Genomic DNA, 239,296 nt, shown 5'->3' with positions numbered 1-239,296 from the left:
GTAGATTCAGGACTGGTGACCTTGATGCTGAATCTGGTAGGACCCCCTTCCTCAGACACCTCAGGTCGAAATTCTGTGCCTCAGTTTCCCCCTGCGCGAGCTCTGTCCTTGTTCCCGGAAGCTCTAAACTGGGGCACCAGGTGGGGTGACCCAATGAAAGGGAATTAGTATGCCCCAGTTCCCGCCCCCCACCCCTCCCCGTTTATTACCCTGACTTCGCCAACCTTGAATCCAGAGCTTGGGGAAAGTAGAAAAAGATGGGAGAGGAGAAGAGTGAGTGATGGAAGAAGTGACACCGTAAAAGCAAATGGAAGGGGAGGATGGAGGAAGAGGAAGGGGAGGAAGAAGGGAAGGAGGAGGGCGTGGGTCGGTGGGTGGGTACGAAGAGGGGCTTAGCCCTCTTAGCGGAAGCTCTCCCGAGTCGGGCTAACTGCGCCTGCTCTCAGCTGTGATGAGGCCTGAGCTCTCCGCTGCATCCCGGAACCATCGCTCTGCCGGTTGCCCGCCTCCAGCCTCCATGATTTATAGCTGGGCCAGGCCAGGCGACCTTGGATGGATAACTAATGAGGGGTCAATAACGCTACAGAAAAAGTGAACTGGTAAGGGAGGAGGAAGGAGGCCCATTAGCTGCCCCATCTCTTTCCTCCCAGCATCTTCTCTGTAAATCCCTGGGCCTCTCATTCAGGCCCCTCACTGGGAGGGTTTCCCTAGGGACTCTTGATGGGGTCTGAGAGGCGATGGTTAACATAGCTGAAATAGGCCAGGTGGACCAGGACACACTGGAGAGACCCAAAGTGCCTCACATGAGGGAGAGGAAGTCTGGAAATGCCCCCTGCCCCCATTCGGTGGCCCAGAGACAGTCACATATTAAGGAGCCAAAGTTAGTAGGTAGAGTTCCTGTGGGGCAGAAGACAGGGCACCCTGGGAAAGATACAGAGAGTAACCCTGGCACCCTCCACTCCCCCTCAGCCATCTGCATCTGGCTCTCTCAGTTCATCTGTATCTCAGGAGACACACTCTGCTGCTCTGCACCCAAGGTACCCAGTGTCAGAGTGTTTACCTTAGCCGTGGAGGGCACCTCCTGTTTGGCCTCATTTGGCATTGGGCCCTGAAAATTATATAGCCAGTCTTGGAGCTAGAGATCTCTCAGGTTGATAGAGTAAGACAGAGGAGCAGGTGGGGGAAGAAGGCAATGAGTTTGGGGGATCAGGGAGTATATGGGAGTCTGGATGTGGAGTCAGGGGTTGAGAAGATGGGTAGTGTCTCCCTCCCTGGGGTGGGAGTTCGTGCCTTGCATATAGGAAGGTGAGCTGTGGGAGGTAGAGCGTGAGTCTCAGCATCTCCATCATCTGGCTCCTACCGAGAGACCAAAACATCCTTCTTCCAGTCTGCCAATTCCCCTCCCCCTATTCAAGGTCACCTGGGTCATCCTCTGGATCCCCAGTCCATTTTTAGCACCACAGGGAACGGAGTTGGGGGGAAGGAAGCAGCTCTCTCAGTACCTGGCCTAATTGAATGTATCTCCCTTTATCTGTCAGCATCGAGGTGCTGGCCTAAGCGCTTTTAATAGTCCCATTTTGTGGATGAAGAGTTAAAGCTCAGAGAGAGGAGCAGTCAGCCAAGGGAGGAGCTGAAACTTGAATTCAGATCCTCTGGCTCCAAATCAGAGCCCTTCCCTGCCCATCATCCCAGGGTCCTAGGCTCACCATTAACTCCTGCCCAGCTCAGTCTGCAAAGAAGACATCCAGTGAGGGAGCCCTGGAACAAGGGCACTCTTTCCGTGAAGTAGACATAGGGTGACAGAAAAACCCTGGAGGAAATACAGGGCAGTGGTAATGGGGTAGGGCACCATGTTAGGGCTTGATTGTAACCTCCCCCCATGGTGGGGGACCAGATGCCCAATGCACATATGTGGACTTGCGTGTGCCCATTCACACATGTATTCACTTATTCTTGCAACAGGTATTGAGTGGCAATCATTTTCCATGCCCTGGGGATATGGGAGCAACACTGGGGATCTTATATTCCAGCAAGCGGGTATAAAAGCGTGTTTCAGGAGGCACGCCTATGGCATGCGGCAGTGTGTAGACTCACTGCCGAGTAGAAACAAGCATGGGCAGAGGCATATGCAAGGCACTAACTCCCACCCCAGGGAGGGAGACACTACCCATCTTCTCAACCCCTGACTCCACATCCAGACTCTCATATACTCCCTGATTCCCCAAACTCACTGCTGTCTTCCCCCAACCTGCTCTTTCTGCCTTACTCGATCAACCTGAGAGATCCCTAGCTCCAAAACTGGCTATATAATGTTCAGGGCCCAAAGCCAAATGAAACTTCAGGCTCCTTATTATAAAATTATAAAGAATTTCAAGACAGAGCATTAAACCAAGCACACAGGGCTCTTCTAAATGCACAGCCCCATGGGCTGGCCCATGTCACACACCTAGGAAGACAGCCTTGCCTGGTACCTCTCATTCTCTTACTTCCCCACTCCTTGACGTCCTGGTCCTCTCCTTTTTCATGTCAGCAATTAGCTCAAGCCTCCTGGGTCTTTCAGGTGGTACTGTCACAGCCTCTTCCCCGCTCCAGCCTCTTTATAACCCCAGCCGTTCTGGGAAGTTTCATTCCTACCACACTCACTCACTCACTGGGCCCCAAACACTCCCTACACTTTCCGGTTTCCATGCTTTTTTCCCCCCAAATTCAATTCCTTTGGAAAATTTATTCTTCCTTTATTCACCTCTTCTGGGAAGACGTTCTGATTTTCCTGGAGGAAATCTCACACTTGGAAATTTCACATCACAAACGATGTTCTTGGGTCAAAACACAAATCATCTTCTGCCTTGGCTCACAGCCGTTTGTCTGCCACGCCTAGTAGACTTAAAATTCTAGAAGCCAAGGATGGTGTCATATTTGTCATTGTAACTCCACAGCACCTTGCTGACGCTAGCGTGGTAGGGGCTCAGTTAACATTTGTTGATGCAGCTGTGGGCATCTTTGGCACGTGGGTATGCTTGGAGTTATTGAATTGTGTGCACAGTGTAAGGGTTTATGTCAATGCATGAGCGTTTCTGCTTCTGTGTATGCATATTTTCATATCTATCCATGTGGAGGCATGTTAGCTGCATACGTGTGCACAGACATAGTGGTTTCTGTCATTGCGTACATGAACTGCTGGTGCACGGGTCTGCATGGCTGTGTGTACGTGGATTTATGTTAGTGGGTGCACTTGGCTCTGGGTGGCAGACGTCTGCCCATGCACAGCATGAAGGCTTGTGTCTGTGCTCCCATGACGTGGGGGCTGTGCCTAGACAGGAGCTGCAGGTGCACAGCGCAAGGACGCAGGCGGCTGGCGCGTGTGCAGCCCATGTGTGTGCACAGCTGCGTGTCCTGGCCCCGGGCAGGCCGGACACCCCGTGCACCGCTTGCTTCCGCCGAGCGAGCCGCTTTGTTCCTCCGCCGCAGGCAGCCTCGCGGGCTCCCGGCTCCGGCAGCCTGGGCCTGGGCTTCTCGGCCCGTCGTGATTGGCGGCCCAGCGGGCCGCTCGACTCCCTCCCAGGCGGGCGGAGCCGGATCGGCTCCCGTTACCGGCGAAGGCGGGTAGGGGTGGGGGGGCGGGGGGGGGCGCTAGGCCATCCATCTTCTGTTATTACAGCGTAATGGGGCTGCTCGGGCGCCCGCCCATTTGTCATCGGCCTCGTTCGCTGATAACGGGCATTTGTCATCACTTTCCTCTGAGCCAATGTCATCAACGCCGCTGACAGGCAGGGATGGGCGGGGGGAGGAGGTGGGTCGCGAACAGGAGCACAGGCGCGCACACGTGCATGTGGGCCTGCTGGACACACTCCTGCACATACACACAGGCACACCGAACCTGGGGAGACACATGTCCCTGTGTGTGGATCGAGGCTCCCTGGAGACGGACACACAGGCAGACACACGCTCAGAACAGCCTCATCTGTCAAGCAGATACTCCCAGCTGGAGATCCTCTTCCCCACTTGAGAAGGCGAGTGCTGGGGGGAGGGGCTGGTGTTCGTGGTTAATGGCAGCTCGAGTGCAGGTGGCCCTCTGCCAGCTCCCTGCGTGCACACGTGTGAAAGGAGCCACCAACATTTATCGAGCCCCCACAGGCTCTACAGGCTTACATGTGACTGTGCGTCCCAGTGGCCGAGTGTAGAGCACAGGGAAAGCCAAATTGTCACACTCGGGTCTCCCAGGCCTCTCAGACACGGGACCTTGAACAAGTCAGCAGGGCTGAGTGGTGGGGTCATGGGGTGGTAAGGGTGGTGAGTAGTTGGGTGATGAGTAGTGATCCCCACCATGCCTGCCTCCCAACCTTCCAGAGACAGTGTAGCCTGGGAATCTCCCTTCCACTCCTGACCCCACTCAGGCTCTGAGCCCAGGATGATCTGAAGCAAGAGGGACTCAGGAAAGACTTCAGAAAGAACTTCCTGCCTGGAAAGAGTATGAAGCAATTTGGGGTAGGGATGGCACTAGTAGCCAAGAGGGGAACTTGGAAGAAAGAGAAGATCCCTTGTTGGTGGAGTGTCCTGAGTCCCTTGGGCTGAGCGAGGTACCAGCCCCCCGGGGCATGCATGACATGTCTTCCTGATGTTGCTTTCCAGCACATTCACTTCAGATGGCAAAGGGGACTCCGGTAGCCCTTATTATGGAGGAAGATCCCCCCAGCCCCACCCCACTCAATCGCTCTGTTTATGGCTATCTGGCACTTATTAGGTGCTCAATAAATAACTGTTGAATGAATAAATGATTGATGACAGGGTGTGTGGAGGAGGGACGGGGTGGGTCTTTCTAGTCCCTCCCTGAACGGCCATCAGCCACTGATGGCCCAGATCTCATCTCTTGTCCTCCCCCAACTCCCTTCCTTCCTCCTTTGTAGCCCCCCAAATTCCTCTTCTCCCCCAGCCTCTCCCTCCTGGGCTGAGGGGGGATGGGTGGGGGAAGGTCCCCTGGCAGAGCAGGGCTCGCTTGTTCCTTGTAAATGAAGACCATAATTAACATTAAATTAAGGTAATACAAATGAAGGCAACATAGAGGCTGACAAGATGAGCGTTTGGGGAGGCAGTGGGGAGAAGTGATTCATATTTTTAATTTACTGTACGGATGGGCCGTGTGGCTGGGGAGCGGGCGGCTTGCGTGGAGGGGGTGTCGCCCCGCGATGTTTGCTGGGCTCTAAGCGAGCACACAATGACTATTAAACTCAACTGTCCATATAATGGGACAGATTTGACATGACGCCCACCAGAGCACCAGGAGCTTGGCCGGCCAGGCTGTAAATCCTGTCCACACAGCACCCGCCTGCCCACCTGCCCAGCTAGTCCATTTGGTCTAGGACTAGGGTAGGGTAGGCACAATCCCCAAGGGGTCCATGAAGCGCCCAGGACTTCGGAAATGGGGGGCAACAAGAGGGTCCAGGCTCCTTGCCGCAGCTGAGCTCAGGATTGGGGGGCCTTTAGGTCAGGTCTCACACGTGTAAGGGTGAGACGGGTCCTGGTCAATGCAGGACCTCGGTGCCAAGATAAGGAACTCTGTGACCCCATGTGTGGTGTGTTCTAGGAGTTGAAGACACTGGTGTCCCATTCCAAAGAGGGGACTGTCATCTTCATCATCATCACAGCTCACACTTACCAAGGACTTGCTCTACACCAGACCCCACTTGTGACCCATTAACTGAGTCCTCACAACGAGCCTAGGAGGAAGCTATTATCATCCCCATTTGCAGATGGGGAAACTGAAGCTAAAAGATAGGGAGTAGCTTGGTCACAGAGCTTGTAAGGGTATAGTGATCCACCCTACTTCCATGCCCCAGGGCCTGGGGTGACCCCTTGATCCTATAAACTCTGTACATGAAATGAAGGGCCATCACCCCAGGTGGCCTTCACACACTGGACCCTGAGGCCTTAGACACAAAGCTCTCTAGGGAACTTGGTGTGTGTGTGTGTGTGCATGTACAGGCACACGTGTGTACATCCTCGCTCCCTCCCTCCAATTGAAGAAAGGTGCCAACAAATCCCAGGCAGGCAGGGAGGGATCCCTGCTTACTCACTCTGCAATTGGAGCCGAAAGATGCTCATCCCTGGGATGAGAGACGCAAGTGTAATTTAGGTTTTGATATTATGAAAGTCTCGCTGCTCTAAAACAGCAGGGCACTCGGTGCCTCATTAATAAAGGATAAACTTGGAGTCTATTTACAAGGCGCTTTTTGGGGTTATTTACTCTCCAATATACATATGTAATGTTGCGCATACTTACCGCTAGGTACGGCTTATCCTTTCAGCCTGGGCCTTGGAGTCACCCTGGGGAAGGTGGGCCCGGCAGGGTGGAGAGGGTCACTGGGGAAGAGGGAATGCAGAGGAGGTGAGCCCTGGAAGTGGGGAAGCTCTGTGGGAGATGACAGGGCCCCAAGGGGGGATCGTAGAATTTTAGAGCTAAAAGGTAGAAGGGATAGAGGTCCCACCCTAGCTGTCTCCCATTTCCACCTTCCTGAAGCGCAGTTCCCTTATAGATTAGGTACAGGCTAAGCTCCCCTGCTGGGCCTGCAGTCTCAGCCTCTCTGGCTATCAGGCTCTGAAAGGAGGTCAGCCAGTTCCTATCAGTAAGCATGTCCTGTGAAACTACCGGGCACCTAATCTTACACCAGCCTCCTCACAGCCCTGCCCACCCCTGCCATTGTGCCCAACAGTGCCTGGAATGGGCAAGGCCTTCCTCAAACCAAGATGGAGGCGACCTCCCAGCTCCCAGTGCCGTTAGCCTGCCACAGTCAAGAGGGGTTCCCCTCAGCTGCTCAGCCCCCAACTTTCCCTGCAGCTGCCACCGTCTTATCCTGGGCTCTTCACTTTACATGCAGTGTCTCTGGGAATCCGCAGCCATCACACGAGGAAGGTACCACTCTCATATCTGTTCTATAAATGAGGAAACTGAGACTTAAGTGAGGAGACTCACCCCATGTCATACAGTCAGTCAGGAGGTGCCAAGCTGGGATTTGAACCCACATGAGGGTCTTACCCATAAGGCTTCCTAGAGGGTCCTGGGCCTTCACTGTCCATGCTGGCCCCTCTGCTCACCAAGGACTCCCACCAGCCCATGGCCTCCAGTGAGGAGCTCTGAGCCCCACCCTCTCAGAGCACATCTCCCTTCACTGATCGACCTGTTCATTCACTGAACACTGTCATGGAACAGCCACCACATGCGGATTTGGACCTGGGCCTGCAGCCTGAGCGGGTGCAAGTGTATGGGAGTGGAAATCTTGCCAGAGACCCTGGTTAATGCACCGGGAGCTTGGAGTTAGGGCCGCCCACTCAGACGTCCTACACTTAAAAGTTGTGAGATTTTCTGTGCTTGTGAGCTCCTTGGATGAGGAGTGTGTGGCTCAGGGCCCAGCTTGGGGTGGTGATGGTGGCATGTGTGTGTATGGGGGCAACACTGGCCTGCCTGCCCTCCCCGGGCCACTTTGGGCCAAGGAGACATCTGGTGGTCCCTAGGAGAGGGCAGGTTCTTGTGCATCCTTCTCGGCCCCAGCACTGGGGGAGAGCTGACCTGGAGGGTGCTGGACAGAGGGAGGAAGGCAAGCAGGAGGATCTGATCCATCATTGTTGGTGAACAATGAGCCATCATCACCCTAATTAAAAATGTAATTACAGCAAATACATTCTGGGCCGAGAATGAATGACGGATGGCAGGAAGGCACCTTGTAGGCGTCAGTGAGGAGATGATGCTAAGTTCCCACTCTGAGCTGGGGAACCCAGCACCCGGTCACAGGGTGCCTTGGTGCCTCCCAATAGGATGGTGACAGACAGGGGCTGGGGCTGTGGGGGAAGCAAAGGGCCAGGGCCTGAGGCTTTGCTGGAGGAAAGGGTGGGAAGGAGGCAGGGAGGCCAGAGTAAGAAGGACGGGCTGTTGTGTCTGTGTCAGGCGGGGGAGCAGGGCCAGTACAGAGTAGGTATTTCTGTGACTGTATCACCAGAGCACAAGGCAAGGTTTCATGATACAACTGCTTTGTGAGTAACCAGGCTCCTGTGAAGGCCAGAAGGACTGACTGACCTTTGGCCATAGAGGGTGTGTACAAGGGCCAGGCTGGGGGGCTCAGTCTGCAGAGGATAACCATAGCAGGCGTCTGGTGGAGATATGGGCTTTTAGGCCTGGATCAGGCTCCAGGGATTGGGATTGTCCTGAGCACTGGTTTGTCTTTACCTGGGGATTAGGGTACATGGCAGGGGACCGACCACATGAAGGGAAGAGAGATGGATCCTTCCCACCACCCTGGCTTCTGCTGCTCCCACCTTCAGCAGGAAAGGCTCTCAGCCACCCCCACCCCTGTCCTGGACCCCCTCAAAGGTTGTGGGCTCTGGTTGTTCAGGGAGGCCTGAGCTTGGGACATCTTCCTCTACTTGAGATCTGAGCATCTGGATTCCAAGGACTGTTTGCCAGGGGCCCCCACCTCCACTTACCTTCAGAGACTAGGAAACCCTGAGCACAGGGTCAGGTCACTCTGAGGCCAGCCTGAGCTGTGATAATTCCAGGGCCAAGGCAAGAAGGCCAGCCTGGATGGGGAGCTTGGTGGCCTTAGCCTCTTGGCTTCATCTGCCATGGTGGCCTCTGGTGGTCCCTCAGGGTGTATGGGATGACCCCAGGGGAGAGAGGGCTGGGTGAGGGGTGGTGGGGAGCCCAGGCAGGCAGGCAAAGGGGAGGGAGGGAAGGCTACTGACAGCAGAACAAATGCTTGTAATTTTATAACCAATCTCAGTGTGTCCATGGGGGGCCGTTTGTGCCTCCACTCAGGACCAATCAGCCTGACAGAGCTATGAGTCTGCCTGAGTGAATGTGAGCAGCTCCCCTCCACCCCCAGCACCACTTACTGCAATCTCATTACCCACCCAGCCCAAGACCAGCCAGAGCTGAGGTGCTGCAAGGAAAGAGGACTCAGCCCACGCTGAAGACGACCCAGGCCAGACCCAGGGCTGGGCTTGTGGCCAGGAAGGAAGCATGGGCACACCTTAGAGACTCAGGGACTCAGATGGAGGAGGCAAGGAGATGGGCCCAAAAAATGATAAACATTAAGCACCCTGGTTGCTAGGCATGCTGGATACAGGTAGGATACAAACCCCTGCCCTCAAGGGGCTTGTGGTCTGCTAGGGGCCAACAGAAAGGTTGCAGAGGGATGGGCCCTTGGGAAGGCAGAGGAAATAAATGTGATTGGAGGTGAGGAGGGGCAGAGCCCCAGAGCTGAGCTGGAGGGGTGGGAAGGACAGGATAAGAAATGCAGGGAGAGTGAACCAGAGAAACCTCTGGAGTGCATTTAGAGCCTGGGCAGGGAGATGCAGGGCATGGGAGAGAAACACCCAACAGGGGAGAGAGGAGGGTGGCCAGGGAAGGTCTGGCTGGCCAGTGGTGGATATTAAAGGATGGCCTTGCTGGATATCTGGCTCTGGGGATGGCTATGTGCCCATTAGTCTCTCTAATTGTCAAAAATCTAATTTAGTGTCTGAAGCCCGGGCCGGCCTGGGGTTAAATGGAAGGAGGCAGGCCCAGCCATAAATCTGCCCTCCCAGCTGAGGCTCGTGCTAATTCTGCAGTTAAGTGAGGGGGTGAGGAGGGCAGCAAGATGGGACAGGGAAGGTCCTGGCTAGGGGGTAACTCTGACCCTGCACACCAGCCCCTAGGTGCTAAGTCATAGCCAGGCCCTCCTCCTTTACTAGAGGAAGGAGACTTTCCTGGCGCTGAGCTGGGCCAGGCAGGGTTAAGTGTCTCAGACCAGGAGTCTCAGGGTCTGCATGGCTGGGCTGGAAAAATCCTCAGCCCCTCTTCCTGGACCCACTCTAGGTCTAAGTGGGCTCAGCACTTGCAAAGTGATAGGAAGGTCACATTTCCTAGCCACCTGCTGAGACTTTGGTGAGGAAGAGGGCATAGAGAGTCACACCATGTGATCAAGATAGCAGTAGTCTTGAGTGATGGGGACCCAGGGGCCACTCCTCAGTGGGGAGAACAAACACAATCTGTGGGCTTCTCCTTTCTTGGGCCCTGACTCCAAAGCACCAAAGGAGGTACACAGGCACATGGGGACTGGCACAGCCTCCCCTACCCAAGGCCTCATTTGGCCTGAGGCAGGGGAGGGCTCTCCACCTGGGCTTGGTAATGACCTCACTCCCCTCAGAGCCACTAATTGAAAGCAAAGGGTGTGGCAGGCGCAGCGGGAGAGGCTAGGGGACCGAGAGGGTTCCCTGAGAGGCTCTGCTTCCGTTGGGGTGGGGAGGAAAAAACGATTTCTCCTGGCTTCTGCTTCGTCTCACCAGGCACCCACCCGGCCTCTCCTGCTGCTAACCAAGTACCTTTAATTAGCAGCCTAATAAAATGCTCTTAATTGGCAAGAGCCAATCAGGATGAAGAGAGGTCTCCTCTCTAGTCATTGCTGATGGTGGCAGAGCTTTACGTTTTGAAGGGGAGAGGGAGTCCAGACCCAGCACTGCTTTAGGAAACTGTGATTTCAGGGTGTTTTCCAAGGTGTGCCCTAGACCCATCTTCCTGTGGGGAATGATCTGACACTGGCTTTCAAGGTAAGACCCATAACCCTCGAGGCTCAGCCTCTGCCTAATTCTGGGCTCAGAAGTCCAGCCTACAAGTGACCACTGAGCCAATGCCAGTGGCCCCAGTGGTCTCTGCTGACTCCTCCCCTTCTCTCTTCACCCTCAGGGAGGAGACTCCAGTGTGGTCTTGGCAGTGTGGAGAGCCCCTTTTCTTGTTCCTCACATTCCTCATCTGCACAATGTCAAGGTGCACCTGATGCTCTGTTCTAGCTCCTGACATGCTCCTGTTCTAGCAAGGATAGTTCGGCACCAGGGTCCTGTCATCTAACAGCCCGAGAAGGCTGTAAGGACCGCAGTTGTCAATCCAGGGACCACAAGCCAGGGAGCCTGGTCAGGCAGGAAGGATCACTACTAAGAGCCCATAGATATAAAACAAGGATGGGTTAATTTTGCCACGGTTCTTGCTTGTGACACCAGAAGGGAGGGGTCTAGTTGCAACCTGGTACCCACTCCCCTAGGTTTGATTCAAGCAGGGAAGAAGGGTGAGTTTCCTCCCTTCATTTTTATAGCTTGTTGGAATCTCTCTGGAAATTGGTCCCAAATGTGAGCTCTACCATCTCAAAATTGATCAAATGGGATGCAGGGGAAACCCAAGTCTTTTCACCTGATAAGGAGGCAGAAGAAAACTTAAGCTCTGGGCTCAGGTTGGTAGGGCAAGACTATGGTGACCAGTTCCCAAATTAGACATCACTTTGGCTTTAATTTAATTCAACGTGGAACACTTAATTGTACGCCTGGGTCCCCACATTTACTCATACCATTTGGCCCTGACTCCTCTCAATGTTGTTTTTTCATATCAGATTTTCTTTAAAAGGTCTCTGTTTACTCCCTCAATTTCTATATTGAAAAAGTCATTGTCCTCTTGATGTTGGGGTAAAGAGACAAGACACCCAGATAATTCACTTTAATCTTATATTTGTAATTAAGTTACCTTTTTTTCTGAACAGTTAAAAAAAAACACACTATATTATCATGATTCTAGGTTGTGAACATATCGGTACATTGACTACACATCACCATGACATAATCACAAAAGTCAAAGCAGTACGTACTGAAGAGTCTAGAGAACAAAGGCTGAGCAAAAGCTCTCAGGGAGGCTCCCACTTGTTGCCAGGCCTGCCCCACAGCTGGAGTCAAGTGAACATCCCTCAGAACAGTCTGCATTGGGCTTGAGTGATCACTGATTTGGGAAAGTGTTAGTGTCCTTGGTACCCAGAGAGTTAACCTTGTATTTTTTTTTCCCCCCATCAACGTTCAAGAAAGGGAAAGGGACAGAGGGGAGGTGATGCTTTATAATGCTGTTTACTGCACTGACCTTTGAACACACAACCACAGAACCAATCGGAAGCTAAGGGTGGGCTGGAGAGATGCTGGCAGATGTCATCCACCTCCAGGAAACTTTAGATCATAGGTACTCAATTTCCAACAGAAGAGGTTTCTGGATATCAATGCATTAAGTTCCACCTGAAATCAGGTAGCCATAATCACACTTTTTTGGTTTCTCTCCTCAATTTCAAGGATTCTGAAGTCACAAATGAACTACAGGTAAAAATAATAAGAAGCAAAACTCAGCTTTATTCTACTAAGAGACGGCTGTCTTTTTGGCACAGATTATGTGGAGTCTGTGGATAATGGAAAGGGCTTGTGGTCTGTCAGCGATCAGCTGTGTGGATGAAGTCTGGGGAGATGAACTCAGCCTGCAGGTTTGGATACACTTGATAGAAGTGAGGGTTATTCTAGAAGGGAAGAGAGGAAGGCAAAGAAAAGCAAGGGCACCTTTTCATGTTCTCCAGATCGTGGGAAGTCTGTTGAACTCAGAGAAATGGAGGAGGAGATCAGAAATGTGGATTAAAGTCATATGGCAAACCTGATCATCAGACAGGTGGTGGGCATCTAAACATCCCCTTTTATACCTGAAGTACCTTGGATTCCTCCAGAACCAAGTTTGCAGCCTAGCCTCTCTGGCCTGCACTATTCTAGGCAGGAAGGTGTTACCATGTAAGATGCCAAGAAGGTCAACAGTACCAAAGTGTATAATTCTAGGGAAGAAAACGTTGCCCTAGTTATTAATATTCTATCTCCCCGACCACTCCACCCAAAGCCCTGAATTTCCACATATAACCAAGTGCTAAGTAACCACAGCTGTTCAGACCAGTGGGTACCAGGAAATGGCAAAGAGTGCATATTTTCTTCTCTTCAACTTTTGGTTTTACAAAAGAAAAATAAAAAGGATTTTTCTTACTCAAGCAGAAAACAGAATGATTTAGGGGTCCCAGGATCCTTCCCCAAAACGAGTTATAAGAGCCAGACTTTATTACTTGTCAGTAGAATTCCAGAGAGTCTGTCTCTGAAATTTCTGGTAAAGAGTCGTTGGAAAGAATTTTGCCAAGAGACAAGTGTAAAAGGCCTCCCATTCACAATTCATGTCCACTTTCAAACTGCACATAGGGAAGTAAAAGGATGTTCTCAGCAGTGGAAATACACACACGTAGCAAGGCATGCTGGTTTTGTCCAAGAAGCCCCGGTGTGAACAGAGAACTCACAAGTGCCCATAGAGCAACTGGGTGCAGGGGCATGCACATGCTCCTCACCTGCTTTTGAACACGATTCCTCTATCTTTATGAAATGTTTCTGGCAGGCCCACACTGGAATTTTAGTGAGAAGAGACTAATCTACAATGGGGAAGAGCCCAGAGACACCTTCACTTCCTTTTCTACCATTTCTTTGGAGGTGTTAAGACTTTCTTTGTTTCTCTTTTCTTTTTAAAAAGGTCAAACTTTACATTTATTCTAGCCCAGTTGGGGATTAGTGATAATCAATTCCCACTGAAATCATGCAGAGATGGTAAGTGGGATTTACCTTCTCTGGAAATGAACTTCTACTTACCTGATTATTTCTTCTACAATGAACTGGTAAATGACCCCCAGAGCTGAGAAATGTGACTGACTCCAGTTTTTCAGACCACTTAACTCCATTCCCATTTCCAAAAGCAGCAGAGGACAACTTGCAGAATATCCTTGATGGAGCTGATGGGCTCCAGACTGCAGGGTCCACTCTTGATCTCATTTATGATGTACTGGACAAGCTCCCCAAATGGTCTTAGAAACAACATAGCTTACACTGAACCTCTAGGGGCGAGCAAAACCCCGGGCACCAAGGACTATTCCGCAGTTCCACTTCTGAATAGCAGCATATAAGAGAAGGGCTGGTAAAGTTATGGCTACTGGACAATATTTTGAAACAGTTCAAAATCCATTGCCTCTTTAGTGCCTGACCTGGGTGTTTTTCAGGGTGGTCAACCCTCTGCCTCATCTATAGAAAATCCTTAACCAATCAAAATCCATTAAGTCAAGACAATAGACAAGGAACCCTGATAGTGGCTAAATAGAAGACATTTCTCTAGCATGTGGGTAGTTGGTAAGGGTATTATACTCAGAAAATATTTCCCTGGCAATGACATATTACATTGGAAAATATTTTCTCTCTATAACCTGTTACTAAAAGCTTAAAAGCACTCATAAAGCAGGAAAGGAAAAATGCATATGCACAGTCTGCCTCTCACTACGCAAAAACATTCAGTCTGGGCACGTTTTGGAAAGAGGATTCCTTCTGGCAAAGCAGAGGGAAGAGTAAGGATGGCTTTCTCTCTCCCCACCTCCCTTGCTGAACTAAAGTGGCCTGGCTTTGAGGTCACATGTTACAGGCTCCCACTGAAATTTTACACCAGCTGGTTAAAAGAGGCTTTTCTTTTACTCAACTGCATTGATTAGTAATGGAAACAATGGGCCTGTCAACTCAGCTTCCAAGGGACCCTTGAGACTGCCCTGGGCCTTGCGGCTATTGATGGGTGTGTCTGTGTCCCATGAGATGGCTGGTGCAGGCCCACTCCTGACCTGGAAACAAGTGGGGCACGCATGGATAGTACTCTCTGTGCTCCTGGGTTGGGGGCACACATGCCCTCACCTGAAGCTCCTACCCGTCAGCCTTGACCCTTGCTGAAGTTCATTTGTTTATGTTGCTCACCAACCGCCAGAGAAATTTTATTGGCTGGGGAGAGTGGAGAGTAAAATAAGGCCAGGAGGAGGAAGAAAAGTAAAGAGAAGGCAGTTTCTGCACCATTAATAAACCCTGTATGCCAAACTTCACCCTGATTCTCTCTCTCTGGCAGCTTTGCCTTTTATATATACCAGGTTTGGAAAAGCAGAAGGAAAGTTCTGCAGTGCAAGGCTGAGATAATTAGCTTGGTTTTTGAGGGACGATATTTACTGGCCTAAGTGAAAAAGACATCACCTTTTAGTCCTGACCACCTGGTAAGCTAGTCTGATCATGGTCTTGACAAAGAGACAGGTGCTTTGGGTACTCGCAGGCCCTGATGAAGAAATCAGAGACGCGAACCATTATGCAGAAAGTACCGAGCAACTGGCTCCGGCCATTTCAGTTATTTCTGTAGGCTGAGCCTTAGCAGTGATTTAAGATGAAGTACAATGCTTTTTATTACACATCTAATTGTTAATGAGAGGAAATGCAATCAGCAACTCCTTTCCACACTCTACATGGAATCCAGGAGACTGCTGAGTGCAGAAAAGATGTGGCCATTGATGGAGCCCAGGAAATTTCTGCTGCCTCCCTTCTGGGGGTAGGGGTGGGCTGTGTAACAAGGGGAAGAGAGAAGAGTTGCAAATATGATGAGTCCCATGTTTGAGAATCCATTGCTGCCACAAAGGGTCACTTGTGGCCAAAGCCTAGGTTTGAAATTTTGACTGAAGAGCATTTTAACTCTTCTAAGTATTGCATTTCCTCATTTGCCTCATGATAACTGAGGATACTTTCTTCATACTTTTTCTTCTCAGGTGGAACAGAGAAACATGTTGAAGGCGAGTGGGGCAGCAGGGGGCAAGAGGGACAGAAACAGAGAAAGAGATGGAAGGAAAGAGGCCCAGATCTTCCAGGGCATATATTCTTGTTTTCTTTCTTTCTTGCCCCAGAGGCTAAACAGACAGTTGCCTCCTCCTAAGCACAGTGGGGCTGGGGCAGGTCCTGCTGGGTGCTGGGCATGCCTGCAGTTTACAGGGAGACACTGGGTGCCGTCTGGCTTGAAGCTGCGTTTCCTGTCCCCTAGAAGTGGCTCTCTCCCAGTAGGCTACACAAGGAAACTAGTTCTTCTGCTTAACAGCAAAGCAAGAGAGATTCTGGCAAAACACTAAATATATTTATAAGTCATCTTTGTCTGGAACCAAATGAGGAAAAAACAGGTGCGGAGGGGAAAGGAGGAGGGGAGGTGAGGTTTAAAAGTTCCAATCATTCACAAAAGATAAAAGACATCTTCTGATAGCAGCACGGAAGCAGTCAGCTGTGCTGAGTAGACCATCCCGGGTCGACTGCAGACCAACTGTGTCCCAATAGGAGTCTTAAAGCCCCGCTCCTCGGCTAGTCCGGGGAAAGTGGGTGGTGGTTTGATTGTTACTGTTGTTGCTCATCCTGGTATTGGCAGATATGTTAAATACCGCAACTTTAATGAGTCCTGTGTGAAAACAGAGCACAGAGTCATTAATCCCTTTTCCTGTATTTCTCACTTTCTCTAAGAGGAAAAGAATATTAAACTAGCTGTCAATTGGGAGAAAGGCTCAGAGGTCCTTCCTAATACCTGCTCTCTGTCCATGCCACACAGGAGTTTCTGTCAAAGGCTACATGGCCTGTCTGGGGACTCAGCAGGGCTCACTGACATGCTCAGGACTCTAAGTGCTCATGCAGAATGACTCTGATGTCTAGAGATTAACAATGACTATGGTGGGTGTAGCACTGAGCTTTCACCTGATTCTTATAATGGTAGAGCAGGTGAGGACAGCTCTGAGTTTCTGGCCTTAGTGGCCATGAATGCAGTATGCCACTGAAAAAAAGTGAGGGAGTAGGGGGAGTCTCTCTGGCTGCTTGGCTGGAGGGCACTGGTAGTGCAGATGAGGGGAGAGCCTGAGTGTTAGATGTGTGCTCCAGAAGAGCCCCCGGTACCGTCAAGGACAGGTGTGTAGGCAGTGATTGGAAATGTGGCCTAGAGATTAAGGCAGAGGTTGGGACTACACATACAAATTGGAGATGAGAGCTGAAGCTTTGGGGAGAGATAAGGAAGCCAAAGAAAGGAACTCAGATAAGGAAGAAAAGCCTGAGACAGACTCTTAGTGGATGTCTAAGTTTCAGGAGTGAGACAAAGAAGGAAATGTAAACAATCAGAGAGCCAAAATGCCATTGAAATCTGAGGACGACAACAATTTGGCAAAAGGAGGGGATACCTATATGACAATTTCAATATTGATACTAATTAATGGTTACTTTTTTTTATTGAGGGTCTGTTATGTGCTAGGCACTGTGCTAAGCACTAAGATTTCTATGCATAACATTTGATTCTCACAACAGCTCTGCGTGGTAGGTATTACAATTCTCAAGGAAACTAAGGCTTGGGGAAGTTGTTTGCCCAAGGGCACATAGCTAGGATTCTCACCAAGCCTGTCTCTGCGCCTTGGCTGAGGAAGCAGCACATCCTCTGTGACAGAAGTGAGTGCTGAAGCTTGCCCAACAAGGCTTAAAACACCCCATTCAGAAGAACCACTGCAGAAAGATATGCAGAAAAGTGTACTGAATGTGTGCTCCTGCCACAAGAACAGAGGCAAGTATAGGAAATGAGAAATCACAATAATGGCAATATTTCCCAGTAGCTAGTACAGTTTTCCCAAACCAGTGATGACCTATATCTGATCGGTTCAGGACCATCAGGTATGATCTGAGTATCCCAGGGATATAGGTTAAGATGAATATTAGGATCTTCTTCTGCCCTAGAGACAGGATGGAGATTTGAGTGGGAGGGTATCAGAGTTCTCACCAACTCCAGAGCTACTTCCAAGGTCAAAAAACAGTTGGAGGGGGCAGGGAATGCAGATAAGGGGGATAGAGAAAAGCTACCTTTTATAATCAAATGATACTGACAAGAGCTATGAGAGGCCAGCCTTGTGTGCTATTTTGCCAAGAGATTTTTTTCCTTCCAACATCAGATTATCTACTTGGGTTAAAGGGTCTCCATTGTAGGTACTAGTTTGATCTGGGAATTACAAAGCCACAGGCTTTGGGGTCAATACTCTTAGTTTTGAAACTGATTTAAATCTCATTTCCTTAACAATCCGACTAGGTGACTGAGGCAGGAATATTAGTTCTACTACACAAGGATCATCGAGACCTAGCTCAAGAATTATCTAAGGACTGAGGCTGGTTACCTCCATCAAGGGCAGCATCCAGGGTGCAGCCCAGCCCTGTCTCGTGGTGTCAGTTTCTGTATTATGGGACTTGGAGTTATAAAGGGCATGAGAAGGCTCCATGAACTCACAGTACCTTACCGCCAGTGTTCCATCGCTTACCCTCAGTGCTATGTACACAATTCTTTTTCATACCTGGGTGAGTCTGAGGTCAGTGTATGAGTATTTATCTGGAGATATAGGTGTATGTTCGAGAAGGGGAGCGGGGGGGTTCAGCTTGGGCAGCTGGATCATTTAGGAAGTCCCAGATGAGGATTGTGTCATCATGTGAACTGCTGACAATCTGGAATTCATCAAACTGGAGTCGGAAAACTCTTCCAGAATGCTCCTAAAGAAGCAGAAACAGAACTTTTGAACTATTCAAAATCAAAAGAACACAAATTCAGCAACATGTCAAAAGGACTCTATGGAAAGGCTAAAGCTGATAGTCTTCTTGACCATTTCAAGAATACAGATAAAAATCTTAATCTGGATTAAAGGCAGGATATAAAAGCCAAATAATGGGTAGTTGATTTCATATACAGTCAAAGTAATATTCCCCAGAGCTGACACATGTCAAACAGTACACGAGTTTCTCATTGCTAACTCTCCTAGACTTAGCCTCAATGAGAACATTCCTCAGTAGCTCTCAGGCTTTATCCTCTTCTCTGTATCTCTAGGATTCTATTACAATCATAGGCCAAGGGCTGATGAGCAATAAGCAGTACTGTGCTGGTATGTATTTATCAATTAACTATCCCCAATTTGTAAAAGCATTTCCACATTTTACAGTTTAAAAATTTCTATCCTAGCCAATTTCAAGCTATCCATCTGAGTTCAACCAGCTTGCAGAATTCATGAAAATCTAACAACTGGTTCTAAAAAGCAGGTATAAACCTGTTTCACTTAGAATAATGTCAAGTTTCATCTATGTTGTAGCGTGTGACAGCATTTTCTTTCTTTCAAGGCTGGATAATATTCTATTCTATTCTATTCTCTCTCTCTCTATATATATATATATACACACACACATACACACACACACACAGGAACTGGTCTTCCCTGGTGGCTCAGATAGTAAAGAATCTGCCTGCAATGCAAGAGACCCAGGTTCGATCCCTGGGTTGGGAAGATCCCCTGGAGAAGGGAATGGCTACCCACTCCAGTATTCCTGCCCGGAGAAGCCCATGGACAGAGGAGCCTGGTGAGCTATATAGTCCATGGGGTCACAAAGAGTCGGACACAACTGAGCCACTAAGCATACATACACATATTGTTTTCCATTGAGGCTGCACTATTTTACATTCTTTACAAGATGTAAATGAGCTCATTAGATACATGATCATCTGTGTTCATAAGACATATTGGTAGACATATCTGTAGTTTTCTTATCTTTGTTTGGTTTCAGGATTAGTGTAATGCCAGCCTCACATAATTAGGTAGGAAATATTCACACTGCTTTTATCTTCTGGAGGAAAGGATAGAGCATTGGTATAATTTCTTCCTTAAACATTTGGTAGAATTCATCAGTGAGCCCATATGGGCTTGGTGCTTCCTGTTTTGGACAGTTATTAATTATTTATTCTATTTCTTTAATAAGGTTAGGTCTATTCAGAATGTTTATTTCTTCCTAAGTTGTGGAATATTGTATCTTTCAAGGGATTGGTCCATTTCATTTGGGTTATCAGTTTGGAAGGCATAGAATTGTTCATAGCATTCCTTTATTATAATCTTTTTAATGTCTATGGGATCTGTAGTGATACAGTTTAATATTCAAAACTCAATGTATTCAAAAACATAACAATTAACAGAATAAAGGTGAAAACCACACTGACCAACTTGACAGATGCAGATAAGAGCATTTAACTAAACCCTATCCACTCCTAATAAAAGCTCTCTATTCTAGGAACTGAAAAGAATCTCCTAATCCTAGCTAACATGTATCTATATAAAATGGTAAAAGACCAAATACTTTTTCCTAAAGATAAGGATATCCATTCTTACCAACTGTTTTGAGCACTGTACTGATGGTCAGTACAACAAAACAAAAAAATGCAGATTGGAAAAGAAGTGTATCTATATATCTTGCAATGAACAATCCAGAAATGAAAAATCTTAATTTATAATAGCATTAAAAATAAGAAATACTTATGGATAAATATGACAAAAGACATATAAAACCTTTACATTGAAAGCTATAAAACATTGCTGAGAAATTTAAAAAGGCCTAAATAAGTGGTCTTTATTTAGAAGAAGATTCAGTGTTGTTAAGGGAAGGAGGGATTACTACGTAATTGTGGGCATGAGTTTAGTCACTCTTTGGTTGGCATGATGTCGCTGTTTTGTATATATGTCAAAATTTATTAAGTTGCATTTTACTTTAAATATGTCCATGTTATTGTATGTCAATTACATCACAATTAATCTATTAAAAAAACTTAGACAATAAATAAATGAGGATGAGATTTGAAGACACTTCAAAAGAAGATAAGCACAGGAAAAGATGTTCTATACCATTAGCTATCACAGAAATTCAAATTAAAACTACATACCCGCCCAAGTAGCTGTAATGTTTTTAAAAACGGACAAAACCAAGTCCTGTCAGGGATGTGGAAAAATAGGACATTCACACATTGTTAGTGGAAATGTGAAATGGTTTACATTTGCAAACTCCCCAAGTGCTACTTTGGGAAATAGCTTGGTAGTTCCTTTTAAATTTCAATGTATATTCAGAAATCATACTTCTAGGTATTTACCCAAGAGAAATGAAAGAAAAAAATGTACACACAAAAGCCTATATTGGGATGTTTTCAGTACCACAAAGACTGAAAACATTCCAAAAATGTCCTTAAACTGGTAAATGAAGAAAGAAACTGGTTCATCTACACAAGGGAATACCACTCAGCAAAAAAAGGAACAAAGTATTAGCACATGCAACAATGTGAATCAATCTCAAAAGAAGTGGAAAAAAAAAAAAAGAAAAATGCAAAAAGCTACATAAATATGGGCTTCCCTGGTAGCTCAGCAGGAAAGAATCCGCCTGCCAATGTAGGAGACATGGGTTTGATCCCTGGTCTAGGAGATCCTACCTGTGGTGGAGCTACTAAGCCTGTGTGCTGCAACCACTGAGTCTGTGCTCTAGGGCCTGTGATCCGCAACTACTGAGCCTGCACATGGCAACTACCGAAGCCCACCTGCCTAGAGTCCATGCTCCACAACAAGAGAATCCACAGCAATGAGAAGCCTGAGCACCGCAACTGGAGAGCAGCCCCACTCGCTGCAACTAGAGAAAAAGCCCACGCAGCAATGAAGACCCAGCACAGACAAGATTAAATATAAATAGAAGTTTTTTCAAAAGCTACATTAATATAATTTTATATGACACTTATAAGACAGCAAAACTACAGGGATAGTAGCTAGGGGTTGAGGAGAAGGGATTAATATTGAAGGAGTATCATTTTTAAGGTGATGAAACTGTTCTATATCTTGAGTGTGGGGTTTACAAAACTGCAAATTTCTATGCAAAATATATTACGAAAAAAAGGAACAAATTTTCCTGTATGTAAATTATAGTTCAAAAATCAAATGGGTGAACATATACATTTAAAAAAACCGTGTGTGAAACATGCAGGTAAAACAGGTCTAGAGCTAAAAGAATGAGCTTTACATTCAACAAGGAAGACAAAAGTACCACTCTCTTCTCCAGAGCAGAGGCTGCCTAAAGTGCTGAGAGGCAGGATTCAGGATGGGCTTCAAATCCTTGCTCTCATCTTTTCCTGAGTTGTGCAGAAGATTCTGTCCTCCATGATACCCCACCTACCTTTCTGTCATGGAAGCAGCTTTCAAACCTTTGGGCCATTTTCTGATCTGGGCCTTTGGCTAACACCATGATAAAGAACTTGTTGCTTTCGAGATGACATTCTTCCTTCTAAGTCATGTCTTTCCCCAAATGTCAAGATGTTTGGGCCACGGGGTATAACAGAATAAAAGAGACAGGATTCGAATTGCTGGAGGCAGCATTCCTTAGGAAGCGAACTCAGGGGCGGAGCAGGGGGTTCATGCAGGCTCCCGTGGCACTTCTTGCAGGCACAGGTGTGCAGGTCCTCAGATTCTGGACAGGTTCCAATTTGAGTCATTATGTTCTCTCTCCCCAAGTACCCCCTACTGTTTCTAGTGGATACAGAATTCTTATTCACTTCCTGTACTAAACTGTTGTGTAGAGTTGCTGTGCAGCTGTTGAACAGCTGCCACATTCTTCTCCATATACAGTCTCTAAAGCACTTTTGGATGAAAGGCAGCTATATAAACATATTTTATTGTCAAGTACTGGTTGCCTTTCCACTTAGTAGTAGACTTTGTGAGGTTCTAACTATCAAATCCAGATCTGTATTCCACAGCACATCAATGTTAATTTCTTCCCCTTCCTGCTCCTCAAACCCCTCTAAACAATAAGGCTCTTACCACAAGGGTCCGTAGACAAAGAGTTCCTGCAGGCGCACGAGGGTCCAAGGCAGCTACAAGATCCCACACTTTAATTTTTCTAAAGATCAAAAAGGGGACCAAAATCTTAGTAAAAAGCAAAATTAAGGGGACACAAGAAAAATAGCAAGAAGTCACGGTAATAAATATATATGGTGTAGATAGTTTTATGATAAATGCAGCTCACAAGATATATAAAAACGTTTTTGATTTGGAGGCTCAGATCATGTATTCATTCTTGGGTAGAGGTTATTAGTCTTAAAAGGGGAAAATGTATGTGATTAACCTAAAAACAAGAAATAGGTTAGCTTTAAACAAACTGAAGAGAGTGAACAGTGAAGTCACACCATACGTTGGGGTCAAAAGGGGTTCTTATATATTAGAACTCTTAATGGTAGATGAGATCACTTAGACCTAGAAACCTATAACTCTGAGGCATTTTTTTTCTGGTCAATTCTGACAGTGGCCCAGGTCACACATCAGAGGACTGGGGTCCATGTAAGACTCTGAGTTTATATAAACAATATTTAAATAAGAAAAGTTTAGCCCTTCTTCGAATCAATTGTATGTCCTGTCTCCTCAAGGTAAGTAACAGACAAAACCCAAGAAAAGGGTACAGATCAAAACCAGGGCAGTAAGAAAAATACAACCTTGGACTTAGCTGAAACATGTCGTCATACCCCCAACAACTTCCCAAGGGTCTGACAGTGACGGCTGACTCAAAGCAGAGGAAATGGGTCTGTTAACACTTACTGCTGCTTGAGTTGTCTTAATGAATCAAGTACAGCCAGCTCGTAAACTAAGAAAAAGTTGTAAGTTAGTTTCTGATATTTTTTTTTTTTTGAAGGTTTCAAATATACTTTATTTCTTCAAACATGCTATATTTTAATGGGTACATAGTACTTTTACTTGGAATTAATTATGAGTTGATTCTGAAACAATTCAGTATTAAATCAGCTGGGATGATTACTGTTCTCTCCATTCCTTTGGGGTGACTCTGCCAACAGGCGATGGGTTCCACTCTATTCCAATTTGTGTTGCCATATATACCCATACAGCAACACAGAAAGTGGCTCCACTAGCTAATACAGCATTACCATATTTGTCATGGAAATCAGGTGCCCGCTTTTGATGGATCTCCCTTGCCACTGCTTGCTGAATGCTTTGAACTCTCAGACGACTTAGTGCGTTTTTGGCCAAGGAAAACATCCTGAGGTTGAACATAAAATGGCTGCAACTACAGCTGCTGGCCTCTAGCAATTCGGCGTCTAGTACCCTTGCAGAGTCTGGAAACAGTTTCTGATATTTTTAAAAAGCTGCCAATATTTGAACTATGGCCTTCCCATCCTCCACATCAGGCACCCTGATGAGAAGAAATGGCAGAGTGCATTTCATAAGTGAGTTCACTCTTGTAAGAATATACGATGTGCTTATTAGCGTCACTGGATGTGGGATCCATCCACAACATGAACGGAGTCTGTAACCACTGGAAAGTAGACTGAAGGAAAGTAAAGATTATTTAACGCACTGTGACTGAAATGCCAGCAGTGAAGACAAGACCCTCCCATACTAAGCCCCCTCCAAAGATACTATCCTCCAACATTTCAATTTTATTAACAAGTCACTATTTTATATCCATATCCTGATATACTAGGGTTTATCCAGTTCTCTGCTTTATAGGGCAAAATAAATATATAAACAAAAATTCAAAATACTAATGAAAATCATGAGCAAACAAGTATAATTAAATGACTGGGAAGATTATTTGGAAAAGAGTGAACAAAGGAGATGTGAATATATGGATTAGACACAAGAATACTGTATCAGATTCTTTCTGTGATATCTATAATCTTTTGCAGACAAGGAAAGGCTATGTTTAACATTCTAAGGCAGGGGGGATTAAGAGAACTTTTAAAAACCCTGTCAGCACACTCACCCATCATAGGCTCCACTGACTATCCTCTTGTTATCAAATCGAATACAGCGCACCAATTCCTCATGGCCTTCCAACACTCGTAAGCATGCACCACATTCTATGTCCCATAATCTGAAAGAGAACATTGAGTGAATTTCCATGCATTCTTTTCTAAGCTTGGAATGTTATAACATACATCTTATGTCTTTTAAAATATCCAAAATATAAAAACCAATCAACACTCATATACAAATGTATTATTTTCAGTATAATTTATTTACTTTCTGCCATATAAGCAGAAAAATGTACGATTTAAGTTCAAATATGTTGTAAATATTTTTAAAGCCTCAAGCTTCATATAAACCTGTAATCAGGGTCACCAAGGAATACAAAAGATGAATGTAATGTACACAGTTGCCTAAGAAGGAAAGGGCCAAGCCAAGAAACATAATTGTGTTTCCGGAAACCACAATTGAATAAGAATGAGATGCAGGAACGGTGACATCCTGCTCTCACAAAATATGTGTACCTCTGTCACTGAGGACACCCTTAGCTTTCACCTCACTGTTCCGGACAGTTTTCTCGTATAACAGAAATGCAAAGTAAGTTCTCAAACATTTTTATATACTAATTTAAATTATGTATGCCTTCTGACCAATCCACATGATTTCTAGGAATGCTAATCTCCTTAGATATGACAATATCTGTCTGTCGTTTTTTCAATGGCTTTTTCATTCCCTTAGTACTTCCTTTGAAGGAGGGGAGAGGGTTGATAAATCTTTCAAATTCTATGCATATGTGCGTCATTCATTTTCATGAAGGGAAAACACCAAAAAGTACTTCAATTTGTGGATTCTTCATAATTTGTTCATAATTTCAAAGACTGGTAGCTCCCTGGCCCATTATGTAATGCTAAAAAACCCAAAATTGTACAACTTCTAGTAGGGGAACAAATCTTTTTTGTTTTTTTTAAAACACTGGCAAAGAGAAAAGCCCTTTAACTATTTATCAGCACTTATAACTGCAGACAGGAGAAATTTACAGAAGGGCCTTCAACCTCCATTTTTATTTCTCTTGCTCACTTCCTCATTCAAGCAGTTCCTTTTAAATAGGTCTATCTGGTGATAAAACTATTACAGGAAGGAAACACATCAACAAAAGACTTTGCTGTGCTGTCTCTCTGCTTGGGGCAAACTTTTAACCTGTAAGAAACCACAGAAAACTGAAAAATGTTTTATTATAAACAGAACACAGTCGACAATTCGTTTGGTCTGTGCACAAACAATAAACGGCAGGATAATAGTGATCCCTTCTGGGCAAGGGCACCTGCTGCTCACCTGATTGTGTTGTCAGATGAGCCACTCACGACCAGCCTGTCTCTGTACTGCAAACAGGCAATTCCACGTTTGTGTCCGTTTAAGGTCCGTACAAATTCACAAGTACTTGTGTTCCACACCTGAAACAGAAATGGCATTGGCTGTTGATTTGGTGCTTTTATTAGTAAAATCTATGGCAACTGCAGTTTTCGGGAAGCAGAAAATGGGACTGAACTAGTAGGGGAAATTCAACGTCTTAAACCAATCCAAATCAAACCCCAAATGACACGTTTAATTCACAGTAATATAGGGCTAATTTGTAGCTGGTTGCTATCATATGAGAAATCCTCAGATTGATGTACTCTTATGGGGTTAGTCTCGCCTTGCAGACAAATCTTGAACCTAAAATTACCCCCTGCCTTTTTCATACTCACCATTATTTACAGGAATAAAAACCTAACCCAAATTGTCACATGATCTATCTCATTCATTACATAAACTAGTATCTGATTTAAATAAATATTAAGTATTGTACAGTGAGGGTTAAATATAAAATTGTCCTTGACAAGATCTCCATATGAACTCCCCTATTCTAAGGTGGGGACTTACTGAAAAATGCCTCATTACCTTTATAGTCCTATCCCCAGATGCAGAAACGATGTACTTATCATCAAAGTCTACAACATTGACTGCAGCTCGATGTCCGACAAGCACCCTGCGGAGGGTGATGTCAGTTGGGGAGGCCATATCCCATACTGCAATGGAACGGTCTTTGGAGCAGGTCACCATCATGCCATTATTGAAACGCAAGTGCAGAACTGCTTCACAATGGTGAATCAATGTGTTCAGCATTTCACCTGTATTTACATCCCACACCCTGGAACAAAAATATTACGGTTATCTGAAATTGTAGTGAAATTCATACTACAATCTATTTTAAGTACTGGATTACCTCACTGCCCACCCCCCCACCCTATTTCTCACAGTTAATGGTATACCTTACTCTCCTTTTGTAGCTCTAAAGTTGAGCTGAGGTAAAGTCTACTGATTGGCCATGGGGAAGCGGTAGTTAGAGGACTGGACTGGGAAAGTGGGAAGAGGAAGGAGATGGGATACTGCCAGTATGCCATCCTTAAGACACACAACTTGAAATCCGGGCTAGTTGCAGGGTGCTGAAATGAGGGTGCAGCGACCATCACCAGCAAATTGGTCCCAAACTGCAAGATTATCATAAACCTTCTGACATTTAATCTGATACATTTTAAACTGGTGGGAATTTTGCTAATAACTGCAGCGTTGGTGGTCCCACAGATAGCCCTCGGGTCCTAGAACTGATTCAGGCCAAGAACCTTCTGTAATAGACTGACTTAGTATTGTGGATTTGAGCTTGATGACCTTGGGCCTTAGTATTCACCACACAGATCAAGGCGTAAAATTACCTAAACATAAGGCCCGATTTCTGTGCTCTGAATGAGTGTAGGGATCAAGACCAGCCACCCCAATATAAATATGGGCTTCACAGCAGAGTGCAGGACCCTTAGATAGCTTGAGAAATTTTTGTGAAGGTGTATTTTACTTTCATCACTCATTTTGTATACTTAACTTTGTTTTTTTTACAACATATTTTATTTTTTTCCAATTTAACCCTCTCTCTTTGAAAATCATTTTTTCCCTTGTACAATAAACGATGTTAGCCTCTACAATCTTTAAGCTTCCTTGAGGCACTTCACAAGCACCAATAAATGTTAAATGCTGATAACTCTATGAACTGAATTTGCTATGCCTTTAAGTCAAAAGACAAGAAAACGCGAATAGCCTTTTCTATTCACAGAGGATAATTCGGAATGGTAAACATTTAACTTCAGAGAATCTAACAATGCAGTTAACTGCTTTTTTTCTCCCTATTTTTTTAAAGTTACTTCTGATGCATTATGTTTGCTAAATCCTTTAGCTCAAGGCAAAATTCCTAACAGAGGTTTCCAGCAGTTCTGCTGGTACCCAGAACTCAAGCTACACTGGACTCCAGCAGCATAATGGCTGTGTCATCAAATCACTAACGCCTCTGGAAATTGAAGGCCCCTCCCAGAGTGAAGCTTGCAATTAAAAACTGCAGGGACAGCAGGGGAGGGGCTGGCAAGAGAAAGTACTGCTCACCTGTACACATTTTAAAGGAGATAATGCATGCCTGTACTACAGTTATAACCACCTGAAAGGAAGGCTTCATTCCATTCATGTCATTCCCCTGTGAGGTGGTTTTTGTAAAAAATGCAAAGTTTACCAAGTTTCTATAATACATGATTCCCCCAAACTAAAACAGAGTATGTAGTTTCTTAAATGTACAAAAATGTAAACTTACCATAACCATTCCTAAATCAAGTCTTCCAGTTCTAGACTGACACAGTGATGGGGGGAGCTGATTGCTTATTCTTCTTTGGTTATGAAGTTTCGTAATTGTGTTCATGCAGATACAAACAAAATCACTATCTAAGGCAGAACAGAGTGAATCTGATGTTTCAGAGTTCAAAAGATCATTTGAAAGTTTCTACCTGACCGTGGAATCCGACGACCCAGTTATGATCACTCTCTCGTCATACTGGAGACACAGGACAGAACCTGTGTGGCCTGTGAGAATCCGCTTGCATTCCAGTGTGCTTTTATCCCAGATCTAGGATGGCAAACAAGATCCTTTTGATCACCATGATAATGGGGTGGTGCAGAGACTTGCAGGCCCTATTATGTATTTGATTCCCCCAAAGAATCAAAGCCCAGAGTAGTGTGGAATGCACTCTTTTCTGCAGGTAGAGCTAAGCACTTCTACATATGTGGCTTCAGTATAATGCAGACTTGATCCTTTTCATTCAGGAACAGGATTGGCCTATAATTATGTGAGGGCCCAAAAGAGTAACAGCCCATTCAGTGCACTTCAAGGAGAGAATTTAACCCTAGCACTATCCATATGTATGAGCTTCTGGGGAGAAGCAGGCATTTTTCCCTTAAGGAAATGATTTTGGCTTTCAGACTGGAAACAATCTAAAACTTTCACTTTCTGGAAATATCGTTTAGAGTTTATGCTTTTGGTTGCTTTACACTGTGGTCATCCTTACCCCTTCAGCTACCTCCCCATAACTGAAGAGACCTCACCTTGATTGTGTTGTCTCGAAGGCCGCTTACTATCTTCTGATCATCATACTGTAAACAGTAAACTCCTTTGCTTGTTTCACTTCGGCAGTGGATTCTCTGTAAGCTGTGTCTTCCACATCTCCAATTAGATTCTATTGTCTGAGAAGAAGGAATGGTAAAGAAGTAGTAATTAGGAAAGGACTACAACTAAACTCTTTTCTGACTTTCATGGCAACCAATGACAAATGCTCAGTGCTTTACTGGATATATAGAACTTTAGGCATTTTTTTTAAAAAAGCTTCTATTTAATGTTGTAAAACATTTTTTCATTTGCAAAGTAATTAAAGATTTATTTCCTAGAACTCTCCTGTATGTAACTCGTTCGACTAAATAATAAACCTTCTGGACAGAGACTGTTCACCAACAGAGGGGAAGCTATGAACCACATGAGGTTACCTACTCAGTGCTCATCTTACATCTGAGGTGGCATTTCTACCAGTGAACTTCCACAGAGACTCAATTCAGAAGATATTTGAATAATGGTTTATAAGTGCAACTTTTAAACATTTCCACTTCCGTTATCATATTTTCTCTCTTACCTATTTATCTATCAATAAACAATTTTCAAAAGCTTTAAATTTCTTTGCCTGGCTATTTACTATATTTTACCTACCCTATTCACTTGTAAAGAAATTGATTTTTAACCCACATCAATAAACCCTAATGGGTTTGTTGTAACAATGCTGTTACTGAAGAATGTTGATGATTCTCTAGTATTTGGCAAATACCCAAATATACAGATTCTTACCTCAATGTCTTGTATAATTTTAGGATAAAGTGCTCTATAAAAAGAGTTGGGAGGCGCATTTCCATCAGGAGGTTTGTTTTTGAACAAATACTGTCCCCTAAAAAATAACAAATATTTCTCAGTAAAAATCATATCCAACCCCCCCCAATACATTTACAAGGAACTTCCTATTTCTTCAAAGCATTTTCACAATTACCATTCCATATAATCTCCATAACTAGCCTAGACAAGTGCGAAGTTAAACCTGATTTCAGGAGCAACTCCCTGAAAGTTGCTCCCATGTAAACGAGCAACTTTCTGGGCTAAACGAATTCTGCCAACACTGATTTGCTTTTGGGTAAAACATGATGATTTCTAGTGTAGGACATCAAAGTGTCAGGCCTTCAGGAATATTATGTCAATAGACAAATGGAATGTGTATAGTCACAATTCATCTACTGACTAACAGACCTCTGCAGAGACAGACTTATTGGCCTTACCTTATGAAAATTTTGTTAGTGGTGATAACTACAAACTCTGAACTAGGCACATGCCCCACAGACTTCCCTTCATTGAGTAAAGCTGTGCCAGTGTAGTGGAGCCTAGCATTGTGGGCAGCAGGAATGCCTCTGTCACAGAGTTAACTTCTACCAGTCTCCAGTTATATGTGGAAAGGTGTATTGGCGACTCAGGCACCCAGGCTGCTGGTATGTTTTAAAAGGAGCAATTTCAACAGAAAACAAAGGGATCACAGGAGTGTCCAGCAGCAAGTATGAAAGCAGAAAAAAAAAAAAAAAAAGAAATGCCTGAGAGCACTGTGCCGTCAAATCTAAGGCACAAAATCGACTTTCACAGGTGTGTTCCTGGCTATGTACATACATACATGGATTTTATTGCCTTTCCTTGACTCCAGTGAGCAACATTTGTTAGGATCTCCTTCCTTATGACAGCACATCTCTGGAATACTCATATCCCAAGCTAGATCTTTACTACAAAAAAAAATCAGTAAATGGCAATCACTTCCTGCTGGGTAAAAAATTTAATTCCTCATCCTGAAGTTAAGAACCCACCAAACACGGTGTGGAAGCTAGTAAACCCCACTATGGGTGTACTAACTGCTGTTCTCACTGGCACTGTGCCTTGCAAAGTGGAGACAGGCAGAAATGCCTCTGAGTGTAATCCTGGCACCAGAGAAATCATGTTTTCTCTGGGCCAGTCATCCACGCCTCCCTCTATAGCTCCATTACAATATAATTAATTGTTCAATGTCTCCAGGAGCACTTCTCCCCTGCCCTCTTCCTATTATACACCTTGAAAATTAGTTGAGAAAATTTCCTATCAGGAAGGTAGCTGGCTCTGACTTCTGTGTTGATACAGAAAGGGAAATCCACAGCAGAGAGGCTAAAATAACTGTCTTTTTAAAGGGACTATAATAGGAGCAAGAAGCATGATACACCAACACAAAGAAAGGGACAAACAAGACACATTTGGAAATAATTCGGGCTTCAAGATACAGTTTTCTAAACAATAATTACTCTATAAATACATTGTAGGCAAACAAATTTTGAATGAAGAGGTCCTAAATCTGGTTATTAGGGAACTCCTTGGTGGTCTAGTGGTTAGGACTCAGTGCTTCCACTGCCAGGGGCCCAGGTTCAATCCCTGGACAGGGAACTAAGATCCCATAAGCCACCATAGCAAGGCCCCCCCGCTCCCCCCAAAAATCTGGTTAATAATTAAATTTAATAGTTTCAATGTTGACATCCTTTAATGAGGTTAGGAATAACTATATTCATTTGGCAGGTGAAGAAATCAAATGTCAGGGAAGCTAAGCAACTTGTCCAAGGTCACACAGCTAGTGAGAAGACCTAGGATTTGAATCTAAGTCTGACTTCAGAGGTCACACTCTTAACTACTGTATTGTCTCTCAAAGCTCACCATTCCTCATTCTTATCCTCTTTTTAACCTCTGGCAATTGCACACAGGGACCCCAGGATTTTTTTTTCATATACAATGAAACTATCTCTACATTCTAAGGAAAGAGAAATCATGTAAACCTCTGATCTCATTTTCTATCCCACAGTATTTATCTTGCCATGCTAAAGCATCTGAATTTCTTCAAGTTAAAGGTGCTACAAAAAAGGATGGCTAAGTGTTGAAAACTGGTTTTTCAGTCTATATCTATTTTATAAGTCAAAACCTTTCACGATGGAAGCTCTCTGACAACAGGGACCACTTCTATGTGAAATGCCTAGTACTTTTAAGAGAGTGAGGACATGATAAATGTTAAATATTAAATTCAGAATGTTATCATAAAATGTGATCTGCTGATTAAGAAAATGGACTTATCCCAAGTGGTCTTTTATTACACTTTAAGAGTTACCATTACTAAGCGGAGAGAGCATCTTCAGTATTATTCAAGAGAGAAAATAAGAGTTCATGTCCTAGGGGCAGACTGTCAAATTCATCTAGATATAAAATACAACTGTAGAGTGGAAATTAAACTCAAAGCTTTTTTAGAAAACTGTATTTACTTATTTTTGGTTGAAGGAAATGGAAGAAGTTCTCAAAGATGGCATTTGGGGAGAGGCAGTATAACAGAAAGGCTTTATTGACAAAGGAGACTTAGTAAGACAATTTGCAAGAGAAAATGAAAAAGTGATTACAGACTATTGTTTTTTAAAGTGAGGAAGAACTACTAACACAGGAAGAAAGGCAACACGTAAACATAAGCAGCCACATACTGTCAAGGGGATAATAGAGGCAGTCTTCATGGGGTGAACAAATATTTGAAATCTCAGGGATCTATATCAAGCTAAGGTGATATATATGGCCAAAGACAAAGGAATACAGTCAGAACTCTAAAGGATACTCAAAAGAGCAGGAATGGATTTCTGTGGTTGAAGAAATAGGAGAAAGAGTGATAATTAGTGCTGATCCTAAATTATTTCTTAGCTATACCTTCACATACCCTTTTAAAAGGCCAAGAAGCCACCTGTTCAATGATCTTTTTTTTTTCTTCTGTGTAACTAATATAAGAAATCTTTAACCCTCTTTAAGGGTTTAAACCCTCTTTTAGGGTTTAATTAACCCTAAGCATAATTCTGGAGCCTTTTATCTCTGGTATTTTCATACATATCTGTCAAGATTTGCCCATCTACTTCTTACTCTCCCTGCCTTCAAAAAGAGACTGTAAAGTCCCAACATCTGATAAAGGTTTATTGTCATTTACAGTCCAAATGGGAACAAAGTACATTTTAACAGGTAACAAAACCTTTATAAGCTATGAGAATGCATCTCTACAAGTGAAATTTTGGGTCAGGAGTTATTTGGAGAAGATTTTCTTTTCTTCCCCCCCCGAAGGGTAGAGGAATATTCCTAGCTGCCCTAAAATTTTCCCAAGCAAGCAACTGCCTCCTCTATTTCTAAGGCTAGTCCTGACATGCTTAAGAAAATGATGGACTTTGAATTCCATATACCTATATAATCTTTTACTTTATTATACAATATAGTTTATTTCCAAAGTATGAAATAAGTTATCAAAGATAAGGTTTCCATTCTTCCATACAGTGAAATAAGTGCAAGTAAGGGAAACATATTTGGAAGAAGAAATAATAATATATTTTCATTTATGCAATTTTTTATAGCCAAAAATTCCCTGGTATTTGCTTCCTAATTTAATTGAATTTGGGAGAAATTTTAAAGACCTTCTAACAGCCAGAATAACAGAAATCTCTTGAATTACTTGGTATAATATTTGGAGATCACTGTATTTATTGTACATTAATGAATTTAAAAGATGCAAAAAAAAGGGAGACAACTATGCTTTTATGAAAAACTGTTAAGAAAAGCTGATCCTCCATTCTTAACTGTTCTGTATCTCTTCATGATCCAAGATAAACGATTCATGAAATTAATTGCTCAGGATATCACTGAGCATACACATGCCTGCTGGTGCATCACTATCAACTAAAATATTTAATATGTCACCACCTTTATTTTATTTATGAAGTACTCACACCCAACTTTTTAAAAATGACATTATAGAGAATCATCCAAGAGAAAATTATATATAGAAGACCTCTTCCAGATTTCTAAAGAAATGGTTCCATTACATTAAAAGAATAAGAACAAAACTGGTGAATTCTGTTGCTCTCAGGCTGGTAACTACATAATGTCTTACAGGATTCAGGATTAAGCAGTAAAAAAAATCTTGAGAAAATTTAAGAGTCTTAAAAAGAAACAATGATTTATACTAAATTCCAATTTCTTCTCTTTCTGAAGGCTTGAGTTCTTATTCTAGTTGGGCATAAAAATAATTTTGATTAAAAAGTTGATAGAACACCACAGGCTAAGGCTAAAGGCAAAAAAATCTGAAAAAGAAAATAGTCAAAGAGGAGGGCTGGTAGTATTTTTTTTTATTCGTTGTTTGCAAAGCAGCATTAACACATTATTATATCACTTATGCAAGGAGATCCAACCAGTCCATTCTGAAGGAGATCAGCCCTGGGATTTCTTTGGAAGGAATGATGCTAAAGCTGAAACTCCAGTACTTTGGCCACCTCATGCGAAGAGTTGACTCATTGGAAAAGACTCTGATGCTGGGAGGGATTGGGGGCAGGAGGAGAAGGGGACGACAGAGGATGAGATGGCTGGATGGCATCACTGACTCGATGGACGTGAGTCTGAGTGAACTCTGGGAGTTGGTGATGGACAGGGAGGCCTGGCGTGCTGCGATTCATGGGGTCGCAAAGAGTTGGACACGACTGAGCGACTGCACTGAACTGAACTGATATCACTTATGAGTGAGTGGTCAGAAGAAAAACTGCCAAGTACATGAACAACTATTTAACACTTTTTGCTATAAAAGAGCAAAATCAGTGTATCAAAAGATAAGTGGTCTTGCTGGTTCCCAATAATACTGTATTCCAGAGAGTGAAAGGCCAGATCCTGCAGCTCTCTAAAGAGTTAGAATGTTAAAAGGCTCACCAGCCTCTTCGTTCTGCCAGGCCTCTCCACAGAGAATCTGTCCTGACCATTCTTTCGATGAGCTTCTTCCATAACATGCCATCAGATGTCACTCGGTACCATTCTTTGCACACAAGTTCAGCAGCACATAGTGATCTGGCATCCAAGTATGACAGGATGTTCTCAGCAATGTGATCTAAACCCCGAGCTTTTGGTGGGGAGAGGAGGCAAAGAAAAAAAAAAGACATGGATGGTGGTGAATGATTTTTTTTTTTAACAGAAAGTCCTTTAAACAGGAACAGCATTTATTCCGCTATGAAGGCACATCACTGTCCCTAGTGTGGTCCAGTTTCTTTTTCAAACAGACTTGGCTAAAATGAGTGTCAATAATTTTTCTATAAGGTTACAGAAATGAACAGTATTTTCCATCTTCCTTTAGATAAGGAAGTGAAAACTAACAACCAGCAAACCCCCCAAGACATTAAAAATAAAAAGGATTCCAGAAAACAATTCACATCTATCTATATGGATTTCAGCACTAGGGGATGTTCTATGGATGGCATCTCAAACTCTGTGATTCAGACCCCCCCATCTCTACCCCAATTCTTTATATTAGGTCCATTTCTCATTCTGTTTCTATTACTGCTGCAGTTCCAAAGCTGTTCAGTAAAAGAAATATTCTTTAAATGTACTGTGGGAGAGGCACTAAGTCAGAATGTTCTGGACTATAGAATTCTGGGCATGCAGAAAGGAGAGAAAAAGAAAATACAGGTTGGTATAGGAACATCCCAAGAGGAATGACTGAGAGGTATATTCAAGTTCGAGTTTAATTTTAGATATTTAAAAAAGTATATTTGAGAACAGTTGCTGCTATAAAGCCTAAATGACAGTTGGCCAAAAATGAAAAACAAAACAAAACAAACCCCAGACCAATAGACAACTTAGAATTTCAGAGACTATTTTTGTAGGATATACAGAGAAAAACAGGGGAAGTAGATCTTGGATTGTGTAAACTGGGTGGGCTTCCCAATTACAATTCTGTATCACCCAAATCTGTACTGGGGCCTCAGAGGAACAGATCCCATAAAATAGGATGTTCATATTAACAGACCTTTCGGTTGCTGTTCTAATTCACAGTGAGACAAAAAATATTCAAAGTCATTTCTCTTTACAGGTAACATATCAGAGATTTGCTAAAGACTTAAATAGTGCAGAAAGATTCCTTGATACTCTGATTACCTTAGGCACAAACTTAACAAGCAAGAGAGATAATATCACATTTCATTTTGTTTCTTTCCCCTGAATCATACAAAGATACATTTGGATGCCATTAGCAACAATCTAAATGTGCTTAAACATTATTTTAATTATAAAAATTATATGGATGTCAGTCACATTCTTCAACAGATTTGGAAAAGAAAGCATTAAATGGATCTTGTTTGGCTGGTATCACATGTTCATATTTAAGCACAAGCAGATGGAGGCATTCATCACCTAATTCTTATTAAAGAAACATGACTATAAGCCAATTAAAAATATAATAATTAGTTCATCATACAAAATACAGTAATGGTTCAATTTCTCCATCTTTATATTGAACTTTCTATACTATCAGAAGTTCCCAAAATGCATTCCTGTGTTTTTAGTGGCTAGCATCAAATTGCTCCTGATCTTTCACTATGTCCCTATAATAAGTCTTTGGAAGTAATTTCACCTAACACTCCAAACAAACCCATTACATTAATGGATTACAGGCATTTTTTGAAGTAGTTTGGTTTACTAAATGTAGCCAGATGGTGTAGGTTCATAAGTTAAAGTGGCCATAAAGCATTAGACTGATGATTTAGTATCTTATAAAGTGGTCAGCAGATATACATCAGAGATCAGTATTAGGCAAAGAATACACAAGTCTAATCATCTCCTGTTCAATTCTTAGTGGTATATGCTAAAGATTGAAACATGTCTCAGTGATTGGGGAGAGCACAATAATGAGGTACACACAGATTGCACAAAGAAAACTGCTTGCCTATGGCTAAAATAAAATCCAATGAGTGAAGAATGGGCAGAAATCTATTCTATTTAACAAAAGATGTAAGTACAAATTCAGCTTAAAAATGTTTATTTCAAAGATATAAATAGGCATTTCTTTTGTTTTAAAGGGCAATTTAAATTCCAATTTTGGAAAAACAAATTTTTAAAAAGATATAATTGGCAAAGATTAAAAAAAGTGGTAAAATGCAGTTTGAGGGAGGGTTTAAGTTGGTATAGTTTTCTTAGAGGACAGTTTAGCACATGTATTAGAAGCCTTAAAAATGTTCATAATTCTTTAATATAGGAATCCCACTTCTGGTATTTTTTTTTCTAGGATGCCTAAAAGATGAATAAGAATGTCCACTACTGCTGCTGCTGCTGCTAAGTTGCTTCAGTCGTGTCCGACTCTGTGTGACCCCATAGATGGCAGCCCACCAGGCTTCTCTGTCCCTGGGATTCTCCAGGCAAGTATACTGGAGTGGGTTGCCATTTCCTTCTCCAATGCATGCATGCATGCTAAGTCGCTTTAGTCATGTCCGACGCTGTGCGACCCCATAGACAGCAGCCCACCAGGCTCCTCTGTCCCTGGGATTCTCCACACAAGAATACCACCACAGCATAGTTTATAATGGAAAAACATTTTAAACTACCTAAATGCTCCGAAATCAGATTGATTATATTCTTTGCAGCCAAAGATGGAGACTGTATAGAGCAGTCTCCATACAGTCAGCAAAAACAAGACCAGGAGCTGACTGTGGCTCAGATCATGAACTCCTTATTGCCAAATTCAGACTGAAAATGAAGAAAGTGGAGAAAACCACTAGACCATTCAGGTATGATCTAAATCAGATCCTTTATGACTATACAGTAGAAGTGAGAAATAGATTTAAGGGACTAGATCTGATAGACAGAGTGCCTGATGAACTATGGACGGAGGTTCCTGACACTGTACAGGAGACAGGAATCAAGACCATTCCCAAGAAAAAGAAATGCAAAAAAGCAAAATGGCTGTCTGAGGAGGCCTTACAAATAGCTGTGAAAAGAAGAGAAGCAAAAAGCAAGGGAGAAAAGGAAAGATATATTCATTTGAATGCAGAGTTGCAAAGAATAGCAAGGAGAGATAAGAAAGCCTTCCTCAGCGATCAATGCAAAGAAATAGAGGAAAACAACAGAATGGGAAAGACTAGAGAGCTCTTCAAGAAAATTAGAGATACCAAGGGAACATTGTATGCAAAGATGGGCTCAATAAAGAACAGAAATGGTAGAGACCGTAAAGAAGCAGAAGATATTAAGAAGAGGTGGCAAGAATACACAGAAGACCTGTACAAAAAAGATCTTCATGACCCAGATAATCATGATGGTATGATCACTCACCTAGAGCCAGACATCCTGGAATGTGAAGTCAAGTGGGCCTTAGAAAGCATCACTACGAACAAAGCTAGTGGAGGTGATGGAATTCCAGTGGAGCTATTTCAAATCCTGAAAGATGATGCTGTGAAAGTGCTGCACTCAATATGCCTGCAAATTTGGAAAGCTCAGCAGTGGCCACAGGACTGGAAAAGGTCAATTTTCATTCCAATCCCAAAGAAAGGCAATGCCAAAGAATGCTCAAACTACCGCACAACTGCACTCATCTCACACGCTAGTAAAGTAACGCTCAAAATTCTCCAAGCCAGGCTTCAGCAATACGTGAACCGTGAACTTCCAGATGTTCAAGCTGGTTTTAGAAAAGGCAGAGGAACCAGAGATCAAATTGCCAACATCCACTGGATCATAGAAAAAGCAAGAGAGTTCCAGAAAAACATCTATTTCTGCTTTATTGACTATGTCAAAGCCTTCGACTGTGTGGATCACTATAAACTGTGGAAAATTCTGAAAGAGATGGGTATACCAGACCACCTGACCTGCCTCTTGAGAAACCTGTATGCAGGTCAGGAAGTAACAGTTAGAACTGGACACGGAACAACAGACTGGTTCCAAATTGGAAAAGGAGTACATCAAGGCTGTATATTGTCACCCGGCTTATTTAACTTATATGCAGAGTACATCATGAGAAATGCCAGGCTGGATGAAGCATAAGCTGGAATCAAGATTGCCGGGAGAAATATCAATAACCTCAGATATGCAGATGACACCACCCTTATGGCAGAAAGTGAAGAAGAACTAAAAAGCCTCTTGATGAAAGTGAAAGAGGAGAATGAAAAAGTTGGCTTAAAGCTCAACATTCAGAAAACTAAGATCATGGTATCTGGTCCCATCACTTCATGGCAAATAGATGGGGAAACAGTGGAAATAGTAGCTGACTTTATTTTTCTGGGCTCCAAAATCACTGCAGATGGTGACTGCAGCCATGAAATTAAAAGATGCTTACTCCTTGGAAGGAAAGTTATGACCAACCTACACAGCATATTAAAAAGTAGAGACATTACTTTGCCAACAAAGGTCCATCTAGTCAAGGCTATGGTTTTTCCAGTGGTCATGTCTGGATGTGAGAGTTGGACTATAAAGAAAGCTGAGTGCAGAATGATGCTTTTGAACTGTGGTGTTGGAGAAGACTCTTGAGAGTCCTTTGGACTGCAAGGAGATCCAACCAGTCCATCCTAAAGGAGACCAGTCCTGGGTGTTCATTGGCAGGACTGATGTTGAAGCTGATACTCCAATACTTTGGCCACCTGATGCAAAGAGCTGACTCATTGGAAAAGACCCTGATGCTGGGAAGGATTGAGGGCAGAAGAAGGGGACGACAGAGGATTAGATGGTTGGATGGCATCATCAACTCAATGGACATGGGTTTGGGCGGACTCCGGGAGTTGGCGGCGTGCTGCAGTTCATGGGGTCACAAACAGTTGGACACGATTGAGTGACTGAAGTGAACTGTTCAATAAAGGGTTTAAATAATATCTGTTTCAACCATCATAAATAATATACAATACTATAAAAAAATGTTTTTTTAAAAGAACCAACACTTAGGAAAACACATTAAGAGGATATAGTAAGAATAAAAATGTTGCAAACACTTATGAGGGAAATATATACACCTAGGAAAAATATTAAGAACACACTTGTAGTTCTCTCTGAATGGCAGGGTTCTGGAAAATGTTTTTACATTTTAAACATTTTTGAATTTTCTAAATTTCTGGTAAGTGATACTATCAGGAAACAACTGAGAAAAAAAACCAGACTATATTTTAGAAATTCACTCATTTTTGTACTACTTTTTAAAAAAACCAGACTTTTAACATGGGTGAGAACCTTGTATTTTCCTGATACATCATTTTCCCCAAATACTGATGCCTACGGAGTATCCCAAATCACCATTAAGCATTCAGTGAAACAACCACAGCACTCTCAAAAGTGTGTGTGTGTGTGTGTATGCACAAATACATTTTAAAAAACATACAATAAAAAATATGCAATAGTTTATAACAGCTATTTAGTTACTGAGCAGTGAGATTGTAAAGCCTGGAATTTACATACTTAATATCACAACAAGGCTCCTGAGATACACTTCTTTCTAAAATATTCAATAAAAAATGCTTCTTATTCATTCATACAAAGTAAATATTCTGTTGATAAACTCCCAAAGAAATTCAAATATGTTAACATACCTTAAAACTAAGACACTATAAAAGACACATCTCAAACCAGATAACACCTCAGAAAAGATGTTATTTAAACCTACATGTGAGTAAAAATAGGGTGAATAGAGACAGGGAGAAGAGAGGGGGAAAAGGAGTCTCTTTATAGACTTGGATTTTTTTGTACTTATATCCCAAGAAGGTACGATTAAAATAGTTCATAAAAATCAAGCCAACAAAGATTTTTTAAAGAGAAACAGAACTGAAGATTCAGTATGATTACTAGTGTAACATATCTTTCAGGCAAATTAACGCCTTACAAACACCTGTACACATACCTGGCAGAGCAGTTATGAAATCCCTCTGCAACATAGGTTTAAGATATGAGTTTATGTGCCCATGTTGGTAATGACACATTTGGGATATAAGATGTTCCACAAATTCCACTTGATCGGATTCTGACCACTGCTCAAAATATTTGACACACAGTTCCTTTTCCTTCTCATAGCTTGCTGAGAGTTTCCGTTGCTTGGGCACAATCATACTGGAAGTGCCATTGGCAAGTTTTGTCTGCAGAAGAGGTGGATTGAAAGAGACATGTAACAGTCAGTATTGAAATAAGGGAAATTATATGATTTTCCAGTCTGGCATGCTATGTTATGTATGTCTGTTTGATGGAGCTCACTCTGTTATTTTATTAGTAACTGGATGTTTGCAAACAGCAATTATATGGAAAAAGCCACAGAAATATAACCACAGTAAATTGGTAAATCAGGAATACTGTTGGATGACAAGGCATCCATTTCCAAAAGTTCATAGGAAAACATTATTTGAAGATACATAGATGAAAACCAATGAAAGCATGTTATGACTAGCAAGCAAAAAAGCGAATTTGCTTTATCTTGTATATACCCGTTACTGTGCATTTATACAATTACTTACTCACAACTTATTTTTTAATAGTTAAGTAAGAAATCCTCCATGCAAAGAAAAGCCAATGAATAATTTGAGACCCCGGTACCTTTAAAGATAAAGCTTAAATAACATCAATACTCAACATACCCTTTTCTTCTCCCCACTCCTCCCAAATCCTGTTGTCATCAAAATTATATGCCATAAAGTCTTTAATATTAACTGGTTCATTCAATAAATATTAGTTGAGCATCTATAATGTTCTAAACACTGTCCCAGGTGCTAGGAATACAACACTTAACAAAAATAACATAGTTTCTACCACCAGTAATTCACATTACAGTAGGTATAGCAAGCTAAAAACATTACCATACAAATAATGAAGAAAAATAACGCAGGATAAAGGGATAGAAAAGATAATGCCATTTTGACAGGCAAAGAAATTCTTCTCTGTTATTCAAACCAACATGTAGGTACTGCTGTGATTTAATTAAGGTCCCAAATCAGGACCTTAAGAGGGAGATTACTCCAGTGGGTGTGACCTAATGATATGAGTCCTTTAAAAGCAGAGTTTTGTTTTTTTTCCCCAATTGGTTGCAGAAGAGAAGGGGACCACCAGGCTAGGAATTAGATCACCCTTAGGGGCTGAGAGCATCTCCCAGCAGACAGCCAACAAGAAAATGGTGACCTCAATCCTACAAAGGCAAGGAGCTGAATTTGCCAACAACAAGCTGAGATTTCTTTCCCTAAATGAGAACTCAGCTCAGACCAACACATTGATTTCAGCCTTGTGATATTTTGAGCAGAGAACCCAGTCTTGCTATATCAGATTTCTGACCTAGAGAACAGTGAGCTAATGAACAGGTATTATTTTAAATTGTTAAGTTTGTGGTAATTTGTTATGTAGCACTTAAAAAAACCACAATGTAACAATTTGGTCACAAAGGACTCCATTCCTCCCTGAACATGAATTCTGTTTCTCCCCCCATCAAGAAATAGTTTGTCCCAGCCTTTGAATCTGGGCTTTGACTAAAAGAATGCGGAGAAAGTAACATTCTGGGACTTCTAGGCTTAGGCAACTTCTGTCCCAAAGATTAGACATGACAGCGACTGAACTGAACTGAATGTCCATTGAAGCAGTGATGCCATCCAACCATCTCATCCTCTGTTGTCCCCTTCTCCTCCTGCCTTCAACATATCCCAGCATCAGGGTCTTTTCCAATGAGTCGACTCTTTGCATCAGCTTCAGCATGGGTCCTTCCAATGAATATTCAGGGTTGATTCCTTTAGGACTGACTGGTTTGATCTCCTTGCTGTCCAAGGGACTCTCAAGAGTCTTCTCCAACACCACAGTTTAAAAGCATCAATTCTTCAGTGCTCTGCCTTCTTTATAGTCCAACTCTCACATCTGTACATGACTACTGGAAAAACCGTAACTTTGACGATATGGACCTTTGTCAGCAAAGTAATGTCTCTGCTTTTTAATACACTGTCTAGGTTTCTCACAGCATTTCTTCCAAGGAGCAAGCATCTTCTAATTTCATAGTTGCAGTCACTGTCCTCAGTGATTTTGAAGCCCAAGAAAGTAAAAGTCTGTTACTATTTCCATTGTTTTCCCATCTATTTGCCAGAAAGTGATGGGACTGGATGCCAGTTTTCTGAATGTTGAGTTTTAAGTCTGCTTTTTCACTCTCCTTTTTCACCTGCAACAAGAGGCTCTTTAGGTCCTCTTCGCTTTCTGCCATTAGGGTGGTGTCATCTGCATATCTGAAGTTATTGCTATTTCTCCCATCAATCTTGATTCTAGCTTGAGCTTCATCCAGCCTGGCATTTCGCATGATGTACTCTGCATATAAGTTAAATAAGTAGGGTGACAATATACAGCTTTGATGTCCTCTTTTCCCAATTTGGAACCAGTCAGTTGTCCCATGTCTGGTTCTAACTCTTTTTTTTTTCTTTTTCCAAATCAAGAGTTTTTATTGCCTCTTTAAAATATCACCACTGAGTCCACAGAACCATCTGCCATCTTGTGGTTTCTGCAGCAGGATCACTGAGATCTTATTCATCAGCCTGCTGAACTGTTCCTTTTTCAGGAACACGGACACCATTCAAAATTTTTCTGATATCCTTGTTTTTAACTGTGGTGGCTTGCTGAATCAAAGCAGCTGAATTTGACACAAATGCAATGTCATTTCCTTCAAGAATCAACTCATCTTTCTGGGCTTGAGATACTGAATAGGCAACCCCTGACCTCATTCAAACCCTGCGTATGTATTTTTCACCCCCAAAATTTTGGATTTCCAAAAGAGAACCATTCTCCTGAACAACAACATCGATGGGGAAGTGGGCATACACCGACCTCATCTTGTAACGGAAGCCCAGTGTAACACCCTTGATCATGTTCTGTACATGACTACAGATTGTGCGAACAGTGGCCAATTCCTTTCTGTTTCCCCACCGTTTGTCAACATGGAGCCTCTTCTTTTTCTTTCCAAGGAGACTGAGTTCTACATTGATGTGATTGAAGTCCCCCTGCAGGGTGTCTCTGGGGCCCTTCACAATAACTGTCCGTCCCTTCAAGGTAATGTCGACATTTTCTGGGATGTCAACAGTCTGATTGCCGAGAATGGTCTTCATTCTCACAGTTGATGTGGCAAAGACTGGTTCTAACTCTTGCTTCTTGACCTCTATACAGGTTTCTCAGAAGGCAGGTAAGGTGGTCTGGTATCCCCATCTCTTTAAGAATTTTCCACAGTTTGTTGTGATCCACACAGTTAAAGGCTTTAGTGTAGTAAAAAAAGCAGATGTTTTTCTGGAATTCCCTTGCTTTTTCTATATCCAACAAATGTTGGAAATTTGATCTCTGGTTCCTCTGCCTTTTCTAAATCCAGCTTAAATCTGGAAGTTCTTGGTTCACATACTGTTGAAGCCTAGCTTGAAGAATTTTCAGCATGACATTGCTAGCATGTGAAATGAGAGCAACTGTGTGGTAATGCCACACAATTCTCTGCCAACATTCTTTGGCAATGCCCTTCTTTGGAATTGGAATGAAAACTGACCTTTTCCAGTCCTGTGGCCACTGCTGAGTTTTCCAAAGTTGTTGACATATTAAGTACAACCCTTCAACAGCATCATCTTTTAGGATCTTAAATAGCTCAACTAGAATTCTGTCACCTCCACTAGCTTTGCTTATAGTAATGCTTCCCACAGCCCACTTGACTTCACAACCCAGGATGTCCAGTTCTAGGTAAGTGACCACACAACTGTGGTTACCTGGGCCATTAAGACCTTTTCTGTATAGTTGTGTGTATTCTTACCACCTCTTCTTCATGTCTTCTGCTTCTGTTAGGTCCTTACCATTTCTATCTTTATCATGCCCATTCTTGCATGAAATGCTCCCTTGATACCTCCAATTTTCTCAAAGTGATCTACAGTCTTTCCTATTCTACTGTTTTCCTCTATTTCTTTGCATTATTCATTTAAGAAGTCCTTCTTATCTCTTCCTGCTACTCTCTGGAACTCTGCATTCAGTTGAGTGTATCTTTCCCTTTCTCCCTTGCCTTTTACTTCTCTACTTTCCTCAGCTATTTGTAAAGCCTCCTGAGACAACCACTTTGCTTTCTTGCACTTCTTTTTGTCTGGGATAGTTTTGGTCACTGCCTCCTGTACAATATTATGAACCTTCGTCCACAGTTCTTCAGGCACTCTGTCTACCACATCTAATCCCATGAATCTATTTGTCACCTCCACTGTATAATCATAAAGGATTTAATTTAGGTCATACCTGAAAGGCTTAGTGGTTTTCCCTACTTCCTTCAATTTAAGCCTGAATTCTGCAGTAAGGAGCTCATGATCTGAGTCACAGTCAGCTCCAGGTATTGTTTTTGCTGACTGTATAGAGCTTCTCCATCTTCTGCTGCAAAGAATATAATCATTCTGATTTTGGTACTGACTCTGATTTTGCTACTGACTCTACGGATGTCCATGTGTACAGGCATCCCTTGTGTTGTTGGAAAAGGGTATTTGCTCTAACCAGTATGTTCTCATAACAAAACTCTGTTGGCCTTTGCCCTGCTTCATTTTGTACTCCAAGGCCTAACTTGCCTGTTACTCTGGGTATCTCTTGACTTCCTACTTTTACATTCCAATCCCCTGGCATCAAAAGGACATCTTATTTTTTGTGTCTGTGTTAGTTCTAGACAGTGTTCTATGTCTTCATAGAATCAGTCAGCTTCAGTTTCTTCAGCATCAGTGCCTGGGGTATAGACTTGAGGATTACTATAATGTTGAATGGTTTGTCTTGGAAACAACTCTGAGATCATTCTGTCGCTTTTGTGGCTGCACCCAAGTACTGCATTTCAGACTCTCTTGTTGACTATGAGGGTTAGTTAGTTAAGTCGCTCAGTCGTTTCCGACTCTTTGCGACCCCATGGACTGTAGCCCACCAGACTCCTCCGTCCATGGGATTCTCCAGGCAAGAATACTGGAGTGGGTTGCCATTTCCTTCTCCAGGGGATCTTCCCGACCCAGGGATCAAACCCAGGTCTCCCACATGAGAGGCAGACGCTTTAACCTCTGAGCCACCAGGGAAGCCCATGAGGGTTACTCCATTTCTTCTAAAAGATCCTTGCCCACAGTAATAGATATACTGTTCATCTGAATTAAATCTGCCCATTCCCATCCATTATAGTTCAGTTTAATTCAGTTCAGTTGCTCAGTTGTGTCCGACTCTCTGTGACCCCCATGGACTGCAGCACGCCAGGCTTCCCTGTCTGTCACCAACTCCCAGAGCTTGCTCAAACCCATGTCCATTGAGTCGGTGATGCCATCCAACCATCTCATCCTCTGCCGTCCCCTCCTCCTCCTGCCTTCAATCTTTCCCAGCATCAGGGTCTTTTCTAATGAGTCAGCTCTTTGCATCAGGTGGCCAAAGTATTGAAGCTTCAGCTTCAGCATCAATCCTTTCAATTAATATTCAGCACTGATTTCCTTCAGGATTGACTAGTTTGATGTCCTTGCAGACTCTCAAGAGTCTTCTCCAAAACCACAGTTCAAAAGCATCAATTCTTCGGCACTCAGCTTTCATTATAGTTCACTGATTCCTAAAGATGTCAGTGTTCAATCTTGCCATCTCTTGCTTGACCATGTCCAATTTACCTTGATTCATGGACCTAACATTCCAGGTTCCTTTGCAATATTGCTCTTTACAGCATCGGACTTTACTTTTACCACCAGATACATCTACCATCAGATACATCCACAACTGAGCATCATTTCTGTTTTCATCCAGCCACTTCATTCTTTCTGGAGCTATTAATAATTGCCCTCTGCTCTTCCCCAGTAACATATTGGACACCTTTCCTGGGGGGCTCATCTTTTGGTGTCATATCTTTTTGCCTTTTTGTGCTGCCCATGGGGTTCTCCAGGCAAGAATACTGGAGTGGGGTTGCCATTTCCTCCTTCAGAGGACCATGTTTTGTCAGAACTCTTCACTCTGACCCATCAGTCTCGGGTGTCCCTGCGTGGCGTGGCTCATAGTTTCACTGAGTTACGCAAGCCCCTTCATCAGGACAAGGCTGTGATCCATGAAGGGGACAAAGGAACAGTACTCAATGATAAAAGGAGCAAACTACAGATATACCAAATGACAAGGATATATCTCAAAAACATGCTGAATGAAAGAAATCAGACACAAAAAGAGTATATACTTTATATTTCTACTTATATGAAACTCTAGGATTAACAAACCTAATTTATAATGATAAAAACAGAACAGTGGTTGCTTGGGACTGGATTTGGGGATGGGATTGACTGGGTAACGGCACCAGTAAAGTTTTGGATGGAATGAAAATGTTCCATAGAGTGACTGTTACACAGGTGTATACATTCATCAAAATTCATCAAACTGATTATTTAAAATGAAAATAGACTTTTAAAACTTCTAAGTATAGGGTATTCCTAAGGATAAATGCCATTGTAATATTAACTTAATTCATAATGAAGGTATTATATTTGTAGAGAATTCTGGAGATAAAGGCCTTTGTTATCAAGCCTCTTCTCTCTCTATCACTCTCCCTTACAGATTTTTCTACTAATGCCTAAAGTAAATGCAGCAAAATTTCAATTTGGGAACCTCAGAAAATCCACAAGGGTACAGTGAAAAAGTTCAATTATTAAAAAATCAAAAGGTTGTATATTAGAGTGGGAGAGAGGGTAATGGTTACTTGTGGCAATAGAATTGATTTGGCTTTCCCAGCAAAAGCCTGATGACTCAACCACTACTGTTCAAATGTCTAGGAAAGCTGACAAACAATCTCAGTTTAATGGTAACACTAACTTTCTGCCAACCCTGCACATCTCCTGTTCTGCTATTCTGTTCACAATGAACAGTTATCTCCAAAAGAAAGAAAGAAAGAAGCTGTCAGGTGACAAGCACACAAAATGAAAGGACTTAAGTATTTATACGACTGTTCTCAGCTTAGTCCTCAAAGGCCGAGGGCTAACATTTCCTTCCCTGAAAATATATTAAAGCATCACTTTCAAAATTACCATGAATTTCTCTGAAGCTTCTGCCTGGGCCAGGAAGGAAAAATACACACTTGCAGATACCAACTAGCCTAACCACTGCCTTGGCAACATTAAGTGTGCTGACTTTGCTAACTGCACTGGGTGTGTGCTGGAAGATACAGCACAGACTGGCTGAACTTAATGGTAAGATGACAGATGTTTTTAGTTTGCATGTAAACCCTGCTTTAATCACAAGGGAGGGTGTATGTTAAGTAGAGAAAAGAAAATGTTCCAGATATAGGACAACATTTGGAATTGTGGGTACAAGGACTAGATAAAGAGAATAACATTGATGACTAGAGAGATGCAAATGATATTTAAGGATTCTGTTTGGTCTTCAGAAGAACTCCAAGGAAAGACTCTGGTATTGAAACCCTGGGAACCCTGGGTGAGGGGGTGGGTGGAGTGAGGGAGGGATATAATGATTAAGATAATGAATGAATGAATATAAGTATAAAGTGGGCAACAGTTGTGCTTGGGTTCAGGCTATAGCCTAAGAGGGATAGAACAAGAATTTTGACTAAGGCTGGAACTTCAGAGTTATCAATCAATCAACAACCTTTAAAAACAAAAACAAAAACAGAAAATGTTTAATATTTATTGCTTTACACTTAAAACATAAAGAACAGAATGCTGTAAATAATGGGGAAGAAAAAGATAAAACTACAACACACCAAACACAAAGACTGAGGAAGGAAAGTCAGTTTTGGGTGGGGTAGCCAGTTCGTGGTAGATCAGGAGCCGACAGCGACGGCGATGGTGGTTGAAGAGCCTGTTTTGCCCCCAGGGGTGGTGAATTCTGACCCAGCTCTGGGTCTCCTGCAGGAGCAGCTGGGTTTTCCCTGCCCGAATGGGAAATCATCGTCTGCCCAGTGGGTCTCCTGCCGGGGCTTCAGGCTCTGCCCCAATGGGCTCCAGGCCCTCCAGCTGACTCAGGGGAAGGCTGACACAGTGTTCCACGTGGGAGCAGATGTGTTATGCTCTCTGTGAGCCCAGGACAGGACCCTGGGGAGTAGCCTGGGTGGTGTCCTGGCCCAACGCCTTTCCTGTTCACCTCTGGGCCCTGATTCTGGGGAACCCTCAGCGGCCACATTCAACAGGAGCCTGTGCTGGCCCTCAGTGGCAGTATGGTGCATGGGCCCCTCACTTGGGCAGATGGATCGGGTGTCCCCATCAAGCAGCTCCTCATGGATCTCTGGGCTGGGGCTCTGCAATGACAGTGTGGCAGCTGGCCCTGCCCGGAGGCATCAGAGCCCTGCCAGGCCATCATCTTATCACTGCCTCTTCTGTCCACTTGACCTTTTGCTCTCAGGTCAGGTACAGACCTGTGTCTGCTCAGATATGCACCCAGGAGGTAAGACATACATCTGAAGGGCTTGGGTTAAACCTCAGGTAGAAAGGCACTGCCTGGGCTCTCTACATCCCATCCAGCCAGCTTGAACTGGGGTGTGGACATAATCGGCCCACCAGACTTCTTATCAGTCTGCTCTTACTTGAGGCAGACCCATCCCACATAAACCCCTACCACATATACAGGCAGAGGACACAGATCTACCCTGGTGGGATCATAGTGATGGCTTCTACCCTGGTGGGATCATAGTGATGGCTTGGCCTAGGCTGGCCTGCCCTGCGCCACCCTGTGTTATCTAATTTTTACTGGGGTATAGTTGATTTATAATGTATCAGCTTCAAGTGTATACCAAAGTGAATCTGCTATACACACACACTCACACACACACACTCACTTTTTTTTAGATTTTTTTCCCCACATATTCCCCATATATTACAGAGTACTGACTAGAGTTCCCTGTGCTATATATGGTTAGGTCCTTATTAGTAATCTATTTTATATATAGTAGTATGCATGTATCAATCCCAATCTTGCAATTTATCCCTCTCCTCCTTTACCCCCAATAACCGTAATTTTAACAACCATTTATTGGGTGACTGGTCTGTGCTGGGCACTTTTCTAGGTGCTAGCAAAACCAGTGAACAGGTAGACAAAATTTTTCTTTACTTTCTCTGGCAAGAAGTAGAGGGAGAATATGTAATAAATATTTTAATCTTGAAACCAGTTAGTATTGTGAAGAAAACAAAACAAGCTAACAAAAAATACCCTAACTGAGGTGTTTATGCAATGACACTGAAGTAGGTAATGTCTGAACTGTGATTTGAAAGATGAGAGTCAAGCCTTATGAAGATATAGGGAAAAAACCTTCCAGACAGAAGGAAGAACAAGTCAATGGTGTGTTCAAATGAAAGAAAGAAAGGCAGCTGGTATGGATGGGGCAAACTGAATGAGGGAGAAAGTTGTGGGAAATGAGGTTAGTGAGGTGACCTGGGGCCAGATCATATAAGGACTTCTGGGTCACAGGTGAGGAGTTTGGACTTCTTGTTAAGTGTAAAGGAGAGCCCCTGGCAGTTTTGAGGTAGTTAAATATGGCATCATCTGATTTACCCTTTAGAAATACACTTGGAGAAGGCAATGGCAACCCACTCCCGTACTCTTGCCTGGAAAATCCCATGGGCAGAGGAGCCTGGTAGGCCGCAGTTCATGGGGTTGCTAAGAGTTGGACACGACTGAGCGACTTCATTTTCACTTTTCACTTTCATGCATTGGAGAAGGAAATGGCAACCCACTCCAGTGTTCTTGCCTGGAGAATCCCAGGGACGGAGGAGCCTGGTGGGCTGCCGTCTATGGGGTCGCACAGAGTCGGACACGACTGAAGCGACTTAGCAGCAGCAGGTACCACACAGAGAAGGGGGTGGGGCATCTGGGGCAGTGAGGAGAGACTAAGAAGAGCAAGTTGAAAGCAGAGGAAGGAAGACCAATTAGAGCTGATAACATAATCAAGGCAAGAAGCAGTCATGGCTAAGGTTAGAAAAGGCAGATTAGGAAGTGCTTAGAAGAAAGCTATTTTACCCTTACAAGAGAGGAAGAAGGAGAAAAGCCCTGTTGAGAATTATAAATCTGGGTTATAATACACATTTACTTCAGTATAGTGATTTACTTCTTCAGTAGGGCCAATCCTTCAAATATTTAATCTGGTACATCAACCTGGATAGGAACAAAACCAGGGTTCTTGCTCCTTGTGGGCAGAAGAAACAAGATAAAAATAAAATAAATTCAAGAGTTTTGCAGGGGATGGTGGGGGGGGGGATTTTTTTTTTTTAAAGGCCTATACTATTCTCTATTGGCTATTGCCAGGCTTTAGTTAATAAGGATATAAAAACATTGGTTTAAAGTTCTTTTTCTTATTGTCTTCCCTTGATTTCTCTGTAAAAACAGCTCTTAAAAAAGTCAACACTGTCTTGCTTAAATTAAGAGGAAATGATATTGTCTACATTTTGATTAGAACTGAAAGAATAAGTAAGTATACCTAAGAATGGAGATGGTGACAACACAGAGATCCAGAACAGTTCTAGAATTTACAAAGAGCTAGGGTAGAAAACAGAAAGGGACCCTTAGAAGGCACAGTAGAGCTCTCTGGTACTTGAGAATCTTTTAACAAAGAGTTTCAAGAGAAACGGAGAGAATCTGGCCATAAATTGAACATGCGGAGTAAAAGATAATGAATGATCAAAAGTAGAACCATCACTTTGAACATTTCCACTTAAAAAATCTCTATAACTTTCAGTGACCAAAGAAGTAGTCTACTATCTTTTGGGGCAAGGGGTAAGAGTGCAAATGAAAAGAAAAATGGTGACTATAGGTACAGAATGGGACAAACATTTCAGCAGGAGTAAACATCACATTTCTCAGTAGGATTATTGCATTAATATTTTAACAGCTTCTACTAAATATGATTACATATTGGGTGAACTCATAAATATGTCAGATCTGATTAGTGAACATGGAAGACAGGAAGGGGCAGATTTGTCAGCAGAAGGAAAGTTCACATTATGAATTTGACTGGTTTCTAATAACCAACAAGAAAAGCTTGCAATCACTCCAATTCTTTTAAATAAAACTCACCAGAAAATGAACTCACAAATGCCCCAGTATAAATGATTAAAGACTGGACACTTAGCAGTCTTTTTTTCCCCTATTAATTACAGGAAAAGCCATATAAAAAAATCTACCAAAACCACAACAAAGCCATTTTTATTATTTCTGGATTTCTGAGGAAGTTAAAGGGATAGGATAGTCACTTGACATCTTTAGGTTTCAAACAGGGGCTCTTGTTTCTGCAGTGGGTTCTCTCATGGAACTTCACAGCTTCCAGGGTGATAGGTTCTTTTGTTCTAAACCAAGAAGCTCACAGCAGTTTAATTTACTGCTGCATTATTATAGCTACTAACTACGCACACCTCCAAGGCTGGTAAACCCACTGATGTAGATAGTGCCACCTTAAAAGGATTTTTGGATGGGTCTTAGTGATGAGGGGGAAAAAAGGACATAATGTTTAATTATAAGAAATGATTGAAATAGGCACAGACATACCCCGGGTGCCTCTGCACTGCAGCAAGCTCTAAACTTGTTATCGTTAATGGTTTAAATTTCACTGTGCTAATCATTTCAGGACACAAGCCTTTCTTGATAATCTAATGAATTATTCCAACATCCTTCAGCAAAAAAAAAAAAAAAAATCCTCCATGACAGCACTAATTACAAGACGTTTTCCCAGTGCTTATGTAAAATATGACAGAGCAGCAGCTTAGGGAATTGCAGAAAACTGCTTCTAATTTCCACTGAGAAACTGACAAACACCTCTCTTTCATCTCTCCCAGCTCTCAAGTAAGATTTAACTTTCTCATTTAGTTAATTACCGAGTGAGGATCATCATTTCCCCGGATCGGAGCGGCACAGAGCCTTTATCGTGTTAACTTGTGAACTTGATCGATGGCTGCTGCTAAAACTTAATAACTTCACCCCCTGGCAAATTGTAAGATAAATATAATAGGAGAAACTCTGACAGTAAAAACCTGCCAGAAATGAGCGCTGTGTTTATGTTTCTTTGCAGGCAGCAAAAAAAAAAAAAAAAACCCACAACAACCGACAGCTTATTACTGGTTGCGTGTTACTTATATTTAAAAGACTCCAGGCAGTTAACTTTCTACATACTGTTAAAACTTTGCTCACAATATGGGGAAAAATGAGAAAAAGCACCAGTGATGCAGACTTGGGGAAATGAGGGAAGAAGAAGAAAAAAATAGGGAGAAGGGCAAAGCAAGGGAATATACTGTGTAAAATCTTTTAAAATGTCATGTTTATCATATAAAATGTTCAACCAGCACAAATAGGCATAAAATTCTTAAAAAATAATAAAACACTGTATGAATTATATCTAGGAGCAAAGCGAGAGAATTTCACTCACTCAAATTTTTTCAATGACCATAAGTCCATGCCTGAAGAATCCAATTAACTGTAGAATTCCTAGATCTCTTCTCAAAAACCCCTGCAGCTAGAAAACCATTTACTAAATACACCATTTAACCCTTTCTGAAACAAGTACACTATAGCTAGGAAATGCATAACTCTGTCTAGAGCACTTCATCTAGTCTTATTCACCTTCCATACCTCAGCCAGCCAATTGAGAAGCAAACAGTCTGGATTTTTTTTTCCCCTTTTGGTCCAGTTTGAATCTGAATTTGGAATTTTAACATTTAACTGAGCAAATTGGTACCATGGCCTAGTACAGTATGAATTTTAAGCCTTTTATAACCAACAGTAGCAAGGAAAATAGACAAGGTATAACAATGAGGTATAACAATAATAGAATACCTGCTCATGAATGGCAGTCCCCTCTATCCCTCAAGACTGAAAACAAATCTGTATGTAAATTGCTAAGTCTATTATACTGACCACCCTCACATTACAGAAATATTACCAATAAAACAAAATATGAACTAAATTCTGGGAAAAGTAGAGAAAGGCACAAAAGGTCTTATAGGACTTATGAGTTTAAGCCTAACTTGTGAGATAGTTTTTAAAATGCATTATCTGATATGTTATCGCCAAGAGCTGAAGGCTACATGCTATAATCAAGGGGCCACCATTTTGAAAGTTGAAAGGAAGACTGACATTAAAATGGCAAATTCACATTCAGCAGAGGATCAAATTTGATTCCTTTTTTTTTTTTTTTTGGTTTTTACTTTCTTTAAATAAGGATTATTGGGGTCAAGCAAAGAAAGACTGATTTTTAAAAAAAAAACAAAACAGCATTTATAACTACTTTAGAAAATATGAAAAATACAGAAGCAGACAGAATATAAAAACTGCCCATAGTTTCCATCATCAACAAATAAACGATATGCACATTTTGGTGGGTATGTATCTTTTCGGTCTAAAAAAATTATTAGTGCATTATTTGATTGAGAGAGTGTTTCTATGTCACCTAGAGAATTCTTTGTCTATAACATCAAATCAATCAGAGTTGGCAAAATTTATCTCCTTTGCTGAACACCTCAGAGAAGTCAAGATCTGATCCCATAGGATACAGAATTGTAAGTGACTAGAAGTGTGGGAAGCAGGGGAGAGGAGAAAGAGGAGGAGAGAGGAGGGAGGGGTGAGGAGGAGTGAGAAGGATGGGGAAGGGTGAGAAGAAAGGGAAGGGAAGGAGGGAGACGAGTGAGCAAGGAAGAGAGGAAAGGTGAGAAAGGAGAGGAATGAAAGTGACTGGGGATGGGTAGAGAGTGGGTAGGAGAGAGGAAGGAAACGGAAAGGTTAGGCATGGGTAGGAAGAAATGGCTAAGGGGAAAGAGATGAGGGGCTGGGGAAGAGATGGAGGGAGAGACGGAAGGTAGGGATGAGATGAAGAGAGATGAGGGGAAAAGGAATGAATATAACTAAATGCAAAAGGAGCCTAGCACTACCATGTTCACCTGCCCTAAGAAAAACAATATGCCTGTCAGGAAAAAAGGTCCTCTCCCACACAATAAAAATCAAGAGGGAGAGGGGATGAAAAACTATTTTTCTAAACCGCTACTTAATGTTTCAGGCAGAGTAATAAAGTTTAACTGTCTGGAATCTTGTTGCTCTTTCTGTTAACTTCCTCAGACAGAGGTTGCTTATCTGGATGTTAAATAATGTTAATAGTACCAAAACAAAATTTCTGTGATGGAGAAAGTTTTAACTAAGAGTCTTCTCCCTGACTTTCCCCTCATATCCTCCCTTTATCTTAGCATCAGAAAGCTAAGTTCTACCAATAAATAACAGGGAATGACAGAGGCACTGGCTGCCAGAGAGAAACACAGAGACACACTTAAAATGCAATTAAAAAGGACACAGGGAAATACAGTTAATTTAAAATAAAGAAAAAACTATCCTCCTCCTCCTTGTGCACTAATCCTTACATTTTTCTGTCCAATAAAAAGGTCTCAATGACTTGGTAAAACTTGCTCCTGAAGAAAGCCTTTGAGAAGCTATATCTAAAACCTGGATTAAGAAAATACAAGGCTTTTTGGGATAGGATCTCAAGAAGCCAACTCAGCTTTCTAGAAGAAATTCAACTCCTTCCAAATGCTTGTTAATGCATGTTAAACGCAGCAAGAAATAATCCTATGAGGCAGCAGCACAGGCCTCTCTTAGCTGCAGTGAATGAAGTAAATGACTTGTAACTTCTGGAAGTCTTGGTTATCTGCAGGTAAAACTTTAATAACCCTTGGAGCATCAAGGGACAAAAGACATTTCTCTCTGGAATACGTGGGTAATTGTCTTCTTAATTTATCCAGAAAAAGCTTAGTTTGGATGTAGCATCTGCTTTTTTTTTTTTTTTTTTTTAAGCAGAGGTGATCAAAATAACTTGCTCAAATTCACAGAAGTTATTAGATTTCGGATCAGACTGCAAAATGCAGTTGTTAAGTGTATAGTTTTTCTAAACTGATATTTTGGATCTGCTCTTACCAATAAGAATGCTACTATCACTACACTGATGCTTTGTCTGTAAGTACTCTAACTTTAATCCACTGTTTTCTAAGATTAGTTTCAACATTTTTATGTAAAAAAATACATAAAATATTACTATGCAAAAATTCAAGAATGAGAGTAAAACTGAACTTACAATGAGTGACATTTAACAATTGGAGAAGACTGGAAAGAGCAAGGGAAAGACATCGAAATATGTTTCATGATATGAAATAAAAGACATTTGAACATTTGACTTTTTTTTTCATTTTCAATCTTTCAGAGCAATTGCCAAAACATACTCCTACAACACTCAAATCTAGTGAGGGAAAAACAATAAGGAAGTTATTAGCATGGTAACAAGATTCTCAACACAGTACCCTAATTTTGAAAATCCACTTTTCTGATTTTTACAGTAAATACAGGATGATTCCTCCAATCTGTAAAGTATAGAGTACATTTTGCTTCCTTCAGACTTTGTACTTCATTTTAGTAATCAGCAAAGACAGGGCAGAAACCAGATTGAAATTCCAGCTGTCATCAGCATTCACCTCCTTTTCTTTCAAAAATTAGCAGAAAAACAATTACTCTGTGATTTTGTCCGAAGGTTATTTATATTTCCCCCACATGGGCACTATTTTTATGGGGTTTCATGGGCCAGAGACTGCAGACTTTTGGTGTTCTGGAGAAAATACTGAATCTTGAGTGTCAAAAAAATTTTCTTTTTCTAAATGGAACCTCTACCAGGGATTTTGTGTTTGTTTACTAAGAGTGAAGGTGGGATGAGAAAATGAAAATCAGGAAGACAGTTACTTCCATACTGTTTACGAGCTTGTTTAAGAAATAGAACTGTGGTCTTTTCTTTGCAGAACTTGGCTTTTCTTAAAGGATGAAACAGTTTCTGTAAAGACACTTCCTGGTTTACTACCCAGTTTTTCACTTCACCTAGGTGTGGCTTAAGCTCACATGCAGCACCATAAATATGAAACGCAAGGGTAACAACTTTTTACAGTGAAGTTTTCCTATGAGCCAAATGCACTCTACTTCCATTTTCTGTTTAAGGAATAAACAGAGGCTTTGGAAATTTCATGCTTTGGAAACAAACCACTACAAAAAGTTCTCTTATAGTTGAGTCACATGTAAACGGCTCTACAGCAAAAGTTAGACAGCACGGTGGCCTAGTCCCATCACTAATTAGCTATGTAATCTTGGCTAAGTCTCTACTGTTTGGGATCTCCTCTATAAAATGAGTGGGTGGATGGAATAATCTGAGGCTCAGTCTGGCTTTTATATTTTGAGTTTATGGTTCAGTTCCATGTAAATTAAAATAGAGCTGAGGGAATACATTTACAAAGAGAATCAATCTTCACATTTTCTTACTAGAAAACGAACATATTAGAGTTTAAGAAAACACACTTCAAGCAAAAAGAAGTATTTTTCATAATATTATTCGGTCAAGCAATATATTCCAAAATCCCAAGAGTAAGTCAAACTTTCCTGCAACAATTGGGCTTTTAATGCAAAGAAATGCTATCATTCTGACTGTAACTGTTACACAGGTAACATTACTATTCTTTTACTTTACTTAACCATAGTTAAGAATTTAAAACTTTATGGTATAACTTTTCTCAGGGCTGACACAGATCTGAAGACTTAATGTTACCGTGACACTTTGTGTCTCAATGTGCCTCACTTTTTTCATAATTTACTCTCGTATTTCCCCATCCATCTTCCTCTATGCTGCTGCTAAGTCGCTTCAGTCGTGTCCGACTCTGTGCGACCCCACAGACGGCAGCCCTCCAGGCTCCTCTGTCCCTGGGATTCTCCAGGCAAGCATACTGGAGCGGGTTGCCATTTCCTTCTCCAGTGCATGCATGCATGCTGAGTTGCTTCAGTCGTGTCCAACTCTGTGCGACTCCACGGACAGCAGCTCACCAGGCTCCTCTGTTCCCGGGATTCTCCAGGCAAGAATACTGGAATGGGTTGCCATTTCCTTCTCCATCTTCCTCTATAGTTCCCGGTATTTATGGTGTTCAAGAAAATTGTAAATAAATAGATGTATCTATTAAAAATTCCTTTATTTCACAAGGAGATAAAATATTTTATCAATTTAATGTATCAATTTGTCTTATTTAGGGCCAAATCAAAATAGTAGGGCTACATGAAGAGTCTGCAAATAGATATGAAAAAATTACTGGGATCCTCTTAATGCTTTCTATCAAGATTATAGTGGTCATGATCTGATGGCTGCTGCTCTCTGCTGGTTTAATTTTCACCCTTACAGCCCACAGCCAGTTCTATCTTAGAGACCTTCTTCTGTTGGATTCCAAAGGCCATCAAGTGTCCTCAAGGACAAAGTGATATATTAGCTACTGTAATAAAGGAGACTATGTATAAAACACCAAGCACAGGGTCTGGCACATAAATGCCTAATAAAGGTAATCATTATCATTTGCTGGTATGTAGAAACCATCTGAGCAATTCAGCCTGTATCAGGACCGGCCCATTAAACTTTGAAAGTAAAATTTTAACTGAAACTCCATACCAAATTCCCCAGGAAAAGGAAATATGAATAAGAATATTTTAAAGTATGCTAACTTGTCTGGCCACCATTAGCTGATGTGATTGGGGATAGAACTGTGAAGAAAAAAAAGAAAATTTAAGATGTGATTAGACTGTAAGAACAGCTCAAAGGCTCTGGGTGAGAAAACTACAACTTAGGGAATTTTTGTGTGTACTGAGTTATCTCATTTATACAAATATATTGAGGACTTCCTATGTGTAAGTGCCTAATGGAACACTCATTAACTGCTGGAGAGAATATAAATTGGTACCACCAGTCAGGAAATTCTAATTTCCCTCCTAGTGACACACGCAACAGAATACATGTATTCATTGCACATAATGACCAAAAGATATATACCAAAAAATTTTGTAGTTATCAAAATCTGAATGGACACATATATTTGGTATATTTACATAATGACATACTACACATCAATGAAAATAAATAAATTACAGCTATATGCAATAATATGATTCTCAAAAACATTATGTTGAGGGAAGTAAGTTAGATAGCAAAGAATATACACTGTATGATTCCATTCACACAAAGTTCAAAGCCAGGCAAAACTAACACATGATGTTAAGCAGTGAGGAGAATGGCTAGCCTTGGGAGGGGAATGACAAAGAAGGCAGGAGTGGGTTTCTGGCATGGGTTTTTTTCCTTTCCTCCTCCTTTTTTTAATCTTGCTAGTGGTTACACAGATACGTTCACTTTGTGAAAATTAGCTGAGCCAAACTCAGGGTCTCCTGAATACTGTATTGGAAACAGCTTATTGTATTCATAAAAAGAGAAATAAGAGTGGATAAAGTCCTGTTTGGTTACAGATACACAGTCCTAACCCTTATTTTCTGATGTAAAAGAAACAGGGAGTTCTATAAAAAAGATTTAAAATTTTGCCATGGCACAGCTTTAGCCTCTATTTTCACTTACGACCCTTTGGCCACATACAGACAACTGTTCCCATATGCCACTACTCTGAACAAGGTTAGAGCTCCCTCTAGCACTTTTAACTAAGTAAACATCACAGGCCCTTACAGAGCTGACACAGTTTGGTGCTGCCCACGGTTAAATGCAATATGGCGATTTTTATTTTTAATTTGCTTTAATTGTTGCTACGGTATGAATAATTAATAGGCTGCCTAAGCCAGTTTTGTAAAGTTCACAATACAGAAAGCCAGGAGAGAAATATCTACTTAGAAAGGAGGCTTAAAAATGGTTATAACTGCTATAATATTAGAGAATTTGGAGCATTTATTCATAATTTGTGGCAACATTTATGTCTCACCAACAAAGAAGCATGCTACCAAGCACTTCCTACTAAAAAATTCTTCTAATTTTCATCAATTTTTCTCTTCATGGCTTCACAACCATTATATGTATAGTACCAAATAAGAGCAAAGTAGGTCAGTGTTAGGAGAACCTTGCTCTTCAGTGGAGGAGAAGAGGAAGGTTTGGCTGTAAACACTTAACCTAGTTCCATCCATTCTAAAACAAGTATTTATGAGCATTAAATAACCCCCTGGACAATAGAGGCTATTCAAATTAGCCTGTATTCTTTTCCCATGCTTGTAAATTCCCTTCTCCACTGAGACCTTAACCAATGGAAATTATGTTATCAATGTTTCCACTCAGGAATGTCTGTTTCATGTTTGGATATGCCAGAAAGTATAATTTAGTTATGATGTTGCAATCCCACACATTTCAGGAGGAATTTGAGCAGTCTCTGAAAGTTCAATGATTATAATACACACCATCCTGGAATGTAGCCAGAAATAAAAGGGGCTTCGTTTTTCATTGTTGGATTTTCAATCTTCCCCTGCCTGAAAGAAACACTGCTTATCAACACTCTGGTTAAAATTAATACACATATAAAACCAGTTAATAAGTTCCTTGAATCAAGGAGAGAGAATTAAAAAGAAGAGAATATAAAGAATTAGAGTAAACTCATTTTAGCCAAGACTATTATGTGTTATTCATTATTTTGCATACTAAAGTTAAGAAATAACATTTTTGAGCTATAATAAATAAATATTTCCTATCAACCTTTTTTTAGCATACAGATCCCTCAAAAAGTATGTCTAAAGTCAGAGGAAACTTTAGCAATTTCCAAGGGAAATTTTTATCATTTTTTTGGTTAGCATTTTAAATGGAGATTAATACAAGTCAGTACGACTTCCTCTCTCATGCTCTGGTTACACACAAGCACTGCTCTGCCAAAGACAGCAGTGCAGCATGGATGTCAGCACTGGATCTTTCCTGCACATATCACCACAAAGCCACGATGCCAAGTTACCACTTACTTTGGTTTTGTATCATGTCTGCTGGTCACATAACACTGCCACATTCACTCCAAGGGCAGCTCAAACTAGGGGTGAAATATTATCTGAAAACAGTGATTCATTAAGCTACTGAGAGCTTCAATCATGAGTTGTGTTTTTCCTAAGATAGGATCCACTACTGCTTCTCTTTTAATTCACCTAGTATCTGCTGGGAGCCATATATCATGAACTAGAACAAGAATGACAGATCTGAATTAACACAACAGAAAAGCTATTTGATGCTGCCTCCTGGTTTCTGCGCTTCACTCTCTTTCATGGCATCCAAAGGCTTCAGAACCCTGGCATTAATTAAGCCACAGTTTTATTACATACAATCAAAAGCCTGAAAAGAAAAGCTCAGATAGTAAGAGGAGATTACAAGTTTCACTTAATAGTTTTATTTTTTTTGTGGTTGCTAATTGATGTATTTTAAATTTTTATCTCATATGGAATGCTGAAAAGGAAATATCAGTACTGTAAGTGTAAGAGGAGAACACAAACCTAAAATGTATTACCGTATCATGATTTTACAGAACCAGTTTGCATACTTCGTGTTTTCCAAATCATGGCTACTTGTTAATAAATTGCTAATACTTAGTAGGCACCATAGAGAACTTTTTAGAAAATCCCCACACATTTGCTTCATCTGGCCTAATTTCTATGTACTAAAACGCTAAACACAGTGACTGAAAACACACAGATATGGGGTCAGATAGTCTGGGTTCAAATTCTAGTTTTGCAACATATCTTGGGCAAATTGCTTAACACCTCTCAGTTATAGTTAATCTGTATATAAAATGGGGTTGTGTATGCTTAATGAGATCGTCATCCGGATTTGAGTTAGAGTGTATATAAAACCCTTAACCCTTAGTGTCTGGCACATTGTAAACATTCAATAAACAATGGTGCAAAAGGCTGTCAAATCTGACGACATAATATCTGGATTTTAATACTTTAAATAATATATATCAGACTCAACAAATATAAGTTGAGAATCTACCTTCCGCAAGTTAAAATTAGTTCTACTCAAACTCTACACTGATGGCAATTGATTTTTGCATACAATTTGCCTTTTATAGGTAACTTCTACCATGTATTTTCAACTGAGGAGAAGCAGAGTAAAAGCTCTAAAATTCAAACTTCTAAAGTTTCAAGAGAACTAAATAATAGCATTAATTGGAAACCAAGAGTAGCCTAAATAGCTGACTAAAAGATTATGTGCATAAGCAAACAATTATATATAGAATGAATAAACAAGGTCCTTCCATATAGCACAAGGAACTATATTCAGTGTCCTGTGATAACCATAATGGAAAAGAATATGAAAAAGAATGTATATTTATGTATAACTGGATCACTTTGCTATCGAGCAGAAATGAACACAAACTTGTAAATAAACTGAACTTCAATAAAACAAATTTTAAAAATTAGTTATATAAAGCTCTCACTTGGATCTACTTTTATTGCATGTTCTCATGTTATAATGTTGAGAAAGTGGCTCCCACAGTGTCCAGGCTAGATGTATTCAAATTTACATTTCTCAGTACTCAAATCTTCGAAAAACATCCCATATCCTTTTATTATTGCAAATGGAATCTACTATAATCTGTAATATGATGTCTACACCTATTCCTTATTAAAATGTAAAACATAATAAATAGTTGTATTTCTTGGACTTATATTCAGAACCTACCTCTTCTCTAGAATTACCTAGAGGAAAAAGAAAATTCCTTCAACCTATCAAATTTAAAGTTAAAAAAACAAAACCCAAAAAACACTATACTAATCCTACCAAAAAAAAAGCCCCAAACCCACACATATTAAGATTCAAGGAAACAGTTTTTAAGTTCCCTAATCCATCAGGTTTTAAGTACGCCAACTATAAGAATAAGAAAAAATACACAAACTGGAAATGAACCTCACACATAGATGTAAATAACGCCACTCTTTAGGTTGCCCATTAATCCACAAGTGGCATATTCATCTTATTTACAGTATTATACCCCCTGCCATGATATTCCATTACAGAGTCACGCTACACACTCCATAGTTAACACTGTAGGAACCATCTCTCTTTAAACACGGTTTTCTCTCTATATTTCCCTTTAGGCTTGCTCCCAAGTTTTGTTTCTTGCTTCTTTTAATCTTTACAATTAAATTTCTTATGTTACTAGATATTCCAAGAAAATGTGGATAAAGTTAAAGAAGTGCTGTCCGAGGTATAAAACATAATTAAATTTATGTTCATTCTTCTAAAAGTATTTCAACATTTCTGTTTATCATGGTCCTAGTGCTCCACGTGACCAAGTGCTTCTTATATATATTTATATGTCAATCTTAACTATCAAAAACTTCTATCCTTTCCATTAGAGAATACCTAGGGAGATTTTATATACACATACACACACAGAATAATAGTCATGTTTGTTTGCTTTTTGCTTCATTTGCTTTTGATGAACCTGTTTCTTAATTACTCACTGTCCCAAGCCTCCTCTTTACTGTCTGAAACATACAAGAGATTCAAAGTCCAACTATTAATTCATATACCCTCATCCTGTCTTTATAATTACCCAACTGTCTAAAAGCATGCATGCTTACAAAAAAAATGTTTACTGAAGTATAATCACACAAAGCCTGGACTTTGAAGGGACATTTATTTTTTTAAACTGATTAAACTAATTACCAAGTTTAACCAGGAAAAATAAGTTCTTGGTGTAAAAGGACTGCCAATATATGTTTACACTGTAAATCCTGACGCAGAGATTTGGATGAGATTTGTATTCCAAAACAACTTCTATTGATAAAACAATTACTAAGGTAAGGTTACCACCTTCAACTGATTGTATCAGACTCATACTAAGGTTACCACACTGATACTAGGTCCAATGACATGAGCTCATCTTCAGTCCTTTAAAGACCAGTATTTATAAGGTAGGTGATTATTACTGAGTAATAAGCATTTACATTTGCATAGAGTAGTACAAAAGTAAAAATATCTTCATTCTGAAGATATAAGAAAAAGAAAATGTATCTTTAAAAACTCCTTATGTAGGAATAAATCCCAAACTAATACCTGAGGGTGATGAGGAATTTAGAAAAGCTTATCATAGCATCAGAGATACAACTGGTTCCATACATAAGAATTTTAAATAAGGGTGTATCAGGTGAGCTCCAAAGGACTAGACTAATGAAATTTTCTCTAAAGCAAACCCTACTGATGAGATTTGGGATTAGTAGAATTTAAGGTAACTTGGCAACTCTCTCTCTGTAAGGAAATTAAAAGAGAGTTTCTTGGTCATTCAGTCAGTTAGAAATTTCTGTTATTACCAGTATAAACAAACAAAACAAGATGCTCTAAAAAAAAAAAAAATCTATTTTAACACTGATCTTAAATAAATCTTACTGGAAAAGAGCTCTAACAACAAGAACAAATATGGCAAGATCATTAGGTCAGATGGAATTCCACAATTGTAGGAAAATGGAAAAATACAATTTAATTTTTGTAGAAACTTAGTACAGTCATTTAAATTCATAGCTCATTTGCCTTACAAGAAACTGAAGTCATGACACAAGAATAAAATTTTGCATGTATGAATACTGAGCTCATGAGTACTGGAAGGTTCAAAAGGAGAGCTCGAGTTTCACAAGCTTTGTAAGTGATCTATTTACACCATATGACTAAGAACATACTTATTCATGGAGAGCTTATGAACCTAAGGCTTCTGAACTGTCAAACTAGGAGAAAGGAGAATGAAAAGCCACAAAAATCCATAAAACTATAAGAATAAAAATCTCTCTTCTAGACTAAGGAATGCAGAAAAGTTATCACACAAAATTCTAACAAGTGGGCTGGACATGAGTCTGGGTGAACTCCGGGAGTTGGTGATGGACAGGGAGGCCTGGCGTGCTGCAATTCATGGGGTCGAAAAGAGTCGGACAAGACTGAGCGACTGAACTGAACTGAACTGATACAGAGTAGCACAGATCTCTTAGTGTAGGGGGGAAGTTCTAAAGACTATTTAATATTAAGTGACTGATCCTAAAATACTGATACATTTAAGTCTTACTGAATATGTTCAGGAATAGCTCATTATTGGTTAAAAAAATAAAACAAAAAATCAAGTTTCTGACAGAATTGCAAGAGCAGTACTGAAGATTTTTAGAGGGGGGAAAGAAGGTAGGGAGATGGGTACTAGGAGGAAGTGAAGGGCCTTGTTTCATGAGTTTTGCAAAGAAGTAGAATATCAGGGACTCATTCTGCAAGTACAGTATTATAGGGCTGCAATAATGAATTTCCATTAGTTATATATATTATTTTAAAAGTCCTATTAACTATGTCCTAAAAAAAACTGTTTACATCTAACCTGAATATTTCATACCATAGGTTCTTTTCTGTTAATTCTATACTCAGACGGGTACCTGTTAACTAGTTTTTGCGTATTATTACTTTAAATAAATCCCTAAAACAACTATTAGTATCAAGAAAACAAATTTATGTATCTTTGGGAGACATTTGGATTCATCTACATTGACTATATTACTTGCTTTTACTGTAAACCACTAAACTTAAGATACAAATTCTAAAATACTACAAATCCTGGCTGCCTTGTTTATTTTCCCAAAGTCAAAACCTGCCAAAGGCAGCCAAGAAAATGGGCGCTGATTTGGTAGAGAAAATCTGGCTCATTAATGTCTTCTGTAGTCTTATACCATATTTCCTAATATTTCAGGGATGATTAGCAAGGTTACTATTTTAGTAAAAGTGAGAATTAAGTGGATGAACTAGCCTTTAGTTTCAGTTACTACCTGGATTTTTTTTCTCCCTCTTCCTCTTATAAACACCATTCATTGATATTCAATTCTCAATTATATAAATTGAAGTAACACAGTCCCCCACACGAAGATGTCAATGGCATAGTGAAAAAAACCAAATAGTGAATTTCCTAATAAACAGAATCAGGAAAGGAATAAAATTTAAACATTCCATAGCTTACACCTGGATGAGGGTCCTCTCATAAACAATTAAAAATGACAAGTCCTCTAAATCAGAAAACCCATATGCTACTTGCAAAGAAAACTCTATATTGGAGGGGTGGAATGTTGGGAGGCTGACAAGGTAGACCATTTAAGTTTTAATTTCTCTGGTTACTTGATTTTTTTTTTTTTTTAAATCAAAGGTTAAAAGCCAGAGTGAAATGCCAGAGAAAGTGTACTGGTAATCCAAGTTCTCAACGACCCCTGATAGAATTACCATCTATAAATCATTAATATAGCAACAATATTTGTGACAATACTTTGGAAAGTAGGCAGCCTTTTCTTTCTTTCCTGGAGTTGAAGTAAAATTGGCATATACCATTATATTAGTTTCACGTGTATAGGTAGTATTTCTTTAAGTTTGTAAACCAGCTCTAGAGTAGAAACACAATGCCTGTATATACTGCAACAAACGTGTGATGTAAAACCCAAAGTTTTTTTTTCATTTCTTCTTCAGGAATTGTGCCTGGCACTGTGAAGCTGTGGTGTTGCCTTCATCACTCCCTCGGTTTCCAGTCTTGCTAATTAAAAGGTTGATCACAGAACAATGCTCTTCTCATTAATTTCAGTGTTCCGATTGGGCAGGATCCCTGCTTACCCCACCTGATCTTTTCACACTGCTGAAGTTAATGTGACAGGAACCCGAAGATGGATTACCTGCTGCCATATTGCCCATCGCCTCCAATCAGGAGCTATCTGTGTAAACTGATTGTTCTAATTTGCTCTCATTATTTTTACAATATCAGGAGAAAATAACGCACACAGCTCACTGTCAAAGCCATGAAAATCAGCCATTAGTTAAACTCAGACACTGAGTGGCTTTATTAGAGGCACTGCAGTTTATTGATGTAGCTCCATTCAAACAAGGCGGCATTTGCTTCACTAGAAGGAAATGTTTATACTGAAAGTAAATATTTATTGTAATAATACCCACAGCAACATGATATTTTGAAGAATCCTGTACTTATTTCATAAGCTTGGTTTTGACACAAATTAACAACAATGAAGAGTTGGGCTGGCACAAGAAAGTAGATATTAATACACACACAGTATGAAAATCTATTAACTCGAATATGTGAGCACTCTTCACCTCCTATACCCTGTATAATAAGAAACTCTATTCTGTGACTACAAATACTCATCAATCAATAAATAATAGAGGTTCTACTTTGCACAACACAACAACAAATATTTTTCTAAAACAGTAATTTTATGACTTAGGAATCAAAATGATTTCTATAATGATCATCCAGGTATAAGTCTAAACAATAAAAACTGTATTCTTATACAATGTAAGTGTTCAACAAGAAAGATTACTAATCCTAGTATCATAGAAATTCACAATATATTTCAGAATTAGAAAATAAGAAGCATAATAAAGCCAGCTAAGCAAACAATTATCTGTGTTTTAAACCCTTCATTAAGAGATGTTTCTTAAAGCAGAAGACAGAATTCTGTACAAAGGTTTGATAGTCAATGAGATAATATCTTTAAAAAATTTGTCCTGGACATAAAGAAAATATATTTTCTGTTGTAAAGAAAATGCTAAACTCTAGAAGAAAATATATTTTAATTTGGCATTTCTAGGCTTGCCTAGCTAAGAAAATTTTGTAAAAATGTTATCTAAATGCTGCCTGAAAGGCATTTGGCGGGGGGAGGTGCTAGAGAAGGAGCGTTTAAATAACAGAAACTGATGCCTTTTAAATAAAGGAATTTAATCCACATATTCTACCCCCCTCTCCCCCATTTAGTATTAGAAGGAAACATGGCCTCCTTCTGTTTTCTTTCTATACTAAGATTCCTAGGTAATGTGAAGGCAGGAGTATGCCCTTCTTGCTGCTCCCCTTTTAATGGCCACTTTTCTTTTTCTAAGAAGCGTGTGCCATGCTTTTCTCCTTAAAATTCCTGCACTAAAAGACTGCACCATACTGCACTCCGCAAAACGTGCTGATGGCGCCAATTACAAGCCCCCAGCCGAACGCTCCAGCCCCCACCATTCGGGCAGATTTATGCGGACTCTTGCCGACGTTATTACAAGTCAGAGTTTATTGGGAAATTGTTACATTATGCGGAGTGTCTAACAAATTGCTTATGCTGCTATAATTGGATTACAACAGCCGCTTGCTCCCACCGGTAAGATTAGGCAAGTAGGACTCCTGCCGATCTCTGAGCGTTAGCAGTAATTTTATTTGCCTTGCCTCTCTCTTTCCTAACAACATGCCTCTCTCCCTGCCAGCTGTCTGCTGAAAAGGCACAGGCTTGTTCCTTGGCCCTAACAATGCAATTACAGCCCCGCAGATCGCACTGTTTGTGCATTAAGTACAGAGCCAAAACGAGGCGAATTGATCGTTTGACTTTTGGAGAAGCCATGTGATCTCTCGGTGCGGGTGATCCGACATGCATCAGCAGGCAATACTGCAGTCAGTTCTTGATGAAAAACTTCCTTCCTTCCTCCTGCTCTCTCCCAACCTTTCCTTCTTCACTGAGGGAGACACTGACTGGGCTCATCTCATGCTAATCTAGATCAACCCACAAAGACAAACTCAATGTTATTAGCACCCTGGCTAGATAGAAATGTGAATACGCTCTAGCATCTTGAAGTGCCTCAGTCAGATATATCAGTGGTTCCCAACAGTTGAGCCACTGCTGCTATCTAAAAAAGGGTTCCGAAACAATTCACTGAAGGGAAAAAGTTTACAGAAACACTCTACTTCAAAAGAACTACAGAAAGCTTAAGTTCTGGCAAACAAAACTGCCTTGGAAAAGCTCTGTTATAAGTTCTGTCTATTCAAGGAGCCATCAAGAAATCGGCTCTTGAAACCCCTATCCTGTTTTTCTCTGCAGCTCTGCTCTGCTGCAGATGCTGGTGGCCGATGTGCAGAATCAATGCCTCTGACTTCAGGCTTAAAAACAATCAGGCTGATCCACACTCAGGGCAAAGTTTAACATATTTTGTTGACAGCTTTCAGTTTCTTTTTCTTGTATGTGTAACAATAAGTCCAGGTAGCAAGTAGCTACGGTTACTCTAGACCATAATGCATGAAGATTCTCACTGGGGTCTTGACTTTTTTTCTTAATTAACTTTCTTGAAATGGTTGAAAATGACTTAGAATTTTACCAATTTTAATACAGATCAGGATTCCTGTTTACAGTTTCTCCTCCAGTGGCATATGCTACTTAGGATTCCTAAAGCTGATTACACAGCAAATGCGCAGTCAATCTGCTGATCCATTTTGGTGCCCTGTGTTTGTATTCTTAAATATCATGCACATCTAGAAGGTTACATATTGTCATATCTTTAGTCAGACCAAATACACACACTCTTTATCTATAATGAGGGTCCTTGATATTATTATTACTTCAAAGTGAGCTTGGAAAAGTCACTGTACTAGTATTTCTCGTACTTCTGTCACCCCCATTAACATTCATTAAGTTCATATAAATATTTAAAGACAAAAAAAAAATTACTTCTGAACTTAATTCCTGCCTCTTTAAAACAGCAATGAGCCTAATGTGTAATGCTTATCCTTTACTTTATAATACTTCACTTATATGTATATTTTATACTTTTTCCAATCACATCAGCCTCAGTGATATGGTTAAATCTTAATATATTCTCCACAAAGCTACTCTTTAGACCCAACAGAGGAGCTTGTGCATAGAACAAACCATCTGACATGCTACTTGTGGAACAGTATATTAAAGAAGCCTGTTAACATGTAGTTTAAAACTCAAAAGAAACTCTGAACAGCTGAAATGCCTTATAAATAGCACAGACCCAGAGGAAGTGCAAACGTCTGCATTGTGAATTGTAGATCTTAATTACCGACAATGGCTGGTACAGCAAGTAGCACAGAAAAAAAGTGAAACAGTTGCACTGTTCATGGTTGGCAATAATTCTTCAGGAAAATATTTACTATCAATCAGTTATGAGAAAAGGGACTCTGTGCTCGTAAAACAGCACGTTGCTTCTCATACCAGGACCATTTTGCTTCAGCATAATCTGAATTTAAACAGCTTGTTTCCTGCGGATATAATTTTGGAAATAAATAAAACAAGTCTTCTATCAAAATCTGGAGTGAGTGGAAAGGAACATCACATTTTTCTGTCTCAGTCAGTTGCAAAAAGATTATTAGTCTGAAGTAAAAACAGTAACAAGAAACAACAACTACTATAATACAGAATACATCTACAAAGGACTGTGAAAGGGGTTTATTTTCTAAATACAAAGAGGCAGAACTTCTCTGACCTAGGCAGAAATCTAGGCAGATGGTTCAAAACAATTCAGTTTTAACTGTATGTGTGTGTGGAAGGGTGTATTATGGAAAAGCCTGAAACCAAAAAATTTCAATAATTAAATAAAGTCAATAAAAAGATAAAAATTAATGCTCTTTATTTTTCCAGTTAGCTTTCTTTACCAATTAAAAAACACCACAAAGGCTGACAATTAGGTACAACATGATTATTGATTTTAAAGACTAAGTTGGCAGTCAATAATGACTGTCCATTTAAAGCTACAATAAACACAGAGCTTATCATGTTCCAAACACAAATCTCATGAACTACAGGGCTATAATTAGTAAGAAGGAAGGCTATGGAAAAAATAAAAAACATCTCAATGCCTCCAAATATTACTTGGATTAAGTTATACTATGAAATGTCTCTTTCCCCATTTTTATCTTAAAATATTTTCTTAAGACTCATTCTTAAGAGATTCAAAGATTATGATTAACCCAAAGTAGCTGTAGTTTGCCTTACAACTTTACTTTCTTGTATTTTAAAGAAGACTAAGGGTCTCTTTTCATAGACCTATTATAAAACATGTATTTTAAGATAGCCCTGGCAAAGAAGAGTCACATACATAGGTTAGGTTAGGGGTCCAAACCTAACAGTATTGCTATATTTAAAGGGACTAACTGGTATTAATATCTTCTCTAAAACTCATATAAACAGTATTCAATAAGATCTTAGACTTCAATTACCATCTCCACCCAAACCAAAGTCACTCCTGTCAGAATTAGTTGTTTTGAACTAGAGGACAAAAATGGTTAATATCACTGTGTTATAGCTGCTCTCCATGGAGATGACTGGACATTCAAGGCCACTGTGGAGCACAGTCTGAATCAATAATAGATACCAGTACCAAGTTAAAAACCATAGCCATATGAAGTACAGCAGGTGAAACTATCCAGTTAAGGGCTAAAGGTGAAGAGCATGAAATAGGGACAAGCTTACAGACCTACAAAAATAATGGTAACTCATTATTTTTCAAAGGGCAAGCAATAAATGAGGCCAAGAGCAGCAGCACAGAATCATGAGATACACATAATATATGTAAATAAAAAAAGGGAAAACTCTTTTCCTATTCCCATGTTATTGCACCTCACTGGAAACTGTTGCAAGAAAGAAATTTTTTCAGCTACATGTTTTTATTTGCCTTGACCAACTGATTATTTGGCTCAAATCTGAAGCAATGACACAAAAGATGAAGATGTGTGTCAATAAAAGGAACCAGAAAGTTAAGTGGGTTCCATCAGGAAATAAAGAAATCATTATTAAACTAGTATATTTAAGGAGATGATGAAAGGATATAGGTGGCAGAATAATGTTAAGAACAAGCAAGAATGGGATGAGAGGGTCACCATCTGGGAGCAACAAAAACAGACTGATGAGAAGCAATGAGCAAACTTATTTCCTCACCCAAGAGCATAGAAGAAATTATGCCATTGTGCCTACATGCACCACTGAAGTAGAGGATAGGAGTGGGGGGAAAAAACCATCATACAGACATACACCAACATAACTATGTAGCTTAGAGATCCTGGCTTACAAAGTAGTGAGAAAACAAAAGGAACAGATGCTCACTTGGCCAGCTCTCAATGAAACTCATTAAAATCATCACCCTGTCCTTGGATCAGTGCTCATGCTAAGATTTTACCTTGTTTAGCCAGAAGTCACCCAGTTGTGATGAAAACTGAAAACACCATGGCCCAAAGATAAAAAGATTCTTTTCAAAGGCCCAAATTATTGGTCCCCCATCTCAATGTACAAATGCTGGATATAAAACAGGGTCAATCAGCACTTGATGGCTATGACTATATGACCAAAAAAATAAATATGTTAAACCGTAATATTCAGATTTTGAGGTAAATCATTAAGATGTTCTAATTTATTAACTTAACTGATTAATTCTACCTATTTCACCATAATTTTTAATAAATTTTGACATTTCTCTATGGATCATTCTCAAAGGTTATATTTTGTATGATATATTTCCAGTTGATAAAGTAGGTCCTTTACCAACTGAAACTACTTCATGTTTTAAGAAATAATACAAAATAAAAAATATTGCTATCCTTCGAGTTTTGTAGCAAAGAATGCAGACACATGATACGAAGCCTGGCTCTAATAATAACAGTAACAGACAGCCTGAATGTATAACACAATAGATTAAACTAGTTAAAGTTGGGAGTGTTGTAAAAGTGACAAATTCCTGAATAGTTATAAAAGGCAGTAATTATGCAGATATACAGAGTAAAAGTCTGGAAACAGGGCCCATATGGGAATTTCACTTACTTCTGGAATAAGCAAAATGGTTGATACCTAAATTTAGGTCAAAGTTCCTGAGTAATTAGAGATGGAAAACTTGAGGCAAAGTTGTTACAATTACTAGATTGTAAGATCTCTAATACCTAAGATTATTTTTTGTATCTAGTCTATTGATACAGCAAACATTTATACATGAGAAGCAAGTAGCTCCATATGCATGATTAAACATACTTGTCCAGTCAGATCAAGACCTCCAAAGCAATATATTTATCAATAGCTACTCAATAAATATTAATAGTGAAATAAAATAACTGGATTTTCTATAGTATATTTCACAATCCTACAAAGGTATACTCTATACTCAATTACATTTTAAAACCACCAATGGACTTATGAAAATAATTGTATTTTTTTAAACACAAATCTTTTTTTTTTTTGGCCAAAGGTCCGTCTAGTCAAAGCTATGGTTTTTCCAGTATTCATGTATGGATGTGAGAAGTGGACTATAAAGAAAGTTGAGCGCTGAAGAATTGATGCTTTTGAACTATGATATTGGAGAAGACTCTTGAGAGTCCCTTAGACTGCAAGGAGATCCAAACAGTCCATCCTAAAGGAGAGCAGTCCTAGGTGTTCATTGGAAGGACTGATGCTGAAGCTGAAACTCCAATACTTTGCCCACCCGATGCAAAGAGCTGACTCATTTGAAAAGACCCTGATGCTGGGAAAGATTGAAGGCAGGAGGAGAAGGGGATGACAGAGGAGGAGATGGTTGGATGGTATCACTGACTCAATGGACGTGAGTTTGAGCAAGCTCCGGGAGTTGGTGATGGACAGGGAGGCCTGGAGTGCTGCAGTCCATGGGGTCACAAAGAGTTGGACATGACTGAGTGACTGAACTGAACTGAACTGACACATAGAATGTTTAGTTCCCCAACTAGGGATCGAACCTGTGCCCCCTTCAGTTGAAGCTTGGAGTCTTAAACACTGGACTGCTAGGGATGTCCCACACAAATCTTATTTGTAATAAACCATAATTAGTGTCAAGCAACAAATGTGAATTAGACTAAAGTTTGACCAGAGAACACAATCAAAAAATTCTGCTGCAACTGAAGAGATAGAAACTCCAACTTGCAATCTGCTTTGAACATAATGATGCCTGCTGTATTCTTTTTAACAATTCTAGAATACTCTTTAGTAGCACTACTGAGTAAAGATATCTATAGATAAACCACTGTTATGATGTGACATAACATATATTAATGTGTAATATTACTTACTTTGGCCACACAATTTTCAGTCTTCATAGCAGTGCTTGCTAGACATACTGTCTCTTGATTTAAGCAGAGTCTGGCACAGCTGTTGTATGTCTGCAAAGAGAATTTTTTTGAAATAAGTTTAGGTACTGAAATACTGTCATGCAGTTTTCAAATTCTGCCCCATTTCTAAAAATCAACACACAAATAGATCCTATGTGTAAATTCTAGATTTATGGGAGCTGAGGGACAAGGCAGACATGGGGAAGAAAGCGACAGCCCAACAGTGCCACTGATGTGCCATGAACAAGTGTGTGAGCAGTAGTAACTTCACCGTATATATGAAAGGTAGAGGTGTCAACTATTCAGAATGGGCAAAGGACTTGAACAGAGATTGTGCTGTGCTTAGTCAGACCCCCATGGACTGCAGCCTACCAGGCTCCTCTGTACATGGGGATTCTCCAGGCTAGAATACTAGAGTGGGTTGCCATGCCCCACTCCAGGGGATCTTTCCAACCTAGAGATCAAACCCGGGTCTCCTGCATTGCAGGTAGATTCTTTACCATGTGAGCCACCAGGGAAGCAAAATAGAGATTATCCGAGAAGATATACAAATGGCTAAAAAGCACATGAAACGATGTTCAACATGACTGATCATGAGAGGAATGCAAATCAAAACTACAATATGTTACCACCTTATATCCATTAGGATAGTTACTAATAACAAAACAAAACCAGAAAACAAGTGTTAGTGAAAATGTGGAGAAACTGGAACCCCTGTGCACTGTTAGTGGGAATGCAAAATGGTATAGCCAAGGTGGGAAAAAAAAAACAAACAAACAATACAGTAGTGATTCCTCAAAAAATTAAAAACAGCATTACCATATGATCCAGTAATTCCAATTCTGGGTATATGAAGAACTGAAAGTGGAGTCTTTATGAGATATTTGTACACCCACATTCATGGCAGCATTATCCACAATAGCTAATATCCACAAATGTCCACTAACAGATAAATGCATAAGCAAAATGTGGTACATACATACAGTGGAACAGTATTCAGTCTTAAAAAGAAAAGAAATTCTGACATACACTATAACATGGATGAAACCTAAGGACAGTATACTATGTGAAATAACCCAGCCACAAAAAGACAAATACTGCATGATTCCACTTAGTCAAAATCATAGAGACAGAAAGTAAAATAGTGGTTTCAACTAGCTGGGAGAAGGAGGGAATAGGGAGTTACTGTTTAGTGAGTACAGCATTTCAGTTTTACAAGATGTTAAAAGTTATGGGGATGGGTGGTGCTGGCTATTATACAACAATGTGAATGTATTTAATACCACGAACTGCATATTTAAAAACTAATTAAGGTGGTAAATGTTACATGTAGTTTACCATAATTAAAAAAAAGCAAAAACGTTGGTTAGCAAAGCTTCAATAGTACATGAACCGAGAACTTTCAGATGTTCAAGCTGGACTTAGAAAAGGCAGAGGAACCAGAGATCAAATTGCCAACATCCGTTGGGTCATAGAAATAAACAAGGGAGTTCCAGAAAAGACATCTACTTCTCCTTTATTGACTATGCCAAAGCTTTTGACTGTGTGGATCATAACAAACTGTGGAATATTCTTAAAGAGACGGGAATACCAGACCATCTTACCTGTCTTCTGAGAAATTTGTATGCAGGTCAAGAAGCAAGTTAGAACTCGACATGGAAAGATGGACTGGTTCCAAATAGGGAAAGGAGTATGTCAAGACTGTATATTGTTACCCTGCTTATTTAACTTATATGCAGAGTACACCATGTGAAATGCCGGGCTGGATGAAGCACAAGCTGGAATCAAGATTGCCGGGAGAAATATCAATAACCTCAGAAATGCAGATGACACCACCTTTATGGCAGAAACCAAAGAAGAACTGAAGAGCCTCTTGATGAAAATGATAGAGGAAAGTGAAAAAAACTGGCTTAAAATTCAACATTCAAAAAATGAAGATCATGGCATCTGGTCCCATCACATCATGGCAAATAGATGGGGAAACAACGGAAACAGTGAGAGACCTTTTTTCTTGGGCTCCAAAATCACTGCAGATGGTGACTGCAGCCATGAAATTAAAAGACGCTTGCCCCTTGGAAGAAAAGCTATGACCAACCTAGACAGCATATTAAAAAGCAGAGACATTACTTTGCTGACAAAGGTCCGTCTGGTCAAAGCTATGGTTTTTCCAGTAGTCATGTATGGATGTGAGAATTGGACCATAAAGAAGGCTGAGCACCAAAGAATTGATGCTTTTGAACTGTGGTGATGGAAAGGATTTTTGAGAGTCCCCTGGACTGCAAGGAGATCCAACCAGTCCATCCTAAAGGAAATCAGTCCTGAGTATTCATTGGAAGGACTGATGTTGAAGCTGAAACTCCAATACTTTAGCCACCTGATGCGAAGAACTGACTCATTGGAAAAGACCCTGATGCTGGGAAAGATTGAAGGCAGGAGGAGAAGAAGACGACAGAGAATGAGATGGTTGGATGGCATCACTGATTCAATGAACATTAGTTTGAGCAAACTCCGGGAGTTGGTGATGGACAGGGAGGCCTGGCATGCTGCAGTCCATGGGGTTAAAAGAGTTGGACAGGACTGAGCAACTGAACTGAACTGATACTTTATTGTAATACAACTGGCCAATATATTGATTAAAATGTTTCCTTCTAGTCTTATGTTTTTACTGAAAGTACAAGTCACAGCTCTCAAACATTAGTGCCCAGCGGAATCATCTGGAGGACTTGTTAAAATACAGATTGCCGGGTCCCATCCCCAGAGCTTCTGAGAACTTGCATTTTTAACAAGTCCCCAGCTGATGTTAACGTTACTGGTCTAAGAATACTCTTTGAGAACTCTTGATATACACATATGTGTTTAAATTAAAGAGAAAAGTCTTAAGACACAGGTGATCTCATAACCAATAATAAGAAAATATCAATTTTCTAAAATTCTAGATTTACAGAATAGTTGCAAGATATGAGTTCCTGTACAGCCTTTCCCAGCTTCCCTTTACATTGAAGACTTACACAACCAGAGAATATTTATCAAAATAAACCAATTAACCTTGGTACAATACAAAGTTAAGAAGTTACTTGACTTTCACCAGTTTTTCCACTAACATTCTTCTTCCGTTCAAGATCTAATTCAAGATCCCATATTGCATTTAGTTGCCAGGTATCCTTAGTCTCCTCTAATCTGTGACAATTTCCCCATCTTTGCTTATCTTTCATGATTCTGACACTGCTGAAGAGTACTGATTAATCTATAGAATGTCCCTCAGTTTGGGTTTGTCTCATGTTTCCTCAAGATCAGACTGAGGTTGTACATTATTGGGAAGGATACCATAGAGGTGAGGTACTGTTCTCAATGCACCAAACTGCTGAGTATTCAGAAATACTGATGTTAACCTTGACCATTTGCCTAAGATTGTGTCTAACAAGATTCTCTATCATTAGCTTAACATTTTTCGTCTAGAAATTACTAAATATACTGAGGAAAATACTTTAAGACTATGCAAATATTTTGCTTCTGCTTCAACTTTTGCATGCTAATATTAGCATATTGTTAGATCTTGCCTATGGTCATTTTTACTGTCGCGTCCTAATGGTGTTCTCTTTCCTTCTACATTAATTAATTGGGATTCTTCTGAAGGGAGAGCTATGAGTTCTTCCATTTGTCTGCTTATTCATTTATGTACTTATTTATATTTTCAATGGACACAGATATTTTAAATAATTCATTTTTGGTCAACTATCATTCTTTGGAAAAGAGCAGATAGATAAGAATAAAATTTAAGAAAATAGAGAAAATAACATTATAAATTTGAGTTTCCATTTAAACAAGTTAAATTTTTAAAAATTTATCCACTTAATTGTTTTATTCTTATATTATTTAAGTTGAAATTATTTCAAACACATACTTTAAAAGAATAAACTGGATCATTTGATATTAGTGTACAGGCACTATTGGCACATGTACATCTGGACTCAGGGTTCAGTACTTTTTCACAATTGCTAATACCACAAACTATTCATATACAGACAATACAATTTTTAAACTGTGTTCTTAAGACATTTATGAAGCAATTGGTATATACTAAATAAAATAAAACTTTAGGCCAAAGAGTACTAGTTCCAATAATGGCAGAGATGTTTGTTTGTATTAAATTAACTCTTCTCAGATAACAATTATAAACCATGGAAAAAATATTCAAAAAAAAACAAAAGCACTACAGGTTGACCAAAAGTAGGCAGAAACTGGGGGAAGAATAGGACTGAGAAAGAGGAGAATCACACTTAGTAAGATCCATGTTTACGTGCTTTTTCCATGAGGGTACTCACTAGGCTATTTGATGCAGGATGGCTAAAACTTCAATTAGAAAGACAGTCTATTGGCTTGGGGAGTTCAGGGCAGCCACAGTGGCTCGAAATTGAGAAGAAAAATAGAAAACAGAAAGAGCCAGTCCTTCCTCTGGCAGGGAGGAAGCATCAAAACATGCATATAAATTTCTCTCAAATCTACGGCTAACCTTCAAATTACTTACACGAATGAGAGACTCCAAATATTCCAAAATAAAGTAATAGCTAGAAGACTGAAAGATATGAGAGGAGATTCCAGCTGCTGCCCATGAGGAGACACAGGGTTTTGAATATGAGTTTAGAGGAGCTTCATAAGCACATCAAACTTTCTAATGAAAGCTTAGAAAGACCCTGCATTCAGACTAAAGAGTAAGTCTTGAGGACTAAGGGATAATGCCTCAGGACTAAGGGCAAAACCAAAACACACCTGCCCTAACAAACATAAAACCAGGCTCTATGAAGTCACAGTGATCAGCCAGTAAGATAAACAGAGGAAGAGAAAAGAAACCAGAGTCTCCACAATGTATTGTTTATAATGTCCAGTAAACAATAAAAACTACTAGACATGAGAAGAAGAAAAGGGAGCCATAATAAAGAGAAAAAAAAATCAACAGAAAATGACCAAGAGATGATCTAGTGATGGGAATCAGTTCATAAAGGTTCTACAGAAGCTATAACAAATACGTTTAACAACTTAAAGAAAAATACAATCACAGTGAGTAAACAGATGGAAATTTTCACCATTAAAATAAAATAAAATAAGCCAAACAAATTCTAGAATGGATGAATATGTTATCTGAAATTAAAAATGTACTGGATGAGCTTAAAAGCAGGTTGGAGATGGCACAAAAAAAGGCCAATGAACTTAAAAAACAGATCAACTGAAATAATCTGAAGCACAGAAAGGGTAAAAGAAAAAAAAAGAACAGAGTCTCAGTCACCTGTGGGGCAATTTTCAATGATCTAATATCATGGAATTGGAGACCCAGAAGAGAGGCAAAAATGGGGCACAGAAAGTTATAAAAATAGTGACCAACTATTTCTCAAATTTTGGTGAAAACCATTGGCTTGCTACTATAAGAACAGGAAACCCCAAAAGATTAAATACAAAAACCCCTAAATATCAGAAAATAAAACCTAGGTCCAAGACAGTCAAAACTGCTGAAAATCAGTAACAAAAACAAAACCTTAAAAGCAGCCAAAGAAAAAGGGGATGCCATATATATGGGAGCAACAATGTAAATAATGGCAGATTTTTCACCCAAAACAGTGAAGTCTAGAAGACAAAGGAAAACAATTTTTTTTTTTTTGCAGGGGGTGCTGCACCTCATGGCAGGGATTGAACTGAACCCTTGGCAGTGAAAGCGCCAAGTCCTAACCACGGGACCACAAGGGAGCTCCCAAGGAACAGGATTTTTTAAAGTGCTAAGAGGAAAAAACTCAAACCAGGTTTCTTACCATTAAAGGAGAATTACAAATATGAAAAGGGAAAAACCTAAAACAAACTCTGTTGACACTGTATGGGAACTGGAGCTATCAATGTGAACTCATGGTTTTCAAAATATATAATACAGATATAAAATAAAAGTTAACATTTAAATCCTGGCTTCTAAATACAATTCTGCACTACAACGAGCCATAGCTCCCTGGAGAAATGGTTGATTCCTGGAATGGACAGAATAAATACAAAACAAACCTGGAAATACTCAGGAAATGATGCACATATATCATAGGGGCACAGATGCCAGCCTAAATGGGCTCTCATTTGACAAAATGGATGAGTATTAAAATAAAAGATATTAATAGATTACAATCTGTTGAATAAAATAGGATACATTTCTTGAAAGATACAAATGACCAAAACTGACAGAATAAGAAACAGAAAATCTAGACAGTTCTATAGGGGCTTCCCAGGTGGCTCACTGGTAAAGAATCTGCCTACCAATGCAGGAGACGCAGTTCAATCCCTTGGTCGGGAAGATCCCCTGGGGAAGGAAATGGCAACCCACTCCAGTCACAGACAGAGAAACCTAGTGGGCTATGGGGTTGTAAAAGAGTTGGACATGACTTAGCGACTAAATTAACAACAGACAGCTCTATAACTATTAAGAAAGTTGAAATTATTAGAAACTATTACACATAAATGGCTTCTCTGGCAGCTCAGGCAGTAAAGAATCAGCCTGCAATGTGGGAGTCCTGGGTTTGATTCCTGGCTTGGGAAGATCCCGAGGAGGAGGGCATGGCAACCCATTCCAGCATTCTTACCTGGAGAATCCCCATGGACATAGGAGCCTGACGGACTGTAGTCCATGGGGTTGCAAAGAGTTGGACATGACTGAGCAATTAAGCACAGTACATTACACATAAAATTAAAAAAAAAAATCTTCCCACAAAGAAAACTTCTGGGCCAGACAGTGTAACTGGTGAATTCTATTAAACAGTAAGGAAGAAGAACATCACAACAAAGATATCAGAAAAAAAAAAAAAAAAAACACTACAAACTAATATCCCTTATGGACACAGACACAAAACTTCTTAACAAAGTCAACTGATGTCATTCTCCATATTAATAGAATGGGAGGTGCATTTAACAAAATTAAACACCAATGTATAATTAAAAAACAAAACAAAACACCTCAGCAAGCTAGAAATAAATGGGAACTTCTTCAATCCCATAAAGGGCATCTAAAAAATTTCAACTAACATCATTCTTAGTGGTCAAAGACTATTTAAAACTGTCTCACGCCTGGGAACAAAGCAAAGATATCCTTTACCACATCTATTCGACATTATATGGAGGCCTTAGCAATTCAAATAAAGAAAAAAGAAACAAAAGGCAAGTTGGAAAAGAAAAAAATTCTCTTTATTCATAAATGATAGGAAACAAAGACAACAGTCAAAAACCAAATGCATTTATATACTCTAACAACAATTAGAGAATGAGAGAAGTTTATAATAGCACTGAAAAACATTAAATACTTAGGAATAAATCTAACAAACTACATACACAAAATGTACACTGAAAACTGAAAAAAAAACACATGGCTTAGAAAAATTTTAAAAGACAAATGGAGATACAGACCATGTCTGCACACTGGAAGACTCTTATTATTGAGCAGTTAATTCTATGCAAATAGATATTTGAGTTTCAAAAAAAATCCAAATCAACACCCCACAGACTTCTTTTTAATAGAAATTCTAACGATTCTAAAATTTATATAGAAGTGTAAAGTACCTATAGCCAAAACAATATTAAAAATAAAAATGTGGAGGACTCACACTACCTGATTCCAACAAAGCTACAATAATCAAGACAGTGCAGAGTTCAGTGCAAGGATAGACACCTCTAAAAAAAACAGAAGACCTTGAACTCATCTTCTGTGTCACTCAGGGACATGAAGTAGGAATTGGTCGGGGCCTCAGCCACTGATACCCTTTGCTCTGCATACAGCAGCAAGCAGCCTCCTTTCCAGGAGGTTCAGAAATAGACTACATTTGTTCAGCCAACTGATTTCTGACAAAGGCACCCATGTAATTCAATGGAGGAAAGGAAAGTCTTTTCAGCAATGGTTCCAAAACAAGTGAATAAAAAACTATGGGGATTGTACAACACAGGGAATATAGCCAATATTTTATAGTAAATATAAATGTAGTATAACCTTTAAAAACTGTGAGTCACTATACTGTACACCTGTAACTTATTATAGTATGGTATGAAATACATCAACTATATTTTAATAAAAATATAAATAATAATTAAACAAATACTAAAATGACTAGCCAAGCAAACAAATCAGAAAGTAAGTACACTAAAATGTTAATAATAAACTGAAGGAAGAAATAAACTATCTTAATAATTTTCAGTCCAAAATAAAGTATGGGAAAATAATGAGCCTCAAACTTTATTTCACAGCACACTTAAGAATTAATTTGAAATGGGCCAGAATTCAAGGTAAAAGCTGAATTTTATAAAGTTTCTAGAGTAAAATCTAGAAGGTAAGGGTTAACTGACTGAACTTCATTCAAAAATCAGAAACTTCTCATCAAAAACACACCATGAATAAACAGGCAAGATACAGATTGTGAGAAGATATTCAGAACACATATCTGACAAAGGTCTGTTATCTATAACTAAGATAGACAAAAAAGATCTTCATGACCCAGATAATCACGATGGTTTGAACCTAGAGCCAGACATCCTGGAATGCGAAGTCAAGTGGGCCTAAGAAGCATCACTACAAACAAAGCTAGAGGAGATGATGGAATTCCAGTTGAACTATTTCAAATCCTAAAAGATGATGCTATGAAAATGCAGCACTCAATATGCCAGCAAATTTGGAAAACTCAGCAGTGGCCACAGGACTGGAAAAGGTCAGTTTTCACTCCAATCCCAAAGAAAGGCAATGACAAAGAATGCTCAACTGCTACTGCTGCTAAGTCGCTTCAGTTGTGTCCAACTCTGTGCGACCCCATAGACGGCAGCCCACCAGACTCCTGTCCCTGGGATTCTCCAGGCAAGAATACTGGAGTGGGTTGCCATTTCCTTCTCCAATGCGTCAAAGTGAAAGCGAAGTCGCTCAGTCATGTCCGACTCTTCGCGACCCCACAGACTGTAACCTAATCAAGCTCCTCCGTCCATGGGACTTCCCAGGCAAGAGTACTGGAATGGGTTGCCATTGCCTTTTCTGAAGAATGCTCAAACTACAGCACAATAGCATTAATCTCACACGCTAGCAAAGTAATGCTCAAAATTCTCCAAGCCAGCTTCAACAGTACGTGAACCATGAACTTTCAGATGTTCAAGTTGGTTTTAGAAAAGGCAGAGGAACCAGAGATCAAATTGCCAACACCCGCTGGATCATTGAAAAAGCAAGAGAATTCCAGAAAAACATCTATTTCTGCTTTATTGACTATGCCAAAGCTTTTGACTGTGTGGATCATAACAAACTGTGAAAAATTCTTAAAGAGATGGGAATACCAGACCACCTGACCTGCCTCTTGAGAAACCTATACGCAGATCAGGAAGCAAGTTAGAACTGGACATGGAACAAGAGACTGGATCCAATACGGAAAGGAGTGCGTCAAGGCTGTATACTGTCGCCCTGCTTATTTAACTTATATGCAGAGTACATCATGAGAAACACTGGGCTGGATGAAGCACAAGCTGGAATCAAGATTGCAGGGGGAAACATCAATAACCTCAGATATGCAGATGACACCACACTTATGGCAGAAAGCGAAGAAGAACTAAAGAGCCTCTTGATGAAAGTGAAAGAGGAGAGTGAAAAAGCTGGCTTAAAGCTCAATGTTCAGAAAACTAATATCATGGCATCTGGTCCCATCACTTCATGGCAAATAGATGGGGAAATGATGCAAACAGTGACAGATTTTATTCTTGGGGGGTCCAAAATCACTGCAGATGGCGACTGCAGCCATGAAATTAAAAGACGTTTACTCCTTGGAAGGAAAGTTATGACCAACCTAGATGGCATATTAAAAAGCAGAGACATTACTTTGCCAACAAAGGTCCATCTAGTTAAGGTTATGGTTTTTCCAGTAGTAACGTATAGATGTGAGAGTTGGACTATAAAGAAAGCTGAGCAGTGAAGAACTGATGCTTTTGAACTGTGGTGTTGGATAAGACTCTTGAGAGTCCCTGACTGCAAGGAGATCCAACCAGACCATCCTAAAGGAAATCATTCCTGAATATTCATTGGAAGGATTGATGTTGAAGCTGAAACTCCAATATTTTGGCCACCTGATGCGAAGAACTGACTCATTGGAAAAGACCCTGAGTCTGTTTGAAGGCGGAGGAGAAGGGGACGACAGAGGATGAGATGGTTGGATCGCATCACCCACTCAATCAATGGACGTGAGTTTGAGCAAGCTCTGAGAGTTGGTGATGGACAGGGAGGCCTGGTGTGCTGCAGTCCGTGGGGTCGCAAAGAGTCAGACACAACTGAGCAACTGAAGACAGACAATGCAATTTGTTTAATGCAAAAAAACCCCCAGATACTTAACAAAAGAAAATATATTAATAGCCAATAAGTACATGAAAAAGTATTTAACACATGCTCACCAAAAAAGCTTAAAGGACATTCATAACAACTTCATTTTTAAAAAAATGAAAATAGCTCAAGTGTCTATCAAACAAAGGAAACAAAGTGTAGTATATTTATTCAATGGAATATATTGTACAGTAAAAGAGAATGAACAACTGGATAAACACAGCAGTATAGTGAATCTCATAAACATTATGCTGAGTGAGAGTGAGACCCCAACATGTATGATTCTATTACACACAATTCAAGCAAGGTGAAACTAATCTATGACAGGAAGCTGATCAATGTTTGATTCATTGTGGACAGGGAAACTGGTTGGAAAGGAGAATGAGGGAACTTTCCTGGGTAATGAAAATGTCCTATAGCTTGATTGGGGTGGTGGTTACATAGTTGAAAAGATGTCAAAAATTCAGTGACTTATGCAATTAATATATATGCAATTCACTGTATGAAACCTTTATTTCAATGAAAATATAAAAGTATGCAGTTAACATTTCGGGGATAAAGTACTAGAGGTTTGAACAGTTAATAAAAATGTTATTTTATTTTTCTGAAGGGAAAAAAAAAAGTCATGGCAGGTAGAAAACGAATTTTTCTCCAAAATTATTTTACCCTCAAAAATGAGTATAATACAACTTAGGGGAACATTAGTTAGATTCAGGAAACTTGTAGGAGTTTCCAGAGTAGGGATGTGCATGCATGCTAAGTCGCTTCAGTCATGTCTTACTCTATGCGGCCGTATGGATTGTAGCCTGAGAGATTCCTTTGTCCATGGGATTCTCCAGGCAAGAATACTGGAGTGGGTTGCTATGCCCTACCTTCAGGGAATCTTCCCGACCCAGGGATTGAACCCGTGTCTCTTAAGTCTCCTTCACTGGCAGGCAGGTTCTTTACCACTAGCGCGACCTGGGAAGCCCAAGGATATATACAGGTTTTATTTTCTAGACATTTCATCTGTAAAATGGGTATATGATCTTCTTTTTCTCCAAAGGAAGTCACCTAGATTAGTGAACTAAAACGGGTCAGAGTCCTTAGATCAGTATGAAACAAAAAGGCCAAATAATCAAATATTTTACTTTCAGTATTTTACTATTGTAAGACTCCTTTCAGCTAAAATACACTAGTGAGTATAACAGCCACAGGCAAGATAGGTTCTATCTCCACACAACATCTGAAAAGGTAGCGTCATTGCTAAACCAGAGGCAGAGAGCTTTGCGTTGGAGTACTTTAATACGTTTTTATATAGCATATAAAGCACATAAGCATAAACCAGTAAGATGCCTTGCTGAAAACTACCTGCTTTGTAAAAGCAGGCTGTAATTCTGAACAAGTTTTCAATTTTCACACTGCTGCTAGGGTAAAACATTTTAAAGAGTTTAATTTTTTACAATGGATTCAATGACATAGGATTATCTAACAAAGTAATGGCTAATCAATAGAAGGTTTAGTTGTCAGGTGAAACATATAACACACTAAAAGGGATTGATTGCCAGACTTCTCCTTATTTACTAGAAGGTATATATTTAAAATGACACAAACTTGTTACCAGGCTGCATTTTTTTAACCTTGCAAAAAGCTGCTTAAGAAATCTGTTCAGCAGCCCTATAGCAAAACAAGATATACTATAATGAAAATGGCTAGTGACTGGGGGGTGGGAAGGAGTATACAGGGACCTTCAGATATATATATAGAAATATATATATATAGAGTAGAAAAAGCAAACTAAAAGCAACATCTAGGAAAGGTGAAACTGAACTTTAAAAATGCCACAATGATGCTATCAAATCTCATTCAATAGATGCAAAGCTGTATCTGATCTCATTCCATGTTGCTCTTATGGTAGATTTTTTTTTTTAAGGACTCATGCAACTGGGTACAATAGCCCCTCCTACCTTTTTAATGGTACATCCAGATTAAGCACTGAACACAAAATGAATTGGGCCCATATGGACTTCAACCAGCATATAAACTGTTTCCTTTATAATTTATTCACAGTATCTTATGTCTCTATATGAAAATACACTTTTTATGGTCATTGCAACCCAGGAGTTCAATAATATTTTTTCTACTAAGTCAGTGATTACACAATTTATCAAAGAATGATTACACTGAAATAAAAATAAAACAAAACGCCAACCCCCTATACGGTCTTCCTTCCTCAAAGTAATTTTAAGACTGCTGATTATTAAATTGCTTCTTTTTGAAAACGGGTTTTTGTAGCAAGACACAAATTGCAAAAGCCATGTTTAAAAAACAAAAAAGTTATTAGACTCTAAAGGATTCAGCCAAACTAGGAAGTTAAATAAACAAATCACTTCATCAGACTTGGAAAGATCACTTTTGTCTTACTTAAGAGACCTACATTAATTACCTTTAAGGTCTTTTACACGGATTATTTAAAAGAAGTACAATTTATTTATTTATTTCAAATGAGGTGCTTCTTCTGAAGTATTAAATAATGTCTACAAATGCAAAAGCATTTTTATAAATAGGTAATTAAAACAGATGACTAAAATTAAGTCAAGCTGCAAAACATTACCCAGGATGCACTATGTTTTTGTGTTGTTGTGTTTTGTTTTTTTTTAATAAACATCTCAGGCAATTTTTTTCCATCCGAAGCCCAAAGCATTTCAGGAGAAAAAAAAAGAAGTAGGAATTTCATAGGGGAAAAAACATACATATATAATGAAATAATGCCAAACCCCAAACTAAAGTATTTACAAGATAGTCCCTGAAGCACAGTTTGTCATATTGCAATTACACCTTGCCTACTGCCAAGCCAAAGTGCTTACTCTTTCCACTAGGGGGAGAAATATCTTAACACAAAGCAACGGCAGATATGGAATGGGTTTTCTTGAGCAATTATCAGAACAAAGCTCCCTTGGCTGTGTGTACCTTCTAATTACTCAATACAATTAAAATGACTAACCTAAAACAAATAGGAAAAAAAACCTGCCAGCCTGATATGGGGGACTTCATTAAACCTTTCCCCCTCATCAATCAAATCAGAAAGAAGGGAATGCCATTACATATTATACAAACACTACAGAGCTATTAAAGGAAGTAAATTCAGTGAGTTTCTCTCTTTTTTTTATAAAGGAAGTGGCTCTCTTGAAAAAGAAATGTCGTGGTATTTACCCATCTGGATGCTGCTTGAAAACAAATTGTCCTCCTAAGAGCAGAAATACAGTATGTTTTCTCTCAGTTCACTGGCTTATGAATGACTTTTTGTTGTTGTTGTTGTTTTGTTCAAACACATGATAATGTCATTTTCTGTGTCAGTGATATGCTTGTTCCTCCTACTCATCCAACTGTATAAAGGAGCTATGCCAATCAGACCTCCATTCTTACACTGGATTGTTTTAAGTTCTTTACCGCTGGTTTCTGTGCATCTACTCCAAGTTAATGTTTAGAACAGCATAGGAATTTAGGAGAGGGGTGGGGTGGTAGGAAAGGAAAACAGCTACTTACTCCTTCTAAAAGGCTTATGCAGTTCCTTTTATAAGGCCCAGTCATTAACAGAAGATGACAACAGAGTCATTTTTCTTCAGCTGACAATTGCAACATTTTTCCAGCAGCATGCAAGGTGTTGAAAACCTGGCAGCTGTTACCTCCTGGGATGAAGATACTTTTTTATCCTCCCTTGACAGTTTAACTCAGTGGGTCAGCACCTTTAAAGACTGCAAAGTATCCTTGAAGAGGATGGAAGCTTGAATTACTGCTCCCTCCCTAATCAATGTAAACCCTCACTGCAGGTGAAGCCTCCATCTATAGAGGTGCATGGGGGAGGAAAATGTAATGCCCTGAGCCAGATGGTTTTTATCTTGTTTTTAAAGAATAAAGGAACAAGCTAACAAGGGAGACAGCTACTTTGTTAGCTTCTTGGCCTCTCTCATGGCTTTGCATCCCCAGGGTTCCAGCTACACAAGAGAAAGAATACAGAAAAACGTAAACACTTAAAGAAATATAACTAGAGGGCTGGCATCATGCTGCTTTCAAAGAGTTGAGACGGCTCTACTCAATGCTTTATTTATCACTACCCACGTTCTCAGGATGGTAAGTGGACACATACACAAAGGGAATGGGGGATGGGGGAGGGATTAGACTGAGGTCACAATTTACTCAATTACAGAGAAAGGCAGGGTTGACAGATCCTATTAGCACCAATGTGAAGCTAAGAAGGAGTATGCATGTTGTAAGCTATGTTTTCAAAAAGTAATGAGTACTTTCATGTATCCTCTCAGGCCTTTGGCCTTGTTTGCAGATATGAGTACTATGAACACAGTTGCTAAGGTTTTCTGGGCTTCACATTCTAGGAATAAAAGTAAAAAGAAAATTGTAGCTACTCTGTATAACTTTTAAATAAAAGTTTACATTTAAAATAACAAGAGGTCAGAAGATTATTCAGAAATTTAGAAAATTAAAAGAATAATTACATTCCCCCCCCCCCCCCCCCCACCTCCCAGCTCTACTGCCTTCTGATGTTGGATATAAAATGGAAAAGCAGGTATACAAAACAACTTGGTGACACAGGGAGTAATGTCTTCTGACTTTCTCTTTCAATATTTTTTCTGCTAATGTCTTTCTCAAGTCTTAGAATTATGGTTATGGTAACCTCATAATACAAGTCAGGGAGTGTTCTTTTCTACTCTGTTTTCTATTTTGGTGTTATTTATTCCTTAAATGTTTGATAGAGTTCACCAGAAAACTATGTGGGCCTTTTGATAATTCAGTTTTTTCAAAAGACACAGCGCTCTTCAAATTTTGTTTCATCTTATTTTGGTATCAGTAAGTTGTGTTTTTCAAGGAATTGGTCCATATCATCAAAGATGCCAAATTTTTGGTATAAAGCTATTTATAATATTCCCTTTTACCTTTTTAATTGAAGAACTGTAGTGATAATACTTCTTTCAGTTCCTCTAACAGTTAAATAATTCTAAATTAACAGGCGTGTTCATATCCTATCAGCAATGACTAAACTATACTTTAGAATATATAAGCTCTAAAATTAGTTTAAAACAACACTAAATTTATTAGAACATAACAGTATTTTAAAATCAGTGGTTAAAGAGTGGTAAACCCCATTAGAAATAGTATGCAAAAGAATGTCAAGTTAAGGGACTAGGCCACATGATGCAAATCCTGCTTATATACACCTGAGGTAAAAGGCAGCTCTGACATCTTTTTATCTATATAACTTGACTAAAGGTGGAGTAGGGAGAGCAAATGGCATTTCATTATTGTCCTATGCATAGAGAAAAGAGGGTGTTTAAACAGCTTCTATACTATACCCTACATTAAAAAACTCAGTGATGGGGTAATCAAGTTCAGAGTAGTCCTGGACAGCTGCCCTGTGACCCGCTTGTATTGACCCCTGTTATTCATCACTCATCCCTAAGATTGAGAGGGCAAGCTCCTAGGGAGTGACCACCACAATAGACAGACACAAGCCAACAGTAATCTGGTTCCAGCAAAAAACCAGATGGCACTGCAATAAATTTACAAATCTGCATTCATGGGGCTGTTAAAACACCCAGAAGCTAAAAGACTCTGAGGGCCCCAGGAGGATCTCTTACTTCCCCATTTCTAAAGGCCATTTCTCTTTCCAAGAACACTGAGTTCATGCTCTTCACAAAGAGAATAGAGATAAAACCCTTTACAAAGAAAGAAGGGGGGAAAGCCTCATGACCTAATTAATCTCCAGAGCTTGGATCTCAACACTGAATGACAGATATTAGAAAAATAATTTTGGAGTACTAGGAGGATAAAAACAAACCTAAAAAACGGTTGTTAAATTAAAGCAGATGGGGTAAAGAGAACCTGCTAAAAAAGCAATGAAAAAAAAACATTAATTTTTTTTCAAACACTGCACAAAACAGATCTTGCAAGTAGAAAATGATTCAATAATGTATGCATTTATTTTTTAAATGAATCAGATTAGTCCCATGTGTGACCTGCTGGTCCATCTGTATGTGCTGGACTTAATAGGCACGATTCTCTCTCTTGCTTCAGTTTGAAGTATGAGAGAGATAAATTTAGTTTAATTTTCAACAGATCAGCCTATCCATTTTCCAAATGGACCATCTGGATCAGCCTATTAAAATTAATTTATAACTTTGCAGAGTGAAAATTCGTTTGTTAGCTTAAATAAAGTTGCCAAAACTTTTTGTCATGTCATTGTTTTCTGACAGTTGTTTCTGTATAGTGGGCAGAGTGTTTCCACTTCCAAATTTATCTTATTCAGTTTCATCCTATATATTTAGATTTATAGATCAGGTGTTTATCTCCAAGAGTTAACGCTCTAATTAAACAATATCAATGCCTGATGATCATCTGGCTATTTACCAAAGCTTCCTGAACTGATTCAATTCTACTTACAATTATTTTTATAAAAAAATTTTGCATCCAAAATTGTTTTAACATAAATAAAAGAATGATGTGTCACAATTTCAAATACTTTTCCCCTAAATTTACACTGTCTACAGATTAGAGGTGTAGAGGGCTGAAGTAAAAATGCTTTGGCAACACTTAGATCTTTCAAATCACTGACCTGCTAATTAAACAAGTCATCAAATCTTTCTCGGCCTCCATTTTCTTCATCTATAAACTGGAAATCATATCTAGCAACTTTACACGGTTCTTGTGAGGGTTAAGTAAAATTAAGTATCAGGTTCACAGTGGGCACGCAACAAATATTCAATCTCTTCTTTTTCTTAGAATAATGCCATAGATGCAAGTAAATTAAAATTATTTTTACTACTGCTGGTGCTCATCTACTCCAATTTTATATTTAAAATAAATATTTGTGCATACCTATTCTTTGGCAACACTATAAGAACTTGTTTTTGCTGCCAGTGGGAGATGGAAGATGTTAGAGGTTGCTACAGGCAGTGAGAAGAACCAATTTTTTGACCAAATGTTTTTTAACATTTTAGTTTTTAAAAACAGAGCACCACAGAATTGAACTTTCAAAGAATGTATTACCTTTGAGGAGTCGGGGCACTGTGGTGAGTAAAAATTATTTTAAAGTTGTCATTAATATTGGCCTTTACTTCCAGAAAAAGCAAACAAATTTGCTCAGACTTTAGGAGCTAACTTAATTACCGGTAGATCCCTTTTGGTTTTTATTATTTTTTAGCGTATGAAGAATCTTAATAAAAAAGTAAGGTTTAAACTATCTACTATCTGCATTTAAGATACATTTCAAGTTATTTTTCCCTGAATAAGAAAACTTTCCTTTGATTTTGTTTTCACTACGTGTAAACAAATGACTGCCCTGTACTTGTACAACTAGGATATTTTTTAAATGACTGGGAAAACAATGTTAACTGATTGAAATTGATGGCTTGAGAGCCAGACCAACTTCAGAGTATTCTTAATTTAAGCTCCAGTACTTAACAAATGTCAAATTGAGGGTTTCCTGTCTTTTGTTTTGTTGTTGGTAGCTTTTTATTTTAAGTAAGACTGAATTTCATACCTGTCTAAGTGAATTCTTCTCTGGTATTATCTTCCTAGGGGGTTCGCCATTATTACAGTCTTCTCTCTCTGAGGAATTCTGTGAAAGAAAGTAAGCTTTAATTCAGTTCTCATTATCTTCAATCTTATTCTGTGGGAGTAAACTGAATTACATTTCTAATTCTGTAAGCTAGAATACCGTGTATATTTATGTATTTGTTCATATGAAGATTTATATACATATAGACATACACTTATGTAAAGGAAAACATATGCCCATGTATATAAATAAATGTATGTAGGGACCTAGGTGGGAAAGTATTTCATCTATATTTAAGCACTGCCCAGCAGATCATATTCATTATAAGTCTAGTTTATCGTTCTTTAGAAATGCAGGCTGGCACTGGACACAAAAAAGCTCCAGAGGGTAAAGCATCTGCCTGCAATCCCGGAGACCTGGGTTTTATCCCTGGGTCAGGAAGATCCCCTGGAAAAGGAAATGGCAACCCACTCTAGTACTCTTGTCTGGAAAATTCCATGGATGGAGAAGCCTGGTAGGCTACAGTCCATGGGGTTGCAAAGAGTCGGACACGACTGGGTGACTTCACTCGTACTTAGCTGATAACAACTTAAGCCAGGATTACTGCCTCCTCTTAATTAGTTTTAAACCATAGTAAAGTTTGATTAATCCAAGTTCTCAAAGTCAGATCCTAAAAAAAATTTAGTTATTTCTCTTCCTCTCTTCTCAGATTTGATTTAATTAAAAATAGTGCTTAGTTAGCTCAAAGCAATAAAATTTAATCCGAGTTTAACAGTTAAAATCCACTCTTGCCACTATAAACTCAAATAGCAGTTAGAAGACCCTAAAATGTCAATGAGATGTTTAATACTTAAAAAGAGGGAAATAATAATTCAGTTAGAAGCAAGTTCAGAGTTCTAAATATCAACAGAGTAAAAAGGCAACCCATAAAATGGGGGGAAGATTGCAAATTATTTATTTGATAAGGAATTAACATCCAGAATATAGACAGATGTTGTAAAAACTCAACAACAAAAAACAGAACCACCTGATTCAAAAGTGGATGAAGGACTTGAATAGACATTTACCCAAGAATATATACAAATGGTCAACAAGCACATGAAAGGATGTTCAGTATCACTACTCATTACATAAATGAACAGCAAAACTACAAGGTACCACACATTCATTAGGTAGGCTACTATCAAAAACAAACAAGCAAAAAAATCAGGTATTGATGAGGCTGTTGAAAAACTGGAACTTTCGTGCATCTTTGGGGGGGATGTAAAATGGTATATCTGCTATGGGAAACAGTATGGTTTCTCAAAGAATTAAAAAAGGAATTACTACATGATCCAACAATTCCATCTCTGAATACATACTCAAAAGAACTGAAAGGGGAGTCTTAAAGAGATATTTGTACATCTGTGTTTGTGGCAGCATTACCCACAACAGCTAAAACATGGAAGCAATGCAAGTGTATGCTGATGGATGAATGGTTAAGTAAAATGCAGTATATACTTAAAATGGAATAATATTCAGACTTAAAAAGGAAGGAAATTCTGACACATACCACAAAATTGTTGAATCTTTAAGACATTATACTAAGTGAAATAAGCTAGTCATAAAAAGATAAATACAGTATGATTCCACTGACATAACACACTTAAGAGTATTCAAAATCATACATACAGAAGGTAGAATGTTGGTTACCAGGGCTATGAGAAGGAAGGAATGAGGAATTATTGTTCAATGGGTAGAGTTTCAGTTTAACCAGATGAAAAGAGTTATGGAGATGAATGGGGGTGATGGTTGCACAACATTATGAATGTATTTAATATCACTGAACTCTATACTTTTAAAATGGTTAAGATGATAAATTTTATGTGTATTTTACCACATTAAAAAACAACTGAAAAAAATCTGGTAATCAACACATGTAAATCACTATCTGCAAGGCAAAATACAGAAAACTGAAATACACACTATTTGGGCTCTATTTTCCACAATTACATGTATGAGTGTGTGCTAAGTCACTTCAGTCGTGTCTGACTGTTTGCGACCCTGTGGACATAGCCCACCTGGCTCCTCTGTCCATGGGATTCTCCAGACAAGAATACTGGAGTGGGTTGCCATGCTCTCATCCAATTACGTGTGTAATGTTAGTATTTTAGAAAGTGCAGCTGATTTACTCATTATGTTACATATATTCACCATATTCTTTCTGAGGAGTTACTTTCAGATCCAAAAATTATATCCAACATGAGTTTATCTGAAAAATTTCATAGAAGTATGAAATTGAATACAGGATCATAATGGTGTTTTAAACTTAGATAGTATACATTTTTTGCATTTTGTATCAAGAGGCCCTCTATGGCTAACATTTGTGTGCCTTCTGTGTCACACCTTGATAGGCCAGCACACTAAGGTGTTCCTTCTGGCCAGAAATCTCTCATGAGTTTTAACTTGATATTTTACATTTGTAATGATCACTTTACATTAAAGGTCCCTAAAATCAATACAAAGAAAAAGAAAAAAATGTTATGTTACAAGCTAGGGATAGAGGCTCAATAACTTCAGAATTCTAACTGCTTTTACTCTCCAATACAAATGAACTGTATTCAATTAAGCCAGTATTCAATTTTAAACTTATAATCTGTTAAGTAACTACTTCCCAGTCCATGAAGTTACACACCCTCCTTTAAATAAAATACCATTTCAGATCACCTAAACCTGTTTAATTCAACGTAAGGTCCTATATTTCAAAATTAATTGTTTTTTTTTTTAAATGTCATCATAATAAAGTTGGAAGCTTAATTACTTTCTGGTGAAAGTCTGTTATACTGAAGATATTATAAATCACATTTTTACTCTACATGTGCTTTGGATGAAACAAAATTGATGGCAAACTCTCTACACTAAATTACATAGCAAAAAAAACTGTGATCTTAACCTAATGCGATGAGTCAGTTCAGTTCAGTTGCTCAGTTGTGTCTGTCCCTGTGAGACCCCACAGACTGCAGGACGCCAGGCTTCCCTGTCCATCAGTGAAGCCATCCAACCATCTCATCCTTTGTCGTTCCCTTTTCCTCCTGCCTTCAATCTTTCCCAGCGTCAGGGTTTTTTCCAATGAGTCAGTTCTTCAAATCAGGTGGCCAAAGTGTTGGAGCTTCAGCTTCAGCATCAGTCCTTCCAATGGATATTCAGGACTGATTTCCTTTAGGATTGACTGGTTGGATCTCCTTGCAGTCCAAGGGACTCCCAAAAGTACTGTCCAACACCACAGTTCAAAAGCATCAATTCTTCGGTGCTCAGTGGCTATCTAGCCCAAATCAGCAATTTTCTTCCTCCTGACCCTCTATTTTTTTCTGATTTAGATGGGAAACTATTGAGTGAGCATTATAAGAATGTCTAAGGTATTAAAAGATAAAGGGAGCTAAAGGATGATTACTACCTTAGAGCAGAACACAGAGCTGAAGAGGAGCTCCTTTCCCTTCTCCATCCCATCAGGGCAAAGGATATATATATTATTTATTTTGTTGTCTAAAAAAAAAGGTAACTTTAACATTAACAAGCAAGAAAAGGAGAAAAACACTGTTACAGCTAGTTCTTTTTTAGATAGTTTAATAACCCAACATTTTTTGCTCTTTTTCCTGACTTCTTTTAATCATTTTTTACTTTTACTGGACCATCCACCATGAGAAAACAAATCAATTGAATTCAATCAATTCAAAAAATTCAATTATGTTGTTGCTTAAAACAGAGGTAGTGACATTAAACAGTCATGTTATCAGGAGCAAGGAGTAAGGTACCCTCCTCAGACTGAAGAGGAGAGCCAGAAAGCCAGTGAATAAGAAATTAATAGCTCTACAGTCTTGAGGATGGCCGGGAATGATTAAACAGCCAACATACCTGATAGTCACCTTGGTGGTTCTTGAAGACTGTGCTCTCCAACATCACCCAGTTCAGTAGCACAGTTATTCCTTGTATCTTTAACTATGATCTATTCCAATAAGCAATATTCACAACTGCCCTTGGTCATATCAAGCTAAATTATGTCCAATTCTAAATTATGTCCAAGTCTAAATTATGTCCAATCAAGCTAAATTAAGTTCTACTTATAGGTAACTAAAAGATGTGGGTAAGACTCATCATACAAATTCAGTTCAGCTCAGTTCAGTCGCTCAGTCGTGTCCGACTCTTCGACCCCATGAATCGCAGCATGCCAGGCCTCCCTGTCCATCACCAACTCCTGGAGTTTACCCAAACTCATGTCCATCGAGTTGATGATGCCATCCAGCCATCTCATCCTCTGTCATCCCCTTCTCCTCCTGCCCCCAATCCCTCCCAGCATCAGGGTCTTTTCCAATGAGTTAACTCTTTGCATGAGGTGGCCAAAGTATTGGAGTTTCAGCTTCAGCATCAGTCCTTCCAATGAACACCCAGGACTGATCTCCTTTAGGATGGACTGGTTGGATCTCCTTGCAGTCCAAGGGACTCGCAAGAGTCTTCTCCAACACCACAGTTCAAAAGCATCAATTCTTCAGTGCTCAGCTTTCTTCACAGTCCAACTCTCACCTTGCCCAAAACATATAACCTCAATCTGCTCATGAGAAACAACAGACTAGCTGGAATTGAGGGAAATCTTAGAAAATTTCTAGTCTGTACCTAACAAAAAAGTGTCAAGGTCATAAAATACAAAGGAAGACTAAGGAACTGTTACAGGTTAAAGAAAACTAAACAGACAAAACTGAATGCAGCCTGTGATCTGAAGTTATTTGGTGGGGGGAGGAGCTGAAACAAAATTGATGGTAAACTCCCCTGCACTGAATTATATAGTGAAAAATAAGTGATCTGAGCCTAATGGGGTAAGGACTGTCGAGCCCATATCCACAATTTTCTTCTCCACCCTTTACTTCATTTGTTCTTGATAGGCAATTATTGAGTAGGCATTATGACATAAGGTTTGTATAAAGAACAATATCAGAATTATTGGAAAAATTTGAAACAAGTCTATAGATGAACTAATAACATCATATCAATGTTAATTTCCTGATTGTTTCTCTACTTTTAAAATTAACATGTGGAAAAACAAATTTTTTTTGGTGTATAGTTCTATTGAGTTTTGAGAAAACCATAAAGTTATATAACCACCACCACAATCAAGATGTAAAGCAGTTACATTACCTTCCAAATTCTCCTTGATATAGTCAACTCCTTTACCTAGGGATCACTGATTTATTTTTTGTCTCAATAATTCTGTCTTTTCTAAGGCGTCATACAATGAATCATATAGTATGTAATTTTTGGAGTCTGTCTTCTCATCTAACATAAAAAATACATTCATTTGTGAGATTCATTTGTGTTCTTTCGTATTTCAGCAGTTCTTTCCTTTTTATTGGCAAGTAGTAGCACTGTATGGATGTACCAAAGTCTATTTATACATTCAACTTCCTGACTTCGACAGTCTGTACTAGGGTTATTATTTTTTTTTTAACTGAAGTATAGTTGATTTACAGTGTTTCAGCAAAGTGATTCAGCTATACATTTGTATTTACTCTTTTTCAGATTCTTTTCCATTACAAGTTATTAAAAGATATTAACTATAGTTCCTTGTGCTATATAGTAGGTCCTTATGTTTATCTATTTTATATATGGTAGTAGTGTAAATCCCAAATTCCAAATTTACCCCTCCCCCCTCTCCCCCTTGGTAACCCTAGGTTAGGTTTGTTTTCTATGTCTGTGAGTTTATTATTGTCTTGTAAATAAGTTCATTTGCGTCATTTGTACTGTGGTTGTGGTTATTTAAAAGAATGTCCTTGGTCTTAGAAACATACAATGAAAATATTTAGGGGTAAAAGGACATGTGTCTGCAACTAACTTTAAAAGAGCTCAGAAAAAGTAATAAATAAATTGATGTTAATATATACATGTGCATGCTAAGTTGTTTCAGTCGTGTCTGACTCTTTGGAACCCTATGGACTGTAGCCTGCTAAGTTCCTCTGTCCATGGGATTCAGCAGGCAAGTATATTGGAGTGAGCTGCCATGCCGTCCTCCAGGGGATCTTCCCGACTCAGGGATTGAACCTGCACCTCCTGCATTGCAGGCAAATTCTTTGCTACTGAGCCATCGGGAAGCCCGTTAATATATATGTGTATGCCTGCAATGGACTGCAAGGAGATCCAACCAGTCCATCCTAAAAGAGATCAGTCCTGGGTGTTCATTGGAAGGACTGATGTTGAAGCTGAAACTCCAATACTTTGGCCACCTGATGCAGAGAGCTGACTCATTTGAAAAAACCCTGATGCTGGGAAAGATTGAAGGCAGGAGGAGAAGGGGACGACAGAAGAGGAGATGGATGGCATCACCAACACAATGGACATGGGTTTGGGTGGACTCCGGGAGTTGGTGATGGACAGGGAGGCCTGGCTTGCTGAGGTTCATGGGGTCACAAAGAGTCAGACACGACTGAGCGACTGAATTGAACTGAACTGAACTGATTGCCTGAAATGTGGGAGACCTGGGTTCAATCCCTGGGTCGGGAAGATCCCCTGGAGAAGGGGTTACCCACTCCAGTATGCCTGGAAAATTTCATGGACTGTATAGTCCATGGGGTCGCAAAGAGTCAGACACGACTGAGTGACTTTCACTTCACTTCACTTTATGTATAAATAGAGATCAAGCAAATGTGTTGACATATGGAAATCTATGTAGAGTATAAGGGGATTTTATTTATTTATTTTTTACTATTCTTTTAACTTTTCTGAACATCTGAAATTATGTCAAAATAAAAATTAACCAAACAGATGAAATCCAGAAGAAAATGTTAATAAATGGAAAAACAGAAGTCAGATAAATGAAAAATAAACTGAGGGAAAAAATTTCCTTCAATAAAAATAAAAGTTGTATTTTACCACTTAAGCTTGAGCCAACTAGAAAACCTGACTGCTCAAAACAACTCATTCACAACACTCAGATGGAACATTTCATTATAATAAATTATTTGCATAATATATGTGTAGTCCTGGAGTAACAACAGTGTATAAATATTAGCATTAAAATATTTCTACTACATAACTTGTTACCTTTTATATTAACTTGAATATTTATGCCTTAACCCAGCATTCACTAGTTTAGAATTTTTAAGGGCAGAATAAAAGCCTCACTGACAACTTTGAACTTAACTTCAAACTGGAAGCATTAGAGTTATAACAGCTGCAGACATGCAGACTTGGTAACAGAAATGGTAGGTAAAACAGACTTGGTAGGTAAAAGTCAAATGAAATACTACTAAAGCTCATGTGTTAGATCTCAGGGATGTTATGTATTTTGGATAAAATGTTTCCAGAAGTAACCTGGAGGTGAATAAAAAAGAAAAAAGGAATCACATTAAAAAAAAACTGTCTCAAAATCAACATATCCAAATTTAAAGCACTCTTTACCATCCTCACCCATTTTAGGCTAGCTCTTTCCTTCTCAACTTTCTATCCCAGACTTAAATCCTCAGAGTCAATTTTTACTCATCCCTCCCATCCCCACCTTTTCTTTTTTTTTTCTTTAAATAGATTGAAGCCAATTTTAGGTCTTCAATTTTTCCTTTGAGTCATGTATTTTAATAGATCTAACCTTAGTTTTGCATTTTACTCTAGTCTGGACCACCAATACCTCTTATCAGTGTTACTACTGTTGAGATCGCCTTCTGGCCTCCTTGCCTAAATCTGTATCTGCTCCATTTCATATACTACTGTCGGAATCGTTGTTCTAAAAAGACTACTCCTCTGCTAAAAACCTTTTATGACTCTCTGTCATCTACAGGATAAACCCAAACTTCTTAGTACAGATAGCATACACAATTAGGCCAATTTCCATTAAAGTCTCCTGCACCATTTACATGTTATTTATCATTCTTCAAAATAAGAAAAGCACTAGAATTAGCACTTTACTTCTATTTGGAAACACTGTTTTATTTCTCTATTATATCTCCATATGAACAGGCTTCCACCCCAGCCTTGCAGTGTAGGTTTCTTCGGGGCAGGGCCAGTTGCTTTTTCCCCTTCACTTTCCAGTAGTTGTTGTTCAGCTGCTAAGTCATATCTGACTCTTAGTGACTCCGTGGATGTCAGGCTCCCCTGTCCTTCACTATCTCCCGGAATTTGCTCAGATTCATGTCTGTTGAGTCAGTGATGCTAGTCTAAACATCTCATCCTCTGCCACCCTCTTCTCCTTTGCCTTCAATCTTTCCCACAAAGCTTGAGAGCATAATATGAGTTTTTAAATGTTTATTAGATTGAGTACTATTGCCAAATTAATCTTTCTTAATCACCACTAATTTTTTCTTCAAAAATTTATAGTGGCTCTTTGTTTCTATGAAATCAAATATGAAGTTCTAGGCCTGGTTTTCAAGATCTTCCAGAATTTTCTGCTACATTATATCAAGTTATTTCCCTCAACGTACTTTTTTTTTTCTGCCCTAGTTAAGCAAGTCTCTTCATAGTCTCATAAACATGATTTGGTCTTGAAATTTCCAAGCTAGAAGGATCTTTATTAACGCTAGTCTAGAATTATAAACACAATTACTTAATCAATTCAAGTCCTACCCATTCTTAAAATGAGTTTCAACTTCTTCTCCTCTAAGAAAGTATACAACTATTCCATCTTATCTTACTGGAAATTTCTTAACATTTTTATTTGGTCCACACAGTTGGGCACTTAAATAGATGAATGTTTGTATCTACTCTCAAGTACTCAATAAGACTGAAAGCTTACTGGACAGTCTTTGTGGTTCCCTCTACCTCCCAACACATTACATAATATACAGATAATAAAGTCTTAAGAAATAATTGAAACCCTACACCCACACCATCCAGATAGCTTTAAAAATGGTTTCCACAGCAGAGAAACTTCAAAGTGAGAGCCAGCTACAGTCTTATCATTCTACCAATTTAATGCCAGTATAATTTACAGGAGGAGACTGTAAGCCCCTGCTCTAAATAAAGTTTTATTGAAACTTGCTGCTGCTGCTGCTGCTGCTAAGTCGCTTTAGTCATGTCCGACTCTGTGTGACCCCACAGACGGCAGCCCACCAGGCTCCCCCGTCCCTGGGATTCTCCAGGCAAGAACACTGGAGTGGGGTGCCATTTCCTTCTCCAATGCATGAAAGTGAAAAGTCAAAGTGAAGTCGCTCAGTTGTGTCTGACTCTTAGTGACCCCATGGACTACCTACCAGGCTCCTCTGTCCATGGGATTTTCCAGGCAAGAGTACTGGAGTGGGGTGCCATTGCCTTCTCCGTTATTGAAACTTAGCCATCCTCATTTATTACCATTTATCTGTGGCTGCTTTTACACTGCAATGGCAGAGGTGGGTAGTCAGGACAGAGATCCTATGGACTACAAAACCTCAAATGTTTATTATCTGGTCCTTTACAAATAAAGTTTGCCAACCCTTCATTAAGAAGGAAAAGTTCTTCGGTTGGTAAAGCATTCCTAGCTTTTCAGAGGTTTATGGATGGAGCAATATTCTCCACTACCTAGTAAGTGGCTTATTTACTGTTTTCAGTTATCTATTCGAACACACAACTCCTGATGACATGGATAATTAAGAGTTGATTATATAATCAAATAAAAAACTAAACTAATTTACACAGTGATGAAAAGTCAAGCCACTCATAATGACTCATAATAATCTTTGAGTAAGCATCTTGCTCAAGGTTGGATGGTGCAACAGCCTAAGCCTGTTTGAAAAGACATCTGCTATAAATAAAATAACCAGCTCTAAAACTAGAAGTAATGTTTTCCACCTATGCCACAACTCTTCACTGGGATAATTAAATGGTCTCTGTAGCCAGGAAAAACTGTATCATTTTAGCAAAGCACGCAAATTGTGGTGAATTAAAACTCTGATTTTGAATCAGTTGTTTATCATTATGTAAAATGACAACCCATGTGAAGAGAAAAATCTTGAGGCCAATTTCTATAGCTAGTTGCAAACATCATATTATGCATGGGCTTGATCTGTAAATCAGTAATTGGATTAATATTTTTCTCATTACCTTATTATATGATTCGGAGCTAATTATAACCTCCAAAAACATATATGACCTGCAATTTTCAAAAATAGGAACAATTATTCTTCTGCAAGTTTAAAAGGTGAGTTAGTTACATGGATAAAAATCTTTCAAACTATTCAATGAAAGGTGACAAAAAAGGTGTGTCTGGGGGTGGGGGGAGTAGTGTGTATATTGTGTGTTTAAACAAATTTTAATTAATTCTTCTAGGATACAATGGAGAAAACTTAGGTCAAGTTCAGAAGTTGAAGAATACTATTCTAGGATCAGTTTTAGGGAGGGCCTCAACTGTCCTCATAAGATAATATTCTCTGGCATGTTCTCACACACATTGCTTCTCCAGCATGTTTATCATTTGACATATTCTATTAAACCACAGCCACCTCAAAGCCTCCCTATATTGCTCAACTTCAACATGATCCACCAGTTAAAGTTTCCCAGAAGTGATATTTTCTAGTAATACACCAATCCAAGCACAGTATTAGGAACTGGATGGAATGGAAAGCACTCTCGGGGGCAACCAAACACAGAACTTCCATTAGTACCACCTTACTCCCTGTGACAAAAGTCCAAAAGACACCAAGTAGGTTTTCCCCTCTGCTACACTGTCCAACACTAATTATAAAACACAGATGCAGCCTTTCTCAAAATGCAAAGGGATTGTGTATATTTGCAAAGAACAACTATTTTTTTATGCTTCCAAATTCTTAATCCTGTTTGGAGCTGTCAGTGGGGGTTAATGGAAGCCTTGGATAGGAGAATTCCAATCTGGTTGGCAGATGGATAGGTTGGTTATAGCTGCATAACTATGTCTTGCCTGCAGGCACAATTCAAAACACTGTTAAAGCAATATAAAGTCTCTGTCAAGCTGAACCATTTGGATCAGTGGCAAGGAGAAATAATAATAAAAAAGAAGTTCATTTCTGGGCCTTGTGCATTTATGCTACTATGCAGAAACTGATTAATTGTCATAGTGTGCTGGTCTTCTATACCTCAGATTTCTACTTCTGGAGTAGATTTTGCATGCTAATATAATCATTCTCCCTCTTGAGACATTAGCAAATAATCAAATGAAAAACAGGATCATAATTTACTGAGATTCAAGCAATTCTCTATGCAAATTTGACTTGTTATTGCTGCTGCCTCGTTAATCTGAATGCCTTTGACAAACTCCTTTGATTTATGAACTCGTGACAACTCCAATGTGTATATATTTTGCTAGATTGACATTATCATTAAGAGTGGGTGGACTGAGCTCACATGAATGGCTGATTTTATTCGCTGGTGTCTGCTGCTCAACAGCTGAGCATCTCCTCCTCACAAAGCCCCTGAGCGTCAGGCTCTTCCCATCTTCCCATCCATTCATCATCTCGATGTTAATTGGCCCAGGCTTTAAGCAAATTTTCAACACGATTTAAAGGCACGATGACACTGATTACTGACCCTCTGCCATACGGTGCCTATTGATTAACCTGACAGAGATGATGAGCTTGAGGGAAACTAGGTGTGTGGGTACCTCAAGGGGAAAAATATATTGTCTATGCAGGCAAACACTTGTCATTACCTCACAAGCTAGAATTTGCACAGCTCACATTCTTAAAACACACTACTGCTTCAACACCTACAGCTAATGCAAAAAGTGCTTTCTGTATTCAGATGTTACAGATATGTCATGTCAAAGCACATGACACAGTCAGTATTTAGAAGAACTCCTCAGATAGATGGCTGCCTTTCAACCAATTATGCTTGTGCTGGCTGATATATGTATTTTAGGTAAAATGCAAAGAAAGGGCCGGGTAGTCTGGCAATGCTGTATCATATGAGAAATGAATTAGAACAGGGAAACAAACTAGGTTCTTGAAAACAGATAGATAGAGGAAGGAGAAAAGGAAGGAGTAAACTGTCCGCGGCCATTCCACCACTACTACAATAAGCTGCCATTCTATCGCTGTTACAATGTGAGGTACTCTTAAAAAGGAAGAGAATAACCACCTGATTTTACAAATTTTATTTTCCGTTCTTTAAATACTGCTACCTGATTCCAACCATCAAACAATCTCTGGCACAGAAATTACCAAGAACTGAATATTTTAAAATAAAACTAAATAATATTTAAGTCTAATAAACATACCCCTTAAATTCTTGCTTGCCCATTTTCAACAACTGCTGCACAAACTGCTGTACTTAGGGAAAGTGTGCAGGATTATTTCAAGTTAAGCTTCATGAGAAAACTAAATGCTTCACTATTTGAGAAAAATATTAAAGTTCATAATTAATAGTTACTGAGCACACACATTAAAAACCAAAAAAGATCTGTTTAAAGATACACAAATTTACAAAAGCAAAGTCATGCCACACTATCAGGGATCAGACAAAAACCACCTTTAGATAGGGAAAGTTCTTATTTAAAACAAAGCTAACAAAATATGTTGCCTCTGGCCACACACATCACCTTGTTTACTTACGAGTCCTGGAGGGACAGCCAATATATAATTTAAACACGGAGATTTTGGAGCAGTTCTAACAGTTATTTCAAAGCTAAAATAATAGAAAACTGAACAACAGCCCGGCTGTAGTCCTATTACAGTGACATGGGCTGTTAATGTAAGAGATCAAATGTTTTTCAAGTCAAACAGCATTGGTGCCTGTTATACTGGAACATGCAGCTTTTACTCCCTAAAAGCCTGCCTCCTGCTCTTTTAAGATAAACAAGCTCAACTAAGCACTGAGATACTCTGATAAGAAGGATGGAAGAGAGAGCTGCACCAGGGAGTGACAAGGCAAGGAGATGAAGGAGCAGAGCTGCTTTTGTTAACTTTCAAGTTACAGAATGTATCATAATACAGCATTTTAATATTTCACCATTAAAAGAATAGCTAGTATAGGAGGAGAGGTTTCTATCAATAAATGAGAAACAGGAAAAAAAAAAAAAAAAAAACAGAACAGTCCTGTTGTGAACAGGAGAGATATTACACAGCTGTCTGAACACATTCAGCTTTGTGACTTCTTAATCAAAGGTTTGAACGTTAACTTAGCAATAACTATGAGTACTATATAAAAGAGTCTGTAATTATGTTAATATGCTCCACATCAGAAGCAATAGTCCATTTAAACTCTAAAGGATTTTTTGACTCTAAAGGCCTGTTTTAAAAACAAACAGAAAAACTTCATACCTTGCCTTTTCAAGTAAATTTTTTATACTTTATTCTGCTTAACATGCAGTCACCAAACCACGTCTATTTCTAACAATGTGGCTTAATATTTTTAAAATCCCAATAGGCCTGCAAAGGGTGCATTTATATACTACTGCAACCAAGACGACTATCATTTGTTCAGAAAAAAATGAGTTTCATGCATATGTTTTTACTGTTTAAAACACAATGAAAAGGTACAGAGTAGCTAAACAAGTACAGTAAAATGAAAAAAAATTCAGCAGGGGTATTTGGCATAGAAAGGCATATAATAAAAATAATAATAATAAAAAAAAACAACCCCACCTATCATGGTGAACAAAAGTATCAACAGTTTAATTTACTTCTCTTACTTTTAAACCTACATGAATCTGAAAGAATTTTTTTTTCTTTTCAAGATAGAACCTTTATGCCTATATGTTTAGGACAGATCCTTTCACACCACAATTTTCTTTGCTGCCATATTTACACAACATTTCATCCAGAGACCCTATGCATATACTTTTGTGTGAATTAAGAGGCAAACATTTGCTTCTACTAATAAGGACATCTGGTTATTTTTGTAACTCAAGGACATCTGCATTCTGCAGATCTTTCTGATTTCTCAAAATGGGATTGAGAACTATAGAACCCTTACGATGTATGCCAAAATCCTTCTCTCTGCAAAGTTATTTCTGTCATTCCTGTTCCTGAGTTTTTTTCCTGCTAAATGACTTTCATCACCTTGGATGTCTTCCCTGCTTTAGTATATTCTCATTTTATTACAATTCAACAATATTGTAAAAGAAATTTAGGGATCCTTTAAAGTTGATAAACTGTAATATCCCCAAATGTCTATCCATTTTGGAGTGAAAATAAAACCATCCCAAGTAAATAAGTAAATTTGTGGAAACCACAATGGGCTAGGTTAAGATTTATATTTAGGTGTATATTTCTATTGTGCATTGTCCCTTATTTAATCACTCTTTTTTCCCTTATTATTAAGAAATTATTATTCTGTGGGTTTGTTATGTTGTGGGCTTTTCCACTAATTATACGAAGTCTTAATGAATGTTCAGGTCTTTAAAATTACAAATATCATCTCCACTCATTGACTTATATAGATTTCTGGTTTCCAACGGTGAATAACATGGTTCAGCACAGGTCCTGAAGGGTATGCCTTAAAGAATAGAAACTTACCAATAAGAAATCAAACATCACATTTTGCTTTATAGCCCCTGCTTTCCTCTTAAAATGCCAAGTAGACAAACTATACTCCTTATTTGGATACTTGAGTTTAAGCTCTAACTTTTGTTTTAACTGTAAATTCTGCTTTTCATTTTCTGCTCATCTCCATTACAGGAATATATATATATACACACACATATATTAATATATAATGAGGAAAAATGTTTTTAAACAGAAAAAAACTAATATAATTTACAACAACTACCTTCTTACAGGTCTTTAACCAGACACCAAGGCAGTATTGGCCTAAAGGATTTAAAATTTAAGTGAGAAGGCTTCTATTTCTGAAGGGTCAAAGGTTATAAACATCAATTCATGTCCTCAGTTTTTTGTTAATATTACCAACAACAAAATAAAAAGCTGATTAACCTGGAGTGAGTACATGATAAATTTGGGAAGATAGCAAATTTTACTACCCCAGGGACAAACACATATATATATTGTTGAGTTGTTGTTGTTAGTGTTGTTGTTTTAAACAATGCTCTTTGATGTCTAACAAAATTTTAAAGATTTTTCTTTTTCTCCAATAGAAAAGTATTCCTATAACAATGCAAAATGTTCTCTACTTAAAGGATATGGTTATATGTTATTCTAACAAAATTATTTTCTCTTAAGCCTATGGAATGTTAGAGAATGGGAAAAAAAAAAAAATAAGTCAGAAACATTCATCTAAATGTTCCAGAATTATTCTGTCTTGGATCAGCATCTAAATTTTAAAAATCAGATAATCACTTAAGCATGATTTTTTTTAATTGAAGAGCAGTTGACTTACAATGTTGTTAGTCTCACAGTACAGCAAAGTTCTTCAGATACAGCTATAGACATATAAATACACATACATATAAATGTACATATATATTCTCAGATTATTTTCCATATAGTTTATTATAAGGTATTAGATATAGTTCCCTGTGCTATATACAGTAGATCCTTGTCATTTATCTATTTTATATATAGTAGTGTGTATCTGTTGATCCTGAACTCCCAATTTATCACCACCACCCTTTCCCTTTTGGTAACTATGAGTTTCTTTCTATATCAGTAAGTCTACTTCTCTTTCACAAATAAGCTCATTTGTATCTATTTTTTTTTTTTTTTTAGATTTCACATATAAGCACTATTATTTAATTGAATAAATAATGATTAACTGATTCAGACCAGGCTAATTTAATCAATGGTCTCTTAAATCTGTTATTAGTATTGTCAATGGTATTTTGTTGAGCTATGGAATGAAAAAATCACCAGAACTTCGGAGTTTTGTAATGAATAATTGATTTGACCAATACTAAACATTAGTTTTAATACTACAGTACTTGTTCTTGTAGTACAGAACCAGTACTACTCTGTAAACCATCATATTCTGTATACTGAATACCATCATAGCCAACTTTGGTATTAAAGTTTGCTTGCCACAATTGCCCTTTGTGGAAACCAATGTAACTCATGCTCCTGCAGACAAGGAAGGAACAACAGACTCCAAAACCAGCTGCTGATCACTGACTGCAATACAAAGAATATTCTGGGCAGTGATTGGTAAAGAAAGCACAGCTATTTCTAAATCCCGGTAGCTCCCAGAATCTCTTTTCCTTTTGAGTGGTATAGTCTGCAAGCACTGACTGGTGGGTCATTCGACCCATGGGGGCCTGGAAAGGTTTCAGGAATAACAGAGGTCATGTAATTGCCAAAAGAGCATTAGCTACTCAATCATAATGGATAATTAAATGACCTACATGATTCCTGAAATAGCTGTTCTATATTTGGTCTATTACTTGTGTCCCTTAAGATAAGCTACTCGTCTGGTCTGTCTTGACCTGCAAAAGTCCAACCTGCGCCTGAAAATTAGCTGCATGCTTCTGTTGCTCAGTAAATCCCACCCCCCACCGCCAAGTAGTCATGCCCCAGACTATGCTTTCAAGAGGACACACACACACACAAAAATCAATCTTGTATCCTTCTCCCTATTGTGCTCTCTGGAATACAAATGACTAAAGCAAAGAAAAAAATTAGTAAATTCCTGGCTTAGACCTTCAGGGGATAGAAAGAGGATACATAAGAACTACAAAGAAGGAAAGTCATGATAAAATTTTTTTAAGTTTTGCTCAATATGCCTCCAAAGAATTTTACATTGATTACAAAGCTAGTCAGGAATTTTTTTGTGGGCAGCAAGTCATTAAAACTCCAATTGCCTGAACTGCATTTTTGATGTGTGGACTATCAGAATCCTTCTTGGCCTAGATTTTAGTCCATACAGAAAGCAAACTGCTTCTTAACAGATAAAACATACATGGAACCGACTGTTTTATAATAGCAGTAGCAAAGGTAACAAGAATCTATATGCTTCACATTTTCATCTCTTTAAATAGTTCAACAACCTCACTATAATATTTGATCAGAAATATAACCAAATAGAACCCAACTGCATGAATGGCAAAAAATGTACTGGAGAATAAGCTTCTTTAGGAGGAAAAGGTCTGCCTGTGGCCCTAGAGGAAGCTGCACATGAAGCAAACACTGAAGAAAAAGGCAACAGACAAGTGACCAAAGACAACTCCACAATAATGGCAAGGGACAAGGGATGTAAGGGACAAAAGAGTTCACATGTAGAATACCTTGGAGGCTACTAGGATTTTTCCGTTTCCATGGGAAATTATGTAGCTTGAGGCTACTGACTACCCTGGTCTCCTACTAGTACATGAATGGCTTATTAAATCTAGAACATATCTGTTTTAGTTAACTTCTGGGCAGGGGGGGTTAGAGTAGGAGAAGAGAACAAAATGTACTTAAATGCTGAATTTTTTCTCCAGGCTGAATGCCTTTCATCCAATAAGACATTCAAAGCAGTGACCCAGCAAATGGATTGAAAAAGCAATCTTCCGTCCCAGTGCCACATTATCATTCCTATTCAGTATTCTCCATGAGATATCTCAATCAGCTGTGTGTAAGTGACAACGCAGCCCATTGCTGGGTTAATTAAACATTTGACTTTAACACCCTCCCCGTCATTAAGCAAATAAAAACAGATAATTCAAACTGCACTTCATCCTCAGGGTACACAACACACATGTCAAAATTAAGAGAGTCCAAGGCCTCTGGGGAATTCTGTTGGGGCTATAATCAGTTTAAATCTTATCTGGTTTATCAATTATTCTATTGATTAAACCAAAGCGGTTATACACAACTCCTTTGCCGCATGGGATTGATGTCAGCAGAGCAAGAAAATAACTCCAGGAGGTTCCAAACTGATTTAAAAAGAGACCAACGGACAGACCAATAATAGTCGATTATTATATACCAGTGATCCATATACTGAAGAGTTGATTCTTAGTTTCAGGCGGGTGAAGTGAACTGTTTCCAATCACTATATCCTCCTGCTATATACCTCAACACTGGCTTGAGTAAATTTATGTCTTGGAAGATCAACATATTTTCTACTGATTTAAACAGAAGCTAGCATGCTCAGTGATTGAAATATTTTATAGATACAGACCCTAACTGTAACAGAGAGAGTCTCAAACAGGGAAAACCAAATTTTTTTCCTAAAAAAATCTTACCTGTCTGCACACCACTGGGAACGTGCAGGGATGAAAGGGGACATACTTGAGAACTGATTCTCCTAAAAATATGTAATCGCACAGTTACTACAGTGTATTAAAACGCCAAATGCTTGAAAGAGATAATCTAAGAAATCTGAGATCTTACCATAGATTCAGACTCATGACTCCTTTTATCAATTCCAAGGGCAAACATCTTCAAAACCCTTAATAACAATGAAAATATAGTGCTCCATCTTCAAACAAAATGTTGATATTCAAGCTCTAACATGAAATTCCTATTGAATTTTTTAAAAAACAATTCTGATACTCTCCTGCTCAATTCATTGTATAGAAGACTTCAAATGTCCAGAACCCTTATCACCTCAAGGCCACGCTCTACTATAATATATATAAGAAAAGCACTAATAAAGCATACTAACAAAAATGGGGGGATGGTGGGTAAAACTACTCCACACTTTGTATTTGTACACACATAGCTGTGCTCTTCAGAAACAGAATTTTTTCACTGCTAATCTTGGCACCACATGTGCAACCAACCATAATTTAACTTATCTCCTTCAGATTTTTTGTTTTCAGGCAGACTAAGTAAGAAACCTGCATTAGCATGCTGTATTCTACACTCACCACTAGAAATACTGAGGGTGCTATTTGTAATTGTATTCTTTTTAAGAGGTTTGTTCTCTGCAGCTGTTTTCTGCTTGCAGTGTATTTTGTGTAATCAGCACATCATCATAAATACATTGGCTGTTCCCCTGAGGGTAGCTGTCAGTGTTTAATTTACAGAACAACCTGGCCATTGTGAATTTTAACACTACAGCACTAGGCAAGGAGTTACCACACTCTGTGAAAAACAGGCTTCTATGAATTTTTATATCAAGACCTGGTCCCAGGACAATTTAAGTTCTAGAAATAGACTGTTTAAAGAAACACTTTATACCTTGTATGCAATAGACTCTTTCCCACTTAAGGGCCTTAGAAGAAGCCCTGAAGTAACCAAACCACAAGTGGGCACTACAAATTCTAGAGACAACAGGATTGAACATCTATGATCTACCAGCAGGAGGCACTGTTATAAATGTTACCCATCTCTTTTTAAAGCTACATGTAAAGCTATCAAAAACATCACTGCTCCCTTGGAAGGTGTGTAAAGGCAGAAGAGAAAATCATTTAAGATGTCTATTTTTGCTGACATGAGCTATATCTGATAAGAAAATAGGTATACTGCTTCCTTAGAGCTGCTACTAAGTCAGACCTTATCTAGCTCAATGAATGAGAAAAATACATGAAACAAATGCATGCCATTAAGTCGCTTCGACTGTGTCTGACTCTTTGCAATCCTATGGACTATAGTCAAGTTCCTCTGCCCATGGGATTCTCTAGGCAAGAATTCTGGAGTGGGATGCCATGCACTCCTCCACGGGATCTTCCTGACTCAGAGATCAAATCCAGTCTCATACGTCTCCTGCATTGGGAGGTGGGTTCTTTACCACTAGTGCCACCTGGGAAGCAGCAGTAGTCCCCACAAATTATATGCATAGTGCCTGGTACATAAGCTCTCAATGAATGTCTAGTAAATAACTATAAGCTCCTTGAGGACAGGGTCTGAATCTTAATTTATGCCCAGTAATTTGCACAGTACCCAGCACACAGAAGGTATTCAATACATGAATTAAACTGAATTAAGGCTAGTTGTGAGTGGCAATGTTATTTGTAAAGATTTACATCTACATAATGTCGATATATATTTTCTAAATCAGTAAAATGCCCTTAAAAGCAGATATAGAGTGTCTATCATGTATTTAGTCATTTTAATTAATGCTATTTGTATAGCTCAGAAACCTAAGTAGCTCAATCTTAGAGCTACTTCAATCTTAGCTCAATCTTACAATAAAACCAAACTAGCCTACAAAATATTGGAACAGTAAAACTTACTTTTTGTTTTAATAATAAGACCATATATAATAGATTGAAACTTTTATATAGGAAAGTTATCCAATAGCACTCTTCCACTGTTGAAGTGGCATTACAGGTACACATATACACTCTACAAATCAAGCGATCAAACGTGTATTTCTGTGTGAGGCAAAATTGTATAAGTTAGAATGCCTAACAGAAATCAGTCCTGAATATTCACTGGACGCTGAAACTCCAATACTTTGGCCACCTGATGCAAAGAACTGTCTCACTGAAAAAGATCCTGATGCTGAGAAAGATCGAAGGCAGGAGAGGGGAACCACAGAAGATGAGATGGTTGGATGGCATCACCGACTCAATGGACATGAATCTGAGCAAGCTCCAGGAGTTGATGGACAGGGAAGCCTGGCATGCTGCAGTCCATGGGGTCGCAAAGAGTTGGACACAACTGAGCGACTGAACTGACTGATGCCTCAAGTTACACTGAATCAAAATACAGTTCATTCTTGCAGAGGTCTCCCCAGTGTATTTGCTTTATATAGTTGTGGAGAATTATATTTTCATGATGTTTTACAAAAATTAAATTGTGATTAATGAGTTCTTTGTTTTTAGAAAAGGAAGAAAATTGCCTCTTTCACTTCTGAGAATTTCAAACTTGCCCAAATTTATAATAAAGTTAAAATTTAAACAACTAACTAGAGCAGCACAAATTTGGAGAACTTACTCTGAGACTACTATAATTAAAATATTTCCTATAATAATTTTAAAATTTTATGTAAGCATAATTATATATAGTAAAATTTGATAACACCCTTAAATTGACTGACCTCAGTATTTTGACAACTGTAAAGAAGTTTTATTTAAGAACACAAGCCCTATTCACTACTTTCTATAATGCTTTGTGTGTGCTCAGTTGTTCGGTTGTGTCCAACTCTTTGCGACCCCATGGGCTACAGCCCACCAGGCTCCTCTGTCTGTGGAATTTTCCAGGCAAGAATACTAGAGCAGATTGCCATTTTCTTCTCCAGGGATCTTCTTGACCCAGGGATCAAACCTGCATCTCTTGTGTCTCTAGTATTGGCAGGCAGATTCTTTACTACTGTGCACTGTACCACAGGGGAAGCTCCTCTGTTATGCTAAGACATTTTTAAAAGGTAATTCTTTTTTACATTTATGTCATATGAAAGGCAAACTGAGAAAGAACATGACCCACTGACTCAGGACGTTTGGATTTGTTTCACCAATTATATTAGCTTTTAATTCAATTGAATATTTGAGATAATATTTTGTAAAACAAACAAACTTTATGCCTAACAAATATATCTTAATTCTTAATAGGTTAATTAATCACATTCTTTCTTCTTAGATTAAAAACTACAAAAATACATCCTGGGACCTTCTGAACTAAACTGGATGGGGTTAGACTAAGGTCACGCTAGATCAGATGACTGCATTCTGTCTTCCCTGGAGACCATGTAGTAGTTCCATGTACTGCCATTAGATAGCAGCACAGTACACACCATCAGTCATATCTCACAGTCTCTTCCGTTAAGGTTGGAATTATCTTGGCTACACACACACACACACACACACACACACACAGATTCTAATTCAATTAGTGCAGTCGGCAACTCCAGAAAAAAGTAATTCAATTAGTGCATTGTGGAGCTCTACAATACCTCTAAGCAGATGTTCACCATCTTCAGGAACTGGAGCTAGGTTTAAAATACCTGTATCACTCAGATATGCCACTACATTATGTCATTTGTCAAAGTGCTTACACATGCTTTTCTGACTTCAAAGAAAAGGTGAGGAAACACACTCAGGCTAAGTTCCTAGAGATTTTTCCATTATCTACACCAAAGAAGTATATTCAATTTTAGGCTGCAGTAATTAAATTACATAATCCAAATTATGTTCAAACTGTATACTACACTATTACTTATTTTTGCAGTGCTGTCTCTAGTTATGCATGCCACACTGTTACGAGGACACTGTCAAGGTGGAATACATTCACAAGGAGGGACAATCAGAATGATTAACACCCTCCCCATCAAAATACAGGGTTATGAAAATAGCAGGAATGATTATTAGCATTTTCCAAAGAAATGCTATCAGAACTGAGAATATTCACTCTGAGAACAGCAAACATAAGCAACATGATAGCTATCCTCAAACACAGAAATACATGAAAAAGAAAACACAGAAATACATGAAACAGAAAACAATTACTTTATATTATACAAAAGGTAAAATTAGAATCAGCAGGTGAACAATAAGTTTGACTCCTTGAGAGAAAATTTTCTAACAGAACCAACAGTGAAGAAGAAAGCAAGATGACTCAAGAAATTCAGCTTGCCAATAATGGCAGTGATCAATAGAGATTAGATGACCCTTTGCCAAAAAAACTTCATAAAGGATTCCTGTATGTGACTGGATGGTCTCCTGACCTCACTTTCAACAGTGAAATTCTATGGTTCTATGAATATACTGATTTTTGCTTATAAGGGAAACCTGGACTTTAAGTAATAAAGATAATCATTAAGGAGGAATGGCTATACAAAAGCCCATAGGCTGTGAGGCATTTTGATAGTGACTGCTGCATAATAATACATGGAAGGAAGAAGAAATTTGTTGTACTTTCTCTCTGCTAAGATTTAGGAGGTGCCATAAATGTACATATTTCTAGTCTTATTTCTTAGCTAAGCACTTGCACTCCTCTTGCTCTTTTCAAGACTGGAAAGAATGGTTTGTTTTTACTTATCCTCAGGAAATCAGCCAATGAGAAATCAATTTCTAGAAGAATGATTTTTTAAAAAATCCTCCATTGAGTCAAGATATTGGGTTCTCATAGCTTAAATGAAAATCTACATCAATATTTATGCTTTAAAAATACAGAACAATACTTAAAACAACAGTAAGTAATTCTCACTATCCCTCGCTTTTGTCTTGCTCTCTCTGCACTGTACCTTGTGAGGACATAATTTTGGGTATAAGGGAGCAGGACATCATTTTACAAATATTATCTCCTCTCTTTTAAGCATGAGCTCAAAGCAGGGAATTAAGAAATGTCAGGAATGATTGCCACCATTTTTCCAGAGCATTTCACTATGTATTCATGATAGAGAATAGCTCCTGCCTTTCATATCTGCATAGGGAGAGGACTAAGCTAAATGGCTGTGCTTTAAAAGCATCAATGAATTAATTCAAGTACTTTCCACACAAACTCCTACTTTTTCATATTCCACAAGAATTCCAAAAGGTCATTCTCACTTAAAACCTTACCTGTAAGGTCTATGTCCCCAAAACAAATTAAGATAAAATCACATCATGTATCTGTCAAAAGAGCTGCTTTTGTAGAATGAAAAAAAAACTTGTTTCTGTAAAATGTTATTTTAAGATATACTGCAGCTTAAATAGCAATAGGAAACTTTCTATTAATAGAAAATATTTTCCAAGAAATCTATGGTTTGGCTTTTTCAACGAAAATTTTCTTTTCATGTGCCACTAACTTATTCTAATACAAATGTAATGGCTCTTCCCTATTATCCATTCATGAATTCTGCACTTAAAAAAAAAGAAAAGTATTTTCTTCTTCCCAAAAGTTTAAGGCTTCCAATAATGAACAAAAACTTCCGATAAACAGAGCAATAAATAACATAGCTGGGTTAATTTTTATTTGATCGGCAGTACTGCCATACAGTGGGCTATCAGCCTAACAAGCTATGTCACTCCATTTCTTATCTTTATACTACTACCTTCCAAACTTCCTGCCTCCACAAAAACAGAACCAGGACCTAAGCTGATTCCTCCTTAGAACTTAGTACATTCCATAAACCTCCAAATTAGTTAACTAACCCAACTCTAGTCTCCTTTGTCCACACCTCACAGCCTGCATTTATGTTCTAGCGTTAAGTTTATTTGTTGGCTCCATCAGCACCACTTCTCTTTAACATTGTCCCTTTTCATGCATTTAAGGCAACTACTTCCAACCCTATCAATGAAAACAGACAAATGGGGGATAAAGGAATGAACTGCAAACACCTCAAACAAGAAAGGTTGCTTAAAAAACCAAGTGTCACATTCTGACAGTTCAATATTTCATAGCCAATACAAGGAATGTGCAACGACACTGCAACTTTAAATCTTTTCCTCCTATGTCAGTCTCTCTTTCTCTCATTGTAATGCCAAAGGGAACAGCAATCAGAGTGGAGATGTTCAACGTGATAGAGGTCAGGACACCATCGGATCAACGTACCAGAAACACGACCTTGTTTATTTTTTTTTCCACAGTATTATTGTTTACAGGGTGCTTTGCTCATGTACCTTGTGGTTCTTAGCTAAAAGATGAAATTACAGCCCAGGATGAAGCGCTCAGGCACACATCCAATTTGTGTTTCCATCTCAGAAAACAAAAAGCTTCTAAGGCCCTCAGGCTGCCATTCAAACTTGGAGGCTGACATTTTTAACAGCATGAACCAGAGACTGGCAGAGAGAATGATCTAATGCATTTCTGACTTGTCAATCAAAGATCTCACCTCTGCTGTCTTGTAAACAGTTGGGGGCCATCTAACTACATTCATAAACCTAGGGAGAGCTTACTGCCAGCTGGGGTGCTGGAGCCACATGCTCTGGCTTCTATTCACCAAAATCATGATTCAGTTTTATAATCTCACTGTAAATAGTCCATAGGCACATTTCCAAGACTCCTGGAATAGAACCAGAGTAGGGAATACAAAAGAGATATTGGTCAAATACTGTGTTATTTTCAAGCTGTTGGAATCCTGTACCCATTTTATCCTCATTTTACCAATTCTTCCCAAAGGACTACACTATTCTGCAACTAAAATGCTTAAAAAAAATTAATGACCTGACAATGTAAAAGTCTAGAGGAAATATACTAACTTATACCAGAAATTTCCCTTGTGTTTTATTACCAGTAAAGAAACAGGCTCCCTAAACACAGCTCGTGCAAAGGACAGAAACTGGAGTAAACAATAGCAACTATATTTTAGTAAAACTAATCATGTGCTTTCTTTCCAATATAAAATTTCTCATGTTCATATGCAAAAGCTTTGTATAAACTAGTTTAAAATACTGAAATGTATATTTGTGTATATGAAACATGAAAAGAGTAGTTATCCCTCTACTCCTTCTGTTTATGATTTCCAACATCCACAAAAATTAGACCAAATCAGGCTAAAACGTGAACTTTTTACTAAAGGATCACATATAAAAATAAATTTACTCTTTTTTATGCCAATTTTACTGCATACAGAATTCCAATTTAATTCATACCAAGCCATACATACTAGATTTGCAAGAAAGGTCTTGAGAATTTGAATGGTACACCTGAAAATGTTCAAAGGCAAGTGACAGATAACCCAGCTGGGGAAGGTACAATGCAAAATCCCATTTCTTGATGATCTACAACATCCTAGGCCCAAATAACTATTTCAAAATATAGACTTGGTTTCCAGAGGACTGGGCCAGAGAATATAGAAAAGCTCACAGCTACTGAACATCATTCTTAGGAAAAACAGACCTCATGGGTGTCACCGCCCATGAAGAAAGCACTGCAATTCTTAGAGGCCTGAGCAGCTAAATAGTCAAGAGATTGGTCTTTTTTTCCCCCAATGCACAACACACAAAATGACAAAGAAAAGAGTTTCTTAAATGATGCCTATCTACCAAGATTCCATATCCTGACAGTCTACACAAAATAGCAAACCTAGAAATTAACACAAGGAAGGACAGCAAGACAATAAAACACTACCACATAAAAAAAGCACAATGGTAAAAGAAGGTACAAATGGCTGTGCAGTCACAAAACCACCAACAATGATTCCTAAATAACATATAAAGAACTCCTATGGTACTTTGGCCTCTACTCAGCACAAAGATTGCAAGAACAAGAAAGTAATCTTGGAATATAAAGAAAGGAATATGTACCTCTCCAGAGGATACAGGTGAACCTTAACTGCCCACAGGAAGAATTTCTCTGGTAAGGACAGTGCCTCCATAAAGGCTCCCATCACCCGTAGAAGTTTTCATCAATTTGATGACATGATCCTCTACACAGAAAACCCTAAAGACACCACCAGAAAATCAGTAGAGCTAATCAATGAATATAGTAAAGTTGCAGGATATAAAATTAATACACAGAAATCCCTTGCATTCCTATACACTAATAATGAAAAAAACAGAAAGAGAAATTGAGGAAACAATCCCATTCACCATTGCAACAAAAAGAATAAAATACTTAGGAATAAATTTACTTAAAGAAACAAAAGACCTACATATAGAAAACTATAAAACACTGATGAAAGAAATCAAAGATGACACAAATAGATGGAGAAATATACCATGTTTATGGATTGGAAGAATCAATATAGTGAAAATGAGTATACTACCCAAAGCAATCTATAAATTCAACGCAATCTCTATCAAGCTACCAACGGTAATTTTCAGAGAACTAGAACAAATAATTTCACAATTTGTATGGAAACACAAAAAACCTCAAATAGCCAAAGCAATCTTGAGAAAGAAGAATGGAACTGGAGGAATCAACCTTTCTGACTTCAGACTATACTACAAAGCACTCATCAAGACAGTATGGTACTGGCACAAATACAGAAATATAGATCAATGGAACAAAATAGAGAGCCCAGAGATAAAATTCATGCACTTATGGACACCTTATCTTTGACAAAGGAGGCAAAAATATACAATGGAGACAAGACAATCACTTTAACAAGTGGTGCTAGGAAAATGGTCAACTACCTGTAAAAGAATGAAATGAACACTTTCTAACACCAGACACAAAAATAAACTCAAAATGGATTAAAGAGCTAATGTAAGACCAAAAACTATAAAACTCTTAGAAGAAAACATAGGCAGAACACTCTCTGACATAAATCACAGCAAGATTCTCTATGACCCACCTCCCAGAGTAATGGAAATAAAAACAAAAATAAACACATGGGACCTAATTAAACTTAAAAGCTTTTTCACAATGAAGGAAACTATAAGCAAGGTGAAAAGGCAGCCTTCAGAACAGGAGAAAATAATCAAATGAAACAACTGACAAGAATTAATCTCCAACATATACAAGCAGTTCATGCAGCTCAATACCAGAAAAATAAATGACCCAATCAAAAAGTGGGCCAAAGAACTAAATGGACATTTCTCCAAAGAAGACATACCGATGGCTAACAAATACATGAAAAGATACTCAGCATCACTCATTATCAGAGAAATGCAAATCAAAACCACAATGAGGTACCATCTCACACCAGTCAGAATGGCTGCCATCAAAAAGTCTACAAACAATAAATGCTAGAGAGGGTGTGGAGAAAAGGGAACCCTCTTATACCGTTAGCAGAAATGCAAACTAGTACAGCTACTATGGAGAACAGTATGGAGATTCCTCAAAAAACTGGAAACAGAACTGCCATATGACCTTGCAATCCCACTGCTGGGCACACAGACCAAAGAAACAGAACTGAAAGAGACACATGTACCCCAATGTTCACTGCAGCACTGTTTACAACACCATAAAACAGGAGACTCTTATACAGAGTGAATTAAGTCAGAAAGAAAAACACCAATACAGTATATTAACGCATATATATGGAATTTAGAAAGAAGGTAACAATGACCCTATATGTAAGACAGCAAAAGAGACACAGATGTAAAGAGCAGACTTTTGGACTATGCAGGAAAAGGCAAGGGTGGGATGATTTGAAAGAACAGCATTGAAACATATATATTACCATATATAAAACAGATGACCAGTGCAAGTTTGATGCATGAAGCAGGGCACTCAAAGCTGGTACTCTGGGACAACCCAGAGGGATGGGGTGGGGAGGGAGGTCGTAGTGGGGTTCAGGATGGGGGGACATGTGTACACCTGTGGCTGATTCATGTCAATGTATGGTAAAAACCACCACAATATTGTGAAGTAATTAGACTCCAATTAAAATAAATTAATTTTTAAAAATTAAAAATAAAAAGCAAAAAAAAAAAAAAAAAAAACCCAAACCTAATATTCAGGTGAACTAGGTCACTAACATGCGAAGAGTTGACTCATTGGAAAAGACTCTGATGCTGGGAGGGATTGCGGGCAGGAGGAGAAGGGGACGACAGAGGATGAGATGGCTGGATGGCATCACTGACTCGATGGACATGAGTCTGGGTGAACTCCGGGAGTTGGTGATGGACAGGGAGACCTGGTGTGCTGCAATTCATGGGGTCGCAAAGAGTCAGACACGACTGAGCGACTGAACTGAGGTCACTAACCTTGATACACCCTAGTTTCCACTTTAGGAAAAGACAAATGTAAATATCTACCTCAAACACTGTTAGAAGGCTGGAAAGAAAAATATTTCTTAGTAGGGTATTCTACATATATCTTTCACTTTGGTACAGATTTATGTGACATATACTACTTACAATGAGTGAATTAAGGTTCAACTTAAAAAAAAGTTATCACTTTTTTTTTTGGCTAAAGGACAGAGGAGACTGGTAGGCTATACTTCATGAGGTCGCAAAGAGTCGGACACAACTGAACAACTTCACTTTCAATAGAAATATTTGAAGGTACAGAAAACTCCACAAATCCCATTTGCTTTAAATCCATGTGCCCAGAGACTATATATAAAGCATTTTAATGTTTATCCTTGGACAATTCCTTGTATACTTCCATTTGAAAAATAAAACTCTATGAAATTAAAACAAAAAAAAATTTTCAAACTTGATTTTTCCAGTCTGTGTTACTTATATTGGGGTGACCCCAGACCTCCTTGGGTACCTATATTCTCCCTTGTGCCATGGGGTCATGTTGAAGTCAGGGCAATTAAGTAAAATTCAACATTATTCAACATAAAAGCAATAAGCCCTCTTGGTGGAATGAAAAGTTTAATTTTTCAGATCCATCAGGAAAAAAAAAAATTTTTTTAAGGAAATCAGATCATCTCACAATAAGATGATCTGGATTAGATCCCTGGAGTAGGAAATGGCAACTTACTCCAGTATTCTTGCCTGGACAATTCCACAGAGGAGCCTGACAGGCTACAGTCCATGGGGGTCTCAAAGAGTCGGACACGACTGAGTAACTGAGCATGCACACATGCAAATACTAGACAATGCTGCGCATTAGCCTGTAAATGAACATTACCTGCATCACAAACATGTCAAAATACTTAGCAATGGAAGAGTCCATTATTCTTGAAACAGAATATTAAAACAAACTTGAAACAGAATATTAAAAACAATCAAGTAAGCATCTTGAAAGACAAATCAGTCCTAATGGTGTCATTCTTCCCAAGACAGACTTTCTAGCATAAAGTAAATACACCAAATTCAGGTCATCTATAACTTTTCTGAGTTTTATATATATATAAATTGAAAGGGCAGAAGGTGAACAATGAATTTCAAGGTCAGCTAAAATGTTTTAAAATTCATAATTGTACTTTCTTTTAAATAAATGAGCTTCAATAATATATAGTATAATAAATATCCAACATTTTGCACCTACACTTTAATTTGTTCCTAATCAAGACTAAAGGGTCACTTTCAGTATTATCTCTAATGATTTCTATCCTTTCTGTAAACTATTGTTAATCCCTACTATCATTTTAATTTTCCCTGTGTCTATTCTGGTATAGAATAAGGGTAAAACGCAATAAAATAGCCAAACAATTGTACAAACCCACACTGCTGTGAAGATAAAGATGTTGACGTCACTGAAACTGAACTCAGCTGGCTGGCAGTGCCAGTATTGAATAGCCTGAAATGTGCATTTATCCATCAACAAGAGTCCAAATTCAGTATACAAAATCTAATTCAGAAGGGATCATCGTAGTGTGAGTCATGTAAAAGTCAAACGTATAAAATCTGAGGCCTGCCCATAAATCAGACTCAACAAATTTTCCTTTATTCTGTGTAAATATGTAGTCTTTGGAATGACTGTTTAATTATCATAACTTCTTTTTGAATATAGAACACTCGTGTGTATGTATGCACAGGTACTCCGAGCAATTCAAGGCTTTCTCTTTCCCATCCTATCAATGTTAGTTAATCTTTTACATTTCAAGTGCCAAGCACTTGATACTGTGCTTGACACTGGAAATGTAAAAATGAACAAAACATAGTTCTACTCTCAAGAAACTGAACAATTACAATAGCGTATCAGTGTTTATGACAGAGGTATCTATTGCATGTCCTTGGTACATATGCTCTGACTAGGTTAAGGGAGTGGGGAGGGGTAAAAAGATCAGTAAGGGCCTTTATTCTAGAGGTGAAACAACTTAAGCAGAACTGTGGAATTTAGGAATTAGCCAAGTTAGATAAAAGTGGGAGGCAAGGGGAAAGGGATGATAGGTGTTTTCAGTAGTAGCATTCTCCAGGTAGAGAATAGGATATGCCAAGACACAGAGCATGACACAGTACTGCTGGAGAACTATGAATTTGAAATGGCTAAAAATTATATGGGGTAAAGAGGGATAACGGAGAAGGCAATGGCATCCCACTCCAGTACTCTTGCCTGAAAAGTCCCATGGGCGGAGGAGCCTGGTGGGCTGCAGTCCATGGGGTCGCTAGGAGTCGGACACGATTGAGCGACTTCATTTTCACTTTTCACTTTCATGCATTGGAGAAGGAAATGGCAGCCCACTCCAGTGTTCTTGCCTGGAGAATCCCAGAGACGGGGGAGCCTGGTGGGCTGCTGTCTATGGGGTCACACAGAGTCGGACACAACTGAAGCGACTTAGCAGCAGCAGCAGCAGCAAAGAGGGATAAAAACTGATATAACCAGGTGACAAACATAGAATTTAATAAAGCATAGAACAGAGCTGAAAATCAGGAAGTAACAGTATCAGTAAAATAGTAATATCTGAGAGGACATTTAAAATAGATCCTTTCTTTTTCTATTTCTCTATATTTTTATAATTATTAAGTTTTTACTTTTATAATTTTATAATAAAGTGGTAATAATAAATATATTTTAAAACAAAATTATATTTGTCTGGGCATGTCTATGTGTGTGTGTATGCATGCATGAATGGATAAGTCATTCTAGACTGAAGGAACTAGCATGTTGATTTATGATTATCACAGGAATAATACTTTTTTGTTTACATATTTACCAAATAATTTATATATTCTACTACAAACAATTAGTTTTATTAGCAGACAAAAATGTAGGGTTCCCCCCCCACCAAACAAAAACATTTTTGATTTGTCACTATATGCAAATTCTTTATGTAAAGGGTATAGCTAGGATAAACATAGGTCATATGTCAACATATGCACTGAAAACAAAATCTTACTGTAGTTGATTTAGAATGTTGTATTAATTTCTTCTGTACAGCAAAGTGACTCAGTTATGCATATATATATTATTTTTCATATTCTTTTTCATTATGATTTGTCACAAGATACTGAATGTAGTTACTTGTGCTATACAGTAGAACCTTCTTATTTATTCACCCATATCTGTAGTTTGCCTCTGCTAATCTCAAACTCCCATTCCTTCCCTCCCCTACCTACACTTCCTGGCAACCACAAGCCTGTTCTCTATACCTATGAATATGTTTTGCTTCACAGATACGTTGATTTGTATTATATTTTAATTTTACATATAAGTGATATCATATGGTATTTCTCTTTCTCTTTCTGACTTACTTTGCTTAGTATGATAATCTATAGGTCCATCCATGTTGTTGTATATGGCATTATTTCATTCTTTGTGATGGTTGAGTAACCTTCCAGTGTGTGTATAAATATATATATATATATATTCTTATATACCACATCTTCTTACAATTCATCTGTCAATGGACATTTAGGTTATTACCATGCTTGGCAATTATAAACAGTGCTGCTATGAACAAAGGGGTACGTGTATCTTTTTGAATAATAGTTTTGTCTGGGTATATGCCCAAGGGTGGGATGGCTAGATCACATGACAATTCTATTTTTGGTTTTTTGAGGACCCTCATACTGTTTTCCATAGTGGCTGTACCAATTTACAATCCCACCAACAGTGTAAGAACATTCCCTCTTTGGCATTTGTTATTTGTAAATATTTTAATGGTGGCCATTAAATGTGAGGTGGCACCTCATTTTAGTTTGATTTGCATTTCTCTAATAATTAGCGATATCTTCAGCTTTTCACCATTCACTCAAATACTGGCTGTTGATTTGTCATAAATGGCTTTTATTATGTTGAGACATGTTCTCTCTCTACCAATTTTCATTAGAGTTTTTATCTAAATGGATGTGATTTATCAAAGGCAAATTTTTCTGTGTCTATTGAGATGATCATGTGGTTTCTATCCTTTCTTTTGTTGATGTGGTGTATCCACTGATTGATCAGTGTATGCTGAACCATCCTTATGACCCTGGGATGAATCCAACTTGGTTGTGGTTTTATGCATTGTTGGATTTGGCTTCCTAATAATCTGTTGAGAATTTTCGTGTCTATGGTCATCAAAGATACTGGCCTGTAATTTTCTTTTTTGACACTCTGTGTGACAGTTTTGGTATCAGGGTGATGATACCATAGAATGTCTTTGGGAGTGTTCAAAAGGAACTGAACTTTTTATTAAACAAAAATTGTACACTACTGAGATGATTTATATATAATGGGGGGCATCAGTTATGATTTGATAAGTGAGCATTTTTGACATGGGGTAATTTTCCTATGGTAGTGTTTTGTAAAAAAAATTTGTGTGCTCATTTACATTCAGTGTGATAATCCATATTCCTCTAAAACCTCAAATGTAAAATAAATCTTCCATATGTATATATACCTATACTCTGAATAATGCTTAACTTCCCTAGCATTCTTCCATGTTAACACTTCACATAATAGATGGTAAGATTTAGTAGACTTCAAGTATTTTTCTTTTTAACTTTACTAAAGAATAATTGATTTACAATGTTGTGTTAATTTCTGCTATACATCAAAGTGACTCAGTTATGCATGCATACATACATATATATATATATATATATATTCTTTTCCATTATGGCTTCTCATAGGATATTGAATATAGTTCCCTGACATCATTAAGTATTCTTAAACAGTAAAACACATTACATTATCTCTCTTGAAGTCAACTCTCAACAATTTCAACCTCTGGACACTAGATTTCAAACAATGGACACTAGATTAATATTAAAATATTACATGGTTCAAGCTCAAAAATTCCTTAAAATTACTAGCTATTCGTAACACCAAAAACATTCTAAGGTCATATAAATCTACCTAAATTATTATTGTCAGAATTTCTCTTCTTCTTTAATGTCTAAAGAAAATAAAGGATCCGAATTACTTAGCTATTTTTAAACACTTGCTATTGCTCAGTCTCATTTAATAGTACAGATTATAAGACTACCAGGTGCTGAGGACAAACAAATGATTCCACAAAATACACCCACTGTTAATCAACAGAAATCCTCTTAATTACCTATAGACTTTCCAGGACAAAGCATAATGATGAAAATGAAAATATGTTCAAACTATAAACAAGTCCTCAAAGAATCTCTGTATTTAAACAATATTTAGAGCATCTTTTCTGTAGTAATTTGAAATGTGTGGATTGGAAAAGTCAATAATCAAACCATATCAATGTTGCCATTTCCATCTGAGTTACTGAGGATAATCCAACAAATTAAGCAACAGCTCTTCCTTTTATATTGTCAAAGAATTTTGATTTTGAAGCTGCTTCAAATTTGCTAAAGGAATGCAATAATTTCAAAGAAAAAAATGTCATGAAGCTATTACTAAGTCGCCTCCTCAAAGATGTTTGGCAACATAAGTAGAAATAAGTATTCCTACTGGGCAACCACTTTGAAGAATTACTTGAAATGTATCTCTTAAAGTTAAAAACACTCTACGACCCAAGCAATTCCACTCTTAGGTATTAAGCCAAGAGAAATAAACATCCATGTCCACAAAAAGATGCACAAACTGTACACCATAGCTTTAGCCATAGCAGACAAAAATGGGAATAATCCAAATGTCTACCAATAGACGAATGGAAAAACTGTGGTGTATTAGTACAATGGAATTTATTTAGCAATAAAAAAAGAATAAGTTACAGATAAACATAACAAAATGGATAAATCTCAAAAACATTATGCTGATCAAAACAGAACAGATATAAAAAATGTATACTATATGACTACATTTATATGAGGCTCAGGTACAGGCAAAACTGATCTTTGGTGGCAAATCAGAACAGTAATTGCATATGGGATATGGGTAATAACTGGAAGGGGGTACAAAGGAATTTTTTCAGATTATTGAAGAGTGAAATTACACAAGTGTAGGTGGCTCAGATGGTAAACAATCTGCCTGCAATGCAGGCGGCCCGGGTTCGATCCCTGGATCGGGAAGATCCCCTGGATACAGGAATGGCTAATCCAGGGACTGAGGAGCCTGGCAGGCTACAGTCCATGGGGTCACAAAGAATCAGACACAACTGAGCAACTAACACTTTCACTTCATGGGTACTAACTGGAAGAGGGTACAAAGGAACTTTCTCAGATTATGGAAGTGCTCTATATTTTGAAAGTGAGGTTACACAAATGTTTATAGTTATCAAATTCATCTAAGAGTACACAAGATGTGTACATTTTACTGCATGTAATTTTTACATAAACAAAAATCTAAATAAGCAAATAAGGTAAAACCCAAACCAGAAAAATGTAAATGCACTGAGATTGTTATAGTTCTAGTAGTGAAAACAGGAAAGACTAGACTTAAGTCTATATCTGCCAATTAGTCAATCAGCAATTTGGAGCACCTGTGTATAATGAACCTGACAGAAAAAAACCATTGAATTAACAGAATGCCAGCAGATAACCCCATTTTTTTCCATTTTTACTACATAAAACTTAATGATTTTTCTGGAGATAAGAAAAGAAAAATAAACATTCATACTTATAGCAATACTGGAGAAAGCAAAGTTTTTCATCAATACCTGAACCCAGAGTAGGCTTTGCTATGATACAGAATTTGGTTAAGGCATGGAAAAAAAGTAAGATTTCATTTCACAGTGTAATGTTATATAGCAAGGTGAAACAGTATTTGCTGAAAGTTTCCAAACCTAGTCCTTCGGGCATGTTTCTGATAATATAGAACCCATTAATCTGCCAGACCCTGTTCTAAGTGAAACAAGAAGGAAAGGGGGGCAGGACACAGCCTTTAAAAGAATGACAGATATTAGGACATGACCAAAACTGATTAGAACTAACTAGATCCAAGATGGTGGAAGATCTGGTTCCCTCCAGATTTTGTTCTATATGTCCCTTTTTTGGCTAATTTTAACCTGTATCTCTTCCTTGTAATAAACCTTGAATATAATAGCTTTCAGTGAGTTCTGTTGAGTCCTTTCTAGTGAATTATCAAATCTGAGGAAAGGAGCAGAGGGGGAGGTGTCCTTACAACTGGTATCTGAAGTGACAGCAGTCTTATAGGGACTGTTCTCTCAGACTGCACTCTGGTGAAACTCACTGCAACTCCAAAAAGGTTAAAAGCAAAGAATATGAGTTTCTTGAGAGCTGAAACTTCATCAGTATGATATATAGTAAAAAAGAAAAGATATTTGAAATAGATTGATATTCAGGATATTAATATTTTCTAACATTAACAGCAATAATGTTAATGATGATGAAGATGAGAATAATAAAAACAGCAACTATTTACTGCATGCCCTAACTACAGTCTCCATTTATAGATGAATTTAGAATGAAATGACTTGCTTAAGATCATACCACTAGTGACAAACAGTATGTAAGTCCTGATTTAACTAATTTTAAAGCCTGCACAGCATCATATTGTATCTCATAAGACAAAGAAGTTTAATATATTTTGCAAAGGACAAACAAATATCCAGTAACATCATCAGTAAAATAGTATCATTAAAGGTAAGTAACTGTTAGCACTGGTCAGGAATGTAGAATACTTAGGTTCTCCAACCTTTAACTAAGACTCAGTCATAAGCATTCTGATACTTACAACTTGTCTTCGAAATTATTAATAGAACATGAGCTACATAAGTTAAAAACAAATTTAAATCACTAGTTTGTTACATATTACTAAGTAAATGTTAATTGCTCAATTGTGCCTGACTCATTGCAAGCCCATGGACTGTGTCGCCCACTAGGCTTCTCTGTCCATGGAATTCTTCAGGCAAGAATACTGGAGTGGGTAACCATTCCCTTCTCCAGGGGATCATCTCAACCCAGGAATCGAACCAGGATCTCCTGCATTGCAGGCAGATTCTTTACCATCTGAGCCACCAGGGAAGCCCAAATGCTAGATACAAATTCCAAACACCTAAGGTAGATAAATGACACTTCTACCAAGAAAATCACTATGTATCATACCCTAATCTGTAAAGAATGGGCATCGAGCTCTGTCTTACATATTTCTCTACAAGTTTTCCTCTTTCCTTCTATAGTTTTCTCTCACATCCTGGAACTGTCCTAGTGGCCTCTAAGAAAGGCCAAAGGGAACTAGGATCTGATGGTCCAAACAAGACCAGCTGGACTGTCTCAAGCTGAACACTATACTCAAAGGTCATGAAGGCCTTTCCACCTTGAAACTAGACCTATTAATCAGGATATAAATAAACACAGTTCTTATATATGTAAAATACACACATATAGATACATAAACATATACATACACCCACACATAAATAATAGTATAGTAGCAAGGAGACACTCTGAATTGAGCACTTTATGTTTTTAGTAATCATAAGAAAAACATAAGAAAGTGCCCAGGCAACTGGTTGCAATTAATTGATTGATTATATTAATTGGTTTTATGTAGGTCCAGAGCAAACATTACATATTGAATGCTATTTATTGAGATTTCTTTAAAACTCACTATCATACTTCTACTAAACATGAAAACCAACAAATCAAGTTGTGCTCTGTCAATTTTGGCAAACCAATTATAACAAAAATGTCTCAAGAGTGGATCAGTCTGGATCTACATTAAAAATTAAAGGAGAATTGAGTGACGTGAAATACAGGCAATATGAAGGAGAAAAGCGAACTTAAGTAAAGGATGGGAAAGAAGGAGAGACACACTAATGAATTAACACACACATACTAATGCCCACAAATAACCCACAGAGACAGAGAAAGTACCTGGAAAGCTGTGAGTGCGCCAGTCCCTGGGTTATACAGGCATCGCAGCGAAGGCATGCTGTCCGCCAGGCTGGAGCAGCCCAGCCACAGAGACCTGGGCATAGAGCACTGCAGAGAGAGGACAACTATGAGATGGGACAGCATGAGACAGGATGACACAGATTACAGGAATTCTCAAAGCTTGGCTAAATACAATATTCCAGTTGCAGCTTGCCTTTATGACAGAAACATCTTCAAGAAACATACTATTTACTAGTTCTAACCCCAGATGGAAACTCAAAAGGAGCACTAGTGCCCAAAAAAGGAAGAAAAAAAAAAGTTATAGGTCAAAAAGCAAAATATTTAATTTAAAAATTTATTCCTGTTCTTCTGTGTATGAAACTAAAGGAAATCTACTTCTTAATCCAATTAATCAATTCTTTTCCTCTACGCACCTCAACTCATCTCCCATAAACTCACCACAAAAGTGAAATATTGTGCAGACTAAGCAGAAAAAAGAAATCATTCTTAGTAGCACTTCAACACTAGAAACGGTAAATTAGAAAACAAAATATCACAGGAAACTTAAAAGAATTTTAAGAAGGTGGGAAGAAGGAAAAGAAAAAGTATTATACCCCTACAGTTTGACAGCAACTAACGCCGCACAATTTGCATACGTTTTATATATCTTGTTAGTCTGCTATTCATTAACCAAAATGCATAAGTTACCATAGCAGCTGCCTCTTTATCTTTCCAGATGGATTTAGGGGGATGTGGGGGATGGCAGGAGGAGGCAAGAAACAATCCAAACAGAAGGGAAAACAACAACAAAGCAAGGAGAGACAGGGACAGAAAAAGAGGACCCCAAAAAGCTGCTGGTCCTAAAACTTTGTAAATAAATAAACAAGTAACGTGCAGGTGTAAATATACATACAGTATATTCAAAACAAACAAAAAAAAGGTAGAAATTATGAGCTTTAGTATTACTAATTACACAGTATTAGTGGTACTGCTCCTGTACCTTATAAACACTGTATCTTTTAGAAGAATTTTTACAATCTTTAGATTTCCCTAAATGTATCCCAGGCTGAATCTTTGTCCATCAACTTGGGTGCTATTACAGTCCAGTAATACTAAAAAACTAAATACCTGATCATAGCACATATAAAAACAGAAAAACATTTTAAAGCACAACAGTCAGTGCACATAATACTAAACTTTAAATTATAAGCTTTGGACTATTTATTATCATCATGGGACTTTTTTCTTCTTAAAACACTTTAGTTGGGGAAATATTAAGGAAACAAAATATGGTATTCACTGTTCACTATCTATAACTGATACAAGGATGGTATACTGGAAAGGCCTTCAAAAATTGGTTTAGACTCCAGCTTTCAGATCATTATTTTCTTATTTTTTAGTTAAGGTGATTGATGCCCAGGAGAAATTAAGCATTTATCCATGATCATAGCATTTAGAAAGTAGAGAAGTAAGAACTAGAATCCTGGCCTACTGCTTTTCAGTTCAGAACTCTTTTTGCCTCTATCCTCCCTTAGGTCATAAAGTGGAAGCATCAGACTGCAAAAACAGCTATCTACTCAAGGCACCACTGCATAACTTAACAACCAAAACAGACAAACTGCTTTGAACTACTACAACAGTCACCTAATTTTTTTGTTTCAACGTTTCTTCACTTCAAACTACAATCCATTTTACAAACAGCCGCTAAACAGAATTGTCTTCACTTTGTGATCGTGTCACTCTCGTCAATAATTCACAAGGCTCCCTAGAAATTCAAGCACTCTATTAATCTGACCTTTCCCCACTGCCTACATCAACTCACCTTCTCTGTCCTTCCAGCTGGCCCTGGAACTCTAATGAATTACCTTGATATTTTGTTCAAATATACATCTTACCCCCATACTTTTGAACTTGTAATTTCCTTCTTCCTTTCACCCTAACCATGCACGTGCATGCTTTCATCTACCATTTACTTATTTGTCTCCTAAGAATTTTGGGGCTTTCCAGGTGGCACTAGTGGTCAAGAATCCACCTGCCAATGCAGGAGAGGCAAGAGACTCAGTTTGATCCCTAGGTTGGGAAGATCCCCTTGAGTAGGAAATAGTAACTTGCTCCAGTAATCTTGCCTGGAAATTTCTATAGACAGAAGAGCCTGGCAGGCTACAGTCCATGGGGCTGCAAAGAGTCAGGCATGACTGAGCATGAGCTCCTAAGAATTATTTAATTTCAGTCTTATCCAGTGGTTCTCAGTAGCAGATATTCTCATTTTGTGAGAAGGCAGCTGGAAGAAGAGGACAAGGAAGAGCAGGATAAAAATAAAGTTTCTTTCCCCTTGAGAACCACTGTTCTACTAATATGACTCTCTACTGCTGCTGCTGCTAAGTCACTTCAGTCCCGACTCTGTGCGAGCCCATAGACGGCAGCCCACCAGGCTCCCCCGTCCCTGGGATTTTCCAGGCAAGAACACTAAAGTGGGTTGCCATTTCCTTCTCCAATGCATGAAAGTGAAAAGTCAAAGTGAAGTTGCTCAGTCGTGTCTGACTCTTAGCAACCTCATGGACTGCAGCCTACCAGGCTCCTCTGTCCATGGGATTTTCCAGGCAAGAGTACGGGAGTGGGGTGCCACTGCCTTCTCTGGACTCTATACTGGAAGCACCAAATTCTTAGCCAAAATAATTTTTGTTACGATGATGACATTAAAAGTTTCTAAATCTAATGTTTTGGTCATTTATCTGACAAGTACTTGTTGAGTATCTTCTTTGTGCTGGGCACTGTCCTAGGCACTAGGGATAGAACAATGAACAAAAGAAACAAAAACACTTTATATTCTGGTGATAAGTCTCTCAGCCATAAATTCTTCTATATTTAAAATCTTTAATGGAAAAGAAATTCATTGGTAGTGACTTTCTCTCATTGTTAATGAGACAACCTATATGATTAATCAAGTGGTTGAAAGTTCTGTGTATTCTGGGTAGAAAAACGTTCACGCTGAATGGACTGAATTTGAGAAAAGAGAGAAATAAAGCGAGAATTTTTAAAAGCCAAAATGAAAACAGTGAAAGAAAATGGAGTAGGCACTGAAAAATAGCCTGTCACTTTTCTGACTTCCCTTCAGAAGAGGTAGATGGCTCATATACTTTTGGCAATAACTAAGTGCATGATCTCCACTTTTTAATTAAAATATACATTTTTATTTATATTTATGACTGCTCCCTGGTAAGCTTTTAAGGCATTCCTCTTTTGAATGTTTTGTCTCCTTCATTTTATATTAGGTTCTATGTTATTTTTGCAGTATGTACTTGGTTAATCATTATCCAACTGTCCTTTCTGTTACTCATTCTAATGCCCTTCTTCTCATTCATTCATTCCTATCGTCCATCAAAACTCCTAAAAACTAAGAATTTGAAAGGGCTTTATCTCACCTCCCTAAACTAAAATTCCCAAATAAAACTATAATCAATAATAAGCCACATACACCCAGGAAAGTCACTAGATATACTGGTGTGATTTCTAAAATAGCATTAAATTGCAAACACCACACAGAGGATGCATTCCTGATTATTACAAGACAATTGGTGTGGGTATGATAACCACACTTGAATATAGTCTGATCTGCACATTACCATAAGATTTTATATATTATAGCTCAATTTAAAAACCAATTTTCAAATTGGTTTGTATTGTAACAATTAATCTTACCCATACTGGTAAATGCCACTTTAAAACACTGAGGAAAAAAGATATAATTACAAAATTAATGGAATAGGCTATAATTTCTAACTCTACCTCTTTCCCTTCTATCTTCCCATTTAGCAGCATTTTCTAAATGAAAAAAGAAATCAAAAGAAATTTAGGCAATAAGCAACAGAGTGGAAAACGGTGCCACCGCTGTTACTATTCCTTATGTAGTCTTAACATTTCAGGGTCATCCTGATTGGTCAGTTTTCTGACAAAAATGTATCACTTTCTCTGTCCTTCAACAATGAACAAATAATCCTCCTTAAAATGCCCAAAACCCACTTAAGTTTTCTACTTAAAGTTGAGGCAGTAAGTTTGTTTCTCCTTGCAAACTAATATGGGAACTCCTAAGACTTTCCTTCTACACTTAAAACAATTTTTAAATAAAAGTAGGTTCCAAACTAAACTGCAATCTAGCAACTATATTCTCACTTTTAAATATTTAACTTCCATTATCTGTTAAAGAACTTGTGAATGACCTATTCCTTAAGTATTTCTCCTTTGCAATCTCAAAAGCTACAATGAAGTTTGAATCACACATGGGCCTCCCTCTAACAGAAATCTAGCCCTACATAGCACAGGTTTATTTCTTCAGCTCACTTTCTACTTAACCTCACCCCAAATGGCTCTCCACTGCAACCCTCAAAATAAGGTTGAAAACTACAATAATTTATTACAACTGAAGTTTGTTACTCAACTGAATGAGTTTACCAGCTTTTAAAAAACATACACAGCATTTTTTTAAATGCTTAAAACATGTTTTCTACTACTTGAAAGAATCAAGAAAAATCAAAGAAAAAGAGATTGAAACGCTGCAACAAGGGGCCTGCAGTGCTTTGAGGAGGAAGTATCTAAGGTCCATCAGGTTCAACAGCACAAACTCATTTTCACAGATAACAGTGAAAATCTTGACTCTTCCCCTTATTTGGCTGCCTGGAAAAAGCCACAGTTTCTCTTCACTGATAGAACGCCCTGCAGGCAAAGGGCTGGCCTTAGCATTTACTATATAAAAGCTGAATGACAAAATCCCTTAAACTCAGGTCCCTGTTGGTCAACTTCTAGGAGTAATAGACGCTATAATAATCAACAGTAAAAAGATTGCTGCATTGAGAGTTTATGTATCCTTAAGCCATGGAATAGAAGAATTCCCTTTTCACAACTATATCAACTAAAAAATTCAGGCCAAGAGAACTATAGTATTCCATAGATCATGTATATTCAGTCTCTACCTATACAAAATCATTGACCTGCCTCTTAAGAATCCCAATTTAGTTCACTTACCAAAGTGTCATATATGATAATCATATCTGCCTACCCTTAATGCACAAGGTTTTGGTAAAGTTAAAATAAGGGATCTAAAACTTCAAGTACAAAAGAAAAAATATAAAGTGCATCATTACCAAGAACAGGATTCCATGAATGCCACTTGCATTTCAAAATGTTCTGAGAAGCCATTAAGAAGTGTAGATCATGGAATCAATAAATTCACAAATAGTAACTACAAGGAAAAATACAATAATGTACTAAATTGTGTCACACAATTGCTGCTATATAAGTTTAAAGTTCTAATTTTTAGAAAAGTTCAAACACAGGCTTTAATTTTTTGTAGAATTTGTTACTATATGTAAATTTATTACGTTTGCCTCCTCTATCAGACTGTATTTCTTAGATATGAGTCATGTCTTTTTTTTTTTTTTAACTCACCAGTGTTTGATCAGAGTAGATGCTCAATAAAAGTGCTTTTAATGTCAAGAGATCAGCAAAAGCTACCTATCATAGAGAGAGAAGTAAGGAAACAGTTTTTGCTTATAGAACAGTGAGAATACCGGTAAAATAACACTGGTTACTTTACTGAGATTGATCTTACCAGGCTGGAAGGTATGTGTGTTGGATAAATCTCTTTCATAATTTATCATCTTACTCACCTGTAAGACAATCTAGTCAGCAAGTAAGATCCAGAGAGGTTAAATAAATTACTGAAAGTGAATGGGTATCACACAAGTGGTAAATATAGGATTCAAAGCTAGATACTCTGACTACTAGGATGATGCCACACAAAAATGGCATTTAAAAAGTCAGACATGAAGTTATCTCATTTATTAAGAAATACAGAGCCAAAGGTGGGTTTTGGGGCACTGAAACTAAAGAAAAGGAATCCCACCCAAGAGGCCATGGTAATTAACAATGTGGTGGCCCAAACTTATATAAAGCGAAAGATCAACAGGACTTAATGACTAATGAAAGGAACGAAGAAAGGTAAGTCTGAAATAAGCCCCAAGATTTCAAAGGAATGACTCGAAGAATGATGGTAGCACTGACAGGCACACATAAACTAAAAATGCTCTGTGGGTTCTGGGGTATTGGGCTGGGAATGGAGTAGGTAAGGTCAGAAATCATAAATATAACATGAAAATAAACCTCTTATATGTGAGTGAAAATATGGCATGGGTAGAAAGCTGTAAGTGCTACACAAATACAGCATCACTGGCTTCTGCATAAATTATAATCCACTAGGTTGCAAGCATTTGTTGTAAAAATACTAGTGAGATTTTTTTAATTTAAAAAATAAAATGATTCCTCTTACCTCTCAACTCCTTTCCTTTCCTACCTGAAAAACTCAGTTCGACAGTCATTAAGTGAGTACAAGCCAAGTGGGCATCAAACTGAGTGGTATAAATTAAATGGCAATAACGGCCCAATACAGGTTTTTGGAGTCCAAGTGCGTGTGAGAGAGGTGTCCCTGAGGGGTAAGAGAGTTTCATAGTCCAAGTAGAATAAGGGAAAAAAACTTTACAAGAGACGGGCCTGTCATGGAGTTCTATAGCTCGAGTTGAGTGAGGAGAGCTTCTACATGGGGGACTGAAGTGGCAGTGAGCAAGATGATGACGTGTCCACATGACAGGGAAGGGCAGGGCAGTAAGAGTTCCCAAAGCAGACAGAAGAAGACATTCACAGAATAGAGGGATAGTGGCCCAGCAAAGAGTTTCTGACTCAATGCGGAGAAAGGGTAGAAGGGGCAGTCCAGGGCAAATAGATTCCAAAAGGTTGGGGAAAGCATCCATACAGAGTATTGGGTGAGAAATGGAGACAGAGCTACGTCACCAATGGGAGATGAGTTATATGGGAAGATTCACTGAATGAAGTGGGTAGAGCAAATATTAAGGATAATAAGAGCAAATATTAAGGATAGTAAAAAACCCAAACTTCTCATCAGAGAAGAGTTACAGATAAAGAAATGAAGAAAGCTAGAGTGAATACTATGCTGCTGAACTAGATATTATGAATCCAAAGCTTTGTATCAGAGACAGAGACAATTCTAGGTTAAGTGATGTATGCATAGGTATATACACATACATACAAACATACCCCCTGGCTCTATCAAATGAGAGAGTGTAGTAACAGTAACACCTTAATAGTAATGAGTACACTGATCACACACACACACACATTTAGTGATTCTAAATATTACCCTCCACTAAAAAGAATCAGAGCTCCTTAGAACAATGGCTAATTCCAGGACTTGGGCAGGAAAAGTTTCAGATAAGTGCAGAGTACCTTATTGTGGTACTCAAAGAAAGATGGAGACATCACAAGATGATACAGGGGCCAGTGCAAAGGCTCTCACAGGCTAATTCCAGGACAAACTGAACATCAGAACAAATAATGATGATAATGGATTATAATACTGGCAGGTAATACCAGTATTACAACATGCCCCTCAATGATTCCTACCTCCTGATATTCATGAAACTTGTAAGTAATCCTGTCTCCTTGAGTGTGGAATAGCCTAATACCTTGCGTCTAGGTTATGTAAGACTGTAACTTCTATCTTGCTAACAGACTCCACTGTCTCCTTGGCTTGCATACTTTGATGAAGCAAGTAGTCACACTGGAGAGGTTCACATGGCAAGGAACTGAGGGTGGCCTCCAGTCAACAGCCAGCTAGGAACTGGGTCTCCAGTAACTCCCGAGGAAAGGAATTCTGCCAAAAATCATGTAAACTTGAAGTGGCTCTTTCCCCAATCAAGCCTTCAAACAGGACCTCAGCCCTGGCCAATACCTTCATTATAGTCTTGTAAGGGATCTTAAAGTGGAAGACCCAGATCAGGCATGCCCAGACTCCTGAACCAAAGAAATTGTGTGATAATAAATGTGTGCTCTATGCCACTAAATTTGTGGTAATTTAGTATGCCACAAAAACTAATATAATAACACACTGAGTAAAACAGAAATCCAAATTAATATATGATACTTAAATGGTCTCAAAATATTTTCCCATATGATACTTATTTCAAAAGGGAAAACAGTAATTTTACAGTAGAAAAACCTAACACCTTAATCAAGTGACAATTATTAATGTTACCGATAATGAAACAAATTAAAATAATGTGTCACCTGATAGACTGCAATAAGAACACAGCATCACCTCTGTGATATTTCTGCCAGTGATATACAGCCTATATCTAATTATAAGAAAACATCAGAAAAACCCAAATTGAAAAATAATCTACAAAATAACTGTCCTGTAATCCTCAAGAATGTCAATGTTAGGGAAGTCAAGGAAAGACTAAAAAATTGTCCCCTTCTGAAGGGAGACTAAAGAAGACATGATAACTAAATCCAATATGTCATTCTGGACTAGATCCTTATGTATAAAAGGTCATTTATTGGAATTGATAGAAAAACTTGGAGTCTGTGGATTAGCTGGCAGTCATGTATCAATACTAATTTCCTTATTTTTATGGCTATTATTGGGTTCTACAGGAAGATGTAGATTTAGAAAAGGCAGAGGAACCAAAGATCAAATTGCTAACATCTGTTGGATCATCGAAAAAGCAAGAGAGTTCCAGAAAAACATCTACTTCTGCTTTATTGACTACGCCAAAGCCTTTGACTGTGTGGATCACAACAAACTGTGGAAAACTCTTTAAGAGTTGGGAATACCAGACCACCTGATTTGCCTCCTGAGAAATCTGTATGCAGGTCAAGAAGCAACAGTTAGAACTGGACATGGAACAACAGACTGGTTCCAAATTAGGAAAGGAGTACGTCAAGGCTCCATATTGTCACCCTGCTGATTTAACCTATATGCAGAGTACATCATGTGAAATGCTGGGGTGGATGAAGCGCAAGCTGGAATCAAGATTGCCTATCAATAACCTCAGATATGCAGATGACACCACCCTTATGGCAGAAAGCAAAGAACTAAAGAGCCTCTTGGTGAAAGTGAAAAAGGAAGGTGAAAAAGTTGGCTTAAAACAACATTCAGAAAAGTAAGATCATGGCATCCGGTCCCATCACTTCAGGCAATTAGATGGGGAAACAATGGAAAAAGTGAGAGACTTTATTCTGCTGCTGCTGCTGCTGCTAAGTCACTTCAGTCATGTCCGACTCTGTGCGACAGTGGGGTGACTTTATTCTATTGGGCTCCAAAATCACTGCAGATGGTGACTGCAGCCACGAAGTTAAAAGACGCTTGCTCCTTGGAAGAAAAGCTGTGACCAACCTGGACAGCATATTAAAAAGCAGAGACATTAATTACTTTGCCAACAAAGGTCCGTCTAGTCAAAGCTCTGGTTTTTCCAGTAGTGATGTATGGAGGTGAGAGTTGGACCGTAAAGAAAGCTGAGCGTGGAAGACTTGATGCTTTTGAACTGTGGTGTTGGAGAAGACTCTTGCGAGTCCCTTGGACTGCAGGGAGATGCAACCAGTCCATCCTAAAGGAAATCAGTCCTGAATATTCATTGGAAGGACTGATGCTGAAGCTGAAACTCCAGTCCTTTGGCCACCTGATGTGAAGAGCTGACTCTTTTGAAAAGACCCTGATGCTGGGAAAGATTGAAGGCAAGAGGAGAAGGGGACAACAGAGATGAGATGGTTGGATGGCATCACTGACTCAATGGACATGAGTTTGAGTAAACTCAGGGAATTGGCAATGTCAAGGGAAGCCTGGCATGCTACAGTCCAAGGGGTGGCAAAGAGTTGGACACGCTGAGCAACTCAACTGAAATGAACTGACAGGAAGATGTTCTTGTCTATAGGAAACAAATCAAAGAATTTAGGAATGATTAGACATCATGTCACTATCTCAATCTCAAACGATCTATAGAAAAAATGATATTTGCATTTTACTTGCAACTTTTCCTTAAGCTTTGAGAATGCTTAAAATAATATGAAAAATTAATTAATGAAAATATATATTGGGATTTTTGCCTCTGACAATGTGGTAATTGCCAGACTAAATTCCATGCAGAAAAAGACAACTATAAAAGCTACATAAATACATTAATAAACAAATAAAATTTTAAAAACCTGAATACAATAGAGAAAATGGTTTGACAGCATAAGAAAACAGCAACTGCAGCCAAGAGTTTAGGGGCCCAAATTTTGAGCAGGATAAAAATGTGGTTAACCTGACACGCAATTCCCCTTGAGGCATTTGCTGACTCCTAGGGTTTGCAATGCAAAGAGCCAGATACTGAAAAACCAAGTTGAAAGCACATTTTGGCAATCTCATGGTGCTAAGGAGCCAAAAACTGGAATACAAACCCCATCAAGGACAAGGTGCCCTGGTTAAACAACAACAACAAAAATTAGGCTTTCAGTCAATACCAAGGAAGGGCAGCAGAAACAGACCTGCTTCAGTTGAATCAAAGGGATATACCCATGAAAAGAATATTAAACCCTCTCTGAAGGAAGATATCATCTAAATTCTGTATGATTCTCATTTTTAAAAATGTCTAGCATTCAATAAAAATAATTAAGAATTCTAGTAAAAAAGATCAAATGTCCCCAAGACAGGAGGGTGGGGGGAAAGACCCAAACAGCCCAAAAACCAGAAATAACTCAAGTGTAGTAATCAAATTCAAAAAGAATAGTGGTTGCCAGTTGGGGGTGGAAGTGGGAGGGTGTTGTTATTTAATAAGCATAGAGTTTCAATTCTGTAAGATGAAAAAGTTCTGGGGACTTCGCTGGTGGTCCAGTAGCTAAGACCCCTGTGCTCCTCAGGGCAGGGGGCCCAGGTTTGATCTCTGGTTGGGGAAGTAGATCCTCCATGCCACAACTAAAGATCCCACATGCCACAACTAAGAACCCGGCGCAGCCAAGTAAATAAATATTTTTTTATAAAAGAATTATTTACATTGGTTTAGAGCAGATTAGACAATGGCACCCCACTCCAGTACTCCTGCCTGGAAAATCCATGGACGGAGGAGCCTGGTGGGCTGCTGTCCACGGGGTCGCTAAGAGTCAGACACAACTGATCGACTTCACGTTAACGCATTGGAGAAGGAAATGGCAACCCACTCCAGAGTTCTTGCCTGGAGAATCCCAGGGACGGGGGAGCCTGGTGGGCTGCTGTCTATGGTGTCGAACAGAGTCGGACATTACTGAAGCGACTTAGCAGCAGCAGAGCAGATTAGAAACAAAGCAAGTGAAAATTAGTGAACAGGAAGATAGGTCAGTAGAAAATCACAGGATTAAAGCAGAGATAAAGGACAGAAAAATACCAAAAATAAGGTCAGAGATATAAGTGACAGAGTAAACATACACGTGTTTGGACTCCAGAAGGAAAAAGAAAAAAGGAGGCAAAAGCAACCTTAAAGAAATATTAAAAATTTTCAAAAACTGATGCAAATCATCAAGCCACAGAATTCAAGAATTTCTACAAACATACAAAGCAAGCATCTTTTCTATGCCTGTCACTCTAAGTTTGGATCAGTTTTATCCTTTGCACTTTCAGTGTTGTGAAATATGTCTGAAAGTTCCTTTAATGTAAACTTCTTTGCCCTTCATGTGAAGTTTTTCTCCTAGGACATCTTCATCTTTTTTGGCACAACTACATTCCTCATTTATGTTGATAAGTCCACTTTCACTATGTTCCTCTGGCTGCATATCTAGAGTTTATCAAATGCTGTCAATATCTGCATTTCTACAGTCAGCTATTTCTTCTATGACTCCATTTACCTTCAACTCAAATTTCAACTAATGTCCAGGTTCCAGGAAGATGGAAAAAGCACACTCTTTCCTCTTATCTCCCACTGAATTTAACTACTAAAAACGGACAGAATGGATAGTGCAGCTATTTGAGGACTCCTTGAAAAGTAAACAGGAGTAGGCAGACTGGGGAAGATGACTTCATCAAGCACTGATCTCAACAATGAATTTTCCTTTAAAAATTTTTATTTCTCCAGTATCCATGAGCCTAGATTGCGTTCTGAAAACCAAAAGTAGGTTATTATTAGTGTAGACAAAGAAAGACCCAGGAGAAGCACTCTAGGTCTGGTCCAATAAGTATAGAAGGGCTATCCTAATACTCAGGGAGAGTAGTGGAAATCTTCCATTCTTCTTTCTTTAAAGTTTTGTTCTCTCCAAGCAATACGATGATGAAAACCACAGGAGAAGCAGGGCCCCATAGTAGTCTAAAGTTGAGTTAAGGAAACTCTTTTTGATCAGAGGAGTTTTGATCCTAAAAGACTGAGAAAAAACCTCACTGCTCCCCGCCCCTACCACCTCCATCCTCATCAGTTAGGTTCAGATGCAGTAACATACTCAGGTAGAGAAACTTAAATAAAGCTCCAGCTTTCTGGCAGGAGGACTGAAAAAGGAAATCCCAGAGAACCAGATAGTACCAGGGAGATAATGGAGAGGGGGCAGCTCAGAAAAACAAGCCCATAAAGTGCTTTATGAACTCCTGTGCTCACCTGCAAGCTTCACATACATGGACATGTGACCAAAACAGCAAGCCACAGACTCTAAGAAATGAACTGCAAAACAGACTATTATCCAGATCCCAGACTGGCCACTGAGTGAGTGGCACACGCATGGAACAGATTTCAAGAACAGTGTAAAAGCTTTAAAAATGGAAGAGATATTGAACTCACAACCCTTCATATGGCTATTTGAACTAGTAGGCTGAACTCAACAGGGTTGAGAGTCTGATAAAACAAAAATATCAATATTAGGATTTAAATAAACTCAGAGTCTTATAATATTAAAAATGTCCAAGATACAACCCCAAAATTACTAGGCATACAAAGAAGAGTGTGGAGGATCTCAATGCACATCAACAGATGCCAATAATAAATGACACAGTTGTTGAATTACCTTTAAAGACAAAGACTTTAAATAGTATAAAAATGTTTCAACAACTCACTGCAAACACTAGAAAGAAATGGAAAGACAGAAAGTATCAGCAAAAAAATAATACATATAAAGAAGAACCAAATGGAAATGTAAGAACTGAAATAATAAAAATTTTAACTCATCGTATAGACTCAGTAAAAGAATGGCTATTAGCAGACCAGTATTTTCCAGGAAGGGTTTCCCTGGTGCTAAGCAGCAAAGAATCTGCCTGCCAATGCACAAGACTGGAGTTCCATCCCTGGATCAGGAAGATTCCCTGGAGAAGGAAAAGGCAACCCACTCCAGTGTTCTTGCCTGGGAAATCCCAGGGACAGAGGAGCCTGTAGGGCTACAGTCCATGGGCCGCAAAGTGCTAGACATGACTTAGCAATGAAACAACAAATTTCTCATGAATATATAGGCAAAAGTCCTAAACAAAATACTAGCAAATAAAATCCAGCAACATATAAAAAGGACTAACATCATGACCAAGTGAAATTTATCCCAGGAATACAAAGTGGCTGCCTTGAGCCCTAAAAGTGTTTCAACACTGGCTCCATATCCTTGTTGCGCCTTACATCTTCCCCTTTATTCCCGTGAGCTATCTCTGTACCCTTAAAATAGGTCCTCCTTCTTGCTTAAGGATGAAATGAGACAACTTGTTACAGGAAACCTAAAGTATTCAATGAAGACAAAAATCGATGTCTAAAATGAGTATTATTCCCAGAGTAAACACCATGGGAAGCTACAGTTATTCCAACAGTGCTCAAAAAATAATGTTTTTTTTTTAATTTAAGCCTTCTAAAATGAAACTGGATTAACATTATGAAAAGTGAATCCCTGCCTTAAAGGAGATTATAATCTAGTAGAAAATTTAGATTTAAGTGCTTAGGCACTTTTAAGCATTTATAAACATTGAAAAACACTACATAAATCAGAATTTAAATGTAAAGTGTTACTAGTTTGATATCATTATTGCTAGCCCATATAAACTCACACTATTATAGTCTTTGGATACCGAGTCCACTGCCGAGTCCAACAGACGTGTTCAAGAAATCCCTGGTGAAGTGAACTGTTGAATTATCATAACTGAGAACAGGTGTGACACTAATTGAGGAATTAAGACATTAATCCAGAAGAAGGTGCAGATTCATCATCAAACCAATTGTAAGATCCTGAGCAGTTCACTTAATTTCCATGTGCCTCAGCGTCTCCACTGGTAAAATGGAGTAGATTAAAATATTTCTACCGATACCTTGCAGCAACAAAATTCTAAAAAATTCTACTATTTAAATCCATCTGCAACACATCTAAATATGGATTTTTTAAAAAAGAAATTATTAGTTTCACCACAAAATGTGGCCTAAAGGGATGGAAATTCCTTTAAACAATACGGTGAAGGGGGAGAGAAGAAAGCAGCTCTGATGCTTATTTAGAACTATTAGGATTCAAACCTGGCTGCTTTCTAAAATAAATTTTATTCATTATTATTTATTAAGTATGCAATTACTCAAATATAACACTCTGATAAACTAGAATTTTGAACAAACAAATGCTTTAAAATTCTAATAACTATGCATAAGCAGTAAATTATTCTTACTTGAATTTCTACTGCTGTGTAGCGCAGGGTTACTAAGTACGTAATTACATAAGAGAGCCACCCAACTTCCAAAGGAGCCATTCCAGTGAATTGTGTAAATAATATGCTTTAAAAAAACATAACCTCCTCACATATGAATTTAGATTCACCAGATATGGAGTAGCTGTGTACCTGTGAGACTAGAACACAGTCTTTAAAAGGCCTTCCTAATTATGAATTTACCAGAGAGATTAGAATGACCCAAAGCAAATTAATACATACTTTTTTCTTCATAACTTTCTATAAAAACATTTTCACTATTCTGCTTCACTACAGAAAACAAAAGATCTTAAAAGCCACTGATTTGAGATAAGATCTCCAGAGTACAAGACTATGATCAAATTTCTAACATTGACATTCTGGTTTTCCTAATTACCAAATGCTTGTGTTGTGTTTTTCTTTCATTTGTATCAACATAAGTCCTAAATATTTGGTCTATGGCTCACTTAACCGTAAGATTATTGAATTTGAATAAGGAAATTTTCTTTTAAAAAAAATCACACAAAATATTCAACATTAGCAGGCAGCATGCTGCTGCTGCTAAGTCGCTTCAGTTGTGTCCGACTCTGTGCGACCCCATAGACGGCAGCATAGCCTCATAATAATACCTAGATACCACATGTTTTCTGTACCAGAAAAGTAATTTTTAATACCCATTACAGGAAATCAACCAACTTAGTAAACAAATTTATGCATACAGCCAGGTGGTATCTTTATTCTCCCCGTAACAGTACAAAAAGTAAGGTTGTTTGCCTACATTTTCTTTGCTACATTATTAAAAATCACCTTATGTTAAGTAAGGAGAATTCCTACATTTTTGAAGTGCTCATTTATTCAGTAAGAATAAAACTGCAATTTTCTCAGATCAGGTTTTACAAACTCAATCTCCTATACCTGTACTTAAAGACCTTTTAAATCATGCCACAAAGAAATTATTTGGCTATACTGGAATTTTATTTTATTAAAATCAAGTCAAATCCCACTGCAATAAACTCAAAGGGACTGTCCAAATTCCTTTATTGCACTAGAATTTATTGCATTAAATATTATTTGAAATAACTAGGCCACCAGCTAAGGCCTGGGAATCACACACAACAATTTTTGATGATATGGGGTTGGCCTATACAACGACTTCAAATGAGCAGAGTCCTCACTGGGAGTATTAGATTTTATGTATTTCTGAAAAAGGGAGGGAGGGAGAAAGAGAAAAGAGAGGAAAAAGAAAAAAAAGCTTGGTTGCAACTAGAGGAGTAAAGAGAAGTTGAAGCAGTCTTCCATTTTGATGAAAGGCATTTGCAACACTTTTCTTCAATAGGAATTTACAAATGTGTTCATAGCAGTTGCTATGACTCAACAGAGGCCAGTATCATGTCAATAATCCACATATTAGGGCAGACTGGCTACCATTTGACCAATCAGGTCTAATCTCTCCCTTCCTAGGCAAACACAGCAAAAGCAGCCACAAAGTAAAATCGTTTGAATGGGAAGTGGGGGGAGAGGAGACAAATCTTCACCCTAGACTTCTGGAACGTCCCCTTCTCTACAGATGTGTCTGCTATAGCAATGAGATCAGGAGGGAGTGCTATCTGGAGCTTTCTTCTTAAATAAGAGGGTAACTCTTCATGAAAAGATCCCCTGATATCAAATGGTATTTCAACTACTACAAACCAAGTATCACAGCCCTCCTTGCTGCTACTGCTGCTAAGTCACTTCAGTCGTGTCCGACTCTGTGTGACCCCACAGACGGCTGCCCACCAGGCTCCCCCGTCCCTGGGATTCTCCAGGCAAGAACACTGGAGTGGGTTGCCATTTCCTTCTCCAATGCATGAAAGTGAAAAGTGAAAGTGAAGTCACTTAGTCATGTCCAACTCTTAGCGACCCCATGGACTGTAGCCTACCAGGCTCCTCTGTCCATGGGATTCTCCAGGCAAGAGTACTGGAGTGGGTTGCCATTACCTTCTCCAATAAAAACCTCTAGTAAAGAGCAAAAGGGCAATGGCATTCGTGTACTCATGCTCAGATAGTGTTCAACTATTTGCAATTAAATGTGGAAGAAATATGGGAATTTCAACAGCACGGTTTTTAGATCAACCTCTCAGTTTTATGGATATTTATAGCACATGTCCAATCTTGCAGAACTCCATCTTCCTCAACTTTATTTGTAATATACACTGCTCTTAAACCACTTGAACACATTGTTACTGAGATACTTCTTTTACACAGTACCTACCAAGCAGAAGGTCAATACTCTTCACACAGAGAGGCCGATTCCATTGCCACAAAAACCTGTGCAAACAGCCAGATGCTGAACAAAGAGCACAGCTTTCATTCCTAACATGTCTCCACTCCACTGGGAGGAAATATTTTGCTACAGTGGGCAAGTAGAAGTTGAGAAAGAAATAATGGCATTTAAAATAATTAAGAAGCTTTGATTAGAGAGAAAGTTTGAAGGATATAGCTAAAATAAATTTCACCTACAAGGTGCTTATCATTCATCAAACCCATCTGTTCACCCGCAGTCACAATGCTGCATTTGATGCTTTACAAACTGCCATGCTGCTGCTGCTGCTAAGTCGCTTCAGTTGTGTCCGACTCTCTGCAACCCCATAGACGGCCTCCTACCAGGCTCCCCCGTCCCTGGGATTCTCCGGGCAAGAACACTGGAGTGGGTTGCCATTTCCTTCTCCAATGCATGAGAGTGAAAAGTGAAAGGGAAGTCGCTCAGTCGTGTCTGACTCAGCGACCTCACGGACTATAGCCCACCAGGCTCCTCCATCCATGGGATTTTCCAGGCAAGAGTACTGGAGTCGGGTGCCATTGCCTTCTCCGACAAACTGCCATAACATGAGGTATTTATGTTGCACTTCAACACTTAAGACTAAAATGATACAGAAACAAAATAAAGAATTGGGTGAAAAATGAGGGAAAGAGGAGAAAACTGAAATATTCTACTGTTCCTTTAAAGCCACTTTCAGTTAACAAAATTTTGTGACTTCAATTTCTTCTTAAATGTACACCAAAAAAAATCTTTTTTCACAAGCTTTTCATATGGTTATTTCATTTCTCTCTCCTTCATACTATTGTTATGATTTGAGGCAATAAAATTGAGTTGAAATATAATTAGAAAGGACAGAGATCTGTATACATGCAGTGAGTGATACTAGCAACTTGTGGCACCAGAGGGATTTAACTTTTGTCTAATATCAGTTCTCCCTTTCTCACACTACCTACTTCCGATGGATTAGGCTGCAATACATCCTTTCTAGACCAGCTTTAATCATTTTCACAACTATGGCTGCTATGACAACAGGATGCAGCCTATCTGTGCTGTTTTCATTTTCTCCGTTTGAGTTGCCATAACAACACAATCATTCTGCCTTTCTCCAGTATGTAACAACTTTCTCTAAGGACTGTATTCTTAAGGACACTGGATTTCCCTATAAAGAAACTAAACAACAGAATTTACATAAAAATGCTACTTAAACAATAAAAATCCAATTTTAAAACCTTTTGAGGGAAGAGTTTTTTTGATAGGAACTTTCATCATACAAAAAATAAACTTAACCCACCCTCAGAAAAAAAAAAAACCCGATACCTGAAACCCAAAAACTATCTACCATTAGCAGTGACTTACTTTTAAACAGACTTACCGAAGCAAAAGATAGCAATATCATCATAATTATGAGCTACAGTAAAGTGTCCATTAATACCTGTCCCAAGTAGAACAATCAAGAATGAATACAGTTCTATACTGAATACTTTGCCGTGGTAATCCAACACCATTTGTTAGGAATACCAGAGCTGGGAGTAGTGAGCTTTATATTAGGCAAACGCCATTTAAAATTTTTTACCTTCAATTCAAGGCTTTCTATGCTAACAGAATCCTGAAGAAGTTCATACAGTTCAAATTCTCTTATAGTATAAATTGTGTATTTATAAAAACTGATATCCATAGACAAGATCAAAGAAAAGCATTTATTGTTCTAAACAGCAACATAAAATTTTTTTAAAGTATTTTGGCTAGTGGATCACCATATCCATTACTAGGAACATCATGTCAGGACATAAGTGTGTTTTTAAAAAAAAACTATCAACTGTTACTACTCCTCATTGTACCAGCATTTGCAATAACAGAACTCTGTATATTCAAAAGGTTATCTTAACTTAATAGATTAAATAACTAAATTCAGATCTTTTAAGTCCTTTGATCAGCTGACTAAGCTACATTAAAATTTTTCACATAGTGGGGATTCGCTGGTGGTTCAGTGGTCCAGACTCTGCACTTCTACGGCAAGGGCACACGTTTGATCCCTGGTTAGGAAACTAAGAGTCCCGCAAGCTGTGCAGCAGTGCAACTAAAAAAAAAAAATTCTCCTGTAATACAAATATCCATGAACACATATACATATTTATTGCTTACAAACAAAATATGGAAATATTACTATTTGAGGGGAAAATATGCAAATGTTAGTAAGTTCCCCCTTAGTTCCCTACAGGCATATAAAAGATTATTTATAATATTGTAGTATTTTTACAGGATTGAACTAATTTTCACATATTAGTGTAACGAGACACACTTTAATTTTAATCACAGTTGAGATAATTCAATAAATTTTGTAGTTTGCAGTGAACTGAAAAAGATGATTTATTTAACCAAACCTGAAGATCATAGCACGATCGTTTTCTTAAAATCCACTCTACCAAATTCTGAAATAACAGCTTAACAATTTAGTTTTTAGTCAGTTTTTTTTTAAGACTAAAGAGGAGAGGGCTGGCAAATATAAAGAGCTAAAATAATGACGGAATCAAGATCTTTTCTTTAGAATCTTTTCTACACAGGAAAATGAGAAACCCAAAACAACGATAATTTTTTTTAAAAGCAGCTAGAGCAAAAGGGTGGTTACACTATTTTTAGAGGAGGGATGAGAGAGGGGGAATGGCAGCACAAAGGGTATGGACAGAAAAGGAGAGAATCTAGGACCAAATGGATTCCAATCCTGGGCAACCTGGATAGACACTCAAGTGAAAATGAAACCAACAAATGGGCTAAAATCATACACAAAAGCCCATCTCTAACTCTGCTTTCTTCTTTCCATAGTATTGGTTGCTGTTGTTCAGTCACTAAGTCTTTTTGTGACTTTTGTGATTGTCTAACTCTTTGTGACCCCAAGGACTATAGCGCTCCAGGTTTCCCTGTCCTTTACTATCTCCTGCAGTTTGCTCAAGTTCATATCCACTGAGTCAGTGATGCTATCTAACCATCTCATCCTCTGCCTCCCACCTCTTCTTTTGCCTTCAATCTTTCCCAGCATCAGGGTTTTTTACAATGAGGCCTCTGTTTGCATTAGGTGGTCAAAGTATAGAGCTTTAGCATCAATCTTTCCAATGAATATTCAGGGCTGATTTCCTCTGGACTGACTGGTTTGATCTCCCTGCTGTCCAAAGGAACCTCAAGAGTCTTCTCCAGCACCACAGTTAAAAGGCATCAATTCTTCTGTGCTCAGCCTTCTTTATGGTCCAACTCTCATATCTGTTCATGACTACTGGAAAAACTATAGCTTTGACACTATGAACCTCTGTTGGCAAAGTGACGTCTCTGCTTTTTAAAATGTTGTCGAGGTTTGTCATAGCTTTCCTTCCAAGGAACAAGCATCTTTTAATTTCATGGCTGAAGTCACCGTCCACAGTGATTTTAGAGCCTAAGAAAATAAAATCTGTCACTGCTTCCACTTTTTCCCCTTCTATTTGCCACAAAATGATGGGACTGGATGCCATGATCTTATTTTTTTTAATGTTGAGTTTTAAGCCAACTTTTTTCCACTCCTCTCTTTTACCTTCATCAAGAGGCTCTTTTTTCCTCTTCACTTTATGCCATTAGAGAGGTATCAAATCTGCATATCTGAGGTTGTTGATATTTCTCCCAGCAATCTTGATTCCAGTTTGTGATTCATTCAGCCCAGCATTAGGGAACCTCAAGAAAATGCTCCTAAGGCTTGAAAAGGTGAAAGTGAAGTCACTCAGTCATGTCTGACTCTTTGCGACCCCATGGACTGTAGCCTACCAGGCTCCTTTCCAGGCAAGAATACTGAAGTGGGTTGCCATTTCCTTCTCCAGGAGATCTTCCCGACCCAGGGATTGAACCTGGGTCTCCTGCATTGTAGACAGACACTTTACCATCTGAGCCACCAGAGAAGATCTTCTAAGGCTTAAACTCCCAAGTAATTGCTACCTTGCAATGACTCCTCAATTAGCTGAAGCCACTAGGTCCTAGGCTGTAAGCAAGATGATATAATTTTATTATAGAGCAAAATGTGAATTTAGGAGCTAATGCTGTTGGAATCATGGAATCTTGAGACTGAATTTTTGTGATGCCCTTTGTTGACAGGACTGGTGAATTACCTGTGCACGTGTGGCCTAGCATTCTTGTTAACAGCTATGACTCATCCAGAATTCCCTTCAAAAGAGAGCCTCTGGCCTCATCATCAGGACAGTCTGTTATGAGCCGACATGCACTCAGATCTATGCTATTGATGTCACATCTGCTGGAACTCACTGGTGGAACTACTATTACTGCCCTGATCTGACATGTTTAGCCACACACTCCATTAGGGACTTGCAGGCTACTGGAACAAGCCCCTACCAACTCTTCTCAAGAGTATGTTACATCCTGTCCAAAATGATTGATTTTTAGGGTAAGAGTTTTATATATACACAAGAGAATTAAATGTACTTCTACACTCCAAGGTATAATGTACTGATTTTTAAAGATTGATTATATCAGTCATTGGTAATTAGATATGAAAGCTCCAATTACCAAAACTTTAAAATAATTTTATTGCTATTTGAACCATTCTAAGTTGAAAGAAAACATTATCAAAAAAAAAAAAGTTATCAAAGAATCGCTTTCTTTAGTAAGAAATTATAATGTATCTTTAGTCATCAATCTCCACCTCTAGCCCTACAAGAATATTAATTTTCCGCAGAGAATTGACATGGAACTATTTGCCAGCTAAACAATCCATACTTTATAAAGCCTTTAATTTAGCTACTAAAAAAAGGAAGACCTAGGTATGGATTCCAGGGCATACATTTAATTTTAGAAGAATATGATATACAGTATAAGAAGTCTGCACTACACTGGCTATGCTTGTTTTAAAGATTAGTTTTCTTATGTAGATGCCTTTCAATGATGTATGAAATCTGAAGAGAATGTGAAAAAAAGGCAAAGAACTCAATTCTACCAAAGGGCATCTTACTCCTATGTTTAGACCAGTTGGTTTCCAAAGTGGGATGTAGGTATTATGCCAGGAGGTAGGTAAGATGATCCTTTGGAATGCCAGGAAAAAAATTAAACGTTTATTAAAATTAATTTCAAAAAGAAATTAATGTTTTCTGATTTTTATAATATAGATAAACACTGGTTCCCTCCTTAAAAAAAAAGTTCATTTCTATCTTTTTTTTTAGAGTCCACATATAAGTGATATCATATATCTGTCTTTCTCTGACTTACTTAGTATGGTAATTTCCAGGTCTATCCTTGCTGCAAATGGCATTGTTTCCCTCTTTTAATGGCTCATATTCCACTGCATATGTGTACCACATCTTCTGTATCCATGCATCTGTTGATGGACATTTAGGTTGCTACCATGTCTTGGCTATTGTAAACACTGCTGCAATGGTACATTCCATGTATCCTTTTGGACCATGTTTTTCTCTGGATAAATGCCCAGGAGTGGGATTGCTGGATCACGTGGTAGCTCTCTTCTTAGTTTTTTAAGGAACTCCATATTCTTCTCCATAGTGGCTGTACCAATTTACATTCCCACCAACAATGTAGGAGGGTTCCTTTTTCTCCACACCCTCTACAGCATTTACTTTGGTAGATTTTTAAAATATGTATTTACTTGGCTGTGCCAGGTCTCAGGTGTAGCATGGGGATCTTTAATCTCTAGCTGCAGCATGAGGGATCTTTCAGGCATGCAGGATCTTTTAGCTGTGGCATGCAGGATCTAGTTCCCTAATCAGAGACTGAACCTGGGACCCCTGAATTGGGAGCGCTGAGTCTTAGCCATTGGACCACCAGGGAAGTCCCTTGTTTGTAAGTTTTTTGATGATGACCATTCTGACTGTTGTGAGGTGGTATCTCAATGTAGTTGTGATTTGCACTTCTCTAATAATTAGTGATGTTGAGCATCTTTTCATGTGCCTCTTGGCCATCTGCTTTGGAGAAATGTCTATTTAGGTCTTCTGCTCATTTTTTCATTGGGTTGTTTGTTTTCTGGATATTGAGCTGCATGAGCTATTTGTAAATTCTGAAGACTAATCTCCTATCAGTTGCATCATTTGAGACTATCTTCTCCCATTCTGTGGGTTGTCTTTTCATTTTGTTGTAGTTTCCTTTGCTGTGTAAAAGCTTTTAAGTTTAACTAGGTCTCATTTGTTAATTTTTATTTTTATTTAAACTACTCTGGGAGATGGATCAAAAAAGATATTGCTGTGATTTATGTCAAAGAGTGTTCTGCTTATGTTTTCCCCTAAGAGTTTTATAGTATCCAGTCATATGTAGGTCTTTAATCCATTTTGAGTTAATTTTTGTGTATGGTGTTAAAGAATAACTCCCAAGACTGAACCAGGACAAAATAAAAAATATGAACAGACCAAACATCAGTACTGAAATTGAAACTGTGATTTAAAAACCCCCAACAAACAAAAGTCCAGGACCAGATGACTTCACAGGCGAATTCTATCAAACATTTAGAGAAGAGTCAACACCTATCCTTCTGAAACTACTCCAAAAAAGTACAGAGGAAGGAACAGTCCTAAACTCATTCTATGAGAATACCATCACTATGATACAAAAGTCAGACAAAGATACCACACAAAAAAGAAAACTACAGGCCAATATCACTGATGAACATGCAAAAATCCTCAACAAAATACTAGCAATCCAAATTCAACAATACATTAAAAGGATCATACAGGTGGGATTTATCCCAGGAATGCAAGAATTTTTCAATATTCACAAATCAGTGTGATACACCACATCAACAAACTGAAGAATAAAAACCATATGATCATTTCAAAATTCAACACCCACTTATGATACAAACTCTCCAGCAAGTAGGCATAGAGGGAACATACTTCAACAAAATAAAAGCCACATAAGACAAACATATAGCTAACATCAAACTCAATGGGGAAAAACTGAAAGCATTTTCTTTCTCTAATTCAGGAAAAAGATATGGATACCCACTCTGGCCACTTTTATTCAACATAGTTTTGGAAGTTATAGCCACAGCAATCAGAGAAGGAAAACATAGAAAAGAAATCCAAATTTGAAAAGAATAAGTAAAACTGATGACATGATATATACAGAAAATCCTAAAGATGGTACCAGAAAACTACTAGAGCTCATCAATGAATCTGGTCAAGTTGTAGGATACAAAATTAATACACAGGAATCTGCTACATTCCTATATACTAACAACAGAAACAGAAATTAAAGAAGCAATCCCATTTACCACTGCATCAAAAAGAATAAAATACCAAGGAATAAACCTACCAAATGAGACTAAGAAATTCCCTGGTGACTCAGTGGTAAAGAATCTGCCTATCAATGCAAGAGACTGAGGTTCGATCCCTGGAGAAAATCCCCTGGAAAAGGAAATGGCAACCCACTTTAGTATTCTTGCCTGGGAAATCCCATGGACAGAGGAGCCTGGCGGATTACAGTCCATGGGGTCTCAAGAGTTGGACACAACATAGTGACTCAATAACAACAACAAGGAAACAAGAGACTTGTATTCCGAAAACTGCAAGATGCTAATGAAAGAAATCGAAGATGATATAAACAGATGGGGAATATATACCATATTCTTGGATTAAAAGAATCTACATGGTTAAAATGACTATACTACCCAAGGCAATCTATAAATTCAATGCAATGTCCTTATCAAATTACCAATGGCAGTGTTCACAGAACTAAATCAAAAAATCTTAAAATTTGTATGGAGACACTAAAGACCTCAAACTGACTTGATGAAGTAGGATGTGTGATTTATCATTACCCTCATTTTACAAGGTGAGAAAGAGGAAGAAAGTGCAGACAAGAAACACAACTAAAGGCTAAAAAACTCCAGCATTTGTCTAAGAATCAAATGCTTATTAAATTATCTGGCTCAAGAGAGTGCTCTTTCATTATACACTACTTACTGCCTCTTAACATTAAAAAAAAAACAAAAAAACCAGAAACCAAAATCATTTTCCCTAGCCAAAGGTTTTCAAATTTTAGTATTTAATCCATGGTAGGTGTCTTCTTGGTGGGTCCTAGAAAAACTCTTTATAGTATCTAATTTAAACTAATCTCCAAGAAATAAGAAAAAGTGGTGGCCTCTGGGGAGGGAAAATAAATGCTAAAAAGACAGATAAAAGAGATTTCTTTATATATACCCTTTTGTATTTTTTTAAACTTTGTACTGTGCTACATGTTTTACATATTCAAAAACAAATATTTTAAAAATAACCCCATGTTTTGATTTCTATCAAGAGTTAAATACTATATATCAAGGCTTATTATAGAGCTATGTGACTAAGGCTGCATGGTACTGATACAGGGATAAACAGAACAATATACAGAATAATGTACCCAAAATCAGACCAATGCATGTAAGGACATGATTTATGATGGAGGCAGCCCTGCAGATCAGAGAAGAATACATAATCTTTCAGTAGATGATGCTGGGGGACACTGGAAGTCCATACGGAAAAAAATGAAATGAAATTCCATCCTCACAAACACAAAAAGCAATTCTAGAGTGAGGGAGACTAACATTCTAAAATGTAAAAGGCAAAACAATCAAGCTTCTAGTGGAAAACATGAGACTATTTTCATAAACTTAGGATAGAAAAGGCTTTCTTAAAAAAAGTCATTGGAATATTGAATATTCATTGGAAGGACTGATACTGCAGCTGAAGCTCCAATACTTTAGCCACCTGATGTGAAGAGCCAACTCACTGGAAAAGACCCTGATGCTGGGAAAGACTGAGGGCAGGAAGAGAAGGGAGCAATAGAGGATGAGATAGTTGGATGGCATCATCGACTAAATGGACATGAGTGTAAGCAAACTCAGGAAGATAGTGAAGGATCCCCTGGTGTCCATGGGGTCACAAAGAGTTGGACACAACTGAGCAACTGAACAACAAAGTCATAGATTAAACACAAACACACTTCAATTTATCTATCAATCACATCAAATGGAAGAAACATAAGCTCAGCCACAAACAAAACAAAGGGTCAAAAGAGTACCAACTGGGGTTTGAATAGGGAAATGTGGGCTCTAGTCAACTGTAACCTTGAACAAGTTACATGACCTCTTTTGGTCTCAGTTTGCTCATTTATAAAAGCAAGAAGTCAGACTACAGTCCAAACAAGGTCTTTTGCCCAAAGTGTATGACTACTGATCTAAAGTGACTGCAAACCACTGTTTCTTGAATGAGCTAAGTAGGCGGACAGATATCCAGTGTTGATACTTAAAAGGATGAAGACAAAGGGAAAATGATATTTCCCAGCCCTCTGAGAACTGCCAAGTATAAATAACTAAACATGCTGACAGTGTTTAAGGTCCACCTTGATAGAAGAGTGTATTCCAAATCTAAATGTAACGTGCACACTGACCTTGCTGGGAATTTGCTTGGTCATAATATTTCTTTAAGAAAACTGATAAAAGTAGAAAGAGCCTGGGAACATCAGTAGGATAGCAATTAAAAGATTTAGGTATATCTATCCATATATCCCTGACAAGTAAAATTCCATCATCATAGACAAGGATAAATTGTCACTGCTTGTCTGGGTGGTTGGGGGAATAAGAAAATTAAGAACAGGAAATTCCAGTAGGATTTTTGATAACCACCAGTCAAGTCATTTCTGTACCATTTTTCCTAACACTACCAAATACTACACTCGATATTTCATTAGCTTCTCAAAATGACATTTTATGATGAAGCTCAGACCTGACAGTCACATCCTTATTAAAAGTCACAACTAGTTATGTTTAAATGATAATCAACAACGAATTTTAAATTAAAATACATTATGTAAAAATTAAAATAAGTCTAGATCAGGACCCATGGATAGGATTCAAGGATGTCTGAACCTCTTGAAATCATGTAGAAAAGGTATATATATGTGTATGTCCAAGGGACTATCTCATGACATACAAAAGATTTTCAGTGAGATCCATTAACAAGAAAGGTTATGAAGCTTTCAGTCATATGACCCCTCCAGACTCAAAGCCCATACAAATTTAGTGATATCTCAGCTAAAGCAAATAACTGAGCCATTTATTAAAAAGTAGAACTTTGCCTCCTTCTGACTGATGGCATTTTTTCTTAATCCAAGTTTAATAAAAGTCAGTCTCACTTTAAAATAAAAAATATTTTAACTTAATGGCCTCAATTAAGCAGTTAAAAATTCAGTTCAATAGTGCCTTCCAATTTTAAAATTCAAATGTTAACTACAATATATTCTATTTCTCAATACGAAAGAGAATGTTTCTTCCTTACTCTTTTACACCAGGAATCACTCTTTCAAGATTCTGGGCACATTTTCACATCAACTGAAAATAAGATCTCACTCTTTCTAACCAGTTTACATAATTAATTAGAATTGTTAGTCCAAATTCATCAATCCTTCAGTTTTCAAAAAAAACTACTAGTCAAGTCCTAATCTGGCCAAAGTTTGTTGACTGATTCCTACTCCTTCTTCATAAGCGCGTACTGAAAACACACACACACACACATAAAACATACTAATAAGAAGTATAATTTACTACCAACTACTCATAAGAAATTATAGCTCTGCTGACTGGCAAGTAATTTGCAAAAGCAGATCAGTTTAGCTGCACAAAATGAGTATCTACCTGCACGTACTAGCACTAATCAGGGCGTGAAATTAAACTTTTTATTTGGAAGGAAATAACTGCTTCAAGGCTGTGATTTAGTCTGGGAAGCAAATATTAAGGTCATCCTTTTATTAAGCTGACGTTTATAGTATTTCTAATAGGGGAAGAAAGGGAGGAGGACCATCTGGCCAAATTCTGTAGAAGCAACACTATTTCTATGACATAACGAATGTGCCACTTGCTTTACTAATTGTACAGACTTAACAGGACCAAGTTGATGAAATGTATGGAGGGATCACTTGAGTCCTGAAAGCCCAAAATGACCACTATGGACATTTCATTCAGTCAGAACTAAGGAATCAGCGTTTCATTAAGTGAAGTGAAGAAAATTCCTACAAACATAAATGCCACAGTAAGTTTTAAAACAGCCTATAGCCATTTTCATTACAACACAATTTTGGATAAGTCAGATTAATAAGATCCTATTCAGTAAGATCACACTAGGACCACAGCCTTGTCTAACTCAACGAAACTAAGCCATGCCCGTGGGGCGACCCAAGACGGGCGGGTCATGGTGGCGAGATCTGACAGAATGTGGTCCACTGGAGAAGGGAATGGCAAACCACTTCAGTATTCTTGCCTTGAGAACCCCATGAACAGTATGAAAAAGCAAAATGATAGGATACTGAAAGAGAAACTCCCCAGGTCAGTAGGTGCCCAATATGCTACTGGAGATCAGTGGAGAAATAACTCCAGAAAGAATGAAGGGGTGGAGCAAAAGCAAAAAGAATACCCAGCTGTGGATGTGACTGGTGATTAGAAGCAAGGTCCGATGCTGTAAAGAGCAATATTGCATAGGAACCTGGAATGTCAGGTCCATGAATCAAGGCAAATTGGAAGTGGTCAAACAAGAGATGGCAAGAGTGAATGTCGACATTCTAGGAATCAGCAAACTAAAATGGACTGGAATGGGTGAATTTAACTCAGATGACCATTATATCTACTACAGCCAGCAGGAATCCCTCAGAAGAAATGGAGTGGCCATCATGATCAACAAAAGAGTCCGAAATGCAGTACTTGGATGCAATCTCAAAAACGACAGAATTATCTCTGTTTGTTTCCAAGGCAAACCATTCAATATCAGAGTAATCCAAGTCTATGCCCCTACCAGTAACACTGAAGAAGCTGAAGCTGAACGGTTCTATGAAGACCTACAAGACCTTTTAGAACTAACACCCAAAAAAGATGTCCTTTTCATTATAGGGGACTGGAATGCAAAAGTAGGAAGTCAAGAAACACCTGGAGTAACAGGCAAATTTGGCCTTGGAATACGGAATGAAGCAGGTCAAAGACTAATAGAGTTTTGCCAAGAAAATGCACTGGTCATAGCAAACACCCTCTTCCAACAACACAAGAGAAGACTCTATAAATGGACATCACCAGATGATTAACACCGAAATCAGATTGATTATATTCTTTGCAGCCAAAGATGGAGAAGCTCTATACAGTCAACAAAAACAAGACCAGGAGCTGACTGTGGCTCAGACCATGAACTCCTTATTGCCAAATTCAGACTGAAATTGAAGAAAGTAGGGAAAACCACTAGACTATTCAGGTATGACCCAAACCAAATGCCTTATGATTATACAGTGGAAGTGAGAAATAGATTTAAGGGCCTAGATCTGATAGATAGAGTGCCTGATGAACTATGGAATGAGGTTCGTGACACTGTACAGGAGACAGGGATCAAGACCATTCCCATGGAAAAGAAATGCAAAAAAGCAAAATGGCTGTCTGGGGAGGCCTTACAAATAGCTGTGAAAAGAAGAGACGCGAAAAGCAAAGGAGAAAAGGAAAGATATAAACATCTGAATGCAGAGTTCCAAAGAATAGCAAGAAGAGACAAGAAAGCCTTCTTCAGCGATCGATGCAAAGAAATAGAGGAAAACAACAGAATGGGAAAGACTAGGGATCTCTTCAAGAAAATCAGAGATACCAAAGGAACATTTCATGCAAAGATGAGCTCGATAAAGGACAGAAATGGTATGGACCTAACAGAAGCAGAAGATATTAAGAGGAGATGGCAAGAATACACAGAAGACCTGTACAAAAAAGATCTTCATGACCCAGATAATCACAATGGTGTGATCACTGACCTAGAGCCAGACATCCTGGAATGTGAAGTCAAGTGGGCCTTAGAAAGCATCACTACAAACAAAGCTAGTGGAGGTGATGGAATTCCAGTTGAGCTATTCCAAATCCTGAAAGATGATGCTGTGAAAGTGCTGCACTCAATATGCCAGCACATTTGGAAAACTCAGCAGGGGCCACAGGACTGGAAAAGGTCAGTTTTCATTCCAATCCCAAAGAAAGGCAATGCCAAAGAATGCTCAAACTACCGCACAATTGCACTCATCTCACACACTAGTAAAGGAATGCTCAAAATTCTCCAAGCCAGGCTTCAGCAATATGTGAACCGTGAACTTCCTGATGTTCAAGCTGGTTTTAGAAAAGGCAGAGGAACCAGAGGTCAAATTGCCAACATCCACTGGATCATGGGAAAAGCAAGAGAGTTCCAAAAAAGCATCTATTTCTGCTTTATAGACTATGCCAAAGCCTTTGACTGTGTGGATCACAATAAACTGTGGAAAATTCTTCAAGAGATGGGAATACCAGACCACCTGATCTGCCTCTTGAGAAATTTGTATGCAGGTCAGGAAGCAACAGTTCGAACTGGACATGGAACAACAGGCTGGTTCCAAATAGGAAAAGGAGTACGTCAAGGCTGTATATTGTTACCCTGTTTATTTAACTTATATGCAGAGTACATCATGAGAAACGCTGGGCTGGAAGAAACACAAGCTGGAATCAAGATTGCCGGGAGAAATATCAATAACCTCAGATATGTAGATGACACCACCCTTATGGCACAAAGTGAAGATGAACTCAAAAGCCTCTTGATGAAACTCAAAGTGGAGAGTGATAAAGTTGGCTTAAAGCTCAACATTCAGAAAACAAAGATCATGGCATCCGGTCCCATCACTTCATGGGAAATAGATGGGGAAACAGTGGAAACAGTGTCAGACTTTATTTTTCTGGGCTCCAAAATCACTACAGATGGTGACTGCAGCCATGAAATTAAAAGACGCTTACTCTTTGGAAGGAAAGTTATGACCAACCTAGATAGCATATTCAAAAGCAGAGACATTACTTTGCCAACAAAGGTTCGTCTAGTCAAGGCTGTGGTTTTTCCTGTGGTCATGTTTGGATGTGAGAGTTGGACTGTGAAGAAGGCTGAGCACCGAAGCATTGATGCTTTTGAACTGTGGTGTTGGAGAAGACTCTTGAGAGTCCCTTGGACTGCAAGGAGATCCAACCAGTCCATTCTGAAGGAGATCAGCCCTGGGATTTCTTTGGAAGGAATGATGCTAAAGCTGAAACTCCAGTACTTTGGCCACCTCATGCAAAGAGTTGACTCACTGGAAAAGACTCTGATGCTGGGAGGGATTAGGGGCAGGAGGAAAAGGGGACGACAGAGGATGAGATGGCTGGATGGCATCACTGACTCGATGGACGTGAGTCTGAGTGAACTCTGGGAGTTGGTGATAGACAGGGAGGCCTGGCGTGCTGCGATTCATGGGGTCGCAAAGAGTCGGACACGACTGAGCGACTGATCTGATTCAGTAAGTTAGCCAATTCCCACAATTTTTCCAACATTAACCAAAATCAACTAATACAAACTTCAAATAATTCCACTATTCTATATCCACACTACTCTCATGTCTACCAGAGAAAGCAAACAAGTCGGGGGAAGCCCAAATAATTACAAGCAAATTGCCGAGAAAGGCCTAAACAAGCCACGCACAGAAGTTGCTCAGTCATGTCCGACTTGTAGCCCACCAGGCTCCTTGGTCCATGGGATTTTCCAGGCATGAATACTGGAGTGGGCTACCGTTTCCTTTCTCAACCTGTGATTCCAGAACCAGACACATAATCTGAAACTAGTGAGAAATGCAAATTTTCAGGCTCTACCCCAGACCTATGGAATGGAAAATACAGGCCCTCCAGGAACTTCTGATACAGCTTTTATACCACAAGCCTTTAAAAATTAAACCCAATTATTTAAGCAGCTTTGGCAATGTTTTCCACTAAAGATAAAAATTACAAAGTATATAACCTATAAATTAGAACGTTAAAAGTATGTTTTAATTAGTCTAGAATGACAAAGTTTACCCAACATCTTCTCAAAATAGGAAACAGTCACCATTTCAAACTCAAGGAGGAAAAAAACCCACTAGATCTGCCTAAAAGTAAATGGGCAGATTTTAAAACTTCTACAGAACAATCATCATCGGTAGATGCCATAACTATTGGGGGAAACAATGTTGGAAAACAAGTTACACAATTTCCAAGTTTCGCTCCACTGGGCATTTATTAATTTCAAATACACCATTATGATGGAAATATCTGGTGATTTCATAATAAAATGATCAAACAGCAACACCAATAAAGGAACAAAATGACATTGTTAGGTAGGTAGAATAGGGAAAAGGAGTCCAAAATGGCTGTGGCTAAAAGACAAGGAAGGTCAAAGGAAGGTCCGAGGACCAGAGTGAAGACTTCTGGCAGAACAAACAGCGCTCCTGGCTAAGCCCAATTTGCATAGGGCAGGCCCAGGTGGAGGAAAAAAACATATAAAAGGAAGAGCCAAAGCCCTTTCTCAGGGACTCTCTCTCCCGCGTGCGTGCGCTCTTTTCTTCTCTCTCTCTCTCTCTCTCTCTCACTCTCTCTCTCTCCTGCTATCTTTTAAATAAAATAGAACTGTAACACTGATTTGCCTATGAGTTGTAGCACGGTTTGTCCAAGACCTGAGATCTGTGATGCATGGTGGGTTTTAATGTCCGTCGCTCCAAATCTTTGTTGTGATGAGACAAAGAACTGAGGAACATACACTCGCGTGACATCATCATGTACTTTCTGATGTAATGCAATGAAAGAAACCACATGTATTTCCTGCCAAATTATTTTAACCTGAATCTAACCATGGATAACAATCAGACAAATCCAAATGAGAAACATTCTGTAAAACTAGCCTGGACTCTCCCAAAATGTCAATTTCAAGAATAAAAAGACAATTATACTCCAATATAAAAAAAAGTTAAAACTTTTGAAAAAGAATAAAAAGACTAAGGAACTATTGTAAATTAAGAGACTTAAGAGATATAACTATATGTAACATGTGATTGGATCATGGATTTTAAAAAAGGAGGCTATAAAAGAGAATACTACTGAGACAGTGGGGGAAATTTGAACATAATATACTGACGGTAAAAGCAGAAGGGGGCGACAGAGGATGAGATGGTTGGATGGCATCACTGACTCAATGGACATGAGTTTCAGTAAGCTGCAGAAGAGAGTGAAGGACAGGGAAGTCTGGAGTGCTGGAGGTCATGGGGTTGCAAAGGGTCAGACACGACTTAGTGAAGGAACAACAGCAAATATATTGAATAATAAAATGTTTAACTGTTAAATCAACTCAGTAGGGTGCTGCTAAGGTGCACTGTGGTTATGAAAGATAAATACTGTGTTCCCAGGAAATACAAGCACAGCAGAGACGAAATATCATGATGATGTCTACAAGTATAGCTGTATAGAGAAGCAAAAAAATGTGGCAAATGTTAACACTTGGTCAATCCAGGTGAGGGATATATGGAGGATCATTACGCTTTTCTCAATTTTTCTATGGATTTGAAAAAAGATTGATACCACTCAATCTACTCTTCAAAGCCATATTTCTCCAACTGTATGCTATTAGTTCAGTTCAGTCGCTCAGTCATGTCTGACTCTGTGACCCCATGGACTGCAGCACACTGGGCTTCCCTGTCCATCACCAACTCCCGAAATTGAGTAAAACTACTTAGCAGCAGCAGCAGCAGCATATCCATTGGGTCGCTGATGCCATCCAACCATCTCATCCTCTGTCATCCCTTTCTCTTGCCTCAATCTTTCCCAGCATCAGGGTCTTTCAAATGAGTCAGCTCTTCACATCAAGTGGCCAAAGTATTGGAGTTTCAGCTTTAGCATCAGTCCTTCCAATGAATATTCAGGACTGATTTCCTTTAGGATGGACTGGTTGGATCTCCATGCTGTCCAAGGGACCTTCAAGAGCCTTCTCCAACACCACAGTTCAAAAGCATCAATTCTTTGGCACTCAGCTTTCTTTATAGTCCAACTCTCACATCCATACATCACTACTGGAAAAACCAGAGCTTTGACTAGATGGACCTTTGTTGGCAAAGTAATGTCTCTGCTTTTTAATATGCCGTCTAGGTTGGTCACAGCTTTTCTTCCAAGGAGCAAGTGTCTTGTAACTTCATGGCTCCAGTCACCCTCTGCAGTGATTTTGGAGCTCCCAAAAACATAAAGTCTGTCACTGTTTGCATCTTTTCCCTATCTATTTGCCATGAAGTGATGGGACCAGATGCCGTGATCTTAGTTTTCTGAATGTTGAGTTTTAAAGCCAACTTTTTCACTTTCCTCTTTCACTTTCATCAAGAGCCTTGATTCATGGATCTAACATTCCAGGTTCCTACGCAGTACTGCTTTTTTACAGCATCGGACTTTACTTCCATCACCAGTTACATCCACAGCTGGGCGTTGTTTTTGCTTTGGATCCATCTCTTCATTCCTTCTGGAGTTATTTCTCCACTGATCTCCAGCATAAATTGGGCACCTACTGACCTGGGGAGTTCATCTTTCAGTGTCCTATCTTTTTGCCTTTTCATACTGTTCATGGGGTTCTCAAGGCAAAAATACTGTCAACTAAAAAAAGATGTACAACTTGAGAGTTGTGAGTTAAGTTTTATTTGGGGCAAAATGAGGACTGCAGCCCAGGAGACAGCATCTCAGATAGCTCTGGGAGACTGCTCCAAAGTGGCAGTGGGGGAAAGTCAATATATAAGGTTTCAGTGAAGAGGGAGTTCAATACCATGAAGCACTCATTTTACAAAAGGTTTTTTGTTAGTCATGAGGATCTGATGTCACCATGAAGGGATTTAGTGCTTCTCTAGATATGAGGACATGAAAGGATTGAGATCATAAAATCTGTTTCTAAAAACATCCAACTATCTAAAGACCTGTCCCACCAGATTCCCTGGAGCAGAGTGCCACACTCTACCCTGAACTCCCTCAGGGATTGTTGGAGGTCAATAGCTATAGCAGCATGGGGTTCAGTCTCCATAGAAAGTGAAAGTGAAAGTTGCTCAGTCGTGTCTGACTCTTTGCGACCCCATGGACTACACAGTCTATGGAATTCTCCAGGCCAGAATACTGGAGTGGGTTGCCATTTCCTTCTCCAGGGGGTCTTCCCAACCCAGAGATCGAACCCAGGTCTCCTGCACTGCAGGCGGATTCTTTTAACAACTGAGCTATAAGGGACGGGTGCATTTCCATAGAGGCAGATGGAAAATGCCTTTGCTGTTCAGTCATTGGCAATGCTCTTGGTAAGTGCCAATTTGTAGTTGACAATACTTAAGTGGTTTGCCATTCCCTTCTCCAATAGACCACGTTTTATCAGAACTCTCCACCATGACCCATCCATCTTGGGTGGCCCTACACAGCATGGCTCATAGTTTAATTGAGTTAGACAAGGCTGCAGTCCATGTGATCAGTTTGATTAGTTTTCTGTGATTGTGGTGTTCATTCTGACTGCCCTCTGATGGAGAAACATAAGAGGCTTATGGAAGCTTCCTGATGGGCCAGACTGATTGAGCAGGAAACTGGGTCTTGTTCTGATGGGCAGGGCCATGCTCAGTAAATCTTTAATCCAATTTTCTGTTAATGGGCAGGGCTGTGTTCCCTCCCTGTCATTTGACCTGAGGCCAAACTATGGTGGAGATAACGAAGATAATGGCGACCTCCTTCAAAAGGTCCCATGCATGTACTGCTGCACTCAGTGCCCCCAACCTGCAGCAGGCCACCGCCCGCCCACACTTCCACCAAAGACTCCTGGACACTCACAGGCAAGTCTGGGTCAGTCTCTTGTGGTGTCATTGCTTTCTCCTGGGTCCTGGTGCACACAAGGTTTTGTTTGTATGCTCTTAACGAAATAATTTAACATCTCTGTGTCTCAGTTTGCAGGTGTATAAATCAGGGATAATAACAATACATACTTAATAAGGTGAGAGGATCAAATGAGTTAATGTATGTTAATGCTGAGTGCCTAGAACTGTACATTGTACATACTGAGCTCTAAGTGTTTTCTGCCATTGTTGTTATTTTACTATTACTATTAATAGTACTACCAGAACTGTTAGAGAGATTAAGAAAGGTAGCTTGAATGTTCACAGTCTTATATATAACTTCCAAAATATTTTCACTGTGTGTAATTTCACCTAGTCCTCACTACAGCTTTTTGAAGCAGGAAGAGAATTATTATCACTGATTTCCAGATGAGGAAAATAAGACTCAGAAGTTAAGTAACTTGCCCAAATTTTTTCTGACTTCTAGAAAGTAGTATAAGTGAGATGAGAACTAGGTCTTGTTTTCACTATTGCACAATATAAAATTTACATCCCCATCTTAACTGATTAGAATGTATTTCAAAGAAAGCACACAAAGAAGACAGGTAGAACTCCTGTATTATCAGTTAGAAACAAAAGAAGTTCTCACTAGTCCATTCAGCAAAACAGATGTCACTTTGCAGAGCTTTCCTTAAATACCCTTGAAAACAAGGATCAAAAAATATGAACTCTTATAAAAAGAGATTTATTGTATTTTTATAGCTTATTACATACCTTGTAACAATCATTTTGTTAAATGTGAATGTCAGTTTTATCTTCTGTCCCTTTTTTCCTGGCTATTTACAAGCTTTGTAAGAATCGTTCCTTAATTAAGTCTAAACATAGTTTTATATAAATGGATTCCTGGAAATAAAACGTTCAGACTTAAGAAATGATTGTTACAGAGACTGTAACAGGCCGTAAAAAAAGAATGCCACTTTAAACAAAGATTTCTCATTTTAATTAAAAAGATAATCATCAGAACATTCCTACACTTAACAAAACCATTTAAAGAAGCTTCTTTGGGAAAAAAAACAGTATGTATTATCTTATGCAGGCTTCCATATACAATTTGTAATATACTTAAATCAAAGTCTCAGTTGATCCTAGTGTATGAATTCTTATTCATACCTACACTTTAAAGATACAGTGAAAGAGAATGAGCTCCAAATGAGATAAATATCCGTTTCTAATTCTTTTTAGCATGAATGCTTTCAAAGGATTATGAGTATTTTTCCATAAAATACTGGTAAAACACATTTAAGAATACTTAAGAAACAATTCTTAACATGACCACATACAAACACATCAAGGATCACACAATTTATTGATGCAGCTGGTATGCATCAAGTAGAGGGAGATATCCAGAAGACTACCATATAATCAAAGATGATACAAACCTGCATAAAAGGAGTTTCTATTCTCAAACTCTGATAAAAAATGAAACAATCATTCTTATTTTCAAAATGTCACACCTGAACATGATTGGAGGGTATGAAAAACCTTTAGAAGCATGATTTGATAAGGTAAGATTCTTTTCATTTAATTCATCTAACTTTTATACTGTCCATTTCTAACCTAAATCATGTAATATTTGTAAAGTTAAGCAAGATTCCAGGAGACAATGAAGTATATCTTATAAGCTGTCACTATAATTAACTGCAATTTGAAAAACAGATGTATCAATGTCCCTCTACTTAAGTCATCTTTCCTCAGTTACACTCAACACTAAACCTGAGTCACTACTTGACTATTTTTGCAGCATATATTACTAGAAACTGCTTGCAAGTGGACTATATTTTCCTAGGAAAACAAGTTCTAATCAGGAGGCTATTTCCTAACTGAGGATTTGGTATCAAAGTAAAGTACTGACTCACCTAGTATCAAAACAAAGATTCAATAATTATAAACATATATGGTCATTAAAAAAATAAAGAAATTACATTCCAGCTTCATAAAATGGGAGTGGCATGTCAATGATCAGTAAGTATGTGTTCAAAATGTAAATAAAGTAACTCTTCCACATTTACTCATTAAACAAATTTGACCTTAAGCTAATAACTAACGAAAACACTAAACATTTCGGGACTTCCCTGGTGGTACAGTGGATAAGAATCTGCCTGCCAATGCAGAGGACATGGATTCGAGCCCTGGTCCGGGAAGATTCTGCATGCCATGGAGCAACTCAGCATGGGCTCTAGAGCCTACAATTGCAACTACTAAGCCCACATGTTGCAATTACTGAAGCCCAGATACCTAGAGCCTGTGCTCCACAACAAGAGAGGCCATCACAATGAGAAGCCTGAGCAGCGCAATGAAGGTTAGCTGCAACTAGAGAAAAGCCTAGGCGCAGCAATGAAGACCCAGTGTAACCAAAAATAATACATAAATAAAATTATTAAAATACTAAACGTTTAACTAGCAATCATCTGCTTTGCTTCTTATAATACAAATTTCTGCTTGCGATGATTTATGAAAAAGGGAGAAAAAAAGTAGAAGGGGGCCAAACAAATACATTACTAAGGAAATGACCTCCTTTCCACTATCTAAATTATTTCCCTGAATAAGCAAGTTTTTCAAAATTATACCAAGAACAAGAGATCAGTAAATCTCTTTACTGATAATGATTGATAATGATCATGATCATCATGACTGTTTATCACTTACTTTGCTTTATTTTTTAAAAGTATATGGGGAGGGAGGTGGGAGGGGGATTCAGGATGGGGAATACGTATACACCTGTGGCAGATGCATGTTGATGTATGGCAAAACCAATACAATAAAGTAAAATAATAATAATAATAATAAATAAATAAATAAGTATAGGGTAGGGACGTCTCTGGTGTTCCTACCCTAGACTCCGCACTTTCACTGCAAGGGGCACAAGTTGGTTCCTGGTTGGGAACTAAGATCCTGCATGCCACAACTAAGACCTGACACAGCCAAATAAATAAATATTAAAAAAAAAAAAAAAAAGAACTGAGGCATGCACTAGGGAAATGTAAATTAAAACCACAGTAAGATACTACTATATACCTGTTGGAATGGTTAATACAAAAAATATTAACAATCCCAAATGCTGGCAAGGATGCAGGGCTAGAATTCTTATACATTGCTTGTGGTATTGCAAAATGGTACAGCCACTCTGGAAAACAGCTTGGCAGTTTCTTACAAAGTTAAACAAACACTAACCATATGATCCAGCAATTCCCCTCCAAATTTACCCCAGACAAATTAAAATTTATGTTCAAAAAATTAACAGCAGCTCTATTTATAATAACCAAAACCTGGAAACAACCCCAATGTCCTTCAACAGATGGATCAACAAAATATGGTACAATCCATTCAATGAACTACTACTAACCAATAAAAAGAAATGAACTATTGATACATACAACAGCCTAGATGAATCATCAAAAAGGCATTATGCTGAGTAAAAGAAGTCAGTACCAGAAGATTATATATTGTATGATTCCAATTAAATGGCTTTCTCAAAAAAATAAAACTAAAATGAGGTAGAACAGATTACAGTTTTCAGGAATTAGGGAGATGGGGAGATAGTACAGGGAGTTTTGGGGGAAATGATGGAGCTGTTGTATATCCTGACAGTAGTGGTTATATGAATATGTATGAATCTACATGTGTTCAAATTTTGAGACCTGTACACTAAAAAAAAGTTAATTTTACTAAGTGTTAATTTTTTTAAAGAAAGAACTAAGACCAAAAATGTTCTTTGGTCAGACACAGCAGACATGAAAATATACATGTTTAAACAGTAAAATGGAATGGGGTAGAATGTATAGTCAACAAACCTTGGGAGTCTGTGTGAATTATTGTGTTAGAGTTTTGTGGTAAAAGTATCACTACCACCATATCCTTAAGGCCTAGAAAGTCCCTTCACATTTACTCCTTTACTTGTATCCAATTACACATCTTTCTCTACTTTAAAGATGCTGTGGCTGATGGTGCTTATAATCCAAGGAATGAAGATAAAAGGACATTTTTAGACAGAATTCCTCACTACTCACTGTGGCTCTGTCCTCAGCCTGAGGACCCTGCTCAAAAGAATAACTCCGATCTATGTAACTGTACAAGAGACTAATGTTTCATCATAAATCTCCCTACCATTCAGTTATGTCTATTGCTTTAAGGAACACTTCAGTAATTCCTCAGATTTCTTCCTTCATTCCTTGACATTACCTCAAGATGTTATCTTAAGAACTGTATAAAACAGTTGTTGAAGTAGTCTGTTGTCATTTATCTTCACAAGTGATAGGGTCATAGAATATTAACAATGAAAGAAATGTTAGAACGATCTACAACCAGTTTATTGTGATGTGATTTTAACATGCCTAGAACAGCCATGTTTGAGGATGTTGCTATTGTTCTTCTACTAGATATAACTCTTATAAACGGTATTATCTTGTTAATTTTTCTTCCCTTATGGTTCACCAACGACTCCAGTTGCAAACAGTACCCAGAAGTAAATTCTTTTTAGAAGCCAACTTAATACTAATCAATTAGAATTCAAAAAGATTTCAAGCCTCCACCATGAAGTTTGTCTCATTCTGTCTTCACTCTTTTTTTCCAGCTTTATTGAGATTTAATTGACATAATTGGAAAAGGTCAGTTTTCATTCCAATCTGAAAGAAAGGCAATACCAAAGAATGCTCAAACTACTGCACAATTGCACTCATCTCACACACTAGTGAAGTAATGCTCAAAATTCTCCAAGCTAGGCTTCAATAGTACGTGAACTGTGAACTTCCAGATGTTCAAGCTGGATGTAGAAAAGGCAGAAGAACCAGAGATCAGGTTGCCAACATCCGCTGGATTATCGAAAAAGCAAGAGAATTCCAGAAAAATATCTATTTCTACTTTATTGACTACGTCAAAGCTTTTGACTGTGTGGATCACCACAAACTGTAGAAAATTCTTAAAGAGATGAGAATACCAGACCACCTGACCTGCCTCTTGAGAAATCTGTATGCAGGTCAGGAAGCAACAATTAGAACTGGACATGGAACAACAGACTGGTTCCAAATCAGGAAAGGAGTATGTCAAGGCTGTATATTGTCATCCTGCTTATTTAACCTATATGCAGAGTACATCATGAGAAATGCTGGACTGGATAAAGCACAAGCTGGAATCAAGATTGCTGGGGGAAATATCAATAACCTCAGATATGCAGATGACACTATACTTATGGCAGAAAGCAAAGAAGAACTAAAGACCCTCTTGATGAAAGTGAAAGAGGAGAGTGAAAAAGTTGACTTAAAACTCAACATTCAGAAAACTAAGATCATGGCATCTGGTCCCATCACTTCATGGCAAATAGATGTGGAAAAGATGCAAACAGTAACAGACTGTATTTTGTGGAGGGGGTGGGGTCCAAAATCACTGCAGATGGTGACTGCAGCCATGAAGTTAAAAGACCCTTGCTCCTTGGAAGGAAAGCTGTGACCAACCTAGACAGCATATTAAAAAGCAGAGACATTACTTTGCCAACAAAGGTCCATCTAGTCAAAGCTCTTGTTTTTCAGTGATGTATGGATGTGAGAGTTGGACTATAAAGAAAGCTGAGTGCCGAAGAACTGATGCTTTTGAACTGTGGTTTTGGAGAAGACTCTTGAGAATTCCTTGGACAGCAAGGAGTTCCAACCAGTCAATCCTAAAGGAAATCAGTCCTGAATATTCATTGGAAGGACTGATGCTGAAGCTGAAACTCCAATACTTTGGCCACCTGATGCAAAGAACTGACTCATTTGAAAAGACCCTGATGCTGGGAAAGATTGAAGGCAGGAGGAGAAGGGGACAACAGAGGATGAGATGGTTGGATGGTATCACCGACTCAATGAACGTGAGTTTGAGCAAGCTCCAGGAACTGGTGATGGACGAGGAGGCCTGGCATGCTGCAGTCCATGGGGTGGCAAAGAGTCAGACACCACTGAGCAACTGAACTGAACTACAAAATAATTACCACCTGCCTCCACACTTGAATCCAGTTAGCTCAGCTGCTTCCTGCTACGTTCCCCATGTACAAGGCTTCACCTTTTACGCTGGTTGTAGTCACAATATTTCCCCTACTGCCTCTGTGTTGATACACTGGACAGGACACAGTGGTCTGGACGTTTTGTCAAAACGTGATCAGAGAAATTTCTCTATCAGAAACACTGAGATGCCTGTTAAACATGCAGATTCTTGAGGCCTACAAAAGTGGATGGAAGAGGAGCTGAGAATTTGCAATACATATTAACATGCTCTCCAAATAATTCTTACACTTAATAAAGTATAGTGCTACTGCAGTGGGCACTAATGAGCAGGCCAACTTCTTCAGTCCCTTGCTGGGTATTCCAGTTCTATTTTTGAGCCCAAGCTTGAAACGGGGGACTTGCTGCCTCTTTTCAGTACTCACTGATGCTGTCTGCCTATCTGGATCTCCCCAGACTATCTGTACCCAGATTCCTTGTCACTATTCTCTCCCTCTGAAATTATATCCTGCCCTTATAAACTTCCCTGGGTCCCCAGATCTGCTTCAATTGCCCACAGATACCATGTTCCATGTGCCTGGCTAAATTTCCTTTCCTCAGCTCCTAGCTATATCCAAGCACTTGGCTTATCTCAACAAGTAAAGCTTCGGTAGCTTTGTGCCTCCTTATCTGGCTGACTTTGATTTAAAACGTTATTCTCAGTACAACAGACAATGATTATGAACTTACACAACATTTAGATGAATCCTGATCTTTCTATCATATAGGAATTTGAGAGGTGGTCCAGAGAACTTCAGTTCTATTTAGATACATCTTTCTTTTCTAACTTCTTCTTACGGGAAATTTCATATACTCAGAAAAGTATAGAACAGCATCTAGTAAACCCCATTATTCAACTTTCTACCTTCTAAATCCCAGAAATCGTATTATTTTGCCCATTTTTATCTATGTGAATATCTTAAATTTAGTCTCATCATTAAAAAGTGAAGGGCTACTCCAATATTTTTACCCACCAAAACAGCTGTTTTGCCATACCTACTGCTATGACAAGTCAAAGTGTTAGTTGCTCAGTTGTGTCCGCCAGGCTCCTCTGTCCATGGGATTCTCCAGGCAAAGAATACTGGAGTGGGTTGCTATTTCCTTCTCCAGGGGATCTTCTCGACCGAGGTATCAAACCCAGGTTTCCTGCATTGCAGGCAGACTGTTTACTGTCTGAGCCACCAGGGAAGCCCAACCTTCCCTTTAACTAATTGCCCTAAATATACCTGAAATGAGGGCTTCCCTGGTGGCTCAGACGGTAAAGAATCCGCCTGCAGTGCAGGAGACCCGGGTTCAATCCCTGGATCGGGAAGATCCCCTGCAGAAAGGAATGGCTACCCACTCAAGTCTTCTTGCCTGGAGAATTACATGGACTGAGGAGCCTAGCAGGCTACAGTCCATGGGGTCGCAAAGAGGAGCATAAAACTTAGCAACTAACACTGCCTGAAACAAGTCTTATTTTACTCTTCTCTTTTTTTTCTTTTCTCCTATCCTACTCCAGGCAACCTTATTCATTCTATCTCCAGAATACTCCTTGAATATCTTTCCTTCTTTCCATATTGACTGCCCCAGCTTAAGCCCACAAAGCTTCTTGCCTAGACTATTACATAGCCTTTAAGTAGCCTCCTTGCCTGTTTGCTCTGTGTTCCTAGTCTGCTGCTGCTACTGCTGCTAAGTCACTTCAGTCGTGTCCGACTCTGTGCGACCCCATAGACGGCAGCCCACCAGGCTCCCTCATCCCTGGGATTCTCCAGGCAAGAACACTGGAGTGGGTTGCCATTTCCTTCTCCAATGGAGGAAAGTGAAAAGTGAAAGTGAAGTCGCTCAGTCGTGTCCGACTCTTAGCGACCCCATGAACTGCAGCCTACCAGGCTCCTCCGTCCATGGGATTTTCCAGGCAAGAGTACTGGAGTGGGGTGCCATTGCCTTCTCCTAGTCTAATCTACTCTAAGTCAAATAACTAAGGTGGTCTTCTAATTTTCTTTGCTGTATTACCCCCAGTAGGAATCAGATTCAGATGTAAAGTATAGACCTTTCAGAAAAAAGTACTCCCATGTGTTTATATTGAATGGAGGCCATGGACTTCAGATTTAAAAAAATTTTACACTCAGCAAAAACAGAAAATTAAATTTAAAAAACAGCATCTAAAAACACCAAATACCTAGGAATATGTCTAACAAAAGATGTATAAAGACCCCGACAGAGAAATTACAGATCCCCAAAATAGAAAGATATACCATTTTCATGGATTATAAAACTCAATAATGTTAAGATCTCAATTCTCCCCAAACTTATATACAGATTCAGTGAAATTCCAATGAAAGTCACAGGAGGATGTTTTGGATATTATGTTGATTCCAATATAGATGGACATGCAAAAGCTGAGGGACATTCCGTATCCAATATTAAGAACTGGTATACAAACAGAGTAATTAAGGAAGTATGATACTGGCAGAAGGATAAATAGACCATTGGAGCCGAAAAGTCCTGGAAACAGCCCACACACATGTATAGACGGGTGATATATGACAAAAGTAACCCTGCAATGCAACAGAGGAAAAACAAAATAAAACAGAATTCTGTCTTCTACCTCATACCAAACACAAAAATTCCAGACAGACTGTAGATCTAAATGTAAAAGGTAAAATAAAGCATTTCAGGGTCTTGAAAAGGTATTTGTAGACCCATGTTCACGGCAGTATTATTCACAGACAGCCAAGGGGTGAAAGTATCCCAAGTATTTGACAAAAGATAAATGGACAAACAAAATGTGATGTATACATACAATGGAATATTATTCAGCCTTAAAAAGGAAGGAAATTCTGACATATGCCTTAACATGTATGAACCTTGAGGATATTATGCTAAGAAAAATAAACGATTCACAGAAAAGCAAATGCTGTATGGTTCCACATAAATGAGGTATCTAGAATAGTGAAATTCACAGAAACAAAGGAGAATGGTGATTGCCACGAACTGGAGGAAAGGGAAATGGAGAGCTGTTTAATGGGTACAGAGTTTCGGTTTTGCAAAATGAAAAATCTGTATTCAGATTAGTTAGGTTCATAAGATGGGATGGTGGAATCTGTAGTGACCTACAGAAGGATGTCAGAACCCCAGCAAGATAAAGAAAATGTCCACACAGGAATATGGCAGCTTTGGTAGCCCTGCACAGGGTGCTAGAGTCCAAATGGAGTGAGGAGAGCAACTTAGTGCACAGTACCAGAGCCTGAAATGAGAAAGGTGTTCAAACAGGGAGCTAGGGACAGCAGCCTAATATAGGATTTTGGAGCCTGATAAGGTAAGGATGGCATTCATATGATGGGTGCCAGTAACAGCAGCAACAGAAGAGATTGGTCACATACAGGGGAGATTAAGAAAATATGTTGAGGGTAATGATAGCCAACTTACTATCAGAAAAGGGAGTTACAATTATAGAAAGGAAATTATTGAATGAACCCTGTTGTGTTAGACTAAAATTGGAGATATCCATGTGAACTCATGGTTTTAAATATATAAAATTTAAAAAGCAATATAAATGTGTGTACACATGTGTGTGTATGCATGTTTACACATACATATATTCCCTACCTCTGTCCAGTGAGAGGACTTGGAAGCAGTGACATTCCCACAGCAGTGTATATACCTAACACCCAGATACTGACTTCTGTATATCATTCTCTACTAAAAGAAACCAGGGGGAAAAAAGAGAGAGAGCGAGAGAAAAAAAACACTGATTTCAGGGCTGGGGCAAAAAAAAGTACAAGGTAAGCCTAAAATATCTTATATCAGAAAACAATGAAATGCTCAAAGAATGACAGAATTATATCAAAAAGACAAAGAAAATAGTTTGAAAGCACTCTCACTGGCCGAACAGGGAACAATTTGTCAAAAGAAATAATGATAGTATTATAACCCATCAAATAAAACAGGAATTCATAAACCCATTCTGTTGGAAATAAATAGGTTGAAAATCTGATGAATAAGATAGTTACATGGTTTCAAAGTACTTTTCCCATAATATGCTTAATACAAAGGGAAAAACATTATCTTTAAAGAAGAAACTGCCAGAAGCCACTTTAATCGAGTAAAAAAAGTCAGAAGACAAACAAATGTTATGTGTCACCTGAAAGGAGGCCATCAGTAAAACAAAGCAACACTTCTGTGGTATTTCTGACAGAAATACAGGACCCAAATTTAATAATAAGGAAACAGCATCAGATAAACCCAAATTGAGGGATCATTCTACAAAATAGCCTATAATCTTCAAAAGTGCCATAGTCATGGAAGGTAAAGAAGACAGGAACTGTTCCAAGACTGAAGGAGACTAAGACACGACAACTAATTTCAGTATGTGATTCTGGATCAGATCCTTTTGTTACAAAGAACATTATTAGAACAACTGGCAAAGTTTGAATGGGTCTAAGGGGTTAGAGCTGCAATTAATTCAGAAATATATTAATTTCTGAATTTTGATGGTTGTGTTATAAAGAATGTCCTTGTTTGCAGAAAATATACATTAAGCATTTGGTGATGATGTGACAACTTACTCTCAAATGGTTCAGGAAAAAATGTCATTTGTGTTGTACTTTAAACTTTTCTGTAATTCTGAGTTGATTCAAAATAAAATATTAGGAGAAAGAGAATGAACTGCACTGGTAGTTAGCAAACACTAAAAATAAAGATAGTGATATTATATATATGTATACATATATACTCTTGGCTGGAAAATCCCATGGACAGAGGGGCCTGGTAGGCTGCAGTCCATGGGGTCACTAAGAGTCGGACATGACTGAGTGACTTCACTTTCACTTTTCACTTTCGTGCATCAGGGAAGAAAATGGCAACCCACTCCAGTGTTCTTGCCTGGAGAATCCCAGGGATGGGGGAGCCTGGTGGGCTGCCGTCTATGGGGTTGCACCGAGTCGGACACGACTGAAGCAACTTAGCAGTAGCAGCATACATATGTGGAGTGTGTATACACACACTCCAATTAGGGTAACTATCAAAGATGTATTCGTTTGCCGTGTGTGTGTGTGTTTGTGCTTGTGTTCGCACATGCGCACACTTAGTGGCTCAGTTGTGTCTGACTCTTTGTGACCCCATGAACTGTAGTTCACAGCTCTGTCCATGGGACTTTTTGAGCAAGAATAATGGAGTGTGTTGCCATTTCCTCCTCCTGGGGATCTTCCCGACCCAGGATTGAACCAGTGTCTCCTGCACTGCAGGCAGATTCTTTAACCGCTGCGCCATCAGGGAAGCCCCATCAGTTCGCCGTGGCTGCAGTAAAAAATTACCACACACTGAGTGGCTTACTGCTACTGCTGCTAAGTCACTTCAGTCGTGTCCGACTCTGTGAGACCCTATAGACAGCAGCCCACCAGGCTTCCCCGTCCCTGGGATTCTCCAGGCAAGAACACTGGAGTGGGTTGCCATTTCCTTCTCCAATGCATGAAAGTGAAAAGTGAAAGTGAAGTCGCTAGCAACCCCATGGACTGCAGCCTACCAGGCTCCTTCGTCCATGGGATTTTCTAGACAAAAGTACTGGAGTGGGGTGCCATTGCCTTCTCTGTGAGTGGCTTAAAGCAACAGTAATTTTTTATTTGACAGTCCTATAGTTTTGAAGTCTGAAATGGGTCTGAGCCAAAAATCAAGGCCTCAGCAGGCCTATGTTCTTGTCTGGAGGCTTATCCTTTCCTGCTTCAAGAGGCTGCTCACATTCCTTGGCTCATGGTTCTCTTCCCTCCTCTTCAAAATCAGCAACAATGGATTGTGTTCTCACATATCATCACTCTGACCTCTTCTTCAGCCTCCCTCTTACATATTTAGGATCCCTTGTGATTACACTGGGTCCAATCTGGATTATCCAGGATAATCTCCCTGCTTTAAAGTCAGCTGAGGGACTTCCCTGGCAGTCCAGTGGTTAAGAGTCTTACTTCCACTGCAGGTGCGGGCACAGGTTGGATCCCTGGTCCAGGAACTGAACTAGGATCCTGCATGCCACATGATATTGCAAAAAAATTAAATCAGCTGATTAGCAACCAAATTCATCTGTTAAATCCCCTTTTCCCTGTAATTTAACGTATTCACAGGTTCTTGGGATTCAACTGTTGTGAATGGGGGCTCAGGGGATGGGGCATTATTCTCCCTACCTCAAAGAGTTTCCTTTACTCTGAGATTATGTGTTTTCTATTTCTATGGCATTAAAAAGCTCCTTTTTTCATTTATAAAATGATGGTGCTGACAGTGGTGCAACTTTTTCAAGCACTGGTGGTACAGCGAAAAAACTGCCAATTCTATAAATCCTGTGTAGATATTCTGTAGTCACAAAATCTTGTGACTACTTTTTTTTTTTTACTGATTCCTTAAATGAAAAAATTTGAAAACAAAACACACTGTTTTCCCACAAAAGAACCATATATTTGATGAAAGATCTGTACTGTGTTTTCCAGAATATAGGGAATAGATCAATAAGAAAAAGGCAATTAAAAAAAAAAAAAACCAAGCACTGAATAGACCCAAAAGAGGCTATCTAAACAGCCAATAAACTTAAAAAAGTTAAGAACCTTCTTAAATAATTTTTTAGGTACTTGACTACAGCAGCTATTAAGGAAATGCAAATTAAAACTGTGACAGTATCATTCACGTACTAGTATGGCTGAAGTGAAGAGAGACAATAGCAAGTGAATGTCACAAGAATGCACAGCAACTGGAACTGTCATATGGTGCTGCAGAAAGTATCAAATGGAAAAAATTCACAGAATCTAGTAAAGATAAAAATACCCTATGACCAAGCAATTCCACTTCTAGGTATATACCCCACAGAAATATGTACATATTTTCAAGAAAAGACATGTACAAGATTACTCACAGTAGCCAAAAACTGGAAATAACCCAAACGTCCATCAACAAGAGAATGGCTAAATAACTGAACTGAATTAACACAGCAGAACACTACAGAGCAACAAGAATGAACACACTACACTTAAGGTAACCTGAATGAATCTCCTTATGGGGGACAAAAGATGCCAGACTAGTATATACACTGGAAAGATTCTACTTATATGAAGTTAAATATCAGTAAAGGCAAAAACTAATCTATAGGTATTAGATAATTGTTATGCAGAAGTGACCACTGTGTAAAAATTCAATGGACTGTATACTTATGATTTCTTTAAAAAGTGTATTTATTTTACTTCAGTAAAACCTTATACAGACATATACCAAGTACACTAGAATATTATTCTTGACTACAAACTGGATTCAATCTAAACTCCCTAGCCTCCCAGTCTATCTTTTCCTTCTTGTCTGCTATGCACCTTATGTTCAAATCACGTGTATCTACTCACTGCGCTGACCATCTCCTGATCTTCTGGTCTTTACCCAAACTACTCCCTGTTCTTGGAACAGCCACTTCAGAAACAAGTCTGCAAAATCTATATATTCCACAAGACCCAATATGAAGCTTTCTTCTTCAAACCTTCCAAAGCTCTTTCCAGTTAAGGCTAACTTCCCCTCCCTTAAATTCTACAGCACTTTGCGCCTCTACTTTGGCACTTACCAAAGTGTGCCTTAAGAGAGATTTATAAATGCCTATCTTCTCAACCAACTGTGAAGTTCTAGAGAAGACAGACGTTTTACTTAATTTTATGTCTTCATCTCCTCCTGCCCCCATAACCACCTCCCTCCACACGTAACATAATGTTTTGCACTCAGATTATGTTTATATTTTTATCAAATCATGGTGCAGGCCAACTGCCGTGGCCTCATTTCCAGTTGTCAACTTTTTGCCACGTACTTCTGAACAGGAAAATGCAGTGCTTCAACACAATTGAGAACCACAGAGTTCTAAACTTCTAGTGAAAACTTTAGATACATACAGCGGTTTAAGTAATATAATTTATCAATTGTGTTAACATATTCATGGCAGTTTACAATTTAAAATGAGCTTGGGGGTATGGAATGGGAGAGAGAAAGATCCTTCGTAAGTAGGCAAGTCTAACAGTTAAGACTTTACAGTTAACAAAATGAGGTGAGTGAGATGTCTGTTCAAGCCATCCCTGCCAGTCCACTGGCCAGTACACCTGCTACACTGCGCTCCATGACCAAGTGCACGTCTTCGTTTGGGGTACTTGTTTTATAAACATATACATTTTTTAAAGTTTAAACATAAACATTAAATATATTAAGTTTTAATTTATCTGATTAAAAACAATACACATTCACTGTCAAAATGTAGAAAACATTAAGGAACATAGGAAAAAGAAAAACCACCTAAGTAATGCTTTTTGTGCTGTGTGTTTCCTGATAGATCTTCAGATGCCATTAAATATTTTGAAATATTACCCATAATCCACCATTTCACAAGTAACCACATTAACAGTTTAGTGTCATACTTCCTGAGAGGTACAAGGATTTATGCATCCATGCTGCAAAAACATTATCCACACACTACAATTCTGTTTCCACAATTTTTCAGAGAAAGCCTGCAAGTCTCCCAGACATCAGAAAATATCCTTTCACCCCTAAGTTTAGGTGCAGAGAAGGGGTTATTAAGAGCTCTAAACCTAACAAGGGAGTTGCTAAGGCACTATGTATGACCTTGGTTCAAATTCTGTTACAGTTCAACTTCTGTTACAAATGCTGTTGGAGCCACATCAACCTTATCTTTCCCAAGTACAGAAAAATAGTATTGTGATACTGATGAACTTTTCAGGTTATCACTGTGGATTAAAGTCAAGATTCTGATTATTTCTTTTTTTTTTTTTTTCAGTCTCCACTTTATTGCAAACTCGGGCTGCGTGGTAGACAATACACTGGACACCGGGAAGAGCCTAGGCCGAGGAAGAGACAGGGCTCGAGGGGTGCGGCAGCGCGTTCTAGGCCAAAGGCGAGGGGCTCAAGGGGAGGGCCTTGGCCAAAGGTGTGGTTGGGTCGCAAGAGTGAAGTTGCTCAGTCGTGTCTGACTCTTAGCAACCCCATGGACTGCAGCCTACCAGGCTCCTCTGTCCATGGGATTTTCCAGGCAAGAGTACTGGAGTGGGGTGCCATTGCCTTCTCCTGATTATTCCTTTTAACACTTTTTTTTCTACACAACATAATACAGAGAGACACGCTACATTAGGTGTCATTCGGCAACCAAAATGAGAAAGTGCTAGTCAGAACAGCACCAGCACAAGAGTTGTAAGAGTAAGCATTTTACCATTCTTCTACAAATCGAGTATATTAGATTATTACAGATTATTATTACCATAGTAGATTATTGTGCAAGTTGCTCTCTCTTCCACTCCTTCTATGGGCAACGTATACTTTCCCACCTCCTCACTTGACCCTGTGACTTACTTTGGTTAATGGAATATCAGCAGGTACCATACAACCAATGACTGAAAGGAATCTGAACCAGTGGTCTTGCTCTCTTGCGCCTCTACTATAGCTATGAGGACAGCTCAGCCTGGGAAGTCACTGTCTCTTCAGTCTCAGTCTCAGAAAAATATGTGAAACAGTCCTGAGTGAGCAGCCAAATCCAGAGAAACCCAACAAAATTCAGCCTATGTCATCCAATGTTCAGCAAACCCACATGTTCTTGAGAATAAATACCTATCATTATACTGCCATGACATATTGTGGGGTTTTATCACTCAGCAATAGCCAATCGATACAATGATACTGTGGCAACTTCATTTCCTAATAATTCAAATCATCAGAAAATCTGTATATAAATCTGGACAGTAATTCTCCACTCTGGCCCATTTGGCCAGCAAAGAAATATGCCATCATATTCCACTGTTTCTCTGAGCCTCAAGGATGAAATACAGTGTAGGTCTCAAGTCAAGACTGCCAGGATTTGATCTCAGGCTTCTTGCTAAGCAGAGTTACTTTGCACAAGTTACTTAACCTCTCTGGAATCAGTTTCCTTATCCAAATATGGGAGCAACAATAGTACTGAATCTACCTTACAGAATTATTGGGAGGATTAAATTAAACAACAGTATATGTAAAGAATTTAGAACAGCAACTAGTAAACACTAAATAAATACATATTAGCTATTCATGGCTGATCATATTTTTCAAAAACAAAGAAAAATAAATAAACAAAACCCTCCCATTTCTACCATGTTTATCCTATAATCGACACAGACAGAATCAGGTCACAAGCCTGGGAATAGGAAGACAAATGTACCTGAAGGGAGAGCCAAATCTCAGAAAGGAGAAAGAAATCAAGAAAAAATTCCAACTCAAAATGTTTACCTTAAGCAGCCAGGAATTCTCTCCCAGTTCTGTGACTTTTGCTCCTCTGCTCCTCATCCCCACCCTGGCCACGTACAAAGGCAATCCAGGAACTATGGCGGTATGGTACTGCCCCAGAGAACAAATCACATTCTTAGTTCAACATTACTCTCAGTATCTAGTCCACTGTTGCTATCTCTGAGTCTTCTATAAAATGTTCTAGTTTAGTTTCAATCAGACTTCAGAAAACTAAAGGAAATTATCCAGTGATAATTCCCTCAGCACAAGCTGAATCTAGTAGAATACTAGTTGAAGTGGTAAGATCAGGTGGACCTCTCCCATAGAGATGGTCTCCCTCCTCCACTGCTGATGTTAGGATGATGGATTTGATTTATGAAGAAGGCAGTTTTCTTTATAGTGACCAAGACTGTTAAACACTGGCAAATATTTACTACTTCATCCACAATGAATTCTTATTATAAACATTTAGAAAGCACTTTCATGCTATATTAAAATATTGCTAGAAAGCACATGGTATCTTAAAATATTTTAATACCACAAAGATTATTTTTTCTTTATTTCTTCTTTTTGTAAATTGTAATGCCATTTACCACAAATAATTTTATCTATACATGATCAAAATCTTACATCATGTCTCATTTCCCTTTAGAAAGGGAAAAAAATTCTTAACTGCTTCTTTCTTTAAGGATTTAAACAATACATAAATAATATAGAATAATAAGTAGTCTCCTTTGAAAGTTCACTTTCTAATTTAGCAATAAAAAATTTCTGGCAATCATTCAAAGTAGAATTTTTACTCCACATTTAGTAATTCACTTCCAGTAACTTACTATGTACATCTATCACAAACATGAATCAAGAAAATGAGCACAAAGAATTATCATTAATTTGTAATTTCATACTCCAATGCCTATATAAGAGTATTCAGAAAAGAAACTGAAGACTAATTTAAATTGAGAACAGGTAAGAATCCACTTGCCAATGTAAGTGACACAGGAGAGGCAAGCTTGATCCCTAGGCCAAGAAGATCCCCTGGAGTAGGAAATGGCAACCCATTCCAGTCTTTTTTCCTGGAAAATTTCATAGACAGAAAATACTGGTGGGCTGAAGTCCATGGGGTCGCAAAGAGTTGTGAGCATGCATGCAAGAGAGATTAATATACAGAAACTCTGACAAACTAAGAACTAGCTTCAAATGTTATCCAACCAGCTGGTAATCAATCTCACTGATTTAAAGAAAAGTCCATCACAGTGAAAAATCTGAATACTTATTTTAAAATGCAATTTCTTGTTTTTAGATACATATAGTTCTCAAGCAAATAAAAGTTCCTGAATCATATCAATTCATCCAGTATTATCTCTACAGTAACATTATTAAGACAAGTCATGCAGGAGATCACAATAGTTTTTTAAGAAGTTAATCTCAAAAATTAGATGTCTCCAACGCATTCCAAGTGTTAATAGCCACAAATGTGGCTGATCCCATCTGTATTTTCAGCCTGAGCATCCAACTAGAACAGCATCTGTGGTAGCCAGACTCAAAAGGTCCTGGCCCCCAGCAATTTCCTTCTCTCTGTTCCTGCATGCTACTCTTTTTGTCTACAGGGAGAGATTATTTTCCCTCCTTCTGACTCTGGGCCAGCCTTTACTGTCTCTGACCAATAACAACATTCTCAACTTCCAAACCTAGGACTTAAGAGAATTGGCTGGCTTCTATTTCTTATCTCCTGGAATGCTCCCCTTCTTAGAACCCAGACACCATGCTTTAAGGAAATCCAAAAGAAGGTCATGTGGAGAAAGGAGGACAAGAAGGCCTTATTGCTAGCTGAACTTGCAGACAGTGGCCAACATGAGAAACTGGCCATTTTGGGCCAGCCATGAGAGATTGTGGCCATTTTGAACATTCCAGCCAACACCAAGCGAAACAGAAAATGCACCAATCAATGAAAGATTTATGTTTGTTACACAGCAAGTTAACCTTTACACTGTTTCACTTATCTATCAATAAAAAAACTATTTTATACATCTTGAAATTATTTCATCCATGTGTCAAATTTCCCTAGTTCTAAGATCCTGAGACCAGTTTATCCTGTCCACTTAAAAATAAATTTCAAATCCTTCAACTTGTCATATAAATAGATAAAATACAGAAGGATAGACAGATATAGTACAGATAGTCAAAGATAAAGTTTAAGTCTAGACCATGTGTGAATTATGGTCAAATCTGAATCGGTCTCACTGATAAGGTTTTATTATAAAAATTAATCAAATTACTAAACCAATACAGTAATGAGCAAAATTCATAAAACAGAATATCCATTTCATGCTATTTTAAACAAAATTTTATATTTTCTTAAACTGTAGAAATCAGGGCATCCTATACAAAAATTGTCATTCACACCTCAGAATTGAGGGAAAGGATAGGACAAAATAAAGCCAAATACTATAAAAAATTTCAATATGATTAAAAGGATAGTCTTTTCCATGTGTACTGTGCATTAATTACCAGGTGCAAGCACAAATAAAATATCGTCCTATCTCAAATGACTAAGTAAACATACATAACAGGGTAAATGGGACCAAAGGCAGGTTGTGACTTAGATTCATAATAAGACTGTTACTGAGGTGAAAAGCGCTTCCCTGGTGGCTCAGACGGTAAAGGATCAGCCTGCAATGCGGGAGACCTGGGTTCAATCCCTGAGTTGAGAAGATCCCCTGGAGAAGGAAATGGCAACCCACTTCAGAATTCTTGCCTGGAGAATCCCCATGGACAGAGGAGCCTGGGGGACTATAATCCATGGAGTCTCAAAGAACAACTGAGCAACTAAGCATAGCACTGAGCTGAAAAAGAATACCAAATCTTTAACTCTCCATTCTGTTTCAGTTATTAAGGTGTCATTCTTGGTGACCCTTTTCCAGTTGGCCTTCTCGCAAACAGCAGCCATTAACAGCAGGCAAGGTCAAAAATGAAAGTAACTAAAATTGAAGAAAAATTGGTTTCTCCTTATGGAAACTGACTCAACATTTAATAATATGTGGTGTCCCAAAAGCTTCAAACTACTCATGGCCATCTCTAGCTCCAACTTTAACTCAATCAGGAGACCATTATCAAAACAACTCACTGGTACAAAGCAGAGATCAATTGGTTGAAAATGTTCCTAGGCTGAGGTCTATCAGGGAGTAAAGAAGATGATCTCATAAGGTCCCTTTATGATCTGTTAAAACCACATTATTCCATAAATCTGACATGTGTCAAGATTAGGACTGAGTCAACCTCTAAGCAGAAAAACAAAAATAAGCAGCTGTCACTTTTCTTACTTAAATCTAGAAGCTGGCTGTACATACAAAGCAACTTCGTCTCACTTCTGAAGTCCAAAACAATTCCGAAGCCTCTTAATATTTTAGAATTTCAACACTGGGCAGAAACTCAAGATCTTACTTTAGGTCTAATAGTATTTTGTTAAAGATACACTTGAACTTTAGTTAGGCATTTTAGAAAGCACTAATACAAAATAAATAAAGTTATAGTAAATTTGACCAGACTCTTAAATTATATTCTTGTAAATGCAGCAGTTTAAACCCTAAATTCAATTAGGTTAGTGTCCATGGTTTGTTTAGATTTGTTTTGGTATCTAAGGCAAGGACACAAAACAACTATCTAACAACAGAAATAAAGATTTGGAGTGACAGGTTACTTTTCAATTACTTCTGAAAAAGCAAATAGACTGCAAATAATATCAATGGTCCCTATGGACACCAGTTAAGACAGAAAGAAGTCTATGCATCCCATCATTCTTTAGCAGTAACCACAAAGTCTGGTTTTACATCTGGGATATACAAATGAAGCATCAGATTAAATGCATCAAATAGCTATACAAATTTGCTAAACATACACATATCAAAAAAAGAAAAGCATGATACAAAGTTAAAGAACTAGACTCCAAAGGATTAAAACACACCCACAAAATCCAAGTTCATACTGTACTTCAACCTAAAACTCCTAAGTAACTACTAACCCTGACATCTGTTATTCTCCACTATCTGCATTCCCCCTTTTATCTCCTGAATTTCTCCAGTGATCTTATTACTTCTTATGGGTCTTTGGATGCTAATCTGCATAGCCTTTCCATTCCCAGAAAGTGATACTGCACCTGGTCTCCACAGTTTACTGTCTCTACGATATTGCATTAAGTTTTGTTTTACACTATTAGATATTAATTTCGCCCCTAATCTCCTGTACCTGGATTTCCCTAACCAGTGAACCTCTAGTCTTCTTTCAAACTAGAGGATGTATACCCTTTCCTGATACCTGTAATTCTGGCATCTATTCAACCTTTTCCCTTTCCCAAAGACTGTCATCACAGCCCTAGATCCCGTCCCCAGTCCTTTCCTTCCTAAGTAAGGCCTAGTTCTTTCCAGAGTTTGTCAACATTAGTTTGTTTGGCCAAGCTGGGATTGTACCCTGAAGTCAAAGGCTCTCTCCCCCATCTCACTCCACAAGACTGTAAGTCTCCCACCAGTCCTCTCTCTGCTCTACCTTAGATCCATCCGCATCCAGCCTTGCCCGTTTTTCCCACCCACCTCCCACTCCCAGTATCTTTCCTCCCACTGTCCAGCGTTCCCCTTCCCCACTACTGAATGAACCTCTTCTCCAGGGCCTCACCCGTAACCCTCACCCCGGCAAGGCCCTGCCAGCGGCCTCACGGCGTCTCTCCTCCTGGCCTCCTCAGCTCTTCAGTAACTGTCCCTACGCCCCTTACTCTCCAGGGCCCCGCGCGCCCCAGAGACCCCTCCCCGATTAGGCTCCCGCTGTCACTTGGCCTCTCATCCACAAGATGGCGGAGCTGCTGCCCCCACCCCCGGGTCCTCTCCGCAACCCCTCCTACCTCCCAGGAGCTCCCGTCCCGTCCCTCCAGCCGCCCCCGCCGCCGGCCTCGGCCCAGGGTTTTGCTGCGCCCTCCTCCAACGGGCAGGCAGCCCAGGCCCGAGCCTCAGGGACGCCGCCAACGCACCGCCTCCACAGTTCCCCGGCCTGCATCTTCTCCTCACCATAAACTTGAGCGCTTTTTCCTGCAGCACCGCCTCGGCCGGGTCCATAATCGCCAGGGGCCACTGGGTCTGCACTCCGCCGGGGCCGCCCCCTTGGTGCCAGGCCTCAGCCAACGCAGCGCCCGGATCCCGCCTCCTCTTCCTTTCCTCCGCCCTCTTACCTCTCAGGCTGTGGCAGGGGGGCCAGGGACGACAAGGTGCCCTTTGCGCATGCGTGTTACCCGCTGGCTCACGGGATTTGTGGTTCTGGAGCTTCCTGAAGCAAAACGTGACGCCACACCGCGAACTGCAACTCCCGCGGTTCACTGCGGTAGGGTCGCGGTGTCTCCCAAGCCAAATCTAGACAACTGACCGTCAAGTAGAGAAGATCAGCGTATGGGAATCGTAGTTTGCAGCCTCTAGAGCTGAGAAACGGGAGGGGCATCGGTGTCTCCGTGGTTACCGAGCGACGCCAGTGGCGACTTGCCTGGCAATTGATATCAAGATGGCGACCAGTGCCTCACCTGTAGCCCAAATACTGGAAAAAGCTGTGAGAGGACAGAGACGCTAGGGCCTCCCTAACTGTTGTTCTAGAGAACTGGACGCCTCCCAAATTCCTATGTCTGGCGTCTGAGGGATTTCGACTGAGACGCTGGGCCTATGGGCACCTAGCAGCAGCTTCATGCTGAATTGCAGAGTTTCAAGGTCCTCCTAAGTCATCGCGCCACACTTCCACCTTATTCTAACCTACTGTAAGTCAGGGTCTAATAGAACTCTACTCAGAAAATTCTCGGGTGTTTAGCACTCAGAAACCATCGCCGGCTACTGCTAACCGTGAGATGTTAAATGGGTACTTCCAAAAGGTCTTTAATGGTGGGATATAATGGCCATTCAGCAAATAAAGCATGTAATATTTAGTTTGGCCTTAAAGGGGACTGTACGAATTTATTTTGGAAATCAGCTTACCGTAAAATGCGAAAACACTAGGGTTGTGCTAAAGGTGACAGGCTTGTACAAAATATCTGAGTTTATAAAACAGGGAAATAGCTTTTCGTTTATAGGGCAATCTTCCACTGTATATCTTATTCATTTGTTCATTCAACAAACAGCACATATAACCGTGTGCAGATAATTGTGCCCAAGAGATGGGGATTCAGTAGTGAACACAGTAGACCTGGTCTCATGGAACTTATATTTCTAGTATGTTGATACTTTGTCCTACTCATCCCTATGTCCTCAGAACTCAGCACATTACCTAATATATAATAAAGTTAATTAAAAGTTTAACTCTTGAATTTTTTTTTTTTAAGGGACTTCCCTGGTGGTCCAGTGGCTAAGACTCCCTACTCCCAGTGCACTGAGCCCAGTTTTCCACCCCTGGTCAGGGAACTAGATCCTAAATGCCCCAACTAAGAGTTCACATGCTGTAACGAAGAGCAAAGATTCCAGGTGCCACAACTAAGACCCAGTGCAGCCAAATAAATTAATTAAAAAAAAAATTTAAGTTCTACTACTACTATTGCAAAATGAAGACTCAAAATTCATTCATGTGAAAACTACCTGCAACTTTTCGTAGGCAGTATGTGATATGGTTGCCGAAAAAGCTAAAGTTTGAAAGTTAGGCAGCTTGAAGAGAGTAGTGTCTGGGGAATACAGTTTTATGATTTTACTCTGTTTTGAAGCACTAAGACCACACCTGGAGCACTTTGTTCAGTTATGGGCACCGTGTTCTGTAAACATCTTATGCAGGAGCACAGCCAAGGACAAGATAACCGAATAAATGACTACTCTGAAAAAAGAGCACTTAGGAATAACATGGCAAATAAATTCAAGTATTTTAAAGTATTGAAGCGCTAAGTGCTAAGTCGTTTCAGTCATGTCCGACTCTGAGCGACCCCATAGATGGCAGCCCACCAGGCTCCCCTGTCCCTGGGATTCTCCAGGCAAGAACACTGGAGTGGGTTGCCATTTCCTTCTCCAATGCATGAAAGTGAAAAGTGAAAGTGAAGTCGCTCAGTCATATCCGACTCTTATCGACCCCATGGACTGCAGCCTACCAGGCTCCTCCGTCCATGGGATTTTCCAGGCAAGAGTACTGGAGTGGGGTGCCATCGCCTTCTCCGTTAAAGTATTGAAAGGCATATGTATATAGCTCTATAGGGTAAAGTAGGACCACTGGATGGGATAATAATAGTGATGGTGGTGGTGATGATAACAGCTGTCACTTTATTAGCTCTTTGTGACTAGGTATCTTATATTCATAATTTCTAATATAGAGTAACTTTGTAAAGCAGGTATTATTATCCCTAATTTACAGATGCAGTAAGTGAGACTAAGAGGAGATAAGTAACTTGATCAAGTCACCCAGCAAATTACATCATCAGGATTCTAACCCCATCTGCTTGACTGCAAGCCCTGTGCTATTTTCACTGAACTACACTGTAATGACACAGGACTCAGATTCACACTTTCTAGTAATCAGAGCTATCTTGACAGAGGAAACAGAGGCAGGATGACCATGTTGTCTGAAAATATAGAGGCAGGATTGTTTAGGAGAGTTCAGCTTGGGTGGGAAGTTAACATCCTTTACTGTAAAATTCTGTTGAGAAGTCATTTGTTTTATTTTACTTTAGGTGTTAGTTACTCAGTTGTGTCTGGCTCTTTTATGACCCCATGAACTGTAGCCTGCCAGGCTCCTCTGTCCATGGAATTCTTCAGCAAGAATACTGGAGTGGGCAGCCATTCCCTTCTTCAGGTGATCTTTCCAAGCCAGGGATTGAACCCCAGGTCTCCTGCATTGCAGGTAGATTCTTTACCATCTGAGCCACCAGGGAAGCCCTTGTTATCCATAGAGGAATGTGAAAATATTTCCCAGTGAGATTGTCATTCTTTTGGTTTGTACGGTTTTTGCAAAATAGATATTGTTTTGTGTGTTAAATTTTAAATTCACAAATGTAATTTTGTTATGTGTCTCATTGTGTTTCATACTTTCTTCACCCAGTACCTGTGGTTTTACAATCCATTTACATTGCTATGTACATCAAACATGATGCTTCTAACTGAATAGTCTAATGTTGTGTATTCCCCACATTCTACCCATTTACTCTCCCAGCAAAGACTCCAGTTCCCAGGACTTCCTTGGTGGTCCAGTGGCTAAGCTCCATGCTCCTAATGCAATGGGTCTGGGTTTGATCCCTGGTCAAGGAACTGGATCCCATATGCCACAACTAAAGAATTTACATGATTCAACTAAGACCCAGTGCAGCTTAAATAAACAAAAAGACTCCAGTTCCCAATAACACTGCAGTGATCAACCTCCTACATTCTTCCGTGAATGAGAATGTATTTGGGAATACACACCTAAGACCGTATTTGCTGGTTCATAGGCTATTAAGGACACTTAATTGGGCTGCTGCTACTGCTGCTAAGTCAGGTCAGTCGTGTCCGACTCTGCGCGACCCCATAGACAGCAGCCCACCAGGCTCCCGTCCCTGGGATTCTCCAGGAAAGAATACTAGAGTGGGTTGCCATCTCCTTCTCCAATGCATGAAAGTGAAAAGTGAAAGTGAAGTCGCTCAGTCGTGTCTGACTCTTTGCAACTCCATGGACTGTAGCCTACCAGGCTCCTCCACCCATGGGATTTCCCAGGCAAGAGTACTGGAGTGGGTTGCCATTGCCTTCTCCATTAATTGGGCTATGTAGAGCCAAACTGCAGTACCGAAACACCAGGACAGTGTAAACCTCATCACACTACTCTACCACACTCAGGGTTACCAAACTACCAGCCCCACTTTCATTTTGCCAGTCTGTATATTTTACTTTGGGCAACCTCCAACCCACAAGGATCATGCCTTTTGTTAAACTACTCTGCCCCTCTAACCCTCTGCAGTCTGTACTTATAACACATAGCAGGACAGAGCTAGAAATATTCTACACATGTCTGTGCTTTCTGTTCATCCCATCGCCATTGCTCTCTCAATCCTAATTGCAAATAAGAGTCATTTGAGGAACTTTATAAAAAAAATAATGGTGCCCAAGCTTTACCCTTAATTTAATAAGTCTGTGGATGTGGAGAGCTGACTCATTTGAAAAGACCCTGATGCTGGGAAAGATTAAGGGCACGAGGAGAAGGGGACAACAGAGGATGAGATGGCTGGATGGCATCACCGACACAATGGACATGGGTTTGGGTGGACTCTGGGAGTTGGTGATGGACAGGGAGGCCTGGTGTGCTGCAGTTCATGGGGTCACGAAGAGTCAGACACAACTGAGCGACTGAACTGAACTGAAGTGAAGCCCTTGGCAATGGTAATTTTAGAAGGTCCCCAGGTGGTTCTAATCTGCAGCCAGATTTGAGACAGCTGCCTTGGAGTCTGGATGCTCAGTGCCTTCTTGCTGACCTCTGTTATCCAGATTCCCCTCTAAGCCTACCTTGCCTTCCAAAATCTAGAATTACTCAACAATTCCCCCCCATCACTACCACAATCCTCTGTTTTCCAAGGTTCCTCTGTCCATGGGATTCTTCAGGCAAGAATACTAGAGTGGGTTGCCATTTCCTTCTCCAGGGGATCTTTCCCAACCAGGAATCAAACCCAGGTCTCCTGCATTGCAGGCAGATTCTTTACCAACTGAGCTACAAGGGAATCCCTAAGAACAGCCAATCAAAGCTCAAAGCTGAATGGAAGCAAAGTGATCAACTGACTAAATATCCATCAACTACTTGAATATCTGATAAGCTTAATCCTAAGTCAAGAGGTCCTGTGGAGGTGGGAAGGTTATTTGTATTTCAGTTGGCAGGAAAGATACTGTTTTAGCTGGGAGCTAAATAAAGAATGTCCCCTTCCTGTCTCCACCATCATCTTACTTCCTTGTCCTCATAAAAGATCAACAGCCAGTTCTCTATTTAGGAAAGTTTGCTAACCCCACTGAGGCTATATGCTTTTGTGCCTAAATAGAAGGAATCATTAAGAGTGTGGGTTCCCTCAACAGACACGCCCACTGCTGCTGCTGCTGCTAAGTCTCTTCAGTCGTGTCCGACTCTGTGCGACCCCACAGACAGCAGCCCACCAGGCTCCCCCATCCCTGGGATTCTCCAGACAAGAACACTGGAGTGGGTTGCCATTTCCTTCTCCAATGCATGAAAGTGAAAAGTGAAAGTGAAGTCGCTCAGTCGTGTCTGACTCCTAGTGACCCCAAAGACTTCAGCCCACCAGGCTCCTCTGTCCATGGGATTTTCCAGGCAAGAGTACTGGAGTGGGGTGCCATTGCCTTCCATTCTTTTTGGATAGAGCAGTCAATCGCTTTCAGGGCAGCTCTGTGGAGTGGGGATGGGGTGGGGTGATGGTCAGATCAGATCAGTCGCTCAGTCGTGTCCGACTCTTTGCGACCCCATGAATCGCAGCACGCCAGGCCTCCCTGTCCATCACCAACTCCCAGAGTTCACTCAGACTCACGTCCATCGAGTCAGTGATGCCATCCAGCCATCTCATCCTCTGTCGTCCCCTTCTCCTCCTGCCCCCAATCCCTCCCAGCATCAGAGTCTTTTCCAATGAGTCAACTCTTCGCATGAGGTAGCCAAAGTACTGGAGTTTCAGCTTTAGCATCATGCCTTCCAAAGAAATCCCAGGGCTGATGTCCTTCAGAATGGACTGGTTGGATCTCCTTGCAGTCCAAGGGACTCTCAAGAGTCTTCTCCAACACCACAGTTCAGAAGCATCAATTCTTCGGCACTCAGCCTTCTTCACAGTCCAACTCTCACATCCATACATGACCAAAGGAAAAACCATAGCCTTGACTAGACCAACCTTTGTTGGCAAAGTAATGTCTCTGCTTTTGAATATGCTATCTAGGTTGGTCATAACTTTCCTTCCAAGGAGCAAGCGTCTTTTAATTTCATGGCTGCAGTCACCATCTGTAGTGATTTTGGAGCCCAGAAAAATAAAGTCTGACACTGTTTCCACTGTTTCCCCATCTATTTCCCATGAAGTGGTGGGACCGGATGCTATGATCTTCATTTTCTGAATGTTGAGCTTTAAGCCAACTTTTTCACTCTCCACTTTCACTTTCATCAAGAGGCTTTTGAGTTCCTCTTCACTTTGTGCCATAAGGGTGGTGTCATCTGTATATCTGAGGTTATTGATATTTCTCCCGGCAATCTTGATTCCAGCTTGTGTTTCTTCCAGTCCAGTGTTTCTCATGATGTATTCTGCATATAAGTCAAACAAACAGGGTGACAATATACAGCCTTGACGAACTCCTTTTCCTATTTGGAACCAGTCTGTTGTTCCATGTCCAGTTTGAACTGTTGCTTCCTGACCTGCATACAAATTTCTCAAGAGGCAGATCAGGTGGTCTGGTATTCCCATCTCTTTCAGAATTTTCCACAGTTTATTGTGATCCACACAGTCAAAGGCTTTGGCATAGTCTATAAAGCAGAAATAGATGTTTTTCTGGAACTCTCTTGCTTTTTCTATGATCCAGCGGATGTTGGCAATTTGATCTCTGGTTCCTCTGCCTTTTCTAAAACCAGCTTGAACATCAGGAAGTTCACGGTTCACATATTGCTGAAGCCTGGCTTGGAGAATTTTGAGCATTCCTTTACTAGTGTGTGAGATGAGTGCAATTGTGCGGTAGTTTGAGCATTCTTTGGCATTGCCTTTCTTTGGGATTGGAATGAAAACTGACCTTTTCCAGTCCTGTGGCCCCTGCTGAGTTTTCCAAATGTGCTGGCATATTGAGTGCAGCACTTTCACAGCATCATCTTTCAGGATTTGGAATAGCTCAACTGGAATTCCATCACCTCCACTAGCTTTGTGCATAGTGATGCTTTCTAAGGCCCACTTGACTTCACATTCCAGGATGTCTGGCTCTAGGTCAGTGATCACACCATTGTGATTATCTGGGTCATGAAGATCTTTTTTGTACAGGTCTTCTGTGTATTCTTGCTATCTCCTCTTAATATCTTCTGCTTCTGTTAGGTCCATACCATTTCTGTCCTTTATCGAGCCCATCTTTGCATGAAATTTTCCTTTGGTATCTCTGATTTTCTTGAAGAGATCCCTAGTCTTTCCCATTCTGTTGTTTTCCTCTATTTCTTTGCATTGATCGCTGAAGAAGGCTTTCTTGTCTCTTCTTGGTATTCTTTGGAACTCTGCATTCAGATGTTTATATCTTTCCTTTTCTCCTTTGCTTTTCGCGTCTCTTCTTTTCACAGCTATTTGTAAGGCCTCCCCAGACAGCCATTTTGCTTTTTTGCATTTCTTTTCCATGGGAATGGTCTTGATCCCTGTCTCCTGTACAGTGTCACGAACCTCATTCCATAGTTCATCAGGCACTCTATCTATCAGATCTAGGCCCTTAAATCTATTTCTCACTTCCACTGTATAATCATAAGGGATTTGATTTAGGTCATACCCGAATGGTCTAGTGGTTTTCCCTACTTTCTTCAATTTCAGTCTGAATTTGGCAATAAGGAGTTCATGGTCTGAGCCACAGTCAGCTCCTGGTCTTGTTTTTGTTGACTGTATAGAGCTTCTCCATCTTTGGCTGCAAAGAATATAATCAATCTGATTTCGGTGTTGACCATCTGGTGATGTCCATGTATAGAGTCTTCTCCAGTGTTGTTGGAAGAGGGTGTTTGCTATGACCAGTGCATTTTCTTGGCAAAACTCTATTAGTCTCTGCCCTGCTTCATTCCGTATTCCAAGGCCAAATTTGCCTGTTACTCCAGGTGTTTCTTGACTTCCTACTTTTGCATTTCAGTCCCCTATAATGAAAAAGACATCTTTTTTGGGTGTTAGTTCTAAAGGGTCTTGTAGGTCTTCATAGAACTGTTCAACTTCAGTTTCTTCAGTGTTACTGGTAGGGGCATAGACTTGGATTACTGTGATATTGAATGGTTTGCCTTGGAAACGAACAGAGATCATTCTGTTGTTTTTGACATTGCATCCAAGTACTGCATTTCGGACTCTCTTGTTGACCATGATGGCCACTCCATTTCTTCTGAGGGATTCCTGGGTGATGGTAAAGCTGCTAAAAAGAGCATTTCAGGCAAAGTTGCATTTTTTAAAATCTGTATTTATTATTTATTTTTGGCCGTGCTGGGTCTTCCTTGCTGCACACAGGCTTTCTCTAGTTGTGGCAAGTAGGGGCTACTCTTTGTTGTGATGCTCCGGCTTCTGATTGCAGTGACTTTTCTTGTTATGGAGCAGGGGCTCTAGCTTCAGTAGTTGTGGCACATGAGCTCTGTGGTTTCGGCTCCCTGTCCACAACACAGGCACAATAGTTGCGATACGTGGGCTTAATTGCTCCAAAGCATGTGGGATCTTTCTGGACCAGGGATCAAACCCATGTCTCCTGCACTAGCAAGCAGATTCTTTATCATTGAGCCACCAGGGAAGCCCTGGCAGGTGGATTTTTAACCACTGGACCACCAGGGAAGTCTCAAGTTGCATTTGATGATGCAGTCTGAGAACCAAAAAAAGATTAGGGTGGCTTTAGAAGAAGATCGGCACTAGACGAGAGTGCAGAAGACAATAGCACGGGGCTCCATAGGCGAGCCATTCAGCCAACAGACAGTCAGGTGAACCGGCTGACATCCTTTCTAACTGGGGTCAGTGCCTGTGCCTTAGCAACTATAAAATATCTTGACTTTCACTCCAGGTTAGATGCCAGATTAAGGAATTTGGACTTTATTGTGAGGGCTGCAAGAAACTACTGAACATTTTTTTAAGCAGGGCTGCAGCATGGCCCAATTTGTAATTTTAGAAAATCTCCTGCAGCTGGAGACTGGAAAAAGGATCAAGAGGTTGCTGAAATCTTCCTGGGAGGAATGATGGAGGTCTGATGATGGAGGTGATGAAAAAAGAAAGCAGATAGATTCCAGGGATGTTGAAGAGATAGAATCTGTAGGACATGGTGATTAATTAGATATGTTGTGGATGATGTTAAAAGAATGTGTCAAAGATGACTTCTAGGTATCTGGTTCAGGAAACAGGATGAATGAGGAATGCTATTTTTTGAGACAAGGAACAGAAAAGAAGGAACAGTTAGTGGAAAGATAATCAGTTTTTATGATTTTTTTTTTGTTTTTTTGTGTGTGTTTTTTTTTGGACAGATTGCTTCAAGATACCTGTGGGACTTCTACATGGATTTAGACATCAAATAGGCAGTTGGATATTCAGAACTGAAGCTGAAGAGAAAGTCCTGGACTATAGATAAGGCTCTTCAACATATAGGTGGCAGTTGAAGGAAAGGATGAAGTCATGCAGGAAAACTGCAAGCACTGTGAAGAACAGCAGGTCCAGGATGAAATTCTGAAGAACGTTAAGATTTATAACATGAGCAGAAGAAGAGCCAGCAAAAGGAGCCCAAGAAATGACCAGAGAGACAGGAGGAACACCTGGCAAGTGTGGATCATGGCAGGAGACAGATGCCATACTGCACTGAGCTGAAGAGGAAAGGTGAGGAAATGGAGACTGCTGAGTCTCTTCTTACAAGATATATGGCTATCCAGGGAAGAAGAGAAGAGATAGCGCTGTGGTTAGAGGTAGAAATAGGAGGGTCTAAGAAGATATAGTGAAATCCAGATGCAAGAATTAGCCTTCAGTGACAGAAATGGAGGGAGAGAGTATGGATACAAAGGCAGGTGGGGTACAGAGCTGGAGGAGAAAGGTTGAAGAAATGTCTTTATAATGGATGTTGGAATAGGCAACCAACAATCTCTGCCACTCAGAGAAAAGAGACTTTTTTCTGCATTTTCTGCCCTTCTGGATTATGTTTATCCCCTTTCTTTCATTCATTAGCACAAACAATCAAGAAGCAGCTTTACTTAGATTCAATTACTGTTGTTCTAGACCAGTGGTTCTCAGCTGGGGGCAATTTGTCCCCAGAGGATATCTAGCAGTACAGTATCTGTGTTCCAGGCCTACATCAGGGAAATGCTGTGAAGGACACAGGAAACCTCCTCCTTTTAAAGGATATGTTCTAGAAGTCCAGTAACCATGTGACCTTGGGCAATTACTTAACCTCTATGCCTTACCAGCAAAATGGGGACTGTAATAGTTCCTATCTCATTGGGCTGGCCTGAGGATTGATGGAAAATCCGCAGAATATCACCTGGCATGTAGTAAGTACTCAATAAATGTTAACAATTAATAGCTCTAAATTTCATATAATTTGCATATACAATACAATTCCCTAGCTCTGCCCACTGTGAGGGTCTTGGAGCAACAATGCTGCTGTGTTGTGCTTAGTTGCTCAGTCATGTCCTACTCTTTGCGACCCCATGGTCGGTAGCCCAGCAGGCTGCTCTGGTCATGGGGATTCTCCAGGCAAGAATACTGGAGTGGGTTGCCATGCCCTCCTCCAGGAGATCTTCCCAACTCAGGAATCAAACCAAGGTCTCCTGCATTGGAGGTGGATTCTTTACCAACTGAGCCACCAGGGAAGCCCAAGAATACTGGAGTGTGTTGCCATACTCTCCTCTGGGGGATCTTCCTGACCCAGGAATCAAACCAGGGTCCCCTGCATTGCAAGCAGATTCTTTACCATTTGAGCTACCAGGGAAGCCCTGGAGCAGCAATACCCAATAATAGTAACTAGACTTAGCATCCAGATCTTAGCTTCTAAATACCATTCTCCACCAAAAGGAATTAGTGTTCCTTGGGAAAATAGCTGATTCCAGGGCTAGGACAAGGAAAATACAAGATGAACCTAGAAAATTTTGTGCCAGAACACAAGGAAGTACTCAAAGAATAATGGAGATATGACTCCCAATATACTTAATGATTCGAAAAAGAAAAGAGTAACTTCACAGTGGGGAAGACTGGCAGACATAAATTTAAGCAAGCAATCAAGGTGAACATCAAGAATTCTCTGGCTATCCAGTGATTCAGACTCCACACTTCCACTGCAGGGGGCACAGTTTTGACCCCTGATGGGCGAACTAAGATCCTGCACAAGACATAGTATTTCCAACCCCCCCCCGCAAAAAAACCCAGTGAGCATCATCAGGAATGGGGCAAATTGTAATTGTGTGCCCCTGATAGTGATAGGGATAAAATAGGATAGATAGTCAAATAGCTGTAGAAGGCTCAGTAGGAGTCTATAAATAGAGGGGGAAACCTGGGAAACTTTGGAAGACCACTGTAAATTAATCACTCAATAAAGTTATTGGAACCTCGTGGAATGAAGCAAGCTTGTCTAACTATAGAGGGGCTTCCCTGGTGGCTTAGATGGTAAAGAATCTGCCCGCAATGCAGGAGATCTGGATGCAATCCCTGGGTCAGGAAGGTCCTCTGGAGAAGGAAATGGCAACCCACTCCAGTATTCTTGCCTTGGAAATCCCATGGACAGAGGAGCCTAACAGGCTACAGTCCATGGGGTCACAAAAGAGTCAGACATGACTTAGCAACTAAACAACAACAGCAGTAATATGACAGTCCTCGTTTGACCTCATAGAGTCAGACGTTCTCCTGCCTGATACAGAGGAGGAGCTAGTGATGTAAGCCTGATATCTACTCGAAAAAGGCAGTCTTTTCCCCTCTCCCTTTCCTCTGACTATTAAACTGTAGCCCACTTAATCCTCAAGGCAGAGCTTCCTCACCTGCCTGCTTGCATTTCTTGTAAGAGTGCTATATTAATAAATCTATTTCTTGCTTCTCACTTTGCCTCTCACTGAATTCCCTCTGTGCTGAGACACAGAATCTGAGCCTCAGTAAGTCCAGACATCAGGTAAGTGATTCTAATTAAAAGACTGTGGGCTAGAGTCTCCAGTAAGGTTTTGGCTGGGTTTGAGTCCTGACACCCATGGGTTCAAGTCCCAGTCTGAGGTGAATGGTTTAAATAGAACACTGTGAGAACAAAGGTATGGTGGTGACTACCTCCAAGATGACCCCCAATAATTCTTGCCTCCTGGTATTCACACCCCTCCTATAATGAATAGGACTGATTTGTGTATCCAATGAGATATTGCGGAAATGATGGAGGGTGACTCCCAAGGCTAGGTTATACAAAATACTGTGGGTCTGCCTTACTCACTTGGAGTACTTGCTCTGGGATAAATAAGGCATTTAGTTATGAGGAACACCAGGCAGCCCTATGGAGAGGTCCATAGAGCAAGAAACTGAAGCCTTCTGCCAACAGTCAGCACCAAATAGCCAATAATATTTGCAAGCCGTCTTAGAGCAGATCCAACAGTCACAGTTAAGCTTTCAGGTTATTGCAAATCTAGCCACATCTTGAACACAACCTCATGAGATGCTGCGTAGAGAACTCAGATAAACTGTTCAAATTCCTGACCCCTATGAGATAATAAATATTTACTGTTACTTTAAGCTGTTAAATTGGAGAGTTATTTGTTATGTGGCAATAGATAACTAATACAGATTCTCCTGCAGGTAGTCTAACCCACAGTCTAAATGCATTTATTAACAGTTCAGTTCAGTCACTCAGTCATGTCCAACTCTTTGCGACCCCATGGACTGCAGCACGCCAGGCTTCCCTGTCCATCACCAACTCCTGGAGTTTACCCAAATTCATGTCCATTGAGTTGGTGGTGCCACCCAACCATCTCATCCTCTGTCTTCCCCTTCTCCTCCTGCCTTCAATCTTTCCCAGCATCAGGGTTTTTCCAATGAATCAGTTCTTTGCATCAGGTGGCCAAAGCATTGGAGTTTCAGCTTCAACATCAGTCCTTACAATGAACATTCAGGACTGATCTCCTTTAGGATGGACTGGTTGGATCTCCTTGCAGTCCAAGGGACTCTCAGGAGTCTTCTCCAACACCACAGTTCAGAAGCATCAATTCTTCAGTCCTCAGCTTTCTTTATAGTTCAACTCTCACATCCATACATGACTACTGGAAAAACAAGAGCTTTGACTAGATGGACCTTTGTTGGCAAAGTAATGTCTCTGCTTTTGAATATACTGTCTAGGTTGGTCATAACTTTCCTTCCAAGGAGTAAGCGTCTTTTAATTTCATGGCTGCAATCACCATCTGCAGTGATTTTGGAGCCCCCCAAAATAAAATCTGCCACTGTTTCCCCATATTTGCCATGAAGTGATGGGACTGGATGCCATGATCTTCGTTTTCTGAATGTTGAGTTTTAAGCCAACTTTTTCACTCTCCTCTTTCACTTTTCATCAAGAGGCTCTTCAGTTCCTCTTCGCTTTCTGCCATAAGTGTAGTGTCATCTGCATATCTGAGGTTATTGATATTTCTCCTGGCAATCTTGATTCCAGCTTGTGCTTCATCCAGCCCAAAATTTCTCATGATGTACTCTGCATATAAGTTAAATAAGCAGGGTGACAATATACAGCCTCGACGTACTCCTTTTCCTATTTGGAACCAGTATGTTGTTCCATGTCCAGTTCTAACTGTTGCTTGCTTCCTGACCTGCATACAGATTTCTCAAGGGGCAGGTCAGGTGGCCTGGTATTTACTAACAATAGTATCCAAATCAGAAACCATTGTCCACAACAGACAAAAAGAGTCTTCATTTGGTTATAAGAAGATAGTGTATGTGTTTGTTGAATATTTTTCCCAGCTTCAGATATTAATCAGACTTTCATGCTGTAATTCCTTTATTTCTTTGCTTAAATTTGTTAGACACTATTTAACCCTCCCTCGTTTTATAGATTTTGAGGTTTGTATGGGTTGTTTTCTCTTCAACTGGCCTTTGTCCAGATCCCATCACTACCATTCCTTCGAGCAGATGATGTCTTTATCTGGCTGCTGTCATTTCCCAGAGGTGGGAATTCCACTATCCCAAGCTAATATCTTCCTCGTAGTTAAGTGGACACATGACCAAATGCTACTACTCTCCAGTGTCTGTCAGAAAACTGTCCCAATCATGTCCCAAGTGTCAGAGGGCAAGGCATCTAAACTTTATCCCCCAGTTCCCTGGTTCTCCCTGCTGGTGCCAGTGCTAGTCTGAGGGTCTGCCTCATTCATAGCCCTGGACGTTGACCCTCAGAATCACTGTCATGGTCAGGCTTAGCAGTCCAGGTTTAGTGGGACCAGGAGGAAAAGATGCACACAAAGCAGTTTGCCCAGGCCCTAGCTTATGATACGAACTCGGTCAGTGTTAGATGGTGGTGATAATGATGATAAAAACTGGACAGGATTTTGTCAAGGACTGGAACACAAAGAGGACATAAAAAAATGTGTATAACAAGATTTGGCTTTGAGGCCTTAACTTGAATCTCTGTATGGAAGAACAGTTTTTTGTTTGTTTTTAATTTAACTCACCTTCTCCAGGACATTGCAGTTAACAGAAGGAGGTGCTCTATCACACAATACTGGAGAAGCGAAAAGGGCTGTAAAGCTGGGCTTTTGAAAGATCTAATTACTTTGTTATGAGGGCTCACCTCCTAACATTCTCCCCACTTCAGTCACCTGTCAGGGAGTCTGACTGAGGGAGTCCTTCAAAGATGAGTCTCCCAGTGATAACTGAGAGATCATGGCAGGCAGGATTGTAAGAGGATCTGAGGATAGGCTTGTGGGTGGAGGTGGAAAAGGAGAGAAGAGACTAGAAGGACTTGCTCTGCCTCCCTCTAGGGTCAGAGGGTGCAAAGGCCTCACACTGACATGGGCAGGAAGAAAGCAGACGACAGAGCCAGAGGGCTGCTCTGGAATCCTCAGGTTTCTTTGTGCTTGTAACACTCTCATTCAAGTCATCATTGTTAGAATGGCTCGCAACCAAATCGTTTGGGGCACAGACTGTACTGCCCCCTGCCTTTAATGCCAGGGCTATCGTTGATGGCAGCGTTAGCTCAGAAACAAGACAGTGTAGCTGCCAAAACCACTGATGAGACTTCTTGATTCTAAACCTCTGAGTTCCTGAACAGAATTCCTCTGTGAGTCTCCCAATGATAACTGTGAGAAACCAGAGAAAGGAGGCAACTCAGAGGCTTCCTGTAGACTTAGTTCAGGGACAACAGGATGACTGCGAGTTGATTCCAAAGAGTAGGTGGATAAATCCTGTTCAAACATTTCTGGAACCAGAAAAAGAAAAAAAAAAATTGAAGTTCAAATTCACATTCTTCCCCCCTTCTCTACCTCACTGAACAGTCAGGGTTTGGGTTGATGAACACTTATGCTGTAAGAGAGAAAATGGTAGATTGTTCCTATAAAAAGAGGCAGACAAGGTAGAAAGCTTCTGGTGGAAAAGAAGAGATTTGTAAAGATGGGAGGAGAGAGCTGGAGAGGTCACCAAGAGAAAGGAAAGAATTCCTGCCTTGATCCAAGGTGTGTCCTACCTCAGGGCCTTTGCCCTTGCCTTCACTTTCTGCCCTTTTCATTCATAGTTTGTTCAGAAACTCCTCTTTCCTCCTCCCCTGCCTCACCTCCTCACCCTCCAGGCACCAGAGCACCCAGTTAATCCCTTCAGAGCAATTGTCACAATTTATAATGTTTTAAATTAATGTACATTTTCTTTATTATTTTTGGCCGTGCAGGGTCTCTGCAGCTGCACACAGGCCTTCTCTAGTTGAGTGAGTAGGGGCTCCTCTCTGGCTGTGGTACATGGGTTTCTCCTTGCAGTGGCTTCTTGTATTGCAGAGTTCAGGCTCCAGAGCAAGCGGGCTTCAGCAGTTGAAGCCCACGGGCTTAGTTGCCCCTTAGTATGTGGCATCTTCCCAGACCAGGGATCAAACCCGTGTCCTCTGCATTGGCAGGCAGATTCTTAACCACTGGACCGCCAGGGAAGTCCACAATTTATTGTTTCCTTTCTGTGTCTCATTTGTCTCCCTTGTGAGACTTTCAGTGCCATGAAAGCAGGACCCAGGGATATCTTGTTCATCATTATGGACCCAGCACATAATATGGTAGGTGCCGAATAAATACTTGTGAAAGGAAGGCAAGAAGGCAGAGAGATTTTGGTGGTGAGAAGCTTCTACAAGAAGGTTTTAAGGAATGATATATGGTGGAATTTCCTTTTCCTGCTGTCCCTTTAAGAGACTAAAGACTTAAATTACCCTTCAGTGCTATTTAGAGTCAAATTTGTGTTTAAAAAGAGAGAGAAAGACTTCATGCTGGCTACACGGGTATATACACTTTGGAAAAATTCATTGAGCTGTAACCTTATTATCCTGAGCACTTTTCTGTATGTATAATACACTTAAATAAAAATTACATTTAAAAGAGAGAAAGAAAGAAGCCAAAGCAGGCCAGGGGCAGGTGTAAAACCCAAACACAGGTGAGGAGAGGAGGGGAGAGTACAGATGAGGTCAGGGACCAGGGTGAATTAGAATACAGACAGGAGAAAGAAATGCAGTTGGCAGGTATTAAAGACTGAAGGTAGAGGGAGAGTGAAGGAGCTGAGGGCTGCTTACAGTCAGATTAGTGGCCTGGATGCCAGGGCACAGGGCTTGGCATGTATTTGAGGGCAATGTTCATAGTTCATGTCAATGGTTTTCCTTGCTTGGATGCATAATAATCGTCTGGAGACCTTGTTAAATAGCAGCCTCACAAGCCCCCTATTCAGAGATTCTGATCAAGAAGATTGGGTGGGGCCCATGAATCTGCATTTTTAACAAGTTTCTCAGATGATTTCCTGGAGAAGGAAATGGCAACCAACTCCAGTACTCTTGCCTAGAAAATCCCATGGACGCAGGAGCCTGGTATCCATGGGGTCGCAAAGAGTCCAACACAACTGAGCGACTTCACTTTCACTTCACTTTCACATGATTTAGTTTAAGATTATCCTCTGTTTCTCATAATTGAAGAAATAGAACACTCTCTCACTGTCCCATTTGTCCCAGGAGACTGGCTCTTGTCAGATGTTTGTTTTTCGTTTTTTATTATCTATTTATTCAGCTGTTCCTAGTCTTAGTTGCAGCATGCAGGATCTAGTTCCCTGACCAGGGAGCAAACCCAAGCTCCCTGCATTGGGAACATGGAGCCTTAGCCACTGGACCACCAGAGAGGTCCCATATATTTGTTGATTTTGATGAAGATCAAACATTGTATCAAAGGGAGTATGACTTTGAGGCTAGATGTCCTGTTTCTAATTTAGATCAGAATTTAGATTCTGCTGGGACTTCCTCAGTGGTCCAGGGGTTAGGACTCCGAGCTTACCCAGGTTCAACCCCTGGTTACGGAACTAATATCCCACAGGCTTCGAGACCTGGCCAAAAAAAATAATAATAATAATAAAAATAATTTAGATTCTGCTACAGAAATATATTTTCTGTATTTGTAATTGTTCAGCAGTTTTCACTGGTTTTGTGGCAAAAAGCATAGACAAGCTCTGGAACCAAATCAGATCAGATCAGATCAGTCGCTCAGTCGTGTCCGACTCTTTGCGACCCCATGAATCGCAGCACGCCAGGCCTCCCTGTAAACCTGGGTTCAATTCCTGAACTGCTATTTAACTTCTCCAGGCCTCGATTTCTTCAGCTGTAAAATGGGGGTCTACTTCATAGGATTATTATGAAGATTATATAAATTACTGAGTGAAAGCGCTGACCACAGTGATTGGCTCATGGTAAACTCTCATTAAATGGTAACAATGGCCTTTATTCCCTTTGTAGACCTCCTCTCCTGGCCCTTTCTCCTGCTGTCTTCTTCTCCAAACCTGAGTAATAGAAATATCCAGAGAAGTAATTGGGCCTTAGCTTTGTAGACAGGAGCCAAAACATCTTGCAGCCTGCTATTGTTTCCAATACCCAGGCAACCTGGCGTGCTGAAGTCTAGCCTCCATAGACCTCAAGCAGCATCTGTGTGGGAGAGGGTTTTCATTGAGACTTGGGCCTATCCCCAGATTTTATTAGTGCTGGGTCTAGTTTATATTAGGCCCTGGATTTGTGACTCTGACTTAGTTAATGAGTTAATGTAGTTGTGCCTCACGAGAATATAGGTCTCCTTACCTTGGATTTTCTAAATCCAAGGGTTTTCTAAATCCAAGGATTTCTAAATCCAGGATGTTGATGAATCAGTGGAAACAAGGAAAATTCTTCGAAAGTGTAAGGAGGGCAAGAGTCAGGATTATCATCTTTTTAAAAAACAAAACCAACAAGCTTCACTCATTGCCCCCTCATCCATGAGCTAGAGTGCCAGGGCCCTAGCGTGTTGGAAATCACAGGCTGGACCTGACAAGCAGGCAATGGCTAGACGATTACTTAGCGGCAGAACAACTCTTGCTTGCCATGGCAGGGCTTCAGCTAGCAGATCTGGCAGTTTATTTGTCAATATTATTTGTTGTTAGCTTAATTGTAGGAAAATTGAAAAGTGTAATGCATAGCTGTGAAACCCTTAAGGCTGGTTAATCTCTTTGGATTGTAACCAAAGTAATTTTTATTAGCTGATCTCATCTTGATTGTAATATGCAGAGCCCTGGAAAAGTTGCTGAAGGCTCCAAGTCATGGTGTGCACAGGGAACCAACAGTCTCCATCATCTGCATTTTCTGCCAAGGAGAAAAAAAGGCAGAGGGGGCTGGATGAAAAGAGTTGGGTTTGAACTCAACAACAGATAAAGCAAACAACACAGTCGAAAAGTGGGCAGAAAACCTAAAGAGACTAGAGAAGAAGTACAGATGACTGAGAGGCACATGAAAAGATGCTTAACATTGCTAATAATTAGAGAAATCCAAATGAAAACTACAATGAGGTATCACCTCGTGCTGATCAGAATGGCCATCATTAAAAAGTCTACAAATAAATGCTGGAGAGGGTGTGGAGAAAAGGGAACCCTCCTACACTGTTGGTGGGAATGTAAGTTGGTACAGCCACTGTGGAGAACAGTATGGAGCCGCCTCAGAAAACTAAAAATAGAATTACCATATGATCCAACAATCCCACTCCTGGGCATATACACAAACAGAACTGTAATTCAAAAAGATACATGCACCCCTATGTTCATAGCAGCACTGTTCACAGTAGCCAAGACATGGAAGCAACCTAAATGTCCATCAACACATGAATGGATAAAGAAGATATATACAATAGAATACTACTCAGCCATAAAAAAAGAAAACAATGCCATTTTCAGCAACATGGATGTAACTAGAGATTATCATATTATATGAAGTCAGAAAGAGAAAGACAAATACCCTATGATATCACTTATATGTGGCATCTAAAACATGACACAAATGAACCTATCTATGAAACAGAAGCCGAAATACAGACATAGAGAAGAGACTGGTGGTTGCTAGGGTGGTGGGGGAAGGGGAGCAGAGAGGAATGAATTAGGAGTTTGGATTAGCAGATGCAAGCTGGTGTAAGTAGAATGGGCTCCTCTGGTGGCTCAGAGGTAAAGAATTCACCTGCCAATGCAGAAGACACGAGTTCAATCCCTGGGTCAGGAAGATCCCCTGGAGAAGGAACGAGCAACCCACTCCAGTATTCTTGCCTGGGAAATTCCATGGACAGTGAAACCTAGCAGGCTTCAGTCCATAGGGTCGCAAAGGAGCTGGACACAACTTAGTGACTAAAGAACAGCATATATAGAAAGGTTAAACAACAAGGTCCTACTGTATAGCACGGGGAACTATATTCAATAGCCCATGATAAATCATAATGAAAAGAATATGAAAAAGAATGTGTGTGTACATATATATATGTATAACTGAACCACTTTGCTGTACAGCAGCAATCAACACAACATTATAAATCAACTGTACTTCAATTAAAAAAAGAATTAGGTTTGAGATACAAGTGGGGAGAGGAGAGCAACCTCCAGGATGGACATGGAAATGATCCTGGCAACCCCTAAGGCCAAGCTGCATTAGGTCCTGTGCCTTGTATGCTGGAGGTGTCAGGCCCAGGAGTGCACTGCAAAAAACATTTGAATAAGGACTGTGGTTCAGAATTAGGATCCAATAGAGAAAATAGAGACAAATCCAAGAAGCCAAAGAGGACACCTGTTCTTTCCATCAGCATTGGTTTATTTGTGATTATTTGGAGAAACTCTATTTTTCAGTTTTACAGTTCAGATATGGTGGTGCCAAGAATTGGAATTATATCTGCAGTTTAAAATTTGTGAGGTATGATTCTAAACAGTCTCTGATCCTTCTCTAGACTTTCATTTTTCTGCACCAGAGACAGAGGAACACGTTCTCATCTGCTCTACTTTCTCACTGATAAGTGAGGAGTCCTCCGTGTCTGCTTTGACATATCCAGGGAAGGAAGGGGCTTTGCTTTCTCTTGGGTATCTCTGAATACCCAGTCCAGCAATGAGGCTTTTCAAAGGGTGAAGTTGGGGCCAGAAACACTAGAATTCTACTGACACTTGACTGATGCCCTTGACCCCCAACCATACACCCCAGCAAATGAGCCAGCAGCTTATTCTAGACAAATGGGGAGCCTAGAGGCAGCATGTGGGCTTTTCCCCCCATAGCCCTTTTATGAATATAAATATTTAGTGCATGGTGTTTTGCAGAATTAAATCCTGAGCCTAGATTAGCCTGGTAATATCATTATGTAGATGCCCGGGATGAGCTACCTGTGACTGCTGTGTGTCTTCTCATTCAACGATGCCTGTGATGACTTGATGCACTTTCATTTGCCAGGGCAATCATTAATTGCATATGAAACAGTTGGTGTTTGGCTTTAAGGGAAGCTGATTGGGTCAGTCACCGAGAGTTTGGCTCAATGATCTACAGCTGGCTCTTTGCTCCTGCAAGCCTGCTTTCTTCTCAAAGCATTCTTACTCAGTGTTTCAGGGACCCCCTGAGGAAAAGGCTGTGAAACATAGGGGGTTTTAATCTGTGTTTTCCTTTGGGCATTATAGCTTTAATTTTAATATTTTGGATAATAAAGAATGATTTTAAATTAAATTTGCGAGCCGGCCATCTGTGATTGTTTGGACTTTTTCCTCCTCTCTGGCAGGTTTCTTACTTAATTCTTTCTGAACATTAGTAAGAGTGGGTTGAGAGCTGGAGGAGCAAAGGGGAGCAGAGTGCATAAGCCCATGGAACTTGGAGAAAAAGAAAAGGCTCTGATGTCTGACCTTTTACCATGGGGGTGGGTGGAAAAAACTTGATGACCTGAGTCAAAATCATAAAAGTTAATTTGGATGCAATTGTAATGTCCTGTCATTTCCTCTTGATTTGACTTGAGAAAGTAATTTGCCAAGGGTAGGCCTCAGTTTGCCCATCTGTTAAACAGAGAGGTGATTTTCCCCACGGGCGTGCCACTATAGTTTGGGGACAGTTCTTCATCAGAGGACAGCTAATGGAACACGAGGCATCATCATCCACCGAAGGCTGAAAGGGTCTGAGAGCTTATGTTTGTTTCCAAATCTAAATCCAAGAAACCTACCTAGAAATATGTCCTTCATCTAGTCAGTGAAATCCAGGATGAAGAATTTTCAACCTTCCCAGGGAAGTGAGGACACACCATCACCACCACTGCGGACCACAGCATAATGAGTCAGACAGACAGCGCCACTGAACACACAGACAAATGCTGAGCGAATGCCAGAATAAAATGAAAAAGTACCTGCCAGCAGACGAGTTGGTGTGATGAGTGGTTTAGCTAGGGAAGGCGGCAGGGGGAGGTTACACAACCAGGCATTCCCTCTCCTCTAGAGAGTGGAAGGAGGCTTCTTGAAGGGGTCAAAATTTGCATTTCAGGAAATAGGGGCAGTTTGAGGAGCTGTGCGGGGAGAGTATTCCTGGCAGAGCAAGTGGGCCCTCTGAGCTGACTGCAGCAATCGGGGCCTGGAGGGGCTAAGAGGGTGAGTGGAGGGAGGTAGACCAGGGGATGGAGATACAGCAGGCAGGGGCAGGAAAGCCACCTTAAATGCTCTCTGGAACCAGAATGGGTTGGAAACAAAAACCCCAGGAAATTGCTGAAGGCCTGAAGCTGCGTGTGGGTCACAGGTTTTGTTAGCATCATAATGGTTCCCCTTATATCTGCTCATTCCCCATGTCTCTGGTCTCTCACCCCGAATTCTGCTTTGATCAAATCAGGGTGGGGATCCGAGGCACAACCCTATACAGAGAAGGGCCAGAGTCATTGCTGCATAGGTCAGAGGGCAAAGGTTATGAAATGACCTTGAAAATATGCGAGGCAATATTCATGGCTCTGAGCAGGATAGAAGCTCAGGTGAACAAGTATTTATCATGTTTTTAAGACTTCACATGAGCACCCTTTGTCCCACATGACTCCTAGACTAAGAGATAAGCTTAGAATCTCCATCAATCTTTCTCTCTCTCTCTCTCTCTCTCTCACACACATACACACACAGACACACACACACCGATTCCCTCTCCTTCCCCTCTTCTATCCTCTTTAAAATCTCTGGTTCACCTAAATACAACCTTGGTATCCCCCCAATAGTAGAAAACAACCCCAACAAGTGCCTATGAAGAAAGCCTTTAAGACTCATGAATATTTAGCTCGTCCTCATGTAAAATATATGACTTTGTGTAAGGATCAGGCGAACGAGGTGCATGATTTTTTTCTGATTTATGGGCCTGGAGACGGATTATTCATAGCAGAGCAGCTGTGTGGAAAGATTCATCCGCTGCAAAATGTGATTGTACATCAGGCAGTGTGTGGGAACGGAGCTATGACTAATGGCTGCTTTACATATAAATGAGAAGGTTTGTGCTAGGAACTGTAAAAAAATACAATCACTCAGCTGACGGGCAGGCTCCTTATCGCGGGTGCAGGAGAGGGACCACAGGAAAGACAGGCACTTGAATGCCTTGCCCCCAAAAGCTGAGCCCATTGGGGGTGCGAGTCAGGGACCAGCCGGGTGAGAGTTTGGAGGGAATTTAGAGAAATGGCAGCTCTCCTGACTCAGGCCATCATCAGTTCCTGTATTTGTAACTTTTAGGCTTCACTATGACCAGAGAGCCCGTCGGGGACAGAACGGTGGCCCAAAGGAAGTGGTTGCATTCCCAACCCACTCAGGGATGATGGTCAGTTCCTGAACCCTCCAGAGCTTGGTGTTAGCTTCTGAAGAGTCAGATCCATTTCAGAAGCCAGCACGGCAGTCATTTGGGCAAACCTCTGCAGAGAAAAATTATGTGATTCTGAGATTTCCCTCTGCCACTCCTCATGTCTCCCTCACTTTCCCTCGTTCATCTCTTCCCATCTCTCCCCTCTCTTGTAGCTGAGACAGGCTGTCTAGACATTGCAGATGTGGACAGATGTTGGGTCTGTAATTTATAACAATGGCCTCCAGAAGGCAATTCCAATTTGTTTCGGTAAGGCTTTGAGTTACAGGCAGAAAAAATACCCTGTAAATACCGTTGACTTACATGGTAACTACACCAAGGGTTTACTTAGTGAACAATCACTAACTACAGCATAATTACACATCCCCGCAGATTACCAGAGAATTTAATGACACTGAGCAGGGAATGACCACCAAATAAAGTTTCTGGTATTGGGAGGGCCTGGAGAGCAAAAGAGTTGAGCCATACTTAATAGAATTTATGTCTATTTCTTCATCAATTAGTCTCCTTTTTGAGGGCCTTTGAGTTTTATCTACATACTAGACATCCCCTTGCTGTCATACTGAACTCCAAGCAGGTTGGATGAGGTGGTTACTTTGGGCTGACATAGCTTTTTGGTTTTTGGGACATGCCACGTGGCTTGTGGGGTCTTAGGTCTCTGATCAGGGATTGAACCTAGACTCTCATGGGTGAATGCCCAGATTCCTAATCACTGGCTGCTGCTGCTAAGTCACTTCAGTCGTGTCTGACTCTGTGCGACCCCATAGACGGCAGCCCACTAGGCTGACAGTTTTGAACCATATGGTATCTGGAGGAACACACAAAGCCCTCAGACAAGCTGGACGATTATCTTTGCTGTTATCACAATGTCACAATGGGTCTTGCACGCAGCAGTAGGGCTGAGCTGCACCCACCCACTTGCACTCTCTCCTGCTGGCTGGTGACTAAACAGCTGTCCAGGCCGACAGGGAAGAGGACTGGCCCACCCAAGATCCTGCTAATCCTCATGGGGACTACATTCTGATCTGGTAATTATAAGGGGAAACACAAAGGTGAATTTCTAGAATTGTTTTTCAAGAAATTCAGGATGCTTCTTGCTATCACCTGAGGTGGGGTATGTGGAGAGGGGAGGAGGAGGCTAAGGCCAGTACCCAGAGAAGCTAAGTGATCTGTCATGATCAGAGTCTGTTGGTAGCAAAAGCCAAATTTGCACTTAGGATCTGCCATCCCTGAGAACTCTGACCAGCTGGCCTCTCTGGGTTTAGAGGATCAGAGCCGGCCAGCAGCTGGGACGCTCAGGCTTCCCTGGATATATAAGGTTGCAGTTGAAATAGCCATCAGGGTTTCATTTATGTCAGTCTGGGGGAAGGGGAAGAAGAGTGGGAATAAAAGGGGGGAGGAAAATATGGAAATCAAATAAACACATTGACAGGGTTGGATTCCAATTTTTAATCCATCACCAACCTCCTCTAGTTTATGTGTTCCATAGAATCTTCCTTTCCCCTCTTGCTTGTACAAAAACAATCAAATAAGCCTTAATTCACTTCTGGTACAGACCCCTGGGTTTCATGGACCCTGAAAAGAATGCCTGATGCCAATTTAAGGGCAGATAATGTCTGGCAAATCCTGATTCTTTAGGATAGTTGAGTTCTCTTTCATCCCCACCCTTTCCAGCCTCTGCTACTGAATGCTCTGTATCCATCCAACTTGAATGATATCTTGCTTCACCTGAAGAAGTGAGTCTGGTTTAGAATGTCAACCCCTGGCAGAGCCACAAAACAGATCACTAGCAGGAAGGATAGGCCACTTGGGCCAAAGGAAAGGAGTTCAGGTTATCAGGTGTTATGATTGCAACTGCTCCTCTCTGGTGGGCACTGGCCAGTGGGTCTGGCTTCAGGTCCAGTTTAGGAGGAAAGATGTCAACTGCAGGAAGATGGATGCAGGAAACAATTTGAGTCAGAAATTTAAGGTTTTGCGTTTTCCTGGCGGTCTAGTGGTTAAGACTCCATGTTGTCATTGCAGGAGGTACAGGTTCCATCTCTTGTGGGAGAACAAAGATCCCACATACCAGGCAGTGCAGCAAAAGACTTAAAAAAAAAAAAAAGTTTAAGGTTTTGGGTGCAATGTCTTAAAGATACTCTTGAAACTTATTTTATAGAAACTTAAAAATATGATTGAGTCCTGCCTGCCAGGGGTGTGTGAGATTTTTGTCCTACTGAGAGATATAGATAACAATGGCCTGGAGCCCTCTCACCCCATGAGGTCTTTGTAAGTGCACCAAGCCTCACACAGCTCCCTGGAAGGAGTGGATATGGTTACTTGTACTTCCAGCCCTAGGAGGGCTGCGGGGAGAAGGAGGGACGCCCTCTGGTCAGGGAGGACAAATGAGCTATAATAATGTTAATAGCTAACATGAATCGAGAGATTACTGTGTGCCAGGCATATATTATCTCTTTGATGATACATCCATGCATTAGCTCTTTGATAAGAGACATTTACCCACTGCCAAGGAGCAGAACTTTCCTCAAAATAAGAGGAAACAAATGTCACACAATCCCACTCTGTGGCCTGCCATCAGCAGCTGGAAGGTCATGTACACTTTTCAGGAGTGGCAGCTAGAAGCAAGAGGGAAAGACAGCTTCAGGGACCCATATTCCCAGATGTCTTTTGGGGAGGGAACTTCAGGTTACAGACTCAGGTGTCTTCAAACAGAGAACAGATATCACTGGGATATGAGAGAGCTAATTAAAGAATGAGTTTACTGATACATGTGTATACATACATGAACACAGGTCCACACGCAACATCCCACATAGATATATATCATCTGGTGGGTAAATATCTCGGAATCAATGAAAAAGACAACACAGCTTAGGCACAAGAGAGAGAGTATAAGATGCAGTTGATATGTACACACAAGAATGACGTTTTAGCTTCCACAAAGATCCCTTCCTAGACTTTGTTTGTTTTGATCATACTGCTTCAAGGCTTTTTTTTTGGCCCCACCAGGTGGCTTGCAGGATCTCAGTTCCCCAACCAGGGCTTGAACCTGGGGTGCCCGGAATCCCAACCAGGAGGCCACAAGGGAACTCCCTCTTCCCAGACTTCTTGATAAGCTAACCTAAGCCTGTTGGAGGAAGACAGGGCAGGATTGGGAAAGGTTCGCCTTTTGAGCATTTTCCTAGAGTCAGTAAGGTCTGGTCTTCTCTAAACCTAATCTTCCTGCCATGGCCAAGCCTGGTATCTGGTGTCATGTGTATCTGTAGGAAGGCTATGGATGTTCGGACTAGGGTCTGGGTCAGAAGGAAGCACAGATTCAGAGTCCAACCTCAGATTATTTCTCTAACACTGACCAGAGACTGATAGCCCCCAAATTTTGTTGCCTGAAATAAATAATAAAAAGCCCACGGGTTTCGGAGCCAGAAAGCCTAGGTTTAACACCTGTCCTTTCTACCTATTAACTTCTCATTCATTCGTGCACTCAATAAATATTTGTTAAGCATTAACTGTGTGCCAGGTGTGTGACCTTCTAGGGCAAGTTACTTATATCAATTGGCTTCAGTTTCCTCATCTGTGAATCAGGGATAATAATCCGTAGAAGTCACAGTCATTGTGAGGACTACATAAGATGATGTGCTTGGCACATAATTAATAAATGCTTCTTGTTGTTATTAGCACTGGTAAGAGAAATCCAGTTATGCCTCTTTAATAAATTTGTTTTCTTTTGAGGTTTTTTTTTTCCCCATAGATGTCTGAGCTGTGTCTAGGGGAAGTTTGGGAGAATTTTGTATAGCCCGGGAAGATCAACCCCTCCTCATGGAGGCTCTGATGTGGGCCCAGCACATGGTTGTCTCTGGAGTAAAGCAGCACAGGACATGTTTAGCACCCTGGTTGCTTTCTGTTCTTGCCTGTCCTCCCTGGACTGTGAGCTCCTCAGAGGCAGAGACTGTCTCTTCACTGGTTTAGCCTAGTGACCACAGTGCCTCTGACAGTGCCTGGCACTCAGGAGACATTCAGTACATGTTTGCTGAATGAATGGAAGAAGGAAGGAGCAGCGATTCTAGCCTGTAATGGTTGTGCAGGCCCCATATGCCTTCATTCTACAATACTTATCGAGCGGCTACAGTGTCCCTGGATGCTGTACCAGGTAATGGAAGCATAAATGTCTCTGCCCTCATGGAGCTCAGAGTCCGGGCTGTAATCAGATGGTCACAAAAGGAAACTTCTCTTTAAGGTACATGGTCTGTATTGTACAGGAAGGAAATGATGCTAGGAAAGCCAAGCTGACCAAGTGTGGGTAGTCACGGGAGGCTTCCTCCAGGTCCCAACATTTCGACTGACATCTGAAGTGAGAGTGGGAGTTAAAGTCATGCAGGGATGGTGCTGCAGCCACTGATAGGCATCTTCCAAGGAGAGGAAGCCTGTGCATGGCCCCAGCGGCACATTCAGACTATAGGAAAAGACAAATGTGGCTGGAGCACAGCGTGAAACTGAGAGTGTAGGGCAAAGTCAGAGACGTGGGTTCTAGTCTTTGTCCTAAGAGCAAGGGGACACCATAGTGGGGTTTCAAGTTGAGGGACCATAGTAGTGAGATGACCACTACCTCGCTGAGTTGAGGGGGCAAGAGGGCACGGGGGGGAGACCAGTTAGTGGGGTGTTGAGTTAGGTAGGCAACAGATGGCAGTGGCTTTGGACTGAGGTGGTGGGGACAGAGAGAAAAGGATGGATGGGTGAAACACTTTAGAGTGGAGATGAGAGCGCTGGCTGCTGGTCTTGTCCTGCAGTGCACACAAGGAGCCCAAGGGGCCCAAAGAGGACTCCTAAGTTTGCAAACTTGCCTCTGCTGTCTGTCTGCTACTTGCTTACCTCTATTAAAGGTCTCCTTTCTCACAAACCAAGAGTCTGATTCTGACAGCCTTCAGAAGTGGATGGATTTCCACCTCCAGAGAATGAGAGAGACTACTAGGGGCCCTGCAGTATCTGGGAGGCACCCGGAGGGTCATTTTCCCAATGAACCATGTCTCTTCGCAAAGTCACCCAAACACACACATACTTGCTCAGATTCTCTGGCTCCCCAGACTCACACAGACTTCCAAACACTCCCCACAGACCACTCCATCCTACCCTTATTTAGCCCTGTCTCCCCCAAAGCCCTCCATTGGCCCCCTTTCCCACTCTCCTCCCTAGCCTACCTCTGCCCCACCTCCCTCTGCCTTCACTTCACCCTATTAAGAAACAGCCACCCCTAGAACCCCTGCCCCTGGCTGCTACTCCCTGAGCCCCGCCCTCTTTCCCTCCTCCTGCTCCTCTCCCTGACAGATGCCTCAGAGCCCCGGGCCGCAGTTAAGGTGACGAGATGCAGCAATTCTTTATGAACATTTCATTCCTGCTCGCTACACGACGTAAATTAGATGGTGTGTTACATTCGGGCAATAAGAGAGATATGTCACCACGACGCTGGCCCATTGGATGGAGAGGGTAATCCTGCCGTGAATTTCATTACTGCTTTTATATAGACAGAATTAGCTTGGTGACAGCGAGCCTGATTGTCTTTCACTAGGGGTTTGGCGAAGAGCTGAAAGGATTTCACCCTGATGTGCACACTACTGAGTGACCCGCTCACCAGCGGCTCCGCTGATTGCTTTGCACCTTGCAGACCCGCGATTGGCTCAGCCTCTCTGCCGGCTCGCCTCCCTCCCTGGTCCCCAGCCCTCCCTGCCTGGCTTTTTCTTGAAGCAAGAAGAAAGGAGACCTAATGGAGGAGTCACAAGGTCATGAAGGGAAATGTGTGGGGGAAGGGCAAGGTGACAGAGTTTTTTGAGAAAAAAAATCAAGTCCCTTTCCGAACAGAGTCTCCTGGATAGAACTGTGGCCACTCACTCTTGCCTCCCAGAAAAGCAAGAAAGACCAGGTCCTGGGGGCACATGCCCATGGCCCTCAGGGCAAAGAGCAACTGGGGACAGGCTGGCAGATCCTCGTGAGTGTCCCTGGCAGAAACTCCCAAGCTGCCATCAGCTTCCCGTCCCTTTGCCTCTTGCATCTCTGGGTCTTTCCAGTGATGGCTCAGGGCTCTTTCCCACCTCCTAGCCAGGGACACTTGTGAGAAAACATTGTCACTCACAGCCCGTAGACCCCTCAGTTCAAGTGTGCAGGTAAGGGAGGGGTGTGGGCTCCCTTCACTCTACTTCCTACACTCACCTGATCCTGTCACGGCCCCACCCCAACCACACATGTTCATAACACTTTTCAGAGACTTCCAGAATCCTGTGGGATCTAGATGGCCCAGCCCAGGGACTGCATTCCTTCACCTTGGTTCTGTCAGGATGGCTGGTTCTGATAGTCAGTCCCCTCTGTTCTCTCCGCCTTGGTATCTCTCACCTTCTGCCACCTTGCCCACTCCTTTCCTCACCACTGTCAATCCCTCAGCAAACAAATGTCTTCTGCCAGGCTTTCCTGATACAGCTGGTTGGTCCTGGGGCTGAGGTTGACCATGACTCGGCCCCTACTGACTGTTCTGTCCCCTTCTAGAAGCCCCCAGGGAGACCCTCAGAGATTCCACTCCTTGAGGGCCCAGAGACCAGGCATCAAGCAGACAGAATAATATTCTCAAAGCCCCATTTGTTTCTAGCAGCTCAACACAACTATCAGGAAGTTTCTCTCACAGCCCAAAACAGCTAGGTCTGTGACTTCTGTGCTAAGAAGCACAGCCTCCCCTTTCCAGGGGCTTCCCATGTGGCAGAGTAGGAAAGAATCCATCTGCCAATGCAGGAGACGCAAGAGACACGGATTCAACCCCTGGGTCAGGAAGATCCCCTGGAGAAGGAAATGGCAACCCACTCCAGTATTCTTGCCTGGAAAATCCCATGGACAGAGGAGCCTAGTGGGCTACCAGTCCAATGGGGTTGCAAAGAGTTGGACGTGACTGAGCACACTCAAGCGAGAGCTGTCCTTTCCAGAGGGGGAGGAAGCTACCCAGACCCCGGCAGAGCTGAGACCTGGCTCAGGATTTGTCTGCATCCTGACTCTGTCTGCGCAAGGACAGTGTGGAGAGCTTTCCCTTTAGCCTCCCACTTCAGGAACCCTTAGCTCCAGTGGCCTGTCCTCCATGGTGCTCAGCGCGAGATTCCCTTAATGATTTGCTCCTGCAGTCATACAGAGGAGTTTTACACTGACATTTCTTCTCCATAAAGCCAAGACTAAGTCTACAAGGCTGAAACTAAACTCCAACCCTACCTGTATGACAGCAGTATGACTAGGCAGGTCATAACATCTCTCTGAACTTCCCTTTCCTCATTTTCAAAAGGAAAAGTGGTCATTGCTGTGGTGGAGGCCATGCTGCAACACCACACTTCCCTCAGTCCTCAAGGACTGTCTCCAGGTGCCTCCCTGGCCTGTCAGCTTTCCTCGGAGTTGTCTCTGCCAAAGAAAGCTGTCTCGCTTAAGGTCACGCCCTTCCCTGGGCAGCCCGCGTCCAGTGCCTGGTCACCCCAGCCATATGAAGGGCCAGCCCCCTCTCTCTACTCCAGACAGTTCTGAAGGGCCTTGCAGCCTCAGAGCCCTCCATGTGGTCGACTAAGGCCTTTTCTGAGTAGCGCGACCCAACTTCTCCTCCAGTTCAGTCCTGCTTCTTTCCAGTTCCTTCCCTGCACCGGTGATAATCCCAAGGGCTCCCCAGTGAAGCTCCTGCACATCCATCTCCACCCCAGAGTCCACTTTCAGACCCAACCTACAGACAATTCAACTTCTGCCTACCTGCCAACTGGCCTACCACAAGGAGGGAAATGCCAAGTGCCCTGAGAAACACAGCTGCTGCTGTTTGCCATCGTTGTCGTCGTCGTCGTCCTCTTCATCATCTCCACAGCGGGGCCTGCCCAGCTGGTGTGATGAGGTTCACTTACTTCAGCCAGAAAGTCCAGTAAATGAACACCCAGCCTTCTTTTTTCTCCTAAGGACAAGGTCCTTTGCATTCTTTCTCTCATCTTCTGATTTGAATGACCTTCCCAAGCAGACCAGACTCCCTCAGAAAGCTAGCCATGGTCCTAAGGATCTAAGGGGCTTAAACTGCTGTAGTTCTGTCACGTCTCATCCTCTGCACCAAGACTCAGAGAGCTAAGTGCCCACTGAATTCTTTCTCTGACACTCTCTAGGTGCCTTCATAGCTGGGCTTCTTCCTCTTTTATTTAAAAAAAAAAAAAAAAATGTTTTTTTGGCTGCATTGTGTGGTTTGTGGGATCTTAGTTCCCCAACCAGGAACTAGTGCCTCTGCAGTGGAAGCTTGGAGTCTTAACCACAGGACCACCAGGGAAGTCCCTACTCTTATTTCAAGTATGTACTTTCCTCCTGTAGACAAAAGCATCCATCCCTAGGGTATGATGACAGGTCTACTACAACCGAGACTTCCTTCCCTCTACGTCATGTTTACTTGTTTATAGCCCCCTTATAAAGAGAGCCTGGATCCCTCTCTCCCAGGGTACAGGCAATGGTCCCAGATCATTGTTACCCTTCCAAGTATGCCCACACTGTCTCACTACTGGGCCCCCAGCCTTGCCAGCATTTTGGAGTGGAATGGCAGGTAGGGACACTGCCAGGTGAGTCAGATCTCCAAATCAGTCCCTATTTCTGGGCCCTGCCTGACCCAGAACCTGTGTTCCTCAGGAGTGCGGTGTACTTCATCTCTTCTGGAGCTTTCCCTGCAAGGCTGCAGACACTGAGCAGGGAGCCAGGGACATGGGGGATGGAGGGTTCTCACCCCATCCCCCATTCTGACATCACAGCCCTCATTTTCTGACACTAACTGGTTGCCATGGAAACAAGTTCCTTAAAGTGCACGATGACTTGAGTTGGGAGGGAGGGCCATAGGAGCCAGTCGTACCATGAGGAATCCACAGAGCCCCTCAGAATCAAGTGGCCCAGAGTCCCTATCCTCTGCTGGTACATTCTCCTCACATATAGGAGAAAAGTCTGTCTTGCCTTTGAGTAGGGAGATCTTGCTGCAAAATCAGAGATAGTGTAGACCAAAAAAAGCCAGCCACTTACCCTGGAACAAATGGATATTAGATGTGATGTGGGCCCCTCTCTTTCAGTCCTAGAGCAGAAGTCATCTATTTTAAGAAATTGTCCTTAACTATTCAATCTCCCAGCCCCATTTCCAATTCCATCACACACACACACTCCCTTTACTACTTACTCACACTAGTGTTTACACCTTCTTTCAGTCATTCATTCCTCAAGTACTGATGAGCCTCTGGAGTGTGCTAAACCCAGTGCCAGGCCCTAGGGATACAGCCAGGAGCTGACAGGGCCCTGTCTTATGGGGCTTCCTGTCAACATCTTATACCACATCTTGTCCTTCTCACATGCTCATTCCTTTAATAAGCACCTCTGGGTTTTCTTTTTTCATTCCAGTTCCCCAAATGTGGTGTGCTCTCTGGTTGTTGGTAGGGTGGAGTACAATTTGCTCGTTATCCCGTCGTACCCATGGGCTTTCCAAGAGTGGAGACCTTAAACCTATGAATGTATTGATACATCCTTGCCTAGCACTAAACTCAAGATTTGGGGCCCCTCAGTCTCCCATGTTACCCCACTGTTCCCAGTACCAGCCTTCCAAGGAGCTTGGATTCTTCAATTATCTTTCAAAGCAAAGGAGCTTTGAATGAATAGGACTTGATAGGAGCAGAAAGCTGTGTTTGCCGTGTGCCCACTGGAGCATATACAAAGGCCCCAGATACACGACTGGGCTTTCATGCACCTGTGTCCTGCCATCACACACGTGTGCTTATGTTGGCCCATATCTGTGACTTCTCCTACATTGGCCAGTGCAGGGTATGAGCATGTGTGTGATTCCACTTATGAGCGTGAGTGAGCATGTGTTCAGGGGAAGGGGAATTTAGGGATATGTCTCTATGTGTTTTTTCCAAATGCTTGGCTTTTTTCAAAATGGCTTAGAGCGCTACTGTCATTTATGGGGTTTAAAATGTCAGAACAGGGCCCTCGAGGAGGCAGGGGAGATTAAACTGCAAACAGTGAAGGTTATAGATGACGTTTCTGATAGGCTGACAGGCAGACTCAAATGATGCCACACTTTAGCAATCATTTAAACACATACATTTGTGCGTGTGTGCACATGCACACACACACACACCCAGATCAATGCTGCATATTTTAATGGCATATTCTGAAGGCTAAAAACATAAAAGGCCAAGTCTAGAGAACCACAGTTCTGCTTTCAGAGCCCAACCAACTGCTGTCTGTCGTATGCGCGCATGTGTGTATGTGTTCTCACTCAAGTGCCCCTAGTGTGCTAAGTGAACACCTGCATCTATTTGTGTCTATATAGGTTAATTCCACCTCACTTTTATATAATGCCCTATATAATTAACAAAATATACTACATTCAACAGTCTACCTGAGCAACATAACAATTTGTATAATGTAGGCAGGGTCGAGTTACTACTCCCATTTTATAGATACAAGAAAACTAAGGCTCAAAGAGGTCTGATGGGCTATCCAAGATCACCAGCTATGAAATGATAAAGTGAGAGTTAGAAGCACTGTCTTGTTATACTTATCCAGAGCTCTTTTCTTGACGTTGTGGTTCTCAACTCTGGCTACACTGAAATCCCCTGGGGACCTTTTAAAATCCATCAGTGCCTGGGTCCTATCCCTGGAGATTCCAGTTGTTCCGAAGGTGGTCCTTGCAGTATGTTTTTATATTTTAACATGCAGGCTGGAGAACCACTGCCTCCAGGCCTGGGGGAATCAGGCAGGAGCTGTGCAGAGGGGTGTCCCAGGTGTCTGACGAGGCTGATATTCCCTCCATGTGAACGTGGATTCCAGTCTCTTTTCCTCCTTAGTACTTATCACAGTATCAACTCCCCGGAAAGACTTACTTCCCAGGACTGTCAGAGCCTTTATTTCTTCTGTATCACCCCAACTCCCCACCCTCTTCCAGACTGTGAAGACCTAAAAAGGATGCTCAGCTCAGCATGATGAATGAAGAGGCTACCGGCCATGTGCTCATGGTTGTAGCCACCCAGTTAGAGGCAGACAGTGTGGTCTCACCAACAAAGAGGAGAACCAGCTCTACCTGGCCCGTCAGCCAGGGGAAGGCCAGAGAGATGAAGGGCAGCTGCCTTAGTGATGTAGGGAGGGATGAAAAAGGGAAAGAGAGAAAGACAGAAAGAAGGGAAGAGAGAAGAGAACAGTGGGCTCCTTGGAAGGCTATATGGACCAGCTAAGGGCTAGAACCTGGCAGTGCTCACCTCACTTCACCCTTGGCGGGAAAGGTGGGCTAGCAGTTAGGAGCACAGACTCAGTAGTCAGCTACCTGGGCTTGAATCCTGGTTTCTGGTTACTAGTAGTGTGACTCTGGGCAAGTACTTAACATCCCTGTGCCTTGGTTTCCTTATCTCTAAAACAGCGATGATAATATTAGCACCTGCCTCATCAAGCCTCTGGGAGTATTCAGTGAGTTCATGTCAAGGCCCCGACAGAGCATGAGTGCTAGGTAGGGTTCAACTGCTGTTATTCTGCATCATCTGATGCTTTGGAACTCTCCCTCCTCAAAATTCTTCCTGAATATTCCTTCTCAGTCTTTGCTAGTCCTGTTCCTCTGCCCTCCCAGTCACTGGTTCGCTCCATTTTAGAATCACCTGAGGGACTTTTGGGCTTCCCAGGTGGCGCTGGTGATAAAGAATCTGCCTGCCAATGCATGAGACCAGAAGACCCAGGTTTGATCCCTAGATTGGGAAGATCCCCTGGAGGAGGGCATGGCCACCCACTCCAGTATCCTTGCCTGGAGAATCTCATGGACAGAGGAGCTTGGTGGGCTACAGTCCATAGGGTCGCAAAGAGTCCGATAGGACTGAAGCAACTTAGCACGCATGCACAATGAACTTTTATAGCTCATCCCCAGAGTTTCAGATCTAGTTAGTTGTTCTGGGGTGGGGCCCAGACACTGGTGCTTTTCAAATTCCCTGGCTCATCAAAATGTGCTGCCAAGGTTGAAAACCACACACTCCTCTAAGTGTTGATACTCCCCAAGACTTCTTGGCCCTCTTCTCTTCTCATGTTTTTCCCAAGTAGCTGACCTCCTTCCCATGGTTGTAATACACATCCATATACTGGTGACTCTCAAATCCATATATCCTGCCAAGGCTTCTCTCTTGAATTCCACACACCCATTTCCAACTCTGTACCAGACATCTTCATTTCCAAATGTATGGAGATAAAATTATTCTTAATAGCCTTATAACTTCCAGGGTATCTTTGCTGAGATGTACTCTGGATCCCCCAAGTGGGTACATGTCCCAGTCAGAACTCAGTATTTTTTTTTATTTTATTATTTATTTATTTATTTTTTAGAACTTAGTATTTTGCCTTCGCCCCAAACCCCTTCCACTCCTTCTGTTCCCCACCTCCATCACTCCCAATCTTTCACCCAAGGATGTCATCCAGGAATCCTCTCCCCCATCACATCCCACCTCCAACCAGTGGACAAAATCCTGTCCATGCCCTTGTAAGGCTCTCCCCAGTCTCAGGACCCCCAACCCCACTGCCACAGTTCGGGTCCTCTTTGTCTCTCGCCTCACAGTTGTAGGAGCCTCCTTATTGACCTCCCAGCCTCTAGTGTTTCTGGCTACATTCCCATCTTCGTTCTCTTCATCTTCTTCAGAGCTAGTTATCTGAAATGCAAGTCATTCCCCTGCTAATGCCCTCCCCTATAAAAGCACAACTGCCCACAGCCCTTTACTATCTGTCCCCTGCCCCCGGCCTCTCCCAGAGTGACCTTTCCACCCCACCCTCTGTACAGCAGGTCTCCAAATGAGCCATGGTGTTCGATGCCCCAAGGCTTTTGTATATGCCATTCCCCTTGCCTTATGGGCCCTTCCTTTCCTTCCCCCTTCTATTCTGCCCACATTTACAAATTAGCTGAAGCACCAGCTCCTCTAGGAAGTGTTAGGTTGAACTGACCCCTGTTCTGTTTTTTGTCTTCACTGCAGCCTGTCGTCTCTCACTCCTGTTTTACTTCCTTATTGTCATGCCTGCCTCCCCCACTGGATTGTGACCATATGATGGGATGGACTATGTCTTTTTTGTCTTTGAGAAGTGGGATGAGGAGGGAGGAGACCAGACTCTTAAGCTCAAGTTCCCTTGGCTGAAACACTTGTTTAAGACTGCTTTGGCTTATGGCTCTGGATTTTGAAGGGTAGCTTCCTTCTTCCAGGAGCCAAGCAAAGAGGCTAGGTTTGAGCAAAGAGATCCAATTAACCCACTGGCCAGACATTGTGGTCCTAGGTTCCTCCTCTGGCTCTGCCTTTCCAGGCCCCAGAGCTGGGAGCTCTGATTGTCTCGCCTTCAGGGCCCAACTGAGGTGAGCAGAGTCTTCATTCCCTTCTTGCATTTGAGATCAGGCTGGGAATGCCTCCATAGAAATCTTCAGGGAGAAACCAAAAATAAATAAATAAATGAAACAAAGATACGGATCCATAAACACTTAGAAACACAGAAATGGACAGAATGCAGATGTCTGATTCTAATTTGTCACCCCTTCCTTAAGGAGCACGTTCCAGAGTTGCCTTCTGGACACTGTCACCCTTGCCTAAGACAGAGCATTCAAAAGCCCCTTCTCTCACCACTCTTACCTAGCAAAGGGGCTAAGCAGGAATTCTAGTCCCACTCCTCTGCTAGGTGGGCAGCCGAAAAGGTGCAAAATTTAACAGCCAGGGAAATTAAAGCAAACCCTCAACCTCCACAGAAGTGAAAGATCAAGACCATCAATGGTCTAGAGCAATAGAAAAGGTCAGGGCCCAGAGAATAAGCCACAGAACAACCACAGTGTTTGCCTCATTCATGGCTGGATGTGCCATGTCTGACCCTTAATCACTAATCCTTCTAGAGCCTGTGGCATACGTCAGCACTGTGCCAAGCACTAGATTAGCCCGAGTAACCCTTACAACAACACTATGAAGAAGGGACTATTATTACTGCTGTTACAGATGAGGAAACTGAGTCTCGGAGAGGCTAAGCGACTTTTCTAAGGTCACAGAGCTGGTAAGTGCCTAAGCTAGAACCCAAATTCAGTCTGACTCTAAAAACCCAGGCTCATAATTTCTATGATGTACTGCTTTATATATGTGGCATTATCCAGTAGTTTCTAATAGTAATAATAATAGCTCACATTTATTGAACAACATGCCAAATACTGTGTTAAGCACTTTATACACATTATTTTGTTCACTAGATAGGTACTATAATTAGTCTCACTTTATAGATGAGGACACTGAAGCTTAGAGAAGTTAAGAGCATTTTTCATAGCCTCAAAGCTAGTAGGTGAAAGAACTGGAATACAAACCCAGGGGGATGGATAAAGGAACCACCAGCACAGACAACCCCCTAATTAGCACTACCACCATCCTAGAGAATGTCCACGAAGGCAAGAGAAGGCCTTTCCAGGAGCTCTGACAGGGTGGCTGACACCTTGATAAAGACTGTGGACTTTTTTTTTTACTTTTTGGCCACACCTTGTGGCAAGTGGGATCTTAGTTCCCCCGACCAAGGATTGAACCCACATCCCCTGCATTAGAAGGCAGAAGACTCTTAACCACTGGACCACTGGGGAAGTCCCCTGTCTGAGGACTTTTAACACATGTCCTGCAAAGGCAGTACTAGCCTGAATAGCCAAGTGCACGGCACAGGGTACTCAGAAGTAGCCCTAGAAGGTTGGGCAGGTTCTCCTTTTCCCCAGGGCTCTCTAGAGTATCTCTCACCAGCTGGATGTACTTACAATAGTCTGGCACTTGGAACCTGATTGGGTTTGGGGCCCCCAGTATCCAGAAGACTGCCAGGACTCTCTCCTAAGAAGGCAGTGTTCGGCTCTCCTTGCTGGATGCTTCAGTTCCTGATGGGAATTCTCACAGACAGCCTTCCTGTTACCTAAGGAAACAGAAAGAGAGAGAAGGGAGACAGCCAAATCCTGGCCTCCCCTCCCCATCTCATCACCTTCCCAAAGCCTTGTAGGCCACCCCCACCACCTCCAATCCCACAGACTTTCTCACCTTCAGGCAAAGGCAGATGATGGCAGAGCTGGGGAACAGAACTTTACCGAGCCCCGGGAGGACTGCACATCCCTGTCTTTGGTATTTAGGGAAGGTGAGTCCCAGAGGAGAAGGAAGGAGAGACTGGGAGAGGAAGGCCGAGATGCTCAGAGATGCAGAGATACAGATGGAGACTGACACCAGGAGGGGTTTCAGAGAGAGACAGAAGAGGAGGGTGCCAGGGAGGGAAAGAGACTGAGGAGGGTGGGAGAGAGGCAGAGAAAGGGGGGAGGGAGGAGAGAGACAGAAAGAGCCAGTTGCTTTATTCATGGCTGGTGATATTATAGACTGAGTGAAAATCACATTATCGTAATGGGAAAGTTAGAGTTGCTGAGATGATGCCCTGAAGCCTCAGCGCTGATTGGGGTGTGATTGCTATCTGTATTTATATGTAGAAAGCAAAGTTCACTGCCAGTTCAAGATGGTGGCGGCTGCTTTATGCAACATAATTCTTCAGTAGGGAGACGCCCCGAGCAAGCGGAACCAGCCGTGCCGGGAGTGGGAGCCCGAGCCTGAACCGGAGCTGACGCCTGAGCGAGCGCTGGAGCAGGCGGTGGAGCCCGGGGTGGAGCCGCGCGGAGCTCAGCCTGCGGAGGAGGGCGGACCCCAACCGGAGTGGAAGCCCGGGCAGGACCAGCGTGTGGTCCCAGAACGGGGTCTGATGGAAGGTGGGAGGAGAGCGGGGCGCGAGAGCCTGGGATGCGGGCCAGGAGTCGGTCCCAGATCCTTCATCCGTCAGGCCAGCCCAGAGTTAGGCCCGCCCTGGAGGGAGGGCTGGGCTAGACCTTCAGAGGCTGGAAACCTTGGACGGGCTCTCCAATGGACCCCACCCCGCCCCCATTGTATAATTCAGTGGGAAACCGGACGATAAATGTGAGGAGTTTTAATTTTTCCCGTGATGACTGCTTAAGCGCCTTTTTGCCATCTCACATTTCTTGAAATTTTTAATTTTAAATTTCTTTCATGGTTCCCGGCTGTGCAGACCTGTGGTCTGCCGCTTCCTACTGAGCAACCCATCAATTGATGAACGGGTGTGACCTCTGACACCCCCAGTGCAGAGCGGGTTGGGAGGGGGGCGGGACAGAAGGTGAGCCCAGACTCCAAGCCCTGCCCTGCTCTGTGAGGCATCAGCGACAATCAGCAAGAGAGAAAAGGGCTGTCTTTGCAGCCTAAGCAGTCTATTAAGCTTAGACCACCATTTGCTGCTGTTGTTTAGTTGCTAAGTCGAGTCTGAATCCTTTCCCGGACCCCCTGGACTAGAGCCTCCAGGCTCCTCTGTCCACGGCATTTCCTTTTACTTCAGGCCTGTTTCCCTCAGGACTTCCTGGGGGACTGTTGCAGGTCCTAGAATTGCCAGAGAAAATGCTGGGTGCTCCATCAAATTTGAATTCAAATACACAACAAATTTCGCAAAAGTGTACCCATGCTTTCTTGGGTATTTATGCTTTAAAAAAAAAAACTATTGTTTATTTGAAATTCAAATTTAATCAGATTCACCACATAATAGCTGTGTGGCTTTTAACTTCCTAGACCTTCAGTTTCTTTTATCTGAGTACTAAGATAAAGTAAGTAATACATTCCTCAGAGGATGATTGAGATATAGTATGTAAAATACTCAATCCAATATCTGGCACAAAATAAATGCTCAATAAATAACTACAAAATACTTACTCCCTTACATAACCTCTAAGGCACCCTTTAGTCCCTCCCCATTTCTATCCTAGGCTTCTTGGAAGTCAAATGAAAGGCTTGTATCAGGATTCCTACTCTGGAAGCTGCTAGCTGAATGGGGGATCCCAAGGGTAGATCTGATGCTACTTTGGTCCCCCCAGGGGCCTTACCCTATAGGATCCACTGAGAGCTCTGGAAGGCTGATTACCAAGGTGGAGCAGGAGCAAAGAGCAAGTCCTAACCCCAGACCCAAATCAAGCCTCACACATTCCCAGCTACCTCTTCTAAGCTTCGAGAACAAAAAAGAGTCTACCTTTCTTTAGGTCCCCAAGTTTGCCTTTCTCCCAGAAAGATGGAGGATGGAGAAGGGTGGTGATATGATACTGGACAGGAAGGGGGCCCTGCCTTCTTGTGAGGCCACAGAATGGGCTGTTTGAGCAATCAGTCTCCCCAGCGACCATCCCATCAGGGTGTCATCCCAACCCCCCTCCATCCTCTGGCAGAGGCCCATGTCCAGGGCACACCAGCTTGAAATGAGTCCCTCAAGGTCTCTGTGTTTTTTCTCCCTCGACCTCTCTCATATCTCAGCTCTACCTCAGCTCAGAACTGACTTGGAAAAGGGAAGAGGCAGTGTGCAAAGAGTCCCACTGATGCAGCCTGGGTTCCAATCCCACCTATATAATTTTGAACCTCTCTCTCGTAGAAAGATGAGATTTGTTTCCTTCCCTCAATAAAGGTGTTCCTGACTCTGAAAAGAAAAAGAAAAAAAAAAGTGGTTCCTGGTAACCCTCATTTCCAGGAAATCTGGTGGTAGTTGGATTCCAACCTTTGTCTCTGAAGGAGACTAATTATTCAGGAGACAATTCATGGACCAATAGTAGCATATCTCCTTCCTTTCAAGTGGTCACAGACTCAAGACTGCAGTACCAGGCAGATTATATAAATGTGAAGCAACCAGTGGAAGGCAATAGGGAGTGGTAGGATCTACGGCTCAAAGGCACTGCCTCTCCTAAAGGCATTCAATTTCATGTTTCGAATACTGTGCTCAGCAAATCCAAGGAAGTCTGATTTTGGTCTATTGCATAACTCCCTAGTTTCTTGATCTTTCTGGTGACACACTTATCCCTAGCCATAGGGTCACAGAGTATTGACACAAGAGTAGAGAGACAACACATACAGAGACACACTAAGCTACAAAGATACATGGAGCCATCTGTGTAAACACCATAATCAGGCCCAAAGGAGCAGAGCATAGGACACTCACAGAGGAGCTGCTCATCCTCAGCTTGCTTTCCTGCCCACCTCTTGCCAATCTCCCACTCTCTGCCTTCTCCTTGTTTTGCCCACTGGGACCCAAGTCTGTTGCTCACCCCATTGCACCCACTTCCCTCTCTCCCTGATGGTGCTGCTGCTGCTGCTGCTAAGTCGCTTCAGTCGTGCCCGACTCTGTGCAGCCCCATAGACGGCAGCCCGCGAGGCTCCCCCATCCCTGGGATTCTCCAGGCAAGAACACTGGAGTGGGTTGCCATTTCCTGCTCCAATGCATGAAAGTGAAAAGTGAAAGTGAAGTCACTCAGTTGTGTCCGACTCTTAGGGACCCCATGGACTGCAGCCTACCCGGCTCCTCTGCCCATGGGATTTTCCAGGCAAGAGTCTGGAGTGGGGTGCCATTGGATACACTGTAAAGCCCAAAGGGTGTAAATGGAAATGGTGGGGGAGCACACCACACAGTTGACCCCTATGGTAGAGCCAACACACATGCATCCAGGGCCCCTGAAACATCCCTCTTGCTTTTGACACTCACAGCAGGCCTATATCAGGGCTGAGGATTGACAAGCAGTGTCCACATACTCCCTGGCCTTGATATCAGGACGATGAATTACAATCCCAGTGGTTTAGGTCCCTGCTTGTTATGAACTCAATCAGTATATGTGGTGGCTCTCTCCCAAAGACCACTCAGCAGCTCTAAGCCTTCCTAGATCCCTCTCCGCTGGGAACTCAGCCATAAACCAGAGGCCCCCGGCACTCAGGCCATTAACCCTGGAAGGGTTCTGAGAGGAGATGCCAAGTCTGGGACTTTTCCACACTCCTCTGGTCCATTACGTCTTTGGCCATCGGTGCCAGAACCTAGGCAACCTTTTCCTGGGCTCAGTTATTTCAGCAAAACAGACTATCGATCCGTTGTAATAAAGAAAATAAATTAAAATCAAGTGCTCCTTCAAAGATTCTTGAGAACTGATTTTCAGATGATTCACTGGAGGGAATTGTCTGTGCTCCTGTCTCCTTCCCTTTCAGGATTATAAATAACATTGATCATCACCAGCATCTTATCAAAGCTGGGATGTCCACATCTTTGGGAACAATTACCCAAATCACAGAAGAGGCAGGAGAGGACTCACTGAATAAGCTTTTGTCATCTTAGAGGTGCGGGGGCGGTGGGGAGGGGGGAGTCCAAAGAGATGACCTCTGTCCTGTCTTAGAGGATGAAAGTGAGATATCTCCCAGGGCAGGAAGCTTGGCTGGCAGTTCATTTATTCAGCTTCCTCTGAGGTTCCTATTTTACATCCCTCTGGGCTTGTGTAGAAGGAGCTATGTTGAGATTTGCACATATGTCCCTGATCCATAGAATGACCCAGCAAGAGGAACTGAGGTTTGGCAGAGGACATTCTGCTTGTGGTAGAGGGAAGAGAAATGAGGCACCTGCCCCAGAAACCACGTGCCCTCCCCCCTTATCAAGGAATAAAGCAGAAAATCAAGTAGTACCCCTGGGACAGCGAAAGGGGCTAATCTGCTCAGAAGCTGGAGGCCAGATAAAATGACCCTTGCCTGAAATGGATGTCAGAGGAATGTCTCTGAGGAAATGTCATTCTACTCTCCTTGGAGGGCACTAGATGTAGCTGGTAATCCACCCCACTCCCCCCACTCCTGACCCCTCTACACACACACACACACACACACACACACACACACACACACACACACACATAAATCTTAATTGTGTCCGGGACTTTTTACAGCTCTAATTAATCATATTCAGGGCTGTTTCCAGCTGTTGCTGAGGGAAAGAAGGTCCCACACGCCTGTGACTTAGGGTAAATCCAATCAGATGGAGGAATTCTTTGATTCTGAAGAAGCTGAGCATGGGAAAGACCCCTCTAATCCCAGAGCCTCTCAGACCCTGCCTGCCACCTCCTCTCCCCCACATCTGTCCTTGGAAGCTGATCTGGGCTGGGGAAGGGGAGGGGCTGGGGGCTGGAGGGGAGGGACCAAGGAGATGGGTGAGGGAGGCACCCGCCTTGAGATGGGTTGACTGGAATCAGGACCTAGGCCCAGTGCCTCGCTGACTTGGAGCTTCTGCCCTGTACTTAGGCAATTTAGTGGGCTCAGGGGACCCACGAGTTACTACAGGAGACTGGGCCTGGACTAGTCAGACTAGTGGGTGGGCAGCACTGACCTAATTACAGCTCTGTGTAGCCAGCGTGGCCTGAAAAAGGGGCTCACCCAGGCCTTCTGCTTTCCTGTGCCTTCTCCCCAAGCCCCAGAGGCATCTCTGTCAGCTCCCTTAGGCTCTCATACGTCTCTCCTTTTCTGGGTGTGTTTCTCTCTCTTCTTAAGGCTGCATGCCATGATTTCAATGTCTTTCCCTGATGCCTGTTTCTTTTTTTGGCCGTGATCTCTGAACTCCTAGGCCACACTACCTCAGATCTTCACAGAGATGCACTGAAAGATAGACATCTTAAGGGGAGAGGGTCAGAGCCTGGCTGCTGCTAATACCTCTTCTTTGGTTTACGCTGGTAGTCCATTAGGTACACATGTGGAGCCAATATGGATGGAATGAGAGATAGGGAAGGTGGGATGGAGGGAGAAAACCTGCTGCTGAGTAGTGGGTGGACAGCAAGGGGCTACCCCACTCCTTAGAGACCCAGATGGGAGAGGAAGCCTTCCCCAGGGTGGAAGGTGAGGGTGCGAGGCTATAAGAAGGCCAGACAGAGACGAGGTAGTGGTGACCCTATTCTCCCTGCTATGATGACCCCACCTCTGCATACCCCCTTGTTGAGGCTTTCTGGGTCCTGGCCTAACTGGGCCTAAATAATTGAGAAGCCCATTACAGCCTTGCTGTTTCCTCACTGTCAAGTGTAAACGCTGCACTGGTCGGTGGGGAAATGGGGCTAATTTGAATTGATAATAGGAAACGCAGGGAAAAGTCATCTATAGTGAGTGAGGAGCGAGCGATCCCCGAGCAGATGCTAAATCTTGTATAATGAAAGAATCTGCCGATGTCAATTATGTACGAGCGTCTTTGCAGTGGTTGGAGGCGGTGGGCGGGCGAGGGAACGGAGGGCTGGGTGCATCCCATAAACCCAAACACCCATCAAAGGCTCATACATATGGAGCGGCGGAGATTACGGCATAAATTTGAATGTTATGAATGTGCATGAGGGACAGGCAGGAAGCCTACCTCATAAGAGGGAAGGAAAGGGACTGTTTTTCAGTGCGTGTGTACAAGGGAGCTTTTGTCCTTTGGGTCCCTCAGCTGGGTCTCCTCTATCTTAGCTGTGTCCCCTCTAAACCCAGTTATGTCCCAGGATGAGAAAAAATGTCAGAGTCTAGGGGTGCTGGGGCAGGGTAAGGTCTGCTATTCTTTGGAGGCTTTGGGTCTAGCTGCTCTTGACCCATTCAGAGTGTTGCCAGGATAGGATCTAGAGACTGATGCGGCCAGAGACCCAGAAGGCTATTTTGAAATATCTGTGATGTGAACATAGCTTCCCCTCCTGCCTAATGGAAGATACAGGAGAGACAGCGATGCTCACCATGGAATGGGTGGGGTGATCCTGGAAGACAGCCTGGAGGAAGAGGTCACAAGCTGTGCTATAAAGGGGGCCAACAGCTTAGAATGACAACACCAAGGACACATCTTCCTGTTCCTGGGTACAAATCCACAGCACAGATAGAAGTGTGTGCTTGTGAGTGCACACACATGCGTGTGCATACACACACACGCACGCACACACACACACATACAGGTGGTAACAGGGCCCAGACCCCTCCATCGGTTCCCAACCTGCAGTTGCTCCCTGAGCAGACTCTGTGATTTGTGGTACAGGCCACCCAGGGACTTTAATCTTCACCGTGACAAATGCAATAAAAGGAACAATTTGGAGATCAGAGCTAAGGAAGACACATTTACAAACCCTTCCCCAAAGGTTGGATGGGGCTGTCACCATGTGATTTGTGCTGGAGATGAAGCAGGGAGGGGTAGAGGGGGAGGCAGAGAGCTGGAGAAGGCAGACTGGGGAAGAGGAAGCCTCACCACCTCCTCCTTACCCTCTCTGCTGGATCCCAGTGGGGTGGGCTAAGGCAGCCTGTGCATGGTGGGAGGAGGCCTGGACCACAGGCAGCCACTCCACCCCACCCCCATCACGACCAGGGACCACAACTCAATTACCAGGAACACAGGCCAGAATCACAAGCTTCAGAGATTCATCTCAGCAGTTCAGGGGCTCTATCTAGGGGAGGGATTGGTGGGGTAGTGGGCGGGGGGAGAGAAGGTAGAAGAGAGAAAGGAGGAGAGGCAGAGGCAGAGTGGGCAAGACATTTTAACAGAAAGACAGTGACATGTCAAGCTGCAGAGGGAGCCCCAAAGAAGCCCCAGTCTGGAAGAGGAATGAGAAGGAAGATTTCCCAACCAGGGCTCCTTGCTCAGCCAGACACAGAAGGATCTGGCTTCCTAAACCTAAAGCAGCAGTGGGGTGGGTGGGGCAGGGGGCACCCACCCACTCATTTGATCTGGGAACAAATCTATGGGAAGGTAGATCAGCCTGGGGTTCCACCAGATAAGTTTATCTGGGGTCTGAGAACGAAGCTGGTAGATGGCCAAGCAGGACTGAAGACACTGGTACAGTCTGGGAACTAGGGCCTCCCTTTCCTCTCTGAGCTTCTCCTTCCCTGTCTGAACAACAGGTCTAGGCTAGGAGATCTGTAAGGTGCCAACTGCCTTATATCATGGGCGCTCTGAGCCCCAGGTTTCCTAGAACCAACAACAGGAGACTGGGTGAGAGAGAAAAGTGCCATTCTGCCACTCCCCCACTTTGCCTCTCTGTTGCTGGACTGGTTTACAAACACATGTGCTCCTGTTGGATCCCAGCTCCACTTCCCAGAGTTCAGGTCTTCAATTCTCTCAGGCACCCATACCCTAGAATAAGGGTTCAAAAGAAACTCTTTGGCCCTCTTTCTTCTTGAAAAACCTGGTCAGTCTTACCTTCCTTTTGGATAAGACCATCCTCAAACCAAGGCCATTTTGTCTCTAGCTCCTTCTACCCCATGCCCAAGTGGCCCCTTAGGAGATGTTTTCTCTGCCCCAGGGTGTAACTTTGAGGCCTCTGGGTTCCTTCTAGTTCCCTAATTTTAAGCTCCCAGCAACTGAGATGTTAGTTTCCTTGATCAGTGCCCTCCCCACCCATCTGTGCTCTGTCCCCTGCCCCCAGCTTCCAACCAGGCTGAGAGATGCCATGCTGGCAGGAGGTTCTAGCCTGGGAGGCTTTGGTTTTTCATCTCACTCAAGGTCACACCTGAGATTTCCTCCACTTAGCTGCTGCCCTTGTGCATCTCCAGGTTGACTTGGTTCTCATACACAGGTAAGTGGGCCTGGTGAGTACCTAAATGTGGGTAGGAGAAAAGAGACTTTAGCAGTGTGTGAGCCTGACCCTTATTCAAAACTCCCTAGGGAAGACTGACACTCAGACTGGAACATCTGGTCATGGCCCAGCAGGCTCAGAGAACTTCCCTCAGATAGACTGGGCCTCTTCAGGGTGGTGACTCAGGGCTGGATCTTGGTCTCCAAGGGAGGTAGGGAATTGGGGAGGTTGAGGAGGTGGAGGAATGAACAAAGGTATATTTTCTAAGCTCTAGACAAGGAGGAGAGGATTCCCTGCTTAGGAATGAATAGAGGGGCTTGTGGGGGCCAAATCAAAAACAGGCTGACATCCCCAAATCTCTCTCCAGCAGAAGGGCATAGACTGGAATTGTACAAACTCCATCTGAATGAGTCCCTTGGAATAGGGTCCATGACGGACAGGAGACACAAAGGGAACTGAACTGCTGATTGCTGGTTGGGGTAATTCCCATGGTCCTCTGCTGCCTCCCTCTGGGAGAGGGCAAGAGGACCAGCCCTCTCCTCCTCCCAGCACCTCCTCCTGGCTCCTCTCCACTGAACCCCATCCCCACCCAGGTCTCTTATTTCTCCCCGGGTCCTCGGACACTGTCCTCACCCCCGACCTCCATCTCCCAGACTCCCCCAACCTCACCCTACAGAAGGCATGAGAGAAAAAGGGGACTAATAGGTGAGCAAAAAGGGACTCTCTGGAATCTCTTCCATTCCCTGACTCCCCTCTTCAGAGGAAGAAAGGACATGACTTGGTTCACTCATTCACATCCCCAGTGGGCTGCAATGGGAAAGAAGGACAGAGGAACAGGTCTGAGAATTGGCCCATACCCCAGGACATCTTCTTTTCCCTGGAGTCTTACTTTACCCAGAGACCAATCCTTCTCTGAGGCCAAAACCAAGGCCAGGCCCAGGCGGGAGTGAGTCCACATTAACTGATGGTTCATTATCTTTCAATGCCCTTCCCACTGCTGGTGGGTTGATCCCAGCTGGGCAACCCCTGACCCCCAGCTCTGCTTACCTCCCACCAGGTTTAGTCCAGTCCTGAGGCAGCTGAGCCCCGAAAGGGTGGCAGGGAGGGGAAGGCCAAAGCAGGATCAGAAATGGCCACAGGGTCACATGGGCTCTAAGGAGGCACTTCCCCTTTAAAAGCCCTCAGATTTATCCAGCAGACCAGAGATTGATCAGGAAATAACAAAACAGTTGAGGAGAAGGTCATTTTGGGTCTCTCTTCTCCTTCATGTTCATATCCATTTGGCCTATGATTTGCGACTGTCCACTTACCCAGGACATCCTTATACTCACACACACATGCACGCACACACACAGAACTGAGCTATGTCCAGCCTCCATACTTCTGTGATAAATCATGGGATGGAGACTAGTGCAAAGGGTTTGAGGGGGAGGGCACATCAGGAGGCTGGGATAGCAGAGGGAGCAGGGTTGGCACGCACAGTGTGGGGTACTTTTAGGGGAAGCAGTGGGGGGAGAACACATGGTGGGCCTGGAGGGTATCAGGCAATGGAGAGAGACAAGAAGTAGATGGTCAGCCAGAGGGCAAGTAGTGGTTGCCTCTAAACGGAAGGCTTCAGGCCGTTCTGCTTGAGCAGAATCTCATGGTGATCAGAGGCCCAGGTGCTGGTAGACCAGCATACCCTGTCCTCAGTGAGAGGTGGGCTGGCTCAGGCCTTCTAAGACCTTCCCAGAAGGAAGCCAGTGGCCAGGAATAACTCTGAAAGTGTTAGTCGCTCAGCTGTGTCTGACTCATTGGGACCCCATGGGCTGTAGCCCACCAGCCTCCTCTGTCCATGGAATTCTCCAGGCAAGAATACTGGAGTGGGTTGCCATGTCCTTCTCCAGGGGATCTTCCCAACCCAGGGATCGAACTCACATTTCAGGCAAATTCTTTACTGTCTGAGCCATCAGGATTTTTCTTCTCTTCTGATGTTAAGAGGATGGGCAGGTGAGAGTAGGGTGGCAGATCTCCTTTCTCCCCTCCCTCCCAGAAGGCTAGATTCAGCCACTCTCCCCAAAATCAGTCATCCCCTGATGAGATCCACCCTCCTACACAGAGCTTCCCAACGACCTCCCAAAGGGAAAACCAAACCAAACAGGTCCTCTCTAACTTGCTTGCAATCCTAAACTGAACCAGCTCAGGGTAGGAAGAGGCAAAGAGGTGACTGTGTCTTTCCACGCATGGCTTCTTTGCCTGAGCCTAGTCTTGTGACCTCTTGCCCTTTAGTGGAGTGTAAGGTCAACAGGGTTGGGAGGGTGGCCATTTTGACCTTGAGAGGCCTGCCCCTGTCTTTATCCATGCCCTGCCAGCATCCAGTGCCCTTTGAAGGTTTATAGTCACATAAATTGCAGAGTCCCATGCCGGGCTTGGAGCCTGCAACTATAAATAGGCACGAGGTAAACAAGGTGGCAGATGCAGGGGCTTGGGACTAGACAGAAAATCTGCCCCTCTTTGCCTGGGCTGGGGCCAAGGCACATCCGTGGAAAGGGATATCTTTCCTCCCCTCTTCTCTCTCCTCCCCTGCCTGCTGGCTCCTAGCTTCCTGTGCTCTGGGCTTCTAGTCTTTTCCCTCTGGGGATTATCTTCTAAGGCAGCTTTCTGCTGCAAAGCTTCCCAGGTCACCTGTCCTGTTTCTTCCGAGTCAAGACGGGAGGGGGATGGTGGTGTATCCGTTACTTATAGTGCCCCCCACCGCCTCTCTCCAGTTGCTTCACTTTGCCTGCAGCCTCTGCACGGTCTTGAAGCGGTACTGCTGCTGCCAATCACCAAGCTCTGCCACTAGGGGCGCCCTGATCCCTTCTCTATCCTAAGCTGGTGCGTGCCTGCGTGCTAAGTCCCTTCAGTCGTGTCCGAGTCCTTGCGCTGTAGCCCGCCACGCTTCTCTGTCCATGGGATTCTCCAGGCAAGAATACTGGAGTGGCTTGTCATTCCCTTCTCCAGGGGATCTTTCCGATTCGGGGATCGAACCCGCGTCTCCTGTGTATCATCCGTTGGCCCGCGGGTTCTTTACTGTGACGCTCTAACATTTTTCAACTAGGAAACTTCATAGTCTCAGAGAAACTATGTAACTCCAGAGAAACAAACTAACCCCTTACCCTCTAAAGTACAAAACATACAAGAGTGCACAGATTCCTGTCAGTTGAATTAATAGTTTCCAGGTTACTTGGATCTCTGGGCTGTACCAGCTGAATTCTAAGCAGAGAATCGGTTTGAGACAAATTTAGGGCACATTGCTTTCTGGATCTATCCCTGCCTCCCCTCTGCCCAAACCTGGTCCACTTTCCTGCTCTGTACTTGTCCTGGCTCCAACAGGTTCTCAACCCCCAAAGAGCTTTCTGAGCAATTTCAGACCACTGGCCCCACAATTATCTTTCATTATCCCTTTTGTAAGTCTCAATCTTTAACTGTGAACTTCCTTCTTTCATCCCAAGTTGGGCTCTCCAAACATATTCATTGACCACTTCAGAATCAGAAATTATAGCTGAAAAGGACACCCCCATTTTTTTTTTTTTAACCAATGGGAGATCTGAATTCCAGAGGGTTTAGGTGATTCTCATCACAGTCGCATAGCTAACACTGGCTTTGTTGCTAAGGCTGGAAACGCACTTTTGTGAAGCCTGGCTTCTCCAACCAGACCTCCTCCTTCCAGCTCCTAATGGCTTCCTTTGCCCCCTGGAAACAGGTTTTCTCTCTTTCCAAGGTCCATTCTCCTTTGAGCCCTGTCTCTAGCTGCCTTCTCACATAGGGAGAAGGAATGGACAGGCTCTGAATCACAATGAATGGCTGAGTCTTACATGGCTGTTTCCAGTACCTTCTTCCCTCCCTCCACCCCTGTCACTGGGTCCTCTCTGATGGCTTACTGAGCAAATGATCGTGGAAGAATGACTTCCCAGAATCTCATTTGGATAAGGCATGCAGGACTGAGAGGCATCCTTCCTGCTGTGGGAGGTTACTGCCCTGGTTGCTCCTTCATTTTCCTTATGCATGTCAGTTCCCTAATTTGGAAGGCAGGGTGGTACCAAGTCCTGCTCCATGAATGATGTCCCCTGTGCCCTGGGCATGCAATGACCAAGTGAGCACAGGTACATGCACACACACACACCCTCATATTCTCATCACCAACCTATTCAAGGGTTTCTAGACTAGGAGTAAGACCAGAATCTCAGGACACAGAATCTTTTGTCAAATGAGTCACAAGGAAGGGAAGACAAAACCAGGATCAGACCTGAGGGGTGGAGACATGAGTTCGTGTGGTTCTCTGAGACCAGAGGTGAGGAGGAGGTATAAGTAATGCTGGTAAGTGGGAGCAGCCTGGCTTCCTGATAGCTGGGAAGGGTGTCTGACTCAAGGCTGTCAGAGAGAATGTAATCCACAGGAGAGAGGAAAGAGGCTAATAGAAGTCAGACAGGAAGTACAGTTACCCCAGAGTACTCCCTTCCTAGAGCTGGACTGGAGCTCCCAGATGCCATGTGGAAGTGTCTAGGATGTGTGTGGGGCAGCTGGAGGGATGGCCATGATCTATCCAGCACCTGTCCTGCCCCTGCAGGCTGATGATGTAACAGTAGAACAATGTGGCTGCGGAGAAGAAGGGGGGCTTTGGAATCTGGGGGAGGACTGGTCCAGTTCTCAGCGGTGTGGCTGGGATAAGGCAGCTGTCGTCTCTGCTCTGAGCCCTGAAGGATCCCCTGGCCTTTCGGTGATCATTCAGCCTGGTTATACTCACCTTAATACCAGTTCTTCAATCATGGGTTGGCTCATGAGCTCTTCTTTCAAGAAACGAAATGATTTGGGCTACAGCTGTCAACCACATAGACTCTAATCAGAGATCAGACCAGGAACAGAAAAGACCCTGCCCATGACTGAAAACAGACGCCTTCCTATGGGGACCAGGGCATTCAAACACTGGAGGATTCCTTATTCAAGGCCCCCAAGCATCTACTCCCTCCTTCCCACACCCACATCTCACCTCCCTTGTCGTCTGATGCCCCCTCCCCCACCACTGGCTTATGTACCTTCAATTTAGGTCTCCCACAAAGGGTTTCTCACTCAGGCCCTCTTCATGCCTTGCAGCTGGTCTCTCTGGAAGGCCTCACCTTGCTCCTTGATGATCTATCACCCTAGCCCTCTGAAGGATTTCATCAGATTTCCTGCAAACATTTTGGATGTGAACTTGCCTATAGATTTGGTGACTACAGTTGTCTAAAATGTTCCCAGAAACTCTGCTGACCAGCCCAGGACAGAGAGACTGGAGAGCTGGTAGGACTCTCCATCCCCCAGCTTGACCCTCTTCCCTTCTGCTTCTTCATCCAGGCTTCTCAGGTGATTGGATGATCAGAGAAGTGATCTCAGTACCCACTTCCACAACTTTCCCCTTCCTTGTCCCTAACCTGAAACCCCAGGTTGTCATTCTCCAAACTGTCCTTGAAATCAGCAGCCATGTCTACCATACTCATGTGCCCCAAACACAATTTCACAACTTAAGGGTTCAATAAATATTTACTGAATCAGTCCTCAAACTTCTTGAGTATATTTCCTTCTTTTCTCAGGACATGGTGCTGTCAACAATTACACACTTTTAAAATTCCCAAGGCAGTTTTTGAGGAGCTGTTCAGAGGCATTAACCTCTTTTTGTCTCAGATGCTGAGGAGGAAATGCGCGGATGTCCAGGTCTGGGACCCAGAGCTGAGCACATGGCCTGTCTGCCTCCCCTGAGCCTCCAGGCCCCAGGCAGGATTGTCTCGCCTCACTCATCCTTGCCGCCAAGGCCTCCTCGGCTGTATTTATATATACTAAAGCCTCTGCCCGAATAAAACATCCATGTAAAATCCAATTTCCTCAGAATCTCTTTTGGAGCCTGGGCCTGAGATGGAGTAGGTAACCCCGGCCGTAACTGCCTGAACCACTCCTGCTGGCTGCAAAGGTGAGGCCCATTTTTCAATTATCTATCTGCTCTGACAGCAGCGGTCCAACCACCCAGCCAGGGAAGGGGGAGGGGGAGGCAGAGCTGGGGAGAGGGGAGAAAGAGGGCAAGGGCACGGTTGGGAAGAAAGAGAGAAACCTAGAGACAGGCGCGCGGGAGAGACCCTGCACGTGGCACCCAGTAGGTGCTCAAGAATTATTTGGAAAATGAGCGTCTGGAAGAGTGAATTGGGAGGGTGGGGGAGAGGCGAGGAGAGAGACAGTGGGTGGAGAGAGGGAGAGAAGGCGAGGGAGGGGGAGGGGAGGCGAGCGTGGATGGAGCCAACAAGAGGCTCCTGTGTCAATCCGTGGAAACGGGAGGCAGAGTGATGCGGTCACAGCTCCTGCCATCAATATCCTCTAATATAAATGTCAGTGATGCTATTTTCCGCGCAGTCATTTCGCACACTGCTGATTACATTAACGTATAATGGAGGGGCGCCGGCTCCACTGCTTTCTCCCCTAACCCTCCCCCCGGTGATGTGTCAATAGCCGCCTCCATGAACAAGTCAATTTTCTGCAGGCTTGGCAGCGGAATAAATCTGCCCGGCTATGGGGAGAGCTGGAGATATTTATATACCCGGCTCTTGCCTCCCGTGTGCGCGCGTGCGTGTGCGCGGCGGGCGCGGGCGCGAGCTTGCGGCGGGCTATGGGGTAGGGAGGGTGGGGGCGCGCCGCCGAACTGAATGATTTCCAGCCCGGACTCAATAAGAGGAGAATTTAGAGCGGTCCCTGAGCTGGGCTCCCAGAAACAGCCTTACACGTTTATTTTCCTTAGCTGAACAGGAAAGGCGAGAATTATATGTGGATTTATAGGGCAGGCGCAGCTCAACCCAAATGCTCCCGCTCCGGGGGGCGGGGAGCGTGGGGGCGGGAGGGAGACGGCGGGCAGGGGGCGGACCGCTGGGACCCCGGCTCGAGCCTATGCGGGTAGGGGCTCACCCCCCTCGCTAGTCGCGTTAATTACATTTGTTCTTGTCCTTCGTGAGGGCGAGACTTCGGCGCAGCCCGCGTGGGGGTTTGAGTGGAGGGGAAGGCACAGGCCAGGACCGCCTGGAGTTGGGGTGGTGGGGGGGCGGACAGGAATGGGAACAAGGAGAGAACGGGAAGGGGGTGGGGGGCTGTCAGCTTCAGCTCAGAAGCGGATCAATAGTACGAGATCTAATGGGCTAACTGCCAAGCGGGCGCACCCAGGCGCTGCCCCGCGGGGGCGGGAGGGGGCGGGCGAAGGACGAGAGAAAGGAAGGGGGGTGGGTAGGAGAGGGAGTGAGGACGGGAGGGGGAAGGGCAGGAAGAGTGGGCGAGATGGGGGGAGAAGGAAGAGAGATAAAATCGAGAAAGGGACAGAGGCAGAGCGGAAGTGAGGAGGGACAGGACAGTCTTCGTGGGGGCGTCTTTTCAACATCCTTCCCCCGCTCGTCTCTGGGAACAAGGAACCTGTCCCGGAGCGGCCAGACTCCCGCTGCCGCCCGCCCCCAGCCTCAACTCTGCCACTGAGCCGCCAGGGGGCGGCGCGACCCTGTGCTGTCCCCGCAGATCTCCGCGCCACCTCGCAGGGGCTCAAGTGACCCGCCGCCTCCGACGCACGGTCCCCGCGCGATGCCCTCTGTCCTTTCCCGGAGGCCTCCCTGCGAGGCCGGGTTGGGAGTAGGGCAGCTCGGCCCTTCCCGGGGCCCCGAACAGAAGCAACTTTCTGATTTTTACAGTGCCCAGCATGGCACGGGAAAGTGCCTCGGGGGCTGGATCACCGGACCAGGGGCTAACCAGGGTTCCCCAAAGATACCCAAGGCTGCAGCTGACACGGCTTCGGAGGCGGTGTAGGATTTTTGGGCCTTCGCAACCCAACGGCGCGGCGCAGGCGAGTCTCTGGGACAGTCCCCGCGCGAAGGGTCCTTATGTGTGTGCTGTGCGGGCGCTAACAGGCCAGCCAAGGTCGCCGGGATCAATGCCCAGTTTTAACTCTTTCAGTTCCTGGCCTCTGTTTGGCCCCTAATCTTCCGGCTATAGGCGAATCCTTTTCTCAGCTCCTGCCTGT

The 239,296-nt window shown here is 40.9% G+C and overlaps 2 protein-coding genes, 2 long non-coding RNA genes and 1 pseudogene across 20 annotated transcripts; 1 reads left to right on the top strand and 4 right to left on the bottom strand.

Moving 5' to 3' along the window:
- Nucleotides 1-15,792: 15,792 nt before the first annotated feature.
- On the bottom strand, nt 15,793-185,155 carry BTRC (beta-transducin repeat containing E3 ubiquitin protein ligase). 16 transcript variants are annotated; one of them, XM_055560941.1, is made up of 17 exons: nt 184,968-185,155; nt 179,920-180,027; nt 128,184-128,291; nt 91,064-91,141; nt 74,004-74,042; nt 73,146-73,235; nt 40,415-40,646; nt 34,489-34,675; nt 29,521-29,617; nt 28,734-28,871; nt 28,139-28,257; nt 26,220-26,469; nt 25,614-25,732; nt 24,298-24,408; nt 22,344-22,422; nt 18,039-18,231; nt 15,793-16,126 (listed from the first exon to the last, which is right to left on the bottom strand). In XM_055560941.1, exons 1-16 carry the CDS (start codon nt 185,013-185,015, stop codon nt 18,070-18,072), a joined length of 1,965 nt encoding a protein of 654 aa, XP_055416916.1. In that variant the 5' UTR covers nt 185,016-185,155; the 3' UTR covers nt 15,793-16,126; nt 18,039-18,069. The 16 variants fall into 16 exon arrangements, with proteins under 16 accessions (XP_055416916.1, XP_055416917.1, XP_055416919.1 ...); XM_055560942.1 differs by lacking the exon at nt 74,004-74,042; XM_055560944.1 differs by lacking the exon at nt 128,184-128,291.
- Nucleotides 23,194-23,661, bottom strand: LOC129637024 (cytochrome c oxidase subunit 7B, mitochondrial-like). Its single transcript, XM_055560963.1, has one exon. It carries the CDS (start codon nt 23,583-23,585, stop codon nt 23,328-23,330), a length of 258 nt encoding a protein of 85 aa, XP_055416938.1. The 5' UTR covers nt 23,586-23,661; the 3' UTR covers nt 23,194-23,327.
- LOC129637023 (60S ribosomal protein L9-like) lies at nt 42,882-46,236 on the bottom strand (annotated as a pseudogene).
- Nucleotides 185,156-200,404: 15,249 nt separating the features above from the next.
- Nucleotides 200,405-206,408, top strand: LOC129636668 (uncharacterized). Its single transcript, XR_008707069.1, has 3 exons — nt 200,405-200,441; nt 204,872-204,935; nt 205,461-206,408. It is a non-coding gene; the product is annotated as an uncharacterized LOC129636668 (long non-coding RNA).
- Nucleotides 206,409-220,810: 14,402 nt separating this feature from the next.
- LOC129636562 (uncharacterized) lies at nt 220,811-237,195 on the bottom strand. Of its 2 annotated transcripts, XR_008707003.1 has the most exons (5): nt 236,316-237,195; nt 236,027-236,100; nt 231,196-231,282; nt 222,646-222,794; nt 220,811-221,295 (listed from the first exon to the last, which is right to left on the bottom strand). It is a non-coding gene; the product is annotated as an uncharacterized LOC129636562 (long non-coding RNA). The 2 variants fall into 2 exon arrangements; XR_008707002.1 differs by lacking the exon at nt 236,316-237,195 and having other exon boundaries at nt 236,027-236,292.
- Between the last annotated feature and the right edge of the window lie 2,101 nt (nt 237,196-239,296).

The sequence above is a fragment of the Bubalus kerabau genome, chromosome 22 (assembly GCF_029407905.1).
Source record: "Bubalus kerabau isolate K-KA32 ecotype Philippines breed swamp buffalo chromosome 22, PCC_UOA_SB_1v2, whole genome shotgun sequence".
Classification (NCBI taxonomy): domain Eukaryota; kingdom Metazoa; phylum Chordata; class Mammalia; order Artiodactyla; family Bovidae; genus Bubalus; species Bubalus kerabau.
The sequence above is the reverse complement of the archived record's forward strand: the minus strand, read 5'-3'. Positions and strand labels throughout refer to the sequence as shown.

Excerpts from the sequence above, each read along its gene's own strand:
- LOC129637024 (XM_055560963.1), bottom strand. The coding sequence starts at position 23,585 with ATGTTCAACCTCAGGATGTTTTCCTTGGCCAAAAACGCACTAAGTCGT.
- BTRC (XM_055560941.1), bottom strand. The coding sequence starts at position 185,015 with ATGGACCCGGCCGAGGCGGTGCTGCAGGAAAAAGCGCTCAAGTTTATG. Across the intron at positions 91,142-128,183 it reads GCGCACTCACAGCTTTCCAG|AATTCCTCAGAGAGAGAAGA; the intron begins GTACTTTCTCTG and ends TTTCTTTCACAG. Across the intron at positions 18,232-22,343 it reads TTTGTCTACGGACCCTTGTG|GAGCATTCTGGAAGAGTTTT; the intron begins GTAAGAGCCTTA and ends CTGCTTCTTTAG.